The sequence below is a fragment of the Hemicordylus capensis genome, chromosome 2 (assembly GCF_027244095.1).
Source record: "Hemicordylus capensis ecotype Gifberg chromosome 2, rHemCap1.1.pri, whole genome shotgun sequence".
Lineage (NCBI taxonomy): Eukaryota > Metazoa > Chordata > Lepidosauria > Squamata > Cordylidae > Hemicordylus > Hemicordylus capensis.
This window is the reverse complement of record NC_069658.1, coordinates 192800795-193089152: the sequence shown is the minus strand read 5'-3', so window position 1 is coordinate 193089152 and position 288358 is coordinate 192800795. Positions and strand designations below refer to the sequence as shown.

The 288358-nt window shown below is 46.1% G+C and overlaps 4 protein-coding genes and 3 long non-coding RNA genes across 22 annotated transcripts; 3 read left to right on the top strand and 4 right to left on the bottom strand.

Moving 5' to 3' along the window:
• The first annotated feature begins 19840 nt into the window (after window positions 1–19840).
• On the top strand, window positions 19841–36500 carry NEUROD4 (neuronal differentiation 4). Its single transcript, XM_053298253.1, has 2 exons — window positions 19841–19877; window positions 35490–36500. Exon 2 carries the CDS (start codon window positions 35499–35501, stop codon window positions 36498–36500), a length of 1002 nt encoding a protein of 333 aa, XP_053154228.1. The 5' UTR covers window positions 19841–19877; window positions 35490–35498.
• An 18516-nt stretch (window positions 36501–55016) lies between these two features.
• On the bottom strand, window positions 55017–57358 carry LOC128345784 (uncharacterized). Its single transcript, XR_008316648.1, has 2 exons — window positions 57095–57358; window positions 55017–55178 (listed from the first exon to the last, which is right to left on the bottom strand). It is a non-coding gene; the product is annotated as an uncharacterized LOC128345784 (long non-coding RNA).
• A 50968-nt stretch (window positions 57359–108326) lies between these two features.
• ENDOU (endonuclease, poly(U) specific) lies at window positions 108327–159581 on the bottom strand. Of its 3 annotated transcripts, none has more exons than XM_053298566.1 (9): window positions 159527–159581; window positions 122082–122216; window positions 121291–121320; window positions 119750–119915; window positions 118630–118832; window positions 116825–116935; window positions 115070–115176; window positions 110343–110485; window positions 108327–108897 (listed from the first exon to the last, which is right to left on the bottom strand). In XM_053298566.1, the coding sequence occupies exons 2-9, from the start codon at window positions 122152–122154 to the stop codon at window positions 108783–108785; spliced, it is 948 nt and encodes a 315-aa protein (XP_053154541.1). In that variant the 5' UTR covers window positions 122155–122216; window positions 159527–159581; the 3' UTR covers window positions 108327–108782. The 3 variants fall into 3 exon arrangements, with proteins under 3 accessions (XP_053154541.1, XP_053154539.1, XP_053154540.1); XM_053298564.1 differs by lacking the exon at window positions 159527–159581 and adding an exon at window positions 133532–133667; XM_053298565.1 differs by lacking the exons at window positions 121291–121320; window positions 159527–159581 and adding an exon at window positions 133532–133667.
• A 7083-nt stretch (window positions 159582–166664) lies between these two features.
• Window positions 166665–198714, bottom strand: LOC128346369 (E3 ubiquitin-protein ligase TRIM58-like). Of its 3 annotated transcripts, XR_008316933.1 has the most exons (7): window positions 196723–198714; window positions 190363–190458; window positions 181282–181512; window positions 179730–179752; window positions 179520–179620; window positions 172002–172814; window positions 166665–169112 (listed from the first exon to the last, which is right to left on the bottom strand). XR_008316933.1 is itself a non-coding variant. In XM_053299597.1 (6 exons), the coding sequence occupies exons 1-6, from the start codon at window positions 197323–197325 to the stop codon at window positions 172246–172248; spliced, it is 1623 nt and encodes a 540-aa protein (XP_053155572.1). In that variant the 5' UTR covers window positions 197326–198714; the 3' UTR covers window positions 166665–172245. The 3 variants fall into 3 exon arrangements, 2 of the variants coding, with proteins under 2 accessions (XP_053155572.1, XP_053155573.1); XM_053299597.1 differs by having other exon boundaries at window positions 166665–172814; XM_053299598.1 differs by lacking the exon at window positions 190363–190458 and having other exon boundaries at window positions 166665–172814.
• Window positions 178625–226148, top strand: LOC128346370 (uncharacterized). Its single transcript, XR_008316934.1, has 4 exons — window positions 178625–180483; window positions 201369–201485; window positions 205466–205542; window positions 224994–226148. It is a non-coding gene; the product is annotated as an uncharacterized LOC128346370 (long non-coding RNA).
• On the bottom strand, window positions 204437–288075 carry RAPGEF3 (Rap guanine nucleotide exchange factor 3). Of its 12 annotated transcripts, none has more exons than XM_053299585.1 (28): window positions 282968–283823; window positions 281733–281879; window positions 265049–265102; window positions 256755–256861; window positions 255480–255601; window positions 253237–253399; window positions 251301–251385; window positions 249267–249327; window positions 248023–248099; window positions 245275–245421; window positions 243255–243370; window positions 235721–235809; window positions 233989–234067; window positions 230949–231099; window positions 230363–230445; window positions 227367–227406; window positions 226266–226347; window positions 222402–222548; window positions 216101–216198; window positions 214910–215035; window positions 214451–214632; window positions 214180–214270; window positions 210971–211021; window positions 210022–210109; window positions 208084–208148; window positions 207754–207808; window positions 206714–206785; window positions 204437–206038 (listed from the first exon to the last, which is right to left on the bottom strand). In XM_053299585.1, exons 1-28 carry the CDS (start codon window positions 282971–282973, stop codon window positions 205920–205922), a joined length of 2703 nt encoding a protein of 900 aa, XP_053155560.1. In that variant the 5' UTR covers window positions 282974–283823; the 3' UTR covers window positions 204437–205919. The 12 variants fall into 12 exon arrangements, with proteins under 12 accessions (XP_053155560.1, XP_053155562.1, XP_053155563.1 ...); XM_053299587.1 differs by having other exon boundaries at window positions 281733–281952; window positions 282544–283822; XM_053299588.1 differs by having other exon boundaries at window positions 281733–281952; window positions 282547–283822.
• On the top strand, window positions 249264–251312 carry LOC128346371 (uncharacterized). The gene is made up of 2 exons (XR_008316935.1): window positions 249264–250563; window positions 251109–251312. It is a non-coding gene; the product is annotated as an uncharacterized LOC128346371 (long non-coding RNA).
• Window positions 288076–288358: the final 283 nt, after the last annotated feature.

Sequence of the window (288358 nt, the reverse complement as noted above, 5' to 3'; positions counted from 1 at the left end):
AATGAATGAGCTTCTTAAAAACAAAAATGAATAGAGTGACAAAACATGTTTTTCCTTCACACCACTAATTAAAAAAGAAAACAAGAACACAGTAGCAGTGTGGAAACTATTACAAATCACTATATGAAATGTAAGTCAGTATTCCCTTCCTGCTTCCTGGGTCTCTTTGCTTAATAGCCTACAGTCCTCCTGTGTTGCCAGATTACCTGTCCCCCATCCCTCTTGTCCCTGAACATATAATCCTCCTATTTCATTGGCCCTACCCGAGATTCTTCCTCAGTATATTTTATTCTTCAGCTTTCCTTCATCCAGCTCCCTACTCCTTTCCAGGGATGTAGCTATAATTGAGCAGATGGGTTCAAAGAACCAGCCCCCCCACCTCCTGAGGGCCCCCCAGCTCCACACCTCCCTATTTTCTTCATTATCCAAGGGGCCACTGGGGAGAGGGACGAACACAGGTCCCTCTCCCCTGGCTACGTCCCTGCTCCCTTCACTCACTAGGCTTGTTATCCATTTTGCTTCTCCTTAGCCATCCCCTGGCCTTTAATTCTCCTAACTTCTGGCCATTACTGAGCCCCTGGTGGCACAGTGGTAAAACTGCCGCCCTGTAACCAGAAGGTTACAAGTTCAATCCTGACCAGGGGCTCAAGGTTGACTCAGCCTTCCATCCTTCCGAGGTCGGTAAAATGAGTACCCAGAAATGTTGGGGGCAATATGCTAAATCATTGTAAACCGCTTAGAGAGCTCCAGCTATAGAGCGGTATATAAATGTAAGTGCTATTGCTATTGCTATTACCTTCTCCATCTTCAGCTTTGCTGCTTCTCTCTCACTGTCCTTTGCTCTCCAACTTCTTCCCTCCCAACCTTCCTGAGACACAGCCCTTCCTGTTCCTTGTTCTTATGTGCAGTTTTTTCTCCTTGACAAACCTGAATTTGAGGAAGCGGCAGTGTTTCTGCAGTCAATTATCACTCTGTGGTAACGATTGTCATAATATTACAGCAACACACTGCTTCTCAACCTCAGTTCATATCTGCAAAATGGGAATATGAGTGATTTCTTTGACAAAGTATCTGTAAGAGTGAACAAGCTAGGAATTGTCAAAACATGTGCGCACTAAAATGGCTCCAGGAAGGAATAATATGTATGAGGACTAAGGAGCCAGCCTTCTATTCCATAGTACTTTTGAATACAGTAGCCATTTCGAGAAAGAAAAGAAAATAATTCTATAAAATAAAGAGGCCTCAGAAACAACCTGTCTAAGTCAACACCTTGATCTCCACATTAGCCCTCAGGCTAGGAAGAAGATAATGAGGCCAGACAAGAGAACATGTTGGTGATATCTCCTCTTGGGCTGCTTTGGACTACTATTTCTTTAAATGTTGTGTAAGTGCATACAGCTTTCCTCACCTGCAAAACATGCTGCACCTATGAAGAATACTCCCTTCTCCACAGCTGTGAAAGTGAGAGAAACACTGTTCTCCTTTAACAGGAACATAGGAAGCTGCCTTATACTGAGTCAGACCCTTGGTCCATCTAGCTCAGTATTGTCTGCACTGGCTGACAGCAGCTCTCCAGGGTTTCAGGCAGGAGACTCTCCCAGCCCTATCTGGAGATGCCAGGGATTGAACCAGGGACCTTCTGCATGCAAAGCAGATGTTCTACCCTTGAGCTACAGCCTGGCCCCATCCCCTGCGGCCCCATCCCCTTTTGTACTGGGTCACCTTATAAGTTAGATGCCCAACACTAGTTTCTTTTGCTGATCACTGCAGGCCAATCGTTGCGTCCCCCCACCAATTTCACTTCCACAATTGCTAATCCAATTTCCTACCAAGCCTCAAATGGAACCAAATTGCAGGAGTAAATATTGGAAGAGGAAATTTCCATCATAGCATGCCCTTTTTGCCTTTAACCCAGTCCCTGCACCCTGCACAGAAGAGGGCCTGAGACTCTGTGTGGAAATAGAATTACCCAGTATTATGTGACGGTTCTAATTGAATCCAGGCAGCTGCAGCAAATGGGCTCCGATTAGCATGACACTAGGCAGGAGGTGGGGAAAATACAATTAAAGGGGGAATCAGGTGTGAGGCTCCAGCCCGGTGACGGTTCCACGGCATTGTGCTGGCCTGCCTTGGCCAGTGATGACTGGCCCATGCTTGTCAAGTTGAGTGATGGTAGCGCTGCGTGGGGGACAGGCAGGAGTGTCTATGGCTTGCTCTGCATGACAAAGGGTGGTGTCCGGAGGGGTCCTCTCCTGATAGATAGAGGTGCCAGAGCTCACAGCTGCATCACATGCAGCAAGACAGTGGGCAATGCAGCAAGGCCAGGGGTGACTTTCGGGAGCACTGGTAGGAAGAACAAAGCAAGGGGGCGAGGGGGGGGGGGCTGCTACCCACCATGCAGGGAAAGGAAGGTCTTTTAGGTTAAAGAAGACTGTGGGAATGAATGAATACAAGCTGGAAAGTCGCAGATTTAGGTTACTGATTTTACCCCCAAACTCTGAAACATATCAATATTCTAGAACATAGGGAGCCACTTTAAACCAAGTCCGACAATAGCTGGTCCATCTAGCTGAGTGTTGTCTACACTGACTGGCAGCAGCTCTCCAAGGTATCAGGCAGGAGTCTTTCCCTGCCCTACCTGGAGATGCTGTCAGGGACTGAATCTTGGACCTTCTGCATGCAACATAGATGCTCTACCACTGAGCTACAGCCCCATCCAACATGAGAAGCCGCCCTATACCGAGTCAGACCATTGGTCCATCAAGCTCAATACTATCTACTACACTGACTGACAATGACTCTCCAAGGTTTCAGGCAAGAGTTTTTCCGGGCCCGACCTGGATATGCCAGAGACCGAAACTGGAACCTTCTGCATGTAAAGCAGATGCTATACCCCTGAGCTACGACCTACCTATCCCCAGAAATTAGGGGATAGCTTGTAGGTTTGGTTTGAATTTGAATCTAATTTGAACTGAACCACGTTCTGCTGAACCAGTTCAGTTGAACCTGACCGGACGGTTCGATCCGTTCAATCGAACTGGTTCAGCGGTTCAGATGGCAATACTTGTAAAAGGGAATCCAGTGAGGATTCCCCTTTACAAGTAAAGCGGTGGGGGAATGCCCGGAAGGGCAGCAGGGGAGTAGTGAGAAAGGTAGTCTAAGGTTCTTATCAGCCCGGCCTGGCCTGGTTTGGCTGATGGCACCACAGCTCACCACTGCTGACCACCACCCAGTGCAGCCCAATTGCTGCCAGATCGTTCCTTAAGCAGGCTGCCCGCACAGCGGTGATGCAGTTCCCACCCCTGCGGATGTGTAGAGGTCATTTGTGTGGTCTCCATGTTTCCATGGAGGCTGGAACTGTGCCGCCACCGCACAGGCAGCCTGCTTAAAGAGCTATCTGGGGGCAATTTCGTTGTACTGGGGCAGCATGGTGAGTGCTGGCGAGCTTAAAGAGCAATCCGGCCACAACTGGGCTGCACTGGGGGGCATTGGGCAGCAGCAGCACCAGCAGCCAGGCCAGTAAGAACCTAAGACTACCTTTCTCGCCACTCCCCCCGCTGCCGCCCTTTGAAGTCAAAGCGGTCTGCTCAAACTGGGCTTGGTTTGTTCAATCGCAGACCGAACCAGCTCCAGTTTGTTTTGTGATCGAGCTGCCAAATTGCCCCAGTTCTATGTGAACCAGTTTGACATCGAACAATTTGTGCACACCCCTAGTAGAAATAATTGTGAGCACAAAAACACACAGTGAGTTCAAAAACAAAGCGGCATATTTTTACGAAGAAGCTCTTGAGGTTTATGATCTAGTGCCTCAAGGCCAATTTAGACATGATGCTGTTTGCCACCTGAGTTATAGGTAGGATTGCCAGCTAAGCAGTGGCCCTTGTTCCTGTACATTTATCTTGATCTGCAGACTATGGGGGTGCACAAAAAGGCACGGGCAGTTCAGTTTGAAATCAAACTGAACTGCCCGGTCCGCAAGCCGGTTCATTTGAACCAGCAGTGTTTTGGTTCAAGCAGTTGAACCAGGGTAACCCAGTTCGACCCCATTCAGTTGCCTTACCTGTAAAGGGGAACCTGGTAAGGATTCCCCTTTACAAGCAAAAGGGGATTGCCCATGTTAAAAATGGTTTCAGGGGGGTGAGTGAGAGGACACCTTATCGGCCCTTGCAGTGGCAGCTCCCCAGCAGCGGCAGGCAGCTGCCGCCACAGCTACTATCATGAGATCCAGTAAGGTGGCTTCTCGTCTTCCCCCCTCCAACCCATTTTTACACAGGCAACCCAACTTTGCTTGTAAAGGAGAATCCTTACTGGACTCTGGAATGCTCTCCCAGTGGCTATTTGCTCCTCTGTCTCCATCACAGTTTTTAGAAAGCTTGTGAAATCCTGGCTTTTTACCCAGGCTTTTATATGATTAAATCTGCTGCTGCTGCTTTTTATTTTGAATTGTTATATTGTGCTTGTATTTTAGATCTTTTTAGTCAGTTCTATGTTTTTATATTTTAGCTTAATATTTTAATTGTGTAATTTTTATAGTTTTTTTTTTTTAACTTTTCGGTGTGAACCACCTTGGGATTGTTTTAATGAAAGGCGGTATATACATTCAACAATCAATCGTTCAATCAATCAATCAATCAACCAATCAATAAAATTTCCCCTTTACAAGCATGGCAATTGAACAGGCCAAACCAGTTAGATCCAAACAGAGCCTGGTGCAGTTCTAACCTGGACCAGCCCCCTCTTTTGGGGAGTCCAGTCTGGTCTGAGCTTGAACCAGTTGACTGGGCCAGTTTGCATCAAATCAGGTTCAATTCAAACTGGTTCTGCATGCCCCTACTGCAGATAATGGCTGATGATAATGCTCATTTCCATGCCAGCGATAAATTTCACGGGCTAATTTCTGCTGATCATGATGTTGTTAAAAGCACAGGAGCAGGGCAACTTATTTTTATCCTGGATATTTTTGTGGGATAGCAAGCTTTGTCACCAGGCATACAAAGCTACTGGATGAACAAAGGATTGGCACCAAGGGTAGTAATAAGTAAGTGTGATCCAAGTCACATGGAATTATTGTACAGTAAGAGATTTTTTTAGCAGTGCCATATTGAAATTGGCCTTACATTGTGACTTACTGAGGTCAAGAAAAAACTTTATTATTTATTTTTCTAAGTAAACCACTTTGAGAACTTTTGTTTAAAAGTGGTATATACATATTAATGTTGTAGTTGTTCACACATATATTGATTCAGCAGTCCTTACAATAATCCTGCAAAGTAGGTCAGTGTTATTATCCCCATTTCACAAATGGGGATGGGACTGAGCCTAAGAGAAAATGGGTTGTGCACCATTGCATCGATGATGTCACATCAAGAGAGCCGGACTGAACTGAGGTCAGTGCCAGGTGCCTCCTGTTCCAATGCACATGGAGAGGGGGGAGACTCCCATGCACCTCTGAGGTCTCCTCTACTTTTATTCTATTAAAAAATGTCGTGACCCTTATTAGCGCTAATTAGTCCACTTGGCTAGCTCTTCCTCATTGGTGACACCTATCTCTTCAGGAGGACTTTTCAGGTCTTTGGAGTGATGTTATTTAAGTTACTCCCTGCTGCTCTTAAAGTAAAGTAAAGTGTGCGGTTAAGTCGATTTCGACTCCTGGTGTCCACAGACTCCTAGTGCCCACAGAGCCCTGTGGCGTTCTTTGGTAGAATAGAGGAGCGGTTTACCATTGCCTCCTCCCGCGTAGTATGAGATGATGCCTTTCAGCATCTTCCTATATTGCTGCTTCCCAATATAGTACCAGCAGGGATTCGAACTGGCAACCTTCTGCTTGTTAGTCAAGCATTTCCCCGCTGCGCCACTTAAGGTGACCCTGCTGCTCTTAGGCTTCTTAGTCTTCTTTAAGTGACATTTTTTAAAAAAATGTTGTGAGTGTGTATGTGTGACCTTCCTATACACCTTTACTCAAAGCAAGTTCCAGTGTGTTCAGTAAGGCTTGTTCTTTTGGGTGTTTAAGACTGCAGCCACAGTTGATTCATCAGTTAAATTAATCAGTTTAGGAATGTTTGGACTGACTGGGGGGGGAAATACCTTTGATTAATTGGACAGACAAAAATCAAAATATAATTATTATTGAGAATATTTATATACTTTTTCAACAAAAAAAAGCTCTTGAAGCAGTTTACATAGCAAAAGGGAAATCCTCTAGCCCAAAGGGGTGAAAGGGAGGGAGGGAGGGAAAAACTAGCAACAGCCACATGGAGGGATACTATGCTGGGCTGAGTAGGGACAGTTGCTCTCACCCTGCCAAATATAAAAGAACCGCCACTTTAAAAGTGCCTCTTTGACACTATATTGTGTAATATAGTAAGTATAAATACTAATAAGAACTATAGATGGCAGGCACCATGTTAGAAGAGGCATTCCCTCTTCACTCACTTTTAAAAAGAGAGAGAGAGAACGCTTCTTTTTCTAATCATGTCTGCTAGAACACATACAGAGATCGGCTTTTTCTTTAACACTAAAACTTCACATGCAGATGTCATCAATTAAATCTCTGATGCACTGACTGAAACATAAAATTAGGATTTTTATAATTCAGTGATAGCCCTTGTGAGCTGCCTCTGGAGCTTGAACTGGCTGGTTTGACAGGGGAACTTACAAAAAACAAATACATGGTGTTTTTGTCCCCTTCCTGATGTTGTTTCAGGTTGAGGAATTTTGGTGAAGGTTTGTGGAGGGGAGCGGGGTGCCTCCCTCTCTCCATGCCATAGCAATTTATGCCTGTCTGAAATCAGCACCCCTTGCACCGGCGAAGGCACTCCATGGAAGTGAGAGTGTCCATACCGTAAACCCCCTCCTCAGCAACCCTAAAGCAAAAGGACCCCTCCCTCCCTTCCCCCACAGAGCCTCTGCTTCTTGCCTCTTTCGTCTGTCCTTTTTCTCTCCCCCCTCCCAATGGCTTCTGTTGTTTCTGGACAAGGGAATAATCGCTGCAACTAACTCCACTTTTGTCAAACGGAAAGTCCTTTGTCTTCCCAAAAGAACAGAGGCCCAGAACTGGTCTGGATTGGCGGGTTTGAATTTCACATGAACTGAATGGTGTTAAGATTCTCATCCTGAAGTCCCCAAGGGGGATGCATGGGCAGAGGAGGGGGAGCAGCTCCACGAGGCCTGTTGATGTGCTGTCGGCTGACAGATGGGTCCCTGGACTTTCTGAGGAGGTGCCAGAGGAATACAATGCGCAGCAGCGAATCCAATCAGGGGAGCATGTGCACTGAAGGGATTGGCTGGCTCTGTGTCACCAAGTCAGGGCTCAGGGCATATTTGCCAGTGCAGCCTGGGAAAAAAGACATTCTGCTCTGGAACGGATTCAAAACCGGCACCAAATTGCGCTCCTGTGTGTGCACACTTTGTGTGTGTGTGTGTGGCGGGGGGGGGGACCTGCCTGAAGGGGTATCTCAGGACTTTACAAAAGCTGAGGCAACAACAAAATAAAAGGTCTTGCATGAGAAATGGAAAAGAAATTCCCCTATAAAACACAGGAGACACTTGAAACTTGCAGAGAAAAGAGAGAATTATCTATAACTATCTCTCATTCTGCCTCTGCCTCTACATCTATATCTATCTGGATGCTTAAACCCAGCAATCACAAACAAAGCAATGTACTTTTATATGCATCATTCCTTCTGACAGAACTGTCGAAGAGAGGGCTATAGGCTGAAGTGGCTGAACACCTGTGAGGCTGTTCTCTAGAGCAGCCAAGCTCAGACTTACACAACCAAGCCTCCTGGCTGCCCATGAGAACCAATGGGATCCATGTGGATCCAGGCAGGCACGGAGCCTAACCACCGGCGGCCCATGTGTGGCGGTGGCCCCGCCGACCCCGACCCCAGCGTCTGACATCAGTCGCAGGGGCTAGCCACGCCCCCACATCTGATGTAAGATGCGGGGAACATGGTCTGGCTCCAGAACAAACCTGGAGGCTCCGTTCGGGAGTTGGAGTTCAACTCCCGAAGGGGCCTCGTGGCCCCTTCGGGAGCTAAACTAAGGCTGGCATTGCTTTTGCAGCACAGCCAGGAGCGGCTCTTCCCTGCAGGGAAGAGCCACTCCTGGCTGTGCTGCAAATGCAGTGCCAGCCTTAGTTTCACTCCTGACGGGGCCGCTCAGGAGCTAAACCAGCACCCCCACGTCTGAAGTCAGGCGCGGGGGGCATGTTGGGGCCACGAGGTGCGACTCCTGATTGGGCGCAGCCCAGGTTCTTTGAACCTGTTGTCCCAATGGTGGCTCCATCCCTGGATCCTGGCAGTACCATGGTGCAAAATCCACTGCCGAAAATCACCCCTTTGCCCAATTTCTTTGAAATCTGGGTGGTAGCTTCCTTGCACCCATTGGGCACTACCACCCACCACAAGCTGCTCTCGGCCACCCTTGTGCCCCCCATGTGGAGCTATAAAGCTGCTTAAATCCCTATTATTTCCTATGGGGGAAAGCTTAAAGACACACCAACTTCAAAAACTCTTTTAAAATCACCCCTTTGCCCAATTTCTTTGATATTTGGGTGGTAGCTTCCACCCATTGGGCACTACCACCCACCCCACTCTTTTGGTCCAGGACCCCTTTTTTGCCCCCAATTGCTTTGGATTTGGAAAATTCAGGTACAAATTGAATCTGGGGTGATTTGGGGGGCAGATTTGGATGCAAAAGAAATTGGGGTGATTCGATTTGGGTACAAATCAAAACAGAAATATTGATTCGTGCACACCTCTACCTTCTAATCCAACCCTTTGCTCAGTGCCGAAAACTGCTACAATATTCCTGACAGATGGCTGTCCAGCCTCTGTCTGAAAACCTCCAGTGAAGGAGAGCCCATCAGTCTGATGTGAATTCACATGAGCCAAGGAATTCCTCTGTCAAACAGCTCTAAGGCAGGAAATTCCTCCTCATGTCTAGCCTCACTCTGCTTCCTTATAATTTCCACCCATTGATCCTAGTCATGCCCTCAGGAGCAACAGAGAACAGTCCTGTTCCTCCTCCTATCTGACAGCCCTCCAGATATTTGAAGATTGCTATCCTATCTCCTCTTAGTCATCTCTTCTTCTCCAGGCTAAAATTAACCAGCTTCTTCAACCGCTCCTGATCAGACTTCATTCCCTCCCATTTTTGTTGCCTTCCTCTGACCCTGTTCCAGTTTACCAACATTCTCCTTAAAATACAGGCCCTAGAATTAAACAGCATTCCAAGAGAGGTCTGATTGGGGCAGAATAGAGTGGAACACTAGCCCCATAGAGACATTTAAAATCCCACTGCCGTAGCTGTGAACAATGACATGCAGGGGGAGGAAGTCCAAACCCCACCACATCAATCACTCTAGCACCCCACGCTTATAATGGGGCTTGTCTGAAGAGGGAAGAGACCAAAGTGTGAAGGTGGGTGCTTCCGTGATTGCGAAACTGGATGGAACCAGCCTCGCAATCACGGAAGTGCCCACTATCACCAGCCCTGGATTAACCATTAAGCAAAATAAGAATGTGCTTAGGGCATCAAGGGAAGGGGGGCACCACAGAGTTTCCCCCCCCAGCTATCATGCCCTTAACTCTTTCACTGCCACACTCAACTTTAGTTGATTTTTGTAATTCTTTTTATCTGCCGTTTTTGACTTTACTCTGCATCGTTAAAAGAACATTTTCTTTGGCTCGGTGAGCAACTAACATTTTGAGAAACTACTAAACTATGTATCTGAAGTAAAAAGTCATTGATTTGCGAAAGATTACTGTAAAGAGCAGTACAAAATATTGATAAAACTTCACGTAAAAGATGATTGTATGTTATGATGTCTGACCCTGAAGATGAAATCTTTTTCTCACTCATTCCTTCTGTTGTGGCTATTTATAAGAAATTATAGTCAGTAGAGCTGTTGTGTTTTACCTTTTACTGCTTTATTCAGTCAGGTCTACAGGAAAATAAGAGTATAATATCACAGAAACATAAGCCAAACGAAATGGTGACAGATGTGTATAGATACGTAGCTAGTTTTATGGGTTTTTTGGCTTCTGTTTTCGTAAGCTATATTTGGGTTATTGTCTCATCTGTTTTTGTTTTACTTGCGTTAGTATTGCATTATTCATGTGTGTTTTGTAATATTTTATGATAAGAGTAGTGGTATTTCACCAGTGGCCTTCTCTGCCTTCTCCCGCCCAGGCTGCCGGGCTCTCCGACTTGTGGAGCCCCAAATGACAAAGTCCAGAATAGAGGCCTGGTCTACTAGCCATAATCAGCTATGTAGGTAGACCAGGCTTCCACTTTTTGGACACCTGGTCTACTCACCATAGCTGCTTATGGAGGCAGACCAGGCCTCTGCCATTCAGAGACCTGGTCTACCCACCATAGCCACCTATGGAAGCAGACCAGGCCTCCACCATTTTGAGGCCAGGTCGATCCGCCATAGCAGTTTATGGTGGTAGACCAAGCTTCCACACCTCTTGCCGGCTGCGTGGGGAGACCCCATATCTTCCTCCCCCTGGTGCCCCACCCCCTTCATCCACCCCCATTCTTAGGCCTTAATGCGTCACTTTCCCCAGCTCAGGCCCCCACCCCCCGCCCCAAGCCCAGACCACCACCGCTTCCCAGGCTTAATGCTCCAGTTTTCCCAGCGGAGACAGCCCCAGCCTGCCTTCTGCCCACTCACCCCATAACTGCCTCTAGTGGAGGGAGGGAGGGCAACACTGTTGGGCTGTGCTTAGGGCTTCCGTTGCCCTTAATCCAGCCCTGACTATCACACTTACTGCTCTTCAGACAAGCCACCATGCTGTAAGAGTGAATGGCGGGGAGTGCTGCTGATTGATGAGGTGGGAGTGGGTCGACTTCCTTCTCTTTCACACGGCTGTACAGCAGTGCCCTCTAACAGGGATGCCCAGATGTTGTTGACCACAACTCCCATAATCCCCAAGCAAAAGCCATTGCAGCTGGGGTTTCTGGGAGTTGTAGTCAACAACATCTGGGAATCCCTGTTACAGGGAACACTGCTGTACACACCTACAGCAATGCAATTTTAAATGGGGCTAGTGGATCCTGTAAACAAATGCCTCTCTTAATGCAACTTAGAATTGCCCTAGTTTTTTTAGCAGCTGCATCATACCACTGGCTCATGTTCAGCTTGTTGTCCACTAAGACACAGAGGTCCTTCTCACATGTACAAGTCACTCATTTCCTGGCTCCTACTTTCCCCCATTTTTTACAAAATGCTTGTTTCTAGCATGCTTGCTTGTTTCTAGTCTTCCAGCACCTCACCCATTTTCCAGGAGTTTCAGATAGTGATTCTAAGATCACATCTGCCAGTTCCTTCAGCACCTGCATTCATCTGGACCTGGAGACTCAGACTCATTCAAGGTGATTGGATGTACTCTTGCCATCTTTTTGCCTATTTTGAGGCATAATTCCCTCCGGATCCCCATTGGCTTTGTGGGGGTGACTACATCTCCAATCCTCATCTTCCTAGCCTGATTTCAGGAATAGCTGCTGCTCTTCTAAAGGTAGTTGCTTGTGTGCTGTTTTAGGAGAGAGTCAGAGATGTCTTGTGTTCCACTACTCTTCTAATGTCAATGTTGGCATTCGTATGCCAATCCAGACATCCTCACATGTTTGTGACTGCACATGAGAATCTCTGTACACTCACCTGTGGAATAGATTATCAGTGTTAGTTAGGGGAGCCCAAGGTAATGGAAGTTCCAAAAGGGGACCAAAATTAAAACAGTCTGAGAAAATTTGATCTAGGGCAGGGATTCTTAACCGTGGGTCCCCAGATTTTGTTACTGACTCCCATCATCTCCAGTACAGTGACCAATAGTCAGAGATGCTGGGAGCTGTAGTCCAATATCTGCAGGAGGGCTGAATTTGTGCAGTCCTAATATATGAAATGCCTCTGGCTAGCTTTGAATTCACACACCCACCTCTGCATCCCCCAGTGACACAGAGTAATGGTGGAAAAATTCATAGCCACCACTCACAAGGTGACTGCTGCTTCAGGGTGCATCTGAGGAGGGCCAAGCTGATCAGCAAATGATGTGCAGCAGCAGCAGCTGAAACATCTAAGGACTGGAAGAAGAATGCTTTATAGCTTTGACCTCCCAGAGCCTTCGTCAGTCACTGCTGCCAATGTAAAAGAGCCAGGAGGCATAGACTGTCCAATTGTTGTGCCCAGGTAAAGACAAGAACTCTTGTCCCTTAGAGAATGAAACAGGTGTGTTGGGAAGTTTGCCCTCCTATTGGGGAGCATTCTTAAGAACATAAGAACATAAGAACAGCCCTGCTGGATCAGGCCCAAGGCCCATCTAGTCCAGCATCCTGTTTCGCACAGTGGCCCACCAGATGCCGCTGGAAGCCACAGGCAGGAGTTGAGGGCATGCCCTCTATCCTGCTGTTACTCCTCTGCAACTCGTACTCAGAGGCATCCTGCCTTTGAGGCAGGAGGTGGCCTTTAGCTCTCCAACTAGTAGCCAATGATAGACCTCGCCTCCATGAAGTTATTCAAGCCCCTCTTAAAGCCATCCAGGTTGTTGGCTGTCACCACATCTTGTGGCAGAGAATTCCACAAGTTGATAATGCATTGTGTGAAAAAGTACTTCCGTTGGTTGGTCCTAGATTTCCTGGCAACCCATTTCATGGGATGACCCCTGGTTCTAGTGTTATGTGAAAAGGAGAAGAATTTATCTCTATCCACTTTCTCCACACCATGCATGATTTTATAGACTTCTATCATGTCTCCCCACAGTCGTCTTTTTTCTAAACTAAATAGCCCCAGGTGTTGTAGCCTTGCCTCATAAGAAAGGTGCTCTAGGCACCTGATCATCTTGGTTGCCCTCTTCTGCACCTTTTCCAGTTCTACAGTGTCCTTTTTTAGATGTGGTGACCAGAATTGTACGCAGTACTCCAGGTGTGGTAGCACCATAGTTTTGTATAAGGGCATTATAATATTAGCTGTATTATTTTCAATCCCCTTTCTAATGATCCCTAGCATGGAATTGGCCTTTTTCACAGCTGCCGCACATTGAATTGACACTTTCAATGAGCTGTCCATCACGACCCCAAGATACGTCTCTTGGTCAGTCACCAACAGCTCAGATCCCATCAGCGTATACTTGAAGTTGGGGTTTTTCGTCCCAATGTGCATCACTTTACACTTGCCAACACTGAACCTCATTTGCCACTTTTTCGCCCACTCCCCCAGTTTGGAGAGATCCTTTTGCAGCTCCTCAGAATCAGTTTTGGATTTCACTACCCGAAAGAGTTTGGTATCATCTGCAAATTTGGCCACCTCGCTGCTTACCCCTGCTCTTGTGGAAGCAAATATGAATTGTCCCCTTTGCCAAGCAGGGTCTGCCCAGGTTTGCATTTGAATGGGAGACTACATGTGAGTACTGTAAGATATTCCCCTCAGAGAATGGGGCTGCTCTGGGAAGAGCATCTGTACGCTTGCATGCAGAAATTTCTACATTCCCTCCCTGGCAACTCCGAGACAGGGCTGAGAGAGTCTCCTGCCTGCAACCCTGGAGAAAACACTGCTAGCCTGTATAGACCATATTGATCTAGAGCAGAGATTCTCAATGTTGAGTCCTCAGATGTCATTGGACTACAACTCCCATAATCCCCAACCAAAGGCCATTGGGGCTGGGGATTATGGGAGTTGAAGTCCAATAACACCTGGGGACCAAACGTTGAGAATCCCTGATCTAGAGGGACCAATGGTCTGACTTGGTATAAGGCAGCTTCCTATGTTCCTAAACATGGTGGGTCGCTCGTTTGAATGCTTTTTGATGTGTGCTGAGAGTATCCCATGCATAGAAAACTGGCATGTCAAGGAGCAGGATTAAGCCTAGACTTTGCTCAGACATACTAGTTTTCTATGGGCAGGGACCTTTTTAAAGCAGGGTTTGTTTCCTCGCACGAGCCTTCAAGCATGCAGCATTTGCTTCCATGCTGGACTGCGACAATCCAAAGAAAGCATTTCTGTTTGTACATATAACATTCAGATCAGCTCCTAGGAAAGCCTCCAGCACATGAAACAGAGCTGAGCAGAAAAGGGAACATCTTGACGGAGAGCTCCCTGGAGAGAGGGGGGAGGGGGAGTGAGTCCCCCTTAACTCTGACAGATGTGGGGCCTCTGGACAATAGGATTAGTCCGTGGCACGTGGACTTCTCCCAGTCCGCTTTGAAAGGAAGACAATAGGCTGACATCTCCCTGCTCGGTTCACCGGGGGTCACTCACACACAGGCGTGGTATGCGGCAGCAGGTCACTGGGCAGGAGGCTGCTCATTCTGCAATCTCAAATGCTGGCTGCTTTGGAGGGGGTGGATGATGGGGGAGGGCATGCCGGAGGGTGGGGGAAGCACAGGGATATTTGTGTTCAGTCCCCCCCCATCCCCCAACCCCAACTGCCAGCATCTTCTCATTGGCCAGTCCCTCTCCCGCTTTTGTGGCTGGCCAAATGGAGGCCGCAGCCTGAACCTGTTGGGACCATCTGCTGAGGAGTGGGCCAGCGAGTGCCGCAACAGACAGATTGATGGGCGGCAATCTCTTCTCCTCGCTCCCTGCTGAGCACCCCAGTCTGGAGACGGGACATCAGCCATCCACCGGCTAATGAATTAATTAGTATTCCTGGTAATCCCAGGCTCGCAAGGGCAAGGCTGTGTGAGACGACGGAGTGTGTGCGCCTGGTGCTGGCATGTGGCGGGAGAAGTGGGCGCCTACCGTGAAGAGCCCCAAACCAGTAATTACACACAGTGGGGAGGCTGGCGCGATCTGACGGAAGCTCCTAATGGCGGCAGCAGCAGTGGGGTTAATGGCAATTACATGCCACCCGCTACCCACCTTTCTGCTGTCAGCTGAGACAGTCATGACAAAGTGGAATTCATGCTCATATCAGACAGGGTTTTTTTTTTAAAAAAATGTGTGGTTTATGGTTTGTCTCACTTACCTGAGTGATCTCAAGTGGTGTCCTCTGTGTGCAGTGTTTGTTCTTGTCTCTGGCCCGCTGTGATCAGCCCTGCTGTGGACATTCTGCAGTCCCATGCACGCGCTCACACACTCTCTCACACAGAGAGAGAACTTAGTAGAGGGTACAGAATCCATCACCCTGGAAATCTCAGGGCAGATGTTCTGAGTGATGACTGGCATATGAAGGGATGGCCCAAGGTATTGCAGTGTCTAACACGAGGTGCCAAATGCTCCCTTGCCCTTTGACCCTGGTGGGGCCTTCAAAATAGATCCTTGCAAACTTTGAAAGTGGTGCAGGGGGAAGAGAGGAGGGAAGTTGGCCAACAGCTTCCTCTGCTCTCCTGGGTGCTTTCCAGATTAACTCCTACACCAGTGTCACAACCTATCTGCTAAGTGTGCTCCCATACTTCCTGTGTTGTGACACCGCGGCCCCTATGCTATCAGCAGGGTGTCGTTCACGTTTCAGATGCCTTGTTTCGGATTTTATCGCTGCGATTTAGTGCTATAACGTTGTGTGTCCATTGCAAAAAAGTAGCTGTATTTTCCTGTTGTGGAAGAGTTTCCCCATTGTAGATTCTGGGGATCGGTTTCCATTCGATCCTGCCAAGCCGAAGCATTTTACCACAGTTGTAGCAGGTCATCTGGAAAGCGCCCTGCTGTTTCTTGCAAGCTTTGCAAGTGGGTGTGGGAGAGGTGCTCTGTGCAAAGCTTGCCAGCGTCATTTTGGTCCCAGAGAGTTGGTCCAATGGCAGTGGTGGGGAGTCTATTGGCTCCAATAATCTGCCACTCAAGGTGACTGCCTCACCTTGCCTCATCTACATAGATATAAATAAATAAAATAAAATGTCTCCCTGCCCCCAAAGGGCTCACTTTCTAAAAAGAAACATGATGGACAGGACACCAGTAACAATCACTGGAGGGATGCTGTGCTGGGGATGGATAGGGCCAGTTGCTCTCCCTCTGTAGTGGTTTCCTTGAATCCTTCTGGACTAGGACTGTGGAGACCCGAGTTCAAATCCCCGTTCAGCCATGAAGCTCAATGGGTGACTCTGGGTCAGTCAATTCTCTCTCAGCCTAAGCTACCCCACAGGGTTGTTATGAGGGCAAACATTTAAAAACCATATACACCACTTTGGGCTCCTCAGAGGAAGAGTGAGATATAGATAGATAGATAGATAGATAGATAGATAGATAGATAGATAGACAGATTTCAGGGACAGGGGGACCAGCAATGTGATTATATAATGCCATGCATTTGTCTTACTAAATATTAACAGGGAAGAGAACAAAGGGATGCATGTTTTTGTTTTCAGCAGCAACCACACATTACCCATAATACAGGACTGCACAACTTCGGTTCTCCTACTGTTTTTGGATTGTAGCTTCCATCATTCCTAACTGCAGTAGCAGGGGCATAACAAGGCTGGAGTGGGCCCAGAGACAAAATTTTAAAATGAGCCCCTCGCTGACACACACACACACTTCACATGTGACTTGCCTCGGGGGGGGGCTCGAGGTGTGGGGGCCCCCAGGCAGCCAACTCCCCTTGCCTAATAGTAGTTACGCCCCTGCGCAGTAGCCAATAGTCAGGGATTATGGGAGTTGTAGTCCATCAACTGCTGGGGTGGGCCAAAGCTGTTCAGCCCTACCCTAATTTGTACTTCCAGCCTCAGCCTCCACTTTGGAAAAACAAGCTGCTAGACCTTGTGGCTAGGTCAAAAACATGAGAAGCACATGGATAATTCCTGATAAAGATGCCAGATGCAAGATTTCCAGTACTAAACAGGTGGGACATCACTGTCCTGCTCAGTAGGTACCCAATATATTATGCCATTATATCTGCTGATGTCCTTGTTTCGTATAAAATATACAAAACATTGACCTTAAAAAAAGAAAAGTGTAAAGTACATGGGGTAATTTGTAATGGGATTGAAATTGCAGTAGATCCTGCCTTGTAATGAAAGTTACAGGAACTGAATATCATCTCATCCCATAATGATCACTTGATGACGATCACTTTGAACATCTTAGGGACATAGGAACATAGGAAGCTGCCATATACTGACCATTGGTCTATCTATCTCAGTATTGTCTACACAGACTGGCAGTGGCTTCTCCAAGGTTTTGGACAGGAATCTCTCTCAGCCCTATCTTGGAGAAGCCAGGGAGGGAACTTGAAACCTTCTGTTCTTCCCAGAGCAGCTCAATCCCCTGAGGGGAATATCTTACAGTGCTCACACTTCTAGTCTCCCATTCAAATGCAACCAGGGCAGAGCCTGCTTAGCCAAGGGGACAAGTCATGCTTGCTACCACAAGACCAGCTCTCCTCTCTGTCTTCATTTAAGACAGGGTTTAGCCCTAGAATCCTGTTCCAGTTACGGGACTTGGTCCTGGAATATGGGGACATGCACAGATGGTGTTAGAATCCCAGAAATGTAGAGTCAGAAGGCACTTTTATGTCTTCTAGTTCAGCACTCTGCTCAGAATGGGAATCCACTGTAGCAATTTTCTACTGAGTAGTCAGAACAATCTCCCTCCCCCACATGGGATTCAAGGAACTATCGCCCAAGAGAGTAGAGAAGGGGACCTCCGGCAGGCTGAGCTCCAGCACCTCTTATTATAGACATTAAAGATGTGTGTGAGGGACCCACATTGCTGTATGGCTCATGGCTCATTCCCTACTCATGGTGCCTCACTTTCATCAATGTTGGTCCCCCCACTCCTATAATAAATGTCCTATCTCCAGAAATGTAAAACCTTTGACTCATTCAGCTTTGGGGGCTTTCAAACATGTAAACCAAACAGGCTGTGTATGTAAAATCAGTGACGACCCCTATGATCAGGAATATGTTTTTTAAAAATAAAATAAAATATGCAGGTAGCCACGCTGAATGTTTTAGAAACAAATCTGAACCAAAACCACATCATGTGACCTTTATTGGCATCCACTGAGAGTCACAACATAGTGAGCTGGCCTTCGGGCTTCACACAGAACTCTTCCTCAGGCTGGATAGTAGAAGAAGAAGCAAAGGTGCAAGGGGAGAAAAGAGAAAAAGATGTACAGGTTCTGGTGGAAGTTCTTCTGAAATATATGGCAGTCTGAAAAGAGGGATTCAGGGAGCTCTTTGCAGATCAATGGTTAGTTATGTACCAAGTGCAAAAGATTTCAGGCAGCACCAAAGCCTATGACAATGAAAAAGAAATATCACTGCTACTACTGCTACTACCACCAATATTTATATACTGCCATTCAACAAAAGTTCTCAATGTGATTTATATAGAAAAATAAATCACATACCTCACTTTGAAAATAAAGCTGTTATTTAGATTGAGCTCTTTATTATTCTGCTTATAAAGCACAATAAAGCCAATTGGTTTGTTTTTATGTCTAACCAGATTGATCTTTAAGCAATACATAACAGAACTGTACTTAGGCCTTTTTCCCCAGAAGGAGTTCATTTGAGCCAAGGCTCACTAGGGTTTCACATTTTTGCGTAGCCGAGTTTGGCCTTGTTGCACATGAAATAATGGTAAAAGTAAAGCACCTTTGGGCATGTGCAGAGTGTCTTTATCTCAGCACTGAATAACCACAACTAAGCTCTCACAATGACCAGGGCAGAGGCTTCCAAGAGCTCCAGCACCTCTTTAGTTAGAGACTAAGCACTGTTCCCCAAGAAGCAGAATATTAAAGAACTAAATCCTCTGAGCCTTGCCACCCTCAACTGTCAAAAGGTGTGGTGTGGTGATGATGATGGTCACTAGTTTAGATTACTTTAAAAGGGAATTGCACTGTCAATGGCTAGGTTTCATACTGGCTAAGTGGAACCTCCAGATTCAGAAGCAGTATATCTTTGAATTCTGCTGCTGGGGAGCAGCAGCAAGAAAGGGTTATTGTCTTCAGGTTAGCTATGCTTATTGGCTTCTCAAAGGCATATGCCTAGCCACTGTGGGATGTGGGATGCTGGACTACATTGACCTTTGGTCTGATATAGCAGGGCTCCTCTTCTGCTCTCATTTATTTAATTTATCAATGTATTGATTGTTTTTACATTTGTATTCCACTTTGCCTCTGAGGAGCCTATTAGTGCTTAATCTGAGCCATGACTCAGCCCCAGAACCTGTTCTGAATGCTAGTTTTTAGCTCTGGAACACCTGCAATAATCAGAGGACCTCTGAACATGTGCAGAGTGTTTTTCAGACACCAAGTGAAGACAGCCTCCCCTAGAGCATTTGGCTTCTAGGTTAAAGATGGCGAGCTTTTTCGGAATGCTAAAGCCCCAGCTCTTCTCACTTCAGAAATGAAGCACTGCTTAACTTCAGAGTCCAGAAAGCAAGCAGAACTCAAGAAAGAAAAAGGAAGTTGCGTTTCTCTGCACAGGAGGTGTCACTACAGACTGCTTTTGCCTTGCCTTCTCTTTCTTTGATTCTCTCCCAAGTGGGAGGAGCTCCGGCGGGGTTCAGCCAAGCAGAAACCGCCAACACCAGAAAGCTTTCAAAAGTGTCGAGATCCCGAGGAGTTCGCCAAAGCAGGAGGAGCTGCCCGGAGAACTTGTGGTTCTGAAAAGCCCACGGAGAAGGGATACTAATTTGGTTCCAAGCGGGCGAAATCGTGGAGAGGAGAGGAAGAACAGGCTCGACAGCTGGGACCTCGAAGAGTGCTCTTCCCAACACCAGCCTGTGCAGTGGGAGAAAGAGGGAACGGAAAGGAATCGAAGACATCCCGAGACCTAAGGGAGAGAGGCGGCGCTACCGTAAGCAAGGAAGGGAGCTGACCACAGTCTCTGGTGCTGAAACATCCTGGCGCCGGCGGAACGATGTTCGAAGCTAACTGAACTTTTGTTGACTTCTGTTCCAAGCAAGGAGAAGGTGGTCAAGGCTGCCCTTCGCCACGGTAAATGTGAGTGTGGTGGGTTGGAGGGGCCTCTTGCTAAGGGGTGGATTAAAGCATTGCCAAGAGGCATGCCATGTTCGGACAGTGATGGGGTTCAGAAAAATATTTTAGTTTAGAGAATTTATAGTACCACCTCAGTTCTGAGCTCCCTAGAATCTCCACTCCATATGCACACACTGAAAGTTTGGGGGGGGTGGGAGAAGAGGGGGGTGGGTGGGACTTTAACCAATCTTTATTAACCCCCTTGATTGTGAGTACAAAAGAGGGTTAAAAGTTCATTAAAGTGTAATTAATCCACATTAATCAATCTTGAGGATCTGCCCTAGATTATTCTTGAGCTCTGTCTGTTCCAGCCCACCAGATGTATAATTAAAAACACTTAGTGCAGATTAGATACCCTTAAGCACACTTCTTGGGTGGATACATATAGCCCCCTTTACCACACATGCTGCCTTGCATTTTCATCTATGTGAGTTAAACCCACTTTACCACTTGTCAGAGGTGATCAAGCTATCCCAGGTGAAAGAGCTCACTTCATTGCTTGCATGGACTATAAGCCGCATGATTAAAATGCAAGGAAGGTGGGTTTCCTCATGTCTTTCACTGCCTGTTGAACAAAAGGCACCATTCATATAAAACGGCATGACCTTATATAAGTGATGCAGATGTAGAGTAGAAGATTCTAATCTACATTCATGCTTGCCAGCATAGTACTGATAAGGTGATATTCGGAATGAACTGATCCATGGGATTATTTCTGTGTGCTTCTAGTCAGAGCCAGTGTGGTCCACGTAACAGAGGGTTGGGTTTCCCCCCAGCTTGTGATATATGGCTCTCTCTCCCGATTCATAGCCCTGTTTGGTGAGCTTCAAGAAAGCTGCTCTCATGATATTCATCTGTAAAGCGGGAGTAATGATGACTTCCCTTAAATACTTGTTTTGAAGATATCCGAGGAAAAGAAATGCAGTTATCTACCTTGAGTGTCAGGGATAAGACAGGCTACATTTTTTAATTTATAGCCCCAGCTGTTGCAGCTGCAAGATTCCCTGGAGAATCCATCACTGACAGACACCTACTCAGCCTTCCTTCTCAGGAGTGGTGCATCAGCTGGTAACCTCCAGGCTTGACTATTGCAATGCACTTTATGTGGGGCTGCCTTTGAATGTAGTTCAGAAACTTCAGTTAGTTCAAAATGCGGCAGCCAGACTGGTCTCCGGGGTAACCCGGACAGACCATAATATACCTGTTTTAAAACAGTTCCATTGGCTGCTGATATGTTTCCGGTTAAAATACAAAGTGCTGGTTATTACCTTTAAAGCCATGAATGGCTTAGGTCCGGGCTACCTTAGAGAGCACCTTCTTCTGTATAATCCCCATCACACATTGTGGTCATATAGAAAGGTTCGTCTCCAGTTACCACCAGTACATCTGGTGGCAACTCGGAGCTGGGCCTTCTCTGTAGCTGCTCCTGGCCTATGGATGGAATGCACTCCTGGCACATATCCGTAATTTAGGCTTTAAGAGAGCCCTAAAAACTGACTTGTTTGGCCTGGCCTGGCAAGGTTTTTAAATCGTTTTAAAGTATTTTTAATTGGTTTTAAATGGTTCTGAACTGTTTTTAAATTGTTTTTATATGAAGCAGTGTGTTTTAAATGGTGTTTGTTTTTGTGTTCCTTAAACTTGTTGTGCACTGCCCAGAGCCTATGGATAGGGGGGGTCTAGAATTGTAATAAATAAATAAATAATAATAAATAAGTAGCAGGTGCTGCACACACTCCATGTACAGCTTGCTCCAGTGCCTCACTGTTCTTAGACTTTGGCACTGTTTCTTGGTATGATATCCAACAAGTTTAATACAACTTGAACCTGTTCCCCACCCTTGGTAATTGTTGGAGAGAGAGGTAGAGCATATACTTTGCATGCAGAAGGTCCTAGCATCAGTTCCTAGCATTGCTTCCTAAAAGGATCTCACACTGCAGTGCTAGGGAATACCTCTGTATGTGCTCTTGGAGAGCCACTGCCAGTCTGAAGAGATTGTATGAGACCAACGTTCTGAGTCAGTATAAGGGAGTGTCCTATGTTCAGCAATCAGCATGTGTCCTTGATCCTCTTGACAGTCTTGGATGTTTGGGGAACTGCAATGAAGTCTTCTGCTGTTCTGAGAGCTAGATATGACAGTTTCTTCAGAAGGGGAACTAGAAAGGAGAGTGAGTGGGGCAATAATAATATAAAGGAAAACTATGGATTCCCCTATATTTCTATGAATCAAAATGAGAAAAGATGTTTCCAAGAGCTGAGAGCCCACACCACAGCCATTTCAAATAAGAGAAATGTGATCTCTCTTTCTGTGCCCTTTGGCCATGTCCCATCTGGCTCTGCTATACTCAGACTTCCCCAAGTGCATTGAGAGGCAGCTCGTAATTCTCTAGGAATATTAATTAGATGCATCAGACCTTCAATCTCATTGCAAAGGGAAGAAAGAGCAGTGGATTGGAGCCTGGAGTCAGAGTGCTTTTACAGCTCTTTCCTCCCAACAGACTTGCTCCATCACAAGGTGTCTTTTAAGATGCAACCTGGTGCGTAGGGCAAGGCAGGTTTGGGAAACTGGGGTTCAGATCCATTATATTCGGGTGGGAAGACTAATGCTGAATGAGTCATCAGTGTACAGGATGGCCCAGAGCTTTAGATACAATTGTTGAAGAATCTGCTCTTGGGAAACTGGGCAGGGAGGATGGAACAGCCCAGAAAATAAATCTAGTATAGTTTCTCTCTTAAGACAGAAATCTAACATCCTTTGCATGCAGTTGTTTTGGGGGGGACGGAGACACTGCAACTTTAAAAAATATTACCAGTAAGTGAAATGGAATTTTGCACAAATCTGAAATTTGGCAAACATTTCAGAATTTACCTTTATATGCTTTATTTAAAGAAAAACTCACCTCACCTTCTGGAATCCTGAAGCTTTTTATATTTTTGCTTTTCAGGTTGAACATTGAGGGATAGTTGTTTTAAAGAAATGTTCATTCACCCCGCAGATGAATTTTGAGGCAATAGTTTTAAACAAACTGTCAAACAATGTTCAATGTCAAACAACAAACAACATTCTTTTACACCTTGATTTCTCCTTCCCTAAACCTCCTGAATTCATAACGGGGAACATGGGTGTAAGGGACTAAGATAACCTGTGCTGATTATGGCAAGCAACGTCAGATATGTAGATTTCAAGTTAGAAATACAAGCTAGACATTTCTCTTAATGCTCATTGTAAAGATGTGTGCCTGTAAATTTTAAACTCATTGGCTGGGACCTAAGGAGTCATGCAACTAGCTCTGCACCACCAAGGGATCTTTCTCAAACAGCAGCCCCTTATACTGCATGGCAAATCTCCCTTGAAACTGAAGGGACCTTGAGCACCAGTTTGTTATATGTCATGTGGGAGTCTGCTGTTCAGAGAAAAAGAAGTCAACAGTCCCACTAGGCTAATGCAAACACCTGAGCACGTGTCCTGGACCTTGTTTCTTGCTCTGTCCTGAGTACAGATGTGAACAATTTTGGGGTGAGATGTGTGTACAGTTCTCATGGTTCACATTTCACCTTGAAAGTGGCAATTTAAAAGAGCAATCCCTGCAAGTTCCGTGTGTGTGTGTGTGTGTGTGTGTGTGTGTGTGTTTACAGTCACTGTTCCACTCTAATTTTTCAATGCTATTTAAAAAAAAAAATTCTTAGCTAGTCATGGATTGTGTACTGGATGGGATGATTTCACTATGCTACTTGGTCAATCAGGTCTGACTATGTGCTGATGCCATTAAAGGCAAATGAAATCATTTAGAGTGAAGGTAATACACTGCTTTCTGTACTGGTCACATGGGTGTTCCTAGCCTATCAGGGACCACTCTAACAACTAAACACTTAGTTTTGTATCCATTTTTTGCTTTAATTCCTGAAAAGGTACATAAGGGCATAAGCATTATTCAATGCTGGTGAATAGTTTTGTAATTGTGTAATTACAGTTACACAATTCCAGTCCATCCCTAAGACACTTGTTCTTCCTGTCAAAGATACCTTTAAAATTCAGGTTAGGAGAGTCTGCTTGAGATTTAACTTTACATCAGCTCAAGTAAGTTGCTCAATGGATAACTTCACAAAGCTTGGGCATATGAGGGAAATAGAAGTAGTCCATAGCCTCAGACAGAATTCCATATGTCATTTACTTCAAGGCACATCCCAAGGAAGTTCTCCCAATCCCAACAGCATCACTGACAAATACATTCCCGGACTTATCTTGAAAGACTGCAAGGCAGAATAATTCTATAGCTAGAATTGCCAACAAATTTTCCATAAAATAAAATTCAGATTTAGTTGGCCTGGCAAAATAAACATTTGTAGGGACTTCAAAGGAAGCTGAAAGCAGGGTGAAAGACACAGATAAAAGAAATGTCTCCAGAAAGTTTTAAACTTTGTAATATACCACTAATTTCATTTTATGTTTACCTAAAAATTTTTTAAGTTGGAGTAGCTATAGAAATATTGAGGAAGTTGAAGGAATTTCACCAAACTCAACAATATTTTGCAGGAAGGTTTTGCAAATCTCTCTCTTCAGCTAGTGTGGACAGCTTGGTCCCTTGCTAAACTGTTTAGATTTTGGAAGCTATTCTTCATATTCAGTCTCAAGTTGCATCCTTTCTTTGAAAAATGAAACCCATTGTTCCTTGTTCTGTCTCCAGAGGACACAGTGATCAGTTGTTCTCCCTCTTCATTCAGGTATCCTTTGAAATGTTTGAATACTGAAAAACATGTCTTCCTTCCACTTTCTTTTACGCAACTATGGCACATGTCCTTTGCCTTCAGCCTCTCCAACCTGTTTTGCATTCTGGACTGTCATCTTCACAGCTCTCTCCTGAATCTGTTATCCTTTTCAGCATCTTAAAATCAGGGAGTTGGTGCATTAACAATTTGGGTTTCATTCTGGTTCATGTTTCTCAGTAGTTTCTCTCTCTTTTACTTCTGGAGTAACTTTTGGCATTTTGTCTTCACTTCACTTCTAGCTTTAAAAAGAGGTTCGATAGCTGGTTCAGGCATATTGAACAGGTTTTGTTGAATTGGTTAGATATATATTCATGCAGAATAATGTCACATGTTTTTCCTACACATTTAATTCCAGTTCTGCAAAGTGCATACGACAACTATTTAGCTTGAGAAACAGTATGCATTATTTGGTAAAACTGTTTATTTTTTAATTTTTAAAAGGGTTCAACAAACATAATGCACATAACAAGAGACGTAAGTTTTGGGCGGTATAAAAATATGTTAAACAAGCAAACAAACAAACAAATAAGAGAAAAAATAGGAAAATGAAACAGTAAGTCATTTCTGCTTTTGAGTTTCGGGTTCAGAACCAGTTCAGGTTCTAGGCAGATAAGAGGTTTTGGGTTCAGTTCAGTTCACTCTGAACCAGTTTTTGGGTTTGGGTTAGATTCAGTTCAACTGTCTGCTTAAAATTCAGTGTCCAAACTCCAGCTCAGTAATCCCAAGGATGGTTTGTCAGTGCCCAATTCAGTAGTACCATTATTCTGAGTCTTGGGTATAACTTTCTTTCAAATGTGGGCCTTTGAGCCACATAATCACATTTCAGTTCAAACTTGGCAAGGGGCGGTGTGTGTGTGTGTGCGTGCACGCCATCATGGCAGCTTTTGGGGTAGAAGCAAGAGCTACAAAGCATTGATGGGTCTGATCCTGGCAACTGACAGCACAGCAGAAGATGGTAAAGGGCTCGAAGGGTCAGGGAGGAAGCCTCAAAAGGTGGACACATCACCCTGGCCCCTGGAACTCCCATAATGCACCACACAAGTGCGCGGTACATTATGGGGATTCCCCTGATGCCAGCCAGGAGCCCCGCGGTCTCCCAGGCCTGGCTGCAAGCTGTTGAGGCTGGCAGATGATTTAAAAAAAAAAAAAACAGAGCTAAGAGAGTTCTAGTTCCCTGAACCCTGTTTAAGAGGGTGGCTTGCTTGGTGGGCTTGCGACCGAAGGGTCTCTGGGATCGAGCATGAACCTGGCGGTTCTTACAATCAGCCAAGACCGGGCTTGGCTTTCTTAGCCTGGTTTTGGCTGATTGTAAGAGCAGCCCCTGTTTCTGCTGCAGACAGTGAGTGATTGGAGCTGGAAGGCAGAAGAAGCCTATAAAGCCTCAGTCAGTTCTCAAGGTGGACTGGGGAAAGAGCAAACAGTGGCATCCAACCCAGTGATACACTAAGAGACTGCTGCCACTGAGAGCTTATGGGGTGGGGTGGTGGATCTGATGCGGTTTCTGGCAGAGGTCAGCACTGTACAGGCAGGCACATCGTGATAGCTGATTGGCTAGTAGCATGAGCATAGGCCATGATGTCAGTGCACTGGGCACTTCTAGCCAATCAACAGCCATGCATTCATACAGTGCTAAACTAGCAGCCCTCATGTCTCCACTGCCACCTTGCAATGCCCACTGGCAATGCTATAGGATGCCCCTCAATCACTGCTCAATGGTGATGAACTCTTTCCACCCAATGTGAGTTACTGACCCATGCCCAGAGGTGCACCTAGGTAATTTTGGTGCACTAAAGGCCTTTAGAGACCTTACCCCACCCCGGTTGTAAGTTAAGCATCATCCCCTTGACACATGCAGTATTTTTTACACATGGGTTCTTGAGGGCACAAACAGCACCTCACAAGAATGTAAGAAAATAAAACAGGTATATTTATGCAAATATGCATTAGCAGAGACATTTAAACATGCAACTTAACATATTCCCATCCCACATATTTATTTCCCCACTCCCCCACCCACCTCTAAAGCATAGGTCACACTTGGCTGCCCGGCTGCCAGGCACAGCAGTGACCACACCACCCAGGACAGACTAAAGAGGATTTTGGGGGGCCCCAGGAGGTGCGGAGGCCCTGGACCTTGGCCCAGAAGTCCAGGGGTAAGAGCGCCTCTGCCCACGCCAAGTTGGTTTATGGCCTGAGATGAATCTGAGATCCCCACATTGGCATGGCTTCACCCAATCATGCTAATGTTGGTAACCCACATTAAACCTAGATTTGAATGATTGTATGAACCAGACCAGAGTAAAATTCAAGGAGAATTAGTATTGCTTGAAAACAAAGAGGCTGTTCCCACGACCAGTAGAAAACAGGCTAAGGGCGGCCAGAATGGTTTTGGCTGGTCATGTGCCGCAATGGGAGTTGTGCGGTTCTTGGCAGCAAGCCCTTCTAAATGCCTCTCCCCTTAAATGAGGTAAGTGGAGTGCATGCTCTGCTAATCCAATCTATTTGACTGTGTGCCACTGTGGCGTAGCTCCGTGCCATGGCAGCTCACAAGGAGATCCTTGACCGGGAGGCTACAACAAGCCTCCTGGTGTTGGGGGCTCCCCAGAAGACCCCACACATTTGTGCAGGGCATTCTGGGACTTCTGGGGGCTGGGAGGCCCCCAATCCCCGCCACCCCTACTAGCTTCATGCCGTAGCCGGTAATTGTGTGGGTGGCTGATCCGGCCACCCAAGGCTAGCTGACTGTTCGTGTGTGGGGAGAGTGGGCTTGACCCACTCTCCTCGCCAAACCCCTTACGGCTCTCCACACTGCTCGTGTGGAGAGCCTCATTATCTTTAGAATTTCAAGGGACAAAATGGTTTCTTCAAGATTAGCAAAAATATTCGGGGGAAGTTGCACAAATGCTTAGGTTGTTACTGAATTTTACTCAGAGCAACATTTGAATCAAATATGGAGGTATATATCGCAAACATCAAGAGGGAATTTCAATTTATCTGGCTAGCAACATTTATTGGAGGTAATTTCACAGATGCTTAGAAGCAGGTAAAGAGCATGCTCTAACACCTATCATGTCCCCCTACCAATCATCTTTTTGCTAAATTACAAAGCCTCCAGTGCTTTAGCCTTTCATTGTAAGAAAGGCACTCCAATCCCTTGATCACTTTTGCTGCCTTGTTCTACACCCTCTTCCAGTTCTGTGATATCCATTTTGGGATAGAATGGTACATGGTGGTCCAAATGGGCCATCTAATAGCCTTTCATATCAGAAAGGCCAAGCTGTGATTGATCCTCAGGGCCACCTTCTTCCACCCTGCCTAATACTTGATCAGTGTCAGGGAGGGTTCTACACAGAAGCCCCTCACGGTGTCAGTCTGTCATGGGTGGTGCTGAGACTACATTCCTGTTTCTGTTGTACAGGAAGACATGGAGAGGTTCATGGGATCAGTGATGTCCACAGAAGAATAGATCAGTGTGGAGAAACGTGTCCCTGCATGCAGAATCTGCCACTGCCAGTGTGATTACCTGCACTCTTTTCAGGAGGTCATGGCCACAAATATTCCTCAGCTGAAGCAAAATCTGCCCCCACTGAGAGGTATGCAATTAACAGAAGCAGTGGATACTACTTCCGTTTTGTCCTCCAAATGCACCTCTTCACTTTCTCCCATGGAAGAAAATAGATTGTACTTAGGAACAGAGGATGAGGCAAAACACCCCATGACCCCATATTTTGTGTGGGCTGGTCACCATCACAGACCCAAAGGGTTAGTGCAAGATGTCTCTTTGTGCAGAGCAGTATCAAAATTGGTAAATGGTCCATATCTGCTGTGCGGTTTTTGAATGAGCAATTTCAAACTCAGAATCTGAATCTCACTGTGACTGAGTGTGTTTGTTTTTACCTCAGAATCCAAATGCTTTAGACTTGCTAATATCTCTTGATGATTTTGATTTAGGCAGGCTTCAAATATGAAATCTCATTATGAGGCTATGAAAATCAGGCTAGCCTCCACTAGCCCGATTTTCTGTAATCGTGAGAACCACCGGGCTCGGCTGTGAGCCCGGTGGTTCTAGAGTGGGTAACCCGCTCAAGTACCCCTCCCCTAAAACCAGGTTTGTGGAGCGAGTGCTCCTCAAACCCAGTTTTCAAGATCGTGAGTAGCTGTGGCGTGGCTCTGTGCCACACTTACTCATGAGGAGACCCCCAGAGGGGAGGTGAAAAGCCGCTTCTTGGCTCCGGGGGTCTCCCCAGTATGCCCTGCATACTCATGCAGGGCATACTGCAGCTTCCAGGGGCCAAGTAGCCCCCAGCTCCCCAGCCCCCACCGGCTCCGTCACGGAGCTCTCTCACAGAGCTGATCGTGAGACCCAGCTCAATGTGTCAGCTTTCCAATACTATGTACCATTGCATGTTATCTACTCAATGCAGTCAGTTAAGAACATACCACACATGAAGAGAATCATGCAGAAAATATCAACATTTGCAAGAGAGAATTTTCAGGGGAATTTGGGGGAGTAAACTCATTTAAGTTCAACTTCAAACACATCCTGCCTGACATAATGATGGAAACTTTTCTAGTAACTTAGAAAGGAAACATAAAGGCTTATGTGTAGACAATGTAGTGTAGAAAGAATATGAGCTGTAAAAGATGTTCATATTTGAAATGAGCACTCCACTATCACCACTACACCACAGACTGGTAAATGGTATCATGGCCATAAGCCCCAGATCATTTCACTGCTAACTTTAATTCTTCCAAGTCAATGTGTTAGCCAATTACATTATGGATAGTTTTCCGTATCTTGTCCCATTAGTGAGAGCCTTACTTGATGATTCTAAAACACATTGGGGCTATTCTCATGATCAGGGAAAATTGGGCTAGGAAAGCCTAGCCCAATTTTTCCTGATCGTGGGAACCACCGGGCTCGGCTGCGAGCCCTGTGGTTCCTAGGCGGGTAACCAGCCTAAGTGCTCCTGCCCTTAGCCCGGGTTTGCGGAGCCCGTTTCCAGGGGTCTCCCCGGGCTTAGCCCGCTCTCCCCCAGTTTCAACAAAAGCGGGTCTTACGGATTGTGAGACCCGCCTCATTCATTCATTCATTCATTCATTCATTCATTCATTCATTCCATTTCCATACCACCCCATCCAAAGGCTCTGCCAACAATTGACATTTGTTGGATCTAATACAAGGGACCTCCAGATGTTGCTGAACTACAACTGACATCATCTCCAGCGACATTTTTTTCTAGCAGGGGACTGTGAGAGTTCTAGTTCAGCAGCATCTCTGTAGTACCACAGGTTGGGAATTAGTGAGCCGGGTCTCACAATCAGTGAGACCCGGTTTTGGAGAGTGAGCAGGGACAGCGGGCTAAGCCACACACGAGCAGGGCAGGACTTACTAATAGGAAGCCCGCCGCGGGAGCCCTGGGTGGCCAGATCGGCCACCCACACGATTGCTGGCTCCGTGACGGAGCCGGCGGGGGCTGGGAGGAGCACCAGCATGCCCTGTGTGAGCACACAGGGCATGCTGGTGAGACCCCTGGAGCTGGGAGGCATCTTTTCACCTCCCCTCTGAGGGTCTCCTCATGAGTAGCTGCGCTGCGGAGCAGCGCCATGGTTACTCACGATTAAAAAAACCCAGGTTAGCAGAGCGCTCATTTTAGGGGAAGAGTACTTAGGTGGGTTAACTGCCTGGGAGCCACTAGGCTTGCCTGCGAGCCCGGTGGCTCCCACGATCAGGTAAAATTGGGCTAGGTTCCCCTAGCCCGATTTTGCCTGATCGTGGGAATAGCCCCGGTATCTTGTCAGAGAGCTGGCAACCAAGATCCAGGGTCACCCACAATACTATGGGGGATGGGTTTGCCACATTATAGGAACATAGGAAGCTTCCATATACTGAGTCAGACCATTGGTCCATCTAGATCAGTATTGTGTACACAGACTGGCAGCGGCTTCTCCAAGGTTGCAGGCAGGAATCTCTCTCAGCCCTATCTTGGAGCTGCCAGGGAGGGAACCTGAAACCTTCTGCTCTTCCCAGAGCAGCTCCATCCCCTAAGGGGAATATCTTACAGTGCTCACACTTCTAGTCTCCCTTTCATATGCAACCAGGGTGGACCCTGCTTAGCTAAGGTCCCTGCTTCATGTTTGCTACCACAAGACCAGCTCTCCTCCTTACAGACCAGCTCTCCTCCTTACTTTAGATGGCAGACCTAGTCAAAGCAGTCCAGGAAACCCCCCCCCACACTCATGCCCCCATGTCAGCTTGCTGGCCGAGAATTAGCCCTCTCATGAGAGGGCAAGTTCACTGGAGAGGACCAGAGGCTACACGAACTTCGGATCTCCATTGGAATGCATCCTCTTTTATATCCTGCTCCCCATGGCAATGACTCATACCTTATAACCTTTCATTCCTCCCCCTACCAATTATATGTTAACTAGCTATACCCACGTGTGTGTCTGAGCAAGAGCTAGTTCTCAAGACCACCACTGGCACTGAATAACTTGTAGGTGGTATATGGGGAGGTGCATGCATATTAAATGCATGCACCTTCACTTGGCATGTGGTGGGCAGTGCCCTGCATGCTTTGGATTTTAGTGTGCTGCCACAGGTGCATCTTGTTTCTTCCAAAGAAAGTACTAAAGTTCAGTTCCGAGCATACCAGCAGCTGCACACAGCCATCATCATGCATGCCATCCGCAGGCTGAAGTCAGTGTGAGTAGCAACTGCCATGCTGCTGGTCATTATGATGCATGTCCCTACATTATGGCCAATTTGCCAACATTAGCATCTTCATAATACAGCTTGAGTGGATCCATGCAGTGTTCGTTTGATTGTCTTATCATGCACTCAGTTCACAACTCAAAGCTCCACTTAGTCATGTCTGCAAGTGAACTGAGGGTCATACGTTCAATAGATACTGAAATGCCCAGGTATGAAAATGTGGCCATAAATCTGTACTTTGGCTGGTTGGGTGGGGGAGTGGCAGCCCCAACTTTATTCTACAGATAGATTTGCCTCACTGCCCCCCCCGGACCCTGCTCCCTCCCACCCTCTCTATGTCCCTTAGCTGTGTCCTGGCTTCCCCAGGTTCTGCACGGTCACTCAGCAGGGTTCCATTTGATATGCTAGTTGTTGCTCAACTAGACATGCCCACATTAGTGTTTTATCTTTTCATTCTGGAGACAGCAAATCTTTACCTCCATTCTTAATATTAGGTATGTTGTTCACTAGGCATGCAAATAGGTCTGAGATGAGGGCTGAGATTGGTGTAATCAATGCTGATGTTGTGAATATGAGAATGGGGGTGGCTAAGAGGGTGGGATACAATGATAATGGAGAATTGAATATGCTGTAAATGAGGAAAATGTTGAATAAACTATTAATTTTTTGAAAAGTATTAATAGATAAAGGGGTGGGGGGAGCAATATTCTTCCAAGCAATTCATAGTGAAAGAGAAGTATTTTGAGGGGTAAAGTTGCAGGTTCCAAAATGCAGTCTATATCCTTCCCCCTCCTTCTTAGCATTCCTGTAAATGGCAAAGCTGTGAGGAGGAGAAGGCAAATAGACAGATTCACAAAGGGGGGGGGGCATTATCACAGCATCTTTAGCAAAGTCAAATCCTGCCTTATCCCATTAAGCACAAGACAGCTTGCCAAAATAAAATTGAGCAATAATTATGAAAAGTGGGGTGGGGCGACAACATTTCACATGATAACAAAATGGTAATAATTAAAATCACTACAGGAAAACCACAGCAGTAAAGGGACAGCAGAGAAATAACCCCAGACCCCCTGGAAGGGCTGGCAAAATGAAGCAGCCTCACTCTAAGGGCCAAGAAGAAAGTACCTTGAGGAATGCATCTCATAGGCAAAGAAGGTGACTCCAAGCCCTGAAATAGGGACGAAAGAAACACATGACACTTCACCCACGTCCATAAGGCCCACATTACTGGTGCCCTGTCGAGCCAAGCACAACTTACAGACCTATGTATTGTGACAGCCTAGCAGGTGTTTGACTATCTCCTTATTTTTGCAGTCCCAGGCAAAAAGTCATTAAGCTCGTTCACACAACCCATGGGCCTCGGGCTAGGGAGGAAAACAGGATCCCACCTACCATCCCCCACACGAGCATTGTTCCTTCAGCACGCTGCCATTTGTGTGCCAACATGAGCGGTGCTGCAGTGGTCACCCGAGGCGGGATCAGGAGGAGGAAATCCTCCCACATCCCATAATGCCCTGCGTGGGCAGTGAAGAGGCAGCCTGCTGCAATGCCTCTTCCCTGGTCACGTGGCAGTTCTCAGAACCAGCCCTACCCAGGCTAGCACTGCCTTACTTTTATAATTTCCCCCCTTCTAAACACAAAGAAATATTATGCAGGTTTAACTAAGGCTTTATTCAGAAGCCACTCCATTTTTTCCTCTCTTTCTCCTTTTCCTCCCTTTTCTTTCTGACTCCACCCCCACCCCCATACACTCTACAGGATCCCCAAACGTCCAAACAACAAAACACAAAAGATGACTAGATAGAATACAAAACCTACCTTGGTTGGACTGGTCATGAGAATGACCTAATTTTCCTAGCGGAAAGGGCTGATGCATTGCAGGCCTGTTCTACAGGGCTTCACTTAATATTTTTAACAACGTTTTTAGCACATCGGTTTCATCAATGAAACTGATTAGTTGCCCTATAATCGATATATCAAAGCCAGTACTTTAAGTCATGCCTAACAATCCTTCTCAGTTCCCACATCACTTGTTAGTATTTCCTTTATTCCACCCATTCTCCAAGGAAGAGTAGTGAACAAGTCTCTCTCACTACTCCCTTCATTTTAACCTCACAACAATCCTGTGAAGTTGGTTAGGTGGAGAGATGCCAGTTGGCTCAGGGTGGAGGTTCATGGCCCAGGGTGAAGCTCCCTGGATTTTGAGTCGGGATTTTAACCTGGGTCTCTCCAGCCAGAGTTTCTCAACTGTGCCACACTAGTCCTCAAAAAGCAGAAAAGCCCCATTGTCAGAGAGCAGATGTATGCCACTGTCTAGCCCACATGGGTTCCAGGGTAAGGTTAGGGTTGTTTTGCTCTAATCACTTACTAAGACATAATTAGGGTCTGCTTCGAGCCTGTAGGATACGCTGCCCATTTGCACAACAATTATCACTCTAATCCATTATACAAGCTCCATCAGGCATATTAAAAGTGGGATTTGCCACATTGGATGAAGTGACGGCCAGTTGACCGATTAGTTGGACAGCACATTTTCAACAAAGCTGCTTACACATTAAGCTTTATTAAATGAGTAAGTCAAGCTGACAAGCAGTTGATTATCATGAAGCCTGGGCTGTTCTTCCGCCGTGCTGCTGGAGCATTCATTATTCACCAGAGGTAAATGAGGTTACCAGAAAAGAAGCTCAGGTTATGAAAGTGCAGGCAGAAATCAGCATCTCTAACAGATATTGTACCTGTATCTTCAGAGAGCTTGGAATGAGAACCCTAGATATGAACTGAAAGGCTGTTCAGTGACGGATTCTAAAAGCATTCTAATGAGTACTAAAGCAAAGTTGAAAAGAACACTAAAAATATTCAATTCACCAAAGCTTTCCAAATATGTCATCTGAATGTGTACATAATGCAAAACATTGGATTTTGATTGTGAAATTTGAGCTCAAAATTCAGAGAACAAGGGAAGGATGTCATCGTCTCATTCTGCTTCTGAGCATCTAGAGGTTAGCAACAGTTGGAAACCTAATGCTGAACTAGATGAAATCTAATCTAGCAAAGCTTTTTTTTGATAGATGGTATGCAGTGTTGTTATGTTTTAGTAGTTTAGAGACATTTATATGTTTGAGTTGTTTGCAACTATCTTGACCCAAATGACCAACAGAAAGAGTAGACTAAAGATCCAATTGAATAAATAGTGAAGAAACTAAAAACCTATTGCTGAAAAACTCTAATCCTACTGAAGTTAACCATGAATCCCAGTGAAAGCAATTGGATTTGGGTTCATTGCTTGTTCTCTTTGTTTCAATGGGATTTAACTATGGCTAACTTTAACTAGATCAGGATCTCAAGGCATGGCCTAAAGCCATGTGAAACAGCAGCCTTGCTGAAGCTAAGAAGCTTTGGGTCTGGTCAGCCTGGTTTGGATGAGAGACCACCTGGGTACCCCATGGGTGTCTCCTTGGGTTCCAGAATGGGAAATTATTATTATTAATTATACATAAATAATACAATTGTTTTTTGTATTTTAACCCCTTCTCTATACAGTGTTCAAATCTGCAAAATGTTGAGATGTGAAATGTGTCCTGAAAAGTGTGAAACTTTTGGCTACCCCTCAAAGTATCTACAGACATTTTGCCTTAGGAAGATCTCCCCACACTATCTCAGATTTAAGTTTAGGTGCTTGCTGCTTCCTAGTTTTATCTTTATTGTTTTATTCTGATCTTATTTTTTATGTTTTCCTTGTATACGGCTTTAAGTTTTAATGAAAAGTGGGATAAACTTTCATTAAATAGATAAAGTCCATGCAGACCATAATACATGGCTTGCCAGCTACATTTCTATTTTATGTATTGCAAATTGTGCAGACCTGATCTGCTCTATGGAGCGCTCCAGACATTCTACAGACATCCACAGAAATGCTTCCTATTTCTAAAAACAGTAGGCAGAAGCTGCGATCAGATCATACAATATGCCAGTACAGCACAGTGTTTGTCTATAACGGCTTTTATTATTACTTTTCATTTGAAAAACATAAAGAGATCTTTCAGGCATTGGCATCACTGAATTTATCTGGGTTTGTGATTCTTGTTTTGCAGGGTAAGCAGATGGCCAAACTCTATGTCAAATCAAAAGAGATGGCTGAGCTCATATCTTCTCAGCCATGGATAGAGGAAGCACTGAGCTCCCAAGATGAGATGAAGGAAGAAGACAGCAGACAAGCTCCATATGGGATCCTTGCTGGCCTCAATGAAGAGCATGACAGCATTGAGGAAGAAGAGGAGGAAGAAGATGGTGGGAAGCCAAAGAGAAGGGGCCCCAAAAAGAAGAAGATGACCAAGGCCAGACTGGAGCGGTTCAGAGCCCGCCGGGTCAAGGCCAATGCTCGGGAGAGAACAAGGATGCACGGGCTCAATGATGCTCTGGATAACCTCAGGCGGGTGATGCCCTGCTACTCTAAAACTCAAAAACTGTCCAAGATTGAGACACTGAGGCTAGCCAGGAACTATATATGGGCTTTGTCAGAGGTGCTGGAAAGTGGGGAGACTCCAGAAGGGAAAGGTTTTGTGGAGATGCTGTGTAAAGGTTTGTCTCAACCAACCAGCAACTTGGTTGCTGGCTGTCTGCAGCTAGGGCCTCAATCCCTGTTCCTGGAGAAACATGAGGAGAAAGCCCCTGTTTCTGACTCAGCTGTGCCCAGCCACAGTTTTACCTACCAGTCTCCAGGACTTCCCAGTCCACCGTATGGAAGCATGGAGACACACCTTGTACACCTAAAGCCTCCCACTTTCAAAAGCCTGGTGGATCCTTCCTTTGGCAACCATCACCAAGACTGCACGTCTCCACCATATGAAGGTCCCCTGACACCCCCACTAAGCATCAGTGGAAACTTTTCCCTAAAGCAAGATGGGTCTCCAGACCTGGAAAAATCATACAGCTTCATGGCCCACTACCCATCTGTCAGCCTGGGTGGTACTCATGGGACTCATGGCCACACTTCTCATTTCTCAACTGCAATGCCCAGGTATGACATCCCAATTGATATGACCTATGACTCCTATCCTCACCATGTAGTTGGGGCCCAGCTCAATGCAATATTCAGTGAATAACCCAAGAAGGCAAAATGCCCATGATTTAAAGAATACAATGCTTTATAGAGATGCTATGATATATGTAGCAGTGGAAGGAGGAATTTTACTTGCTTCTGAGCTATATGAAGCTAAAAATGAGCCTACTTTCATGGGAAGCCCTTTGGAAAGAAAAAAACCTGCTAAGCATACCCAATTCCTTTGAGCCTAAATATATATATTTAGTTATGTTGATTGAAGGGCTTTCAGACCAGTCCCCAATCTTAATGAACATATCAACTCTCCCCCCCCCCGACCCCACCTTGTTTTATCACTTAGGACGAAGGCATTTGTCAAGTAGTGGGGCCAGTTTCGAAACAGCCTTGTTGCATTTAGTTCAAGTATATATTTCCTCTCAAGAGTTAAACTCTTAAGAAAAATGTCTCTGTAAGTCTGCAGCAGAAGCTGATTGTGGATGACACCAATTGGTGACCACGTGTGATGTCACTAAGACACCTTCCCACCAAATCAGTTTTGCAATGGCTAAATATGCATGTGGTGCTTTCAAAAGAAAAAGTGGGCAGGCTACCTGGTGCATAGGGAGGAGATGAAGACTCCCAGCTAGTTAAAAGAATTGCCAGAATTACCTGTGTTCAACCACAGGTGAAAAACCTGCTGTGGCTTCTATCACATTTCTGTACACCTTTAGATTTACATTGTGACCAAAATTATTCAGTACTTCTACACCAGTCTATAGGTTACCAAGAAATGTGATGGAAGGCTTATGTAAGAAGAGTTGTATAAGGCTTATATATATATATATTTAAATGGTTTGGGTTTTGTTTTTTATAATCATGGTTTTCAAATTATGAGGGAGTCCTCTCTAAACAGAGATTGTGGGAAATCCCTGAGAAATGATGCTCATCTTATTGTAAGTCTTTATGCTCCTCCCTTGAGATTCTTAAATGTATTTTATCCTAAGTAGGATACTCCAAATCTGCTTCAGATTTGGCTTTAGGCAAAACTGGGTGCCAACTCTAATGGAGATGTGCTAGACCATCCTCCTCCACAGAAAGTGCATTAATCTTATCACAGTTCGACAGGCTTGCCTTGAACTTTCCTGCAGTTGTTAATCCTCAGTAAGAATTCCCATGTTAAGGACAACTTGCTGGCAACCCTAATGGAAGTAGAGAGGTTACTAGATGTGTAAACTCCTTGGCCTCCATTTTTGTAACTGTCTGTGATCACCCTGCAGAAAGAAACGGGGGGAAAGAACAGAAATCAGGCACCACAAAGATTCTGCCTATTTGCCTCTCCTCCTCCTCAATATTCTCAATGTTCTCCTCTTCAACTGCCCAGAGATGCAAGTTTTGGGCAGTATAGAAATATGTTGAATGAATGAAAGAATGAATGAATGAATAGTCCTATGATGAGGCAGGGCCAACATGAGGCTATGCTGGAGATGAAGCACCATGCTACTTCCTCTCCAATAGGAATTGCAAGGCTTTGATCACCAGGGAAATACAATTACAAAGACCCTTCTTCTTCCAAACAAGCAACCCTGGTCTGAATTAAAACTTTCAGTCACACCCACACCCACGCACCCACACTCATGCACATTAGTTTAGAATAGCCAGAATTCTGCTATAGACACTCATGATACAATAAAATCTTGCTACATTTGGGCTGCATTCTCACTTCATTGTATTCTAAACCTTAATCCCACACGTGCAACCACCCAAAAACCCTGATCAGCTTCTAAAAGCATTAAGCAATGGTGAGAATGGCAGGCTTCATGGGTTCTTCCCAAAGGGCTTTGATGAAAATTGAGGGAAGAAAGAAACACACAACTCCTGGATATGATTGCAGCAAAGAAGTTACAGGCAACTACTTCTGGCAGCATGCAAACTAGCACCTTCTCTTACATTGCGATAATTCACAGATGAGAACCTGCACCATCCATGCATCTTATTAGGAGGATGCTCATAGAGCATTATGTTTTCTCAATTCACACAGTGAACAACCATCACTCCACATGCCAAAGGTGAGAAATGGTCAATATACTTTCAAAAGGAATGCAGTCCTGATTTTTCTCCAGCTTCACCCATAGAAGGCTTGCATTTGTGGGTGTGGAAGGTAGACTTGCTAGCACTCAGGATTTCAGAAAAATAGCAATACATGCAATGCTGGCATTCTCCAGACCAGATGCATCACCTTGTTCTCCTTGCAAAATCTATTCCGAAGTAGTGTTTTGTTACAAAATGGAAGTTAACCTGAACATATGGGCACTTCCTTCAAGTCAAGCAAGAAGCTCCCTTCCACCTCTACCTGTGTGGAGAGAAAAAGTTTCTTGATTTCCTTGTGCCATTCTTTTTTCTTCAATAACCAATGGAAACATCCAGCATGTCCATAAGAATTCAAGGGCAAATATGGGGATATTAAACTGATGGACTCTATCTTCAGAGGTGCAAGAGCCTATCTCAGACTGACATCTTTAATTTGAACAATGAGAGGTGCCCATGCACCCTAAAGCCCACAGAAGTCTACGATCTGTCCGTGGGTAATCAATACATATTCAGGGGAACTCTTTTGACTTCAGCCAGCCAACAGATGATTATGTATTTTGTTATATAGCTTATCTCAGCTAATGCATGACATGTGGGAGATTCAGGTTCCAGGACCCAATCCAGTTTGCTGGGTTGGCTACCTGAATTTTTCAGAATGCAAATATTGTTGCCAACATCCCCCCCATATAATTTCTATTAGTTTTAGTCAAGCAGTTCAAATGCTGTTGATAATGTTTGTCCAATGAAATTCCACATATTGTTATCAGTTATAACAGATATATGTTCATTTTAATGTAAACTTGGTGACGGGTAAAGCTTACAATGAAGCAGAACCTATCTTGAGACTTAACTGGAACCCTGTTTTAGTGTTAGAGGTTAGAGCAACAATGAGTGGTCAAATGATTCTGGAGAGAGCAGGGTGGGAGAAGCTGAGAAATGCCAGTCCAGAAATAAGTTTGAGAATCCTGTCTGTCGAAACTAAGCAGTCAGTCTGCCATGGCCAATATAATTTCTTTATTAAAATCATCCAGAATTGTTTTCCTGCTAATAGTACAGTAAGTCACCTAGCTAGCAATACAAATACCGGGATTATATTTGAATACCGAGATTGTATTTGGTGTGTATGTGTTACCAAAGTTGTCTATGAGTCAATTACAGAGTATCGTATCTGTGAGTTAATTACACTAATACTAATTCTGGAGCCAAAAGTTCCTTTCAGAACTTTTCCAGTCAAAAATTGGGGCTCCAGGGAGAGGGAGGCCAAAGCTTTTACAAAACTGCCCCCCCATTCACTTTTATGATTACTGACGCTTGGTTTTACGGTATGAATGGTGACAGCTAGCACAATCTCAATTGCTGGCAGTTGTCCTCCCCACAAGGCTACAGAGTGAGGGCAAGAAGCATTGCCCTTGCTCTGATTTGGCTTGTTCTAATTTGACAGAGGATGACATCATCACCTGACATAATCATGAAACAATCAGAGGGTGGGCACTGCTTCCTGCCTTCACTCTCCAGCCTTGTGGGGAGGGTGATGCAAACAGAAATGTGATCACTGCTGCGGGTAAATTCACCCCACAGTTTGCAGCAGTTTTTGACACTTCCACCCTCAAATTACCAAAATTGTCTCCCTAACTTTGCATCCCATGAAGAGGATGGTGGGGTGATTTCAGCTCAGCCCTGCTGCATACTCCAGGTACTCTCTGGAACTAAAGCTGCCTTTCCCATTTCACCTACAGCAATCTGGAAATCCCTTCTCAGGTGAAACACCTGAGAAACATAAATGGAAGTGAAATTCCTCAGAGAGGTTTCATGCATCCCTCCCCGGAACACTTAGACTGCAGTTGAGAAAGGAGTCTGGAACGAACTGGCCAAATGAGCAGGGTGTCTCATGAAAAGCCATGTCCTAAGCTCCCTTATTTATTACGGATCTGGATCCTAAGTTATTTCCTTTTCATTCTGCATAAAATGCGAAATGCGCTGAGCGACCTGTGTTTTTCATTAATGGACTTTAAAGTACTTAGTTGGAGGTTTAGCATTGTGGGGATAAACATGTGTGTGAAGTTGGATTTCTCTCTCTCTCTGCCCCCTCCCCCAAACCCTTTGTTTTGTGGTGCCTTTGCTCCATGGTTATTTATTAGATATTATTTATTTAACTTATTCCTCTCCCTCCCATCTTTGGGCGGGGGGGGAGCTCCAGTCCATATAGTTTCACCAAGCAATGCTATATTATTTAATGCTGCTCGTGTGCCCCATTGAGAGGTAGCTTCATAGGAGAGTTCCTCATGGGCTGCCACAGCAGTGCAAGCAATAATAAATCAAAGACTATGCAATTCAGTTTTCTTTCTCTTTCAAGAAAGCCAGAGTGATATTTGGGGCTCTTAACAGTCTAGACAAAGCAGTGGGCGGCCACTGCAGCCTCAGGCCTACCCCCTCCCACAGAATGCTGCTTCCTGGCCCACCTATTGGCAGGCCAGACTGCCTCAACAGTGTGGTCCATTGTGGTCAGACGGTGATTGGACAGCCCTTATAAAGAAGCTCCCTATTTTGCAGATGGATTAATAGGCAGATATTAGAATTGTAGAATTCTGTGCATACTTTGAATCTGTGAACAACAGCTCCTGGAATAAGGAGGGTGGGAACAGTCAGTCTGGCTTATTTCTCGTGGGGGTGGGGGTTGGATTTTTGTATTAAAGTATATATATTTTATCCTTTTGTAAAGAAAGCAAAATTGGCTCTTTAGCCCAAATAAAAGTGATGAATCTTCTTTCAACCAAAAGGCTCATTTTATTTATGGTATTTAATCTTCAGGAGTATATCCCATCGACTACTCATTGTTATTAATTTACTTATTTCAGCGATCACAACCCTTGGTGGCTTACAGCAGATTTAGATTCTAACACATAAAACTCCTAGGTTGGAAATTAAAGAAGAGCTATAGGAGGCACAATGAAAAACTTGAGCATGCCCAGTGGGACTTTTAACCTTTTCCTTTTGCATGACAGACACACCCCACCCCCCATTACATATCACAATCTATTACTACTACTACTACCACCACTACTATCTCCACTACTACCAATTCTAAACATTTATATACCACTTTTCAGCAAAAGGTTCTCAAAGTAGTATACACAGATAAGTAAGTAAGTAAGTAAGTAAGTAAGTAAGTAAAATTGTTTGCTGTCTCCAAAGGGCTCACAGTCTAAAAAGAAACATACGGTAAACACCCGCAACAACCACTGGAGGGATGCTGTGCTGGGGTTGGATAGGACCAGTTGCTCTCCCCTGGCTAAATATAAGAGAGTTACCACTTTAAAAGGTGCCTCTTTGCTCAATTAGGTAAAGTGTGCCGTCGAGTCAGTGTCAACTCCAGGCGCCCATAGAGCCTTGTGGTTTTCTTTGGTAGAATACAGGAGGAGTTTACCATTGCCATATCCTGCGCAGTATGAGATGATGCATTTCAGCATCTTCCTATATCGCTGCTGCCAGATATAGGTGTTTCCCATAGTCTGGGAAACAGCGGGAATTTGAACCGGCAACCTCTGGCTTGCTAGTCAAGCCATTTCCCTGCTGCGCCATTAGGTGGCCCTCAGCAGGGATTAAACTGCTATTGAAAGCCCCCTCCTTTTCGAAAGAGGTTTGCCAAGTGGCATGAGAGTCCACAGTTAAAACAATATGGCCAAGACCAGTGGGTGTGTAGAATTGGGCATGCAGTTCTTTGAGTCCATGCTCTTTGAAAAACAACTGTAACAAACAAACCACCATATCATCACATCAGTTCAAACAGCCATAAATATCCTTTTAGGTTATGCCTTGCCATCACACACAATCAGTAACGGATACCAGGGGGAAAGATGTCAGCATAGATTTAAGCATAAATGCCCACTTAAGGAAATGGGTTTTACAGAGTTGCCTGAACCCCAGCAAGAGACGTACATTGCCACACCTTCTCAGGAAGCTCATTCTGAAGCCTTCAGACTACAACAGAGCTATACTGCTTCCTACTGTTGACCCCACTTTTTTGAGGCAACAGTATACTGAGAAGAGCCCTATCTCTATATCTCAAATTTTCTGGGGGAGCAATATACAGGAAGAAATGCTACTTAAGATATGCCGGTCCCACAGCTTTCTACCATGTTCTTCCTCCAAAGAGCTCAGACTCAGACCGCTACCAGATGAGTGGGGGTAAACCTGTGTCTGGACAGTGCTACTTCAGATTGAAGGTGGGGGTTCACATGATGGAATGATCATCCATTAAAAAATTCCTATCACATAGGAAGTTAGATGCCAACCTTTTCTACTTCATGCTGGTTTGCCATATGCAGGCATCCCTTTTTCATGGAAGATCATCTTGTGAGCACTCAATAATAACCTGAAATGATATTGTCCAGATGCAGGTTTACCACTTATTCTGCTGATTGTGAGAGCTGGCCCTCACTTGGAATAACCTATGCTATGTTACGAAGTGTTCATCTATCCAGGCACCTTATAAGGCCAGATTTTCAGCTGCACAGCTACATTGTTATGGCGTCTCCACTTTGGTTTTGCCAACCAGGCCTCAGATCAGAAGGTGAGCGGGTTACCTATCACCCCATTACTCCTGTTCCTAGACCCATTAGCCCTCTCCTCACCAGGAGCAAGCTGTGCTTCCTCATCAGGTCCCTACTCTAAGCTGTTGCCTGAGGTTCAATTGTGCAAGAGACAATGAGCTTCTTATTCATTTCATGTATATATTGGCAACTATTGGTGCAGCAGAAGCACACTTGCAAATAACTTGTGCCCAAACAAAGCCTTGCACTCCAGGTGGAGCAGTGCACCCCCAGGCCCCATTTTGGATTCAGCCATGGACCTGGCCCCTAAACTTGGTGGGATGGTGCCTTTCATTTAACAAAGCCATAAATGCATTCAGTTTAATCCTGGGAGTTTAAAGGCAGTTTTGTTACATTTCTAATTTATCTTTCCCCTGAGATGTTTCAGGGTACCATTTTAGCCTTGCATCAAACCTGTGGCCCCATCAAACCAGTTTGACTGCTAGTTAATCATGCAAGATCACCCATTTGTATTTCATAGCTGAGATTTTAACCTGGGTTGCTTACTTCCATGCCCAGCATTTTAGCTGCTGCACCAGAAGCCCCATTTAGGGATGATGGGGCTGGCTCCTACTAAATTTAGCTGTGCTTAAGTCACATTAAAATCAAAAGTGTGTATGTAATTTATTATTAGGAAGTGGAGGAAAAGGAAAGAACAAGGTCATTCCTACCATGCTTAGCTGTTCTTAAGTTAAATTGAAATCACGGTAACTTTAATAATAATGATAATGATACTATTGTCATCCTCCTCATCATCATTTTTATTTAGCACCCTCTATGCAGATGATGCTTTAAAAAGAATTAGAAGACTACTACTACGACTACTATTTATATACTGCTTTTCAACAAAAGAGTCTTGAAAGCAGTTTACATATAAAAATAAGAAGACAGGTCCTGGACACAAAGGATCACACAGAGACAACTAACTTGTCTCACTGACTTCATCTAACCTCATTGACTTAAACTAATGCAATTTTTTTAGCCTACTTCCCTTAAGGAAAGCAAGCTTATGAGATCAGCCGGCATTCTGTGTGTGTGTGTGTGTGTGTGTGTGTGTGTGTGTCTGTCTGTCTGCGTATGTGTCCATGTGTCCCCCCCACACCCACCCCGCATCAACTTCGCAATGCCTGGACCAATATGAAGGGGCACATAGGGGCACACATAGGGACACCTCAATAGTGTAGGGACACATAGGGACACCTCAATAGTATAGTTTGTGATGATGTCATCACCCCAATTCAAGATGGCAGCTGTGTAAATGTTTGAGGTGCAAGTGGGCTAACTTGTGAACCGCCTAACCGATCTGACCCAAATTTGGTACAGTTGTAGGAACACATAGGGATGCCTCAATGGTAGTTTGCGATGATGTCATCCACCCCGACCCAAGATGGCAGACAAGTGAACATTTGAGGTTCAAGTAACTTGTGGACCACCTAAACAATTTGAACCAAATTTGGTACAGTTGTAGAAATTAAACATAGGGACAGCTCAAGAGCACAGTTTGTGATTATGTCATCCACCCCAATTCAGGGTGGCGGACAAATGAACATTTGAGGTACAAGTGGGCTACCTTGTGAACAGCCTAAACTGATTTGAACCAAATTTGCTACAGGTGTAGGAACACATAGGGATGGCTCAAGGGTGTAATTTGTAATGATGTCATTCACCCTGATTCAAGATGGTGGATGCATGAACTGTTGAGATGCAAGTGGGCTAACTTGTGAGGATGGTAATTATCAATTAAGATTATAGTGAAAGGAATGTAGGCAGATTAGTTCTTACCAGAACAACTTGTTCTTGGATTGGGGCCCTTGTGTGCTAGGCTAAATATTATTATTGCTCAGGTGCACTTATAACTCCAGCTCTTATGAGGTATTCCAAAGTAAGTGTATCAAATGCTGTTATTATACACTGTCATTTTGTAATTTAATCTTAACTTTGTCCACATGAAGACAAAGCCTTTTTTGGACCTTGCTTTGAATCTTGCTTCCTGTTTCCGAAGCCTGAAATGGTACTAGGGCAGGTGTGGAGAAACCATCTGAGAAAATTATCTGAAATTTCTCCTTAGGAGAACTCAAAGAGCCTCTACACACGATCAGTGTGTAGAGCCTATTAGGGTTCTGTGGGGAGAGCGGGTCAAGCCCACTCTCCCCACAGGTGATCATCAGGCTAGCCCTGGGTGGCTGGATTGGCTGTCCACACAACTACCAGCTTCGTCACACTGCCAGTAGGGGCAGCAGGGATTGGGGGTCACCTGGCCCCTGGAAGTCACAGGATGCCCCATGCGAGTGCACGGGGCATTCTGGGGAGACCCCCCAAGGCTGGGAGGCTTTCTGTTGCCTCCCGGTCGGGAGCCTACTTGTGAGTTGCTACGGCATGGAGCTGCACCGTGGTGATTCACGATCAACTAAACGGAGCTAGTGGAGCGCTCGCTCAACTAACCTTGTTTAGTGGGGGCAATTAAGCAGGCTAACTGCTAGGAGTCACATGGCTCCCAGTGGTTCACATGCTTGGGGGAAACCGGGGTGAGCTCCCTTAGCCCAGTTCCCTCCGCGCATGTGAAGAGCCTCGTGATTTCATTCAAGCAGTCAACACAAGAAGTGGCTTGAAATTTACCAAGACTCCTAGGAGGAGGAGTGCTGAGGGATGCAGGACTCAGGTCTGTATAGCCCCCAGATTTCTTTTTAACATTACATTAAATGTTCAAAACTGGGTGAATCTCAACACACATCGATGAAATGAATTTCCCGAATGTCCAGAACCTCAGATATATGCTAATGGATGTTCATTGTCACTTATCAAGGTTTGCGGCTGTATGCCTGAAAACTGAAGGGTTTTTTAAAAATTATTATTTTTGTTTGAGGACATCTCCAATATTCATTTGCAATGATCTGCATTCACAAGTGAAAAATGACATTCGCCAGACGCCCGGCATTCGCTTTAATGTGGCCAATATAGACGAAGCCTCTTTGTCTGCCTGCCACCTCGAAGAGCACGCAGGAGAGGAATCCTCCCCAGCCCCCTCCGCCTGCAGCACTCCCTGGTGTGTTCTGGCTCCAGCTGGAATGCTCTGCACAGCCTTCCCTGCCAGCCCCTCCCTTGCCCTTTCCTCTGCTGCCTAAGGCATTGTCAAGTGCAGCCTGGCATCCCTCAGGCAGCAGCAGGGCCCGGCACTCTCAGGGATGTCCAGCCTCCTTGGCGGCCGCACATGCCTCCAGCACAGCTGAGTGCCTCTTCTGCCAGCTCCCTGCGTCGTCGGGAGAGCTGGAGACGCCCCCGCGGCTGCCTCCCAAGTGCTGAGTCCAGGGGGAGCCAGCAAAGGCACCTAGTAGGTCCCTGCAAGATGTGTGCGCCGGGCGATTTGCTTGCCCCAGCGCACATGGCAAGGGACCCGGGCAGCTGCAAGGGGAGGCAGGCAGAGAGACACGGGGAAGGCGCAGCCTGGGGCCGACCCTGGGAGAGATCTCTTGACAACCTCAGCTGCTCCTCATCCCTTGCCAGCATTTGTCTCAGAGCCCAGAGTGGATATGTCTTATACATATATGCACGCATTTTGGAAGGGGTGCTAGAGCATAGTGAGGCCAGGGGTGCCATTTCAGATTTCTGTTGTTGGGGTGGGGTGGGGTTTCAGCTGAAGGCAGCAAGGCCCAGAGGCCTGCTCTTGGGGTCCCTCAGAGATGCAAAAAAACCTATACAGTTTCAGAGCTCTTGTCATCAGGGGTGTAACTAGGGCAGAGGGGGCCTGTGTTCACCCCTCTCTCTGGCAGCCCCTTGGAGTGAGGTAGATAATGAGGAAGATAGGGAGAGATTAAGCTGGGGGGCCCTCAGGAGCTTGAGGGCCCACGTTCTTTGAACTCATCCGCTCAATTATAGCAACACCCTTACTTGTCACCACCATCTCCTTTCTAAAGCCTCAGTATAAAAAGGGAAGCTATTGACAAAGGAGCAACGTTCTTTTGGGGGGGGGGGGAGTCCCTTGTTCAATGTGTACATGTCCAGTACATAGGCCTATGTAATGCTTCCATTCTTAGGACCAAACTAGATGAGCAATTAGAGGTTATTGATTGGCCGGACGAAGGCATTTTGACCCTTCCCTTCCCGTTAATTAACACAGAGCACAATGGATTAGGAAGTTACCCTGCACAAGAATCATTGAGACGAACAGGAGCCTGGAACAGTGTGCTCATCTGGCATACTGTGGTCTGCAGTGAACATATTAAGCCACTTTAGATTAAGTCTGATTACTGATTTGTCTAGCCCACTATTCTTGACTCTAACTCCGGGCAGAGCCTAAATGGGCTCACTTATTGTGACCCCATTTGCAGGTGGCCAAAGATGGGCACATTCTGTTGATTTGGTGGCGGGGGAGGGCTGAACTTATCACTAGGGCTGTGCACGGAACCGGTTCACAGGCGCGTTGGATACTTCCAGTTATTTGAGGTAATAACTGGGCAATAAGGCGGCAGGGAAGTACGCTGCTGTCCCGATGGACTTTAAGAAAACGGAGCGCCAGCAGGGGAAAAGTGGAAGGAGGGGTAAGTGCACCCTCCCCTGCCCTTAAAGATGCACCCCCTCCAAACCATCCCCACCCAGTTCCGTGCACATCCCTACTTATCACTGGTAATGTGGTGCTTCTCCCAATGACCACTGGCTGGTGGCAGCCAATTTGTCCCAGAGTGCCTCTCTAACCAATTACGTGTCATCACATAGCTTAATTCCAAGGGGCGTTATGCGGGGTTCAGGGAGAACGGCAGCCACCTTCTGGCAGCCCCTGAGGTGAGTATTGCTACCACCAGCACTGCAAAACACAGGTGGCAGGAAAGAAACGAGAAGGAGGGTACAGCCGGAGGTTCAGCCTAACTCTAATTAGCAGGGGCTCTCCAAGGTTTCCGTTTCCCCAGCCCTACTAAGGCCCTTTATCCCTGCTAACTGGGGAAAGAAGTACCTTTTAAATTGGTCACTCTCTTATATGAGCCCCTGGTGGCGCAGTGGTAAAACTGCCGCCCTGTAACCAGAAGGTTACAAGTTCGATCCTGACCAGGGGCTCAAGGTTGGCTCAGCCTTCCATCCTTCCGAGGTCGGTAAAATGAGTACCCAGAATGTTGGGGGCAATATGCTAAATCATTGTAAACCGCTTAGAGAGCTCCGGCTATAGAGCGGTATATAAATGTAAGTGCTATTGCTATTGCTATTATATTCAGCAGGGGGAGAGCAACTGGCCCTGTGCAACCCAGGCACATTCTTCCTGGGGCGATGGTGATGGTTTCCCTTGGTTTTTCTTTCTTAGATTATGAGTAATTGTGGGACAGGGGACCATCTTATTCCATTTTTCTATGTAAAATGCTTTGAGAACTTTTGTTGTTGAAAAGCACTATATGAATATTTGTTGTTGTTAATTAGAAATGTCAAGGATTGAACCTGGGACTGCCTGCCTGCATGGCAGAGACTTTACCACTGAGTTCTGGCCCCTTCCCATGGTAGTTGAATACAAGCTTGAGGACGATGCCCTACAGTGGAGCCTAGTCAGGACCTGTGATTTGTCAAAAGGAGCTAATATCCCCTAATGGTGAACAGGAGCCAGCGTGGTGTAGTGGCTAGAGTGCTGGACTAGGACTGGGGAGACCCGAGTTCAAATCCCCATTCAGCCATGAGACTAGCTGGGTGACTCTGGGCCAGTCACTTCTCTCTCAGCCTAACCTACTTCACAGGGTTGTTGTTGTTGTGAGGAGAAACCTAAGTATGTAGTACACCGCTCTGGGCTCCTTGGAGGAGGAGCGGGATATAAAATGTAATAAATAAATAAAAATAAAATAAATAATGGTCCAAGAAGCCAGAAATATAACTGATGGAGTAGATATGTGATGATTCACTCTTCTTCCTCCCCACCCACCCCAGCCCCTTTCCCCTGAAGATGTGGGTTGTAGTCAGTGAAAGAACCTGTAGCAAATGTCAAGAAGGGACAGAGAAGAGATGAGTTGTAATGCACCTACCAGGCAGAAGACTGAAGCACCTTTGAAGCAGCCCTCTGGGGACAGCCCTCTGGGTCTAAGGAGAGGAGAGCTGGTCTTGTGGTAGCAAGCATGACTTGTCCCCATAGCTAAGCAGGTTCTGCCCTGGTTGCATATGAATGAGAGACTTGATGTGTGAGCACTGCAAGATATTCCTCTCAGGGGATGAAGCTGCTCTGGGAAGAGCAGAAAGTTTCAAGTTCCCTCCCTGGCTTCTCCAAGATAGGGCTGAGAGAGATTCCTGCCTGCAACCTTGGAGAAGCCACTGCCAGTCTGTGAAGACAATACTGAGCTAGATAGACCAATGGTCTGACTCAGTATATGGCAGCTTCCTATTTTCCTATGTTCCTATGATGTAATCTGTTGCTGGTTTTTATTAATGCTCTCCTGCTTCATCCAATGCGCAACTTGTATATTTGTGTGAATAAACTGGATATTACACAGATACCATGAGTTTGCAGCAATCCCTCTTCTAAGGGAAACCAGAATCCAAGACACACTGCAACCCTCTGGAATTTCCCACAGCTGCTTGGGCATGTGGGGCAACCAAGGCAACACAATGATGTGAAGCTGCTTTATACTGAGTCAGACCATTGATCTGCCAAACTCACAACTGTGTACTCTGACTGGCAGCAGCTCTCTAAGGGCTCAGACTGAGGTCTGAGGTCCTCTCAGACCTGCTCTCTGCTATCTTTTTTAGCTGGGACTGTCTGCCTACAAGGCACATTTTATATTCCCTGGACTGTTGGTTGGTTGATTGATTGATTGATTGATTGATTGATTGATTGATTGATTAAGTGCCGTCAAGTCGGTGTCAACTCTTAGCGACCACTTACATAGATTCTCTCCAGGATGATTGGTCTTCAGCTTGACCTTTCAGGTCTCTCAGTGATGCATTCATTGCTGTCATAATCGAATCCATCCACTTTGCTGCTGTCATCCTCTTCTTCTCTTGCCTTCACCATTTCCCAGCATTACGGACTTCTCAAGGGAGCTGGGACTTTGCATAATGTGTCCAAAGTATGATAGTTTGCACCTGGTCTTTTGTGCCTTGAGTGAAAATTCTGGATTGATTTGTTCTAGGATCCATTGGTTTGTTTTCCTGGCTGTCCATGGTATCCTCAAAAGTCTACTCCAGAACCAAAGTTCAAAAGCATCAATGCTTTTTCTATCTTGCTTCTCCAAAGTCCAGCTTTCACATCCATAGAGTGTCAGGGGGAAAAACCATGGTCCAAATAATTCTAATCTTTGTAGGTGTAGACACATCACAGCTTCTAAATATCCTTTCCAAGGCCTTCATTGCAACCCTACCAAGTGTTAGTCTGTGACGTATTTCTTGACTGCTAGATCCTTTACTGTTAACGGTCGATCCTAAAAGGCAGAAGCTATCCACCACTTCAATGTCTTCATTGTCAATTCTGAGGCTGATTGCTGTACCCATAGTCATTCGTTTAGTCTTCTTTACATTTAGTTGTAATCCCATATTTTTCACTGTGCTCTTTGACTTTCATTACTAGACTTTCATTGCTAACTCCCTGGGCTATGGCCCCTGTCAAATGCATTGACTGGTGGATCTTGAATCCACAGCCTTTGAATCTTTTTCTCTCAATAAAGGTAAAGTGTGCCATCGAGTTGGTGTCGACTCCTGGCAACCACATAGCCCTGTGGTTGTCTTTTGTAGGATACAAGAGGGGTTTACCATTGCCTCCTCCTGCAGAGTAGGAGATGATGCCTTTCAGCATCTTCCTATATTGCTGCTGCCCAAAATAGGTGTTTCCCATAGTCTGGGAAACATACCAGTGGGATTCAAACTGGCAACCTCTTGCTAATCAAGTCAATTCCCCACAATAGTATTCCAAAGTTAGGCCAATTTTGTAGGAACCTGCTTGAGATTTGATAACCTCTATGTTCCTTTTCCCATAGCCTTTTCTTCCAAGGATTCTAAACTCCACACAAATATTGGAAGCTTTCCCCCTCCCTTCTTGTCTGGGATATGCAAATATTCCTTGCATTGTTCCCATGGAAATTAACTTCCCAATCTTCTTTGCTAGTCTTCTCTGTAACCTACCTTTTGGGGATGCAAGCAGCAACCCTGGGAAGGGGAGTGAATTGCAAGAGAGTGTGTGTGTGTGTGTGTGTGTGTGTGTGTGTGTGTGTGTGTGTGTGTGTAATCCTTTCTACAGAAAGAATTGGCAGCATCAACTTCCCCAGAGGCTGAGCTGTAACACAGCTGGACTCTGGGTAAGGCTGGCTCTCATTAGCCAAACTGAAGCAGCGCCTGACAGAGTGCCCAGTTCCCAACATTCGCTGTGAGATTGCCAGCCCATGGTTGAACTCTGCTGCTCTAGAAACTTGTAGCAGATGCTGGCCCAGCCGGGACTCAGCTTGCAGCTGTGCATGGCTCTGTTTCCCAGAAGAGGAACTGTTCATCAGCTGCCCGTGCGCACGTGTGTACAATTTAAAGGACTGAAAGCATTAATGATTTTCAGATTCATGTCAGCAACCAATTAAAATCAGGGCAGATGGTTTTGCCACTACAATGGCAACATCAGCCACAAGTTATGTGAATTTGGTACATCAATGGAATGTAGAAATACCAGAAATCCAGGGATGCCTATGAAGCAAATTCATCCTACAGAATCCTTCAGCTGGGTTCGAAAAGATATAGAGAATGTATTCCCTTTGAACTGTAATGTGTGGGTTTCTTTCAGAAGAATATGGTTATGCAGGGGCACTCTTTGGACCGGACTTCCAGTCCAAAGTCTGGTCCTCAGCACTGGGAGCAACCTCTGCCTAGACACGATTATTTAGACATGACCATAGATTCTTATGACTAGCTCAAAATAAACCAGGGGGAAGGAAATCTTAAATCAATTCTGTTAGAATCCTAGTCGTTTGAAGGTATCTTGATATTGAAGACCACCAGAAGTTAATCGGCTTGTCAGCCTCATTATGTAAGTGGATAGGAGGAGCCATAATGGCTGCTCTGGGACGTTAATGGGCAGGGGACAAGGAAGGGAGAGTCCAATAAACCAAGTCCCCCTCATAGCTTGCCAATGGCAGATTAAAAAGGGTCATGGAAATGTAGAACACTCTGTTATTCACCTAGCCAATGTGTATTCAGAACACCTCAACATGTGTAATATACTAGAATGTATGCCAGATAAATTTTGGCCAGGGAGCTGAAGATGAATATATGAGGCTGCCTTATACTGAGTCCGTCTATTGGTCCATCATCTTCCATGTTGTCACTGACTGGCAGCACCTCTCCAAGATTTCTCCCAGGAGTCTTCTACTCCTACCCGGAGATGCCAGAGATTGAACCTGGGCTCTATCACTGAGCTACATATGCTAACTTCCATTCACATGGCCTGGTTTGGAAATCTATGCTCTGATAGGAATCCATGCGCAAAGAGGAGGGTTTTGAGATTCTTTACTTCCTGGCTTATGTCAGCTATTTATGGACAGAGGCTGTATGCTGAACAACAGGCAAAAATCTAATAGCCAGGACTTTTGAACACACATCTATTGCACAATGGGGACAGGCAAAAACCAAGAAGTGAAGCTTTTCCTCCATCCCCACTTCCTCATTCCAGGAAAAACTAAACCAGCTCAATTTCTTCCAGCTATTCAGAAGGCAACTCAAACGTGTCCCCTACTCAGCAGGGCCTAGAAGGGGAAGGGGGAGGCAGAATAATTGCTTTCTGCCCCAAGCTGGCTGCCCTGCCCTTTCCCCACTATGACCAGCTGGTTGGGGAGCAAACAGTCATATAATTGCTAAGCCCTTTTAAACCCTGGTTTATGGGCTATAATTCTGATAGTTTGTAATCTGATAACTCCATGAGCCAGTGAGCTTCTAATGTGCCCAGCTGAGTGAAACCCTGAGGATTTCATCTGCACTAAGCCCAAATATCAGATTGTTGATTCTTGAGTAAATCGTCTTTTTTTTTTTTTTAAACTGTCCTTCCTTATCTCTCCAATATCAGATTTTGGTCATCAGCTTTCAGGACATGGACATCTTTAAGAAGAGAGGATAAATAAGCCTGGCTATGGAAAGCATATGGATGCCAAGAGTTCACTTTCCACAATTTACCTCACCTGATGTTGTAGTTTCCATGTTGTAGTTACCCAAAGCCTTCGCTTGCACGAGGAAGCAGTACAAACATTGTTAAATGCCATCAGTTCTGTACAGCTGAATCACCTCTTTTGAAAAAGCATCACTGCAGTAAAAAATGATGATCGGTAGCCTTTGGCTTAGTTCAAAATCATAAGAACACAAGAAGTGCCCTGCTGGATCAGGCCCAAGGAGGCCCATCTAGTCCAGCATCCTGTTTCACACAGTGGCCCACCAGATACCACTGGAAGCCTACAGGTAGGAGCTGAGGGCATGCCCTCTCTCCTGCTGTTACTCCCCTGCAACTGGTATTCAGTTCAGGATTTCTGAGTTTTTTCCTCTAAGCATTTTTAAAAGAACTTTACGCTATTCTCATGACCACTGAAAAGTGGGCTAAGGAGCTCAGCCCGCTTTCCAGCGGTCATGAGAACAATCAGACTCGCCCATGACAGAGACGGTAATCATGTGGGCAGCCGACCCAGCCACCCAGGGAGTGCAGAGTTCTCGTGTGCGGGGAGAGCTGGCCAAGCCTGCTCTTCCCACAGCTCTCCTCACTGCTCATGTGGAGAGCCTCCTTGTCTGGTTTGAGAGAATTCTCTTTCACTTTATAAAGTTGGTGCATGCATGCATGCTTAAGGTACAATGCACTAGGGATGTGCAAACAGGATCGACTGTTCGGGGTCAAACTGAACCATCCCCTGTTCGGTCTGACCCCAGACTGAACACTCCCCACCCCCCGCAACTGTTCGGGAGGTTTGGAGACTTTTTTTTTGGCCTGGGTCATGCATAGGCCAATTGTGCAGGTGTGGCAGTCTCCAAAATGGCCGCCACACTGGAGGGGGATGGCCCGAATGGGCAGAAGAGCCAGCTGAACGGCCGGTATGGGCATGAAGGGAGGCCGGCAGGGGGAGGGGGAACCTCCCCAGACACACACACACACACACACACACCGCCTCCAACAACTACCCCAAAGGGGGTAAGTTAAAAAAATATTTTTATTTTTATTTTTTTCAAAAGAAAGTTTGTAAACCCCCCCAGACCGGACTGAACTGGGGGGGTTCAAGGGGGTGCCAGACCGAACTGGCCTGGTCCGGTTCGGGTCTGGTCTGGACTCGAACCGAACTGGACCAGCTGGTTCCATGCACACCCCTATTATGCACACACATCCACTTTGTTGCCCTTGGGATTTTTATTTCTTCCCCCCACTTTCAGGCTTCCCAGATGCACCTGGTTGGCCACTGTGTGAGGCAGAATACTGGACCGTGGCCTGATCCAGCAGGACTTTTCTTATTTCCCAATACCAGCCATGACTGAGCCACTCGGAAATTTTACTGCCATTTCCTTCAAGAAACAAACACATCTGGGGACAATAATGGGTTTTACATACAGAGGACAGCAGCACCCATATAAAGACTGTGCAAGGAACAAAGAGAGAAAATGGATTCAAATAGCCAAGTGATTCACCAGATAAAAGGCTGCTTGGTCACATGAACCAGTCATGTATTCCACAGCAGTCAAAGAGAGTTTCACTGAGAGTAAGGGATTGCCATGAAAGAACAGTTGCGTGCACACACCCAAAGCAGCTGGCTTTGGCTGTCTGGTCTGCTGAGCAGTGACCGAGCAGGCATGCACAGAATCTCATTCTAAATTTTGAGCCGGAAAAGAACTTCTGGAGAAAAATACACTCAATTTGTAATACCACTGAGAGCTGGATAAATTCGTGTTCCTAAGCAGGGAGTTATGAATTTCAGCAACACAACGATAAGAAAATGGAGTTGGTATACCTGACGTGCTGTTTTTTTAATTGAGTAATGAAGGAGTATTCCTCTCCTATCAGGTCACAGAATCATAGAAGGGGTCTTCTGGGCCATCTATTCCAGCCTCTGCTTGACCCTGTTTTGTGTCATTTGCCAATTTGATGAGGATTTCCTCTGCCTCTTCATCTAAGCAATTGATAAAAATGTTGAAATGTATCAGACCCAGGAAAGAATCTAGCAGCATCCCACATAAAAGCTTCGCGCCAGTTTGATGAAAAGCCAGTGGGGAGCACTCTTTGAGTATGGTTTACGAACCAGTTCTGAATCTACCTGATGATACAATAATTATCCAAATAGAAGATGACTCAGAATTTAAGACAGCCCCCTTAAAAATACAGGTTATAACTATATTGCAGGTTATACCTATATTGACTCAAAATGAAGAAGACTTTGAAGCTATTCCCACGATCACTAGAATGCAGGCCAAGGGAGCTTAGCCCGCTTTCCAGTGGTTGTGGGAACCACCGGGCTCGCTTGTGACACACGAGTAGACCCCCAAGCAGCCTCCCAGGCTCGGGGGACCCTCTAGGATGCCCCACACACTCATGCAGGGCATCCTGGAACTGCCAGGGGCCACATGGAAGGGCCCACAGCCCCTGCTGGCTCTGTGACAGAGCCGGCAATCATGCGGGCGGCCAATCCAGCCACCCAGCTACGAGCGGCTGAGGCTGCTCGTCTGCAGAGAGGGCAGGCTAAGCCCTCTCTCCCCATAGAACCCCCTCAGGTACTTCACACATGTCGTACCTTAGCACCTCTTTGAATTTAAGATGACCCCACAACTTCTAACATCAAACAACTCAGAAAAAAACTAGTCTTGGATTCAGGTAAATACAGTATTGCCATGTAGCCATATTTGACCACTTTGTTAACCAAAATATTATGGGGAATTTTGTCAAGTACTTTACTATAATCAAGATAAAGTACATTTATAGCATTCCCACAATCCACTAAATTATTAACCCAGTCAAAAGAAGATATAAGATTAGTCTCTGGCAAGATTTATTCTTGACAGATCTGGTTTCTACTAATCACTGCATTGTTATCAAGATGCTTACAGACTGGCAGCTTCATCATCTGTTTTCATCTTCCCTGGTATTAAAGTCACACTGGCCAGTCTGTAGTTTCCCAGATCCTCCCTATTTCCTCTTTTAAGGAACTCATTTAAGACAGATAGGTGTTTCCTGACCAACTCCATAACAATCTTGAATTGCAATCCTGACGCCTCACCATTCATGTTGCTTTTGTGAACTGGCAAACAATTTCCTTTTTGAGAGAAGACAGAGGCAAAATAGGAATGGAGCAGTTTTCTTTGTCACCCATTAATATTTCACTATCCTTACTAAGCCATAGGCCTACCATTTCCTTCCTCCTCTTACTTCAAACATACCTGAAGAAGCACTTTTTGTTTCTCTTAGCATCTCTTACTAACTCCAATTTATTTCTGAGCTTTAGTTTTCCTAACACATCCATACAAGTCTGGATAATGATGATGATATTTTATATCCCGCTCTTCCTCCAAGAAGCCCAGAGCGGTGTACTACATACTTAGATTTCTCCTTACAACAACCCTGTGAAGTAGGTTAGGCTGAGAGAGAAGTGACAGGCTCAGAGTCACCCAGCTAGTATAATGGCTGAATGGGGATTTGAACTCGGGTCTCCCTAGTCCTAGTCCAGCACTCTAACCACTACACCACGCTGGCTCACTATTCATCTGTATTCATTCTTGCTGACCTGTCCTTCTTTCCATTTCTTATGTGTCCTTTTTAAATTTTCAGCTCAGCATTAAGATTTTTGTACAGCCACACTGGTCTGTTCGGATGCCTCTCATTTTTCTTTTGAATTGAAATTGGTTGTGATTGCACCTTTAGTAACTCTGTCTTCAGGAACTCCCAGTCACCCCTACTTTTCCAATTAGTTTATCTAGCCACGGGAGCTTACCTAGTGCTTCCAGTCATTCACCTGAGTTCTTCTCTCTCTTTTTAGTCCTATACTTTTTATAGGAAGCATTGAGAAGAATATCATCCGAGGCCCAAGGTTCTTACCTTCTTTGTAGTCAGATGTGATACATTCATAACTGTTCCTGGCAGTGTTACTCCTTCCCACGTAGATTATGGGATAATAGTCAAAGGGCTTGGTAAATCTTGACAACCTATCTGTCACATCCTGGATCTGCGCACCTTTGAAACAGCACACTTCATGAGCTAAAGGCCCCAAATCTCTGGGGAACTACAATTCCCAGAGTTCTTTGTGTTGGGAAATTGTGGGTAAGACTTAATGAAGCCCCTAGGAGCAGCCTTCCGCTTCCCTGCATTACTGCCATTGGAAGGTAAGTTATGGAGAAGGGAAAAGGTGGGAGCAGTTTATAATGGCCCACACATATTTACAATCTGAGTAAAAAGTGAGAAGGATTTTGGCTCAAGATAGTAGACCTCATTATTGCAAAGGGGGGGCATTTTTGAACCCCTCAATTCCTCATACATCACTAAGACAGCACAAGGAGGCTTTACACACAGGGCTTTTGCCCCAAATCTCGTTCAGAAGAGAGTGAGGCAGGTCTCACGATCCGTGAGACCCGCTTTTGTCAAAACTGCAGGGAGGGTGGGCTAAGCCCGCTCTCCCCACAGACGAGCAGGCAGGGAGCCCTGAGCGGCTGGATCGGCTGCCCACATGATGGCCGGCTCCGTGATGGAGCTGGCGGGGGGTGGGGGGAGCGGGGGGCGCATGGCCCCCGCAAGCCCCAGTATGCTCTGTGCGAGCGCATACTGGGGAGACCCCCCAGCCGGGTGGGTGGCTCATGAGTAGGCACGGCACGGCTTCGCGGCGCGGCTACTCACAAGCCAGAAAGCAGGTTTGCTGGAGCGCTCGCTCCGCAAACCTGCTTTTTAGCAGGGGTTCTCGAGCGGGTTACCCGGTCAAGAACCACCGGGCTCGACTGCAAGCCCGGTAGTTCTTATGACCAACAAAAATTGGGCTAGGCTCTCCTAGCCCGATTTTTGTTGGTCGTGAGAATCACCCCAGTGTGTGCATTCACACACCAGCCAAACTTACCTCCCTTCAAGATTTTTGGCCCCATTTCACACACAAACCAGGCTTTGTGATGCGAATTCTAACTTATCTTGAAGTATGTCCGGGTTTTTAAAATGCTGGTTTTAAGCTACTTTTTCTGAAAACGCCAGAGCAAATGGGAGAGGCACTGATGTAGAATCATCAGAATGAGAAGAGGCATACTCTCTTCAGAAATGCAGATCTCATTCTGCAGGAGCTCTCTCTCCCCCCAGCCCTCCTATTGGCTAGAAGGAAAGCACAGAGCATGCCATGTGGACATGTTTCAAAAGAAAACCAAGAGCAGAGGGGAGGGGCTGCTTCCCTCAATGCCGCAAGTGTACTTCAAAGCGGCTTCGCTCAATGTTTACCCCAAAGCCTGAAGCCAAGTGCCAATAACTCCATGGTGAGATGTCATTAAAGTGGTGACTCTCTCAACATGTAGCAGGAGGAAAACAACTTGCTCTGTCTATCCCCAGCATCCCTCCAATGGTGCTTCCCTAATGTTTATTTTTAGATTGTGAGCGCTTTGGGGACAAGGAACCATCATTCATTTATTTATTTTTCTATGTAAATCAGAACTTTTGCTGAAAAGTGGCATATAAATATTTGTAGTAGTACCATTCTACCTCTCACACCAATTGAGTACCGGTTGGGCGGGCAAGGAAATGTAAATGTGTTGACACCGTATCATGCATTTTTTTCTCCAGCTACACATTACAAGGGAGATGCAGGAGAATAGACATATTGACAGCATCTCCCGCACTTATCTCTCAGCGTAACCTACCTCCAAGGGTTGTTGTGAGGGTAAACATCTAAGAGCAAGTTCACTGCACTCCCATGCCCATAACAGAAGGTACTTAAAGCGCATCTCTTTTTCTGCTTCATGTATGTCAGGAGACACTGCACTCCTTGTGAACTGAGAGAGGAGGAGGACTGCAGGCCCAGCAGCAGCATCTGATCCAGGCAGCTGATTTGAGATCAGCTCTAATAACACATGTAATTCTGAGGCGGAAACATGGAGGGATTAAAGGCTAAAGCTTTGTGAGAGCAGTAGCAGCCTGATGAGTCCCATGAGGCTCTGTGGGGCCCTGTCAGTCAGACAGCACCAACAAGAGGGAGGCTCACAGAGATCTGGTGCAGCAGGGACACTATTTCAGTTGTTGGAGGGGGTGGGGGAGATCTCAAGATTCAAAGTGTGTGTGGCGGGGAGAGGGATTTCAAGAAGGGGTCAGATTCCTAATGAGTCCTGCTCTCATATTCAAGATTCATGTGTGGGAAAGTCAGTGTGTTTATAAAGCCTTGTTGTTGCTGTGACTTTCTTATAGCAATGTTATCAGCTCAGGTCAAGCACTTGACAAGCAATGGGATGTGTACCTTTGGCACATGGTTGCCAAGCAAACTTGTGAAGGTAATGGCGGGGGCTTGCCTGGATTTCTTCCCCATTTGGAGCCGGTGGCGAAAAGCAGGAAACACGGCTAGATCACACACACACCCCGCCACCGCCTGTTTTTGTTTTAGTTTTAAGCTGGACACACGAGATGGATTAGCTTTAGTGCTGGGTTCTGCCCTCAGAGCCACCAAAGACCACTGGACTCCACCCCTGGCTCAACTCTGCCCTGGCCCCACTCAGATCCCAGAATTTTCCCTGGCAAACATCATCAACTCTGCTTTGCCCTGCATGCCTTGTACACAGGCCTATGTAACATTCTATAACCATTGTCAGTGTGTAAATCTACTGAGTTTCCCCAAAACAAGTAGCTGGGGGGGGGGATGGATCAATGGCCCTCATCTTGATTTAGAGTAGTCTTGAAGAATAATTGCATGTGTATAAGGCAGTGGACCCTGCCAGAAGACTAATTTCCCACAAGACTCTGCCCTAGGGGAGGGTGGCTGAGAGGGCTGACGTTTCAAGTTGAGATTACTGTTGAAAGGACATTGAACAGTTCCCCTGAAGGCTTGGAGTGTGTGGGAGGCTGCTGTACTTGAGTGGATATATGTCTCGGAGGATAGGTCTATCATGTGTATTAGCCATATTAGCTAAATAGAACCTCCATGTTCAATAATGGTATACCTCACATGCTGGGGACAAACAACAGGAAGGTCTCTTGCCTTCATGCCATGCTTATGGGCTCCCTGGAAGCATCTGGATGCCCACTTAAAAAAAAAACATTCAAAAGATTTTTCAGAGTGGAATGTTAGACAAAATGGAACAAGAGCTTGCCTTATTAAGGAATATCTCTGAGGACTGAAGGATGTGATGTGGATAGAAATATTTTTCAGTAAGCAGGGAGAGCTGGTGCCAACTTTAATGCACTGGGCCCACCTTGACACATCCGGTGATCCTCAGAGGATGGCAAGAACATTACATCCAAGCATTTGCCTTCCCAGTTGCTCTTGCCTTTCTCTTGTTGGAAGTGAAGGACTCTGTGCTGTCTCATGTCTCAATGACAGAGGGGGACAGATTAGTGAGTCAGAGAGCTAGAGGGGTCAAGACATTGGTCATCCCTTCTCTACTGCTCTGACACTATCCCTTTGATATGTAGATTGCTACTCTTAGGGACTTCCTTCCTGCCTTCCTCTCTTCCTTTTTCCCTTTTCTTCTTCCTTGCAACACACACACGCTCCTCTCTCCCTGCACCATGTGTGCAGAGATGCAGAATCCATCCCTCTGCATCCAGCTAGCTAGCTAGATTAGAGATCCAATCACTCCACTTTCCTATCTAGAATAGAGTTCACCAATAAAGACTCCTTATATTGATTTGAAACGATGAACTGGCTCCGGTTTCTTTTACTCTCAGCATACACGCATGCCTGGGCAGACTCTGCTGTGTTTTGCCTCTGTGCACTCTGCTGTAATAGAAGGGTATCTCTTACCAGAGAGAATTCCCAACACCTCTGAGGATCACCGGATGTGTAAAGGTAGGCCCATTGCACAAAGGTTGGCACCAACTCTCCCTGCTTACTGAAAAATATTTCTATTCACACCACATCCTTCAAATTCCATTTAGTCTATCATCTACTGAAGGGACATTGAACAGTTTCCCTGAAGGCTTAGAGTGTGAGGGAGACTGCTTTACTTGAGTGGATTCGTCACGGATACTACTTGGAATCAAACACACATTAGGGCTGTTCTCACCATCATTAATAGGTTAGGAGACATGTCCTACCCAAGTTTGGGAGCTGTGTGTTTTGTTTTCTGATCATCTGTGAGTAAAAAGCAGGGGAGGAGGGGGAGAAAGTGATGGTCTGTTCAGCAGCAGTTGGGTCGGAGGGCTTTTCCTTCTACCTCGTTAAAGAGCTGGGTACAGCTGCAGGGTAGGAGGAAGCCCTCCGATCCAGCTGCTGCTTAGCAGATGATCATTTCCTCCCCCCTTGCTTTATACTCACAGACGATCAAAACAGGAGCTCGCAAAGCTCCTGAACTTGGGTAGGATGTGTCTCCTACGAACCTCATTAGAACCATGTGAATCAGCCTATTATTTCCTTCACCCTCTATGAAATTGTACTTCTTCTGTGGTGGTGATTGTGAAAACAGAGCTAACAGAGTGTTAGACAAAAACTGGGGAGAGCTGGGTTCAAATCATCACAAAGCTCCCTGGGTGATCTTGTGCGAGTCACTTTCTCTCAACCTGACCTGCCTCACAGAGTTATTGTAAGGATCAAGTGGTGTGTGTGTGTCTGTGTGTAGACATTCTCCAAGCTCCTTGGAGAAAGAGTGAGATATCCCAGTGGCCATTCGTTCCTCGGACTCCATCACGGCTTTTAGAAAGCTTTTAAAGACTTGGCTTTTTACCCAGGCTTTTACATGATCGTTTTCTACTGCAGCTTCTTTGTGTTTTTATTTGTTGTATTTGTTGTATTGTTTTTTATGCCTGTTTTTATATGTTTTTATATTTTTAACATGATGTTTTTATTGTCTTTTTATTGTATGTTTTTGGCTTTTGTGGACCGCCTTGGGGTTATCTTTTTAACGAAAGGCGGTATATAAATGCAAAAATAAATAAATAAATAAATATAAAATAAATAACAGCTTTCTTGCGCAGTCCATCTTGGATGGATTTACTATTAATATAGTGCCATCTGTATTGAGGCAGCAAAGTAGAGAGGGTGAGGGTCTTTTCCCATTTGCATCATGGTCTTAATACTCTCTGCTTCCTGAAGCTGCTATTAGCCACCAAGGGAAAAGCAAATTGTGCCCATATGTTTTCCCCTCTGCAGTTAACAGCACCTTTGAGAGTGATTTTTAACCTACTTTCCAGAAGGCTTATGAGATCACCCGGCGTGTGTGTGTATGTGTGTGTCCATATTCTTTGCAATGCCTGGACCAATATGAACAAAATTGGGTACAGTTGTAGGAATACCTCATCAGTATAGTTTGTGATGATGTCATCCACCCCAATTCAAGTTGGCAGATGGGTAAACATTTGTTGAGAAAGTGGGCTAACTTATGAATAGGGATGTGCACAGACTGCAGATGCGCGGTCCAACACCGGGTGTCTGTGTTGCTTTAAGGGCGGGGGGGGTTGTACTTACCTCTCCTGCTGCTTTTCCCCCTCTGGCGCTCCATTTTCAAGTAAAATCTTTGGGGCGGCAGTGGTCTTCCCTGCCGCTGCTGCCCCCTTGTTGTCTGCTAACAGCGGAAGTAACCTCTGAAAAGTATAAGCATGCATATGTATTCAGTACTTGGTTTGGGCCCCTTTTGCAGCAATTACTGCCTCAATGCGGCGTGGCATGGATGCTATCAGCCTGTGGCACTGATGAGGTATTATGGAAGACCAGGATGCTTCATTAGCGGCCTTCAGCAATTCTGCATTGTTTGGTCTCATGTCTCTCATCCTTCTCTTGGCAATGCCCCATAGATTCTCTATGGGATCAGGTCAGGCGAATTTGCTGGCCAGTCAAGCACAGTACACTGTATACTTTTCAGAGGTCCGATATTGTTCTATTCTTCAATCCTTATCTTCTTGGTTCCATGTAATATTCTAATTTTCTGAGATTGTGGATTTGGGGTTTTCATGAGCTGTACGCCATGATCATCACAATTATAACAAATTGAGGCTTGACTTATCTCGCTTTGCATGTAATGCGTCTGTCTCATATATCAGTTTCACCTTTTCATTTGCATTACTGAAATTAATGGACTTTTGCACGATATTCTAATTTTCCGAGTTTCACCTGTATGCAAACTTCATACACAAGATCTGGTTGATGCATGGAGGTTAGGGCAACTGCTGCCACAGAATAATTTTCCCCTCCTTGCACTGATCATATTTCTATATATATGATCAATATACTGCATAGGGCTTAGGCATGGGAAAGGTGGGAACAGAATGGGACCAAAAACTCATTTTGAAAATGCCATTGCAAAAATTCAGCTGGGGGTGAAAACTCTTTTTTGGTGTTACCAAAAGAGGATTCCCTCAGGTGGTAGAAAGTGCAGGAAGCGGCCTCTTAGCGAGAGAGAGAGAGAGAGAGAGAGAGAGAGAGAGAGAGAGAGAGAGAGAGTGTTATAGGGACTATTCACACTTACCTCCCCACAGACAATCACCTTGCCCTCCCTGCTGCCTCCTGGCTGCACAGCTCATCCATACACACGAATGGCTCTCCCGGAAGACATGCGGCTTTCCAGAGTCTGGGACAATGCGTCCTGGCCTCCGGGAATCCCATAATGTGCTGTGCTACGAGTGCGGTGCACTGGGGGACTCCCCCATCAAACATCCTCTCTAGGGACCCGTCTCTGTGTCTGAAAATACACTATCTTGGCTGCCAGGTTAAGGGCATGCTCATGTCCTTAATAGGGGTGTGCACAGAACCGCGGAGGTGTGGTCCGGTGCCGGCGGGGGTCTCCCTTTAAGGGGGGGCGTTGCACAACCTCCCGCCACTTTTCCCCTGCCGGCGCTCTGTTTTATTTAAATGTTTTGGGGGCAGCAGCATTACTCCCTACCGCCCCTGCCCCCGTTGTTGGTTGGAAATACCGGAAGTAGCTATCGCGCATGTGATCGCTGCCACGCACGTGCCACACACGTCACACATTGCATATGCACACAATGTGTGCACGCAATGTGCGATGTGTGTGGTGGGCGCATGCGCGATAGCTACTTCCTGTATTTCCAGCCAACAATGGGGGCGGCAGGGAGGAATACAACCACCCCAAAAACATTTCAATAAAATGGAGTGCCGGTGGGGGGAAAGCAGTGGGAGGGGTAACTGCAACTCCCCGGCCTTAAAGGGAGACCCCCCCCCGGCGCTGGACCTCTATAATGCCCTCCGGACTGGTTCGTGTACATCCCTAGTCCTTAACCCTGGCTAAAGGCCGGTTCAAAAAGGTGGGTTAGGTGCTGTAGCAGCACCAGGATCCCACCTCAATCCCAGTGCTGCACACAAGCAGCCTAACCTAGGCTGGGATGCCCTAGCCTGGGTTAGGCTGTTCATGAGAATAGCCTCAGATTATACTTCCATGAAGGCAGCTGCAAAATTCAGCCTTGTCTGCAGTTTGCATTCAATTTGCATTCAAGCTCTGCCAGACTCTGGCCCAGTTGACACAATCATTCAAACCTAGGTTTAATGTGGATTACATTAGCATGATTGTGTGAACCCATCTCAAGTTGGTTCTACGATTCCCACCTTGGCATGGGTTACACTAATGCCAGTATCCCACATTAAGCCTGATTGTGTGAACTAGGCCTGTGTCTGCTACATGCCACACATACCCCCAGGCAGAACTCTAGTCTCAGGGATTGCATGGTGCAAGTAGATCATCCATTATAGACTCATTCTGAACTATCAGTGGAACACAAAACTGAGAATAGGCCATCTCCTCTCGCAATACCTCACAACAGGATTCTCGTGACACCCAGAGCACATATAGCTCGAACAAACATGATGGACAAACCAGCTTCAGCAAACACAGTCAGGACCGCACAGAGCATCATGGAGTAAGAGGAAGATGTTCCTCCTTCTAGTATTTCTACTGCTTTCTCTTCTCCACCTGCAGTCTTGTAGTTCAAGAGGCAAGTTATCGTACTCTTATCCAACTAGCTGGAATTGCACTGCAATGTGAAATAGCTATGCTATTTGCACTTTGTACTTGCAACATCCGGTGCTCCCAGAACGTACTATGGTATGAGGGGGAGGGAGGGAGGGAGTGATTGAGATCCTGCTTTTGCAAATCATGCAGAAGGTAGGAGATGCCAATTTGGTCTTTCGCAGGCAGGGTGTCCCATACCTTCCATAGAAGATAAGAAGTAGGTTGTAGAAGACTTGCTTGCGCATCAACATCAATCAGATCTCAAGCAGCAGGATGCACAAGAGGGCTTCTCTGGATTTTACAGAAGGAGCAGATACATGTGAGAGAAGCTGGTCCTTAAAGTATCAGGCCCAAACTGTAAAGGAAATATCTAGTGCCTTGAATGACACCCAAAACAAACTGGCAACCAGTGCAGCTGATGCAATGTGGGTGTAATATGTTGGTAATGTCTGACCCTTGTCAGACCCCTTACAGCGGCCATGCCCTCTTTTTATTTCACAGCCGTCACTGCAATTTCTCCCCAATGAATGGGAGAAGCAGGCTGGTAATTCTGGTAAATCTAAGCTACGCTCAACAAACCCCTTGTAAGCTCCAGATCAGCCAGTATTTCAATCTGTTTTCAGAGAAGTACAGAATGTTTGCCTAGTAGTGGCCAAATCCAGGAGATTAACCAATGGGGTTTTTCTCCCTCCCCTCCCCGCATCTGCTCAGACAACACACAGACAACCAGAACATCTAAGAGCATACAGGAGCTCTCTTCACTGATCCAAGGTGTCTTCTGCCATGCTGCCCTATGGCTGTTTTCATTTCCCATTTCCTTTCTCCAAAGATACTTGCAAAATGCTCTTTCTGAGCATGTCTCATTGCAGCTTTATTGCAAGGCAAGTGCAGAGCAGGGTTTTCTTTGCACTCCTGCACCATTTGGTTGCGAGGGACAAATTTCCCAGGGGAAATGGCAGTTAAGGGACAACCTGGATCAGGACCATGATGGGGGCAAAAGGTTAATTCCTCTTCTCTATTCCATGGTCCCGCATCACAGAGGCCCAATCTGTCTGTTATGTACTAAAGCAGTTCACGATTATAATTAGGGGAAATGCTGTGTGCACTCCTGTTTTGTAATCATGTGTGTAAGCTCTTGTGTAGTATTCACACAGAATAACTCCAGGCAGACACAGCTCTTAACAAAACATTTTCATTGAGCAACAAATGCATTGAGGCTGTTCTCATGACTAGTAAGTAAGTAAAACTTTATTTCGGTCATAGACCAGCAATACAACAATATTAAAATGATGATGATGATGATGAGGAGGAGGAGGAGGAGAAGAAGAAGAAGAAGAAGAAGAAGAAGAAGAAGAAGAAGAAGAAGAAGAAGAAGAAGAAGAAGAAGAAGAAGAAGATAATATAAAATCAGACTACATTTATATGCATTTGGCATATTATATAACAATATAACAATGACTAGCCTAAGCTTACTTGGGGCAGCTCAGGTAGGGTTAGGATGGCCGTGAGAAGTGGTGGGATCCTCACGGACTCCCTCCTCTCCCTCCCTGCCTATCCCCAGAGGCGTTCTTGCCTCTGGACCTTGGGGCCCCAGTCTGTGGCCTCCAAGGTCCGGGAGGGACCTCCAAATGGCCTGGGGGTGGGGCTCCTGCTGCCACCCCGTACCCACCCTGCCGCTGCCCTGCTGCGCCAAACCTCTGATTTCCGCCCCCCCCCCCCACATAATTTCAGCTGCCATGTGTGCAGCCAAGGGGTGGCGGCCAGGGGGATGAGCTGAGCCGAGCAGGCCTCCCCTGCCCCACAGCGGCGGTGGACAGAGCGACCACTGAGCCTGTCAGTCCAGACCAGCAGCTCTTGAGAACTGTGCGGCACTCCAGTGCGTTTCTGCAGTTGAAACAGATCGTCACAGGCCCGTGATGTCCTGGGCTTGCGGCGATCTATTTCAATTACGGAGGTGTGCTGGAGCGCCTCGCAGTTCTCAAGAGCTGCTGGTCTGGACTGACAGGCCCAGCGTTTGTTCTGTCCATTGCCATCTGCCGTGGGTGCGGGGAGGAGCCTGCTTGGCTCACACAAACCCCGGCCACCACCCCTTGGCTACGCACATGGTGGCTGAAATTAGGGGGGGGCGGAATCGGAGGTTCGACCTGGTGGGGCAGGCGCAGGGTGGAGGCAGGTGGCCCCTAAATGCAGGTTTCCGGGGAGCCTCGCAGCGACAGGGGTCTCGTAGCAGGACCAGTCCAGGCTCCAAAATTACCTAGGTGTGCCACTGCCTATCCCTCTTAACTAACCCAGCTGTTAGCCGTGGCTAAGGGTGTGCTTGCATCTTTATTCCGTCTACCGGATATTGTGTGTCTACTCAGTCTGAATTCAGCCCAAGGAGACACAGAGACAAGTAAATCCCCAGTGCAGTGTGCATGGTGCACATTGCATTGTGGGGTGCCTGGAGGCCAGAACCCGATCCCTCGGCCCTGCTCCGTGCAGCTCCAAGCAGGGCTGCCCATGTGGGTGTGTTGGTGGCGCGCCGAGGAGGACAACTTGCTTGGTAATCTGCGGGGAGGTAAGTGCAAGCAACCTTCCTCCCTGCTCTCCCTCGAGGTGATAGGAGCTGGGTCAGACGGCGATTCCTTCATCTAACCCAGTGCCGAGTACGTGAGCTGGAAAGGACAGTGGTGTCCAACTCAGCTCCTCTCTCCCAGACCATTGCTTCCTCCCCATCCAACATTGCTGTTTTCCTCGTGCACAGTCACAAAATGGGAGTGCACACAGCTCCCAAACTAGGATAGGACACTTTTCCTAGCCTAATTATAATCCTATGAATGGGTCTACTAAATATCCAATAAGCATGCTAGTCACATGCTTAGAGAAATGTTTATTTTGACCTTTAATTCTACCCCAAGATCTCCTTCCAAGTCATTGTATGTGTATAGTAAGGTTGCCACCTGTGTTTTTCTTTGTTTTTTGTTTCTTGGCAGGGCTCTTATGAATTTAACAGTTACTTGACAGAAATTAAATACACAGTGCTGTTCTTAGAGATGCAGAGATGAAAAGGCTTTACCTTCTGCACTTCTGCCTGTTGTACAGCTCTGTAAGAAAAAAAGGATAGCAAGCAACATTCATTTGTAAGATGGAGTGAATTCACCTGACTTGTTTCTTGTACTGTGGCTCTCCCCACCCACCCACACACACAACCAGGTTCTTTCCTCCACTTCCTTTCTTATTCTCAAGGAGACACTGGCTGGATTCTTCCTTTTTAGGCCTAAGAAGGAAGACAGCTTCCAGGAGCAGGGTGACCAGTCCACACTCAAATCCCTGCTCGCTCACTTGCTGGAGCTGTGGGGGTAGCAGCGCAACCTCTGCCTCTCTGTCAGCTGGTGTCAGTTTTCATGGCAGATGGTGCTTCCCTTGCAGAGAGGCTGACAGGCCCCACTCAGGCTATTGTGCTGCCTGGAACCGCTGGAGCTGGCTGAGTTGGCAGCACGTCTGCTGACCTCCTTTACAACAATTAAAGGTACAGCCAGGCGACATCTCCTCCTTACCTGCTCATTCTACACCTCCGGATTTCCAACTCGGTTCCTGCCTGTATGACCAATGGGACTTGTCAAATTCCCATTTTTGCTGGCTAATAGACCCTGCTGCTCCTTCTTACCAGGATCTACTGGAAGACTATGTTTATACTGGTTGACATCCAGAGCAATGAAGCACTTGCAGGAGTATACTGAGCTAGCGCAAAATCGTTGCACTAGCTAGCTGTGCTAAGTCCAGAGCTTGCACGCCAGACTAGTGCTGTTCTACCGCTTGCATGCTTGTGGCCATACAATAGTTGTGCAACTGTGGCACACCTCATTTGTTTTAATGAGAACTTTTGCCCACAACAAGTGCTATAGCACAACAGTACTCTTGCAGAAATCCCATATGATTGGTTGATTGACTGACTGATTGATTGATTTCTATACTGCCCTTCCATTTGCTCATTCCGCAAGCACTCTGTTACTCCAGATGTCAGCCACTGTTGGGGAACGCCATTTGTTGAATCTGTAATATAGGCCTGATTCACGCAATTGTTCAAGCATAGGTTTGATGTGGGTTACTGACATTAGCATGATTGTGTGAACCCACGCCAAAGTGGCCCAAGTTCAATCTGAGATTCCCTCCTTGGCATGGGTTCACACAATCACATTAACGTTGGTAACCAACACTGAACCTAGATTTGAACTATTGTGTGAACTAGGCTTATACTGTGCTTCAGTTTCAGTTGTCCGACACAACAGCAAGATCGCCAAGCCCACAGTAGAATGTTCAGTTCCCCTCACCCTCCCTTTGAGATGCCTTCTCCTGCTGCCACACTGCCACCCTGGCCACCCCATTGCGTCTCTACCTAAGAACATCTTGCCTGATTACAACTTTCAGGGAGGATTGGTCTATGGGACGAGTTTAAAGACAGGATTATTCCTGCGCAAATTCTCATTAAACCATCCCCCAAACCCTGATTGTACAAGATTAAACAGAGCGGTAATCTCGTCGGAGCAGCAAGATTTCACAAATAATTCCAAATCTCTCCTCTGTTAGTTTATCTGTTGGGGATTAAGCCAGGAGGTCTCCTGAACTGTGTATTATAATAAAGCAGGGCATGCCTGCTGGCTGGTTCATGACAGCTGTCATATCAAGAGTCTTGAATGGTGCTGGGGAAGGGAGGGAGCTCATTCTCTCCCCGCTCCATAGAACTTGCCTTCCTCCTTTCAGAAGAAACTCTCAAGAACCTGTAACTTATAAAACTGAGCCTCATCAATTAATAACATTAAAGCTTTATTTTAGATTAAGCAAAGGAATTAATGAAAGCTCAACCAACTTTAATTGATTTAATTAACAGAGATACATATATCAGGTGGTATATAAATATGATACATACATACATACATAAATACATACATACATTTATGCACAAAAATATAATCAACATTAATTTAGTTTTAAAACTTTAAAGCATACCGCCAAAGGAAGACACAGCATTAGATACCAAGTGGCTTTTGGACCCAATTCATGGGGGCTATTCTCACGATCTGGAAAAATTGGGCTAGGAAAGCCTAGCCCGATTTTTCCCGTTTGTGTGAACCACCGGACTTGGCTGCGAGCCCAGTGGTTCCTAGGCGGGTAACCCACCTAAGTGCCCCTGCCCTTAGCCCAGGTTTGCGGAGCAAGTGCTCCGCAAAACTGGGCTCCCTGATCGTGAGTAGTCACGGTGCAGCTCCGCACCATGGCTACTCACGAGTAGACCTCCAACCAGGAGGCGAAAAGCTCTCACGCAGGGCATACTGGGGCTTCCAGGGCCGCGTGGCCCCCAAGCTCCCCAGCTCTCACAGAGCTGGCAATTGTGTGGGCAGCCAATACGGCCGCCCAGGGCTTTTGCAGAGATCATCTGCGGGGAGAGCGGGCTTAGCCTGCTCTCCCCGCAGTTTCAGCAAAAGTGGGTCTCACGGATTGTGAGACCCGCCTCATGGTGTTAATAGTCACCTCTAGAGCCATCCCTAACCTGGATCCAGGCCAGCCTACCTGAGGGAACTCCTTGTGCCATGTAAGTCTGTCTTTTAGTTCAGATCCACAAGGGAGGCCCTGAGCTGAATCCCCTCCCTGACACAAGCCTCATCTAACGGGGTTAGGTGCAGTGTTCCCTCTAACAGAGATTCCCAGATGTTGTTGACTACAACAACTCCCATAATCCCCAAGCAAGGGCGATTACAGCTGGGGATGCTGGGAGTTGTAGTCAACAGCAACTGGGAATCCTTGTTAGAGGGAACACTGGTTAGGGGCAGGGATTGTTCAATCACATACTCCCCAACTCTTCACATGTGAAAATGAGGATCACAACCCCATTCTCACACCAAGGATCATTGCCCAAACCCTCCACCCACTAGTACACATTTGCTGAAGATTGGCTTCCACCTGCTATATACTGTGCAGTGCATAGTACCTTAGCATTGTGCACCTGTTGTACTCTATGGAGGAGCACTAGAGGCACCGTAGGGCAGTTCACACAACCAAAATTAGGACAGGAGAAGCTTCCTCCCCTAAATCAGGAACTGAAAACACTTCCATTTGCCAGTCATCTGCAGCTTAAAACCAAGTTTGGAGGGGGAGGACGTGATCGTGTCGGAAGTAGCAGCTGGTTAGGAGAGGTTTTTGTCCTACCTCAACCAGCAGCTGGGTACAGTGCTGGGGAGGATGAACCTCTGTAGACCTCTTGGTAATGTAGACTGCATAGTAATACAGACTAATAAACCTGCACCTTTCCCAGGTTTGGCCCAGTGCCCATTTGACTGAAAGGTCTGCACCCCTGCACCAAGATGTGCTCAGCTTGGGGCCAGGGTTCTTTTAGATTCTGACATTGCATCAGATGGAATCAGGTTTTAACAGTTAGTGAGGCTACTCCACTTGGCTGGAAAATTCCCTCAGTCACTGTAGGTAGATTCTACGGCATCGGGGACATATGGGGTGTGGCAAAAGATCCTGATTGGCAGGAGGGACTAAACCATGTGCATGGGCGGTGGGGGAGAGATAGACAGGCAGATAGCTAAAGAGACATCCTTCCTGAGGCGGGATATACCATGGGTGCATCTGGATAGACAGGAAACCAAGCAATGCAGAATCAGACTGCCCTCCTCCGCCTGACCCACAGCCATAGAGAGATATGATAGAGAGATCCAGGAAGGGTGTGAAGGGCTCTTGAACAGAGGTGAGGGTGAGGGGCAAATTATGCCTCCAGGAGCCTTCTAAAACAATAGCTAAGGGGGCCCTCACTCCCCGCTGTGAGTCAAGCCACTGGCTCTATCCCACCCACTCCCCACTTGACATTTATTCCAACTATTACTGAAACAAATCACGTGCCAGAAACCAGCCAGTGAGGAACTCCAGCCTCCTTCACCCCCACTAGAATCTATAGCCAGTGTTGACAGTATTAACTTCAGCAACTGCAGCTGACTGGCTACGCTTGTGTCTGTGAAACCCTTTAAGGTCCTCAAGTAGGTCAGCAAGGCTGCAGTTTCACTGACACGCTAAAGACATGCGAGGGAAAGAGGTCAAGGCTCTGGAGGGTCTGAAGGACGCCCCCCCCCAGGTTTAAAAGTTAAAGGGGCTGGTGGTGGGACGTGTTGTCACCTTTGTCAAGTGCAGTTGCCCTTTCAGGGTAACACAAAAGCGGCAACATGGTGGCACAGATGGCCTCTTTCAAAACAGAGCAGGCTTCTGTCCCTGTCTGCCCACGGGCTCCGTCCTACATCGAAATCCCTTTTAATTGAATCCACACTTTTATACTTCATTACCTCCTTGATGGATTGGATTAGGATGGAGGCCGCGGCGGCCATGGGGAACAGTTGTCTGCTTTCAGTCCAGCAAGGAGGCCACGCATGAGGGAGTAAGGAGAGCTGGGGAAGAGCTGATCACAAAAGGAAACTCCAGCAAAGATGAACAGCAACAGCCCCTTACACCAATTTCCCCCTGATGCTGCCACCCTTCTGAGTCACACAGAACTTGCCAAACCCAGCCTCCATCAGCCCTTCATCATATTGCTAATTCATGGACCCAAACTGCACTGGCTTGGCTGAAAAGAAGGTTTCTAGGCCTTCTGCCTTGTCCAACCCCATTTTCACTGACCAGCAGCAGCTCCATAGCATCCCAAAAAGAGGTCATCCCAAACTCTTGTTACTTGAGAATCATTAATTGGATATGTCCAATTGGGAAAGTATATATGTAAAGCAATGGTTGTCACTGAGGTACAGCCCTTCTCTGATGATGCTGATGTTTTTTAATTTCAGAATAATTAATTTGGAATAGCTGCCTTCCATAGGTTTATGCTCAGGACTAATTTGTACACTGATTCTGGTTTGTTTGTTTCTATCAGTAAATTTCCTTTTCTTTCTTTCTTTCTTTCTTTCTTTCTTTCTTTCTTTCTTTCTTTCTTTCTTTCTTGATTACTTCAAGTCCACACAGACCATACCTGCCAATCACCCTGATTTACCTGGGACAGCCACAAATCCCCACCATATTTCGCGATTCATGACCACACAATGGAAAATCCTGATTTCCACCGGCTCCCTCCTCCCCACAGAGACTCATCTGCATCTGAGGGAGGAAACCTTCATGGAGAGATGTTTTCTCTCTGAAGGGAGACTCGCCATGAGGTCTGTCTCTCAGAGTGTGGGATTTCCCTCCAAGAAAGCAGGGAGGTGGTCCCCACGATCAGTGGGAGCCACCTGGGGAGGGTTTGTGGGGAGAGCAGGCTTAGCCCACTCTCCCTGCTGATGAGCAGACAGTCAGCTCTGGGCGGCTGCAGCAGCCACCCGCATAAGTGCCGGCTCCATCATGGAGCCGGTGGGGGCTGCAGAGTTCGTGGGGGCCGCGCACCACCTAGAAGCTCCAGCATGTCCTGCATGCGCATGCACGGCATGCTGGAGAGAGCTTTTCAGCCTCCCAGTCAGGGATCTCCTCGTGAGTAGCCACGGCGCGGAGCCACGGTGTGGCAACTCACGAGCAGAAAACCCGGGTTTGCGGAGCCCTCGCTCTGCAAACCCGGTTTAACTGCCAGGCTATTTAAGCGGGTAACCCGCTTAAGAACCACCAGGCTCGCAGCCGAGCCGGGTGGTTGTCACGATGGGAGGAAATCAGACTAGCCTCCGCTAGCCCGATTTCCTCCCATCGTGTGAATAGCCTCAGGGTCTGATTCATTTAAGATAGCATTTGCTTCATATCACTGCAGAAAGAGTAGGATTATTTGATAGAGCACTGACTACTTTGCTTTTCTGTATATTAATTTCATTCATACACATACATTTAGATAGATAGATAGATAGATAGATAGATAGATAGATAGATAGATAGATAGATAGATAGATAGATCCCTTCAGAAAAGGGTCAAATTCATTTGAGAATGAATGCTTCAGAATTCAGCATGCTTCAGCACTTGCTTCGGAATTCCGTTTATATCCCTGCAGAAAGGGTCAGTTTATTTGACAGAGCACTGACTTTGCTTTTCAGAATAATTTCTTCCATTTATACAGTATAATATATCCTTGAAGAAAGAGGTCTAATTATTTGACAGAGCATTGACTTTGATTTCTGAGATCTGTGTGTGTCTGCACACACACACGTGATCTTAATTGTATCCTGGGCACTGCAACAATACATTTTAAATACTGCTTATCAGGCAGTATATAAATAGTATCCAGAGTTGACTAGGATGCTATTTTCTCTTCTTTTTTTCATTTTTTAAAATATCTGTTGCTTTATAATTTTCTTTATAGCTGGGCAGCTGAAAGAGATCAGAAAGCTCTTGATCATGGAATCCCATCCAACAAACTGCTAAGCAGTTTCTCTTGCACACCTCTTCCAGATATATAGACAGAAGCTCTCTCTCCAAGACATTAAAATGTTGGCACTCTAGGAGTTAGTCTAATTTACCTCTACGCAGAGCCATAGGGAGTTCTCCGGCAGCCAGAGGACACGGTCCTGCCAGCAACTCCCCTTTAATTATTGATCGTGTGCATATAGTACATGCATGCCCAAGCCACACCCCCTGCATTGACATCAGGTGCAGGGGCGCATGGCCAGTACCAAGGATGGGGGCCACTCAGGCCCTGCAGAGTTTCCCCAGTCAGCGGTTCATTGAATCGCTGACTGGGAGCTCCTCGTGGAAGGCAATGGAAGGAACTCCCTGCTAGCAGTTCATGGGGAAACTCCTCAGTGGCGCTGAGAGGCCCTGTCCGCCTACCAGCCATGCCCCCTGAGCCTGATGTTGATGCAGGGGCCAATATCCAGGAGAGGATCTGCTTGGACCCTCTGCCACCCCAGACAGCATTTTGATAAAACAGCAGCTGGGGAGGAGAGGGGCATGCCTCATGCTCCCAACTGGTGAGCACTTCAATCGCCAGATGGGTGCAGGAGGGGAAATGGGGTGTCATCCCCCCTTGCTCCATTGTCCCCACACAATTGCCTCAGTGGTTAGGCCAGCTCTGGTTACGATTTCTGTTTCTCCTCTTCTGTCTGAGCACATCTGGGCTCAGATCCCGAGGAGGTCCTCTTGGGAGAAGAGGATGAAGATCAAGTTTCAGCTGGGACTCCCAACCCTATGAACCCTGAAAAGCCAGGACTTGCTCCTTCTTTAGCTACCCATCAAAACAATCTGGGGACAAAAAAGAACCATTGTTCCCCTTTGGGATTGTGGGCCCATCCCCCAACCCCACTTTGTCACACCAGAGAGGTGGAGGTAACACAGGGTCAAAGCAGAACTCCAGCACTGGAGGCAGAATACCTGCTTGGTGACTCAAAGCCTATCTCCCAAAGGTCCTATCTGTAAGGAGGGAGAATCTAGCTCAGGCACTGGCTTTCGGACATAGGAATATAGGAAGCTGCCATATTCTGAGTCAGACCATAGGTCCATCTTGCTCAGTATTGTCTACCCGGACTGGCAGGCAGTGGCTTCTCCGAGGTTGCAGACAGGAATCTTTCCCAGCCCTATCTTGGAGGTGCCATGCCAGGGAGGGAGCTTAGAACCTTCTGCTCTTCCCTAAGGGGAAGAATATCTTACACTGCTCACACTTCTGGTCTCCCTTTCATATGCAACCAGGGTGGACCCTGCTTACCTAGGGGGACAAATGCTTGCTACCACAAGACCAGCTTAGCTATTGGATCAGGGCTATTCCAAAGCTCCAGGAAGGGATGGAGCTCCTGGCTCTCACATAACCCTCTCATTCAGGGCCTGACCTTTGCTGGTGCAACAGCTTCTTTACCAAGCTTCTCCTGGCTCTAGCTCTTGTTGTTTTGCCCTAGCTCTGTTGCCTCACGAGACATGGGCATCATCTCACTCAGGGCAGCTGATTATAAGACTATAATCTTATTAAAAAATGAATATAATTTTTTAAAACCCGCTTGCTCAGTTAAGCATATATGCTCCAGATAGTGTGAGTTGGACAGAGAATAAGCACAGACACGAGCCTTTGTGCACGTTCCTCAGACATCTTGGAGAATATATACAAATTAAACAGCATAAATGGGGGATCTGACATCTTGCATGGTCAATGTGCAGAGCCTCCAGATGATGTTGGGGAATGTGCACAACTTGACAACATTATTTTACATATTGAAGAACCCAGTGAACCCCATTGGATTAGGGAGGTGTGAATTTTCCATATTTCATTCCACCTACCCAAGCCCCACCCACCCATCTCACAGCACCCATTTCCCCCACCATCCTTATCAAAGGATGCTCTGTAAATAAAAGGGAAAGGAGAGGTAGAAGTATAAGCAAGCATGGACATTATACTTGAGTGAATCTGTGAAGGGGAGTCACGCTAGCGAATTCTGAGACTGTTTGCAATGGTTCAAGAAGAGATGAGAACTACTTTCACACAGGAAATCTTAATAGTAATCCAACCCTTAAAAAACAAACAAACCCCCAAATCAGGAGAACCTGCAAAAGGACCCTGCATGTGTAAACTGGCCCTTGATGGTTCTCAGCTGAATGTGTGAACTGCCTCCCTTGAAAAATAATAGGCTTGTTCACAAGACTCCTGGCAGGATAGGAGAAATTTTCTACCTGACTTAGGGAGCTATTCGTGCTCCCAATTTTTGGTCATGTGCTTGCAAAATTCCAGGTAGGAAGAGCGGAGTGTGATCATGTGTGAGGTGGCAGCTGAGCAGGATGAGCATGCTCTATCCAGATTCCATCCCCAGCATTTTATTGAGGTAGGATTAAAAAACCATCCTGTCTGGCTGCTGCCTCACACACGATCACATACTCCTCCTTCTCCCTAGATTTTTGCAAGCACCTGAATGAAAAGTGCGCACAGCTCTCGGAGCTGCATTGGATGCTTCTCCAACCCTGCTGGTGGTCATGTGAAAGAATGAGCCTATCGTTTACATATTTAATTGAATAATTGCCTTTTGAGTACAAGACTCCAAAGGCCTCGAGCACCTTAGAATAAATATGAAAAGACTCAAAATTGGGATAATAATTAAATAATTTTTTAAAAACCACAGAAGCAGCCTCCATTACTTTTGTGTTTACATTACAGCAAGTGTAATAGACGTTCCTTCTTTGGGGTAACTAACCTGCAGCGGTACCTTTGGCATGTGATCATTTGAACCAGTGAGTGATGAAAAGATATTTATTTATTTGTTTATTTATTTAACACAACACATTTTTATACCGCCCAAAATGCAAGTTCTCTGGGTGGTTTACAAGACAATAAAAACCACCAATAAGAAGATTAACACATTTCAACAATTCCAATTTAAAATGTTAAAATTTTCAAAACACAATTAGAACACAAAACAATGATGCAGGTCTCACAGTTGGTGAGACCTGCCTCCAGAGGGTTTGCGTGGAGAGTGGGCTAAGCCTGCTCTCCCTGCAGACCATCATTAGCCCTCCCCGGGTGGCTGGATCAGCCAGCCACACGACTGCCAGCTCCGTCACGGAGCCAACGGGGGCTTGGGAGTTTGGGGTCCGCGTGGCCCCCAGGAGTTCCAGCAAGCGTCTGCACAAGCGCAGAGAATCCGGAAACCCTGGTTAGCGGAGCGCTTGCTCTGCTAGCCTGGGCTAAGGGGAGGGCTTTGCAAGAGAGTTAGCCACTTTTGCCCAGTGGTTTACACGACCAGCAAAAATTGGGCTAGGCTCAGTCAAGACACATTTGTTCTAGGTGAACAAATGTGTCTTGACTGCCTTTTTAACAACTGTAAGAGATGGGGAGGCTCTTATTTCGGCATCATCCTGCTAAGCTGAAATGAAGACTCTGAATCTCGTGCCGGTGTGTGGTACAATGTGAGGCCCAGTGGCCATCCAGGGCTGGCATCAAGGATCATTAGGCAGTGCTGAGGGCCCGCTGCCAATCTCTGAGATCAATTCTGCGCTCATAGTTTTTGTGCAGTGGTGATGGAGCAGCTCTCTTTAATTGAATGATTGCCTTTTCAGTCCAAGACTCCCAAGGCTCCCAAGAGAGTTGCTCTGTCACCACTTACTTTATCACATTCCATCAAAGGTTAGCACCATCACAAAGCTTGGAGGGCCCACTGAGGTAGGAGGGGATCCATGGAGGGCAGCTTGCCAAGAGCTCTGCGGCAGAGCATCTGCTTTGGAGGCAGAAGGTCCCCAGTTCACTCCCTGACATCTCCAGGTAGGGAAGGGAAAGACTGCTGCCCAAAACCTTGGAGAGCCGCTGCCAGTCAGCACAGACAATACTGCGCTAGAGGAACCAATGGTCTGACTCAGTGTAAAGCGGCTTCCTATGTTCCTAAGAGCCTTTTGAAACCTGGAGCTGCCTCGGTGGTCATCCGTATAGGCTCCCTATTGGACTGAAGTGTCACTTGGTATGGATGCTGCAAGGATCCTCACTCAGGTCTTGGGTGAAGTATCTTTTACAGTGGTTGGTGTTTGGACAGCTCACCCAGCAGAGAGGGCTTGAGTACTATAAAACTCCCTCCCTCCATCTCACAGACCAGCCTGTCCTGGTAACTGCTGCGAGAGCTTCCTTTATCCATATGGGATAACTGCCACACATTCTTCTGTTCAAAAGAGCACAGTTTCCTCATTAACCTTTGCTCTGAGTCGCTTTGTTTAATGCCCAGCTGTCAACGAGCTGCCAGCCATGCTCAAGAGACCTGCTGCCTATCCCCCCCCCACCACCAGCACCACACACACCCCTCACTTTCTATGTCAAGAGCAGGAAGGGAAATGCAGATTGTGCACTGCGCCAAATGGCCCAGCCGGAACACGGGGGATGACCTCCCTCTGTCCCTTGTGGCTGGCAAGCTGAGTGGTGCTGAGGCTCTGTTGAGAATGCTGCAGTCTCCTGGCAGCACTGTACCTCCTCACATGAAGAGGCTGATTGCATTAAAGGCGACCCACATTCTGCACCAGGAAACTCCAGATTCTCGGATCAAAATAAATGATTATATATTAACTTTCTTAACCATCTTCTTTGGATGTAATGGAGCCTCCATCTGCATCAGGTCCTCAGAATCTCTTTGCCTCCAGGCTGGCTTAAAATTATGCTGCAAGAAGAACTAGCAATGGGGTGGTCAGTTGGTATAAGATCAACACTATCTGGGTGCTTGTTCCTGGACCCCTCTACTGCTTGCTCTGCACAATTGTAAATAAGCTGTTTACAAGAATGGACCCACAACAAAATGGAGAAGTATATCCCTGGTGTGCAAGTTTTACTTGAGCCCGTGACTGAGCATGGTGAAAAAACCAGAAGCCTGAAGAAATGACTACTCTAACTTGGGCAGACATTCTAACTCTTACCTCATACGCAACTGCTGGGGTTTTGTTTGTTTGTTTTTCTGGGTGTTTTGTGGAGGGTGAGGGACTGCTTAGTCCCAGCTCTTTTTCAAAGCCCTTCACCCTCAGAAACACAAAGCTGTGAAATGGCTGGTGAGAAAACTAAATAAATTTAGTAGGGGTGTGCATGAATCAATTTTTTTTGTTTCAATTTGTACCCGAATCGAAACACCCCTGATTTGTTTTGGTTCTGAATCTGACCCCCCCCAATCACCCCAGATTCAATTTGTACCTGAATTTTCTGAATCTGAATCAATTCAGATTAAAAAAGGGGTCCCAGGGCCAAAAGATTGGGGTGGGTGGTAGTGCCCAATGGATGGAAGCTACCACCCAGATTTCAAAGGAATTGGGCAAAGGGGTGATTTTTAAATGATTTTTGAAGTTTGTGCATCTTTAAGCTTTTCCCCATAGGGAATAATGGGGATTTCAGAAGCCTTAGTTATAACTCCCCGGGGGGGGGCACCAGGGTGGCCCAGAGTGGGTTGTGGTGGGTGGTAGTGCCCAATGGATGCAAGGAAGCTATCACCCAGATTTCAAAGGAATTGGGCAAAGGGGGGATTTTTTAAAAAAATTTGAAGTTGGCATGTCTTTGGGGCAGATTCAGGGCAGAAAGGGGGTTTTAGGGGCAGAAGAGGAGGTCAGATGGTAGTGCCCCAATGGGTGCCTGGTACCACCCAGATTTCAAATAAATTGGTGAAAGGGGTGATTTTTAAAGAATTTCTGAAGTTTGCGTGTCTTTAAGCTTTCCCCCATAGGGAATAATGGGGATTTCAGCAGCCCCATAACTCCACTTGGGGGGCACCAGGGTGGCCCAGAGTGAGTGGTGGTGTAGTGTGCATAGGGTGCCAACCACCCCCATACCCACAAGCCCATAGGGCACTGGGGTTTGCTGTTTCTGAAGTGTTCTGATGGTAGATTCTCTAACAAATGAGAGTGGATTCAATGTTTTGAACGTCTTTAAGATAATAGTGACCAAACATTTTGTTTCCAATGTAGTTGGATGATTGGGGTGGTAGGGATTCCCAAGATCATAAGAAGAGCCCTGCTGGATCCATCTCAATCCATCATCCTCTTTCCCAGCTAGCCAGATGCCTCCAGGAAGCCCACAAACAGCATATGAAGGAAATAGCACGCCTCTGTAGTTTTCCCCCAGCATCTGATGTTCAAAGGTATACTGCTGCTGAACATGGAAGTTCCATCATGGCTAATCGCTGTTGATAAACCTCCCCTTCATGGATTTGTCTGATCTTCTTTTAAAGGAGAATCAAGAATTCTGCACCAGTCAACCAGAGGCAAATAGGTTTACATCCCAGATTACTTTTATTGTAGGACATGATCCCATAGCTTTTGAGCTTCTTCTGCTCAAGTGTCCCAAAGCACAATAGTTTTCTGTAGAGAGGCAGCAACTGGGAGGCATCACAATAGGAAGACACTTGTGAGAAAAAGAAGAAAAAAACCCAAACCTGGTTGGTAAGTTCCAAGAAGAATTTCATTGCATCTCTGGATATTTTCCTCTCATTTTTGTAATTCTCTTTTATTTCAAATACTTCTAAGGCAGCATCCATCACCACACCTTGTTGGGACAGCAAATTCCAAAATTTAATTAGACATTGTGCTTCTTTTTGTCTGTCCTGAAACTGTGACCAGTCAGTTTCATTGGATAATGACTCGAAATTCTCGTAATATGAGAAAGGTGGAAACAGTCTCTCCTTCAGATTCCAGCACACTATACAGTACACCAGACTGAATCTCCCCACCTGCTTAGCCATTTTTTTCTTTCCCCCTGCCCAGCAGTACAGCTTAGACCAGTGCTTTTCAACCAGGGTTCTGTGAAACCCTTGAGTTTCATGAGTATCTCAAAGGGGTTCCACCAAATTTTACGACCTCCTGCCTCAGCCACTTCACTTTCTCCTCTTGCACTGGCCAGTCATTCCACTTTGTACTAATTCATACCAATGTTTATTGCTGAATGTACATGCTTTGTTTTTTTCTTTGGGGAGAGAAGGGATCTGGGTTCTGCAGGATATCACATGATCACATGTAACAGAGGCTCCTCAGTGCAAAGGATGGGGGGGGGATGTTAAGTGAGCAGACTTATTTTGCTCTAGATTTTGCCCCCGAACCTGCCCCCCAAATACTGGATTATTTCCTGTAGCTTCACCCTTGGATGTGCTCTGAGCTCTCTCCTGATCCAGAGGGAGTATGGCATTTCTTTTAATTCCAAGAGCTGACAACCCTTGCTGTGTGAAAAAAGGTAATTTTGGCAGGCACAGCTTGTCATGTAGAGATGAGAAAAGCTGTATCTGATGATCTAGATACAGTAGGGTAAGCCTACTGCCACCCTGTAGGCTTCCAGCAGCATCTGGTGGGCCACTGTGTGAACCAAGATGCTGGACTAGATGGGCCTTGGGCTGTTCTTATGAAATTCTCTTTTTGATAGAAATTGTCACAGAATCTCTGTCTTCCATGTCTGATCACCTTATTTTTCAGCCATCTTCCATTTCATCTCCCCCATCCTTTCACAAACACGCACAGTGCTACCACCCACACATGTTCTTCACATCCTCTTAGAGGAAATATTTATATATCACCACTGGCCTTCCCCATGTGCTCTGCTACCAGATGTGGCCAGAGTCCCATCAGGGTAGTTAGAGCCATATCGCTTACTGGAAGGGATTAGTGAGCATCCCAAAGGCCCCTGGGATTAGTGTCTAATGCAGTCAGCTTTATTGAAATCAGGCTCAGAGAAGGATCTAACCCTCTTCATCCTCACTTTGCGGAAGCTCTAATAGTTCAGACTCTTTTTGGATTCAAACCTATGTCTAGAGCTCCAATTAACAAACCTCAGGCCTTGCTGCTCTCACACCCTGACTGCACATAGGAGAGGGGTTGTGATTCAGTGGCAGAGCAAGACTCTTCCACGGAGCTATGGTAGACCATTTGCTTTGCATGAAGGAGGACTTCAGTTCAGTCCTTGGCATCTCCAGCTAGGACTGGAAGGTCCCTGGTGAGCAGCTGCAGTACATGTAGACCATACTGAGCAATGATTGGACTCGGGATAAGACAGCTCAATAGATATATTCACCTGCCTAAGCTTAATGTATAGGTGTGGAATGTTCTAAAACATACAGAATACAAACCATTCAGGCTAGGGATGAGACCAAACTCCATCCCAACTATAATTTGGGCTGAAACCCTGGGTTCTTCGTGAATTTAATTTGAGGTCCTAGAACCTGCCCAGTTTTGGGGAGTTCTGGAACTGGGAAGAGTGTGAGAGAGAGGATTTAGCACTGCCTGCAGATATCCATAGGCCATGGTAGTCTGCCCCTCGCATGTGTAGAGACTTACAGTGTGTGTCTAGGTTGGGGTCAATTTTGCAGTGCACCAGAAGCCTCTGCACTTGCAAAGTAAGGCTGTCAGAACCTGAGGTTAGGACTGGGAGATTAGTGTTTAAATTATATAGATATTAAAATAAACAATGTGTTTGTAAACCTTTGATTTGTTTTAAACCTTTCTTAATTTATTATGCTGTCACCAACAAATTAAATCCTTATGTAGGCTTCTAACACTAACTTTGGTATTGCAGCCATAAGAACATATGAACAGTCCTGCTGGATCAGGCCCAAGGCTACCTAGTCCAGTCCAGCATCCTGTTTCACACAGTGGCCCACCCGATGCCCCTGAGAAGCCCACAGGCAAGAGGTGAGGGCATGTCCTCTCTCCTGCTGTTGCTCTCCAAATGTAGCCACACCATAAATATTATAATACAACTAGTATCTTTCAGCCTGTTAAAATAACGGGCGCTAGTAGCCTTCTCCACCCTCCCCCGCCGCCTCCTACCGCCCAGGCCTTCCGCCTTCCGCGGTGGTTTTGGGTGGGGGGGAGGGCTGTACCTTCTCAGATGGCCCTCCATAGTATACCTGGACTTCCAAAAAGCTTTTGACAAAGTTCCTCATCAAAGACTTATCAAAGACTCTTGAGGAAACTTAGCAGTCATGGGATAAGGGGACAGGTACATGTGTGGATTGCTAACTGGCTGAAAGACAGGAAAAAGAGGGTAGGTATAAATGGAGAGTTTTCACAATGGAGGGAAGCAAGAAGTGGGGTCCCCCAGGGATTGCGGAAGGCAGGAAGGAAGGAAGGACGGGAGGCAGCGCGGCCGGGCCGGGCCTTTCGCCACCGGCCTCCACGACGCTGCCAGCTTCCGCGGCCAGGCCGGGCCCTCCGCCATCGGCCTCCACACCGCCGCCGGCCTTCGCAGCCGGGCTGGGCCGCCCCCGCCTCTCATCTGCGGCCGGGCCGCCTTAGATGGTCAGCCCCGGCCCCCGCCACCTCACGGCCTGGCACGCCACCGCCTCGCGGCCTGACCTGCCACCTCTGCTGCTTCACGGCCTGGCCCTCCGCCTCCTCTGGCCAAGGCCGTGGCTCCGCCGCTGCCTTGGCTGTACCGTGTCCTTTGGCCGAGGCCGCGGCTCCGCCACCGCCTCGGCCATACCATGTCCATGTCCTCCGCCACCGCCTCGGCCGCACTGCATCCTCTGGCCGAGGCCACAGCTCTGCCGCCACCTCGGCCAGCTTCCCCTGCTGCCTCCTCCCCCCGCCCAGCTTCGGCGGCGACCACTTCTCCTCAGCCTGCCGCTTCTCCTCCACCCGGACAACATGGCGGCCATTGTCTGCGTCCCTGTCTCCCTCGGAGTGTTCTGTGCATGCGCTCTGCGCATGCACAGAACACCCGAAAAAGACACGGACGCAGACACCTAGCATTTTATTATATAGGAGGATATACATATAATATTAGTCTTTTTATTTTCAATGCCCTTCCTAATGATCCCTAGCATGGAATTGGCCTTTTTCACAGCTGCCACACACTGAGTCAACACTTTCAACGAGCTGTCCACCATGACCCCAAGATCTCTCTCCTATAAGTCACTGATAGCTGACTGACCCCATCAGTGTATATGTGAAGTTGGGTATTTTTGCCCCAATATGCACTGGGTGAGTTTGGGCCAGTCACCTATTGCCCAGCCTAATTTACCTCACAAAGTTGTGCGGATAAACATAACCATGTACACTACACAGGTCTCATTGGAAAAAGACAGGGATATCAATGTAAAAATAAATAGATCCACAAACAAAATAAATGAGCCTGTGCCAGCAGGTCAAAGAGTCATAAGAATAGCATACTTCAGGGGAGAGATTCAGAGCATAGGTGCTTATATGCCAATGCCAGAAGCCTCCGAGCCAAGATGGGTGAGCTGGAGTGCTTGGTTGCTAATGCAGAAATAGATATAGTGGGCATAACAGAAACATGGTGGAACAGTGAGAACCAGTGGGACACAGTCATCCCTAGGTATAAACTCTACAGAAAGGACAGGGAGGGGCGCATTGGAGGTGGAGTAGCACTGTATGTTAAAGAAGGGATAGAATCTAACAAGCTTGAAAACCTAGGTGGACTGGAGTCCTCCACAGAAACTCTGTGGGTGACAATACAAGGCCAGAAAGGGAATGTGCTACTGGGGATGTGCTATCGCCCTCCGGATCAAAACACCGAGAGTGACTGGGAGTTGCAGGAAGAAATCAGGGAGACGTCAAGGAGAGGCAGGGCTGTAAATATGGGTGACTATGGGTACCCACACATAGACTGGGCAAATTCACAGTCAGGTCAGGACAAAGAGGTCAGATTTCTAGATATACTAAGTGACTGTGCCCTAGAACAGTTGGTCATGGAACCGACCAGAGAGAAGGCGACCTTGGACCTAATTCTGAGTGACATCCAGGACCTGGTGCGTGACGTCAGTGTCATCAACCCTTTAGGGAACAGTGACCACAGTGCCATCAAATTCAGCATACATGCAGGGAGAGAATCACCAAGGATGTCTAACACGGACATTTTGATTTTCAGAAGAGGAAACTTCTCAAAAATGAGGAGTATGGTGAAAAGAAAGCTGAAAGGGAAATCTAGGAGAGTCACTTCGCTCCAGAGTGCATGGAGTTTACTCAAAACCACAATACTAGATGCCCAGTTAGATTGTATACCCAAAAGGAGGAAAGATACCACTAAGTCCAGGAGGATGCCAGCATGGCTCATGGGTACCATCAAAGAAGCCATAAAAGGGGAGAAGACTTCCTTCTGAATTTGGAAGGCCTGTCCAAATGAAGAGAACAGAAAGAAACACAAACTCTGGCAAAAGAAATGCAAGGTGACAATAAGGGAGGCAAAAAGAGAGTTTGAGGAACATTTAGCCAAAAGTATCAAGAGGAATAACAAAAACCTGCCAGGGAGGCGGTTGGGCAATTAGACAATGAGGGAGTGAAAGGGATTATTAAGGCGGATATGGAGGTTGCAGAGAAGCTAAATGAGTTATTTGCGTCTGTCTTCACGGCAGAGGATATTGAGCATATACCTGTTCCTGAACCAGGCATTTTAGGGATGGAGGCTAGAGAGCTGAGTCAGATAGTAGTGACAAGACATGATGTACTAAACTGTCTGAAAAAACTGAAAGCTAACAAATCACCAGGGCTGGATGGCATCCATCCAAGAGTCCTCAAAGAACTCAAACATGAAATTGCCGACCTCCTTGCTAAAATTTTCAACTTATCCCTGAAATCAGGCTCTGTGCCAGAGGACTGGAGAGTAGCAAATGTAACACCGATTTTCAAAAAGGGACCCAGGGGTGATCCGGGAAATTACAGGCCGGTTAGCCTAACGTCTGTTCCAGGCAAATTGATGGAAAGCATCCTCAAGGATAAAATTGTAAAGCACCTAGAACAGGCCCTCCTGGGAGTGAGCCAGCATGGCTTCCGCAAAGGTAAATCTTGCCTCACTAACCTTTTGGACTTCTTTGAGGGTGTCAACGAGTGTGTGGATCAAGGTGATCCAGTTGACATAGTATACCTGGACTTCCAAAAAGCTTTTGACAAAGTTCCTCATCAAAGACTCTTGAGGAAACTTAGCAGTCATGGGATAAGGGGACAGGTACATGTTTGGATTGCTAAGTGGCTGAAAGACAGAAAACAGAGGGTAGGTATAAATGGAGAGTTTTCACAATGGAGGGAAGCAAGAAGTGGGGTCCCCCAGGGATCTGTACTGGGACCGGTGCTTTTTAATTTATTCATAAATGATCTAGAAGCAGGGGTAAGTAGCGAGGTGGCCAAATCCGCAGATACCTAACTCTTTTAGGTAGTGAAATCCAAAACGAATTGTGAGGAGCTCCAAAAAGGCTCTCTCCAAACTGGGGGAGTGGGTGACAAAATGGCAAATGCGGTTCAATGTTAGCAAGTGTAAAGTGATGCCCATTGGGACGAAAAACCCCAACTTCAAGTATATGCTGATGGGATCCGAGCTGTCGGTGAATGACCAGGAGAGGGCTCTTGGGGTCGTGGTGGACAGCTCGTTAAAAGTGTTGATTCAATGTGCAGCAGCTGTGAAAAAGGCCAATTCCATGCTAGGGATCATTAGAAAGGGGATTGAAAATAAAACGGCTAATATTATAATGCCCTTATACAAAACTATGGTGCGACCACACTTGGAGTACTGCGTACAGTTCTGGTCACCACATCTTAAAAGGACATTGTAGAACTGGAAAAGGTGCAGAAGAGTGCAACCAAGATGATCAGGGGTCTAGAGCACCTTCTTTATGAGGCAAGACTACAACACCTGGGGCTTTTTAGTTTAGAAAAAAGACGACTGCGGGGAGACCTGATAGAGGTCTATAAAATCATGCATGGTTTGGAGAATTTGGAGAGAAAGAAATTCTTTTCCCTCTCACACAACACTGGAACCAGGGGTCACTCCATGATATTGATTGCCAGGAGGTCTAGGACCAAGAAACGGAATTACTTCTTCACACAATGCATGATTCACTTGTGGAACTCTCTGCCACAGGACGTGGTAACAGCCAACAACCTGGATGGCTTTAAGAGGGGTTTGGATAACTTCATGGAGGAGAGGTCCATCAATGGCTACTAGTCGGAGGGCTGTGGGCCACCTCCAGTCTCAAAAGGCAGGATGGCTCTGAGAACCAGTTGCAGGGGTGTAATGGCAGGAGAGAGGGCATGCCCTCAACTCCTGTCTGTGGCTTCCAGCAGCATCTGGTGGGCCACTGTGTGAAACAGGATGCTGGACTAGATGGGCCTTGGGCCCGATCCAGCAGGGCTGTTCTTAAATCTATTTTTCCTTCATTCTGTACAGATTCCTAAGGCATTAAGGAAGCTTGAAAAAGAGGTGCCACGGTTCTATGTTTAATGGAAGTCTAGCCTCTTTGACCTGGGAGATTTGTCCTGTAAATCCAAACTTGTGGTGGATAATACTATTCCGGACCTCAAAAACAGTAAAAAGTCACTTGAATAAAATATCAACATTGAATGAACTTTATTTGAGCCTAGGCCTTGAGATAAAATCCTCTGGAAGCACACCAATCCAATAGCCAAGTCATATTCAGATAAATTGTATTTAATAAGATAAACACATCAGCATAAAACTATTAATGCAAGAGCAATTTCATTTTCTGAGCCCCAAACAGATTTTCATGAAAAATCCATCTGTCTATTTGAACGTTGGTCTGTTCCATTTGCACTACTATTTCTTCAGTACTGTCAGTTGTTCATTTGAATTAAAGCCCCTGGATGTCGTTGAACATCTGGTTCCGGAGTTGGCAATTTTCTGAAGAGGACTATCTGTGGACAGGGCTCTGATAATGAGGGTCTTCCCCACCCCCAGATTTTCCTCAGTTTACCGAGAAAATGGAAAAAACTAAATTAGTAAGCTAAGGGAAATGACTACATTGTTTTGAGAGTTTTCCAATGATAGAGTCTGCTTGTTTTAAATCAGAGGGGTTGTATTAGTTAGACGAGCTGGACCCCAGGTCTACAGTTACTTATGCTCCCTGCCATTTTGATCATTGAAGCTTTTTCATGCTTTCTAAAGGAATCCAGTGCTCTATTCCAGTTTCTGAAGCCCTTACTCTTCGATACATCCACTCATGTCAGGCAGTGTGGAGGACAGAGCACTAGATCCAGAGGATATGCCCTGGTGGCCCAATGCTGTCAACGTCCCTGTTTTAAAATAAACACAAAAAAGAGCCTAAATTGAACCTGTATAAGATTAAATGGGGAGGGCAATGGAGCTCAAGTCCCCCCCACCGGATTTCCCAGTGGGGGCAATGCCCCCGCCCCCAACCAGGCTGCCAGGTAGCATCAGCAAGCGCTCATGCTGAGCGGTCATGTTAATCAGTCCTGTGTTGTCTTAGGAGGCACACTGCTTGTTTTGTTTGATAAGACAAACAATAAGACAAGAGAGGAGAACTTTCAGTAGGCAGGGGGTAATACTGCCTATAAAGAAACAATGGAGAAAGAGCCTGGAGGGAGGGAGGGAAAGAAAGATTAAGAAGACTGGTGGAATCTATAAGAACAGCTCTGCTGGATCAGGCCTAAGGCCTATCTAGTCCAGTATCCTGTTTCACACAGTGGCCCACCAGATGCCTCTGAGAAGGCCACAGGCAAGAGCTGAGGACATGCTCTCCCTCTTGCTGTTGCTCCCCAGCACTGGCATCTTGCCTCTGAGACTGGAGGTCGCCTATAGCCAACAGACTAGTAGACACTGATAAACCTGTCTTCCATGAATTTGTCCAAGCCCCTTTCAAAGCCATCCAGGATGGTGGCCATCAGCACATCCCATGGCAGAGAATTCAATTGATTAATTATGCACTGTGTGAAAAAGTACTTCATTTTGTCAGTCCTAAATTTCCCAGCCTTCAGTTTCATGGGATGACCCCTGGTTCTAGGTAGGGGTGTGTGTGTGTGTGTGTGTGTGAGAGAGAGAGAGAGAGAGAGAGAGAGAGAGAGAGAGAGAGAGAGATTTATCTCTATTCATTCTCTCTACTCAATGCATGATGTTATACACCTCTATCAGGCATCCCCATCAGCACTTCTTTTCCATACTAAAGAACCCCAGATGCTGTAGCCTTGCCTCATAAGGAAGGTGATGCAGGCCTCTGATCATCTTGGTTGCCCTCTTCTGCATCTTTCCCAGTTCTGCAATGTCCTTCTTAATATATGGTGACCAGAACTGTACATAGTACTCCAGTGTGGCTACACCATAGATTTGTATAAGGGCTTTATAGTATTAGCATTTTTAATTTCAATCCCTTTCCTAATGATCCCTACCATGGAACTTGCCATGATACCTGGCATGGAATTTGCCTCGCCATTTACCAATTTTCCATTTACCTCAGCAGCAAGCCTGCACTGCAAGTAGAAGGACAGTTCCTTTTTGCTTGAGAATGGTTGGATTGCAGAATTTCTTTTCTGCAGCTGAAGTGTAGCTGGAGTTTTAGTGTTGGAAATCCTATTCTGCACTGGTGTCCTAGGAATTTGTCTTTTTCCTGTTGCCTCACACAGGAAACTGCTTATTGTACTGTGTTCATGTTGAAAGGTTTCGAGCATGAGCAAAGAGCCTAACATGTTCCTGAGTTGTGCTAATCCCCAACTTCTTTGTTATTCTGGGGCCATGGGACAGGGCCTCAGTTCAACAGATTGCCAGGTCAGAAACACAAACTGTTATGAATTTGGAGAGGTTAGATTGAATGACCTCTCAGGCCCTTTCACTCTATGATTCTCTGATTATAAGTATAACAAAGGGAAAAGCTAGTGGTAAATGGCTTGACCGGTTTGAAATGTCCATGCTAATGTCTTTCAATGATCAGTGAACACCCGCATTGGGATGCAAATTCCCTCCATGTTTTCTCCCTCTCTATGGAATGTAGGAGGGATTCCAATTCCAGACATGTGGATTAACTGAGATAGTTTAGACTACAGGTTGCCCTTCCCTCCTAATCCACAGCAAGGCACAGCTACAGGAGAGCATGAGGTAAATAATTATTCTATCTTGTTTAAATAACAAAAAATACTTTGGGCTGTGGGCTGGCCTGCTGGACTTGGAAATCAAAGTCTGATTCCCAGCCAGCAACTGCCCTGGTGGTTAGGTATTTGTGGAGGGGGGGGCGTGTTCCATCCTGGGTATTCTTCTTGTGTAGGGTTGTGGGGCGAGAGATTTTCATTTGCTCTTTAGTTGCAGAGAGGTAACAGAGACTGAAAATCCTTATCTTTGTATGGCTAGAAAAAATATGTTCTCAGTTGCTGGGGTCAAGGCCATTTCTACGGGTTAACCAGAAGAAGCCTTCACAGTGAGTAACCAATGCTCCATTTCCTATTTGTAGGAACAGGAGGCTTCAGAGGAGAGCAGGCCCTAATGAGTCATGGCTGAAGAATGGGTCACGCCTAATCAGGGGGAAAGCCTGGCAAAGTCAAACCGGTCTGTAGTTAAGTTACCTACTCTTCAATGCTTTGGATATAATATTTTTTTTTAATTCATGTAAAAAAGATTATTGATTTTTATTTTAGATTGTGGGCTTCAGTTTACAGAGTGAAAAAATATATTCCATTTTTAAAACTATTGTTTTAAAAACAATTGTTGTTGAAGAGTGATTTCTAGAAATATGAAGAATGAATACACATATATGAATACACTTGTGCCTGTCCCGGGTTTAGCTATAGGAACATAGGAACATGCCTTCTACCAAGTCAGACTATTCGTCCATCTAGCTCAGTATTGTCTACACAGACTGGCAGTAGCTTCTCCAAGATTGAAGGCGGAAGTCTCTCTTAGCCCTATCCTGATGATGCCAGGGAGGGAATTTGGAACCTTCTGCATGCAAGCCTGCAGGTGCTTTTCCCAGAGTGGCCCCATCCCCTGGTGGAGCAGTGGTAAAACTGCCACTCTGTAACCAGAAGGTTACAAGTTCGATCCTGACCAGGGGCTCAAGGTTGACTCAGCCTTCCATCCTTCCGAGGTCGGAAGTATGTGTCATGTCAGAAAACTTGGGAGGCTGGCATTAGTCATGTGCACGGACTGGTTCGGAGGCCATTCTAAAGGCCTCCAGACCGGTCCGGGCACGGGGTGGTTTTGGTTCGGGTGGGGGGTTCCACTCAAAACAGGGGGGGCTTTACTCACCCCTTCCATTAAAGTCCCATAGTCTCCCATTCAAATACAAATCAAGGTGGGTCCTGCTTAGCAAAGGGGAAAATTCATGCTTGCTACCACAAGACCAGATCTCCTCCCCTGTGCCCCATGCCCTCCGCCCCCAGAAATTGAGAAGTCTACATCCCTGGTGCCTGTGGATTACGAGAGATGAGGTAAAACAGCATTCTATCGTGTTATTTCACCCAAACACCCGAGACACACACACCCTGCCACTGCCACCTCCTGTGGCTTCTCAAAGCTCTCTATTTGCATTATTCATGCTAGAATGGGCATTGTTATGCTCAGAATTGCCTACTTAACAAGTGTGTCCGTTTTTTAGCAAATCTGTGGGGAAATGGCTAAGTTATGAGGAGTAAATGTTGAAAAGTAAAGCAGACATGAAACCACATGTCTCCACAGTTGGGTCTTTTTTCCTCCTATCTTTATAAGGGATTTTTTTTTTAGTTTCAAATAGGGAAGCACAGATTGACGCAATTTAGTCGAGAAAGGTCATTTTAGATGGTCTGACTTCTGTACAAGCTGTTTGCAGGTTTGTTGAAGAAAATATGTTTTGAATGTCTACAAATTAAGAAGAAGAAGAAAAGAGGGCCCTGTAACATCAAGTTTGCACATGCCTAGTAGAGTTGGAATCTTCATGAAGAGAAACGGCGGGGCAGGGGGAGGCAGAAAAGGGAATGGGGAGTCAGCAGCCTCTGCCCTCGTTGCCCTGGAAACGACTGTGAAGGGGGCCTCTAAAGGAGCAGGTTATTAGGTGTTCTGTGGCTTTAAGAACTCAAGCCTTGGCTGCCACTGTGGAGGCTTGACCCTTGCTATTACTGCCATAGCACATTTGGCCTTGGCTGTTACTAGGCAGCTTTAGGCTTCGGTGGTGATGAAGGGCTCAGGTGAGCCTGAAATAAATGAATTCAGTTTTCACTCTGGTCTTCTTTGCCTCACTAATCCCTGCTAATTGAGCAAAGAGACACCTTTTAAAGTGCTGGTTCTCTTATGTTTAGCAGGGGGAGAGCAACTGGCCCCATCCAGCCCCAGCACAGCATCCCTCCAGTGGCTGTTGCTGGTATCTGCTTTATGTTTCTTTTAGATTGTGAGCCCTTTGGGGACAGGGGACCATTTTATTTATGTATTATTTATTTTTCTTTGTAAACCGCTCTGTGAACTTTGGTTGAAGAGCGGTATATAAATAGTAGTACTAGTAGCAGTAGTAGTACTAGCAGCAGCAGTAGTAGTAGTAGTAGTAGTAGTAGTAGTGGTAATCCTCCTTTTGGCTTCAAGTCCCAGCCACTGATGGGGCCTTCTTGCTCTGATGTGGCACAGGTATTCTCACATAGTGGTCATGCAGTCCTAGGATAGCTATTCCAGATTCTCAATCTGCTACCAGATTCTCAATCTGCTACCAGCAGCATCCCATTTTCTTTCCAGTATCAGCTCTTTCCTTCAGCCTGGCCCCTCTTCATCAATCCCTTAAAGATATCTTTCTTCATTTGCTCTCTTCTGTCTTCTACCATCATCCTAGGCTCTTCCTCCTCATCCTAGGCGGCAAGTTCTGTGTGCTTTACAGTTTTAACCTTGAGGATGCTTTCCATCAGTTTGCCTGGCACGGATGTTAAGCTAACCGGCCTGTAATTTCCCAGATCACCCCTGGATCCCATTTTGAAAACTGGTGTTACATTTGCTACTTTCCTGTCCTCTGGTACAGAGCCTGATTGCAGTCTTCTCAGAATCTCCTCAAGTACTTCCTCTATGGCATCTCTTCTGGGCCAAAACATTACTTGTCTAATAGAGGCCTATGTTCTTTATATATCACCAAATGTAACGTATAAGTTATTTACCAAAGGTATTTCTCTCTCTCCTATCACCCCCACCAAAACCAAGAGTATACCTATTGATCTTGCCAATTGTTTCTACAACAGAATCCAAGTTCTTCATATAAATAGCCTCCCAAGTTATCTGGCATGACACATACTTGTCCCAATTTATGATAGTTCAAAAACATTTATTATTATTATTTATTTTGTACATGTGTTTCTTGTACCTTTACAGTACTGGCTTTCTCACTGTTCTGTTTCTTAAACATTCATCACTTAATAGGATTGTTTAATCTTTGAATAGTCAAATACAACCTTCATGTTCTTGAACCAGATTCTACACCCAATGGAGCTCAACCTTCATCACTCTATATCCTCCAAATTCATGTATATTTTCTATAGGCAACACTTTCCCCTTTCATACCCCCTCCTCCTGTTTTCTTCATCCAACTTCTAACCCTAACCCCTGCTAACTTGGCAAAGAGGCACCTTTTAACGTAGTGATTCTCTTTATTTAGTAGGGGGAGAGTAACTGGCCCTCTCCACCCCCAGCACAGGACCTCCAGTGACTGTTGCTGGTGTCTATCTTATGTTTCCTTTAGATTGTGAGCCCTTTGGGGACAGGGTTCCATCTTATTTGTTTATTTGTTGGTTATTTCTCTGTGTAAACCACCCTGAGCCATTTTTGGAAGGGCGGTATAAAAATCTAATGAATGAATGAACTCATCCCCAAGTGCCTGTGTGTCACATGAGTAGGGGAATGCCTGGACAGATTAAGTGGCCATGAAACCCACTGAGCTGCCACAGACCAGCAGGCCTTGAAATGAATGTTAAATGTCCCCCAACACCAGGAGCGTAGAGATCTGGGACCACTTCCACTAGCTCATCCTGAAAGTTGGTTCAGCAGAGGGCACTGGATAGTATATCAACAGAATCACTTTTCTGTCTGGGAGGGGCCCCACACCAGTTATATAACATTCGGCACGGGTTGTCCACAGGACAGGATTCCTGGTGAGTATCTTGAGGGTCACAACAAGGTGGTAACAGCTTCAGAAATTGTTACTGAGGTTTTAGTGGTGGTAGTGCTTTTAGGGGTTGTCATTGAAGACTGCATGTGGTGCTGATTTCAGGGATGGTTTCAATAGTGTCCCTGATTTGTTGTGAGACACTATGTGCACGCACATTACACAATAGTTATAATTTGTGAAGGAGGTATTGGAGGCTTGGTACTGATAGAGATTTATTTATCATATTTATATATCACCTGGTATGCATGTCTCTAGGCAGTGTATACTTGAAGATTGTCCATCAGCCCCATATATGTTTAAAGTTCTTTAATTGTATTCAACATTAATAAAATACATTTTAATTGAATAATGTTTTAAAATAAGGTGCTAGTGCCTGTCAGTTACCCCTGTACCTTTGCACTCTTTGGCCAGAACACTGAAAGGTGGGAACAGAGTTCTTGCCTGTGTTTTTTTCCTTATATCTCCACAAGTAAAAGGACTGGAGATTTTCTTTTTAAAATGAATACTGAAAATTCAGGGAGGGACCTGGAATCTCCCCAAAGCGACCAGGCCTCCACAGCCCCTCCTGTGACTATAACTTTGGCTCAGTCTCTTAGTCAATATGCTTGAGGATCCTGTGAGGTAATTTTTTTTTTTAAGCAATTGCTTTTGGACATAGAGCTTCTTCTCGGCTGAAAAGCCTGAGGTAAATATTTATTGTAATAGTAGTATAACATAGTGTAGTTTGGAAAGGCGGGGAGGAAGGCTTTGGTTTGCCAAACTGTCACAGAGATGATGCATGTTCCTCACCCACAGAAACACCATCTCACATGCTCTGCTTTCGTGCGAATGTTCTTTCCATCTGATACTAGGAAACGCAGAGCTCTGGATCAAAGTATCAGGTGAGGCAGCTCTCCTCCCTCTTGCTTTGACACGCTAATGTTTATAGCATTGTCTGGACTTCAGTGTCACTACGATTTTGCATCAATGTTCATTGAAAACTCCAGTTCCCTTCACACTTTCCTCTTGAGGATCATTTGGGGAAGCTGCTCTTCTGGGCAGTAGCATAGCAAAGTCAGAAGGGTCCCTCCACTATCTATCTATCTATCTATCTATCTATCTATCTATCTATCTATCTATCTATCTATCTGTGGCAGTCGCCACCTCCCCCAACACAAAGACTTCTGCAAAGCCGCCACCCATGCCACCACATTGTCTTGCCATTCTTTCTCTCCCCCCACCCACCCTCACCTTCTTTTCTTGCTGCCTCCTTCATCTCTCATTTGCTCAAGAGAGGAAAGAGCCAATTCAGCCCTTACTGCTGTGCCAGCTGGCTGGGAAGTGGCAGCCTCTGGGTGGCAGGGGCAGGTCGGGAGACACATGAGATACCCTTGGCAGCCCCTCTTCTCAGGGTGACCTAGGGCAGCCCATGTTCTGAGAACATCTGCCCAGTTTGAGTTTAGACACGATTCTGGGGCTTGGACTTCTTTGGGGGCTTTTCTGTTTCAAATCCTGCTCTTTGGATGACTCCAGTCAAGTCCTGGGCCCCCGTCTTCTTCTTCTTTTTTAACCTATGCTGCCTGGAAGTATCTAAAGATAAAGAGCAGACAGACAGGAAAGTGTCCTGTGCTAATGTGGCACTGTAACTCCAGACCACTAAAACTGGGATTAAGCTGGTTTTGCTGTCTGTTGAGCCCAGGAGCATAACTATAATAGGGCAAGGGGAGACAGTTGTCTGGGGGCCCACTGCCTTTGGGCCCCCCCCAGAAGCAAGTCACATGACTGACTCCCCCAGCCACGCACCCGCCTGGGTTTCCTTCAGTTGTGTTCATCCTCCGAAATCGATATGAGTGTTAAGACCTGGAGCTATGAGAACAGCATGTCTTTCTCTATTACCTTGTCTCTGGGCCCACTCCAACCTTGCTACGCCCCTGGTTGAGCCTTAACTATTGAATACAGGCTCCACACAGATGGCTGTAACAAACCAGGTTTATTAACAGGGGTGATATACAGCTCCACAGCAGGGGTCTTAACACAGGCCTGCCACAAGATTCATTTTAGGTCCATAGGTAGAAAGGGAGGAAGGTGTTCTATGGGCTGCTTCCTCAGCAAATCAGCTTGTAGCTCCATAGGGCCGGACAACCATTCTGTGGCCTAAGGTAGACAATCCAAATGGTGCTCCCCATACTATATGAAAATATAAAAATAGCAATCTGGCAATCTCTCAGCCTTTAATGGTATCCACAGTTTGCAGCCTCAGGCAGCTACTTGGCAATGTCAGAGCCAACACTAGAGCCCTAAACTACACTTAAGGGATTTGGATAGGTTTTAAAACATGGATTTGGAAAGCCTACCTGGAACAAATTACGAGAGCCTCTGCCTTACGCCACCTCTCAGCCTCAGCCCTCTGGGGATAACACCAATGGGAGCCCCAATTAAGTGTACACCATCTCAAATGGGGCGAAGGTGCCTCTTGGATGGAATAGCTGAAGAACGTGCCTCTTGCACAAGCCATTGTCTCATTATCAGCCCTTCTGCTGTTTCGGAGCTGCACAGGGAGCAGCCTACTGGGACTACTGTCCAACCGTCATCCAGATGCTCTGCTGCAAAGTCATTAACAGAACAAAACTAGAAAGGAGACCACAAGGCACTCATGGGAGGGGCTGGCCTCACTGGCTTAAATTCCCCGACTTTGCTGCGCTCAGGTGGGGTGTGAGGCTCCGGCAGCCCCTCTGAGATATAAAGCTCCCCTTGTCAGATGCAGGCTGGGGGAACCCCACGTCATCCCTCCGTTGGCAACAGATGTCTGACAATCAGCTTGCCAGCCCCTGCCCCTCCCTCTCTTCCCAGTCCACTGCGCAAGCTTTTGTTGCGCTCCCAAGTTTTGTTATATTCCAACACCCACAGCTGAATTGGACTCCTTCAAGCTGCACACACTCACACAGACAGACACAGTTTCTCCCTTATGCTGAAATCAGGCCCAAAATGAATACACCCAATGAATGAATGGAAAAAACAAGGCAGGCCTGTGCTTTGTCTCTGCTACTGTCAGGGGGATATATAAAGGAGGTAGAAACGGTCTAGGGGTGCCAATCCAGCCCCTAATCTAAGAAGCTAGAGCAGCAACTCGAGACTGTGCTTTGTGGGTCCCTGGGGGGCACTTGAGGGTTTTCCTGGGGGTATCTTGTACTCCCTGTAGGTCAGCCTCTTTCTAGCCCTCTCCTTGTCAGTACCCAATCCCCCCTCCACCACCACCACCCCACACACTAGTTTGGGTAAGTTGATTGGTTTCACTGTCACTGTTATTAGGTCTATTCCCACATGGGTGTGGAACATTTCCGCCCCTGAGGAGTGGCCAATGCCTCGTATTCAAAATGTAAGTAGAATGAGAAAATGTTTTCGCTGCAAGACTTTGGAGACAGGGGTTGGTTGGAGGTGGTGGGTGCGCTATACATCAAAGTTTGGGAACCTTTCGGCTAGATGAATTGGTGAAAGCACTAGAAAGCTAGAAGCAGCAGGGGCACCTTCAACTTAGGAGAAAACAAGGGCACTTGTCACAGAGGTGTGTCAGAGTGGGATGTGAACAATGTTTTGAGGGAGTTGCTGATTTCATGACACTACATTGCAAGCATGATTGAAGACCGCACATTCACTAAGCTAGTCTGTATTCCCCAGATGTAAGGATGATTGGATGCAGCCCTTCTTTGAATCCTGACACAATGCAAGGCATGCCATGTGGTAACAAGAAGCAGGGCTTTTTCAGTGGTGGTGCCTTTTCTATAAAGCTTACTGCCAAAATAGGCCCCTCTCACCTTTTCTTTGGTGTCCTGCAGGCAACTGATCAAGACAGATCTATTTAGAAGAGCCATTTTCATTGACTGGAAGCTGGCCCTGATTCTGATGCAATTCTAGGTTTTATTTGTTTGTCTAGGCTTGGTGCTTGACTGTTTCCTTCTGTGCAATTTTAAATAATTGTATTTTGTAGTTCTTGTTCTCCTTGTTCACTACCACTGGAACCCATGTTAGGTTGATTTAATGGGAAGAGCCAATATCACCATCCCATATTACCATCCCATTTGCAGGCAGTGAAATTCAAGGTAATTCTGGAGATTTTCCAGAGTGGGGGGTGAAAGGCAGGCAAACTTATCAACAGCTTCTGGTGACCACCAATTGTGAATATAACAAATATTTATATACTGCCTTTCAGCAAAAGTTCCCAAAGCAGCTTACATAGAAATAAATTTATTTTATTTTACTTATTATATATATATTTTACTCAGAAGCGCCCTTATCAAATTGTGTACCCTTATCACACAGCATTGTGGTGAAAGTGAAGTGAAGTGGGCTGTCAGGTCGGTGTCGACTCCTAGCAACCGAAGAGCTCTGTGGTGGTCTTTGGTAGAATACAGGAGGGGTTTACCATTGCCATCTCCCATGCAGTTTGAGATGATGCCTTTCAGCACCTTCCTATATCGCTGCTGCCCGATATAGGTGTTTCCCATAGTCTGTGAAACATACCAGTGGGGATTCGAACCACCAACCTCTGGCTTGCTAATCAAATCATTTCCCTCCTGCTTCAGGTTTTTGTTTTTGTTTTTAAACATGGCTGCCAAGGGGAGTGTCTTCAAAAGTAGCACCATCAGCATGAAATAAGCACTGGCGAAAACAGGTGATTTTTAGGGGTCCTTTTGCTCCTCTCTCTCGCCCTCCAGGACAATATAAAAGAAAGAAAGATACCAAGGACATATCTACACATCTATCCACCCCCAGCACAGTACCTCCAGTGACGGTTGCTGGTGTCTATCTTATGTTTCTTTTTAGATGGTGAGCCCTTTGGGGACAGGGATCCATCTTATTTATGTATTATTTCTCTGTGTAAACCACCCTGAGCCATATTTGGAAGGGCGGTATAGAAATCGAATTAATAATAATAATAATAATAATAATAATAATAATAATAATACACATCACAGACTTAAACTGGTTTAATAGTTGTTGGTTGTTGCCTATAGGGAACTCCAGGAGTTGTAGTTAAGTCAGTGGGAATAATAGATGTCCTGCTCCCAGGGCCACAGCCACCTGAAGTTAGGCTGGTGACTCTGAGGAGCAGGGTTTCCCCTGTTCCTTGGGTAGAACTCCCCCTGCCCTGTGCCTGCAAAGAGTACAGCACCCAAGTCCCGCCATCAGAGTCCCTGGTTTGACACTCACAGTACCTCAGGTAGAACTCGCATCCAAGGAGAGCTCCCCATAATCATTATCCTTTGGGAGAGCAGTCCAGAGGTATGAGCTGAAATGGAGGCCCCCTTTTCATTACAAATCTCAGCCCTGGAAAAAGGGGGTCTCCCCTTTCGGCAGTCTTGTGGAGCAAAAATGTGTGCCTCCCTTAAAGTAGTGGCAGCAGTCACTTTACAGGAGGCAACTTATAGCAATCTGAGTGGCACTTGCCATGAGATGGGAATCTTTCACATGTTTACAGGATCGTACCTGCCTTCCCCCAGATGATCAGAGCCTCCACTTGGCTCTGCCGCTCATGCACCCACACAACAGCAGATTTCCAAAGTGGGATCATGAGGAGGAAGACCTCCTGTATCCCACAATGTACTGCCCAAGCAGCAGAGAGGCAGTCCGCAGCAGTGTAGTAGCACTCCTCTCCCTGGCCTCACTTTCCCTAGCACTCTATGGACACCACTCCCCACAGCTGTTTTTACTGCTGTAGTCAGGGCGGAGGGAGGCCAGTGGCAGCCCGGGGTCTGCTACCACTGCGGCCCCTAGCCCTGTGTCTGATTTCAGATGCAGGGAGCATTTAGCCACGCCCCCTGTATTTGATGTCACATGCAGGGGCATGGTTTAGTTCCCAAATGGGGCCATGCGGCTCCGTTTGGGAGTTAAACTGGCCAGCGTCGCATTTGCAGCACAGCAGGAGCGACGCCAATTTAGCTCAAAAACCACATGGCCCCATTTGGGAGTTAAATCATGCCCCCCGTGTCTGATGTCAGTCGCAGGGTGTGTGTCTGGGGTGCCAGTCCCTGAGGGGCAGCAACCTGGGTTCTTTGAACCCGTCTGTTCCATGGTGGCTCCTCCCCTGGCTCTAGTGCTCCTCCAGATGACCATGAAGTGAGGAAGGACAGGCTCCGTCTTCCTCCTACCTCCCTTTTACTGTAGGTCTGGAGCAGCTGGGTCAGGAGGCCTCCCAATGGCCCAGATGACACGGGCTGCCTGGATTAATTCTCTCCTAACCATGTAGCTCATGTCATGAGAGTGGACTCATTGAAGCTATTCTCACAATCAGTGGAAAGCAGGCTAAGGGTGATTAGCCTGCTTCCCACCAATCGTGAGACTCACCGGGCTCGCAGCTGAGCCCGGTTGAGTGAAAGCGGGTCAACCGCTTAAGTAGCCCTCCCCTAAGCCCAGGTTAGTGCAGTGAGCATTGCACTAACCCGGGGTTTCCAATTGTGAGTTGCCACGACAGTGCTCCACAGTTCGGCAACTCACGAGTAGACCCCCAACCAGGAAGCTGAAAAGTAGCCTCCCAGCTCAGGGGTCTCTCCAGCATGCCCTGCACGCTCATGCAGGGCATGCTGGAACTTCTGGGGGCCGCATGGCCCCTGATCCTCCCAGCCCCTGCCAGCTCTGTACCGGAGCCAGCAGTCGTGTGGGTGGCCGCTTCAGCCGACCAGAGCAGACTGCCTGCTCATGTGCGGGGAGAGTGGGCTAAGCCCGCTCTCCCTGCTAACCCTCCCCAGGCTCTTCTCACTGATCGTGAGAAGAGCCTCACTATGTTTCAAATTTACCATATATGCTAATCAGTCAATAAAATGAATGTTTGAAATCCTATAAATTTCAAACTGTTCTTTCCCCAGCACATTTATTTAAAAATTATTGCATTTTTTAAATTTCTTGAACTTGCCTATAAGTGCAATCTACACAAAATCACTTTGCCTGGTCAATGACAGACCTCACCTACTAGTCCACTCATAAAAGTGAGAGTCATACTCTTAAAACCCCAAGCCATGTTTTATGCCACTGTAACCTTGATCAATACCTCAACACTGTCCTTTCCAGAAGTCCTAGGAGTGGAGTTGTGAAGCGGTTATTGGAATTAGCCACATACAAAACTGACACATTGGGGCTATTCAGATGATCGGCAAAAATTGGGCTAGGAGAGCCTAGCCCGATTTTTGCCGATCATAAGAACCACCAGGCTCGCAGTCGAGCCTGGTGGTTCTAGAGCGGGTAACCCGCTCGAGAACCCCTGCCTTAAAACCAGGTTTGCGGAGCGAGCACTCCGCAAACCTGGTTTTAATTATCGTGAGTAGCCGTGGTGTGCCTTCACGCCATGCCTACTCATGAGTAGACCCCCAGAGGGGAGGCAACCAGCTCCGGGGGTCTCCCCAGTATGCCCTGCATGCTCGCACAGGGCATACTGGGGCTTCTGGGGCCACATGGCCCCCGAGCTCCCCAGCCCCCACCGGCTCTGTCTTGGAGCCAGCAATCGTGTGGGCGGCCGATCCGGCCGCCCAGGGCTCCCTCCCTGCTCGTGAGCAGGGAGAGCGGGCTTAGCCCGCTCTTCCCACTCACCGCCCCAAACCGGGTCTCACGGATCATGAGACCCGGTCCATTGTGTTGTCTCAGCTCCATAAATGAAAAATCTGTTGATCAAATAATGATCCAAACTATTTGTCTAATCAGTATCTGCTTCGATAGTCCATTTATGTCTCAATTGCTCAATGTGAACTCAGCCCCAGAAGACATTCTACCTGCATTTTTGTTCATGGTTGTACCACACCATGGACTTTGTCACTGTGTACTGCAACGTAAAGGACATCTGTGCAGGATTTCACTCAACATCACACTGCATCATGGAAGTGGCAAGTTTAAACTTGTACAAACACTTGAGTCATTCCCCTGGGTGCATATTAGTGCTTGGCACAAAAGCTGACATTTGAGGAATGGATAAGATGGTACAAAAGGTAGGCTAAGCTCAGAGAAACAAGCTCATAAGAATCCTGCAGTTGCAAGAATACATAAAATGCATTGCTGCGTGACAACACTGATCATTCCATGTTCCAGGGCCCCAGGAATGTTCCGTGGATTTGCCAAAAGCATGGTAGATTTTAATGTGAACTTTAAGAGCAGGGCTTTGACATAGTAGAATGTTTTATCCAGAGTGCAAAGTTTTATCCCAATTCTGCTTTTTGTGAATTTCAGTGGCAAGTCCAGCTTGAAAAGGCCTCGAGGTATAGGCAAAGCACCACAAGCAAACCTCAGCACAGGGAGAGAGCTACAATTGGATGGGGGAGGAGGGTGGAGCAAATGTCCCTGGCTCCTTGAGGGAGGGAAGGAGGGAGGGAGGGCCCCTCCGGCTGGGTGGAAGCTCTCCCCCTCATCCCTCTCTGAAGAACATCGGTGGCGGGGGGGGGCATTTTCACTTTCTGTCCCGCGGCCCAGGCCAAGCTTCCTCCACCCCTGCCTCAGCAGCATTATGTCTTCATTCTGCATTCTGCTGGGAGCCCAGCCTTGAGCAAAGAGAGATCCCCACGAAAGCAGAGCCAGACAAGAGAGGCCAGATCCCACACGGCAAACAGCCAAGAGAAGGATCTCAAAGCCGGCCAACTGTGCTGTGTGTGGCGTGCTCTACCCCTTTCGGCCCATATGGCGCACACGCATACACACACACACGCACACACACTCATGCCAACTCATGTCCTGTGGCCAGGGGTACACAGCCCTCCCCTCCTTCCCACTCGGCTAGGGAAGCCTACGCAGGCCACAGCTGTAAACCGGCGACAGAGTCACTCGGAATAAACAAACTCTGTCCTGTGGAGGCCCTCTGGAGCCAGGCGTAGGCTTCACTAAGCAAATGCATTGCTATAAATCAAGCCCCGGCATCTCCCTTTTTGTGCCTCCCTCCCCGCAAGCAGCAATGTTTGGGTGTCACCTGTGACCCCCTGGCAGATGGTGGAGGGAGGCCCGCCCCTTTGCTCAGAAACTGTTGCAGCTGAGCCATCTGTGAAGCCACTCGTGTCCCAGCTCCCAGCGGCTCCGGCTCGGAGCGCAGCATTCACTAGGCCCCTATTCAAGCTGCGTCTCCACTCTGGGACCTGGAGCTGCTGCTGCTGTTGCTGCTGCAACTGCTTCTCTCTCCCCCACACTTGATGGGAGCAGGGATGGGAGGCAAAGAGTGGAGGTACCATTGCCAGCAACACTCCGCTTGCCACCCTGAGCAAGTCCAGCTGGGCTGTAGTGAAGCCCCAAGGCAGGACCCACCTCTGCGCTCCACGTGGATTCACACAGAGGCAAGGGCTTCACCGCTGAACAGCGGTGGGTGGATCTGCAGCGGCAAGGCGATCTGTCACTGATCACAGGCACTTTTTTAAAGTTTCACAAAAATCCTTGGCAGCTGTGTTGGTTGACTGGGGAAACATCCCATAGCCCCATTCTGTTGATACCGGTATCACTATCTGGTATGAATGAATTCTGATGAAGAGTTCTGGAGGACTCACAAGCTTGCTGCTCACAGCTTTGTACCATTTGGTTGGTCCTAAGACCAACCAAAAGATCATTAAAGACTATTTCCTGAGTGGTCTTTAAGGCTGCAATCCTATATCATAAGCACACTTACTTGAGAGTAGTGTTATTCAACACAGCAGTGTGTACGTCTGAGGAAATATGCACCAGATCCAACTATATGAACCAGATCCCTTTTATTCGGAACACTCTTCCACTCCAGATTCGTTCAGCACCATCCTTATTTGCTTTTAAGGCCCTTCATAAGACCCACCTGTTTTGCCAGGCTTTTGCCCTTTAATTTTTAAATTATTTTTTAATTGGCATTGCTATTGTTGTTCACTGCCTAGAGTCTTTGGAGGGGTCTTTGAAGGAGGCGGTATACAAGAAATTTTTAATTAATAAATAAATATGAAATACTCAAAAAGGGATTTGGACCAGATGCACAGTGGGCAGGGGGGGATGGGGGAGATTACTTCCAGAATCTGCATAACTTTTGCAGTTTTCTGCAGAATTCCTCCTTCCCAGCTCCTCTCCAAAAATAACCCCTTCCTATCAGTGTTCCCTCTAACAGGGATTCCCAGATGAAGTTGACTACGCCTCCCATGATCCCCAGCCAAAGGCCATTGCAGCTGGGGATGCTGGGAGTCATAGTGAACAACATCTGGGAATCCCTGTTAGAGGGAACCCTGCTTCCTATGACCTTTCGGACTCAGCAGACATTTAAAAAACAGGATTCATAGGAAGCTTCCTTGTACTGAGTCAGATAGCTGGTCCATCTAGCTCAGCATTGTCTACCTTGACTGGCAATGGCTCTCCAAGGTTTCAAGCAGGAGTCTCTCCCAGCGCTATCCGGAGGGGCCAGGGCATGCATCTGACCTGGGGACCTTCTGCATGCAAGCAGATGCTCGACCACTGAGCTACGGTCCCATCTGTGACAAGCTCCCTTGAAATGCAGGACACAAACATTTGAGAGGGATGTTCAGATGGAAAGAATTCAGAAGAGAACTGCACAGATTATAAAAGGATGTAGACCAGGTGTGTGATTAAATAATAAAACCCAAATGAATCGGAGGAATAAATTCTCCACTCACCAGGTGTTCAGGGAAGCTGCATCCATAAGTGCGGTGTAGTGGGTAAAATGTTGGATTAGCACCTGGGAGACCAAATTCCCACTCAGCCATGATGTTCATTGGGTGACCTTGGGACAATCACTCATTACCTACCTCACAGGGTTATTGTGAGGATATAATGGAGGGAGGAGAGTATACTCTCCTGAGCTTCTTCGAGGAAGGCGGGAACATAAGAAACAATCATTTTCACCCAAATGCCAATCCAACACAATCTGATAAACACAAATTTGCCAGCTCCGCTTCCTGATGCTAGACACTCATTTGCAAGTGTTTCCCTTCCTCAGGTCTATTCCCGGTAGGGAAACCCTGTAAGAGCAGGGAGAGAACGGAGCTTTTGAAAGAGAATCCACTGTCAAAGTACACTACCTGATGTCTGCCTACCTCAGCCTCCCCACACGCAAAGTACATTGACTTGCTGCATACTCAAGTAGATGGCATACTTTAGGCTGCAAGTTAGGCCTATTTCAAGTTATTGCTGCTTTGAATGAGCAGCCAGTTGAAGTTCACCTCCCCCCCCCCCCCACACACAAGAGTGAATAGTGCTGGGGTGTGTGGATCAATACTATCAGAGGTACACCTAGGTAATTTTGGAGCCTGGATCTAAAGGCCTTTGGAGCCCGCCCCGCCCCCCATAAATTAAGCATCATCATGCTCGGCTGGGTGATCACACCACTTGGGGCAGACTAAAGAGGATTTGGGCCCACCCCCAGGGGTTGTGGAGGCCCTGGACGTCAGCCCGGAAGTCCAGGGGTAAGAGCCCCTCTGAGGACTATGATGGAATGGGGAGGTTAAGGCCCCTTCCACTTGCCCTGCCATGGTCCCAGTGCAGATCACCAACATCCCATTCACAGGGCCATTAACAGGAGGGAGAAGCAAGCATGTGAGGGCCAATGATAGGAGGCGAGTCGCCATCAGTATGCCACCCGGCCATTGTGATTTATTTGCATGGAATAAGGCAGGGGTGCCGAGGGCCAGAACAGGGAACCTAAATGGGTGTGACGCCCCTGTTCTAGAAGTACATTTCTTGACGGACATTTATTTATTTATTTACATTCCTACACTGCCCCATCCAACGGCTCTGGGCGGTTTACAAACTAAAACAAAACATTCAAAGATCAAATTTAAAACCATAAAATCTGAGCAATTAAAACAGTTACAAACAGTTTAAACAGACCAAACAAATAAGGGCTCTCTCTCCTGTATTCTGTCATCTTAAGTTGCGCAGAAGGGAAATGCTTGACTAACAAGCAGAAGGTTGCCAGTTTGAATCCCTGCTGGTACTGTATTGGGCAGCAGCGATATAGGAAGATGCTGAAAGGCATCATCTCATGCTGCGTGGGAGGAGGCAATGGTCAACCCCTCCTGTATTCTACAAAAGAAAACCTCAGGGCTCTGTGGGCACTGGGAGTTGAAATTGACTTTACGGCACACTTTACTTTACTCCTGTATTCTACCAAAGACAACCACAGGGCTCTGTGATCGCCAGGAGTCGACACCAGCTCGATGGCACACTTAACTTTAAAGGCCAATAATGTATTTGAACCATGAATGTCTGTGGGGAGTGCATTCCACAGCCTAGAATGAAACATCAGGATATGTATGGGAAGCACTTCACTCAGTGAGCTCCCAGCTGAGGGTAGGTTGACACACACATGCCAGTTCATGGGCATGCTGGGTATCCTTTCAGCCTGCAAATGTTGTTTGAAAGAAACATGTATGCTGCCGCAAGATGGGATAATATAACATATCAAACCAAGTAAATATGGATGAGGAGGTAACATGTACCTGATGTTTCTTCCCCGGTCAGTGGAGGGGGGGGCGTATCTGAGGGGTTGGAGGGAACATAGGTTCTGGGTTGGGAGGTGGGAAGGGATGGTATCTCTGGATGAGAAAGGGGTGTGTGTGTATGTGTGTGGGGGGGGTATCTTTCCATTCCTTTGCCCTCCCCTGCTCAGACTCGAGGGTTTTCTTGCTATTAGCAGAAAAACAGAATCCTGAGAACGTGGAACAAGTCAGACAAGTGACTTGTCAGGCAATTATGTGGCATCAGCACCCCCAAGTGGCTGGCAGTCACCCTGCATACAAGAGGCAGACTCTTCTAGAACAGCTGTAGGCAGGGGGAAATGGCTTTGCACTCCAAAATGCTCCTCTGCAAATTATGAGGAATATTTTCTGAATATTCAAATATCTGGCAAATATTCACCCAGTATTTAGCAGCAGTGATTGATGATATTCATATTTGATTTCTTTGTCTGTCATTTGATGGTGCTGGCTAGTTAACATGTAGTGGAATTTAGTATTTCCATCAGCATGTGAGATTTCATATTGGATGACTGACAAAATCAAAACAAATAAAAAAAAAATCCCACCTATCCTAAACCACTCACATTTAGAATGTTAACTATTTTAACATTTGCGTTTGAACTGTGAATTCAGATTTCAAAATTTGAAATTCCACTTTCCAAACTCTCTAGAAAATTCTAGGAAAATGGGTTGGGCCAGGTTCACACCCCAAGCTGATGATGCAGCAAGAACTACTGCCTGAAAGCACAGTGTAGATTATGAAATAAAAGTGCCACAAAACTGCAGTAAAAACTCTTTTAACTCAGTAGTGTAGTTAGTGAGCATCAAGCGTTCTGCCAAAGAACTACGGCAGCTGAATAATGTAGTATGTGAAATACAAACAAGGAGAGGTTTAGGTAAATCAAACAATTACATTATTCGTAATGTTAATAGCATTTTAATATGCAAATTTCTTTGCCGTCAAGGATCAATCTCATTTATTCTCAAAACAGTCAGTGAGGTAGGACACCATATTCCCCACATTACAAGATGAGGAATTAAGAAATGACAGCTTGTCCAAGGCAAGCCATTTGGTTTATGGCTCTGCATGGATTTCCTTGGCTTAAGTCTAACCATCAATCTTTTCAACTGTACTTACAGAGGCTCAGGAGCAAATCCACCAGGAGAGACCAAAGACACTTGGGCATATGCAGGCTTGGTGGAATACTCAACTTTGAATGCGTCTGCCCCAACCAATGTGCCACTGGCTCAAAGCGCCCTCTTCAGGGTTGCATTTGTAAACATATAGTGGCTGTGTTGAATATTGAGATATTATCTCTCCAACGAATATAATCTCTTCCTTGCCACTCTGATGACTGATTTGATTCTGTTTGTTTAACTGCACGGAAGGATGTGCAAAACCCACATGAGAATGTCACTAAGTCTAGTCTAAACTATTTGGGCTTCCTGCCAAAGCTCTCAGAGGTTTTACCCAAGTTTGCCTCAACTTTTGCTTTTGTCAGAGGTAGGCAACCTTGACTCTCCAGCTGTTGTTGAACTACAATTCCCATCATTCCCAGCCACAATTTATTGTGGCTGGGGAGGATGGGAGTTGTAGTTCAACAACAGCTGGAGAGTCAAGGTTGCCTACTCTGCTTTAGATGATAGTTGGTGGAAACATACGATGACATCTTCAACTAGTTTTATCCAAAAACATTTCCATTACTCAAGACATGTTGCATGAATTCACTCAGATGCTGCTTTGAGCAAAACTCAGTGCTAGCTCTTACCAGGAAATTACCGAGTGCATGAATTGTTTCATGTGATTTTTTTTTCCACTTGTCCATAGCTGCCAGATGAGTCACAGGAGTTACAGTCTCATTGCCCTACTGCACACTTCACATGAACTGGGCAAGCTCAGAAATATGAATGCAGCATTTAAAGATCAAAGAATAGGTCCACTGAAAAGCATGTGAGGGCTGGAGCACAAGAAGCATCCTTTGAGTTGGTCACATCTGGTTATTCAGGATGTTCTTTCACAATCAGGATCTTGCAGCCTCACAGGGACACTACATACGCTGTGGCAATGTACCTTTTGCCTTGTCCATAAGTGGATTTATCCCAGGTGTACGTCTGGATCCCCAGATCATGGCCCCCAATTTTCAGGCGACACCTGGAGAAGAAAAAAAACATAAAATCTTATGCCAGAACCTTTATTGTGTGGCAAAAGAAAAAAGGGGGTGCTCCGTGCACCCATGCTTTGCCTTGGGCTTTCATCTGGACATTGGTCAGGGGAAGGATGCATCCAGGCAGACATTTAACAGGTGCAGCTTCCCCAGTCATTTCCTAGAGTTGCCCCTGATGAATTTCTGCCTGATGCATCTCTGATCAAGACAATGTGTGGATGCATGGAGCCTCATTTCTAAAGCCATCATCATATACCAAATTGTACAAAGTCTTTACAGCTTGTTATTTATTTAACATATTGGTATACTGCCCAAAGCTTATATGGCACAGAAGTTAAAATGGACACCTTAACTTGCAATTTCCAATTCTTTTTAGAGCATGAGTGAAAATGTAAAGCATCTTAACTCTCATCTCAAACTGAAGGTTTTTGGAGTACTGAATTTGGAACAGGCAAGAGTTCTGATAATTAGCTCCCTCCAGTCTGAAAAATGCCACCAGCTGCCGTCCTCATGTAGTAGTACTACTACTATGAATATTTATATACTACTCTTCAACCCAAGTTCTCAAAGTGGTTTACATAGATAAATAAATAAATCCATCAATAAGATGGTCTCCTGCCCTAAAGGACTCACAATCTAAAAAGAAGCATAAGATAGACACCAGCAACAGCTACTGGAGGGATGCTGTGTTGGGATTGGACAGGAGCAGTTGCTTTCCTGACACCCCTGGAAAATATAAGAGTATCACCACTTTAAAAGGTGTCCGTTTGCTCAGTTATCAGGGGCACCAGTCTTATAAAAGGATCACAGCCTGGCTCACAGCTCAATACAGCTTCAAAAGGTAGGCTGAATTAGCTTGTGTTGGGCTGTGACCTGAACATGAGCAGAATCATTCATAAAACTGAGCCTACAAATGAAAAAGTAACTCATATAGGAATATTGGTGTACATCATTGCTTAGTATTCCAAAATTACCTGTGTTGTACTCCCTCCCAAATCCTAGTGCCAAACTTCATCCATACCCAACCATCTCTCAACAGAAACAACAAAGGATATTGGCATCTTCTAGGACAATCAATGGCTATTAGGCATGATAGCTAAATGGAACCTCCATATTCAAGAGCAGTATCCCTCTGAGCATCAGGTTCTGGAGATAAACAACATGGGAGGGCTCTGTTGCCTCCACACCCTATATATAAGCTCCCCAGATACATCTGGTTAGCTGTTATTGGAAGCAGAGTACTCAGCTAGAGAGGTCGTTGCTTTGATCCAGCAAAGCAATTCTCGTATTCTTATGGTTTCATTCATAATTAGATCATTTATATTAGTGACTTTAGAGGGAGCAGAAATTCTGAAGGCCATCAACTTGTAGTGTACTGTTGGCACTGCATCTTTTAAAAGCAAGGAAGACTCATCTATGGCATGATACTTACACTTTCCCAGGCCTAGCGATGAAGCACAGTGAGTAGAGGCCGAATTCAAATTCAGGGCTACTTCCTATGATGGCGGTTCCAACCTTCTTGTAGAAGCCATCCCAGCTGAACTGCAAGCTTAGCACATCTGGGTACGAAGTCCACTAAAAAGAAAGAGGAAACAGAACATTCAGGCTGGGGAGCATTCCCAGAGGCAGCAATTAAATGTGTCAAGCTTCCACTGGAGCTGTAAAACAGAATAGTTTCTATCCTGTGCCTGAAGAGATGAGCATTTGCAATTACAATACACAGGTAACGTGTAGGCAGCATGGCAGCATCCCCCCACCCCCCATGTCTGGCAGGAGACTATAGGTATGCTTGCTTTGTGTGAAGTGAAGAAAGGATTCATACTGTGCTGAAGAGGGTTGTATATTCTCTGAGCTATGCTTCATGTCCCTTCTGCTGGGGGTGCAAAATCTGACAGTACGCAGGGCTTCTTCTGTCAGGAAGACAAACTTTCCAGTTTGTCAAGAAAGTACACAGTCAATCAGCTACATTCCATTGTATGGTTAAGACTTAAAAAGAAAAAGAAAAACTTAGAAAGGCTTCTTGGGGTTGAATTATGACATATTAGGATTGCCTACCTTCGTACTAGCCTGCCCATCTTTTGAGATAATCTTTGGAGTCCTCCTCCAGGTGCCCCCACCCTCTGGGGAGCAGCAGGTGGCAATGGGAGAAAGCGGTGGCGCTGGGGGGGGGGGACTGAGAGGGGGCACAGAAGGGGCAAAGTGCATTTCTGGGTGGGGCGATGACTGTGTCCCACAGGTTAGATTTTTGAAACAGAAATTGGGGGGGCAGGTGGGGGTGGAATGTGCCTCCCCCTGCCCTCTGGAGCCAGCCCTGACTGGGGAGAACAGACCTTCTCCATGATGGTGCCCCAGCTGTGGAATCTTCAGAGAAGCTCATCTGATACCAACTTTAGGGTCCTTTTGGCAATGCGGGACCTTTTTGTTTTCTCAGGTCTTTGAAATGTGTACTTTAATCCCCAATCTGTTTGCTTTTATCTCCTATTGTAACTGCGGTTTTGATGTGTTATTTTTAAAATTATGTTGTATTTGGATTGTTTTTAAAGGGAGTATCTATGACAACTATATTAGTTTAGGAAGAGCTTTGGTGTAGGCAGCAGCAGGGACTGGATAAAATATGGTACCAATACCCTAGTAATCAATTTCACCCCACTGAAAAGCTCCAAATATTGTTAGAGAGCCAGCATGGTTAAAGCCTCAGACTAGATCTGGGGAGACAGGGGTTTTAATCTGCGATGAAGCCCACCCAGCCATAAAACTCACTGAGTGATCTTGGGCCAGTCAAGCTTTCTCAATCTAACCTATTTCAAATGACAGTTGTGAAGATAAGAGGGTTTCTATGTATCGCCCTTGGAGGAATAGAACTGTGTGTATGTAATAACAAAGGCAATTCATAAACCAGCCCGGTCTTACCACTACACACCCCTAGGTGGCAGGCTAGGTCAGCACTTTGTAGGGAACAGGAGCAGATGCAAGCAACTTGTCTTGTATATTGAGGTTATCAAAATGATGAGTAGAGACAAAGACTTGATCAAACGGGGAAGCCACGAAGGACGGGGAAACAGGTAAGGTCAGAACATGGAGAAGAGAGACCTAGTGGAACCCACTGATGTGGGTTGCTGAGCCTTCGGAATTCAAGGCTTGAGTGCTGGTTCAAGGACCAGAGGAACCTGGGGAGAGATGCCAATGGTTTCCATGGCTGTGGAGAAAATCTTATAGGGTCATATTGGAGTGCATGCCACTGTTTCCAATGGAATGAGGGGAAAGGGTTGCCATGACCAGAAGTTCCTGGATTCTGAGGGTTGTGCTGTTTCACTTAGCACCCCAAAGTATCTCAGATTGGCACTTGTATGAAGTGGGTTACTAGGAAGTTCAGAGCGGACAAAAGGATGTACTACTTTGCACAAGGCATAGTTAACTTATGAATATGATGGTGGCTTTAGAAAAGTAATTATGCAGATTCATGGAGGAAAGGACTCAGGGGTGTAGCTAGGGAAGAGGGGACCTGTGTTCGCCCCTCTCCCCAGCAGCCCCCTCGGAGTGAGGGAAATAATGAAGAAAATAGGGAGGGCTGGAGCTGGGGGTCCCGAGTTCTTTGAACCCATCCACTCAATTATAGCTACACTCCTGAAATGACTCCTGTTAGCCATGATATGCAGGTGGCACGTCTGGTGTAATCCTCTGAATGCCAGATGCTGGAGGCAAAGCACAGGCGGGGTGGGGGGGAATGGTTGCCTTCATGGCTTGCAGGTGAGCTTCCTGGAGATATCTAGCCAGATAGTAATTGTCTTTTTATTGGTATGATTAGGTTTGTTTGTTTAAGACAACAATATAAAACAAGGGAGGGAGGTTAAGGGAAGAGGTGACTGATCACTGCTGCAAAATGAGTACTGGATTAAATGGATCCTTGGTCTGATCTGGCAGGGCTCTTCTTGCTTTCTGAAGATCAGAACAGTCGCCAAAATGACAAAGGGGTGGAGGAAAGCCTGCCTTGCTCTCCTCCTGCCCTTACTTTTTTCATGCAATGCACAGCTACAGCAGAGCATTAAGCATATGTATTCTAGTTCTCCTTTTGCACAGAGCAACAGTTAACCTCAACAAGTCTGGCCTGCAAATAGCAATACTGGGCCCTTCCTTTCTGCTATTTATAGGACTACCTACATTTTTATTCTCCCTGCTCTACTGCCTTTATCAGCACCCTAGCAACTGGTGCAATATGCAAGGGATTCTCTCTGCAACATTCCTGGTAGATAGGATATGCTATAGAGCAGGGGGCCGGAAGTATGATACCTCTCCCCAGTAATCCCATATCTGTAGTTAGAACTGCTCAACTATATACAGAATCTGGAAGGAACACATTGGCCAGTATCACTGATAGTAGAAGAAAAAAAGCATTTCTGGTCCTGCTCAAAAGCAAACTCACCCTAAGTTATCTTCATCCCCAGGAAGAGATATAACCAATCTAAAAGAATTATTGTGTAATTCCTATCCTTAAATGAGCTAAGAAAAGTGGTAGTAATTGTTGCTTTCTGTAACACTCCAGTAACCTCTCTAAAGCAGTAACTGCAGTAATTAAAAGAAGGCTGGCAACAAAATGTAATCATCTACACTTATCTAAACACCCCGCTTTCATCCTAGTACTAACCTTGATAGAGGCACTTCAGTCTTTTATTTTTACATGTATATCCCGCTCTTCCTCCAAGGCGCCCAGAGCGGTGTACTACATACTTCAGTTTCTCCTCACAACAACCCTGTGAAGTAGGTTGGGCTGAGAGAGAAGTGACTGGCCCAGAGTTACCCAGCAAGTCTCATGGCTGAATGGGTATTTGAACTCGGGTCTCCCCGGTCCTAGTCCAGCACTCTAACCACTACACCACACTGGCTCTATATGAGTGGAAGCTGAACTTTCTTTCTCCACCCCGACCAGAGATGGCCAATATGATAGGCTCACACTACCTAGTGCCCTCCCCTTTGACCTACTGAAGATCCAGGTAGGTGCCGTGCTTTGATTTAAAGGGATTCTGCTTGCCCATAGCACTATTGCTATGTAGTGCCGAAGGGATCATTGTGTCATTTTCTTGCTGGCCCAGGATTTTGCTTCCTAGCTGAAGCTGCAAAACTGAAGGAAAAGAGCTCACCAGTATATTTCTTCTTGAAGTAGCCTGGTCTGCTCTTCATCGTCCCACCACCCACCCAGTTTCTGCAGGCTTCTTTTCTGGAACCTTCCATTCAGCTAATAACAGGATGGCCAGCATGTTTACTGTTCCAGCTGCTCTGCCTTTATCAGTAGTCCAGCATAAAGAAATTAAACTGATGGAGCCTTTCCTAGCCCCATGCCAGAAAAGGAGTTTCCTGTTTAATGTTTGCATGCCAGGGTGCTCTTAAAGGAACAGGAGCAGTGCCAGTAAAACAATCTTACAGATATGCTATATCCATTTATCCGGGGATTCTGCCATTGCAAATTGTCTGCCACTGAACTGCAGTGATTCCAGAACTGAACAGCATCTCTACTGTTTGTAGGGAGGGCTTACCTATTATCAAGAGCTGATGGGACATCTATAAAATATGCCCCAAAGTGTTGCATATTGGATTTAGACCAGGAAGCCTTGGGTTTGAATGTATTTCTTTGTTTAAAATATTTAAACCCTGCCCCTCCAGTATACTACTGCTCTGGGGGGCTCACAATATTAATAAAATAGATGCAATGTAAAATAAAAGATTAATAAAGTTAACCAAGTTTAAAGGCCAGGCTAAAACCACATTTAAAATTTCCATTAAAAATAGTTTCAAATTAAAAGTTATTAATAAAAAGCTAAAAACTGAGAACTATAAAAACTAAAGAACCTACCAGATATAAGCAGCAGATAAAACATTTAAAAGCCTCTTAAAAATCCCACTAAGCCATGAAATTTGCTGGGTGATCTTAGGCCAGTCACTGAGGCTATTCACATGAGCATGTAAAACCGGGCTAAGGGAGCCCATCCTGGTTTTGCACGCTCGTGTGAACCACTGGGATTGCGCCAGGATCACAATGGCAAACTCGCCGATTTAGCCACCTAATTAAATGAGGGTTAGGTTTTTAAAATGTAACAACATAAAACCAACCCCTGAGAAGCTTGAGTTGTTTTCTAGCGAGTCTGGAAGATTTGTAGCAGTACTCACCGGGCCATCATAGCTGTAGCTGAAATAGTTGACTAAGCCCTGTTTCTCCATCAGGTAGAAATGAATCCAGTTGTGGAATCCAGCTACTTTTCCTTTTTTGATTTCTCCTAAATAATAAAGAATTTGTTCTTTTATAGATTATGTACTACAAAGCATACCATTGGTGGGTTTTGTTTTTTACTGTTTTCAGCTGCAAGCAACCTCAAAGTGAATGCTACATATGCACATTTTAGTGGTGCTTCTAGACAATAACCAAAAGTGGGGGGGGGGGGTTGTTTCACTAATATTGACTCTGTTCAGTGATGATTGCCTGTTATTTCGTCCCCATGCAAAATGCAGGCTTTGGAAGGGCAACCACTCATCACCAGCTGCCACCATTAAAAAAAAACAAAAAACAGCAGCCATAAAACTGAAGAAGTTTTCCCATCACCTGAGCAGTGAGGTGGAGATGTCCAGTGAAGCTGACCAATATTTGATGTAGCTTCTTTGGTTGTGTTTGTCTATAGGATATACAGTTCATATAATGTGGTACTGGAAAAGTAGGTTATCTCACAAGTTAAATTTTGGAGTATTGGTATGAGGGGGGAAATGGCATTAGTGAGGAGAATCTTGTTCTGTAGCTGTGATTAAGAAAGCAGAACATTTGGCAGAGAGGATCTTGAAGTAACTGCAGCATTAACCCTACACACCCTTTTGAGCTTTTGTCCAAGGATACATGTTTAGACCAGATTGAAAAACAAAATAGACAAGAGTTCCATAGCCTTATGCTCCCTTTCAGCTTGGATTATTTCCCCTGCCAAATCCTCTGAATGAAAAGTAAGTCCCTATGTGCTTTTGAATCCTTTTTTTTTTCAACAGAGGTGTGTCACCTGCCAGAAGGTTGGCCTTCTTGCATTTGAGTTTACTTTGCTTTGGCACTTGAGTTTTGATAAAGATATGTTGTTATACCTAATCTAGGAGCAAGGAATCCATAGAACCATGGGGGTTACAGCTACAACAATGTGTGCATATCTTGCTACGCCAGCAAAGAAATGGCAGAGGAACTTCCATATTTATAGGGAGAAGATTCAATCCGAGTGCAGATGACTTCTGACTAATCCATGTGTGTGCTCTGTATCAGGAGGAGATCTAGAAGATCAAGTCACGATGGTTTCGATGTACTACTGTTAGGGCCAATTGTCCATGATGCGACAGTCACATGAAGTTTGTCCCTAATGCTTTTATGTTGGACTTTTATGCTTTTATGTTGCAGCCATGGAGGCAGCAAATGAAAACAGAAATTTTGGGTGGCAGGGGAGAAGGTTTTCTTTCTCCCCCGCTCCCTGCAGTTTTTCCACTAAAAATGGCCCACAAACAGTTTTTTGCCTTGCTACTGTTATTGCTACTTGCCATACCAGTAGCAAAACAAAGATACTGGTATGGCAAAGTTGGAAGCATTGCCTGTCAATAGAGAAAATACCTTTTCACCCTCATTCAAAATGAGGACAATGGTTGAGGGGAGGTATTTGCCCTTGGAGATGGCGTCTTGTAGCCAAATCCAACTGGCTATATGGTTTTGTGACATCATCCTGTTCACCACAGGATCCCTGATTAGCTGGGATCATGCAGTGAAGAAGTGCTTTCAAGAAGAAAAAGGAAATGATGCCACAGCAGCAGAAGATGAGGCAAATCATAGCTGTGAATAGGAATAGAAAATGCATATAAGAGCAGTGGGGGCTTCCTCTTTGGGTGGGGGCATAAAGTTTGCAACTGTACCTATAAAGACATGCTCAAAGCCACTGGAATCCTCATCATTGCTTCTGGAGTAAAGGCCAAACCACATCTCCTTGAGGTCAGCAACAAACTCTGCCTCTGTGCCATAATGATCTGGTAGGAAATGAAGGGGAGAGATGGACAAAGAGTCATTTCCTGGTCAAAAGAAACCACAATGAGACATCTTGAAGAGGGGTTAATCATCTTCCAGGAGTGTTGCAAAACAAGAGACAAAAAACGGGGTTTATATCGATGGGGTAGCCTGGAAAACAGAAATGAGAGAGAGCTCAAGGCATCTTTACTGATAAAAATCTTTACACCAGTTTAACTGTCACGTATGGATCATCTGCACTGGAGAGAAGGAATACAAAGCCTCCACATCATTATTGAAAAGATTTTTAAAGAGCAAAAAATTTATTTGGAGAAAACAATGTGGTGGGAGGAGGTGGAAGTACTCACCTCACACCCAGCATCTAATTAGTGCCCACAACCTATGGAACCAATTTCTTACTCCAAAGAACATGCATGCAATAGTTGTGCCATTTGGGGGAGCATCGATAATTTACCTTCGCCCAGGCATTGCTCCTGAAAACTCCCCACCACCACCACCACCACCACAAGGAAATCACTTGCTGAGGCAATGTCATTTAGCCATTCCAATTATTACTCAACATTTCTTCCAGGGCAAGAAGTGCATCAGGGAAGGCCCTAATAGATTATTGTGGGATCTTATTTCAAGTAGTGGCTAATGGCTGCCCCCAAGTCAATAACTGTTCCAATACACAGAAGAACATTTTTCAGGGTTAGAGCCGACTAAGGATCCCAGTCCAGCATTCTGTTTCCAGCCAGTAAGAGCCGGCTAGATGCCTCTGGAAAGCTTATAAGCACCACAAGAAGGCAAGAGTCCTCCCCCTGGTGTTTGTCCCCAACATTTGGTACTTGGAGGTACACTGCCTCTGAACATGGGGGTTCCATTCAGCTGTCACAACTAACAGCCATTCATAGACTAAATCAATCTAATCTCTTTTTTTTAAGCCATATGAAGGCCAATCTCAGTGTGACTTTGAACATATCATTGGCCATGGCATGCTTGCTCCCCTCACCCACCCATGATCCCCGTTAAATAGCAGACATAAGGCATGGTCTGGATCAGGAGCTCTGCATGCATTCTTTGCCCTGGAACAGGCTTTTATTCCAGGGTAAATAGCATTCATGCAGGAGTGATCCAGATGGGGACTGCAGCTGGCAGAAAGGTTAAAGCTCTCTTATCCCCACTGCAGTCCCAGTTCAGACTGTGTCGCCATGCACATGCTATTTACAAAGTTGTCATCATCATCAATCAGGAGTTTAAAGTCACATCTAGTTTGACCCTAAGCTAGCACTCATTACCACATATTGATGTCATTTACACAACCAAAAACCTACTGGAGTTTGGGAGCTGGGTGTGCTCCCAATTTTTGGTTGTGTGGAAAGAAGTTAGGAGGAAAACCTGAGTAGCTTTTCTTCCTACCCGGCTTCCACACAATCACTTCTACCCAGGTTTCCCTCCTACCTTGCTTCCACACAACTGAAAACTGGGAGTACACACAGCTCCCAAACCCGGGTAGAACACAGTTTTTGATTGTGTGAATGACCTCATTATGGCCGAAGAATTGTATCAGTTGTGGGTATGTGTATGGGGGAAAGTGCTTCCTTTTCCATCCTCAACCTTCTGCCAAACATCTTCGCTCTCTCGCCCTCCATTCATAATTTTATAAATCTCTAAATTTTTACAGTTGTCAAACATGTAAATTTGAACCAAGATTTACTTTTCTTGTGAAGGAATTGATAAAGCCCTTTCATGACCTCTGTCTTCATGATCTCCTCCAGGAAGGTATCCTGCTCCTTCAGTTGCTCAGCCGTGAGTTTTTCCCCCTGCCCAACCTTCTTGTGGTAGTTATCCAGCAGCTTAATGAAACTGGCATAAGTTGGCTTGGAGAAGAGCTTCTCTTGGTTGACGTAGGTGAAGAGGCTGCACAATCAAGAACAATGCCTCCTTTAACAATGGCCATTTATCTCTGGCAGGTGGAAGTATTTATTTATTTATTACATTTATATCCCACTCTTTCCCCAAGGAGCCCAGAGCAGTGTACAGAGCTCAGTTTCTCCTCACAACAACCCTTTGAGGTAGGTTAGTCATAATAAGCATGGACATATGAAGCTGCCATCCACCGAGTCCAGCAACCACTGGTCCATTTAACTCAGCATTGTCTCACTAGGGCTTCTCAAGATTGAGTCCCCACATGTTGTTGGACTACAACTCCCATCATTGCCAACAGGATTTCATAACTTCTTGGGAATCCTATATGCATTTATCTGGAATCAAATCTCACTGGACACGGTGGAAGAACTAGAATTGGCTTTAGATTTTTTTCTTCCCGAATTTGTTTCAGTCCTCAGTATAACACTTGCACCCTTTTAGCTTTAAATGATATTTAAGAAAACAAAAAGTTTAATATCTGGCATACCAAAACCCCCACAAAAAACCCCAAACTCACCCCATTTTGACTGAAACTCAATAACAACATATTGATACACACAACCCCAGCAGAAGAGGAAAATTCCCCCACCAAAAGAGAAAAATTCACTCATGACTTATAAATCAAATGCCTTGTACCAATTAACAGAACAAAATCTTTGGATCTCTGGTTGCTATATATTTTGAATAGCCATGTATAAATCTGATAACCAAATATCTCAATGAAGATTTCCATTTTTTGAGATTTAAAAACTGGAATGCTAGAAAGATTTCTCTTCCTCCAAAAACCCAATATTTCCTATCATTGAGACTGAGGTACAGCCATGTAACTGTCTGCATTCATTTCACCATGTTCAGTTCTGCATTCCATCAAGCTAAACATGCATCAGATGAGTTTGTGTGGAACTCACGGTTCTGAGGATTCATCGTCTTGGTTATTATTATTTGAAGCCAAGTGTTGTTTGTTAAGAGTGATGTCAGACTCCGCTGCTCTGTTGCTGTCACTTTTATGAAGCTGCTCAGATACTTTTTGCAAGTCCTCATTGGTGATGGCATCCTCACTGCTGGAGAATCCCTCTGTGTGAGAGTCAATTTTAGCATAAGGGCATGATGCAACAGTAGAGTAAGGTGCCCATAATAAATAGGCCCTACCTCATGGGTTCCTCAATTCAGGGGAGATGAAGAATTCACGGCCCTGCTGGAGGAACTGCAAAAAGGGCCCAATCTGCCCTATGAAGGCTAGGAACATAGGAAGCTGCCTCACTCCAAGTCAGACCATTAGTCCATCTAGCTCAGTATTGTCTACCCAGCCTGGCAGCGGCTTCTCCAAGGTTGCAGGCAAGAATCTCTCTCAGCCCGATCTTGAAGATGCTGCCAGAGAGGAAACTTGGAAACTTCTGCATGCCAGCATGTGGGTGCTCTTCCCAGAGTGGCCCCATCCCCTAAGGGGAGAATATTTCACAGGGCTCACACATGTAGTCTCCCATTCAAATGAAAACCAGGGCAGAACCTGCTTAGCAAAGGGACAATTCATGCTTGCTACTTCTAGGCAGGCGCAGTGGGGAAATGCTTGACTAAGAAGCAGAAGGTTGCTGGTTCAAATCCCCGCTGGTACTATATGGGGCAGCAGCGATATAGGAAGATGCTGAAAGGCATCATCTCAGATCCCACAGGAGGAGGCAATGGTAAACCCCTCCTGTATTCTACCAAAAGAAAACCATGGGGCTCTGTGGGAGCCAGGAATCGAAATCGACTTGACAGCACACTTTACCTTTACCTTACCTCTAGGCAGGCTTAGAGCAGCCTGGCACAATAGAGGATCCAACCTGGATCCAGATGGAATTTGTCATGGAATCTAATTTCTCCCATCCCCAAATTCTTCCAATTCCATAGTTGGTCCTAACAGCAAGACCTAAATACCTACTACCTACTTCCACTTGGTGGCCAGCCAAGAGGCCTATTCATCCATACAAATCCATATTAGGAATCTACTGTTTCAGTCAGCATTGGCCAGTAAGGGGTGCACCTGCCGCTGGTGTGTGTCAGTTGAAGCGGGAAAGGAGATTCCATCATTATCCGTAAGCACTGACAGGTGACAGGGGCATGCTGGTCAACACCATGCAAGTATTGGGTTGCTGACTGGCTAGTAGCCCCTGATGATGTCAGCAGCCTTCACTCACCTTGGTGGCGGCTAGTCAGTCAGCAACCACATGCTTGCATGGTGTTGATCAAAATATCCACTTCTTCTGTCACCTGATGGTTACTGGGAATGTATGCCTTCCTTTTATTTTATTTCTATTTTTTATAAATACAGAAATGTATGATATTTATTTCCCCCCATCAATTGCTCCAAAGTGGCATGCGGTTATTCCTCCGTGTGAACCGTCTCAGCAGCTGCCGCAGGTTTCAGCAGCTATAAACTTTGTCTATATCAAATGATACAAGTACTCACCAGCAGACCCAGTGCCGACTTCATTTCCACCTGTGTGAACAACAAAAGAAGAGATGATGTTTTCAGTGTAAACCACATCAAAAGCCCTTAGGCTATATATAATGTATATCTGATCTTGGAGAAGAGCTGTAGCTCAGTGGCAGAGCATCGGCTTTGTATGCAGAAGGTCCCAGGTTCAATCCCCGGCATCGCCAGTTGGGCTGGGAAGGGGAAAGGGCCGGGAAAGATGCCCAGAACCCTGGCAAACTGCTGCCAGTTAGGCTTGGCAATACTAAATGGACCAATGGTCTCAATATAAAGCAGCCTCCTATGTAACCTATGTCAGTGTGACTCTTAAGCACTGCTAGCTTCAAGACCCCAAATAAATTAACCAGGTATGGACCTCCCAGCCCCAGGCATGTACAAAACCTTCCCATTTATTTCTGTGAATAAATACTCTAGTCTTATCAAAAATGTGCATCACATTCCCAAAACACTTGCTTGCAAAAATAGGTACATGATTTTTGCAATAAGGAAGCACTTGTCAATTTGCAAAGTATTGTATAGTATCTTTAATTGCATTTAATTGCACACACATGGACTTTGTGCATCACAGTGCCACAACTTCCCCGTGATTGTTTCATATCCTTTCCCAGTTCCAAGGACCAAATGATACTATTGCTAATAATTCCACCCTTTTTAATTGCTAATGTTACTCAGTAGTCAGGGCTATTCTTTGGAATGAGGAATGATGTGCAATGGTCCAAGCTGTGCCATACATTTCACAAAAGTAGGTTCAGGATTTCACTCACCCTTTCTGCAACGGATGTGGTAGTCCTCGCAGCAGTTCCGATGTTTTTCACATTTGCTATTACAATGGCACATATCTCTTGGGTTGTATTTCTCATTACACCGCCCTTGGCAGGAATCGGGGGGACTATACACAGCTGAAAGGATACCGGGGGGAGGGAGATATATTTGGATTAAACAGTAGCAGCAAGTTATGGTGAATACTGGACGTGTGGGCAGACAGGTATGAAATACCAGCATACAGTTTAATAGTGCTAGGGGAACACCATCATATGCGATAACCCAGAGGCGCTCTTACCCCTGGACTTTGGGGCCGAAGTCCAGGGCCTCCACACACCCTGGGCGCCCCCAAATTCTCTTTAGTCAGTCCTGGGTGGTGTGGTTTGTGCCCTCAAGAACCTATATGTTTAAAATGATTTTAAATGATATATGCACATGGATATGGTGGTTAACTTGCAGTGTGGGGCCTCCAAAGGCCTTTAGGTCCAGGCTCCAAAATGTCCTAGGTGTACTGCTGCGATAATCTTTAACATTTGAGAAAGAAAAATGGAGCTGTGTTTCCAGAATGCTGAGAGGAGATGGGGCATGTCAGGACATATAGTGTGGGTGACCCAATCCATACCATAGGGTGGCCCCACAAGGTTAATGTTTGATTTCAAAACAGAGAGGCCTCAGGGCTAAGGCGTGTATGGGATCCCTTCTTTGCGGCTCTCAGAGAAATACTGTGGAAATGTGACAGTCGGACAGTGTTATGAGGAAGGCTTTCTCTATGTGCCCAGAGACACTTTTAATTTAAAATGATATAATCTTATTCCACACCTGTTCTGTTAAAGAAGTGATGTGGACAGAATTGAATTTGAATTCTTTATTGGAATTTAGGAGAGCCCTAAAGACCTGCCTGTTCGGCCTGGCCTTCCAGTGCTCTTAAATTATTTTAAAGGGTCTTTGATGTTTGTGAACCACCCTGAGCTATTTTGTAAGGGCGGTCTAAAAATTGAACAAACAAACAAATAAATAAATGGGAAGGGTGATGCATATGGCTATGGTGAAGAGGGGTGAGACTACAAGGCCAACAATACCCACGATTGTCTGTTTTACTGGCACTACTTATTATAGCATTTTATTCCATTAATAATTTTATTTCTAAAACAGTTCCCTTACCTTTCTGCATAATAATACAATCAAGGCAACTTACAAAAAGATTAAATTTTTAAAAAAACACCTGCAAGATATTGAAAAATAGGTTTGGTTTTTCAAACTTTGCTTTTAGCATAACACAATCTGAAAGTCTTGCTGAAAATCTTCACTGCCTAAGTCAAGGCAGGCAGTGATGGTGGGGTCACACACCCCTCTTTAGGAAAAGCCATCCCACACAGCTCTGGGTGCCACAGACAGACACAGAAATGCCCTGTCTTGTGTGCAGACCCACACCATACCTCAGAGGGCAGCAGGACACAGGGAAAGGCCTCACTCGTAGAAGTGAGTTCTCTTGAGCAGGCTTGGGCAGGCAGGGGCGGGACAGGGGGAAGCGAGAGGCAGGGAGATGGTGTTTGAGACAGCACACAAACCTGGAGCCTGGACCATGGATCCTCTATCTGAACAATTCAAGCCACTTGTACTAACGATTCATTCCTGATAAAGCACCAAGCACATTTCCCTATGCACCAAGTTGGGACAACCTGTCCTTCAAGAATACCCGAGCAAAGGCTTTCCCGGAACGGATCCAACCTCACTTTACCTGTTTTCTTGCTCCTTGCTGACTCCCTTCTGTTTCCTGCCAGACATCATCACCATCAAACTCTAGTGAGGATGCCTCCTTTTTTTAAAATTGACCCTGCTCATTTCATTCCTCTGGGGAAAGCATCTTTGCTTATGCAAAGCAATTTATATGCTAGGGAACAGTGGGCGAGACTCTTTGCCATCAGTCATCTGCTCATGATAAGAGATAGACTCTCCACTGCGTCAGTGGAATATGCATGCTAGGGATGTGAGGAAAGGCACATTTTGATTTTGACTGCAGATGGTACAGACTGTGGCAGCCAGACTGATCTCTGGGACGGCTCGCAGTGCACATATTACTTCAGTCTTGAAGGCACTGCACTGGCTGCCAGTCTCTTTCCTGGTACAATTCAAGGTGCTAGTTATTACTTTTAAAGCCCTAAGTGGCTTGGGCCCCGGAAACCTTAGGGGGCGTCTAAATCAGCTGAATCTACCCACCTGACTAGATCGGCTCTGCTGAGGTTGGTTTTGTCAAGCACATGGGACAGGGCCTTCTCAGTGATTGCCCCCAGGCTGTGGAACTCACTTACAACTGAGATCTGCATGGCTCCCTCGCTCAACCTTTACAAGGAGCGTGTAGACTACCCTTGGTATTCAGACTTTGAGCCAAGGAGTTTTCCCCTGCTCTCTTTAAATTTTTGGATATGTTTATTCTATTTTTATTTTTGCTATAATTTATTATTATTATTATTATTAATTTTATTGTTCTTTTCTGGTTGTTCACCATCCTGAGATCTTAGGACAAAGAACAGTATATAAATATAAACAAACAACATTTATGTTATGTATTCATTTTTACACTGTGTAACAAAAAAAATCTGTAGATGATTTAAAAATGTAAAAGGTTTACAGATTTTAAAAGTAAAAACATATAATAAAATAACAAAACATATTAAAAAATGACTATGTGCGTGTTCCTTAGGATTGACACAGATCCGTGGGAGTCCCATTACATTGCATTAGTTTGGCTGGAATTGAGCTCCATATGGATACTATCCACTCCCCTAGGGGTATAACGTACAAATTGCTAAATAGTGTCAGAAATCATTATGCTTTCAAGATGAAGTGTTGCCCAATTGTCCTCATGTACTTGGGAAGAAGCAGGTTAGAATTTCCTGGTCTGACTCGTTGGGGCTTAAGCTGTTGCCAAAAGGTGTGACCCACAAGAGCATGAATCAAGAATAGCAAATGGCTGCTCTCTTAGAGAGATTTGGGAATCTTTGCGGCTACTGCTAAGAAGGGCTGTGATCTCTCAGTTTTCCACCTGTTTCTTTTAAGAGCATTGGGGTGGGGAAACATTGCAAAGATGCACGTTCTCCCAAGATTAGGGTGGTTCCCACATTGTGCAGGTGAGAAAGGGATGGGCAAGAATCTGGAGCACTGAAATAGGGTTCACACTTCAGATAGGAGGAGTCAGAACTCTTATCAGTTTGGCTGAGCAAAACTAGAAATGACACAGGGCGGTTGTGATTGGGATCTCAGCAAACACTTAGGTGGGATCTCATGCTTTACAAACACACACACACACACACACACACACACACACACACACTGATCAGGCTCAGGACAACAGCACTGGGAGAGGAGTGTTGACCCTTTCCCTGGCACCATCTTCCCAGTTTACTTTCAAGTTGCTATTTGGCCTGCAGAAGAAAACATACAGGCATCATAAGGGTACCTGTAAGATTTCCCCTTCAGGGAAATAGCATTTTTGTGGAGGAGGATTTTAATTTGGAAAGCAGGAAAGCGTTAAAGCTCTGCCGCAGGAAATGAGGTTTCTGTGGGGACGATAGATGCCTGGAAGAGGTCTGTCTGAGGCAACCGTTTGGCTAATTATGTTTCATAGCAATACTTTTCTTTTTGTGCTTTTAATGCTATGACTAACACTATGAGTCCTTTCTCATGGTGAGAAAGGCTTGGGCAGGCAAGGAGGAAGGTTTTGTTACCTTAGCTTCCCCATAGACGATCCATGGAGGGCGATGGGTGTGTGGATCACGTACCCAGATGATCTTCCACTACCTCCGGCAGCTTAGAAGGTCGGGGGCTGGAACGCATTGTTCCACCCACCCAGCCCCCACTGAGCTCCCATAATGCACTGTGTGAGCACCACAATCTTGAATCTCTGATTGAACCTCTCCCCGGGGCTGGCAGATGATTGGTGGGGGTGGGGGACGGAACTAAGGGAGCACTTGCTCCCTTAACCCCGTTTAAGCTGTGGGCTCTGCAGGCGGGTCTTGTTCATGCAATGAGAAACCATGGTTATCAGTTATTTGAGAATGCATGCAGCAGTGCTTCAATGCAGGGGCATAAATGAATGGGGGCGGGATGTCTCTGTGGAAAGGGGGCCCACTGGCCAGGTGACAGCTTGCTCTTTGCTTTCTTTCTCACAGGGGAAAAGGTGGGAGGCAGAAGGGAGAAGTGTTTTTCCCAGCTCAGCTCCTCTCCTCCAAATCTTCATCGTCCCTGTCAGGAGCCGCAGGGAGTGGCAACCAGACTCACCCAGGGAGCCAGATGTCCTGTCCAAAGCCATGCGCACACACACCTCCTGATGTCCCTAGATGTGGATGATCATATCATGGGGCACACACCGGACTTGGTAGGTGGCCATGCCCGAGGCTGGCCCCAAGGGAAGGGGATGAGGGAATGGCTGGAGGGCAAGCCCAGGTGTGATCCCAGAGGGATCAAGAGCGCTTCCTCCAGAGGCCCTGCAGGAATTGTGCCTGGCATGCCTTGGGCCATTGAAAGACGGCTTGGCCAATGGTGAGGGCCAGCAGCAGATGAGCGCAACGGCTGCCCTGGGAATCTGGCCGAAAACACCAGTGGGGAGAAGCAGAATAAGATGTTGTCAACCTCCCCTCTCCCAGATAACTACTCAGAAGCCATGTGGGGGCCCTGAGCAGGGGCAGAAGAAAGAGAGGGAGCCTTTGACCTGATGGACTTCCAGTGCACAGCCAACAATGCCTCACGCCTTCTTCTCACTCAGAGTAGAAGTGATTGCTGTGGTGCTCCCAGGACGCGTCCTGCCTTGCCTATCTAAGATCCGGCTTCCGCCCTTTCTTTGCTCTTTGCAGTTCCTTTTCACAGAAGAAGAATATGCCACAGACCAATGGAAATAAAAGGTGTTGCTTGCTAACAAACAAGCTGAACCTATCTTGTGACCCATGCTCCATAGCAAACCATAAAACTCACTAATACATTGAGAGGAAGCTCTTCATGCAGCTGTCCCGAGACAGTGGCTGACAGCTAGACTAATTAAGCACTTGTGCAATGAAGCCGCACATCAGCAAGAAAACTGCATTGCTGCAAAAAACAAACCAACAAACCTGAACAAATGGGACGTAAACAGAGGAAGAGGCATCCTAGCAGGGGGCACACAGCACCAATTGTGCACCTTGTTGCACAAGCGCGCTGCTCCTCTGGAACACAAGCTCCGTTTTAGCGCAACAGCCTTCCACTAGTGTGGCATGTTTACGCATGTGCTTTTTGTAGTCTGGATGTCAGCAGATATCATTCCATAATGCAGGTGGGGAAAACCTCGTGTTCAAATGCTCGCCCATATTACCAGATTCCCTTTCCACAGAAAACTAGCATGGCAGGGAAAAGGATAGATTGGAATCCTCTTCTCTGTCATATTAACTCTTCAAAAGCAAGGGAACCCCCCCTCCCCCCCACACACACGCACACCCCATGGAGGAGTATTCAAACGTGCACCTGCCCAGCAAGACTGTGCCATGTGCATTTTCTGATGGCACAAATAGACCCACTCTCATTGGTTAGGGTCATTACATAGTCCCTGTACATAGTGAGGCGATTCTCACGATCCAAAAAGTGGGCTAAGGGAGCCTAGCCCACCTTCTGGCGAGCGTGAGAACCACCGGGGTTGCAGGCGAGCCTGGTGTCCTCAAAGCGGATAATCCGCTTAGGGAGCCCTCCCTTTAGACGAGGTTAGCGGAGCAAGTGCTCCGCAACCCCCGTCTGTTTGATCGTGTATTGCCGCAGCATGGCTCCATGCTGCGGCAACACACGAGGAGACCCTCGCCAGGAGGCTGAAACAAGCCTCCCAGCCCCTGGGGATCTGTCCAGGATGCCTCGCACGCTTGCGCGGGGCATCCTGGAACTTCTGGGGACCGCATGGCCCCCGATCCCCGCAGCCCATGCCGGCTCCATGACAGAGCCGGCAGTCGTGTGGGCGTCCGGCCAGTCCAGCTGCCCAGGGCTTCCTGCCTGATCGTCTGTGGGGGCTAAGCCTGCTCTCCCCACTAACCCACTCTTGGCAAGTCTCACCAATCGTGAGACTCGCCTCATGATCTGATTCCTGGGAGTATGTTTCTTTGGGCAAAACCACCTACGTCTTTCTCCTGGCTCTGCATTTCTAGATCTCTCCAGAAAGCAGAATGCCATGATCCTGGCTGGATACTATGGCATGCTACCAGAAGCATAAGAGTTTGGGAGGAAGGCTAAGACATTCTTGTGCTCCCTGAAGGAACCCAAGCATTGAGCATATGCAAAACTTACATGCAAAATTCTGTTTTTAACTCTGTTCCCTTTGCCCTGGGCAAACACATCTGGGCAGTCAGATTTAGAGAAGTCTATCTTCCTTCAGTTAAAGGCCCCAGCTGTTCTTGTGCATGTGCAATTTCCTTGCAGTCACACAGCATCATGGTTTCATCATAAGGCTGTACAAGGGGTTTGCGTACAAGCATGTTTTGCTCGGGGGAATCATTATATTTGAGCACAAGAGAATATCACAAAAATGCAGATGGTTTAGCACACACAAAAATGAAATTATTGTAGAAATGCAGAATTCACAGTACAGCAGTTCATCTTGATGTGTGTCTACTACAATACGACGAATATTTATATACTGCTTTTCAGCCAAAGTCCCCAAAGTAGTTTACATAGAAAGAAAGAAAGAAAGAAAGAAAGAAAGAAAGAAAGAAAGAAAGAAAGAAAGAAAGAAAGAAAATGGCTCCTGTCCCTGAAAGGGCCCACAGTCTAAAAAAGAAATGTAAGATAGACAACGACCAGCCACAGCCCCTGGAGGGATGCTGTGCTGGGGATGGATAGGACCAGTTGCTCTCCCCATTCTCAATAAAGAGAATCACCACTTTTAAAGGGTGCCTCTTTATTTTTTTTATTATTTTTACATTTTATGTCCCGCTCTTCCTCCAAGGAGCCCAGAGCAGTGTATTACATACTTAAGTTCCTCCTCTCAACAACCCTGTGAGGTAGGTTAGGCTGAGAGAGACGTGACTGGCCCAGAGTCACCCAGCTAGTATAATGGCTGAATGGGGATTTGAACTCGAGTCTCCCCGGTCCTAGTCCGGCACTCTAACCACTACACCACACTGGCTCTCTTTGCTCTTTTAGCAGGGGCTCTTTTAGCACTACGATCTGGTGCAATTAAAAGAGGGCAGATTCTGAAATAGCTGGCAGAACATTTGGAAATGACTGAATATTCTGCTCTTTCTTTTTCATGATGGTGGCACCAGTTTGTTGCAAGACTACCCAGTCTGTACTGCACTTCATTCATAAATGATGCGGAACAGGTCTCAAGGACAGAAAACATTAGAAGAGCTTTTTCAGTTCTCACAAACCAAGCCACCTGGAAGTACACTAGCTGTAACATGGATGAAATCCACTCTCTTTATGGCACTCATCCTCTAATATCAGCAAGGGCACAGAAGGACAGCCATGCTGCTTTCTTTTCTGTCTTCTAACATTCACCTCACATTGTTTAAGATGGTTTATTCAAAGATCAGTGGCCCAAGGGGCAAAAGCTTGGGGTGCAAAATTTAACTCCATAATTAAAAGGGATGAATGAATTCCTGAACATTATACTGTGCTCTCCCTAAAGAAGAAATGGCACAGATTGTATTGCAATCTATATAATTGTAGGTTGTAGTATTAGACATATACACAGTGTGTGTGTGTGTGTGTGTGTGTGTGTGTGTGTGTGTGTGTGTGTGTGTGTGTGAGAGAGAGAGAGAGAGAGAGAGAGAGAGAGAGAGAGAGAGAGAGAGAGAGAGAGATGAACCTCTGTGCATGTGAGGCAGGGTATTAATGCTGCCGTGTGTGTGTGTGTGTGCGCGCGCGTTACCACTGCTTTGTGATGGCAGCACCCACTGTTGTCTGAGTTGGTGTGCATCTGGTCTAGGTAAGAAAAGAGGACAGAGCAGAAGAGAAGATGTAGCGTGCTGGAGATGCTCTATAGAGCATCTTTCGTATTCCACTGCATTTTCAACACTGCTTGCAGAAGAAGAAGAAATGTGCTTCACACTGTGTCACTACTTGGCAGAGAGCTGCTTGGACGGTGGTGGGTGGCAGAGGCACTAGCCGGCCACTTGTCTAACTCCTCATTGCACCTCATGGAAGGATGTTGCTGCCTGGAGGCAAGCTGGCAAACAGACACGTGTACAGCAAGGACAGGCAGCACGGAGGCAAAGAGCATCATTAGAGGGTGGCCTGTGGGGCATGGGACTCAAATGAATTCCTCAGAACCCCCAGTCTCATCAGCCACCTTCCTCCTCCGTGACCTCTCCTAGAAAGGAAGTTCGCCAGTACAGAGCATGGGAGAAAGCTCCTGGCTTCACCTAGATCTCTGCTGCTTCCACCCTCATGGGTGCTGTATTATCACATTAGAGATGTTTAAAAACATACATAGTTATTGGGGGGGCAGGGCGGTATGACTGAGTTTAATGATCAAAAGGGGGGCTGTGGGCTCAGGCCCTGGATCTTTTAACTTCTTTAAGGTAAAGTGTGCCATCAAGTCAGTTTCGACTCCTGGCGCCCACAGAGGATACAGGAGGGTTTGACCATTGCTGCCACCTCCCGTGCAGTCTGAGATGATGCCTTTCAGTATCTTCCTATTTCGCTGCTGCCCAATACAGTACCAGTGGGGATTCAAACCAGAAACCTTCTGCTTGTTAGTCAAGCATTTCCCTGCTGCGCTTAGCAACACCTGAATCATCATTAGCTAAGTGAGCTTGCTTTTTTCCCCTAAATAGAAAGTGAAGAGGATGGTTGGATTGGGGCTGCAGTGAGGTTGAGTGGGGGGAGGTAGAGGGCTTTAACCCTAACCCTCTGCCACAGTCCTGGTCCAAGTCAGCCAGCCCACCTCAAGGCATGCCATTTATAGAAGAAAAAGCCTGAGCTAGCAGCTGTCATTAAGGGTGAGCCAAAAGAAAACTCAAGTGAGAACTTTCCACTCAAGAACTTGGAAGCAGGGGAGGAAATGGAGGCTAGGACTGGCCCTCACTTACTTTATTTTGTGCTGCTGCCGCTACAGCAGCTCTCCTCCTGATGACCAGCAGCCATATTCCATTCCCCCTTGAGCATCTCCCAGAAGGGTTCAGTGGCTGGCATGGTGTGCAGCAGCAGCATCCCAGCAACAACAGTGCAAACCATCCTGGGGCTGCTATGGATTCATAAGGCAGGCGCAATGCTACTCAAGCAGTGCTACCGCAGTTAGTCCTATTGCACTAAATGGCAATAACTGTTGTAGCACTGCTTGTGCAACCCATCATTCACAACAGCATCAAGGCTGTCTTATGAGTCCTCAACAGCCTCGGCAAGGTGTCATCCTCATATGACACCTAGTACCACTGCCATAGATGCAACTCATCACATTCTGACTCACCCCTAACTGCAATACCATCTGTGGTCATCTATGATGGTGGTGCTAGAGTGCAGCAGAGTCTACGTGAGAAGTTCCCTTCTTTGGCAAGCTGGGCTGCCATACTAGAACAGAGATGAAGTCGCCAGAGTCCCAGAGATGGGCACCAGGGTGCCAAGTCCCCTGGTTTCAGCACCTTAGTGCCACAAGACAACTGAAATATTATCACGTCCCTATTGCCTCTGAAATTTACTTAGCCTGGAGGAAGGCTAAGCTACCCCTGTGCTCACTGAAAGAAGCCAAGTGTTGAACATATGCAAAACTTGCATGAAATTCTGTTTTTAGTGATGCTTCCTTGGCCCTAAGCAGCATCTCCCCCCACCCCTCTGCCAGCCCCAGAATTCTCATCTGACCTTTGGAATTCTGCAGTGGCAGATGAATGGATCCAAAAATGTCCCCTTATATGCCCTACTGTTCTGCTTGGCCCATGGCTTGCTCCATTAATCCTGCTAAGTGCAGTTAGCAGTCCCTGCTAACTGGGCAAAGAGGTACCTTTTAACATGGTGATTCTCTTTTTTGAGCAGGGGGAGAGTAACTGGTCCTACCCACCCCCAGCACAGCATCCCTCCAGTGACTGCTGCTGGCGTCTAAATTATGTTTCTTTTTAGATTGTGAGCCCTTTGGGGACAGGGAGCCATCTTATTTATTTGTTATTTCTCTGTGTAAACCACCCTGAGCCATTTCTACATGGGCGGTATAGAAATGAATGAATCAATCAATCAATCAAATAAATAAATAAATGTGGACATTCTCAGAAGGCCATTTTGAAGATAGATTTTTGGAAAACTGGATAATGAATTTGAACTGAATCCCCATTTTAATAAAGACAGCAAGCCATGTGTGCCAGTGGGGGAGAAGCATGCAGACAGCAGCAAGTTATGGAAGCACTGGCTGCAGGAAGCCACTTTCCCTGTCCAGCTTGCTCATTCAGCCAAGTGATCGACTGCGGTGGAAGCTTTCAAAAACAACTCCGGCTGCGTGTGCACTTCTCCTCCATCTGCACATGTGGCTGCTTTAAGATAACGACATGAGTCAGCTTTCCTCACTCATCCTGGCCAGAAAGAACACGCTGCTCCAACTCCCAGTTGTCCTGAGGCTGTGGAACAGAAAGGAAAACTCTCTGCCTTCTGCCACTGGTCAGAGGACTAAGGTTCACTGGGAGGTCCACCCCGTCTCTCCCAGGGGGAGTGTCATGGCAAAAGGAAGACTAGCCTGGCCCCAGCCATCAGCTTAAGCAGCAGCAGCTATGCTGAGCCTCCATCCCCTCTCCCTGCCAGAAAGAACTCTACCCCAACGGCTGGTTGCCTTTGGCCAGCAAAAGCAAAGGTCACTCTGGCCTCTGCTGTGGACAAAAAGGAGCAAGGGTTGCTGGGCAATTGGTTATATTGTTGAAATGCAGGTCATTTTAGTTGAAAAGTGAGGTATGCATCTCCCAAAGAAAGAACGAAAACATAATGTTTATGAAGGTTGGGAGTCGCACACCAGAGACAGTTCCCCCCTCCATGTGCATCAACCACACCTACAGGGGTAAGCATGGGAAGATGGCATTTCCAGTAACATGCATGCTATGGTATATACAGTATATGTATTCTACCCGGGAAAAGGTTGGGGAAAGTAGCAAAGGTTGAATAATTGATGTATCACAGGCACATGTGGATCAGCCTTGAGGGACAGTGCACACCTACATATTCAAATCACTTAACTATGGACCCACAGATTTCTGACACTTGCTGTCACCTCAAATACAATGCTTTAGAATGGAGTTCCTTCACAATTCAGTTGCAAATTATCACGTGTACAGCAATCAAACATAGGGAAATTCCGTGATACACATGCAGGTGTGAACCAGCTCTGTGCCTCTCAGCTTAGCACTTCCTGGAGGATCCTGGAATTCTAAGTCCTTAAGTTCTTCCTCGCAGCTTGCAGGATCAAACCACAAAGAAGTTCTCTCTCTGGGCACAAATTGCTTAAAAAACATTTATATCTATAAAAACTTACATCCAGAAGCCAGGCAACAGACAGGTCCAATTAGCAGGAGTAATATCCAGGTCTTCATAATTCCAGTGGCACAAATGAGGAAGTGTATAAAGGCTCAGAGAGCAGAATCAACCAAACTGAGCCAGCTTTCATTGCTGCACGATTATATAGTTGTGGTTCTTGTAGAGCAAGGTGAGGAGGAGCTTTGGGGGACGGAGTAGGGAAGAAAGATAGTCTGGTATGATGACACAGGGGGTGGGGAGAGGCGTGTGTGCAAATGCCAGCCAGCAAGGCTTTTGCCATACATATGACTCTGTGCATTGCATTAGAATAGAAATCAAATTAAAAAACAGGCTGGAAATTCTTGTTCGTCACTCCTGTTGTAATGTGTGTCTGCCTGCAGGACAGGACATTGCTACTCTATAGGAGAAGTAGAGCTTGTTTTGGAAAACGTTGTAGGCATCATCTCTAACTGTTGCCTTACAGTAGGGATTCCAAAATGGTAGTGGCTAAGAGATTGCATTATCCAAGAAGCCCTTGGTTTAAATTTCCTCCCTCAGCCACAAACCTGCAGGGTAGCCTGCCTGAGACAAGCCTCCCACCTTTCTCAGCCTCAGCTTCCCCGTCTGTAATAATACGAGGGTGATGAAAAATGCTGAGCTATCTTGCAGAGTTGTTGTGAGGACTACAGAGACACCAGATTACAGAGAGGTGCCAAATAAAAACTCAGCTCCTTCTGCCCTCTGATGCAAACTCAGGTGCTAATATTAATATAGGAAGTGAAGAATTCAGTAGGGTTTGCAAAAACCAGAAACTAAGATGAGGGTAGTTAAGAAAATAAGAACATAAGAACAGTCCTGCTGGGTAAGGCCCAGGAAGGCCCATCTAGTCCAGCATCCTGTTTCGCACAGTGGCCCACCAGATGCCACTGGAAGCCACAGGCAGGAGTTGAGGGCATGCCCTCTCTCCTGCTGTTACTCCCCTGCAACTGGTACTCAGAGGCATCCTGCCTTTGAGGCTGGAGGTGGCCTATAGCCCTCCGACTAGTAGCCATTGATAGACCTCCTCCATGAAGTTATCCAAACCCCTCTTCAAGACATCCCGGTTGTTGGCTGTCACCACATCTTGTGGCAGAGAATTCCACAAGTTGATGATGCGTTGTGTGAAAAAGTACTTGTGTTTGCTGGTCCTAAATTTCCCGGCAATCAATTTCATGGGATGACCCCTGGTTCTCGTGTTTTGTGAGAAGGAGAAGAATGTCTAAATTAGCAACTTTGGGAGTTGCTAAAGCTCCCAAAGACCAGGATTCAGCTTCCAACTAAATCCTAAATTACTAAGAACATGAAAACCCTGAGCATAGATTCCAACTGAACCAAGATTCTTTGAACCAAGACAATAGGATGTTTTCAAGATTAAAGGTCCAGTTTAAAAAAAACCCCATTTGACAAAGAATGGATGATTTGTACAGGAGTTAGTGGGTCTATTTGGGGTCATCTGGGTTCAATATTCACTCCATCCATGAGTGTTACTCATAGGACACGGAAAGCTGCTTTATACTGACTCAGACTTTGGTCCATCTGGCTCAATATTGTATACAATGACTGGCAGCGGCTCTAAAAAGTGCCCCTCATTTTAGCAGATTTTTGGTATTTTAAAAACATCTTTATGCTGTAAATGCTGACAATCGTCTCCAAGTTCAGGCACAGAGTTGTTGTTGCCAAGCTCAGGCTCAGAGAAGATGTTGTTGTCCCAGCTCCCAGTGGGAGGCGAACTGCTCAACCACCGAAGTTCTTCTCTGAGCTTCGGTTTGGAAAAGTTTGGGGGCATCTCAAATCTACCCCCAAGCACTCACACACCCAGCCTTTTACACTGACATAGACCTAGGGAAACCATCTTGTTGTTGCTATTCTTTTTCTGAGAACCTTTTCATTGAAAAGCTGTATTATATGACAAGAGGTAGTAAGCAAGTATGTAGGCCACCGAGCTTATTGTTCAAAATGTACAGCAAGAAAGAGATTGAGACTTGCTTTCTGTACTACAGTGGAGCAGAAATGAGATTGTGGAGAAATCAGTCTCATGCAAATTCTCTTAACTTGAATTTGCTTCCAAACATTTTAAGTTTATATTGTCCTAATTTAATATTTTCCTTTCAACCCAGTGGTCCATGATATTGGGTTTAAAGGGGTTTAGAAAAACAAAGTATTAATCGATCAAATTTGGTAACTTGGATATTTATCATAAATGCCTTAATGCTCATCAACAAGATTTAACTTTTTTAAAAAAGAAACAAAACCCAAGTCAAATTTCAAAAGCAAAACTGGAAAAGGCTCAGAAGTCAAATGTAAGTTTTGAAATACTGTCAGACTTAAGTGTGAATGCTTGTTCCAGACTTAATCCGATCGGGGCGAATTAAGCCTTTTTTTGGAGGGGCTGCTTCGGGGGCGGGGCATGCCCTCCTTTGAGAGGGAGGAGGGGAGCTGGAAGGAGCTCTCCCTCACTCCTCCAGTTCACTGTTCGTTCCTCCACCGTGGAGGCTGCACACAGCAGCAGAAGCTGCTTTAAGGTAAAACGGGGGGACTTCCTCCTTCCCCGTCCCTCCCAGTCCCCGCTGTAGCCAGCCACCCCATTCCACCCAGCGGCATTTTAATGTAGAAGGGGGGGGACTTGCCTCTTGTCTCCCACTCCCTGCAGCCTCAGGGAAGATTAGAATTTAGAAGTAAACAATTGTAAGTAAACAATTGTTTACAATTAAAATTGTAGACAATTTTAACAAGAAGTTAAAAAAGATGGGGCTTCATCCTCGCCACCCTTACCCTCCTCGCTGCTGCAGTGTGGCAGCAAGAGGCTTAATCTCTCGCCGCTGCTGCTGCCACCACCACCAGCAGCGGCAGTCTTAAAAGTTTTTTTTTTAAAAAAAAAACCTTTCCCTGTCCCAAGATCTGCCACTCCTCCAGGATTTGCCACCGTTGGCAATCGCCTCCATTGCCTCCGCGGTAGTCTGTCTATGAATCCCGTCCTTACAAAAAGTAAGATATGGGGAAAGAGACATGAGCCCTTAGAAGAAGTGCATATCTAGCTGGATCACGGTGCATGTCTGTACTGGCTGGATAAGGAAGTCAGTGTGTAAATGGGAGCCATGGGCTTGGATCTCCTCCTGATCTAGTTGCTGGGGTTATGCACACAGACCTTTATTAGAGCGCAGTAATGGGACTGACAAGGCAGATAGATGTACTGTAGCCCCCCTGCCCTCCACATGTTCTTCCCAACCTAATTGGTGTAATTACTGCTTTTTGAAGAAGCCTCCCCACTTGCAGCAGCAACTGCTGCACACCCATTCCTAGTTGGACTGAGGCCAGAAACCCATATCCTGTGATGATTTGGGATGAGTTTCTGCAAAGAGAGGCTGACTCAGGCAGTGCGTGACGACACCCTGGAGATATTATTGTGAAGTTCCCTGGTTATTCAGCTTTGCAACTAGTGCTAATGGTCTGGACTGTGCCAATCTCAGCAGCCAGGGCACTAGGAAGTTAATCTGGTATTCTCAAGTGTCATCATGATGAGCAAGAAATGAGCCAGCTGAGAATGCTATGAGTATGACAGACCTCATCTCTACCCAACAGTCACAAAATCCAGTTTAGACAGAAAAAGGAGGTGTGTGTATATAATAAACACACACATACACACGGAAACACCTGTCACAAATGTTATGTAGTGATCCAGCAAGACATGAACGATGATAATTTAAGTTATTGGTCATGAGAAAAGCACAAATCTTACAAGAAGAAATATGGTGCAGACACATTATATGGAAAATCTACAGCTGAAGTGGGGATATGCTTGTCCATATTCTTCCCTATCCCTCTCTCTCCGTCTCCCTTACTTCCCCTTTGGTTTATCATTGCCTATGGAGAAATCACTTTTCTTGTGGACCTTTTCAAAGTTTATTTCACCGAGTAGAAGTTGTTAAAATGTGGGCCTCAGGATGAACTGTATTATATTACAGTGTATCCGAGGTGCTATTGTACTGGTTACAGTAAAGCAGCCTCTGCCAGAAGGCCTGGGTGCTGGCATTGCTAAGCAGCAGCAGAGTGGTTTCTAAATAGGAGAAAGTGTGGCTGTAACTGCAGGCTGATTTGTGCTGGATCTAAACACACCAAAGGCCTCACTATTCATGTAGTCCAGTGGCATCCAAATGGTGCAGTCAAGTGGTGGTCAAAATTCTGTCCAGAGCCACTGAAGTGTGGACCAATGAGGTTGTTGAACAGGTGCCCAAAGGAGATTGGACCAAGTGCAGCCAGAGTTCTGTGGGTCAGAGTATAAAAAGGGTTGCATCAGCAGCAGAGTCAGATTGTGCAGGTTCATTGTGGGATGAGGAAGAAAAAGAAAGAGCTTAAGAAGTTCTTAAGAAAGAGCTTAAGAAGAAAGAGTTTGAGGATCCATCTCCTGAAGGCGGTTTTCTTCTGGAGATGGATGCAGGATTGGCCAAAGGAGGAAGATACCTACAAGCAGATTCACCCAGCAGCTAGAACTTGTGGCCAGGGAGGGCTGGCAAGACATCATGGACCAGAAGGAGGACTGTGTTCTCCTCAGAAGGAAGACAGAAACTAAAGTTAGCCAGTAACTGTCCAGGTTTGAATGTTCTGACAGCAACAGTCAAGAAAAAGGTCTACATTGTGGCTGCAGACCCTTGAGTCCTTCAAGGCATGAAACACCAACTTTATCTACCAGTTGGGCAAAATTAGAGAGGGGAATTGGTTTATAGGCTGGTTGGGGTTATAAACTAAACCTGAAACTGCAGCTACACCTTTCATTAACACCAGTCTAAATAACTTAATGTGAAGAACCACAAAATGTCTATTTATTTAAATCATCCTTTACAAGCATACCTCCCCTCCCTTTTAAAAACCTGCTTGATCTCTTGTTTAGTTCACTGCCACATCTAAAGCCTACACCACATACTGGCAAGGAGTAGTGAGGTAGCACTAAGTAGTGAGGTAGTACTTTATTATCTTAGGTAGGGTAATTGGTGTCAGTGTGGAGACATGAGTGGAACTTTAGTAGGTCCTAGACAGGACGTAAACTACACGTGGGTTTGCTGGCTGCCTCTGTACTAGAAATCAGTCACAGTTGATAGTTTGATAGTTCAGGGGGTTCTTAAAGCACGCAGGGGGTGGGGTCAGTACCCTTGTCTTCTCAACTTCTGTTGCCTTCCTTTCCCTGTCTAAATTTGTCTTCCAGGCTTGTGGTGCTGGGGGACTTCAATGTCCACTTTGGGACCAATTTGTCTGGGGCAGCTCAGGAGTTCATAGCGGCCATGACAACTATGGACCTATCCCAAGTGGTCTCAGGACTGATGCATATTGCTGGTCACATGCTTGATCTGGTCTTTCACTCTGAACAGGGTAGTGTTCTGTGGGTGGGGATTCTGGTGATTTCCCCATTGTCATGTACAGACCACCATCTGGTTGAGGTTGGGCTCACGACCACATTCCATCTCTGCAGGGGCGGAGGGCCCAGTAGGATGGGCCTCCTGAGACAGCTACTGGATCCAATAAGATTCCAGGAAGCCTTGGAGAGATTTAGTGTTGGCTTTTCTGGTGATCCTGTTGACACGCTGGTGGAGAATTGGAATAATCAGCTCACCAGGGCAGTGGACACAATCACTCTCTCTGACCCACTTCGAAACTGGCCCCTTGGCATACGTGAAGAACTACGGGGGCTGAAGCAGCAAGGTACCCCATACCCCAAGTTGAAAGAACTTGGAAAAAGAAAAAAAGAAAAAAAGAACTTTGGGGGGGGGGGACCCGCTCCAGAGCAGAACCTATGAGCTGTAGAACTATGGTGATTTTGAAGAAGTTACCCTGGTCATTCCTAGGTGGAGAGCAGCCAGGAAGCATACTAGTAATGTTACTCTCGGAAATGGGGCTGTTGCTCAACAGTATCAACCCTGCTAACTGAGCAAAAAGGCACCTTTTAAAATGGTGACTCTCTCGTATTTAGCAGGGAAAGAACAACTATCCCTATCCAACCCCAGCACCGCATCAGTGGTTGTTGCCAATGTCTACTTTGTGTTTCTTTTCGATTGGGAGCCCCTTGGGAACAGAGAAGCAACTTTATTATTCATTTTTCTATGCAAACCTCTTTGACAACTTTTTTTTGGGGAAATGGTATATAAATATCCCTAGTTGTAAAGCAGCTGCTTTGCATGCAGGTTGTCCCTGGTTCAATCTCTGGCATCTCCTTGTAGGGCTGGGAAAGACTCCTGCCTGAAAGCTTGCAGAGCTAGCTGGACCAATGGTCTGACTCGGTATAAGGCAGCTTCCTATGTTCCTATACAAGCAAACTCATTCAAGAGAACCAGTAGGATAACTGGACATGCCAGAGAATTCTGCAGATGGATACTAGGTGTTGCTATAAATTGCAGTGCTGAACTTGTTGGAGATGGACTTCCAGTCCATCGACCTTTTGCACCAACTGTCCTAATGACCACTAGGGGCATTGGGAATAGAGACAGTGAGTAAGGGTCTCCCTATCTGTCCCTACTCTATGACCCCTGGACTGACTTCCTGTGCTGAGTCACAATCTTTCCTTTCCTCCTAGAGAGCACTGAGCAGATGGAAACATCTCTCTCTCTCCTTACCTATCCGTTATGTAGTCCTTTAGATTAGATATAGGCCTTTCCTATCTAAGTGTATTTAACCAATAATCATTTAGAATTCAGTTATACAAGGATCTCTGTGTGTTTTCTCTAGATAGCTGCAATAACGAAACCATCCTATGCTACCCACTGTGTAACTGGAGTGTGTGTGCGCATTCCTTAATGCTCTGCTGTTTTACCTATTGAGGGTAAAAATCGACAATCTCTAATAGAACTAAGAAGGCCAAATGGGATGCCAAAGCAGCAAAGAGCAAGCCAGGGGACAACTGTCATTTTCAAAATGGGTGGGGCCTCGTGGTTGCTTTGGAATCTAATCTTCTCAGCAGCCCTGCTAGCAACATTGGAACTGGCAACATGCCATTCCATCAAATCATAGCAGCCTCTTCCAGGTATGCACTGTACCTATTTTCTCACGCGACAAACCTTTTGCTTGCATGTTATCATTTGTAGTATTATTATTAGAGCACATCTGTCAAATGAACCTGTATGTCTGGTATGCGCAGGGAGTGAATGCTACAGCCCAGGAGCAACTACAGAGAAGGCCCACTCCCAAGCTGGCAGTATCTGGAGACAGACCTCTTGATTACCTCAATGTGCCCTGAGGATCATGCAGAAGAAGGTGCTCCCCTAGGATGTCAGTACTAAGCCATTTAGGGCTTTAAAACAAGCAATTTGTATTTTGCCCAGGAACCTATGGGCAGCCAATGTAGTTGTTTGAAGACAGGCATAATATGGTCTCTCAGAGAAACCCTGGAGAGCAATCCAGCCTCTGCATTTTTGACCAACTGAAGTTTCTGAACTACATTCAAAGGCAACCCCACCTGCCTTATGAGTAATAACCTTATGAACAATAACATATTATTTCAGAGATCTAGCATTTTATGTGAACCCATTTGACCTCTAAGATCTGCTGAAGAGGCCTTACTCAGAGGACACATTCACATCCACCCACAGCAGCATGGAAACCACTCCTTTGAGTTTCATTCTGTCACCATTTGGGAGCTCAGATGCATAAAGTTTCCACATGAGAAGGATTGATCACATGGCTTTTTCTCATGTAATCACTGCCCAGCCAAGGAGGGCAATAATGGATGAAAAGATATGCTGGTCTATGATCATAATTAAGATTGATTGAAAAGATCCATATGACTGCCCTTCTTATGGGGGAAATGGCACTGAGGAATCCCACCATGGGAAGTGCTCCTACTCATGAGAAAATCCTCCATGGGGAAGTGGCTTTGCTCAGAAGTAAGGTAAGACTGAGAAACATACTAATGGCTTTTTGAGTGTGGTCCCAGCCAGTTGGAACTTAGCAGAGGTCTACCTGAATGTGACGTCGGAGCAATGTGGCACGTATTTATTTAAAAGAAAAGCATTTGGAAATTTACACATAACAGTTGAACAGCTTTGCTCATGTTTAGACCATTTCCATACCTGTGGACATATCCCTATTTTCATGTTCACCTGAATGGGACAATAGGGACAGGTGCCAGGTATGCATTTATATTATTGTCTGCATTGTGTGACAAAATTACCAGTGTGATTGAATGCCTGTTTTGTTAATTTTGCCCTACTAAATTCAGTCAGTTTGATCTTTTAAAGTGAGACCTGTGGTATTGAGTGAGTACTAGAATTTTTTAAAAAAATAAATAAATTGTAAGGTGTATAGTGTTGGCACTGAGTCACACAGTTGCCTAGAGCCAGGTATTGAGATACCTGTCATAGCATAGTCAACCAATGATGAGAATTCAGTCACAGCACAACATAATGCAACTTTATCTTAATAAATCATGTGGGCTCGATAATGTTGATTCAAAGCTAATAAGCATTTAATTAATGGAACTGCAACTGCAGTCTCAACCAATCAGCAACTTCCATTGTATCAGTAATTTTAATATCTAGAGAAGCCAATTGAACAATTCTTAAAGCTTTTCTCTGTGGAGTCACGCAAATTGTCAAACTAGCATCTGTGTCTCTACATTACCCTTAAAGTGCATAGAGACAGTTGTAAATAACGTTCTCAATGTTTTATGCATAATCACTACTGTTTGCTGAGGTTCCTACAGCCTGCTTCATAATTAGCTCATCCCCCACCCCAGCTTTCTTGGAAAACCTGGGGTGGAATGTTGGCACATCTGAGGGAGATCCCCACTAGACCTCCTCGTGGTTCGTCAATATGTGAACCCAAGATAAACTGTTGCTGAAAGGGTCTGATTGCAGAGCAGACAGATGAGGGTCAAAGGAACAAGCAGCAGCAGTGGTCAAGACAGGCTGGACTGAGTGTCAGATCAGGTTGGCAAGGAGCAGAAAGGCCAGAGGTTGTATCCTAGTCATGAGCAGGCAGGTGGTCAAACACAGGTGTAGTGAGGCTCTGGCGTTGCTTAATAAAGAGATTTTATTCCGACTGAGGAATCAAGCCTGGAGCAACTGCTAGGCCTCTATTGGTTCCTTGGGTCACCTGGGCTGAGGAGCTGCAGTTGGCTGAGGTGGCCATTTTGTGGGTGGTGCTGCTGCACTGTAGCAGAAAGCAGGCTGATAACTCCCTCTACCTGGGAACTGCAGTGGTGGCATAGAGAATATGGTCCCCAAGTCTCCTGGCATCATACAGACTGACTGAGATCATTGATCAAGCCAGCATTGTCCTCACTCTCAGTTGACTATGTTTGCCTCAATAATCCAATCTGATTGGCTACACAGGGTGTTCCATCGATGTGTGGTCTTCAGCAGCCCATATGACTAATCCCAGGAGGAGTATGGAATACATACTGTATAAGGAAAAAATGGCACTGAAGCTGTAGCAGATAGGCTTGGATTATGAATGCCAACTCTGTCAACTCCACAGGCCTTCTGCCTATGCCATTTTTACCATGCCCAGCTCTCTTCTCTCCACTCCATTTTCTCAGGTAAGTCTGAGGGTCCAGTGTATTGAAGTCAAAAGAAGTTAGAATGAATAGCTAGAGGCCAAGCTCAGCATAAGGACATCTCGACATAAATGCTAATCCATTGATCCTCCCCAAAGTGGCATCATTATGCAGGTTAAAGGAATGTAAGAAAGCAGTTAAGCATGTTTTATATGAACACACCTTTGGCATCAATGACCCTACATTAGTAGATTACCTACTAATGAGGCTCTTCAGTAATTGCCATTAGAAAGAATAGCAACTGGTAAACCAGCAGATGGAGATAGGGTTTTATGAATCCTGTACAGATTTATAGTAGAATCAAACCATTTCCAGAAACATGGGGTGCTGCCAAAAATGGCAGCACTGTGACTAGTTCCGCCCACATTCCCTTCTGCAATGTCTGGTACACCTTACCTGGTTCCTCAGTATCATTATACTGTGCATTTCCCTGCCTGATGATATTGGCTGCCCCTAGCCCCACCCTAATAGGCTTCTCTTTGAGCACTGGAGAATCCCCATAGTGATATAATGGTTTGGCTGAAGCTATTTTCTCACATGCTGGAATAATTGTCAGCTCAAAGTTCAGTATTATGCTATCAGCAGTGAGGTCATCAGCACAGATTAGATGACTAGAGGCAAAGCTTGCAATAGTTCTGGAAACATGGTTGCCATCTTTTCACGGCTTTCAGGCAACAAGACACACAAGGGACAAAGAGCAAAAGACAATGTGAATGAGGATGGCAGCGGAGCAGAAATTCAAGCAACCTCCATGGCAAAAGGAGCATTTGGGCAAAACCCTGAGTGGTGAGTGAGGGTGGGGATGGCAAGCAAAGCCCGATGTCTGTTAATAAATTCAGAGATGAGGGTGTTAGGGGATGAGGGAAATTCCAAGGCCATTGTGCAGAGAGACCACGAAATCTTTCCTTCAAACAAGTTGGACACCTCTCTTCTGTGAGAAGAAACCAAGCTTCTGTGTTTACCAGGAAGGAGTTGCAATGAATGGCAGGAAACACATTGTGGTTTCTGCTTGCCTTCATAGTACACAGTGCTTGCTTAAGGCAGCATTTGCTGAACTGTTGATAGCTGGCACACATATGCCTCTAACTTAAAATGGGAGGAGCAAATGTTTAATTTTATACCTAATGTTTAATTATAGGGCATATGAAAGTGACCCCTTCTCAGAAGAGCTTATTTCCTGTTTGTTTGTTTGTTTGGTTGGTTGGTTGGTTGTTGTTGTTTTGCATGAGCCTGGTTGGAAGAAGTCCATTGCCCCCAGACTCCAAAGAAGACAGGACATGCGTATATATGGGTAAAACTAGAGCTACACTTTATTACTACAAAATAAATGTAGTAATAAATATGGGGGAGAAGCAGCAGGTCATAAACACAACAAACCCGAGTGTGGGCAACAACACCCCATCACAGGGGCCTCCAGCCTCCTCATGATAGCTGTAAGCCCCGCAGGCTGATTGGGTGAAGCAACTGGGCTTGGATCAGGCCAACAGCAGCCGCTGGGTAGCCAACTCTGTGCCACACAGTTTCCTGTGCCAAGGAGGTGGCAGTCCATGTCCCGCCCCCCCCTCAAGCCACAAAGCTCTGAGTGGGTGAGCCAAGCAACCACCTAAGAGCAGTGCATTCCCAGCCAGCCCAGGCCACGGAACCCTGAGGGGCTGTTCCATGAACCACCCTTCACCCATAAGGGTGCCTGCAGTTGAACACAGAAGTATCCTAACCTTCACATGCCTGCATTCGTCTGCCACCAGAGGGTGGGGGGGCTAAACCTCTGTTTTACCCCACCTACCAAAAACAGATTCACACAGGTACTGATGAGACTCACCCAAGAAGATATAATTGTCAACGTCCGACAAGTGAACGCCATTTTTTGGTACAACTGTATCACCCCATAAACTATCCCCTCATTCAAAGTAACAACCCCACCAAGAGCACAGACCATGTGACCCAACTCCCAGTTCACCTTCTTACGGTCCTGGTCCAGAGCACAGGGGTCCCCATCCCCACACCAACAATGGCAGGGGATCAAATTGGACCAAACTATTAATAAGCCAGGCCAACAAACTGCACAGATCAGTGCCTTGCCTTTGCTTGTTCAATCAGTGCCTTGCCCTTAAGCAGCTCCAGGTTGTTCCCCCACAACATGGAGGATCAACACATCAGGAGAACTGTGCTGCTGGAAATATCCCTCTAGGAGAGGCATCAAATGGCACCACAACATCCCTCAGTGACCGAGCCATTCCACATGGGCAAACTCACTACAGCCCAACAATGTGCTGATGCTAGAAACCCAGGCCCGTTGACTAGCCCAGAAGCTGTGGCCACAAATCAGCACCCCAATGGGATGATCAAATACTTCAGGATCTGGAAAGGAGTACTTCAGTTACTCCTGACCTTTAAAGGGGCGCACATACCTCCTATAAGCCAAGGAGCACCATCAGCCTATACACTGAATAGATCTTGCTGGCAGTCCTAACCTGGCATCAGTTGAAGCAGCCCCCATCCTAAAAGAATGAGTGCCAAAGTCACACACAACCAGCCCTCCCCAAGACAGTCTCAACCACAAACCCAAATTGGAACCGTGTTAGTGGAGTTCTGCCAGCGTGCTGCAGCAACAGCCCAGGGCTGTCACCCCTAACTGTCAAGAAGTGCTCCAGAGCCACCACAGGGTATAGGGCCACATCGGATCTCCTCATCAGCTTAAAAGAGGCCCCGTGGCCCTGCTGGTCTGTCTTAGAGGAATGCAGGCAAATCAGCACAACAGAACCATCCAGCTGCACATCTCTCCTCTCCAGGGCCCTGCTGGACATGTCAGTTCTAGAAGACGCTACAAACTCACTAACTCATAGAGCCCCCCAAAAGACAACCAAAGGCACAGCCTGAAAGAGGGACGCTTCTGTAGCTAATAGTGGATTTAAGCCCAGCCTTTGTCTTGGAGCAAGCCCATGTGGGGGAAAGAAAAATGCTGTATCATTCCCTCCATGTTTGCTCAACAAAGGCTGTTCCTTTAAAATTTAAAACTGTCCCTTTGGTAATTGCTGCCACCACACCCACTTTTTAACAGAGTTTAATCCCTCCCTGGTGTGGGCGAAATTCCAGGGAAACTCTCCTTCTTTTACCAATGGAAAAGTACAGAAAACCCTCCACGTGCAGCCTAAACATGAAGAGCAAACTTGGTAGTGTGAGCTGCTGAGCAATCAAACTTGAGGCATGTTTGCACCAGAGTAAAACCCCTTTTCCTGAGTTAAAAATCCACTAAGAGGCAGGTCAGATACAAAGAACAAAAAGAGAAAAACTTTTTCAAAAATACTACAGACTGCTTCAGTCTGAAGCTTTCTCAGCTTTTAGTTACAGGTAACAGAAACACTCAGTACTTGCAAGAATACTTTCAAAGAGCACTCCAGCTGGTATTTGGATTGGCACACTTTAAAAATCATGGTTACCCATTTGCAAAGATAATTCACAAAGCACCCCCAGTTGCAAGGAACCTTTAAATGCACCTTTACAGGGTACAGAGACGTCTACAACCCCCGGTTGGATAGAAAGGGCTCAGGCTAGAGTTTCTTAGAAGGTTATGTTACAAAATAAAACACAATAGATCAGGTGTAAGGATTTGCAAAAGCACAAAAATAAAGTAATCTAATGTAGGCTAACTAACACACGGTTCCCTGGCTAAGCTTTCCCCCAAAGCCCTTGGCTTCCTTTTCCCTTGGACTCACCCCAAACTCCAGGAGATAATTCAAGTTTCCTGAATCCCTGTCTCCCAAAGATCTGCAGATGTCCTTCCCTGAGCGAAGTCTCCAGGCTGGCTGTTGACCATGAAGCAGCCAGACTTCATGGCTGGTGCTCACGAAGCCCGCTCCCTATCTTCTCGAATTGCCCTCCTGGCTCCTTTTGAGAACTAAGACACACACACCCCTCCACTTCACTTCCTGCCGCCAGGCCCTCTAGGTCCCGGTCACTGTGTGCTGAGTGGCTGATCCCCAGAGGTCACTGCCTGACAGACAGGACAGGGTTCATTTCCAGTGCACTCTTTAGGTTAAGGGAAGGGCCGATTGCTACAGCTTCATGCGGAGAACACAAAACCTGAAAGTGAGAAAGGATACTGACAAGCACACCTGGTGAAATAGGGGCTCTGGGGTCAGGTGGGTGAGGGTTCTCTCTCCTCCAGCCTTCTAGCATCCTCCATAGCCTAAAGTCACCTGTTTGGTCTGGGAGCCCCCAACGTTTGGCTTCAAAAGCCAGAGCTGACAAGCAGCTGACAATGAATCTTGCTGCAAGGCCCCCAGAATGCAGCTCCACACAGCTCCACACAGAAATGAATCATGTGTTTAGCTGGCATAGGAGAGGAGCTCCTTAACCCAGCCGTCCCCCTGAACCGTTAGAACTCACTGCAGTGCGCCTGGTAGCACCGTCTGGTGCTGGGTGCCAGTGGCAAGGCTATTGCTCTGTCAGCCTCAGTCCTCCAAGCTTCCAAGTGTAGTCTGGCAGGATCTCTGGCACAGGAAAAGAATCTGGGGCCAACCGCTGAAAATGTTCCATCTGCATCTGAGATAAGGCATCAGCCACTCCATTGTCTAAACCGGGGATGTGGCGAGCTAGGAATTGGGTATTCAATCGGAGGCACTGGAGCATGAAACATCAAACTAATCCCATTACTCTGGTCCTACGCAAGGTGAGAGAATTGAAAACCTGGACTATCACCGTGTTATTGCAGCAAAAATGCGCCGTTTTGTTAGCAAAGTCCCCAGACCAGATGTGTACCGCAACTACAATGGGAAAAAATTCAAAAAAGGTTAAGTCCCAGGTAACCCCTCATGTGGACCATTCCCCTGGCTACTGGGCTGCACACCAATGCCTCATTAAGTAAAGACCAAAGTCAAGGGCACCTGATGCATCAGCGTGTACCTGCAATTCTGCCTCAAGCAGCATTTCCTCCCTCCAAAAAGAAACCCCATTGAAACCTCGGAAGAAGAAGTGCCACACTAGTAAGACTTCCTTGATCTCCCCAGACACCCTGATACAATGGTGAGGAGAACTAACACCCTGCATAGCATCACACCGGAACCTTAAAAAGGGCCTGCTCAGGGCCACCACTCGGCATGCAAAGTTCAGGTGACCTATAAGGGATGGAAAATCCTGCAATGTGGCCTTCCTTGCCGACAAATTTTTTGGCAAGCAGGCAACCATATCCTCCAATTTTTCAGCTGGTAGCCTGCAGAGCCTTGCATTGGAATCCAACTCAATACCTAAAAATGGCAAGACCGGAGCCGGATAGTCAGTCTTTTCGTGTGCGAGGGGCACCTCCTACTCAGCCGAAATGGTGCTGAAAACAGCCATGAGGCAGCCACAGAGGGGAATCGGAAGGCCCCACAACTAAAAAATCATTTAATAATGAACTAATCTTAAGGTGCCCAGAGCGAGCTATGGCACACCACTCCAGGAAGGTGCTGAAACATTCAAAGGCCACATAAGAGACAGAACAACCCATGGGTAGTGCCCAGTCCATGTAATAGCAGCCCTCAGATTGGAAGCCTAACAACTCAAAATCAGTGGGGTGGGCTGGAAGAAGGTGAAAAGCCGACAATATCGCACTTGCCCATGAGTGCTCCCCTCCCCTGCAGTGAACCATCCTTACAACATCATGAAACGAGGTGTATCGTACCAAGCAGAGCTCCTACAGAATGATGTCATTGGCTGAGGAGCCCCACGGGTAAGACAAATGCTGGATTAGTCTAAATCCCCCTGGGGCATTTTGGGGCACCACTCCCAGCAGGGAACCCTAAAGTTAGGGGTGGGAGCCCCAACAGGGGTGCAGCACTCTATCCTCAAACACCTCTTTGGCAATCTTAGCATGTACAACATGCTCCAAACTTAAAACCGACCTCAATTTTTGCAAGAGAGAGAGAGAGAGAGAGAGAGAGAGCAAACACCCTGAAAAGGGATTCTAAACCCAAAGTGGAACCTGTCTGCAAAATAAAGTGCCCCTTCCCTATCGGGATAATGTTCGATAAAAGCCAACAAAACCTGAGTCTTAACTAGGCTGGGGCCCTTTGGCCACCCCACTGCCCCATTAGTTGCCTGGTTTCCGGGGCGGCAGCTGCTCACGGCCAATGTTACACTCACCACTTGCTCTAGGGCAGGAACTGAAAGGGTGGGGTCCCCCACACACTTAACAAGCGTGCTTGAAATGACACTGCTGCCTGGAACATGCCCCAGAAGATCCGTACGCCAAGCACAACAGACAGGGTTGAACCCCCTGACCGGCACCACTCCCCTTGGATTTGGATGCTGGTGATTTGGTCAGAATATGCCCACGATCACTGTATTCCCCTTGCACAGGCCGGGATGGACACATGATTTGCAACCACATCTGGGGATGATGTTTGTCCCATGGGAGGGCAGGGTTAAGAGCTGATTGCATGTGGAATGATTCATCATAGCAAGTCCAGGTGGGCCCACTACACTTGCTGAATGTGTGATAAATAATGTCCATGTCCATTATTTGTACATGAATGAAACCCACTGGGCTGTTTCTGAAAGACAACCCCCATGTAAATCAGGAATCCGACCAGCCAGTTGAACCCGTTAGGGTCCACCTCGTGGTGGACCCTTCTGCCTTTGCTTTTCTAATTCCTTAATTCTGGACAGCATAGTGGCCAAGGTCAAATCTCCTTCATCTTCAGAGGACGAGGAGTACTCCTCAGGGACTGGAACAAGGTGGCATGGCCATTTGGGGGCAGGTGCTTTGCCCTTGTTCTTTCCCTTGTCCTTCCACGTAGGCACGTCTTTCTTAGGAGGCATGCTGGCCCACTGCCGGTAACTGCTCTTTAAAATATCAAGCAAAACATCCCAACTATCAGGCAACCCCTCAAACAGCAACCAATGGCCCACCCATCCAAGTTGGCGCAAAGTAAAGTCCTAAAGTGCTCCCCAAGCAATCCACTTCTCACACACGCTCCCAGCCCACCAAATTTCAACTGCCCTCCCCAAGCTACAGGGAATCTGTGCACTATTCTGGTTTCCTCAGTGAGCAACAAGATGTCTCCAGTGGAGCCTCAATGGCCCACTAGTGCATTCCTCAGTTTGAGAATTACTGTTCAGGAGATAATACTCCAGGCTACACAACACTAATTAGTGACCCCTTCTCTAACACCTTTTCACTAGGGGTGGTTAAACAGAAATAATATAGCAGATTTCCCCCTTCTTTCAGATGCCTACTTATGGAGGAGCACATAGTTGGACTCTGGTGGAGACTATTGTATTTGGACAATGCTTACATTCTTATGGAACAATTGTAAACTAGAGTGAGCTCTTATTGCTATGAGGTCCAGAATTGGAACTGTCTGTACATCACGCTTGGCACTCATACAGATGTGCCTACCCTGGCTTGACCTGTGTTTGAGAGAGTTTCGGATAGGAACAGTGTATAACATGGAAGCTAAGGGCAGCCTAGGAAGTCAAGCAAGGAAGAAGGCAGAGCTGCTGCATTCTATCCTCATAGAAGTCTGTACAGGGCTCCCAAACAACTCAAAATAGACTCTCCATATGGCCCCAGAGCATTCTTCCTGAGACCCCCAAATAGGCATACATTACTTCAGTTGTTTATTAGCACTTCCTCACTTTCTGCACCAAGCTCTTAAAACCACTCAGTTCTTCTTTCCAGATCTTCTTAAGCTCAAGAGTCAATAAACCTCTCAGATCTGTATGTGCAGCATTTGGCTTCCTAGGTAATCCACTTATTCAGTCTAGCCCCTTTGAATCCATTAGTCTGTTGTTTTCCATGGAAGACCATCCCCATTAATTGTTAACTTGAAAAGACACTGTTTAGTGTCTTTTTACTCGGATTGAGGTGAATATCCCCCTCAAAATATGCTCCACAAATTCTCGGGGAGAATGTGAGGCAGGAAATTCTGAGAAATTTCTACTGAGCTTTCAAATATACTCCAAATATACTCCAAAAAATTAGCACACAGTCATTTCCATAAATTTAAATTTCCATCAATCCCGATCCCCCACCCAACATCATCCTCATTTGTGGGGAGGGGAATGAAGAAATAGCCACCATTGAGAAATAATTGCTGAAAGAAAGAACTGAGACTTTGGCCTGGTCAGAGGCGTAACTAGGGAAAACGGCGCCCGGGGCAAGCACTGAAATGGAGCCCCCCCGTGCCCCCCCACCGCCCCCCCCAACATACTACATTATACTTAGGTTTTTCCTCACAAGCGCCCGCCGCCGCCGCCAAGCCAGGCCACTGACTGGCCACCAGGTGCTAGCAAAGCAATGGGGGGGGCGCAGGCGGCGCAGAAGGGACCGCTCGTGGGGAAGGGGGCACCGACGCGCTCCCTTGACTGCTGCAGCGCTGCTGCACTGAGCAGGAAACATTTGTATTAACAAAAAATTTAAATTTTTTTTAAAAAATTTGGTCATGTTGGCGCCCCCCCACGTGACCAGAAAAGATGGCGCCCGGGGCACGTGCCCCCCCTGCCCCCCCTATAGTTACGCCTCTGGGCCTGGTTCATATGTGACACAGATAACATGTAACACTGTGCCATCCCTCCCATCCTTGTTCTCTTTGTAGTCAGTGAGGCTGGGCAGGCATTCATCCTCACAGAAAGACAGGCTGCACAGCCAATCAGGCCAGAGTGAGGGAGGAGCTTCATCCTTCAACTCCGGCTCCATGGGACACAAATTGCGGTGCCAGCGTTCAGCTGTAATGCTGGCACCACAGAAACGGCAAAACTCCACTCTGACTGAAGGTTCAGCATGGAGTTTGGCAAGAGAAACTGCAGGTCACTTTGCCCCACAAATTCAATTTCCCTGGGTTCGTACATTCAGTTTTGGAAAACAGAGGTGAAGGGAACTCCATTTTCCCATTATGTATAACCTGGGCCTTTGTGGCTTGCTGTCTATAAAAGAGCAAGTGGCTGTTAGGTTGTTGTTTTTTAATGTTATAACCAAGATTTAATACTCTGTGTAAAGCAGAGAACTATCTTTGTGGCAAAGATGACTGCTCACAATATTTTTTCTCTAAATATTGCCTTTTTAGTACTTTCATTTTAGAGATTTAACATCATTTGCTTGAAACTCCAAGAAAGGGTTTATGTAGTACTTCATAACTTAACTCCAGAACATGCAGAAAAGATCAGACATCAGTCAAAATGGGTCTGATCATTAAATAACTCTCACCCATCAGATAACCAAGCTTCATTTGCAAATCTAAAAGGTTATCCTTCCCATCAGCTCAATGTGCACATTTTTTTAGAATGTGAACCCTTTGGGGACAGGGAGCCATTTTATTTATTTATATCTATGTAAACCACTTTGAGAACTTTTGTTGAAAAGTGATGTAGAAATATCTGTATACAAAGCTGATTAGCAGCAATTCTGTAATTCTCTACACCTCATTCCACACTCACTGCTGTGCATGTTGATTTTCCTTCTGCTAAATTCATTCTAAACTCCCGTCACCAATTCTTAGGGGGCTTTACAAATTGCTCTCACCCTGTCCCATATAAAATCCTGTCGTTAGAATTTGTTTTTAGCCTACTTTCCTTAAGGAAACTAATCTTATGAGATCACCCAGCTTTCTCTGTGTGTGTCCATCCCCCTTCATCAACTTGGCAATGCCTGGACCCATTTGGACCAAATTTGGTACCGTTGTATGCCATCCACCCTAATTCAAGATGGCAGACGTGTGAACCTTTGAGGTGCAAGTGGGCTAACTTGTGAACTGCCTAACTGATTTGAACCAAATTTGGTTTTGTTGTAGGGGTACAAAGGGACTCCTCAATGGCATAGTTTGTGATCATGTCATTTATCCCAATTCAAGATGGCAATGTGTGAACATTTGGGGCTGAAGTGGGCTAACTTGTGAAGATGGTAATTATCAAGATTATAGTGAAAGTAAAGCAGATAGACTAGTTTTTACTAGGACTTCTTGTTTATTAATCTCACAGCCACACTTGCATTCACAAACTGCTTAGAATTAATGAGTAGGACTGGTGGGAAAACCCTGTCCACGAAGATGACAATACAAATGGTCATGCACACACCACACCTCTGCCTGCAAGCTCACAACAGAAGGCCCTACATACACCAATCTCCAATTGCAATATAGCATCCAAAGTACCTCACCCTCTCTGACCCTGCCTGCGAGCTTGTGACAATTGGTGCTTTTCCAAATACACCATCTCGTTCAACATAACCTTACCAACCTGCTCAAAGTCAGACTGGCCACCTTTTTTAAAAAAAGTCTAGTTCGGTTTGAATTGAACTGGTTTGAATCAAACTCAGTTCTGTTTGAATCAATTTGGCATACTCCTGTTTCAAAATAAACTGTGTGGGAATATTTTTATATTTGGACATATGTGCTGTATACATATTTTACATATGTGCAAAATGTTTGGCCAGGCCTTCCAGGGTTTTTAAATTGTTTTAAACTGTTTTAAATTGTTTTAAATGTTTGCCCTGGTTTCCCAGGGTTTTTAACTGTTTGAATGTTTAATTGGTTTTATTATTTTTGTATAGTTTAGATTTTAATTGTTAATTGGTTTTATTTTGTTTTAATATGCCCTGAGTCATTTTTGGAAGGACAGTATATCAATCAAATAAATAAATAAATAAATAAATAAATAAATAAATATACATTTACACATTTTGTCTAATTCTGCCAATTGAGAGTTGTTATAATCTAGGAGAGGGAAAACAGGGTTTTAAAAAATGTTGTTGCAGAATTTCTCCCTTAAAGTTATTAGCCACCACTGCCGGCAGTAAAGTGCCCATTTGCTGCTGCCTCCCTTAGAACCCTTTTAAAGCCAGGATTTCCATTTTCTTGTCATCATACAGTTGTAACCACCAGATTCCCCTTTACAAGCACAGCCCTTCAAACTGGGTCGAACCAGTTCAACTGACCAGACCACCGCTGGCCAGTTTAACCAAACTAGTTTGCGGGCTAGTGGTTCAGTTTGAATTCGGTTCAAACTGAACCACCAAATATTAATATTCACATTTAAAAGCTGGAAATGGTTCATAGTTTAATGTTATTTTAAATAACCAGTCAGAAATAAGAACCATGAGGGGGCGGGGGGGGGAGAGAATGGAGGGGAGGGAGTGCATTGTATTTTGCTGCCCTCTAGTGTCCAAACCTTTTAAAAAATATTTCAATTAGTGGTCTGTATTGACGTTGTCAATATGAGGGGTTTTTTTTTAGATATTTCATGGACCCTGGGTAGTAACTAAAAGATAAAAGTGTGAGTGTGCGTGTGCATGTGTGTGGGAGTGAGTCTGTCCATCATTATGTACTGATTGTCTGTCTCTCTATTTTCATTGCAGTTCAGAATGATAAAAATGTCAAGTCCAGGAAGGGTGATGATTATCTAGGAAGGCTCTCAAGTGAGCTCCCCTCTGGTCAATGGGTCAGCAGGTCCCAAAACATATGGGTATATGACTGAAGGTGGTGTGTGTATAAAGGTCAATGGAATCACTTTGAACACCGCCAATAGTGAAAATATCAACTTTGACAGCCTTAAAATCTGGTTTTAGCTTATGTCTCAGACCACAACCCTGCTTGTGAGATTGTGGTGGAAAATTCAGGCATTGTTAGATACAAATGGTGCCGGACCCTTGAAATGAAAACACTCAGAAAAACCCTGAGCGTTGTGTATTTATTTATTTATTATATTTGTACATCACCCTAAATTTCAATTTCTGGGCGTTTACAGCAATATAAAACAAATTAAAACAGAAATCAAAACCTTAAAACAATTTAAAAGCATAAATCTAGTTTTTAAAATTGGGTGAAAAAATGTCTTTAGAGACTTTCTAAAAATTGTCAGAAATTGGGAGGCTTTTATTTCAGTAGGGAGCCCATTCCAGAGTCTCAGGGCTGCAATGGAGAAGGCCTGTCCCTGTGTAGCCACCAGACGAGCTGGTGGCAACTGCAGATGAACCTTCCTGGATTATCTCAATGGGTGATGGGGCTCATAGTGAACAAGATGTTATCTTGAATACCCTGGGCCTAAGCTGTTTAGGGCTTTATAGATTACTAGTGTTTTTAAGCCCGTTAAAATAACGGGCGCTAGTACGGAGCCTGTTTTAGAGCTCTTCCCTGGGGCTCGACCCCAGCAGCAGCACTTGAGACCCAGAGGTTAGCCTGCCTGCCCATCTCTCCCACCCACCCCAGAAATATCACCCCAGCCCCCCAGTCAGAAGCCTCAGCCCCCATCCTTTCCCCTCCTTCAGGTCTGTTCCAGCCCCACCTTCCCCGCTCGACGACGGTCTCTCTCTCTCTCTCGCTGCCTGCTGTTGCCACTCCTTCTACGCAGCTCAGTAGCACCTCTGCCTTGTCGGCCACATACCTTCCGCCGCCGCCCCCTCAGCCCGGTCGCTCTTCTTCCCACCGCTTTGTGTGGCCCTCCTCAGCCGAAGCAACCCCCTGCATCGGGGGGAATTGCAGTTTGTGGGCCCTGCTCTTCCTTTCCATCCCAGCCTCCCCCTCGTAACCTCTCTTGCCGCCTTTCTTCTATTTCTCTGGAGTTCCCATGGCATTCCGGGCCCCCAGCCGCCATTCCCCCTCCCTCCGCCACCAGCCTGCATGCCGTGGCCGGTCTCCCTGGCCGGGCAAGGGCCCCAAACTCTCCCCCCCCGCCCAGATTCAGCGGCGCCAGCAGGCCTCGGCGGCGGCTCTGCCACCACCTCGGCCAGCTTCCTTCCGCTGCCGCCTCTTTCCCCCGCTCGGGTTCGGCGGCGCGGCCAGGCTTCGGCCATGGCTCCGCCGCCGCCTCGGCCGCGCCTCGGCTAGTTTTCCCTGCCGCCTCTTCCCGATTTTCCCCCGCCGGCTCTTCCCAAGTTTCCTCCGCCGCCTCTTTCCAAGTTTCTCCCCGTGGCCGCCTTTGTCCACTCCGCGGCCGGGCAAAGCAACAAACATGGCCGCCTAGTCCCTTTGTCCGTTTCTGCCTCGGCCGTACTGCGCATGCGCTCCGCACATGCCCAGAATGGCTGAGGGAGGCACGGACACATGCCTGGGTGTCCACGGACGGACACCAAGGCTTTTATTAGAGAGGATAAGCAGCGCCTTGTATTTTGCCTGGAAACTTATTGATAGCCACTGTTGTTCTTTTAATATAGGAGTAATATGGTCTCTCCAAGATGACCCAGAGACCAACCTGGCTGCTGCATTCTGTACCAACTGCAGTTTCCGAACTATGTACAAAGGCAGCCCCACATAGAGCGCATTGCAGCAGTCAAGTCTGGAGATCATCAGCATATGTACTACTATTCTGAGATAGTTTATCTCAAGAAATGGACACACCTGGTATAACAGCTGAAGCTGATAGAAAGCACCTTTGCCACAGCCTCAACCTGAGACACTAAGGATTGGTTTGGATCCAGAAGCACTCCCAGTCTCTGTACCTGTTCCTTCTGTGGATGTGTGACCCCATCCAGGACCAGCACATCAAAGTTGTCTCCTGAGTTCTGACCCTGCACAGTAAGCATCTCCATCTTATTTGGATTCAGTCTCCATTTGTTATCCCTCAGCCAGCTCATCACTGCCTCTAGGCAGGTATTTAGAGAGGTTATGCCTTCTCCTGATAAGGTTGACATGGAGAAATAGATTTGGGAGTTATCAGCATATTGATAACAGCCTGCACCTAATATCCTGATGATTTCTCCCAGAGATTTCATGTATATATTTTTTTAAAGTACATACATACATACAATACACTTACAATGCAAATAATTCCAAAAACTATGAGGGGACCAAATCCCCTCATAGTTAGAAAAACAATATCTGGTACTAAAAAAAAAGAACATTCCTGGGCTGCTAGAGTAAGTAAATCGAAGAGCCATTTTTCAATATCTGGAGGGTATTTACATTTCCAGTTTTGTAGAATAATGTGTGTTTAGCCACCAGAAAGGCCCTAGTAAGCCATTTCCACTGATTAAGGGATATTCCTTCTACATTAGAAGGCAATCCCAACAAAACTGAAATAGGATCTAGAGAATATTCTCTTGCTATGACATAGTCATAGTTGACATAGTCACTTATCTTTTCCAAGAATGGAGATATCACCTTACAATTAAGGAACAGATTTAAGAGTCCCGCCTTACCTTCCCCACATCTCCAACATTTGTCAGTTTGCTCAACCCACATTCACAGAGTCTAATCGGCATCCAAGAAGACCGAAAAACTATTTTTGTTGTTGGACTAACTTAAGCCTCAAATTATAAGCAGTTTCAGATAAAATCACATCCCATTGATGTTGTGAGATCGATACATTAAGAACATAAGAACATCCCTGCTGGATTGGGCACAAGACCTATCTAGTCCAGCATCCTGTTTCACACAGTGGCTCACCAGATGCCTCTGGGGAACCCACAGGCAAGAGGTTTGTGCATGGCCTCTCTCCTGCTATTGCTCCCCTGCAGCCGGTATTGAGAGGCATCGTGCCTCTGAGGCTGGAGGTGGCCCACAGCCACCAGATTAGTAGCCATTGATAGACCTGTCCACCATGAATCTGTCTAAGCCCCTTTTAAAGCCATCCAAGCTGGTGGCCATCAGCACATCCCATGGCAAGGAATAGGGATGTGCATAAAACCGGTTATCCCGGTTCGGTTCGGGTCTGAACCGGGTCCGGACCGGACCGGGGTGGTTCGGTTTTGGTTTTGCCGGACCACCCCCCCGGTCCAGTTCAGTTTCGAACCGGTTCGGATCCGAACCGAACCGGTTCGGATCACAAAAAGTGTCTGCTTTTGAAGGGGACATTGTGTTCTACCTGCCACCCAAATTTCAAGTCAATTGGACCTTCCTCTGATATTTCACAATTTTTTTTTAAAAAAAATAATTTTTGCCCATAACTCACAATGTGGAGCCCTTAGGGGCAAAAAAGCTGGGGTGGGTGGTAGCCACCCATGGGTGTCCTCCACCCCAAAAATCCCAAGGCAATTGGTGGCTCCTAGTATTATTGGTGAATTTTTGAAGAAATTTTTTTCCCATTGGCTAGAATGGGGGTTTAGGGCTGCCCCAGACCCACCTCTGTGGGGTGGCAGCACCCCCAAAGTGGGTCCGGGGCCATGGCAAAAATGCCCTCAGTTCCTCCCAGCAATCCCCGTAGAGATAGGAGTGATGGTTCTGTTGTTTTTCTGAGGTGTTCTGAGTGTAGATTCTATGATAGCTAATGAGATTTCCAATGAGACACCATGAATCCACTCTCATTTGCTATCACAGAATCCACACTCACTCAGAACACCTCAGAAAAACAACAGAACCATCACTCCTATCTCTATGGGGATTGCTGGGAGGGACTGAGGGCATTTTTGCCATGGCCCTGGACCCACTTTGGCGGTGCTGCCACCCCACAGAGGCGGGTCTGGGGCAGCCCCAAACCCCCATTCTAGCCAATGGGAAAAAAATTTTCTTCAAAAATTCACCAATAATACTAGGAGCAACCCAACAATTGCCACCCCATCTTTTTGGCCCCTCTCTCTGGGCGCCCTAACACGTAACACCTAGTCAGTCCATCTTAATGCCTACCTACTACCACCACTCCTATCCAAGCAAGTAAGAGGAGGACACTCAGAGAGACAACACCCACTCTCTGATCTAACAAAAAGGCCACTGCTGTGCTGCCTGCCAGCACAGCAGCAGCAGCAGCAGCAGCGGAGCAGCACACTAAGCACAAGAGCAGCACACACAGAGAAGAAGCAGGAGGCGGAGCAGCAGAGCAGCAGACCTGCCGCTCTGCATGATGGGTGATGTGATGCCCAAAGAAACCACCGCCTCACTCAGTGCCTGCCACTGACTAGGCCCGACAGACAGAAGCCAGCCAACCTGCTCTGCTCTGCTCTGATGTTCCGCATGGATGATGCACACACACCCTACATCTGCATCCAAATTACCAGACCAGACCAAGTGCGCAGAGTCAGCACAGGCCAGCAGCCACCAGCCCAGCAACAGCAACAGCTACTACTGCTACCACCACAACCAGTGTTGCCGCTACAATAACATTCCCAGTCCAGTCACGCATGCCACAGCCTGAGCCTAGCACACAGCCAACAGCTGCTGCCAGCCAGTGCCTGGCAAGCCCAGCCAACATGAGGAGGAGAGAACTAAGTAGACGGCGCACGCACATCACCAACCCATCACGACGGCGCAACTGCAAGGGGAGAGGGCACAATTACAGGCAGGAGGAGGAGGAGGAGGCGAGGCAATCCTAGCACAGATTTGAAAGTTTAAAATCCACCAGGACATCTTCTAGAATCTAGACTTCTGTTTTTTCTACCACCAGCTGTAGTGTCTAGTTAGTCAGTGTGCTGTGCAGCTGAGCTGAGCTGAGCTGCGTGTGAGGAAGGATGATTGTAGCTAGTTCTTTAGTTTCAGCAGACTGAGCATTGAGCATGGGCAGTGGCCTTGGGAAGCAACACAATTACACGACACTCACCTGCTGCTGCTGGTTCTAGAAGTTGCCTCTTCTCGTCTTTTCACCTCTGTGTGTGTGTGTGTGTGTGTGTGTGTGTGTGTGTGTGTGTGCAGTGAGTGCATGCCTTTTGCCTTGCTGGAAAGAAATGCTTCTCTGGTCCACCACCACATATCTGCTCAAGGACACAGAGGCCCAAGGCAGAGGTGGTGGCACCAGTGTGAGTGCATGTGTGCTGGTGGTGTTTGCCACCACAGGTGTTTTGTGTGTGTATGTGTGCGCTGCTAGCTAGGAGGGGGGAGGGAGGCAGGGAGGGAGGCAGGGAGGCAGGGGGGAGGAAAGGGGAGGGGGAGAGGGATGTAGAGGGGATTGAAGGGGGGAGGGTCCGGCTCAGAATTGGTCAGCCACATATTTGTGCACACACGTGCTCACGTGTGTGCTTCGGTGGGAGAGACCAGACTCTCATCATCTGCCAGACCGGGGTTGGGGGCAGGTGAGGTCGTGGTGGGCTGGAAGGGAGGGAGGATGGAAGGTGGTGAAGAGGAAGGGGAGAGGATGAGAGGGGAAGGATGGAGGGAGGCATGGGGGGGAGGGAAAAAAACATGTAGACAGACACACACCACACTACACACAGAAAGCATCCACACACAGAGACAGTGCTAGGCATCCATTCACACAGACAGACAGACAGACACACAACAGGAAGAGACAGACTGAGCCTGCACCACACACACACACACAGACCCAATTCCCCCCCTGCACAGTTATCAATCAATATGTTGTGTTGGCAGCCAGTTCATTGCTATTTCTGATGGTTTTGGGTTTTTTGCCATCAGCCAACATCAACAGTGACCACAATCAAGATGAACATAAGATGATAATAATTCATTCGTTTCATTTGAAAAAATCACCCAATCATTTTCTCCATGTAAACCAAGCCCCCCACACATGATTTCTGGTAACATTTTCAATAAAATCAATTCATTTGGCATTCATCATTTTGTTCTCCCTTTGTCACCTTTTTTTCTTTCTTTTGCATAATTTTGAGGCTTGATTTTAACATGGGGTTTTTAAAGAAAAAATTATTTACATGTTTATTTACATACAGTATTTACATATCTACACTGCATTTTAGAACGTATACCCGCCGCTGCCGCTAAGTCTAGTACTCTGTGGGCTGTGCTACTTTGGGGGTGTGTGCCGTGCCCACGCCAGGTCCCCAAATGCTGACAGGTGGATAGATAAAGGGCCTGTGCTGGTCAGCATTGGGTTTCTTTTTAGGTGGGCGTGGGCATTGTAAACATCTGGCCAGTCGCAGCACTACAACTACTACTACAACTGCATCTCTGTGTGGGCACACTACACGCTGCGACTGGCTGGCACGGCTCAGCATCTGTCATGTCAGCTCAGCTAGAGGTGGAAGGGGGGAGGGTAGGGATAAGCACAGAGGTCGAGCCAGGCAGGTGACCAACCATGGGGCAACCCACGGTAATCACTCGCCCGGCTCAAACTCCAGCTTGGGGTAGCCCAACAGGGGGAGGTTCACCTTAAGGAAGACCAGCTGCTCCACCAGACCAGGGTCCAAGCGGGAGCGAGAGGGTGTCACCACGTCCCCCGGCACGTGAAAACACCCGCTTGCTCTGGACACTGGTTGGGGGGCAGGAGAGGAGGCGCACAGCCACCACCGCCAGGTCCGGCCAGACTTGGCGGCGGCTCGCCCAGAACTGTGCGCAGTCCACGCCGTCTCCCTCCACAGGCTCCTCCAAGTACTGCACAACGCATTGCTCAGCACTGGAGGGGGACCTGGCAGGTTGAGCCTCCCGCATACCAGGCATGGCGCCATAGCAGAACCGCTGAAACCACTGGGCGGATCTCGAGTCGGTAGCAAGTGGCTGCTGCGATGGCACCGCCTGGGATGCCGCGCTGCTGGACTGGGAAGAGGGAGGGGAAGGGGAAGCTGACGCCGGCTGGCCGCCCATGCTGCTGCTGGGTGCGGGTTGGGCCGCGAGGGCTGCCCCCGCACCACTACCAACACCCTGGTCTCTGCGGGCCCTAGCGGCCTCCTCCTCCCTAACCTTCTCGACCAGGATGCCCTTCCACCTGGGCAATTCGTCGGCACATTCGTCGGAGGAGGAGGAGGAGGGGAGCAAAATATATAAAGCAATATATATCAAGAGAACACAAGCCAGAAGTTTAAAAAAAACACAATGAAAAGAAAGACTCTAACCAGCAGAAAAAACTTGGGGGTGGGGGGGTGGGGAGGGGGAACCAAACACAGACTCTGAGGGGGGGCCACTAAGTGAACAGAGACAATGAAACCACAATTGGTGCAAATTAATAATAGCAAATAAATAAGTGGGACTGCAAGCAAAGAAAACTGGACTCTGGGTAGCAGCAGCGAAGGCTGGATGGGGTGGTGGGGGGAGGAGCTGGGCCTGGGCTAGGGTCTGGGAGGAGGGAGGGTGGGGGGGCAGGCAGGGGGAGGAGGAGGAGAAGGGGAGCAAAATATATATCAAGAGAACACAAGCCAGAAGTTTAAAAAAAAAACAATGAAAAGAAAGACTCTTTTTTTCTAAACCAAAAACCACCAAGAAGAAGAAACTCGTGGGTGGGAGGGGGAACCAAACACACAGACTCTGAGGGGGCCCACTAAGTGAACAGAGACAATGAAACCACAATTGCTGCAAATTAATAATAGCAAATGAATAAGTGGAACTGCAAGCAAAGAAAACTGGACTCTGTTTGGCAGCAGCAAATTTGGGAGAAGGCTGGATGGGGTGGGGTTGGGGTGGGGTGTGGTTTGGACTTGGAGGGGCAAGTTGGGAGCAGGGAACCAAAACTGATTATATGGGACAACAAGAAACAACAACAGAATCCTCTGGGGGTGGGGGGGAGGGATTCAGGGAACCAACTCGCAGGGCAGCAGCAGAAACAAACAAAATGGTACAATTTAATCAAAACCAGCAAGCAATATATAAATGAAACCAATGGAATGCAATGTGAAAATCAAAAAGTTGAACAAAAACAAGGCAGGACAAAGAGCAATAATTAATGGAAGAACTTTTAAAGCAATGAGGATGCAGTGGGTGGGAGTGGGGGAGGGTAGGCCCAAAGGATGAGAAGGGAAAGGGGGGGAGGGGGGAGAAAAGCAGACAGACAAGGAACAGGGGAAATTGGGGGAAATTAAGAAGAAAGTAAAGTGAAGTAACACACAGTACAGACAAGAGACAGACAGAGAGAGGAGACACAGAGAGAGTCACAAAGGGCAGGTGGACAAAGGATTAGAGCACACACAGAGAGACACAGGACACAGTCAGGGAGGACTCACAGAGACACCAGAGCAGCCAGCAAAGGGCAAGCAGGTCTCAGAGATGATCCCACAACTGCAGCCAAGAGAAGTTTCCAGAGAAGAGGCTTGGGTTTATATAGGTTTGTAATTCCCTCCTTTGGGAGCCCCACCTTTGCACTCCCCCCACGGCCAACAGGGTGCCAGCTCTCAACAGTGCAACAGCCAAGCAGCCTACCAGACCAAAGGACTCATTCTGGCCAATCAAGGATCAATAGCGCAGCTAATACAATGCCTGGAAATAGCATCACAAAATGGATGCAAGGAGGAGCAAAAGTTTCGGGAAGGAGACACAAAATGGAGGACACACTTTAAAGTTTCAAGACTAAGAGACACTCCAGAGACTCAATTCCACTCCCGGACCGGTTCGGGAAACCCGAGCCGGTTCGGTACCGAACCGGCTCGAATTCGGTCCGGCTCGGTCCCAGAAGGGCCCGATTCGGTCCGGGATCGAGCCGCCGGATCCGGACCGGTTCGTCCCGAACCGGTCCGGATCCGGACCGAACCGCACATCCCTAGCAAGGAATTCTATAGATTAATTATGCACTGCGTGAAAAAAGTACTTCCTCTTGTCGGTCCTAGATTTCCCAAACTTCAGTTTCATGGGTAACCCCTGGTTCTAGTGTTGTGAGAGAGGGAGAAAAATTTCTTTCAGTCTACCCTCTCCACTCCATGCATAATTTTATACACTTTGATCATGTCTCCCCTTAGTCGTCTCTTTGTGAAACATTCAATTCTAAGCTCCATTTAATTCTTTCCGAGTCAAGTGGAGTTGCTACATGGACTTGAGTAAAGTTGTAAAGCATATTATGAGCCTGATTAGATTTATTGATATGATGATAAAATTTGATAATATCCAGAGGCTCCGAAGCACTAACAGCATCTGGACCAAACCCTTTAGATATACTGTGTTTTAGCTTAATATACTGTCAAGCAACATTTGGTTTTAGATCATATTCATGTTTTAAAAGATGAAATGGTTTGAAAATAGAAGCTGAGGATATTAACTGGGGTATAAAAAATATATTATGATTAGCCTAATTCAGCCAACAGACAGGCCTTCCAGCAACAGTTATTTGGGGATTTCCCCGTAATGTTGACTCCTCATGTGTGAACAGACAAGTCTGGAAATAAAGCAATATATTTTTCCAGGCAGATCTTACAACAAAAATATACCAAGTGGAATGTTTCAAATATTTATTTATTATTTAAAAAAAACATTTTTATTTATTAAAACATTTTTATACCACCTAAAACTTACATCTCTAAATATTTAGATCAAGGTTTTGTGTAGATGTTGAAGAGCATTACATAGGAACATAGGAAGCTGTCATATACTGAGTGAGACTCATTGGTCTACCTGGCTCAGTATTGTCTTCACAGTCTGGCAGCGGCTTCTCCAAGGTTGCAGGCAGGTGTCTCTCTCAGCCCTATCTTGGAGATGCTGCCAGGGAGGGAACCTGGAACCTTCTGCTCTTCCCAGAGCGGCTCCATCCCCTGAGGGGAATAGCTTACAGTGCTCACATTTCTAGTCTCCCATTCAGATGCAACCAGGGCAGACCCTGCTTAGCTAAGGGGACACGTCATACTTGCTACCACAAGTCCTGGGGGGTCACCATATAATGGGAGTCACCCAGTGGCCCTGGGGTTCACCATATAAAAGTTCATATTTTGAATAACAACCGTTTTCACGTGACATCATCAGGAATCTGCCCGAGAGGTAGGAGTGGATCCTCTGTATAGCAATGCCTCCCAACCCCAACCCTCTCAGATGGTCCAGAAGGATACTATGGCCAATAGTCTCAAAAGCCACTGAGAGATCCAAAAGGACCAACAGAGTCATGCTCCCTCTGTCAATTCCCCCACTGGAGATCATCCATCAGGCCAACCAAGGCAGTCTCCAACTCATAGCACACCCGAAAGCCGGTTTGAAATGGGTGTAGATAATCAGTTTCCTCCAAGACTGCCTGGGGCTGGGAAGCCACCACCATCTCAATTACCTTGGCCAACCGAAGGTAAGAGACAGGCCTATAGTTGCTTAAATCTGAGGGATCCAATGCAGGCTTCTTCAGAAGAGGTCTAAGGATTGCCTCCTTAAGACAGAAAGGCATTTTGCCCTCTGTCCCACCTTTGTGACACCATGTGTGGAGGAATTTCAGATCTCACCAGCCTCGTGATATCAATTCTTCACTGCTACCACCAAGTAGACTTTTCTTTTATAGAGCTGGGTCTACTACAACAGCCCTTACACTTTTGTAAAACAAACAAACAAACAAACAAACAAACAAACAAACAAACAAAACACCGAAATAAAAACTCAGTAGAGTGAAGAGGCTTATAGGCATGGAGTTAAGACCATCAAACAACCACTTCTAATCTTTAAATGTAACAAACTTTACTTTGGAGAAATATAAGTCAATTTAAAACATTCGCTTTTTTGTTTCTTTATACAGCACAAACTTAGAAAATGAAACAGTTACTACAAGAGCATAAAGGATAAAAGAAATGGTTGGAAAAAACACATCCAGCTAAACTATTTTAAATTGGTTCCTAATACAGAGTTCTTTGCAGTTACCTTCCTTTGTCAGCAATTTGGATTGTTTCTGGTGCAGTCTCAAGTCTTGATCACCTTTACAGACTTCGGGTTCAATCTTCTGTGATTTCAGCCCTTACCAGAGAGTGTACACCATTCTGTAAGTGGAAGGGAAGAGAGCTGGTCTAGTGGTAGCAAGCATGACTTGTCCCTTTAAGCTAAGCAGGATCCACCCTGGCTGCATACGAAAGGGAGACTAGAAGTGTGAGCACTGTAAGATATCCCCTCAGGGAATGGAGCTGCTCTGGGAAGAACATCTAGGTTCCAAGTTCCCTCCCTGGCATCTCCAATATAGGGCTGAGAGAGATTCCTGCCTGCAACCTTGGAGAAGCCACTGCCAGTCTGTGTAGACAATGCTGAGCTTGATAGACTAATAGTCTGACTTAGTATAGGGCAGCTTCCTATCTTCCTATGTTCCTATGCAAGAATATAGCCACAGCACTGAATCACCCAGTCTGTGCTAGCAATTCTTCAGCTGGATTTAGCTCCTTCCCTTGGCCTGGACTCAGCCCCTACGTTCTCCAACATGTAGCTTCTTGACTGCACTACTTGTCCTTCTTTTGACTTCTTTTTCCTTCTCTCTGTACACTCCAGCTCTTGTAACTGCAGACTCTCCACTCTCTTCCAAAACTGAACTCTCACTGCTGACTACCAAAACTGAATTGAACTGTGCTGAAAGCAACCTCCTTTCATACAAAAATTGTTACAAGCATTCGTTTCAAACAATCCCATCCGTATAACACAAAGTTCCCTCCATTTTTCAAAATCCCTCTTCCCTCCAGCATTAAACTGTCAAACAGTTGTTTCTCAAAGTAAAACAACAAAAAACAGCAGGCATGAGCTTGACCCTGCCAGCATTCTTTGCCACATAAGGACTTTGCAAACATATCAACACAGAAATCCTATTTACAATAATGAGAGTTTTAAGAATATCAATGCACCAATAAAAGGGCTTATTTACAACAAGAGGTTTTGAAATATCAATTGAATTCATTTACAGTACATTTACAATAAGTAAAGGTAAAGGATTGAACTGGGATCAAAAATCATATCTAGGAAGTTCATGCGGCAGCCTGAAACAATTCATGCTCTCTCATCCGAAGATGGTTGCAAAAGTGAATTAGGCTAACTCCCATGTATAGGAATGGTAGAGTACAAATGTGGTGGGGGGTGGGGGGGAATACCTCTTGTGGGTTATGAAGAAAAACAAGACAATTATAAAGTGCTGTCAAAATAATTCATTTCACACTTGGAGGTGCATAGTATGGCCTCCAATCTTTTTTTCATGCACACAGTTGATTTATAGCAGGGATTACATCATGCTAGACAATTTGGAATTTCCCATTAAGCAATGATTATATAAGACATAACCCAATGTATTTTAGCACTGCTATTAACAAAGAAGCCCTAATCCTGCCTACTCAAGCAAACATGCTTAAGTTCTTTGAAATCAAAGCACAGCCATCACCTTGCAACATTGTGGATGCACTCTCCTGACAAATAAGGCTGCTGGAAAGACAAAGGTTTTCACGCTTTTGGCCCACCACGCTTATTCATGTATTTGGAAATGTCTGGGGAAAGTTTCCATACTGTGTCACTGCTGACCTAGCAGGATCCATTCCTGGCATGAAGGAAGGAGAAAAGAATGAGGAAAATCTTCCTCCAGGGAGAAGGACATCATACCTTCTCTTCCTAGTAAGTGCTGGTTCACTCATTTCCTATGAACTTGTCAAGTCCTCTTACAGTATTGGTTCCAAATTCCATAGTAGCAAGGTTGTTCACAGGTTATTCATACAGAATAACCAAGGCTTTCGTTGGGCTGTGTGTGTTGGTTTGGGGCACGTGGAGAAATTACAAATAATCCTTGTCTCTTCTTCCTCCACACCCACGTTGATGTGAATCTCTTGTGATGTTGCTGCAGTTTGCACTGACTTGATTTGGAATATGAATTTGCCTAGCTCATAAAGTAAATGCATGCTGAAGGGAGTCCCTTAAATGCATGCCGAAGCATGTCCCTTGCCCTACAATTATTTGCATCAAACAACGTGAGTCAGAAGATGAGTTTGCACTGCACCTTTACAATTCCCCCAAGTGGGGTGGCTAGTGGCATGGATTCTGCTAAAAATTAAAGGGACAGGGGGAATTGCACAGATTTAGAATTCAGCACTCATCCAGAACTGAGAACCTGTATAGTGTTATGAACAGAGTACCAGTATTGTACTTAGACTAGAGATTTAGGAGTTTAATGGGTAATGTAGAGCCAGTCAATGTCTCTCAGCTTGGCCTACCCATGACAATTTATTGTAAGAACAGGTTAAGGAAACTTCATAACATGAGATACAAAACATGTTCAAATAAGTAGATCAGGCCTGCTCAACCTAGCCCCACCCCACAGATCTTTTTGGACTACAACTCCCATAATCCCCAGCCACAGTGACCAATAGCCAGGGATTATGGGAGTTGTAGGCCAACATCTGCAGGAGGGTTGAGGTTGAGCAGGCCTGAAGTAGATAGATGGTCCAAACACATTTAAGCATTTTTAATTCTCATTGATTTCAATGTGAGAGTGAAGCATGTGCTCAAGTTTCCCATTGAAACTTAAACTTGTTTTATTGTGCCTGGATCATTCTATCTTTGAGAAATACATACCCCATCTTTTATGTACAATGCTTCACAAAGTGGCTTAAAATAGACTTCCGGTCATATAAATAATACATGTTAAACTAAAAAGACAGCACCACAGTTAGGTGATCACTAAAAAAAAGACAACCACCCAAAAGTTATTAAAACATTAAAAGCCAAGCAAAGAGTTTTAAAAAGAGGTCCAGCTAAAAGCCCAAGGCTTCCCCAAAGAGGAGAGCCCTGAAAGCTGTTTCAAATATGGTTGTAAGAGGCTCAGCCTGTCAGATCTCCCCAAAAGGGTGTTCCGCAGGGACGGTACCTCCACTAAGAAAACCCCTCCTCTCATCACCATCATACAAGCTGGAGATAATGGTGGGCCAGAAGGCAGGGCTTGTGGGATAATAGTGGGCCACAGGGCAGGGCTTGTGGTGCCCAGGCAGGATCAAAGGAGTTCAAATGGTCTTTGGGTACCCCAGGCCTCAACCTTTAAAGGCCTACACAACTAACACCAACACTTTGAATGTGTCTCAAACAAACCAGTAGCCAGTGAAGCTGCCGCAGAATGGATGTTAAGGTTGCACATTTTCTTGCTCCCACAGGGAGTAGCCAGGGATGTGCAAACCAGCTCAACTTCAAGCCGGTTTGACAACAAACTGGCCAGCTTGGGACTTCCAATGTTAAAATTTAAAAATAAATAAATTAAAGGACACACCACCTCCAGGGGGCGCTGCTGCGGCCAGGGGGGGTTTGCTCCAGTGGCTCCTCCTCCCCTCACCAGCCTCTGCCTGGTCTTGAAATGGCCCGGTTTGGGCAGTTTTCAGCCTGTTCTGGGCCTCTGTGTACTGGCAGTGGCCATTTTGAAGGCTGCTGCACATGCGCAATGTGCCTTTGCATGACCAGGGTCACAAGTCACCATATCTTAAGAAGGACATTGTAGAACTGGAAAAGGCGCAGAAGAGAGCAACCAAGATGATCAGGGGCCTGGAGTGCCTTCTTTATGAGGCCAGGCTACCACATCTTAGATTTTTTAGACTGGAAAAGAGGCAATTCTGGGGAGATAAAATAGAAGTGTTTTCAATTATGCATGTTGTGGAGAGAAAGATAATTTTCTCCCGCTCTCACAACCCTAGGTTCACAACCAGGGTTCATCCCATTAAAATGATGGCCAGGAAATTTAGGAAGTACTTTTTTACATAGCACATAGTTCATCTATGGAATTTTATGGGATGTGGTGATGGCCATTAGCTTAGATGGCTTTAAAAGGGGCTTCGACAAATTCATCAAGGAGTGGTCTATCAATGGCTACTAGTCTGCTAACTATAGGCCACCTCTAGCCTCAGAGGCAAGATGCCTCTAAATACCAGTTGCAGGGAAGCAACGGCAGGAGAGAAGGCGTGCCCTCACCTCTTGCCTGTGGGCTTCTCAGAGGCATCTGGTGGGCCACTGTTTGAAACACGATGCTGGACTAGACTATGATTATGAAGATGGAACGGAAACAGTACTTATCTTTATTTTCTGTTTCTTTTTCTCCTTCTCATTTCTTAATTAAAAAATAAGTAACTTCCTTATTAAACTTGATAAACCCAACGTAATTTCTACTGAACATTTTTTGCACTACATAAAAGGAGCCCAGCTGCACGTTAAAATATTTGCTGTCTAAAAAAATTTAATTCCCCCAGTTGAACAGTATCTGCAATTGGTAGTGCTGGAGGACAAACCAAGTAACATGAATCAAAATTTTTGCAGCTGCATGTGAACTAGGAGAATCCCTTTGCATGAGAATTCCTCCCTACCCCAATTCATTTTGCCTCTAGACTGCAGGGATTCTCAACGTGTGGGTCCCCAGATGTAATTGGACTTCAACTCCCATAATTCCCAACCAAAGGCCACTGGGGCTGGGGATTATGGGAACTGAAGTCCAATAACATCTGGGGACCCACACGTTGAGAAACCCTGCTCTAGAGCCTACTTGTCTTATCTGCACTTCTTCATTGTATAGATTCAGGTGTGCACCTATTGTAGACCAGTGGAGCTGTTTTGTGTAGCAAAGACATTGCTTCCCCAGGTATTGGGGGAGAAATCAGCCCATTGTGATCAGCTTGCATGCCACTTTGCCAATATGGTCACTTCCATCCATGCCAATTTGGACTCCAGAGTTCTGGCAGTTCTGGCAGACGTGCCTCTGGTGCCATCTGGTCCTATTATTTTGGATTATTTTCAGTTGGTGCAACCTGAGGATGTGGACAAAATCCTGGGCAGTGTGCAGGTGACATCGTGCACTCTTGACCCTTGCCCTTCATGGCTAATAAAAGCTGCCAAGGAGGGTACAGGCAGATGGTTGGAGGTGATCGTTAATGCTTCATTAACAGAGGACAGGATGCCGTAATGCCTCAAAGAGGCGATGGTAAGAGCATTATTTTTAAAAAGCCCTCCCTTGATCCTTCCAACCCAGACAACTATAGATCTGTCTCTATCCTTTCCTTTTGGGGCAAGGTGATAGAACGTGTGGTGGTGTCTCAGCTGCAGAGGGTCTTGAATGATACAGATTATCTAGACCCCTTTCTATCTCACTTCTACCCTGGATATGGGACTGAAACTGCCTTGGTTGCTCTAGTGGATGACCTACTCCAGGATCTAGATAGGGGGAGTGCGTCCCTGTTGGTTCTGCTGGACCTCTCGGTGGCATTCGATACCATCAACCATGGTATCCTTCTCGACCTCCTCTAAAGTATGGGAATCAGAGGTACTGCTTTGGAGTGGGGGGGGGGGGTGTTCAAGGGAATGTGGAACCGAACTGGGCTGGTCAGGTTCGAGTCCAGTTCGGACTCGAACCAAACCAGCCGGTTCCATGCACATCCCTATCAGCTCTATCTCTCCTTGTCATCTGATCCTAGGGAGGCAGTGGATATCCTGAATTAGGGGCTGGAGGCTGTGATGGGTTGGATGTGGACTAATAAACTTAGACTGAATCCAGACAAGACAGAGGTAATGTTGGTCAGTAGGAAAGCCAGTCGGGATGAGGAGATTTTACCGGTTCTGAATGGGGTTGCACTCCCCTTGAAGGAGCAAGGACGCAGCTTGTGGGTATTGCTGGACCCGACTCTGCTTTTAAAAGCTAAGGTAGAGGCAGTGACCAAGGGTGCCTTTGCAGGGCTTTGGCTAGTGCGCCAGCTGCGTCCCTTTCTCAAGAAGGCAGATCTGGCCTGACAGTTACCCACACCTTAGACACATCATGGCTGGATTACTGTAACATGCTCTACGTGGGGCTGCCATTGAAGAATCTCCAGAAACTGTAGCTATTGCAAAATGCGGCAGCTAGGGTTTTATCTGGAGCTGCCTGCTGGGATCACATCACACTTATTTTGAAAGAGCTGCACTGGCTACCAGTTTGTTTCCAGGTCCAATTCAAGGTGCTGGTTTTGACCTTTAAAGCGCTTAGCGGTTTGGGCCCTGGATACCTGAGGGACCGCCTGCTCTCAAGGGTTGCTGCCCGCTTGACGAGGTCATCTGAGGGGGCTCTGCTCTGAGTGCCGACAATGAGGGAGGCTCAGCTGTTGTGCACGTGGGACAGGGCCTTCTCTGTTGCTGCCCCCAGACTCTGGAATGTTCGCCCGGTGGCTATTCACTCCTTGGTCTCCATCACAGTTTTTAGAATGTGTTAAATCTTGGCTTTTTACTCAGGGTTTTATATGATTGTCTCTACTGCTGCTTCTTTGTATTTTGTGTGGTTATTTTATGCATGTATTTTAAATCTTTTTAGTCAGATCTATGATTTTATATTTTAGTTTAATATTTTAACTGTGTAATTTCATAGTTTTGTTTTAATTTTTGTGTGAACCGCCTTGGGATTGTTTTAATGAAAGGCGGTATATAAATTTAACAATAAAAAATAAATAAATAAATCAAAGACACACATTTCAGAGAAGCAATTTGTGTACCTAAAAGAGAGGTTGGGAGTACTCCCAGCTCCCAGAGTCTTTAGCCTACACATTTGGGAAGAAAACCCCTTGCAGACCTCAAATCTGATCATCGGTCAGATCTTGCACATATGCAGAAAAGCATCCTCGAAGTCTTCCTCTCTTTGATCTATTATGCACAAACATATCCAGTGCCTGAGTGCATACAACTTTATCTCCACCCAGTGGCAGTGAGTTCCAAATTTTACAATGTGGGAAAGCCTCACTAGTAGGAAGAGTAAGATGTTTCCGGTGTTTGGCCAGTTGCTGTTCGGATGATGAGTGGAGCATCGTTGAGGCCTCCTGCCCGGACCCCAGGGTAGAAGTAAGGCCGGAGGGGTCCTGAGAAGGAGTCAGAGAAAGTAAAGATGTGGGACCCACTATCCGCATTATAGAAGGAGACTTCTCCCGCATCGTAGTCCAGGAAGATGCCTATTGTCTCTGGCCTCACTTTCAGCAGGAGTTCTGTGAGAGGGGAGGTGAGGGCTGCATACTCATCACCATTCCTCAGCCACACCGTCCAGAACCCAGTTGCCGGTGAGGGTGTGAAGATACCATGGCGGCTCACAGTTTCCCTGCACACCCCAAGCGTCCAGCTGGTCTTGTTCTCCACACACACTTCCCAGTAGTGTCTCCCAGATGTGAACTGCTCACAGCCGAGCAGGCAGGTGCAGGTCTCAAAGCGGGCCAGGCTCCTGGGCACCTCTTGCCTCCGATCGCCTACTTGTACGCTGAGCAGGTCCTCCGAGAGGAGCAGGTAGGGATTTGCTGTGCTCAGATCAAAGGTCACGGGTACTGCAGGCAGAAACAGACAGACAGCTCAGACACTGTCATACAAAAAGAGACAGGACTGATCATATTGGATTCCCTGCTTTGCATGAAGTTTTAACATTTTATTTTATTCTATAGCCAGCAAATTACTGCAAATCATATGCAGGATTTTCCTTGCTTTTCACACACACTCTCTCTCTCCTCCCCATTTGTTTAATTAATTATTTTTTTTTTTAAATTACATTTTATATCCCGCTCTTCCTCCAAGGAGCCCAGAGCGGTGCACTACATACTTGAGTTTCTCTTTCACAGCAACCCTGTGAAGTAGGTTAGGCTGAGAGAGAAGTGACCGGCCCAGATTCACCCAGATAGTATCAAGCCTGAAGTGGGATTTGAACTCAGGTCTCCCCGGTCGTAGTCCAGCACTCTAAACACTACACCATGCTGGCTCATGGTTTAGCATGCCCATGGTTAAAATAAGATGTGGAGTACAAAGACCAGGCTTCAAATCCCCACCCAGCCACAAAGCTCACTGGATGGACTCGGGCAAACCACTATTTTCCTGCAAAGCTTCCCCATTCATTTCTATGGAGAGAATCAATCCACAGACACATTCTTTTGTACACTTTGAAAATATACTTACACTAGTATTTTTAAGCCCGTTAAATAATGGGCACTAGTAGGGGCGGGCCGGACTCACTGTCGACGCCTCTGGCCTTCGTAGCCTTCTCCACCCTCCCCCGCTGTCTCCTCCCGCCCGGGGCCACCGCCTCCTCCCGCTTTTTCTTGGCCGCTAACCCAGCCCCCGGTGGGCCGCCCTCTGCAGGGCTGCTCAGCCCGCGACAGCCCCCGGCGAGCCGCCCGTTAGCAGGCCGCGCAGCGGGCTTAAGAGCCCTCTACCGGGCTGCTCGGCCCGAGACAGCCACCCTGCCGAGCCACTCGCCCAGCCCCTGTACCCCCAGTGGCCGGGCTTGAGAGCCCTCCACCGCCGCTCGTGGTCTCTGCTGCCGTTCCTGGCCGCCGCTCCTCCCCCTGCCCGGCGGCGGTGGCCACTTCTCCTCGGCCCGCCGCTTCTCCTCCAACCGCCCAACATGGCGGCCGGTGCCAGCGGTCGTGTCTCCCTCGGCGTGTTCTGGGCATGCGCTCCGCGCATGCCCAGAACAGCCGAGGGAGACACAGACGCATGCCAAGCACTTTGTTATAGAGGATGGACTGGGATAACCCTGGGCACACTTGATTTGTGAGTGTGCATCAGAATGTAGACTAGTATCTTAATCACTATATCTGTCTGTCTGTCTGTCTGTCTGTCTGTCTGTCCATCCATCCATCCATCCATTTACAAGATATGAGTTTTAGAATTAAACAATGAGAATCATCATGTTAAATGAGAACTAGCATGGAACTTTGCGTAAATCTAAACTCAAGCAAATTGCCATGCAGGTTTTGATAGGTGGATTTCTATATGCAAATCTGAGAACACAAGCAAGAACGAATGGCCAGACACAATTTCTGCTTTGCTGTGGTTTCTCTGATTTGTTTAGCCAGGCTCTGTCGCAACAGCTCCAACCATGATGATGTAGCAGCCACACCGGGTGTTGCCAAGCTACTGGACCATGCAGTACTTCAGCTCCCCAGGATGTCTGGAGTATACTGGAGCTTAGCTACTTGGGCAGGCCCTGAAAGTGAAGTCACGTCAACATAGTGCAGCAAGACTGGAAACCATTATAATCTATAGTGTCGAACAGTGGAAGAGCATCTGTTTGCATGCAGAAGACCTCAGGTCCAGTCCCTGGCATCTCCAAGGAAGGCTGAGAAAAACTCTTGCCTGAAACCTTGGAGTGCCGCTGCCAGTCCGTGTAGGCAATACTGAGCTAGATGGACAAATGGTCCGACTCGGTAGAAGGCAGCTTCCTATATTCATCCTAGAGCTAGGATATGCAGCAAGTCCCTGAGAAACTTCATTTGTCTTATAGAAACTTGTTTGGCTTCCCCTGAAAATTCTCACATGCTTCATCTTGAAAGGAACCCTCACATTTCACTTTATTCAGAATGTTGCTGTCAAGCCTTCCTAATACTAGAAATGGCTTCAGTCTTCTGTGAGGAAGACGTCAATATGCTGACCACTGCTCTGTTCAACCGATAGTTTTGAATGTGGTTTTGGAAACTGTGGATGAACAGTAGGGATGTGCACAGAACTGGTGTCGTGCACACCTGGGTGACAGGGAGGGATTGCTTTCAGCAGCAGGGAGGGTGCCCTTACCTCGCCTGCCGCATTTCCACCTCCAGTGCTGCTTCCAAAACCACAGTCGTGGGGCAGCTGTATACCCTCTTGCCGCCCCAGTGAGCATCATACCAGAAGTGGCAGGTACATGTGCACACATCATGTGTGTGCACCCACCACTTCCGGCATGACACTACCTTCACACACACCTTTAAACTTGCTCGAATGCCAGTCTTTCGAACTGGTTCGGCAGCCTGTGAATAGACTGTCGAACTGGTTTGTGCACACCCTTAATGAACAGGTAGGTTTGTGATCAATCTGTCATGCTATGTTTGACAAGAAACTTTGTGCCACCCCTAGTAGTATTTATGTTCCTGAATAACTTGGATTTTCCGTTGAAGCACAGCCACCCAACTCCCTTTGTGCCAACTTTGGTTTCAAAAATGCAGGTATGTGAGCAGAGTCAGCAGGTGGAACCTGGTGGACCCTAGCAGTATCAGACCGTCCTTGCTTGAGTTGGACATACGCAAAAAAGCGGGATGCACGCCAAACAGGGGAAATAGGGTGAAAAAACACAGTGCAAAGAAAGATGTACAGGGACCAGAAAAATGACTATTTTTCTGGTCCCTGTACATTTTTCTTTGCACGGTGTTTTTTCACCCTATTTCCCCTGAGTTGGACATACAGCTCCGGGAGCATTGACTCTTGGCACCTTCTGTCTATTGAAAGAATACTCCCTTTCCCACCCCCTTTTATATTTCTGGAATTGATGGAAATCTCACACATATGAAGCCCACACTGGAATATTTTTCAAACCTATGGGTCAATCCCTTGATTTTTTGGTGAATTTTTGAGGTTTTTCTTTTCAAATGGTGAAAATGGAGAACTCTAGTTTGTTTCAAGCCAGAACTTTAAAAATAAAATAAAACTAGCTGACCCTGCAGAGAGCATCTGTGCAGTTGTGTACTGAGCCTGTGACATCTCCCACAGCTCGTTCTCCCCCCGCCACCGCTCGCTCGCTCTCGCCCCCGCTGCCCGCTCTCCCCCCCCGCTGCCGCCCGGCCGCTCTCTCCCGCCCCCGCCACTCGCCTGGACCCTTCCTTGCGGCCAGTGCCGCCATGGCCACTCATTTAATGGTGTGCCCGAACCGGTCCGGCAGCCATTCCAAAGAATGGCCGAACTGCCGGACCGGTCCGGCCCTGCCAGGTTCGGGTCCGGGTGGGGGGTATGTCTTTAAGGGCGGGGAGGGCTTGCTTAGCCCTCCCGCCTCCTTGCCCCCGCCAGCGCCCGTATTGAACACTATAGGGGCGCTGGAAACCAGCCGCCCCCCCCCCGCCGCCGCCGCCGCGGCGGAATAACCCCTAAAACCAGCCAGCCCTCCCTCCCTCCCAGCTAGCTGCCCGCCCGCCCCCCACCCACTCACCCACCCACCCGGTCGCTCACCCGGTCACTGGATAAAAAGCGAGAGGAGCTCCGGCACAGAGCTCCTCTCGCTTGGAAGGCCTCCAGCAGAATGGTGGCTTGCGCGCGCCGCAAACCACGCCGTTCTCCGGAGGCCCGGTCTACCCGCCGGGAAAGGGCCGGGTAGACCGGGCCTCCGATCGCTGGGTAGACCGGGCCTCCGATCGCGGCGGGGGGGGGCGGCTGGTTTCCAGCGCCCCTATAGTGTTCAATACGGGCGCTGGCGGGGGCAAGGAGGCGGGAGGGCTAAGCAAGCCCTCCCCGCCCTAAAAACAAGGCCCCCCTTCGGTGCCGGTCCGGACTTCTCCGGACTGTGCACATCCCTACACTCATTCCCCTCAGGCTACTGACAGGCTCAGGCCCATCCCTTGCCCTTCCTTCTGTCTCTCTTTCCCCTCCCTTCTTTTTCTCTTTCTCTCTCCCTTTATGTTTTTTCTTCCTCCCTCCCTGAGTTAACAGATTTTGTTCATTTACACAACGGCATCCTCCTTCTCCTGAAGGGGCTCCTTCCTCCCTCACGACCTTTTTGCAGACCCCTGCCTGCTATCCTTTTATATCCAGAACATCTTCCGACCAGTAACAGCTGCATTCCAACTGACCTTAACCATCACAGGCCCCTCCTCCTTATCTGCATAGGGAATCCCCACTGCCCAATCACCATGGCGCTTCTGCTCTCACAGGCTCCTTCTCCCTATCTGCATATGATCCCCACCGCACGTTATGACCTGCATATGATCCCCACCTTCTCCCTATCTTTTACATGATCCCCACCACACGTTAAGGTCATCTGGGGAGGTCCGTCTCCAGTTGTCACCGGTTCGTTTGGTGACGACTCAGAGGCGGGCCTTCTCTGTAGCTGCTCCTGAACTGTGGAATGCACTCCCAGCGGAAATTCGTAATCTTGATTCTTTGCTGTCCTTCAAGAGAGCCCTTAAAACCTATCTGTTTGGCCTGGCCTTTCATAGTTTTTAATCAGTTTTAATTGTTTTAATAACTGGTTTTCAGGGTTTTAATTGTTTTGATAGTTTAATTCTTTTTTAAGTTGTTTTAAATTGGTATTTATATTTGTATCTCTGTTTTAATTGTTTTTAATGTTTTCTGTTTTAATTGTAAACCGCCCTGAGCCATTTCGGAAGGGCGGTATATAAATCAAACAAACAAACAAACAAACAAACAAACAAACAAATAAATAAATATGGAATCCCCACTGCCCAAGCAGGTGCTTCTGCTTGCAAACTCAGCCAATTGCCTCCTTCCTAACATGTCGCCGCGCATGGCCCGTCTACAAGAAATAAGTATATAGATTTTGAAACTGAAAAACATCCTTGGATGATGTGGAGGAATCTGCCCTTTGCCTTCATGAAAAGGGGTAATAGCATGCCCCCTTTGCTCCCCTTTTTATATCTCCCGAATGGATAGGCATACAATTATGAAGTCCACATTTGTTTATTTATCATATTTCTATAGTGCCTGATATAAGCATCTCTAGGCAGTGTACAAATTATAACACACATTGGCAGGACTCAGTTATTTTTGTCAAGGTTATTGGTAACTCCTCTGATTTGGGGGGATTTTTGGAGGGAGAAATTAACAATTTTACTCTTCCTCCTTCCTTGTTTTGCTTTCACACTATGAAGATATAGAAAGCTCAGGGTCACAGGTTTTCTATTCAAATATGTAACTTCCCTAATAAGCCTTTACAAGTTTTTGGACCTTAACTGTTGGTCTCAAGAAACTCTTAATGGGCTTGGTTTTTCTCACACACACTTGCTCTGCATAATTGGGATCACTAAAATCCCTTCCCTACAACAGCTTAGTCTGTGAAGACAATACTGAACTAGATAGACCAATGGTCTGGCTCAGTATATGGCAGCTTACTATGTTCCTATGAGTCAGGGTGGTGGTGGTGGTGGTGAGATAGTATTCTTCCACACCTTTCAGGCATTTAATTCTGGCTGGTTTGGGATATGACAAAACTAAGATTTCTCTTGTTCTAGATTTTCAATTAGAAAATGTGTGTTTGCATTTATGTTTGTGGTAAGGTATATACAGAAGCGTTTGTGCTGACTGTAGTAGAGACGGCAAAAGCACTGTTAGGATTGGGCATTGGAGATTCCATATGCAGATGGGCAGGAGGAATCTGTGACAGTTAAAGTCAGTTGGCAGAAAACAGTTACTGGTTAGAAGATGTATTGCAGCTCTGTGTAAAAAGGAAGGAAGTGCCCTATTTACTTCAAACAAGAATAAATTCTTGGCTGTCATTTGTCTTCAGCAGCATCTTTGACTATCAATTCCCACGTGAAGACAGAACAATTGTTGTGCCAAGACAACCCAGGCTACCCTGAGATGCTTGAGGGACCAGAGTGAGGACTGAACATTAACCTCAACAGCAGGCTGTTTTTCCAGCTGCAAATGTCTCAAAGCCTCTTAGTGAGGCATCACATCGAGTAGTGTTCAAAGCAATCAACAGAGTAGTAAGATGACATCAGTGAAAATTTATGAATGGAACTGATCAAAAGGCATTGCTCATAGAAACACACCTTTATGAAAATTAATTCCAGCGATGGTGTGACACAGCCACCACAGGCATAGCTGACATACAAGAGCATCCCATGACTCAGGCAAGTGACCCGTTGGTGTAGAGAAACTTCAGATTTAAACTATGTACGCCACTGTTTTCAGCGGAGCATCTCAGCTTTAGCCACCTGTAGTTCTTATGGATAATATATCTGCAAGCTTTGGATACAGACTGGAACGAAAAGCCATCTTTAACTAGCTGTTCTGTCCAGCCACATGCACAAAGAATGGAACTAGCACAATTTGTGTGATAGCCAGGCCATCAGTTAAATGAGGGAGCTCCTTTTAATCTGAGAGTAAAACTTTAGTTGATTCGTCCCAGACCCACCAATGACATGACGAACATTCAGAATCCTAAACTAAAGCTATTGATAACACTGACCCACCATGCCTGGTGGGGAAGCAAGATATCATTCCTTTTGCCACCAAATTCACAGGCCTAGTGTTGCTTTGCATTGCCTCTCATTTACCTCTATATATCTGGAGGGACTCCATCAACCCAGGGACATCATAAGAGTCCTGAAGATCCATTGAGATGGGCTGTGGTTCCTGCAGTGATACCCCCTCGCTCCTAGGAAGAACATGTCAAAAATTATCCAACAGAAGCCAAAGATGCCATTTTGTGCCCCTCCAGTTTGAGACATGAAAGAGTAGAAGAAGAGCATATTTGATGTACTGACCTGGTCAAGGTGTGTTTTACATCCTAGAATAAGAAAACAGAAACATTGTAAATGCCCAGGTGATCTATAATCATGTCCTTGTAACATTGATCAGGAAATCTACAATTACGAGCAGTATTGCTGCTGCTTTACCGGAAGAGCATGATAGAAGATACAGAGTGCGACCTCTAATTTAGTTACACTGGAGTTTCTTTTCCTTAATGAAGAAGTTTCTAGCCCTCATGGTTTTGGAGAAAAAGTTGGATAAACCTGGTGCTTGCAACAACGTTCCCATTTATTCAAAGCTCAGACTTATCTCATTCAGAGACATAACGTGGCTGCACAAATCACAGGGAGCATAGTCTAGGTCTCTGTGTATGCACCATTATTTCCTAGGAACCCAGAAAAAGCAGAGAGAGTGATATATTAAAGAACAGAATTCAACTTCTGAAATATCAGTTTTATTAATTTTGTGTTTCCTGCCCTTATGGCTGTGAAATCTGAGAAGTGAGTAGCACTATCCCCCAAAATCAAGATTTCCAGGGCTTCATTGCCCTTCCTAGAATCTTGCCCATCTTATGTTTAGCAAGACAAGAATGATTCCAAGTAGTAAACTTGCAGACTAAATTATGCAAAATAAGAACTGCTTCCACTAACTACATTCCCTTCCTCAAACTCCAATCAACATCTGAGGCCCTGCTGTGGGTTCCCCCATCCACCGAGTTTCAGCAGCTGACTACACAGGTCAGGGTCTTTTCAACTGTGAAATACCCAGGTAAGTCTGCCTGACTCCATCCTCTTCTTCTTTTAATTGCCTTGTTAAAGAGTGGCTCTTTAGGGAAGGCTTTGGCAGTGGAGTTTCCAGGAGAATGTATGCAAACTTGTTCAATTTGCCTTATTCATAAAGCCTGCAGAATTTAGTTTTTCCTAGTGCAACATTTCAATGTATTTTACTATACACTGCTCTTTGTGCTTTTTCCACAAAGTAAATCCATTCCAAATAAAATAATGTGGCGCCATAAGCAGAGTGGGGCGGGGGGTGCCCTGTGAACTAGTCACTAATCCTCTCAGCTCCAACCCCCATCATCGGACCCCCGCAAGGCTACTTGAAGGAAAGTCACTTTTCACAGGCTCAATCCTTCTCATTTCTGTGCCCACTCTCATATTTCTTCTGGTGGCACCACCGTGAATCACTTGGAATAATCCATCTGCTGTGAATCAAAAGGAGTCCTGCAGATTTAGGTAACTTATATAACTAGTTAAGAAAAAAATTGCACCCTTGCAGCACAGCCCTAGCTCCACCCATTCACCAAGCACTTAGTACTGGCTGATAATTTTGTCTGTCACAAAAGGGCAATCATGATTCATTTATGAAATCGGAGGAGTGAGGGTTGGGGGCTGGGGCACCCAAGCATATAACTCCAAATGCAGACAGCATTTCAAATTGCTTGTGCTTTGATTATCCATTACTTCCGAAGAGCACATGGCACTATTGTCAGTCCTGCACAGCAAGCTACATATGCCCCAAATAATCCCTCTCTCCACCATCGCTGGACAACCCGGAAAGTCTCACCTTGAGTAAGGAGGCAGCTGGCTGCTGGCATTTGTGCTCCATCTCAGAGATCAAGTCCTGCAGGCCTGTGCACTGCTCAAGCAGAAATGCCCAGTTCATCTGCAGCTTCCTCAGGGTTGCCTGTTCTTCCTCGTGAAGCTGCCTCAGAAGCAGCTGCTCCTCCTCGGCCATTGCCCTGCGGCGTCTCTCAAACCCTGACACAATGAGGGCTCGGCGTTCCTTAACTTTCTCCTGCCAGGAACACAAAGAGGAAGCAGAACTGGACATCAGGCGATTATGGCCGGCTTGCCCCAAGTAACATCTGTTTTAAATGCATTGCCTGTCCCATCTAGAGGAGCAGCAATGAATTAAAACAACAACACTCATCTGGAAGCAGGTACATTCAAGTTTTCAACAGCAAAAACCATGTCCTCTGTATCCCGATGGCTTCATCTCATAGCTCCAGGGTACAGTGGTGGTTGGATGCCAGATTAGAACTGGGAGGACCCAGGTTCAAGTTTCTGTTCAGCCATAAGCTCACTGGTGAATGTGGATCAACCACTGTCAATCTAACTCACGTGTCAGAATTTTTGTGAGGATACCACGGGAGGAAGGAGAGCCATGTGCACCACACCATGAGCACCAAAAGAGGGTGGGATGTTGTGTAATGAAAAAAACAAACATCATCCTCTCAACAACAATGGGATTAGTCATTTGCAAGCCCTCCCCTGCTTCCTACTTTGCCAGGCAAACCACTTGCACTTTTGAGCATTCCTATCAGAGACTACAAGCCCCATAATCCCAAACAGAGAATGACACGCCCAGTTAAGGAGAGGCCTGGAGGCTATTTGGGGAAGCAGAGAGCCTCTCTTGTGATCTATAACCCATTTCCCCCAAGGTAATGGGGAAATGGGGTGGGGGACCTAGCAGGGAGGGCTGGTAGTATCAGGAGCGGGGTTGGTGGGGTGGGCATCGTTTCTGGTCTCAGCTCAAAGGGGTCTGGCTGTTCGGCTCCTTATCCTTCTTTGAAGCAACAGGAGACATTTCATATATTTTATCTATGTTACTTGTTTCATTTAGCCAAGCTGATGCATGGGCTGTGGGTGTGGTGTGGTGTGCAAGTAGAGGGTGTGTTTTCCTTACTGAGGAAACACACTCAGGCTTTTTACATTTTAAAATTTTGATCTGCTTTTAAGCGATTTTTAAAAATGACTTCTAAATTATTTTTAATTGTATTGTATTTTTAACTCTCCCCCTGCCCAGTCTGTTATGATTTAATTTGTTGTGTGTTTTAATCTTATGTTTTCATGCTGTGTTTTAAACCACCCAAAGTTTTTCACACGGGGCTTTTAAAGCCCTTTTACTCACATCGCCTCCGGAATGGAGGGGGTGCATTCACATATCGGTCAGATTTACTCCAAAGTCTGTACGAGTTATCAGGAGCAGTTCACACACAATTTGAGTTTTTCACAGCGTGTTAGATGGTAGCCCGATTTCTATCCGGGGTAAAATAATCCACTTTTTGCATTGGTTTTTTGAGTTTGCGGTAGAGCCTGCTTTGTGTGTAAAAGTCCCCAGAGGACAATTTGTTATGGGGCAGCTAACAAAGTTATTATTTCTACTACTGAAAGGTTTTACAGTTGACCCCAGATGGAGGGGTGGGTGAGTAAAGACAGTCTCGTGGGAGTTTTGATTTGCAGAAATGACAACCCCTAGAGCAAGAAGATCAACCACGCACGTGATGCCTGAATGCCCAAGTGCTGTTAAAGAGCTACCGCTGCCAGCCTGCTCAAACGCTGGGAACTTGCAGAACAGTCAGGAGGTGCTGGGCTTGTACAGACAAGGCACGGGGGTGGGGGGGATTACCAGCTGTTTCTAATTCCTTTAGTGGTAACAATGCAGTTGGTTTGCATTTGTAAACAGGGCAAGCTTGTCAAATCCCCTCTTCCACACTACTTGAATACCCACATTCCTCATGGATTGAGAAAGCAAAGGGATGATCTGAGGGCTCATTAAAACAGTAACCTAGCTTCCTGAAAGCAGTTTTTCTATGAGTGACTTCCTGTGAAGTTTAAGTAATTTTTGTTGCTTGCTTGCTTGCTTGCATAAATGCCTGTATATAGAATCAAAGCAAGGTCATATCAAAATCAATACCAAATCCTCCAATTGTATTCATTTCATTAAACTCATAAGAAACAATATACACTGAGAGAAAAAATACCCACTCAAACTGAAGCAAAATAAAATAACCTAGCCAAGGAAAGAACCTCTTTCCCAACAATCTCCTATTCCAATATAGACTAATAAAGTAAGTCCATTCCTGAATGAACTAGCATCACATTTCCCTCTTGCAGAGCATGTGCGCTTCTGGCCAGCCCCCCCTCCGCCGCCACCACGCTGGCATGCCTGGCTTTTCTGGCTGGCCGGCCGCTCCCCCCTCCCCCGCTTTCTGGCAGGCCAGCCCGCTTCTTCTCCCCTCGCACCCCACACTTTCTGGCTTGTGGGCCGGCCCGGAAAGTCAGCCCACCACCTCCTTCCGCCCCCTCTTCCTGGCAGCCGACCTAGGCCGGCCCACCACCTCCTCCCGGCGGGCGGCCAGGCCAGGCTGGCCCACAGCCGCCTCTTTTGGCTGACCGGCGGCCGGGCCAGAGCCAAGCCGGCACATCGCCGCTGCCTCCTCTGGCCTTCTCCTCCCAGTGGCTGGGCCAGGCCAGCCTGTGACTGCCTCTTCTGGCTGACCGGAGGTCGGGCCAGGGCCAGGTCGGCCCACCGCCACAGCCACCTCCCACCTCCTCCTGGCGGCTGGGTCAGGCTGGCCTGCTGCCACCTCCTCCGGCTGACCAGCAGCTGGGCCTGGGCCAGGGCCAGGCCAGCCCGCCACCATCTCCTCTGGCCAACCGGTGGCCGGGCCAGGCCGGCCTGCCGCCGCCATTGTCTCCCATCCACGGAGACGGGAATTGCTCTCACGAGAGCTACCATACATGGGATTAGCGACGGGTACGTTTAGGAGAATATATAGATAGCATTCCAAATCTTACATCTCCGGACAACTTTTGCTGTTGCAACTGGGGTACTGATTAAAATGGCACATCCACTTAAGGTAGGCCCTGATCAGAGAATGTGCTGTTAGAAGAGAAGGCAATCCCAGGATCTATGCCGTGGCTGAGTAACTTAAATATTACCCCTGCCACGTGAGACCAGACCAGCTTATGGAAGAGCAGTCCTATGCGTCAGCTTTGACCAAAACTGTTCCTGGAGAATACTTTTCACAATATTAAGCCATTAAGATCTCCAGGGTTGATTTCAACAGTCAAATGGAGCTAGATGGAGACTTACATGTCAGCCCCCAAGGGCTGCAAATTCTACAAGTGACTAGTATGATGTTTCAACTTTAGGGCCCCACACCCACAGCATCACATGTCTGGCAAGGGTCCAAGAATTCTGTCATAGTTAAGATGATAAGAAATGGTAATTAAGAAACAGCACTGCATCAGCCACATTGTGGCAGTCGATGAATTGCACCTCAGAAATTGTCCCTTTAATAGAGGCCCAGAAGTGGGAGTTTCAGCAAGTGCAGCTTGTCGTGCAAGGGAAAGAAAGCAGCTGAAATCCCCACTGCTGGGCCTCTATTAAAGAGACAAGAGCCACATCATCTTTTTCATCTGTCCACCCTAGAACTGAGTCTAGCCAAGAAGTAAAGCTAGCTGACTTTATTATTATTATTTATTCGATTTATTATTATTATTTATTCCTTTTACTCTAAAGTAGAGTGATAGGAGTCATCTTAAGTGGCGCAGCAGAGTAATGCTTGACTAATAAGCAGAAGGTTGGCAGTTCGAATCCCCGCTGGTATGTTCCCCAGACTATGGGAAACACCTATATCAGGCAGCAGTGATATAGGAAGATGCTGGAAGGCATCATCTCATTCTGCGCAGGAGGCGGCAATGGTAAACCTCTCCTGTACTCTACCAAAGAAAACCACAGGGCTCTGTGGGCACCAGGTGTTGAAATTGACTTGACGGCACACTTTATCTTTAGAGTGTTAGGGCTCATTCTAACCGAGTGATAAGGGCTCACTCTAACTTCTTCAGGAACAAGCCCAACACCACCCTAATTCAATCCCATCCCTTGAACAGTGGTATGCTATGCAGAAATCGGCAGGTAAAACTTTCCATGGCAGGGAGCTCCAGCTACAGAGAGGCCAGTTCAGAAGCTAGTAGTAACTTGATGCTCAGCTACAATGATGGGTGGTAAGCCACATAAGGGGGGAAGGGAATGGATGTGGCAAGTGCCCATAATGCTAGGCAGCTGCCAGGGCCCACCACAGATGTCTGCAGAGCCCATCAAATCAAATGTAGAGAAATCTTTATTAGTTTAGAACTAGCAGCAGGGTGTGTGTATTGAAGAATGTGGCAAAGAAGCAAGTGGAATGCACTTGCTGAGGAAAGCACCTGAGGAAGACAACACAGATGCATTGCCTCAAGAGCAGCCTTGACTGGGCTCTGACAGATTTGGCTTTTTTAAAGCCAAATTTTGGGTTATGGCCCATTTGACCCACGATCTCAGCCTCTGTTTTCAGTGCCAGAATGTGATACCGGTATAAAGGCGAGAGTGCCTCTGAACAAGTGCAGAATGGCCCCCACATAAAAAGTAACCACTACGAGCTCCTCACACAGTTAAAATCAAAGAAGGTGATGGCTTTCTGACAGGCTTTGATCTTCACTGCATTCTATTCTTAATTGCGAAGAGAGCTGAGCCAACAGATTGGGCAATTGTGGGTCTTTCAGAGACAAATGGAGCAGCTTCATGCTGACTCACCCACATTCCAGCTGTAAAAAGATACCTGCAGGAAATAGACAGACACATCTGCAGAAAATGATGCCTTTTGCTTCCTTCATGATCCTTCAAAATAACGATATTGCAAAACTCACCCATACCAGACAGAGGCTGTCTTCTCATCCATGCCAGACAGGGGCTACCCTGCTCCTGTGCCTTTTTTTTTTTTAAAGCTGCTCACCTAGAAAATCAGCTGGTAAAGCTTTTCCCACCACTTAATCTCTATGCCAGGAAAAGCTTCCCTCTCTTACGATTTCTACTGTCAAGCAGCTGTTAATGGCACAGGAGGAGGACCAATAGAAGAAAACAGCTGCCCCACTACCACTGTTCCCTCTAACAGGGATTTCCAGATGTTGTTCCCTACAACTCCCAGCATCCCCAGCTGCAATGGCCTTTGGCTGGGGATTCTGGGAGTTGTAGTCAACAACATCTGGGAATCCCTGTTAGAGGGAACACTGCTCACTACCCATCACCAGTAACCCTTTATGTAGTGGTCTAAACTAATCACAAGGTGGCAGCAGAGGCCAAGAAACTTAGATCATCTGACACATCATGCTTTGTTTGTTCAAGGTAGATAGATTATCCTTTATCCTCAGGACAGATGTGTCTGCTGTGCGGTGGCACCAGTTCATTTCTTGTGCCCCTCCTCTTGAATAATGAAACCAAGAACATTGGTTCACGGGGTTTGGAAATGTCCTAAAATTGAACAATGTTGATAAGATTATGAGAAGCATGCAGTGCTTCTCCCAGGGCTGCTCACCTGGTACCGAGTCCAATAAATTTAGGCACCCGACCTTTTTGTTCTCATAATTTAATCTAGAGGTTTGGACTATTGTGCCAGCAGTACTCTCAGCTCTCCCTCCTTAGTAGAATAGCCAGATTGGCCGGGGAGAGGATAAAGCTGAGCTCCTACACTTTTAATAGATGCACACAGATGAGAAAGTTTCAACAGGGGACACTGGTCAAGCAGCGAAAATAAAAGCTGCACTTGTTGAAATTTCCTGTTCTGTGCATCTGTTAATGAGACAGGAGCCCAGTCCGCTTTTTCATCTGGAAACCCTACTTGTTTCCAACTTATCCCAGAGATATAGTCAAAGCCTGAATCAGTATCTGGAGGCAGTTCTGATTTGGATGAGCATGAACAAACTGAAAATCAATCCATTCCAGATAAGACAGAGTTTTTGTTGGTTAGAGATACTGCCTTGCTGGGTGGAGGTCTTCTCTGTATAGGACTAGGACCGGGGAGAACCGGGTTCAAATCCCCATTCAGCCATTATACTTGCTGGGTGACTCTGGGCCAGTCACTTCTCTCTCAGCCTAACCTACTTCACAGGATTGTTGTGAGGAGAAACTCAAGTATGTAGTACACCGCTCTGGGCTCCTTGGAGGAAGAGCAGGATATAAATGTAAACAATAAATAATAAATAAGTAAGTAGGAAGGGCTTATATTCGCCTTGAAGTTTTCATGGTTTGGGGTATTCCTGGATCCTGCAAGGTCTCTGGATTCCCAGGTGCCTGCTGTGGCCAGAAGCGCCTCTTTTTCAGCTTCAGATAGAATACCATTTGCAACCGTATCTCAAGAGAGTAGATCTGGCCTCTGTCCATTTATTACATATCGAGTGGACTACTGTAACACTCCCTACATGGGGCTGCCTGTGAAGATAGTTTGGAAGCATCAGCTAGTGCCCCTGCCAGATTGCTGATAAGGGCAGTAGGGCTAGAGCATATTACACTGGCAGCCAATAGGTTTTTGGGCTCAATTCAAGTTGATAGTTAACCACTGAGTTCCTAAACATATCTGAGCCCAGATTACCTTAAGGACTGCCTTCTCCCATTTAGGCCCCCCAGGCTTTCAGATCTCCTCTCTGGCTCACCATGAAAGAAATTTGCTTGGCAAGAAGACAGGGCCTTTCCAGTGATTGCTCCTCACTTGTGGAACTCCCTTCTTAGGGATTCCAGCTGGCTTTTTAGCTGACTGTCTTCAGGTGGAAAGATAAACTGTTTCTGTTCCAGGAAGCATTTTATTCTGTAGTACAGCTTCCTGTGGATTTATTTTTATGCTGCTTTTATTAACAGTTTTAGTGTTGTGTTTATGCCATTTTATTTTGTAAGTCATTTTGCTGCCCTTAACTGAAAGTGGGGTAATGGCAGGGGCATACAACTCAAACAACCTGGTGGGCCAGAACCAGCCAACAGGGATGTGCACGGAACTGCGCGGGAGAGGCTCGAAGGCGGCGGGGTGCTGCTTTATGAGCAGGGGAGGGTGCACTTACCCCTTCTGCCACTTTCCCCCCCACCAGCGTCCATTTTTTCCAAAGCCCATCGTGGCAGCAGCGTACCTCCCTGCCACCCCATTGTCCAGATATGACCAGAAGTCTCTGACGCACCTGCGCGCACTGGCACATCAGAGGCTTCCAGTCATATCTGGCCACCCCGATGGGCTTTGAAAAAAACAGATGCCAGTGGGGGGAAAGTGGTGGGAGGAGAAAGTACACCCTCCCCCACTCTTAAAGTTAGACATTCCCCGCCATCGAACCAACCTTTATGAGCCTCTGAACCAGTTCCATGCACATACCTACCAACCAAGGCCAATTTTCAGCACATTAATTATTACATAAAAATGTATTATTATAAATATTAATGAAAGTGAGGGGGCAGAGTGTTGACAACCAAAGGGAAAGAGGGATGGGAGATGGTGTTGGTAGACTCTGACCCAGGGCAAGAGGTGTCTGGTCTCCAGCAGCCAACTGTGTTAACTCACTGCTGCTCATCAACAGAACTGGACAGGAGTTCCTCATGGCTCTTGTTGCTGCTGCAGGGTATTCCTACCTGTGGACCAGCCAAGAGGACCCTGAGGGCCAGATCTGCCCCCCCCCCCCAGGCCTTATGCTGTACGGGCTTGGGTAATTGTAATAACAACAAACAACAATAGGAGGAGCCAGAGTCCAGTGGCAGAGCACATGAGTGGCATGCAGAGATCCCAAGTTGAATCCGAGGCACCTTCACTTCAACCTCAACCAAGGGGCTAGGAAAGATCCCTGCCAGGGAGTCTGTGGAAGTCAGTGTAGCCAATAGTCAGCTAAGGCTCTGACTGCCTAGAAGGCAACTTCATTTGAGAGGAGGGGCTGTAGCTCAGTGGTGGAGCACATACCTTGTATGCCGAAAGCTTCAGATTCAATTCACAGCATTTCTGGGAGAGCCATTGCCAGTCAGTGTAGACCAGGGCTGCATAACTTTGAACTACAAATCCCATCATCCCTATTGGCCACTGTGGCTGGGGATGATGGGGATTGTAGTCCAAAAACAGCTGGAGTGCCAAAGTTGTTCAGCCCTGGTGTGGGCGATAGTGAACTAGAAAGTAAGGGTCTGACTCAGTAGGAAACAGCTGCATATGTTCATCTTGACAGTTGCATCATTCTAAAATGACTATTGTTATGTTAATGAAAACATGTTTTCTTCCTGTTTCATTGGTTTTCATTCCATATCTTAGAAATGAAACTCTCCCCCACCCACCTGCCTGCTCACCACTGGAAAGTGATGGGCACTTTCAGGGAAAGCTTAAGAAAAACAAACACATAATGTGTGTATGGTGGGAGCAGAGATGAAATATGCCAGGATGGTTGACATATTTATTGTAGGAGAATACATGGAATCTGAAGTTGCCCAGATTAGATTTCCAGTACCCTTTTGAGATCATTTATATAAACCCTTAGAGTAGTTAATCCCTTGTTTCAGATGGTCAGATGTCCCCTATTTTAAAAGAATTTATTCCAGTCTAGAGACTCATAGGCGCTCTTACCCCTGGACTTCCAGGTGGACATTCAGGGCCTCCACACCCCCTGGGGGCCCCCAGATCCTCTTTAGTCTGTCCCAGGTGGTGTGGCAGCCAAGCGTGACCTGTGCCAGGCGGCCAAGCATGGCCTCTGCTTTAGAGACAGAAGAGGAGAGTGGGGAAATGAATATGTGGGATTGCATGTTTGAAATGTTTCTGCTAATGCATATTTGCATAAATATACATGTTTGACACCTTTACATTCTTGTGAGTTCATTTGCTGTTTGTGCCCTCAACAATCCACATGTAAAAAATAGTGTGTGTGTGTCACGGTGTGTGTTTCTGCACGTGTGTGCAGGGGGATGTTGCTTAACTTGCCAGGGGCAGGGGGAGCTCCAAAGGCCTTTAAGTCCAGGCTCCAAAATTACTTAGGGGCACCCCTGTAGAGACTAGCTGCCACTAGTCCATGCTACTCTTTTTGATTTGGCACTTACCTTCCATTGGGCTGTTTTTTCCTCCTCTTGAACTTCCAGCTTTGTCGCTTCCCCCAGTACCTTCCTCAGGAGATTTACAGCTTCCTGAAGTTTCATCTATGGAGAAAGCATCACACCATTGTGATTTTCTATAGTTTCACTGCACTGCACAAGGAGGGGTGGTAGACTATGGCCCACCCCATAGACTTTCTCCATGGCAGAGTCTTCTCTAACGAGTGTGTTCATGAAACCATCATCTCAGGAGAGGCCTCTCTGGCCCAGAAGCTGTATGTCAGCCAAGTCTCAGTGAAGTCTTTGCAATGACCACCCCAAAGCCTTCCTTCTGTGCTCAGGTCAAAAGAGATGGCCTTGGTCCCTGCAAGAGACCATCAGGGGCCTTCTTTATAGCTGTTTCCCTCACAAAGTAATCTTATGTTGATTTAACTAAGAGTTTATTCAGAAAAAAACTCAATTTTCTCCTTCTCCTCACTTTTCCTTTCTGACTCCACCCCCTACAATCTCTACAGCCTGCAGGATCCTCACTGAGACAAATTTCTAAACAAAACATAAAAGATTACCGGATAAAATACAACACATCCCTTCCCTTTATAACCATCAGAACTGAATTCCTTTAAAATTCAGTGACAAAGTCTTGAAGTCTTTTAGTCACACAAACTTCTCCTAATTCTTGGGTTCTCTGACACTGGAGCTATTAGTGATGATTTTTCTGGTCCCGAGGATTGTCCATCACTTTTATCAGCTTCATCTGAGAGGTCAAAACTGAAGGCAAGATCAAATTATGGAGCCAGTGTGGTGTAGTGGCTAGAGTGCTGGACTAGGACTGGGGAGACCCGGGTTCAAATCCCCATTCAGCCATGATACTAGCTGGATGTGACTCTGGGCCAGTCACTTCTCTCTCAGCCTAACCTACTTCACAGGGTTGTTGTGATGAGGAGAAACTTAAGTATGTAGTACACCACTCTGCAAAAATATACCGCTCTGGGCTCCTTGGAGGAAGAGTGGGATATAAAATGTTTTTAAAAAAAAGTTTTAAAAAAACTTCCTCTCCAGTTCCCGCTAAAGATCAGATTCCCTTCCTTCTTGCCCCATAGTATGCATGCCAGAAAGTCTCAAACTGTTCCATTTATTTCCATCATCCAATATATCAATCTTCTCACAGGGTTGTAGGGAGCTTGTTGGCGGCCAGGTGACAGGCTCCCTATACCCCCTAGGTTTTATCATCATGCGCACGCAAGCGCACGCCCCAAGCCATGTCCCTGAGTCTGACAATCACAAATGGAGAGATGAGGCAGAAGCTCAAGAGCTGGCCATCTGGTTCATCTTTGCATCTCTCTTGTCCAGAATAAGGGAAAAGAGTGACACAGGAGGAAAGGAGAGAAACCAGGACACTGGCTTTGTGTGGAGGGAGTCAGTGAAGGAGTCAGTGTATGTCGTTCCCTGTCTCCTTCCTGACAGGGTGAGGGAGTTTACTTCACTCCTTTCAAACCTTCACATTCATTACACAAAAACAGATAATACCTTGAAAAAATTGTATTAAAAACATTGTTAAAAGCATGTTAAAAACAAACAAATGTTTAAGCATCAAATGCCAGCCTCAGCGTTGTTCCTCTATCTTCTGTGGATCACCTGCTTATAATGCTCACAGCTTTAATTACACACACTCTGGCAGTAATTTCAATCAAACAAATGAGGTAAACAGGTGCGGGCAGGTGGGGGGGAGACAAGAGACAAAGGGAACCAAGGTCATACAGCTGTGTGTCTGTATTCCTACATTACATGCTCCTTAATAGCCAATATACTTTATGGTCTCCTTTAACTCTTCCCTGCCATTAACACTGAGTTTGACTTTATATATATAGCCTCTCAGATTGCCCAGTATGTGAAATGGGGGAGGGGAGTTGTTGATTAATAGGAGTAGTGTATAGAATAACTTGTAAAGAGTGTGGGGAGTTTTATGTTGGAGAAACAGGAAGAAAGTTAATCACTAGATTTAAAGAACACTTTGCCGATACAAAGTATGTGAAGAGAGAGAGGCCATGGTCAGTACATATGACCAAATATTATGAGGGAATAACAATGCCTGTTAAGATGGATGTTTTGGAGGTGGAGTGTTGCTTAGTACAAAGAAAGATTAGACAGGCATTATATAGAGATAAACGCAAACCCAGTGTGAGAGACTGGTGTTGGCTGTCTGTTGCTGCTGCTGTTGAGTGCCTGCCTGCAGAAGAGAGAGAGGGTGAGACCATCTGCCAGCCCCCTGCCTGACCTGTGGAACTGTGGCCTCTGGCAGTGGCTGCTTTGCAGGATTGGGGCCCAGGAGTGACTCAGCAGTCCCTGCTTTCCAACTGCCCATGATGGTCATTTCTGGGCCTATAAAGGGATGCTGCCTGTAGTGGCAGGTCAGCCACTGGCAGGGTCGCCACCGAAGGTGTGACACCAAAGGGGCTCATCTTTTGGGGGGAACCCGCCTTGGGGGACAGCAAGGCCGAGGGTCAGGCCTCCTGGCCCAGGTATTTGTAGGGGGGGCATTTAATAGTGGGGCTTGTGTTTTAATTAGTCCTGGGTGAGATTGTTTTAGACTGTATATGAGCTTACCTAGAGATGGGGACACAGGGGGCACTGCCCACTGACTGTGCGGCAGCAATTCTTGTGGTGGTGGGGAACAGAAGAAGTAACATTGGTAGGTCGGCAGGCCGTTACAGGGGAAGGGGACTTGGAAACTTAATAGCTGTTTCCCCCTCTGGCTGTCCTGCCAGCTCTTTAACCTTGGGGAGCAGTGCCAACCAACCTTGGAACCTCACTTTGCTCCTTTGTAATGCCAAGTCGGTCCAGAACAAATCAGAAACCATCCATGATTTGATTCTGAATGAAGATTTGATTCTGAATGAATCCATGATTTGATTCTGAATGACCTGGTATGTATTACAGAGACCTGGCTGGGGGAAGCTGGGTGCCCAGTATGGTCCCGGCTTCTCCCTCCAGGATACTCTGTTGAGGAGCAGGTGAGGGACTGGAGGTTGGGAGGTGGAGCGGCTATAAGAATAACCTTTCCCTTTCCAGGATCCCTGTTAAAGTGTTGGACCATATCATAAGAACATAAGAACAGCCCTGCTGGATCAGGCCCAAGGCCCATCTAGTCTAGCATCCTGTTTCGCACAGTGGCCCACCAGAATATGTGTACTTAAGTTTGGCGACCAGGGATAGACTGGGACTTCTGTTGGTGTACCAATGTTCATTTTGGGACCAATTTGTCTGGGGCGGCTCAGGACAGGAGTTCATAGTGGCCATGATAACAATGGGCCTATCTCAAGTGGTCCTGGGACCGACACACACTGCTTGATTTGGCCTTTTACTCTGATCAGGGTGGTGTTCCATGGGTGGGGAGTCCTGCGATTTCCCCATTATCATGGCCGGACCACCATCTGGTTAAGGTTGGACTCACAATCACTTTCCACCTTCGCAGGGGCGAGGGACCTATTAGGATGGTCTGCCGGAGAAGGTTATTGGATCCAATAGGATTTCAAGAAGCCCTGGAGAGATTTAGTGTTGGCTCTTCCGGTGATCCTGTTGATGCCCTGGTGGAGAACTGGAACAGCAAACTCACCAGGACAGTAGACACAATTGCTCCTAAGCGTCCTCTCTGACCCACTTCAACACTGGCCCCTTGGTATACAGAAGAACTACGGGGGCTGAAGCGGCGAGGTAGACGACTGGAGCGGAAGTGGAGAAAGACTCAGCTTGAGTCTGACAGATTGCAAAATAGAGCTCATTTGAAGACCTATGCTCAGGCAATACATGCAGCAAAGAAGCGATTCTTTTCTGCCCATATTGCACCCGCAAGTTCACGTCCAATGGAGTTGTTCAGGGTTGTGAGAGAGCTAGTATGTGCCCCTCCTCCCTTGAATCAAAATCTAGAACCATTGATTACCCACTGTGATGTGTTTGATGAATTCTTTGTGGGGGGAAACTCTCATATTCAGGCCGACTTAAACTCTATTTCCACAATTACTTCAGTGTCTGATATGGAGGTGTCCAGCGACTCTTCTTATGTGATTAGGTTGGATCAGTTCCAGTTTGTGACTCCTGAGGAGTCACCCACCACCGCGCACACGGGCCTGCTGTGCACATCACATGCTGCGTGCACTCATTACTTCCGGTATTTCTGGACAAGGACGGGGGCAGGGACGGCAGGGAGGAATGCTGCCGCCCCCCAAACTTTTCACAGAAACAGAGTGCTGGTGGGGAGAAAGCGGTGGGAGGGGTAAGTGCAACCCCCCACACCCTTAAAGGGAGACCCCTACCAGTGCCAGACCGCGGCTCCAAGGTTCCGTGCAAAATCCCTAGAGCTGAGGGCATGCCCCCTCTCCTGCTGTTACTCCTCTGCATCTGGTATTGAGGGGCATCCTGCCTCTGAGGCTGGAGGTGGTCTATACCCCTCAGACTAGTAACCATTGATAGACCTGTCCTCCATGAATGTATCTAAACCCCTCTTAAAACCATTCAGGCTGTTAGCTCCACATCCTTCCCACAGGCTGTGTAGCAAGGAATTCCAGAGGTTAATTATACATTGTTTGAAAGAGTACTACATGTTGTCAATCCTAAACTTCTTGGCAATCAGTTTCATGGGATGACCCCTGGTTCTAGTGTCACACAAGAGGAAGAAACATTTCTCTCTGTCAACTGTCTCCACACCATGCATGATTTTATAGACCTCTATCATGCCTCCCCCTCGGTCAATTTTTCTTCTAAATTAAAAAGCCCCAGGTATTGTAGCCTTGCCTCATAAGGAAGATGCTCTAGCAATTGGCATATTTTCCCATCCCTTTTATTTGTCTACCAGGAAAACTTCACCTCTTCAGTTTCTGTATGTCAGGCTTCTGGGAAGGAACCAGAACAGGGCCAATGGAAATATATATGTTGGCAATGCGGGGGCAATGCTGAAACCCAGCATTTTTCAGGCCACAAGATTCAGCAGAAATTGCTCAACAACTAAACACACATGCTCTAGTCAATGGTGGCATCCCACTAAATAAAGGACCTGTTTGTAGACTTGCTGGGGGGAAATGTTTAACCACAGAAGCATCTTTCCTTTACTAAAAGCAGCATATACCTTTAATTTAGGCCCAATAAAAATGTTGAAGAGCAGTGAGCAAGTTTCTGAGTTCATCAGAATGCTTCTTCAAAATTTCATAAGCACACTCAAAGAGAGAACTGTTACTGTTTTTTAAAAAGTCTGCAGTATGAAATAGCCTTAGTATGGAGAAGAGGTGACACATTCATTCAATTAAGTTAGACCACGCTTGTTACAAAAGAAATCTCAGGTTGTACCAAAGGCTACTGGGGGAAAGAAGCAATGGCTGCTCCCCCTTTGTAAACCTAAACACAGCAGTTATGGGATCTCTCACATTTACTGAGGCTTTTGTGTAGTATTCACACTAGACCTAGTCTCAAAGAACCAAGCAAGAGGCCTTTTGGATAGCATAAAAAAATAAATGAGAGTAGAAGTGACAACGAAATGGCAATCTAAAGTAAATCTGGAAGTTCTGAACAGCCGTGGATTTCAAGAAAAGCCAAAAGAGTTGGCACTGATTGGTTCAGTGAGCAGCCTGAGAGCATCTGATGCCTTTTGGGATCATTTTTTTGTTAAGTGAATCAGTGAGAGGCCATAGAGAACCCTGCTCAAGTGAAAACATTTCTCCTTTTTAAACAGTCTTTATTTAGTGAAATTTCTTGGGGCTATCCACACATGCCCAGGTTGCCAACACATTTTGCCTAAAGCATATCTGGAGATTCCTCCTCAGGCAATATATATTTGAGGAATTTCAAGGAAAGCCAAAGGATGAGATCAGCAAATTTTCTTTAGGGAGGTTTCATACCTCCTTATGGGTTAATCACTATATGGCAATAGCAGCCACGTTCGTTGTTTACTTGTCTGTCTCATTCACCAGAAAGCAGGGAGCGGGCGGCTCTAATATTAACATGAACAGAAGTACATGGCTGAGGAGAGCTGCAGAGTGCAATTATATTAAAAAGCAGGATATAAAATATTTTAATTAATTAAGCAAGACCTCCCTCCACCCCTGCATGCCTAGTCCATTGCCTAAGTCCCCCCCACCCCCGCCCCCAGCTTAGCCTCAATATCAGAAAATGGGTCATTCTGGAAGGAGAAAGCCTGGAATCAGGGACCATGAAGAAATATGGTGCAGAGAATAGGAAAGGATCAGCTTCCTTTTTGCTGTTCACAATTAGGCATACTCTGCTATATACAAAAATCAAGGTAGACACATGAACAAGTGTGACTGCAATTATCTTGTTCAGCATGGCCCTTGGATTTGAATCTAAACTCAGACTCTTCTTTACCTTGTAGTCCTGAGCTGCCTCCTCAATGGGCAGGACTATGTGTGAACGATGCTCTCGTGACTTGTCGCACACCAGGCAAATCGGTTCCCCATCGTCTTGGCAGAAAAGGCGCAACTTCTTGCCGTGCCTCTCACACAAGGCCTCACTGGGGCCTCTGCTGGGCTGCAGAGCCAGACGCTCAATGCCCTCCACAATGTTGGCCAGTTGTTTGTTGGGACGTGAGCTGCTTAGCATAAAACCAGCCCGGCACTGTGGGCAGAGAGCCACACCAGTCACAGAACCAGCTCCTCGCTCACAATAGTCGGAGATGCAGGAGTGGCAGAAGTTGTGGCCACAGTCAATGGTCACTGGGCCCCTGAGGTACTCCAGGCAGATGGAGCACGACACCTCATCCTGAAGCCTCTCCACAGGGTCATCCCTTGAGAAAGCCATGTCCGCTTCAGGCTCTTTCAGCTCTTGCAACAGGATGGACAACACTCTTCGTTCCGAAGCGATGCCAGCACATTCTCCCGTGGTGGGAGTGGCCATAATAGGGAGGGAGCTCTGGGTGATGATTTCCTCCTTGGAACCCCTCCACGGACTTCTGTTGCTGGTAGTTTCCATTCCAGACCCATAGAGAATGCACAGAGGCAGGCTTCTTTTGCAAGGAAAGAGACTCAGAAGGGAGGAGAGAGAGAACTGGGAATGGAGCCAATAGACGAGGTCATCACCTTAGAGGATCTCAAACAAGACAAACAAGTTTACGTTGAGGAAAAGCAACTGGAGCTTGCTTTCTGAGCCATCTCTTGGAGTTTGTATGGTACTGCCCATCCAACACCATTATTAGCTGCAGGCATATTTGTAAAATGTTACCAGATTTCCCTCAGTATTTATACTGGTATATTTTCCCAGGCAGTTAATGATTTGGAGCTAGTTTCCCAACTCAGGAAAGGGAGTTCTTCTCCATAGCCCACACCACTGGCAATTGGTAAGAAACACACCCACATCCTTCCTGCCACTTTTGAGTAGCCTTCACACCCGCAAAAGGTGCATAATATTGGTTTCCCCCTCAGTGAGAATTATTCTGCAGGCTAAAATGGAGATGCTTCTGCGGGGTTGCTGTGGGTCTCTACCCAGGATAGAAACCCCTACCTTTGCAGAAAAATACTGGAGAATTAGAACCACCTCTGTCTCCTCCCCAAATTATCCCTAACAAAGGTTGTACATGCTTGTTTCCCTCATATCACTGGGGAAGATCTTTGGCAGCAAAGGGCAGAGTTCTGCAGACAGGGACATGTGTACCACAGCTGGATCCACACCAGAATCCAGAAATGCTTCTGTGATTCAGCAGAGCTGAGGGTGCCTTCTGTGGGAAACCGTGGCCAATGTCTCACTTGCTCCCAGTTTGTGACCTCAGCACAGCACCCCTGCAGGGGCTAGAGAGAGCTTTCTCTGCTGAGACGGGTTTGTGAGGAATAGCCTCCACCCGAAGGGATATCTGTGTGTGTATTATGTCAGCAGCCTGGCTCGAAGAAGGTAACCTGACAGAAATATGAGCTGAAAGGACTCCCTCCCTCCACAGAATTGCATCAGTCTGCCACAACCCCTCTCTCCGCCCCCAGTGCTTGCACTTGCAAATCTCCTTTGCTGACACCTGGGTGGATTTCAAGTGCGAGTTTGGAAAGAAGCCCCTCCACACATCACAGAGACACTTTGAGGCATAAAAAAGCCTCGGTTTTTCCCCCCAAAAGCCGCTGGAAATAGAGTTTTTAAAGCTGGACCTAACTTGGGCTAAGCCAGAGTGTGCAGCCTCGATTCAGAGGGAAACAGAGTCCTGTCTGTACTTGTCCCTGATAGCCCACATCTACTTCAGGGTAAACAGGGGCAGAGCCACCACTGGGCCAACGGGTTCAAAGAACCCAGGCCGGTGACCAATCAGGAGCCGTGAGAGCTGACGTCAGACACTGTACTGACGTCAGACACGGGGGCGGTAGTTTAGATCCCGAGTGGGGGCTGCGCGGCCCCTTTGGGAACTAAACTAAGGCTGGTGCTGCGTTTGCAGTGCCAGCCAGGAGCAGCTCTTCCCTGCAAGGGCAGGGAAGAGTTGCTCCTGGCTGCGTGCTGCAAACTCAGTGCCAGCCTAACTAGCTCCTGAAGGGGCCGCGCGGCCCCTTCAGCAGTTACAACTGAGCTGACTCCCGAGTTACAACTAAGCTGACTCCTCAAGGCTCCGTTCGGGAGCCAGGCCATGCCCCCTGCATCTGACGTCAGACATGGGGGCATGGCTATCCCCTGCATCTGACGTCAGACGCAGGGGGCGGGGCTATCGGGGCGCCCACCGCGGCTACACACGGGCCGCTGGCAGGCTAGCTACGCCCCTGAGGGTAAATGCAGCTAATATGTGAACTGGCCCACTCCATTCCGGAGGAGATTCAAAGTAAAAGCCCTGTGTGTAAAGCCTCCTGGCCCTCAATCGATATCAAGGCCTGTTAACAATTCACCACTTAGGTTGTGGCTTCCCTCATTTACCTTTCCCTTCCACTCCTCTTGTGTTGTGTCTTTATTTGTAAGCCTGCGTGGCAGGGCCTTACTTTCATGTATGTACCGTGCCTGGCACCAGCACGGTACTGAATTTTTTTTCCCTATGAACCCCTTTGGACGACTATTGTCTCTGAAAACTAGAAATAAAAGTATAATAATAACTAATGCTTTTGGATGCAAAAGAGGGTTTCCACTTTGCAGCAGAACTGGGCTTCAAAAGATATGCATCCTCCAAGCTCAATTCTTCTTTATTCTCAGAAACCCTGAAATACTCTTCAGATGTCTTCAAATTTCCAATCCTATTGAGACTGAAATGGGGGGCTTTCAGGGTCACATAATTAGACTACATAAAGGCCTCATGGGAAGGAACAAGGCAACATTTTCATGGACAACCCTTTAAAAGGAAGGCTACACACTCCTTGCCAAAACCAAAAGCATGATCAATGGCTTTCCATACTTCAGTATGTTCTCTGGCACAGCTAGCTTCACTGCCAATGTCCAGATGACAGTGAGGTACCTAATGAAAGAACACTACCATTTGCACTATACAGTTGTTGGGGTATTTAAGATTTGCATTATCTCTAGGACTGCTAGGTCACAACCTGCAGAGATAAGAGCTGGTCTTGTGGTAGTAAGCATAACTTGTCCCCTTAGCTAAGCAGGGTCCACCCTGGTTGCATATGAATGGGAGACCTGATCTGTGAGCACTGTAAGGTATTCCCCTCAGGGGATGGAGCCGCTCTGGGAAGAGCAGAAGATTCCAAGTTCCCTCCCTGGCATTTCCAAGATAGGGCTGAGATTGATTCCTGCCTGCAACCTTGGAGAAGCCGCTGCCAGTCTGTGTAGACAATACTGAGCTAGATGGACTTGTGGTCTGACTCAGTACATGGCAGCTTCCTAGGTTTCTATTCATATTATCAGTTCTGCTAGGGACTTCTGCAACAGAGCTGCTGACAACTAAGCCTGTTATCGGATTATAACCTTACCACAGCAAAACACAAACATGCACAACTCACGTTGCCTTTATGCCTTGGGCTTCATGGAGGCATCAAGTTAGCCACTTTTGGGAAACAGGAAGTCTGATTGAGTTCCTTTCTTCTTGAGTTCTCACTGAGCAAAGATTGATTGCTAGCAAGAAAATTGTTTTTAAAGTCTTAATAATTTGTAAACTGTTTGGACAAATTCCTTCTTTGCAAAACAATGAATGAACCCTATTACAGTGACTAGCAATTAAAAATCAAAATCAAATACAGGGTTGGGTAGTAGAGCATCATAACATATACATGCGGAAATCTCAATTACAAATTAGTCACTAACTCCCGTCTCAGCTTACATGCTGCAGTACAAAATCTTGCCACCCCAGCTGCGATTGGTGCATACTGAATTGCCAGAAGGAAACATAGTACTCATTTGATCTGCCTGGCATATTCTTTAGACGTGGTTCAATCATAACAGTGTGAGTATCTCTATAATATAAACAATATAAAAGAACAAGTGTGATAGATTCAATATTGCCTGAACCACACGGACATAGCCAGTTCTTGAGAGGTATTCTCTCGAATCTGCCTTCCAGAACATAGGAAGCTGCCATATACTGAGTCATATACATTGGTCTATCTAGCTCAGTATTATCTTCACAGACTGGCAGCAGCTTCTTCAAGGTTGCAGGCAGGAACCTCTCTCAGCCCTATCTTGGAGAAGCCAGGGAGGGAACTTCTGCTCTTCCCAGAGCGGCTCCATCCCCTGAGGAGAATCTCTTACAATGCTCCCACTTCTAGTCTCCCTTTTATTGAAGAACAGCAGAAGGCAAGGCATTGAACCACACAATTTGTAAGGAATGCAGCTGTCTGAGGGTAGTTTGAGAAGCCACATGAAATACTATGGAGGGTAACAAGACTTAAATCAGATTGTTTTTCCATATCCACAATGCATGATTTGACAGTCTCTTTGGCAGTATCATATCCTAATGAAAGTAAATATTGTGGTGAGAGGCCATAGCTGCCCAATTTATCACAAAAACCCTTACACCAGTTGGAGTGGGACTCGTCTTTGAAAAACAGCTGAGTGCTATTTCTTGTTTTTCGAAATGAGTTCATGTGAGACTTTTTTTTTCTTTGTACGAAAAGCAAAGATGACAGGCTTCCATGAGTCAATGAATTCATCCATTTCCAGAACCTCGTCTATCACTGAACATCCGTGGAGAGATGTTTTCTCAGCCAACACTCACCTTCTTCCTTTTCCAAGTAAGTCCTTGTTACTCAGAATGTAACCTGCTGTTATGCTCTGGAAAACTGAGTGACCCCCTAATGAAGAGAGGACACCATTTCCATGATGTTCCTAAGAGAATGGAGCTCAATGTTGTGCTATAGCAGCAGTTTTTCCATATAAGTGGAAGTGTTGACAAAGGGAGGGAATTCCAAGAAGTCCCTCTTACTCTTTTAGTGTGGAATGCCAATACTTTGCTGGTTGCTATGGAGATCTTCGTCCTTAGCTCTCCCATAATTTCTAACCCCATGGCAAAGGGTAGAACTATACATGCCACAACAGAGGTCCACAATTTTGACTGGCTTTTGTACCTGGCCACAATTTGTAGTTGGCACCATGACCCTTCCCTCCCCTTAACTGATGAAATCTCTGATGCTACCCTGAGGTAGCATTAGAAGTGCTCCTCCTGGGGCTGTCCTGAGGGCATGGCAAGTAGAGCGACTGCCCTGGGCCCCACTCTTTTAACCCCCATTAGAATTAACTGGAAGGGAACCCACACTGGCTGATTTGCCCCAGGCCCCACATCCCACCAGGGCTCTCTAAAGACAGCCTTGGCTCCTCCCCACTCCAAACTCAGGAGGGCAGGCCTCATGTACATCACAGTGCAAATTAGAGCACCTCCAAAGCCCAACAGAAGATCACCTTGTCCCTGCAACCACAAATTTAGGCTGGCTACGAGCCATCGACTCTGTCTCCGAGATCATGCTGTACTCAGAACACCTCTGAAGTGCAACACAAAAGTCAGGGATGATCCCAGTTCCCTCTCTGGCTCCAAGCTCAGGGTGTTCATCTATGGCTTTTGAAGTGCCGAGAAAACCTTTGATACACAATGCAAGGTCAGAGATGATCCACCCCCTCCTTCCCCAGTTCTATGCCTGGGAAGTGGGCAGGGCTCACCCAGCTCACACTGTACTTTCAAACACATCAGAATGATTGAAGAAATAACCCCACCCCACCCTCCGTTTCAGTTGAAAGTTTTTCATGAATGAACCAGGACTGGGAGGATAAAACCTGCAGCACATTACCTTCAGGTGGGAATATGGCATTTATGTCTCACCTGGTGCTTTCCCCTCACAACACTTCCTATTTGCATAGGAGAACAGCAGCCACATTTCATTAACTTTTTAATGTTCATAAGTTATATTTTTTGCTCTGCAGAACACAGTGTTTTTCAGAAAATGTAAGAGTTCTCTCCCTCTGAGAGTGAATCTTTCCAAGAAAAGAGCTAATTCTGCAGAGCAGTACTGCCAGCAGTTGGAAAGAAGCTGAGCAGTAACAGCGTTTCAACAGCACATGGCACACAAGAAGTAGAACTGGAGTGCTGAGAGGAACTGTTGATCCTCCTGATTAGGGATACTGTGAAGGTGTAAACCCAGTGTAGTGACTACACAGAGGATCTCAACAAGAATCATGAGGGATAGATGGACCATGTAGTTCTGACCCAAGGACCAAAAATCATTGTGGCACTTATCCATCCTGACTAGAGACCTATTCAAACATAATCCAACAGCCGGTGTATATGATTACATCATCGAAAGCAGGACCAGAAGTCTGGCCCATCACTCACCCTCCCTCACTGTGCTACTCACAGTTACAGTGGTGTTCTCTGAAAAGAGAAATGGTAGCGGATGCTTCTGTGATCAGTAGCTTGGGACAATCCGGGCTGCTGATCATGGAAGTGCCCATCATCAGAGTTAAGGAATTTCTCTGTTCAGATGAATGCTACCATAACCATGCAGGAGGGTGAGTGAAAGGACAGAGTGGGACTTCTGGGCCTGTTTTCAATTTTTTTTAAAAAAATTATAATTATGTAATAGGGATGTGCATGAATCAATTTTTGCAATTTGATTCAAGCTCGAATTGAATCACAAAAACTTGAATTTTCATCAAAAACAGCCAACTTGGCCGACTGTCTTGACAAATCACTCAGATTGCCAGTTCTCGAACCATGGAATGCCAATTCTCCAAGGCAAGGGAAAAGCACATCTGCCTGCCTTCGAGAATTGGTCTATCCAGGTAGACCAGTCTTCCAAGGGTGGCAGATATGCAGTCTGGAGCTGAGGGTTGCTCTACCCGTCAATCCCAATTGGTAGACCAGCTCTCCTGGAGGAAAGGCATCATTTTGAGGCCTGTTTTTCAAGAAAAATGGGTCTCAAAATGGCATTTGAGTCACCCAAATTGATTCAGGTCAAAATGGGGGTGATTCTCCTCGACCATGAAGGGGCAATTGCCCTCTATTTTGAGGCAATTCAATTTGGGGTACAATTTTCAAATTAACCCCAATTCAACCTGAATCAATTTGAGGATGGGTCCAATTACACACCCCTATTATGTAACACACCATCTTTTTAGATAACATCTGAATAGGGCTTAAGTGTCTGTGTACAGTTCTGAAATGTCAAACTCACATTTTCTCACTAGTACCTTGGGAGGGGGGAGGTTAGCCAATATTCAGTGCTAATTGATTTCTGTTGGTTAATAAATTCATTTATAGCATTACCTTATCATGCTGTCCAGCAGAGATAGCCATCTATCTCTTTGATGCCTCTTGTTTCATATGCATATAGGAGCACATCCTTATACATCCTCTTACTAGATATGTGGGACTTTCACTCTTGAAAGCAATAATGTGTTAATGGTGTTGTCCTTAACTACTGCTTATAAGGTATCACTGATAACAGAGATTTTCACCAAAGAGGCTGAAATGAAGCTATGGAAGCTAGTAATGGTTAATGGATATTAAGTTCATAATATCCTGGCTCGGTATACAAATTTGTTCAGCTTGTAATAGTCAACAGTCTTACAAGTTGAGCACCATTTTCCCCAGAAGTGTTTGTCTCAGTAAGTGGCATGATATTCTGCACATGTTCAGTTCTTCACCAGGGAAGGGGTCCAGACTGAGGACAATGACATATGCGGGAGGGGGGTGAACCCTTTCCTCTGTACCACTTTATTACAAAAAAGCACAAACCACCAATCCTCCCACCAAGCATATGTTTTCTGCAAATAACTGTTTTGAGGGCAAACAGTAGTTTTGGCAGGCAATTTTTGGCAGGAAAACTGTATGAAGGAAAGTATTAACCCACGAACTGCACATGCACCACAGTCCTAATTTAGATTGAGGGCCCATTCTCCCCTACCCCCAATTCCTTCTACAAAAAAGTCTTCTCTTCATAAATAAGGAGACCTTGCCAGACTTAAGCACACCACTTAATAACCCATTTAACATAATGTATAGTGCGGGTGTCTGGTGATAGGTGTGTTTCAGTCACCCTGTCTGCCCAGAATTTTGCAGGAAGCCACCCCCAATTAAGGGAAACTATTCTTAATTAATCTCTTTAAAATGTATAGGGTGGGCAGGGGGAGAGAATAGCTGAAGAGAAGTCATCATAACTGGACTGATAAAAATCCCAGAGTTCCACTGTTATAAAGATTCACTTCTCTTGGCATTTTTATGCTTAGCACTTAGAACGTTTTAGGTTGTTATGCTGAAGAGGGGGCAGAGACTGGAGCAATTTTCAGCTACCAACACTGTAGCTCCTCTTCCTCTGCCTTCTGAGTGGCTGGGAAGAGAGAATGACAAGCAGGGAAAGAAGCTGTCACAGTGGTGTTGAGATCAGCCCAGGCTTACACACCTACATGTTTACACACCTACCTTCTGCCACTGGTAGCATCCTCTGCTATGTTCTAGGGAATGTTGGGCACAGCTCTCAGGTGTACCCAGTGGTACCACTTACATCATTATGTTCACTAAGCACCAATTGATGTATTACAGGCAGCAAAAGTAGATAATGAACCTCATTAATCAGTACAGTGGAAGGCGATGGATTTTAGCCCTCTGCATTGTCTTAAAGATTTCAGTTTCTCAGAGAGAAACTATAAATAATTCAGATGGAGTCTGCTGGCCATCTTAAAACAGGAATTGTGACCCCGTGATTTTCTTTCCACATTTCATCAGCTATAATGCTATTCACCAGCAAGTGAAGGGATGAGAGGGATCAAGTCAGAAAGCAGCATTCCATCAGACATAAGAAAGTAAGTCTTTTTAAAAATTCATACTTCTGTTGAACACTGATTAGCAATAAGGGGAAAGGAGCAAGAGCCCCCATTAAGGCAGCCAAATGTGTTCCATGAAGCAGCCTTTTTCAAGCCAGAAACCCTGAAGTCTACAAAAGCATTGCTGGTCGGAGGCAGTACAGTCTTCCTTTGGTCCCTGGTCTAGGTAGAGCAGGCACCTAGTGTCCTGGCTTCAAGATGGAGATCAAGGGTGCCACCGAAGAAATGGGGAATGCTCCCATCCACTCAGTGCCTGAAGGCAGGGCTACAGCATGACAAGGTGTTCATCCTAGCAGTTCTTGCCCGAGGCTGAGCAATATCCACATCTTGTGTCCTGGCCTGGGCCTCCTGCATCATCAGGATTCAAGATCTCGCGAAAGTCGCACAAGTTCTTTCTGGCTGTCAATCACTTTCAGGTGCTGGATGTATGCCCAGGTAGCAGCTGGGCTCCGAGTGCTGAGGGATTGCTCTGAGCCTGAAAAGGAAGACAGACCAAACATCAGGAAGGGACATTTTCAATTCCATTAAAAAACAGAAGATGGGTGTGCAATTTGGTACTATGCACAAAACTATATAGCCTGAAAAATGCCTCTTTTAAAAAGACAATTCCTCAGTTTCATGCCTGAAGGTATATATAAAGGGTGCTGTGAAAATCTGGCAGAAGGCCAGGTAAGATTTCAGGAGCTGTGGGGGAGGGGGGAGATTTGCACCAGTATTCAGAGATATACTGCCTCGGAACATGGTGGTTTCATCTGGCTATCATGGCTACCACAGAGACTTATCCTCAGTTGATTTTTATTTATTTTTTTATTTATCAAATTTGTATGCCGCCCCCAACTTCTGTCTCTGGGTGGCTCACAACAACGTAATGTAAACCCTTTTAAAAGCTAATTTAAGCCAGTGGCCATCATCATATCAGATGACAGTGAGTTCTAACAAGCTAATTATGGGACGCACACAACTCAATTACATGTGGCAGGAGGAAATATTTCATTTTGCCTGTTCCTAGTCAGTTTTAGGTGGCTGTGGTATATACATCACATGTTCCTTTGCACCTCAGACTGTCACAGAATTCCCTTCTCCTCCATTGGAGGAGGCTGTTCATATTTAGCTGTATAAGAAATGTCCCTCTCCCCCACCATGTGCTTACAGGTGGAGGCACGCATTGCCCGAGCTTCTTCGAGGAGGTGCTGAGGGCGACTCCTCAAGGGGGACAGTGGAACTGGGGAGAGAAGGAACAAGAGTATAAAACATGCAAAGTCTGCAGATGAGGGTTGTAGTATCTCCTAGACCACCTTCCTCAAAATCCCTGCTTTGTGTCATCTACAGAATCATTCTGTCAGTCTCCCTCTTTAATCTACTTCTGGACCACCCATCCCTCTTAGCATGACTTGCCCTCTTTGGACAGTGAGAAAAGAATTATGTTAATACTATAACCCTTGACAAGCTGTTAAGTTAGAACATGTCTTCTCCCTTTTTCATCTGACCCTGATCAACCCTGAAACAAAATATGCCAATAAAGCCGATTAATGGTACTACTAAACTTCTATCTGCTCAGAGCTTTAGGAAGAGAATAATCTGGAAACGTTTGTAAAGGGTCATTCAAACAGCACTGGAGCATACTGGTTTCCTCTGCAAGGAGGCCAGTTTTCCTAGGCTGCTCTGGCACTTGGATCCACTGTTCCCTCTAAAGCATGTGCATGTGTGCACACTCACACATTTTCTGATGTCCAGTCAGTTAATTTTAGATCCCACTCAGATTGAATCAGGAAGGCCCCATTCTGAATGCACATGCGCACACACCAGGGGTGTAACAAGGCTGGAGTGGGCCCAGAAACAAAATTTTAAAATGGGCCCCTTGCTGATACACACACACACACACACACACACACACTTCACAATATATAGTCATGTGACTTGCCTCTCTGGGGGGGCCCTCGAGGCATGGGGGCCCCCAGGCAGCCGCCTCCCTTTGCCTAATAGTAGTTACGCCCCTGGCACACACTGCCTTGATACTGCCGCCCAAAACAAAACTCATTCCGCAAACAGATGAAAAAAGATTAGAGAGAACACTGCTTGTATCCAAGGGTTTTTTGGTGGCAACTATCCTTGACTGCTGTTTCTACATAGCTATTACACCACCTTACCTCCACCGACTCCACCCCACAGCCACAAGCCTTCTGTACTTACGGCTGGGCTGACTCCGACAGTGATGCACAAGACGAACAGCCTTAGCCATCATGCGCTGTATGAAAGAGACATTGGTTTATATTTGTTTGTTTCCTCTTCATCCCCGCCCCCAAGTAACAAGTTTGTTCTGTGTATAAGAAGGCCAATGAGCTTTGCAAGGTTCAGAGCATCCTGATGTGCAATGAAGATATCTCCACTCTTAACAGCTCATTTTCTCCAAACTGGTGAGTGACAAAAATTTCCACCACATGGCTATTGGCTGTTTTTGCCCATCACGTGGCACACTAGGCTGCCCTCCCCTCATCTCCCCTGCGACATCTCTCCACTCACCAGCTTCTCAAAATTGACGAGGTTCTCCACCAATGTGCAGTTGCCCTCATGGATGAAAGTCATATCTGCAATGGGAAGGTGAACTCTGAGTCTTCCCATCACTCATTACATACTACCAGGGTAGTTCAGTGGACAGAGAGCGGCACCTAATCTGGGCACATGCCTCATGTTTGCCATGGGCAAGTCAGTCATGCAACGGGCATGTGCAAAATGCCTGCAGTGAGACAGGGCAATTTAACTGGAAACATCCTCATGCCATCCAACATTCTCATTCAGGGGAAGGGCCATAGCTGAGTGATAGAGCACATGCATTGCATGCAAAGGATTCTAGGTTCAACTCTTGGTATTTCCAGTTAAAGAAGATCAGGTAGAGAGAGCTGGGAAAAGCCGCTGGAGAGTTGCTGCCAGTCAGGACAGACAACATTGGGCTAGATAGACCAATTGACTTATTCAGTAGAAAAGCATCTTCATATTACCTCTGCATCTGTTTCTGGTAATATTCTCTCCAAATGTTCCTACTAGGATTGTTACCCCCTACCTCTCCTGCTACAATACCAGATTGGGAAGGAGGTTGTGTGTCTCAGCATCCCTAAAACCCCCAAAACAGACTACTTTTGGATACTGAAAGCCATTAGAGAACAAAGGTTCTCCTAATGAAAGGGAGACTATCTTAGGAAACAGTAAACCCCAACCCCAAACGTCCTGATTAGACTTGTAAATGAAAGGGCCATCTCAAATATATTCAGTGAATACAACAAAGGAAACTGGTATGTTAATTCATTGCATAATTTGCCTGACATAGATTTCTAGAACAATGGACAAGCGGGCAGTGTGTCCATGGATGTCTTTGTAGGATGCTTTTTTGATGTTTGTTTTTAAATTTCATGCATTTCCCCTGCAAATTACAGCAGATCTATACAACTTGGGCTGCATAAAACAAATGCAACTCACCTGGGACTGCAGAAGTCAGTGGGAGAGCAGGCCCATTTAATCCGGATTATTAATAGTCAGAAAACAGTATTTCCGTGTTCCCAACTCTCTATTACATTTTGTCTTGGGGGATATTATGCTAGTACTAGAACAAACTCCATGCCTCCTTTGAAATAATGGTGCCAATGCATCTGGACAAGATTGGGTGCTTTCCTTCAAGTGGAAAAACAGCTATTCATCAAGAGCATTTGAATTACAATACCAGGATAGGGAAAGTTTGACATCTAAGACAGCAGACAGCCATTTTTAGAGAAACATCTAGTTTAAAACCAAGTTTGAGCTCTGCCTCTCTTGCGACTGCACCTTAAGGGCATGTCTGAATTCCAAACTTTAACTAGTCATGGCTTTTGATCAAGGGACTCTTGAATCTGTGATCCAGGAAATGGAGGGTGGTCTAGGAACCTCAAGCCACCTAATGGCGCAGCAGCGAAATGCTTGACTAACAAGCAGAAGGTTGCCAGTTCGAATCCCCACTGGTACTACATCGGGCAGCAGTGATATAGGAAGACGCTGAAAGGCATAATCTCATACTGCATGGGAGGAGGCAATGGTAAACCCCTCCTGTATCCTGCCAAAGAAAACCACAGGGCTCTGTGGGCGCCAGGAGTTGAAATCGACTTGACAGCACACTTTACTTACTAGGAACCTCAGAAGACTACACTTCCAACTGTTCCTTCATTAAAGCTATGCATATCAAATGGGTCTAAAGCCATTTTGCATTTGTAGTAAAGATGTGCCATCTAACACTGAGACAGGCCTGAAATTTTTTGAAAAATGACTACAATCACATTCAAGAGGGCCCAAGCCTGACCTGCTACAGCTAGGCTTTTATTTTCTCATCCATTTCAGACCGTACTGTATGTTTTGTGAATTTAGAACCCTGAGACCTGAGGAGAAAGAGAGCATGTATGCACACAGCCAAACATTTTAAAAGCAATTTTATTGTACCTTTAAGGAGGAGAGGCATGAAGGGAATGATGGGCGGATTCAGTTTGGCCATGGCCAGTCTGTAGATGCGATGATTCCAGGAAGGGTCCTGGAAAGAAGGAAGGCGGCTTAGTTCTGGGATGTTTGTAACAAGTTGTGACACTAAGTTCATCTCCCACCGCGCCACAAACCATCTAAAAAAGATGTCCCCTTTCTTTTCAAAGACAGCATGGCACAGTTCTCACAGAGAGGAGAGTAAGTCTGTGTCTGCACTGTACAACTTCAAACAGCAGGTGAAGGCTTACATGCTGGTATGCTCTTCTAGAGAGAAAAAAAAAGGTGTGTGTGGGAGGTCCCAAATATTAAACAAAAGGATGTGTTATGCAGAAAGGCTAAGCAGAAACCTTTCTCCCTGACTTCTAGTTTTGTAAGTTTTTTGTATTGGGGAGCATTCAATCATATGAACCTTCTCTCAAGTCTGAGGTAATAAAATCAAGAGATAGGTTTACCACATCATCCACTATTTGACTAACCCACTATTTGACTAACAGTCAGATTCTATAAGATGATGCAAGTTATGACACATTTGCCTACAACTGTCTCCCTCGCCCCCACCCTCCACACACATAATGTTTTCTGTTGCCATCGAAATGAGGCAACTATGCAAGCCACTGATGAAGTGATGCTACCAGGGCTGGCCCTCCGTCCTAGCTTTACCCTGGTGGCAGTGGCACCAGCTGCTGCTCACCTCCTGCTGTCTCTGGTATTTCCAAGAACCCAAAAGGGAAGGGAGTGAAAGCAAGTGTGGAGGAGCAGAGTAGAGTGCTGGGTCAGAGTGGCCCACTCCACTCTCTTCTTCTACACTTCCTTCTGCTCCATTCCCTGTGGCTTTTGAAAGTGACAGAAACGATAAAGAGAAACGAAAGCAAATTCCCAGCACCTTCTAAAGATATATGGGATTTCCACTCACCAACATTCGCTCCAGGGAGCTGTACAGCTTTCTGGTCTTGTGTGGAAGCTTCTGGGTCATGGGAGAGAGAGAGAGAAGATTGCTTAGAAATAGACAGTAAGTTTGATCAGTCAGGGTGCACTCACACATGCAGATTTGTTACTCAAATGGTTCTTTGCACAAGTAAAGCAGCCTTAACAAATCAAATACCATAGATAGAACTTTAATATCTCAGCACAATCCTTCCCCCCTCCCTGAGTCCAATCAAATATCAAATTATAGGAACATGGGAAGCTGCCTTATACCAAGTCAGACCATTGGTCCATCTAGCTCAGTATTGTCTCCTCTGACTGGCAGCGGTTCTCCAAGGTTTCAGGCAAGAATCTCTCCCAGCCCTACTACCTGGATATGCCAGGAATTGAACCTGGGAGGACCTCCTGCATGCAAAGCAGATGCTCTAGCACTGAGCTACACCCCCATCCCCGTGAATACTGGGCAATATACATGCATTTGTGAACTGACCAAGGCAGTTCACAATCACAAAGCAAAACAAGGCCTCTATCAAAAGGACCTCTGTCAGTCAGCACCATCTTTCCCCCTGAACAGACGACAGCCTGTGCAAGGGAGATTCCGCAGGCTTAATTTCTCATAAGAATCGCTTAGTTTGTACAGGGATCTCTAAAACCTTAAAAGTCAATTTGGTGGCTTATTTTTCAAAGGATATATACTAGGATATATACAAAATCTTATGCTCCCCCCCAAGTAGTAACACATAAAGAACCCCAATAAAGTCTAAATCCTCCAATAAAATATATTATTTAATCCAATATATAACATGTATTATGAACGTGCACGCACACCCGGTACTTCTGGCCACTTCCGGCAGAGGAGGGGGAAGAAGCGGCAGGGAGGTATGCTGCCGCCCTGAAGGCTTTTACCGGTAATAAGCGCCGGTGGGGGGAAAGCGATGGGAGGGGTAAGTGCACTCTCCCCTGCCCTTAAAGTGGCACCCCCACCAGCGTCAAACCACCCCACCATGGTTCCGTGCACATCCCTAATCATTGCCACTGAAGAAGGCTGATTGACAGCCAAAATGCGTATGGCTTGTGGTACGTCATCAGAAGATGTCTCCTTGGACACGATTGCTACTACTTACAGCTTCATGGGATACATCCATTGATTCCCTACAGAGACTTTTTTTGGATCAGACTTCATCAGTTCAGAGCTTCATGAGAAGCTTCTATTGGCATCTTTCTCCAACATCACAGCTAATTAATTGGATTTTTACACATATGTAGTCTGTTATATGAGCTGTATGTGCACAGTTTATAGTGGATTTTATCTTCATATTTTATTTTATTTATTAAATTAATTTATATACTACCCGATTCCAAAAGCTCTAGGTGGTTTACAGATTTACATAGATAATATGGATTATTTGTGAAGGTTTTATTTGTGTATGAAATATCTGATTTATAAGAATGGTTGTTTCTTAATACATGTTATATGCTGGATTAAATAAAGTATTTTGAGGATCTATATATTTATTTCTCCTAGGCGTACCCATCGCTAGTCCTATGAGTGGCAGTTCTCATGAGAGTCCGTGAGCAGCTGCCAGACTAGCGATAGGGAGGCCGAGAAAATGGCTGCCTGGATGATGAGGCAGCAGCAGCAGAGGGCCGGCCTGGCCTGGCCACCGGGATGAGGTGGCGGCAGGCCAGCCCAGCCACTGGGATAAGGAGACACCAGTCCAGCCACCGGGAGCAGGTGGCAGCGGGCAGGAGGAGGGGACAGGCTGGCTTGAAAGCCAGCCAGAAACCGCAGCTGGGCGGGGTGGGTGGGGGGGAATGGGCCAAGTGGGTCAGCAGAGACGCAGATGCTCTGCACCTGGCCCAGCTAGTTTAGACTCTGTTTTGGGTTGTTTATGTATCATTGACATTTTTCAAAGCTCATTCAGTTATAATCTTAGGATCATTTCAAGGAATGATATTTTCAGCAATCTGATGGTGAACTAATCATCTGATTGTTTCAACATCTCTCTCCACCGTTTGCTTGTACATCCATGCTTGACCTTTTAATAGGGCCTTCTCCAGGATGTGGTGAGCCATTTAAAGTTATGTCAAAAATGTTATATGACTAGTTCATTAGCGTACAAGGTCAGTTTGTGTTGACTCACTGCTTCAAATGAAAGCCCCTTAGTTTATCCATAGATACATTGTGGTTAATGATAGCTATGGCTTTCTAGAACTTTTCAGGGAATTAACTTTTCAGGGAATTAACCCCTGCTAACTTGGCAAAGAGGCACTTTTTAATGTGGTGATTCTCTTTATTTAGCAGGGGGAGAGCAACTGGCCTTATCCACCCACAACATAGTACCTCCAGTGACTGTTGCTGGTGTCTATCTTATGTTTCTTTTTAGATTGTGAGCCCTTTGGGGACAGGGATCCATCTTTATTTATTGTTTCTCTGTGTAAACTGCCCTGAGCCATTTTTGGAAGGGTGGTAAAGAAATCAAATCAAATCAAATCAATCAAAATAATAATAATAATAATAATAATAATAATAATAATAATAATAATAATAATTCGATGTCTGGATAAAACAAACCAGTAAAAAACACCTGTCTGTGTAAACAACAACAATAATTTAACTATTATTATTAAGTAACTTGACTTACTCTCCCCAGATTCTAAATTCATCCCCATTTGAGTTTCAGTGAAGAAAGTCACAGCCTTCTCACCCCTGCGAATTACTCACCTACTTGAGAGAATGGAAAAGATCTCCAAACTGGCTACTCAAGTTCAGTCTAGTCTTCCTTCTAACTTTGCCCATTAAACCTGGTTCAGCCCCATTCATGCATCATCCAGTACACCTTGGACATATCAGGAGGCCTTTCCGGTTTCTCTGTGTCTGCCTTATCCCACCCTCTCTCACTTCCCAGAGTCCCTACTTCTAAAAGGATGGCTTGGTCAGACATAAGGTATGCAAATTCGTGAAGCATTCCTTCTCACCCAGTCCTATCCTTCCTTATAACAGCTGCTTTGCAAATCTGCCTTTGGCTTGCCTGTATCCTTTAAAAAGTGGAATATAGGCACAGAGCACCTAACAAGGTAGTGGACAACATTGGCGATTTAGAGGTTCAGGGAATTACTTTTTCCGATTACTGTTGAATGTGATGAAAGTAAATCAAGTACTGTTAGGTTTCCTCCCACCCTGCAGCAGAAATTTACCTCCCATGTCCTAGAAAGGCGGCTGATGGTAGAGTGGCTCAGGCCAAACATCACTGCAAAGAAGGAGTTGAGGTTCTTCTGATCCTTCAGGCTAAAACCAAAGACATAAGACAGTCAGCCCAAGAGGAGTCGAACAAAGTTGAGTCTACATCCCAGATGCTCAGCAGTGTGATGCCTGTAACAGGTTTAGCTCCCAGAGTCATTCTCACTCCCCCCAAATAAAAATGACTTGGACCACCACCCGACATGTTCCTATCTACCAGACTCTTACTGTGTAGCCAGCTTGATGAATTTGCGGAGCAGCTGGGCCCGCTTGATGACATCAGGACAAAGGCAGAGCTCGGTGGTGACCCAAAACTGCAGCTCATTGAAACGACGCAGGAAGCGCTCCAAATTCGCTGTGGTGGCATTTGGGAACTTCTGCTGTCCAAAGATGTAGTAGATCAGCTCCACCTTAAAAAATACAACAGCCGGGAGAGTCTCCGCTGAACTCCAACCTTAAAAAACACAAGGTCTTGGCTCAGCTCCACCTTGAAGCATCCAACTTAATAATCAGAAATCACCACTCAGCTCCATCTTATACATGCAAAGGCAACAGTGTATGAAAGCAGAAAGTTCTGCTCAACTCCAGAGTCATTTGGGTAAGTAATGGCAATGTGCAGCAAGATCTCTTCAGTCCCTATCTTGTACCCTTCTTAAACAGATTCTAGCTGTGGGCAGATCTCATTACCTGATGGATGCTTTTAAAAAGGTTCCAGTCATGCTCCATGAATTGGTTGGCCAGGTCCTTGGAACTGATAAAATCCAGGGTTTCTGAGGAGCCCACAGTGGGGCCTAGTTGCTGTGGGTGAGGTTTCTGTACAAATGAGAAGAGAGAACAGTGCTAATGCCACTATACGCAAGCGTCCCCATTGCAAATGCCATCCTCTGGTTATACCTGCAAGAACTTCAAGGAGGCACTGTGTTGGCCACATCACTCATAAGTCATATCTACATCGTCAAACCTGAACCATTTTCAAAACCACCTTGATAAAGAAAAATTGACTATCCCAACTCACTAATCTAAGGGAGGATGCAAGAGAAGCCAGCCCACAACTAGCTTGGAGCTCAGTCCATGCCCAACTGCCCTGGAGCTGGGCAGAACCAGAACTGGAAGGGAGCAGTTCCTTCCCCCAACTGCCAGGGCTGAAGATTCTAAAGCAAGTTGGCATAAGCTCCGCCTGTTGGAGGAGTAACCCACTTGAGCGTTCTTATCTGATGCAGTTTAGATACATAAAACAGAATCTTCTATTAGTCAATCAGATATTGGTTTCCAAAACAAAAGAGATGCAGGCATAGAGGATTGACACACCTTGAAGGCTAATCTGACCCATACTATCAACTTAGATGCTTCCTTACAAGGTGTACAGAGTCCTTATCCTGGTATCGTGTTTTTCTGTCTTTTTGCCATGATCTCCCCTTTGTCATGCATACATGTACTTCAGTGGAACTTGTGCAGGAGAAATTTCCTAGGAGTTGTTCTGGATGAGGAAGAGAATTCTGAGGGCATCAGAAATCTCCTACTAGGGATGTGCATGACCCCACCACTCAGAAGTTCACATGCGCGACCGTGGGGCTTCACGAAGCAGCTTGCGTGTGGTGGCCATGTGCATGGTCAGCAACACCATGGACATGGCCACTACACATGTACAGTGTCCATATGCATCCTGCCACCACACTCTGGCTGCTGGGTGAAGCCTCACAGCTGTGCACAGACTTCTGAGTGGCGTAATGCTGCGCCCGGAAAAGCAGTGGGTCAGTGGAGGAGCAGGTAAGGACTTGCTTTACTCATGCCTTAAAAAGGTACCACTCCCCACCCCACCGAAACATTCGTGCACATCCCTATCTCCTACACATAGATCTACAAGTGACACACACTCACCAAAGTGTGAAGCTCCTGGACACTGACAGCAAAGAGTCTCTCATTCAATCCCAGGGATGTAAACACACCAAAGGCCTCCATGGGTAGTACCTCTTTATCTACAGAAAGAGACAGAAATGGTGACAGAGATAGAAATGGGTAAGTGCCCCCAAAATGCCAGATGGGGGCAGCATTTCTCTTATCATGTCTAGGACCACTAACTCCTCCCTATTGTCTCCCTTTGTAAGCATAACAAAGCTTGTATGAATGCACCCTCTCCACATTCAGAACAAATGTATTTTATCTTCTTCCGTGTAAACTTCTGGGGGGAAAGGAACATTGGTACTCACCGTGAAGGTTTCTTCTCGCTGGTGTAGAAGAGGTCACCCAACGTGGGTTACGTCCCTCCACATGCTCCAGGAGGCAGGAAGTAGAATTAATTGAAGATCCTTTAACCCAACCCCTGTGGGTGGATCCTCTCAGATACCTGAACAGCTCTAGATTCAGAAGACCTTAACACAAAATGCCAGTAACAAGGGCCGCCCCGGTCCAATACAGCATATGTCCAGGCAAAATGTATACAGAGACAAAAAGCAGAAAAATGAAGGAGAACACATGCCCAGGGGTGTAGCTATAATTGAGCGAAAGGGTTCAAAGAACACGGGCCGCAAGCTTCTGAGGGCCCTCCAGCTCCATCCCTCCCTATTTTCTTCATTGTGTCCCTCACTCTGGGGGGCCGCCAGAAAGAGGGATAAACACGGGCCCCCTTTCCCATAGCTACGCCCCTGCACATACAACAGATCTAGCCTAGGCAACAGATCTAGCCTAAAAAAACAACCCCGGGTGAGCCTTGGGTGACCTCTTCTACACCAGCAAGAAGAAACCTTCACGGTGAGTATCAATGTTCCTTTCTCAGAGATCACCCAATGTGGGACATACCACAGCACACAACCACAGGTGGGAACTAAGCCCAGGCTGGATCTAGTGACCAGGAAGGACCTGTTGCAGAACCCTCCGGCTGAATGCCGCCCTGGATGAAGTTTGCTCATCCAGTTTGTAGTGTTTGGAAAACGTGAAAGGAGACTTCCAAGGGGCTGCCTTACAGATCTCCAATGAAGCCGGAGTTGATAATGCGGCAGAAATGGCCACAGACCTAGTGGAGCAGGCAGTGACATGTCCTGGAACCGGAAGATGCTGGGAGTCATATGCCAAAGAGATACAGGCCCGAACCCAACTATCATGGCCACTGATGCATTCATCCCCATCTTGGATGACCGAAACCAGGGGCGTAACTAGGTTGGAGTGGGCCCCGAGACAAGATTCTTAAATGGGCCCCCCCCCGAGAATTTTTTTAAAAAATGACTTCAAAAGGAATTTCGGGTAGGCACTGGGTGGGGGAGAGCCTCTGAGGGCCCCCCCAAGGGTGGACAGAACTCAGAATGAGGTTAGAATATATATAGCCCTAAAAAGAACTGACACCCGGGGAGGGTCAGGGCAGGAGGCGGCAGTCCTATTGAGTTCAATGGGGCTTGCTCCCAGGTAAGGTAAATGGGCACGGAATTGCAACCTTCCTTGCCCTCCTACCTAACAGTTGTGGAAAGCTGTTTGAGTTGGAAAAAGCATTGGCTTGCTCGCTTGGAAGCCCCGAAGCCCAGCCAACTACTCCCCAACCATGCCTAAATATCTCCTTTCCTCAAGTGCGATTTACCTGCTCTGCAAACCAAGCTGCTTCCTCCAGTGCTGCCAAAAGCTATTTGAAAGACACGAGCATATCAACAAACAGCAAGCATTAAGTTTGCGTCAAACCTGGTTTCTATATGTCTGTAATGCTAACGAGGCGGGTGGTTTAGTATCACCCGTGAGTAAACACGCCTTAGGCGATTCCCCCCCACCGTCCACAAAAGGAAGATCGGGTAGGCGCTGGGTGGAGATAAACAACAAGCAAATAGCGGGCGGCGCCAGAACAAGGAGGATAAATATAATTTTTAAATGATTTCAAAAGGAAGATCGGGTGGGGGAGAGCCTCTGAGGGGGCCCCCCCAAGGCGGGGGGCCCCAAGACAACGGCCTCCCCCTGCCTAATTGTAGTTACGCCCCTGACTGAAACAATGCGTCGGACTTATGAAAACTCTCTGTCCTGTTCAAGTATATCCTAAGTGCCCTCCACACATCCAATCTGTGCCATTCCTTTTCAGGAGGCCTGTGCAGTTCAGGGCAAAAAGAAGGTAAGTAAATGTTAGCTGACCGATGGGACGGCAGATGGACTTTTAGCACGAAGGAAGGATCTGGGATGAGTCTCACCGAATCTTTGGAGAAAATACACAAATTATCTCTCATGGAAAGAGCCTGCAACTCGTACACCCTTCTGGGCGATGTTATTGCCACTAGAAAAACCACCTTCCAGGTCAGCAGCTTGAGCAGAACAGGCCATAGGGGTTTGAATGGTGGAAACTGCAATCCCTGAAGAACAACATGCAGATAACAAGATAGAAAACGATAACAAACCATCAGTGAGCGCTGAGCAGCCCCCCTCAGGAATGTTTACAGTAGCAGGTGACTGGAGCTCCTGGGAATTGAACCTGTCTGCCCTGGCCTCTGGGCCTGCTCCAATGTGGTCTAAATGATCTCAAAGGTTCCTTCTAACAGAACTGGGGTCTGAAGGCCCTGAATGGCTGTGTGGGCTTGCGAGAAAAACCCTGTCCTCCTGCTAGGGATGTGCCCGAACCAGTCCGGAGACCATGCTGGAGGCCTCTGAACCGGTTCGGATCCAAGCCAGTCCGGCGGCTCAGCACGGAGGAGGGTTGTAGCTTTAAGGGCGGGGGAGTAGTACTCCCCCCCCCCGCCGCTCTTTCCCCTCCGGTGCTGTGGTTTTTGGTAAAGTTTCTGGGGTGACAGCGTTCCTCCCTGCCGCCCCTGCCCCCGTCGTTAGCCTGCCAGATCCTAAGTAAGTAACACGCATGCGCCCGTTCCGGCGTGCGTGTGCACCCGCCGCCGCCCGCACGCTCCGCATATGTCACACGTCGACGTGTGACGTATGCGGAGCACGCGCGGCGGCAGGTGCGAACATGTGTCCTCATCCCTCGGGACCACCACTCCACTGAGCAGTGCCCCAAATGGGGCACCTGTAAGGGCTACTTTAAGCAAATCTAAAGTCTCCTCCTCAAAATTATATAGCCTATTAGCCAGCACAGAGGCCCGTTTAGATGTGGATATGGAGGTCTGCTCCTCAATTGTGTTAGTGAAACCCTCCAGCATCACTGATTTAGTCTGTGGAGCCTCGGGTTTAGGCAGAACCAACTATCCTTTAGATACTGTGGTACAGTGATCTGCAGGAACAGGTTTTAGACCCAGCACAGCTATAGATTGGCTGATAAGAGGCTGGAAGTCTTCCATCAAGGAGAGCCTCTGGTTATACAGATTAGATATAGGGTCATCTGGTAGCTCCCCTTCCTCTGACTAGGATGACTCTGGGTCCGAGTCACCCTGTTTTGAACAGTCTCTGTCCCCAAGAGGGTTATATAAATCTGGGGAGTCCTCTCCTGAATCCTTAGAGGATCTGACCTCTCTGGTCTTTTGAGGATTGCACATGACCCCTGTCCTTTTATGCTTCTTGTGTGTGGGGGGGGGGCTGCTTGTGAATCTGAGGAAGAAGAGGTACTCCCAGTTATCTTGTGAGATTAAGAGGTTTCCTGTGCCTTTAAGGCAGCAGCCAGGGATTGTTGTACAGCCTCCTGTATCCAGACCTTCCAGACTGCAGAATCAGGCAGGCCCCCCAGACCACGCGTGACCAAATCAAACTGTTGAGTACTATGATCTGCAGGCTGATGAGGTACAGAGGACTCCTTGTCCTCACCCCACAGGGAAAGGTCAGCTCTCACCACTTTTTGCTCTGGTGTACTCCTGACTTGATGTTGCTGCTCCTGTGTTGCCTCCATGTTGTCCCCCATGGGCGAAACGTTGGGGTTATATTCCCCTCTTTCCTGTGGCTCCTTGCCCTCCAAGTCCGTCTGATGATGAGGGACCCAGCCAGCTTGCTGCCTCAGAAACAACAGCCTACATGCTGGGGAAATAGGTTCCACCACAGCGTGTTGCGAGACTGGAGAGAGAAGGGGTGGAGGAGGAGAGAATGCCTGTCTGGCAATTTCTTAGGAGCCACTGGGCAGGTTGGCAAGTGCCCCTGATCAAGGAGCCAGTGCCTCTTTTGCTTCTTCTTCTGCCCCAGCACCAGGGAAGTCCGGTGGCGATGTTCGTGCCCTGGATCCCCACGCTCCTCTCTGGGCCGACTTTCAGGGGCTGAGGTGAGTCACTGTGGCCCACTGGTGCCAGCAAGGCTCCCTCCTTCTGCTGCTATTGCCACAGAGCATTTTCGGGTCTCCTGTAGTTTCAGCGTAAAGAGCTGGTGACGGGCATGTCCCTCCCTGAATGCCAGAACGCCAAGGCTTTTCTTCTTGGACAACGGCCAAGAGGGATAGAAACAGAGCGCAATGGGAGAGGGGCAGGGCCCCAGAGGAGAGGAAGCAGCAATAGAGTAAAGGTGGAGACAGAATAGGATAAGGTTGGTTTTTGTTTTTTTAGACAAAAAACGGCAGCAAGAGCAGAGCGAAGGATAAAGAGAAAAAAAGGAGATGGAAACTCAGGGAAGCAGACCAGAGCAGAGAATCAGAAAAAACTAAGAAAGCAAAAACAGAATAGAAGAGCAAGCTGTAGCGAGTGCAACTCTCTGGAGCAGAGGCAGGAAATAAACTGAGAGCATCCGCCCACAGGGATTGGGTTAGAGGATCTTCAATTAATTCTACTTCCTGCCTCCTGGAGTATGTGGAGTGATGTAACCCATGTTGGGTGACCTCCTACACCAGCTGAGAAAATAAAACTGATTCTCCATGTTAGTATCAAAGGCTATGGGGTGCCAATTGGCTAGTACCTGTGCATTACTAAAGCCACACCACAAATCCTCAGATGACTTTTGCCATTTTAAAAATGATTGTTTCCTTTTCTATTAGTAATGCAAATTATAAAAGTATGTGACAAACTTTGTTAAAAGCAGGCTGCCCATCTAAAGTGTGAGGGAGAGTAGAAATGGAAAGCTGATGTAGTATGTGAGAGTGTGAGTGTGTGTGAGAGAGAAGACAGGCATAACAGGAAATGGTCGCAGCAGCCGGCCACTCAGCTGCCATTCAAGCTCTGCTTCCTTCCAGCTTTACAAGCACACCAGTCAGTCAAATCCCAGCTCAGCCATTGGTGCTACTTGCAGCCCCATGCATCAGGCAGGTTCCCCACCTTTTTGTTTTGTTTTTCTAAGGGATACATAATGTCTCTATAAAAAAATTAATCTATGGTGTGAACACATGGAAGTACTGCATACAGTTCTGGTTGTCATATCTCAAAAGGGACATTGTAGGCCTGGAAAAGTGCAGAAAAGGGCAACCAAGTTGATCAGAGGGCTAGAGCACCTTCCTTACGAGGCAAGGTTACAACCTCTGGGGCTTTTTAGTTTAGGAAAAAATGATGACTAAGGGGAGACATGATAGAAGTCTGTAAAATTATGCATGGTGTGGAGAGACATTTTCTCCCTATCTCACATCACTAGAACAGGGGCCATCCTGAGAAACAGATTGCCAGGATATTTAGAATTGACCAAAGAAAGAACTTTTTCCACACAGCAGACAATTAATTTATGGAATTCTCTGCCAGGGTTGTGGTGATGGCCACCAGCTTGGATAGCTTTAAAAGGGACTTCAAATTCCTTTTAATTAACAGTCAGAGAGGACCGATCTATCAATGACTACTAATCTTGATGGCTATAGGCTACCTCCAACCTCAGAGGCAGGATGCCTCTAAATGCCAGCTGCAGGGGGAGCAACAGCAGGAGAGGAGGCATGTCTTCATCTTTTGCCTGTGGATTTTCCAGAGGCATCTGGTGGGCCATGATGGGAAACAGCATGCTGGACTAGATAGGCCTCGAGCAGGGTTCTTCTTATGTACATGTAGCCATTCATTCATTGCCATTTTAACAATGATTTTTTTAAAAAAGGAAATGCACTTATTAAAATGCAAAAAATGCTCCAGATATTTTTAGGGAGGAGTCTTAAGGATAGCATGGGCAAACTCCATTGCAAATGTGCAGAACATTTTTCTTCAGAGCTCACTTCTGGACAGGAAAGGGACATTGGGGCCCACTGTTGTAAAAAATGTTACATCTATTTTTGCCCTACGTCTGGTTGATACAGAGCAGAGCTGTCAATTTTACATTCTGCACCTCAGTGCAATTCCTGCTAGGATGCAAGCCTGCCAGAGTCCTTTAGCATAATGTGTGGCTTACTTACCCCCTGTTGAATTAACCTTGACCAGGATCCATTCCTTGTTCCAGCCATGGTTGTCTGCTAAGGATGTGAGCACTTCTCGCACAGAAGTATTCACTGGTAGCAACGTCGTAAAGCAGGAATAGTCTGGCCTGTATATGTCATACGGGACTATAGGAAAAGGAGAAGAAGGTAAGCAATGGAAGGAATATTGCCAAAGGAGCGGTAGTGTAAACTACACTACAAGAGAGAACATGTTTTGCATATATAAGAGCTCAGGTTCAGTTCTTGGTATCTCCAGTGAAGATTGTTCCTAACTTTCAATTTTCAGTATCACTCTGATAACTGCATCGGTTACATATTCAAGAGGTATAGTATCAAGAATTTTTTTGCAAGAATTTTTCGTTTAAGAAAATTCAATTTTCTAGTTTCCACTGAAACTATAAAGATGGATAAAGCCCCCTTATTGGCTGGTTTGATTATGACATCACTAGCCTGTTCCTCTGGTTACCCACAGTAAAGCTACAGTTGCTCAATGTTCATTCTCTCCCCTGCCTCTGAGAACTCTACTGTTACCCTGGAAGCCTTAAATCAGGGCTGAACAACTCAAATGCCCTGGTGGGCCGGAACCACCCACAACTTGGCATGCAGGGGCCGAGGTCAAATTTTTAGCACATTATTACATTAAAATATTATTAGTTACTTATGCATCTATTCCCCCTGTCAATGGACCCATAGTTTTAACCAAGGAATACCTGGGGGCCAGTAAAATCGTCCCTGGGGGCCGAATCCGGCCCCCAGGCCTTATGTTGTGCAGGCCTGCCTTAAATCCTTGCTAATCCTTTAAAGGTGAGATAGTTGCTTTTTAGTGGTGGAAGATAGGGGGTTCTGTTCCCTTAACTGCTGTTGCTGGATTGGATTCGTACTATCTCTTCTGCCTTTCTAGATAAATCTGTTGCCACAAAATCTTGACTTAACCCTCCTGGTCTTTAAAGATGAGAAAGCTGCAACTGTCAGGTGTGGAAGGTACACGGAGAAACTCTCTCCTACTTGCTGCCTTAAGGACCCTAGTTTCTGAGCAACTTTTGATCCATTTATCCAATCATAAGCCTCCAACTACATATTGTAGCCAATAAGATAAGCCACCTGTTTTGGCCACCAGCCTGGAACTGCAACAGTGAAAGCATGGTCAAGGACCTGGCAGGCCACCATACCTGGTAGCATTTGGCTTGGGATGCAGGCCTGATTTAAAAGGAAAAATAGCAAAGGTTTTTTTTATTTTTTGTTTTAGAGAATGACTCCTCTCCTTTCCTAACTCTAAGGGGTAAGGGACAGGAAAGATAGAAGCTACAGAAAAAGATTATAGGCCAGCAACCAGTTCCAGCGCTCCTGTATGTAGATGACATAACAATTCTCTCTGTTACAGAGATAGGCTTGTGTGGAGTCCTTCGAAAATTTGCTACATACTGCCGAGAGGAAGGACTAGAAATTAACTATCTTAAGATCAAAACTATGGTGTTTCAGAAGCAACAAATTGATGGCCAAGATATAGAACAAGTCAACCTTTCTAAGTATTTGGCCATGGTTTTCCAATTTAATGGTTATTGGAGAGCACATCTACTCCATGTTACACAAGAGGCACAAAAGAGTGCAATGGCGCTCATTAGATTCTTTTTCGGGAAGGGAGGTGGTTATGTCCCTGCTGCAATTCAAGTCTTCAAAAGGGAAAATTTTAGCCCAACTACTATATGGAGCCCAGCTGAGCTAAGGATTTCCGTCTCCTAGAATTGGTACAAACCAAATTTATTAGAACAATCCTTGGGGTGCCAAGAGGAACACCCAATGCAGCGTTAAGGCTGGAACTGGGGTTAGTACCAATTGAAGCATGTTTGGGTTGCAAAGGTCTCTTATTATTTGAAATTAAATTTCGGTCCAGCAGGCCTGGCACCTCTGGTCCTGAAGGACAACTTTGCATCTGAATAGAAAGAGGGAGTTGAGAGGCAATTAGAATCCCTAAGGAGACCAATATGGTCTATGTATCCCCATGTTGGTCTCCTTAGGGATCTTAAAAACCAAGGAGATAATTAGGCAGCGGATTTGGAACACAGTGATTCAGGAAGACGGCTTGAGTCAGACATTTATTATTTATTAGATTTCTATACCACCCTTCCAAAGATGGGCTCAGGGCAGTTTACACAGAGAAATAATGAACAAATAAGATAGATCCCTGTCCCCAAATAGCTCACAATCTATAAAGAAACACAAGATAGAGACCAGCAACAGCCACTGGAGGAATGCTGTGCAGGGGCTGGATAGGACCTGTTGCTCTCCCCCTGCTAAATATAAGATAATCACCAGGTTAAAAGGTGCCTCTTTGCCAAGTTAGCAGGGCATTTACCTTTTCTGTTTGGCCTATGGCTGCAATAAAAGAACTACTATTACTACATTTACCTTTCTTAGGTAATGCAACTCATCCTCCTAAACCAGCTAATATTTTCATGAGCTTATTTGCAAGAAACTACTGGCAGAATCATGATTGCTGCAGGTTACTACTTATCTATTGTGTTGTATTTCTGTATGGACAATGACCAAAATAAAGATTCCATTCCATTCCAGAAAAAGGATTATAGATCACAGAAAAGAGTTCTACAGGACACAGTTAAGACCCTGATCCATTGGAGCAGACAGGACCGGAACTGGGAGGTACCTCAGGCAGTGAAGTGATATCAACAAGCATAATGTGCATAGCCCTGTCCTACTGGAGTGAGTTGGGGATCACAACCCATCTTAAGGATGTCCTCCTACACTGCCCAGGAAAGACCTGCACAATGCAAAAATCAGTATGGCATCTATACAATAAAGCACACTCTCCCAGACTGCAAAATGGGTGAAGCATGCTTTTTTCAGAATAAACTTGGAGGCACACTTTGCTCTTTCGCCCCACAAATGTTTCCTGTTACAGTGTATATGAATAAGGATTACCCACTCTCAGGGAAGTCCACCCGTGACACTGCCACACCTGTCCTGGACATGCCTCCTGATAGGAAGGAGCAGTGACTCATGCAGACTGAGCAGGCAGCCTTTCCTATGGGTGGATATGTTTGGTGCAGTGGTTATTAGACTAGGACCAAGGAGATTTAACTCCCCACTCAATCATGAAGCTCACTGGATAATCTTGGGCCAATCACTCCCCACCTAACCTACCTCACAGAGTTGTTGGCGTCAAATAGTAGAGAGAGAACCATGTATGCCACCCTGAGTTATTGGAGGAAGAACAGGGTAAAAATGCAAGAGTGCACATGTGTGTATGCACACACATCACCAAAAGTAAAAACCTTATGAGAAACTACACATCAGGACCAGATGACGCTAAGCACAACTCCCATCTTTCCCAGCCAAAGGTCATTGCAGCTACATATGATAGATGCTGTCATCAACAGAATCTGGGAAACCCTGTTACAGGGAATAAACTTCAGGACCCACACACACAAAGCCATATTGGACATTTGAACGTATTAGACTTGGGTCATTTTTACACCTTGCATCAAGTTCTTCATACATGTTTGCTCAAAATCAGAGTCAAATTCAGTTGTCATTACAGCCTTATGTACAAATACGCTTTTTAATATCTTCAGTATTTTCCCCAAATTACAGAACAGCAACAGGTAGCAGCTGTCCAGCCAAATCTTCAATAATCTCACAGTAGTCAACTGTGGCCTGATATTCTTATTTACTTAATTAGATGTAACAGGATTGTTAAGATATCGTAAAAACCAATAAAATTTTTAAAAAGCAACTGTGGCCTGATATTCTGCGAATCATCCTATCTGCAGAACAGAAAGTAAATAAGAGGCAGACTTATCTCTTGGGAAGGGAAATAATAATTACTTTTGTCTTTCGCCCGAATGGTGTAGCTGCTATTCAGAAATGGTTCCTCCTGGCTGGCAAACCAGTCCACAACACTTCTCACCTGGGAACAAGAGAGAGGAAGAAGCATGAAGGTGCAATGAATTCACTTTCTGATGTGACTTTAGCTCCGGACCCAGAATTAAGTCTAAAAATTAAAAATACAACTTAGAGCTGCACAACAAAGGGCTCCTCTCTGTGCCATCCATGGGATTCCAGAGTAGCACTTATAAGCTCAGAAAATGGTACTGAAAAAGAGTTCAGCATCCAGGCACTCAATTTTTTTTGTTTAAGAAAATTCACATTTTTAGACTTACATTTCCAAATAGGCTTGCACATATATACATAACGAGAAAATTTTAGAAGCTAGAGTAGTGGTGGATTTCTAATAAGGGAAAGGGTTTCCCCATGACAAATGGAAGTAGAATGATTCTTACAAAGTAAGTATATCTGCATCGATTTCCAATTAGTATAACGTATGCAGGTTGCAGAACTTAGCTTTTTGGGGTGTGTGATTTGGGTTGCTTTGGTTCAGGATTTGGTGTGTGTGTGTGTAGTACACACAGACCTGGTGATATGACAGCCTGGCACTTCTTACATGTCACAGATTTGCCAGAGAGCAGGTTCCTAAAGAACATGCTGAATAAGAAAGTGGCAAATACAGTGTCTAGACGCTCTATCACCATGAGTATTATTCTAATGTTGGGGATCTTTCTATTCTAATGTAAAAATACAACTTCATGTCAGCTTTTTATTTTTTAAAGAATATATTGCTAGCCCTCATGGTTTTAACGTATAGAACTGAGAACTTCAAAAGTTTAAAAAGAGATGAAATCTGTGTAGTAGAAGGGGATGAAATTATTTCTGCCTGCTCATCAGCTCTTCTGGTATGCATGTCTTCCCAAGTTTTATTTTTAGTCTTGAAATATTTTAGTGCAACAGGGAGGCAATTTTTTTTAATTAAAACAATTATGTAAAATTAAACACATTTCTCTGCTTTGTGTAATTTACTGCAACTTCAGAACTTTATAGGGAAGAATCATTCAGAATTTTAGATCTCCTAATTAACTATTGGAAAGTTACCTGAAGCTTTGGAGTCCCACAGCTGCTACCATTTTCTAACCTGTCCAAGATGGGGGAAGAAGAGGGGAAAACCCAACATCAGTGAGTTCTTCAGATCTAAACAAGTTTTCAGGTTGGCTCAGATTTTGCAATCTGCACACATGCATAGGTGTGAGAGAAACATGCCTGAAAGCAAAGCAGCAACCATAAGAGCACAGGGCTGAGAGAGGTCAGGGAGACATCAAAACCAACCTTGGATCTTCCACACATCAGCCCCAACACCTCAACTCACATAAACTAGGCCAAGGACAGCCTCATGGACAACAAACAGCCCGTGTCCAGATTTCATCCAGCCCCTTCCTTTCCCACTTGCGCCAGGATGGAAGCTTCTTGCCGAAGCTGCTTGGCACAAGAAAATCTACCCTCCCTTGGGGGTCTGTCCCAAATACCTAGCTTTCTGATAGGACAATTGCCTGCCAGGTAATAAGTGACACATGATGCTCTTGTGTTGATTTTGGCCTAGCCAATGTTGCAGGTAACAAATGGCACTTCACACATCACAGAGTGGAGGCGTGGGGCTCTCAGCTGGCTAAACTGGGAGAGTACGTGCCCGCCCCCAACGCTTCCAGACAGATCGCATCTGACTTACTGTGGAGGGAAATGCCAATGGCTGCAGTACCACCGGTGCCCTGCACACCTGTAATCACTGTCAACAGTGCTGCTGGAAATAATGGGTGTTGCATCGTGAAGACCTGTCTGTTCATTTTCGTGATTGAATAGTCGTGCCCTGAAGCACAACACCATTGACTAATATTTACACAAGCACAGGGGCACTGACAGAAAAGCAGGCATCAGAGTTCCCCTGCACAGTGATATGTCAGTGACTGCTGATATAAGCCACAAGCTGGGAACACCAAAGGAGGGTGTACATCATGCTAAGAAAGGACTTCAGGCAAGATAGCACCTTGGATGACTCGGTCAAATGAGTCAGGACACATGCTACATGGTTGTGGCAAAAGTGACACCACCACAAAATCTTTTGAAGCAGGCAGTGTTTATTGAGAGGCAGGCTGAGGTCATTGTTCCAACCTATGTGGGCTGGAAAAATTCTGTACTCTGTACCAAAAGTGTGACATGGCTCAGGCCCTTCAGCAACTATTCCTAATCTCCTATGCAGCAAGGGCATAGCCACCATTGGACAATGGGGGGGTGACAGTAACTGGGCCACCGGGGTCTGGGGGGGCTGCCACGGCACTCCCTCCCCCAGGGCACCCCCTTGCCCCCCTCCCACATCCAGCTGGTGAATGAAGCACTCGCCAGCTAGGAGCATGAGGCACATCCTTCTCTGGTCCAGCAGGCACTTTGTTCAAACACTAGCTGGCTGGGTGCTTTTTCCCCTGTCTCGCTCCCACCAAGGCAGAGAGATAAACCTCCAGCCAGTCAGGGCTTGAATGTAGTGCTGACTGTGGAAGAGCAGAAGAGGGGTCGAACAGCCCCACTTCCTGGTAGTGGCCACATCCCCTGTGTCAACAGCAGATGCCGTCTTTTAGATTGTGAGCCCTTTGGGGACAGGGGTTTATTTTCTTGATGTATTATTTATTTTTCTATGTAAACTGCTTTGAGAACTTTGGTTGAAGCGCAGTATATAAATATCTGTAGTAGTAGTAGATGTGGGGGGTATGGCTAGCATCCGGAGAAAGGCCTCTCAGGCCCATTCCTGATTCTCTCCAGTCAGCACTTCATTCCAGTTCTGGCTGGGAGCTTCTTTCTCTGCCCCATGAGCAGAGAAAGGAGCTCCCAGTCAGCACTGGAGCAAAGTCGTGACTGGGGCGAATCGGGAGAGGGACTGAGCGGCCCTTCTTTCGATACTAGCTATCCCCCCCATCTCCCATTGATGTGGGGGTGTGGACAGGTCATGCACACTGGCATACATGTGCCTATTGTGATTGGGTGGGGGCTGCTGGCAGGGGCTTGTCCCCTGGCTGCTAGTGAGCTGCCTAGGCCCCTGCTATGGAAAAGTAACTTTTATGTAGGAATATACAAAACATAGTTTCATCAGCCCCTGGTGGCACAGTGGTAAAACTGCCGCCCTGTAACCAGAAGGTTACAAGTTCGATCCTGACCAGGGGCTCAAGGTTGACTCAGACTTCCATCCTTCCGAGGTCGGTAAAATGAGTACCCAGAATGTTGGGGGCAATATGCTAAATCATTGTAAACCGCTTAGAGAGCTCCGGCTATAGAGCGGTATATAAATGTAAGTGCTATTGCTATTGCTATCATTGATATACTAGAAGCATAGTATCTATAATATAAAGCTGCTTGGACCTCACTCACTGATATGAAACACCCAGAACCAACCACAAAAAATAGGAATATGCCATTTTTGCAGGAAGGTTCCAGACCTTGCCCAGACTATTAAAAAGAAAAAGAAAAAAGGAAACCCCTGGAAAAATTCGTTAAGTTACTGGAAAATGCAGGAAAACTCTCCCATTGGAAAAGCATTGGTTATGGTTAGCATTAGGGTTGGGGTAGAGTTGATGTTGGAACAAGCCATTAAAGGTTTCTTGGATACTTCTAGACAAGTCCAGACTTTGTGGTACAAGACACATATTTGCAAACTGCAAGCCGTCTTACTAGTATACAAGATATTATTACACACACACACACACACACACAGAAGAGGCAATTTAATAAAAAAATAATCAGACTATGATAGTTGTGTTAGATGTCAGAACACATAAATATGACATCGTAGGGCTACTCAACGTTTACAATTTCCTATACAGAAGTTTAGGAAATAATGTAACATGACGACCCTTCGTTATATATAAATATATCCATGTAGACACATGATGGACATGTGTTGGGAAGCTGCAGCCAATACACTGCATGGATAAATAGTAAGTTACGTGCATTCAAACCTACTATGCAGAAATTGTGTATTCCCATTAACCTGACCTTCCCACTCATGTTCCTCCTAAATACACACACAATTTTGGGTGGGGCAGAAGACTCACACTCTGTTCCTCCGGCGATCCTGCATCTGTTCCCTAAGCAGGGGACCCAGACGAGCATCCTGGGCTGCATATTCAGAGAGGTTCTGCAAAAGAATAGCCAGAACCGATTGAAAAACAGCTAGGCTACATTGCTTTTCCAATCACATTTCATTTTCCAAGGAAGGCGGGGGGAAATACCAGGTGGATACGTACTTACTGCTTATCATAATAATCCAGCCACTCCCAAGCTGAGAACCAACAAGGTAGTTGCTAAGCAACTGTCAACTGCTTTACCCATGTTTATTCCCAGAAAATAGCAGACTTCTAAAGGATTTGTCAGTGACAGTAATGGAGAGGCTCCCACTATGCAGCCCCTAGGATAATTTTGAATCCAAAGGCCTTTCCCCAAGGTTCATGAAATCTTGGAGTTAAGATTTAATATTTGCAGAATATGCTTCCATGAGGGCCAACTGCACCATCATCCATGAAGAAGGAGATCAAAACTTCCATCTACCCTTATCCCCACTTTCCCTGTCATACATCAGAAATGTTTAGACACCCATTGCACCTTTACATATGCTTTGCTCCCTGGCTCCCACCCCATTACCTGCAAGAAGGCCATCGCACTGGATTCTGCCTGCAGCAGGCGCCCATACAGCAACACCCACTGATTCACCAGCCACAGGATCCTCTGCCTTTTGCCCAAGATGTATGCAGCCTTTTCCTGTTCTGTGCCCTCTGAAGACTCCGCATGGAAGGTGAGCTTTTGTCAAGGAGAGACAGACAGATGCAGGGTGGGGCCAAGAGGACCAGTGAGACAGTCAGACCAAGGAATAGAGACTTCACGTTTCTTTACACTTTAAGGTACATGTTTAAGGTTTCTTGCATTAACTCCCCAAATTCTGGGAGCATTTTTTTTTCAAGTGACAAAGATCTGTGCTTTGGATGTAAATGTCAAAATTCTATTAGCATGGAAAAATGTGGGAGGTGGTAATTCTTCTGAGAGAAAAAAGAAATGCTAGAAATGATGGTGGGTGGGCAGGAGGGAGGACATAATATTTTCTTAATAAAATACCAAACTTGATTACATGTTCTGAGCTCAAAATTAATATACCCTGTAAAACCCAGCTGATATTGCCATGTCAGTTAAAAGAAAACTACAGGAGAACCCCGTTATCCGTGATGGTTCTGTTCCGCTGAGGAGGCATAGTTAGCAAAACCATGGGTAACGGGGCATTAGGAATTGGGGGGTTAGGTTCCCAAGGCAGTGGAAAACAGAGGTGAAAGAGCTAAAAGAAGGGGAAATTGGGAGGGGGTGTCCCCAGCAGTCCAGCAATGCTCCCCAAAAGTCCAAAATTGCTTTCCCCCCATGAAAAATCACGGATTTTAAACCCCCCCCCCCTCTCTCTCTGTACAAAAATGAGCCACAAACTCACTCCTGTCCTCAAAATGCAGAGCGGAAATGACCTTGGAGGTCATTTCAGCCCATTCTTGACCCATTGACATGCAAGTCTTAATCCTCTAATTGCTGGGTTTTATCGCATATACCAAGGTTAGGTGGCAATTATCTGACTTTGGATATGCAAAACCGTGAATGCTGGGTCCTCAATTAACGAGGTTTGCCTGTATTAGCATATGGAAGCTATATATTTATACAGCAGAGAATATATTAAAATGTATGCCCAAACTGTTGTAACAATGTCAAATTTTAGTTTATAATTGAAGCTGCATGTTCCTATAGCTGAAACATCTCTGGAGTAAGGGTCAGTAACCAGCTCTCACTGGGCCAAATCTGGCCTTTGAGGAACTGAAGAAAAGGAGGGAGGATCCCAAAGGTGCTGATAAATTATTAATAACTAGTTTATTCAGTACTGCCTAATGTGTTTCAAGAGCGTGATGCTCTTCCTCAGGGGCAACTATAAAAAAAAAGAATGAAAATTTTAAAATATATATAAATATATACGGAAATATACATGTTAAAACTTCCACAATATAAGCCTATTATCCTATGTAAGTTAAATATAAACCATCATAGCACAATATATGATCTATCAAAGTATTAAATAAATAATCAATGTGTATATCTGAAAGCGGAAGCCACAGATATTCCTGTTGGTGTGGGGTATTATCCCCAGGGAGATATGAGATCAGATGAGTAAGCAGAAGATACTTTGTTAATTACTTAAGGTAAATTCCATCTCTTTTCACTTTTAATCCCTCCCTTTGGTCTTTTAGAAAGAGAGCTGTTGTGCTAGAAAATAAACTCATTCAGAAACCCCAAATACACATCAGATGATTGATTGTATTAATGGTCCATATGATTAACTTTTGATAACTTTCTAGCATTATATAGTTTTATATTAAAGAGAAGGTTTCTTTTTTATGAGAGTATTATGATATAAGAGAATGAGTTTTACAGATATAAGCATTTACTATTTAACAAACAGTTGGATAGATAATGGGGCTATTAATGGGCGGGCAGGGGAGCGGGCTGGCCTCCGGGTATCCCAGAAGTGTGGTGCATTGGGGGATTCCCCTGGGGGATGGGCACTCTAGGCACCTGTCTCTGTGTCAGAGCGGGTTGGAAGCCAACCACACTAACACATGATCCTGGAGCCTGGGTTAACAGAGCGCTAAGTCCATTAACCCTGGCTCAAAGCTGGGCTTGAACTCCAGGTTTAGCACGCAGCAGCGCCAGGATCCATGTGGATCCCAGTAGTTGTCATGGGCAGCCAAACCCAGGCTTGGCTGCTCATGAGAACAGCCTCAATATATTGTACTATAATGGTTTATAGGTAACCTTGTTACCTGCAGATCCAACATCTGCAAATTTTGCATATCTGCAGCTGGGAAATTGACACCTGACCTCAGCATATGTGTGCGCATGTGCATACATACACACACACACACACACACACACAGAGGATTAAATCAGCATATCAGGGAGGTGGCTGGAAATGACCTCAGAGGTCATTTCCAGCCTCCATTTTGTCAAACAGAGCCACTTTGTGGCTTTAGTTTAAAACATCCCCCCCCCTGCGAAAAATCATGGAATAATGGCAAGATTTGGTTTTCTGGGGGGCATTGCTGGAGGCCTGTGGAGCATGGCAGGGCACTTCACTTTGAGTTCTTTGCAATTTGGGAAACAATTTTCGGGCTTCCAGGAACCTAACTCCTGCAATTCCATAGACTTTAATGCCTCGGTATCCACAGTTTCAGCATCCGCAGTATTGTCGCTGAACAGAACCCCCACTGATACAGAGGTCCACCTCTATATTTCTGTATGTGCATGTATAAATTTTTAATATTTCAAACATTGTTCTTATAGTTGCCTCTGAGGAAGAGCATCACACACACAAAAAACATGTATCAGGCAATACTGAATCAACTATTCATTAATCATCTATCAGCACCTTGGGATTCTCCCCTCTGTCTTTGGTTTTGACTTGTTGGTGCTGCATCATCCCCACCCTGCTTTCTTTGGCCCTTGAGTGACCCCATCTTCTTTCCCTTTTTGCCATTTCCCAATCCAGACCAAGAAAGGTGTGTGGAAAGAGTTATAATGGCACTTGCCAGCAGACTATTATAACTGTTGTCTAATAACACTTGGACTAGAATCGAGAGGAGAGGCAACCAATGAAGGATATTGTTGGAGCAAAGTTCTACACAGCTGTGGCATTGGCATGAACACATTGTGCGTCAGGAGAAAATCTCCAAGAAACGTGTCTGCAAAAGAGAGCAAAGAAGAGACCATTGTGAAACATGAGCACCAGGCTAGCCTACATGACATCCTAATCCCCTACCAGCAAGCCAAGGGGATCTTCATTCACACGCCTCCTGTTCCAGAGCCATGAGTGTGCACACCCTCACACAGCATGTACTAAAGCCACCTCATTCACTTCAAAGGGAAAGGCAGCTCCATCCAGCACCAAGAGGATGTGCATGTGGAGACACCTCTTCCACTAAAATGAAAGGGGTGGACTTTGAATGCATTCTCCTATACATTCCTGCCCATGCACTACAATTATGGTTTGAGGCCTTGCTCCAAGTGCCTTTGACATTAGAGGAGGGGATGCATTGGAGGGGATGGGGCCATAGCTCAGTGGTAGAACGTTTGCTTGCAGGCAGAAGGTCAAGGGTTCAATCCCGGCATCTGCAGGGCTGGGAGAGCCCTGGGCTGGGAGAACCCTTTCCTGCCTGAAAGAGCTGCTGCCAGTCAGTGTAGACAATACAGAGCTAGATGGACCAATGGACTGACTTGGTAGAAAGTAGCACCAGCTTCTTATGTTCCTGACTACCATCTGCCAAGAGCAGGGATTTTTTTTTTTGGTGAGAGCACCAACTTTGTGGAATGTATTTACTGTGGAGGTTAGAGAGCCTCTGTGCTATTCTCCTTCAGCTACCAGGTGAAGGCTTTGATCTCCCAGAGAACCTTAGGGCTTGCTCAAGTCTATTTCCTGCTGCTAATGCTGTGTCACTGAAATTGTTACAGAATTGGTTCTTCCTGGCTTTACATGCTGTGCACTGTGGAAGTGTGGTATTATTTTTGCTTGTCGTATTACGTGTTCTTAGACATATTAATGTTCTTAGACATATTAATGTTCTTAGACATATTAATGTTGCATTATATATTATTAGGCATTCTGGAATTGCTGAGAAAAATTAAGTCAACTTTTAAAAAACACAAAACTAGTTTTCCATAAATTAGAGCAAGTTAATGAACTGGGGCACTAACTTGCTCTAAAGACCAGACTTTATGTGATGTTAAATGTATCTAGTTTGGAAGGTTTTTTAAATCTCAAAATAGCAGTCACATGCGGGCGGGGGGGAGTGATCTCAGGAGCAGATCTTAGGGCCAAGCATAATATTAAGTGTGTTATCCAATTTAGAATTTCCCCGCCCTAGAATAGCATCCACTCAGGGGCCTAATCCAGATTAGGGCCATGGAATAGAAATAAAGCATGTTCAACCCTTTAATTCTATACCATTTCCCCTACCCCATGAGCCTCCTATGGGTCCCCCCCAAGTGCCATTGCAGCATATGGCACCTTCAGGAGCCCATAGGGGGAAAATATTTTTTTTTGGGGGGAGGGGAGGTTTTCATTGGGAAAATGGCCAGGAACTAAACAGTTAAATATTTCCACACTGTGGACCTGATCTGAGTTGGGGCCCAGGATGGCCGTTATGCTTAGATTTTAAAAACATCCCAAACTAGATGATGACACATTTAATGTCTAAACTGGCCTCAAGACCTCCTCCTGACAAAATTGTTTTTCCAAGAATCAGCTCTGCATTGGCCCATGAGCAAATCTAGCAGCCATCTGCTGCCTAGAGTTTTCTTTCTTGTACTAATCCTTTTCCAAGTGATTCTCTACTTACCTACAGGGTCAGAGAGCACGGAGTCTGGACGCATAGTTTCTAGGAGATGATCAAGTATCTTTTCAGGGGTTCCAGCCATCACTGAATACCTGAAGGAAGCAGGCACAGGCATTTCAAACAGAAAGATTAACAAACAGAAGCCAGGTCTGAGAGACACACCTAAGCTGCATCTGCTAGGCAAATTGTTGAGCCTTCCCTTGCATCATAAGCTGGTTTTGACTTGTCAGGATGTAGCATTTGGGATGCGGGAAACCACCGCCCCACCCCCACCCCCACCCCGCCCCTTGAAGAACTACCTTGAAGTACATTTCCCCAGGCCACGTTTACACAACATGAGACATCCATATACCCTGTCAAATTTCAATTGTCTCATTTGTGTTGTACACTTCCTATATTACCCTTTGCTCAATTCAATTATTTATTTAAAAAATCCTTGCATACCACCTCCTCCAAAGACACTAGGTGGTAAACAACAATTAAAAAAAAATTAAAGGGCAAAGCCTGGCAAAAAAAAGGTAGGTCTTAAGAGGGGCCTTAAAAGCCGCTAAGGAGGATGTTCCAAAAAAGAGGGCAGCCACAGAGAAGGGCTTCCTACGGGCCCAGGCACTACACACTACAGCAGGGCCTGGGACACTCAGGAGGCCAACTGAGAGGACCTCACAGGATGGGATACAATGCAATTACATGCATTGATGTCTTCTGTATATGCTTACTTCACCTACAGTCACACTATAGGTTTTGTAGTCAACACTTGCCATACAGGCAGTTAGTATGGTTCTCGTGAAGGTCTATTTTACTCACCACTGCATGTATGGATGTTGTTGTCTTGGCTGCATAGGATACTGTATCAGTGAGCAAAATAAGCCTTCAGGAGAACTACACAAATTGTTTACACTGCCATAAGGATGAGGTTTAAAGGTACATGATGCAACAATCTTGCTGAAGCTAAACAAGTCTGGGTCTAGTCATTGCCTGGATGGGAATAGGATCATAGCTCAGTGGCAGAGCATCTGCTTTGCATGCGGAAGGTCCCAAGTCCAATCTCTGGCATTTCCAGGTAGGGCTGGAGAAGCCTCCTGCGTAAATCTTGGAAAGCCACTGCCAGTCAATGTAAACAATACAGAGCTAGATGGGCCAACGGTCTGACTTGGTATAAGGCAGCTTCCTAGGATGCTATGGAAACTACCTGCAAACTCCATGTATGCAGCCTCAAATTCCACCAAGTAAGATAAATGGGATATATAAGTGAATAAACAAACTCAGTCACTGAAGCAATAAGGATCTAGATTAGACATGTAAAAGATTATTCTCCGATGCATTTAATAGAATGGGTAGAATAATTCTCTGAAATATTCTCTCCTATTCTAAATAATGCAGGAGAATATTCTTTTCGAAGTCTAATTTAAATACATTCTTGCGGTTCTAGAACACAGTTATGTATCAGCAGAATCCAAGTATCCCCCTAAATTCCATTTTGGCTGGAATTAAAATAGTAATCCTATGTAGCATCCTCTGGAAAAATACAATTCAGTGGGTTGAAACGGAGCATTGGTTTCACTTACCGTGAAGCCTTCTTCTGGTTGCTGGGGCCAGGGACATCTCATGGGTTATCCTCTCTCAAGAGCTCCAGGCAGGACAGAAAGTAAATAGTTAAAAAACTAAGCCACACCCACTAGAGCCTGAGGGGGATAACCCCACCCAGTTCTTTCGGGCCGAGACATAAGAGGACAAAGGCAATACAAAACAGTAGAAAACAGCAGGTCAGAATAAACAGTTTTAAACATTCCAGAATAACAGAGTGTAGCAACCAACTGTAGAAACTAAATGTCAGTCTCCACCATTTCAACAAAAGTAGACCAGAGCGCAAAATCACAACTGGGTGGGCCGAGATGTCCCTGGCCCCAGCAACCAGAAGAAGCCTTCACGGTAAGTGAAACCAATGCTCCGTTCTCGGTTGCTGAGGCCAGGGACATCTCATGGGACATACCACAGCTGTCCAACTCGGGTGGGAGCACTCTGGTCTACTAGCGAGGAAGAACTTGTTGCAAGATCCATCTGCCAAGGTTTGCCCGGGCAGACGCGAAATCCTCGATCTTGTAAAGTTTGGTGAAAGTGGAAGGCGATGCCCAGGTGGCCGCCTTGCAGATCTCTTCAACCGGTGCATTAGTGGAAAACGCCACTGATGCTGCTGCTGCTCTAGTAGAATATGCAAAGAGATGCGTTTGTGGCCTCAACTTCTGAACCTCGTAGGCCATCGATATACACGCTATAATCCACGTTGCAATCCTGGTCGAGGAATCCGGGACCCCCATGGAATGCAAACAGAGCGTCCGACAATCTGAATGAGGCTGAGCGTCTAATATAGACCTTAAGACATCGCTTAACGTCCAACTTGTGCCATTTCCGCTCCATAGGATGGACGGGTTTGGGGCAAAATGAAGGTAGGAACCCATCTTGCGATGGGTGGAAGGGGGACACCACCTTTGGCCTCATGAAGGGGTCTGGAATGAGCCTGATGGCCTCTTTCTGAAATATACAATGTGACTTGTTTTACAGACAGCACCTGCAGCACCGAGAAGAGCCTTGCTGAAGTGATGGCCACCAAAAAGTCCAATTTAAACTGTAAGATCCTGATCAGAATAGCTGCCAAAGGCTCCAAGAAGTGAGCTTGCAATGCCTTGAGGACAGTATGTAGTTCCCAAGAGGGTAACGTATGCACTGTTGGAGGTGACATCAGCGAGGCACCTCAAAGAAACTATGCTGGTGAGGATGTGACTGAGACATTTTGTCTTTTCTACTGAGAGCAACTCCATCAACGGCAACGCCTGCCGTTGCAGGGTATTCGGACATAGTCCCTTCTTGAACCCTTCTTGTAAGAAGAGCAGGAGATGATATAACTTAGCCGTGCCCTTCGGAACGGAGTTGCGAGACATCCAGCGAAGGAGTGCTCCCAATGTATATTGATAAATTCTCTCTGTCGATGGACTTTACGACGCCAGCATAGTGCTGAGAACTCCCTCCGAGTAGCCATGTTGGCTCAGGACTCGGCACTCAGTTTCCAAACGATGAGCCGAAACCAACATGGATCCGGGTGTAAAACTGGACCCTGATGGAGCAGGTCCGGGGTCTGAGGCAACTCCCAAGGTGGCTCCACCGCCAGATGGAGGAGCTCTGGAAACCAGGGTCTCCTGGGCCAGAATGGTGCCACTAAGAGTACTCTTGCTCGAAGACACATCCATTGCAGGACTCTAGCCAACAGAGGTGTCAGAGGATACGTATAAAGGAGAGCGTCTGGCCATGGACTGGATAGGGCATCCACTGCCATCGCCTCCCTGCATGGAAATCTAGGCATAAACGCTGGGGATTGTGCATTCTTCGGAGTCATTAAGAGGTCTACCTTGGGCATGCCCATCTTCTCTGTTATCTGGGTGAAAACTGATGGATTTAGAGCCCATTCCCCCAGTTAGATGTCAGCTCAGCTTAACCAGTCTGCAAACAGGTTCAGCTCTCCCTTGACGTGGTGTGCCATCAGGGAAGGAAGGTTGCTCTCTGCCCAAGAAAGCAGAAGTACAGCCTCCTGGTGAGATGACCTGGACCCCCATTGCTTGTTTACATATGCCTTTGCCGTCGTATTGTCGGTCTTTACAAATACGTCGGTGCCTTGGATGATCTCCTGGAATGCTAGTAGCGCTAGGCAAATTGCGCGGAGTTCCCTCCAATTTATGTTGTGAGAACGCTCCTCCGTGTTCCATAGCCGCTGTCCCAACTGGTTGAGGCAGTGGGCTCCCCAGCCCCTGTCAACTTGGGTCTGTTGTTATGATGAACATCTGTGGGTCCAAGAAGGTCTTTTCCCAATTCAGGTTGTTGGAGTTGATCCACCAGCGGAGAGAGTGACGCAGGTCTGGTGGCAACTTCATAAGCAGTCTACACTTCCTTACGATTGCCTTCTGGTGGGGTAGGAGAAACCACTGGAGGTCGTGCAGATGAATTCAAGCCCACGGAACTGAGTCTGGTGCGGCCACCATCAAGCTTGGCAGTCTTGACAAGGAAGCCAGAGGAACTCTTGGATTCGCTAGGACCAGGTGAACCTCTGTCTGGATAGTCTGTAACCTGTCTGGTGGAAGCAAGAGGCGGTCCACTAAGGTAACTATGATTACCCACAAATGGTGCAGCCTGTGGCATGGCGTCAATTGACTCTTTTCTCCATTTATGATGAAACCATGGTTCGAGTGTTGCGATAGTTAAGGACCAAGTCCTGTTCTGCCTCTGGGAGAGATCTCGCCTGCAGCAACAATTGACTATCCCTTTCTGACAGAGTTGCGCCACCAGTGGTGCCAACAACTTTGTGGAGACATGAGGGGCTGCTGTATTGAAAATGCCTTCCAGCATATCTAAACCGAAGGTACTGCCTGCTTTCCGGGTGTATAGGAAGATGCAGGCAGGCCTCCCTTAAATCTATGGACGCGAGCACATCCAGATGAAAGAGTGCCTCTGAAACTGCTCTTAGAGTTTCCATCTGGAAATGAGTTCTGTGGACCCATCTGTTCAAAAAATTTTAAGTCTAAAACAGCTCTCCTTGAACCGTCCCTTTTTGGGACGGTAAATAGGATAGAGGTGTTTTGTTTTGCTGTTTTGGTTTGTTTTGTTTTAACTCCCTCTCCCTCCTGTGCCAGAGGCACTGGCTCCACTGCCCTGATGTCCAGGAGGAGTTGGATTGCCTAGACTATCGGCAAATGCTTTGAGAATGCTTTTGACCTTAGAGTGGGGATAAAGCAGCAGGGGGAGAGGAGTGAAACTCTATCCTGTAGCTGTGATGGATCAGCTGCAGAACCCAGTTGTCTGAGGTTAATCTTCCCAGGCTGGGGCGAGGTGAGACAAATGCCCTCCAAGCCTGAAATGCTTCAAGTCATTGTAGTGGCTTTTGCTGCTTTGACTGAGCAGCTTGCTGTTTGTAGGTACCAAACCCTCTAAAGGGTGCTCTCTGAGGATTCCAAGATCCCCTCTGGAATTTTGTATCTCTGTCCTGGCCCCTGAAGGGCCGGAAGCTATGAAAGGACCGATTGTATTGGAAGGGCCTTTTAAAAGGCTGTTTATCAGTCTTTTTATTGGTTGAAGGCATTGTCTTTCACTTATCAGACGATTCTACAAGAATGTCTTGTAGGGCAGACTCACCAAAAAGCTTCTTGCTGTCGTAAGAGACGGTAGCAAGGTTTAGCCTAGAGGTAGAACCAACCTGTCCAATTTTGAGCCACAAGTGGCGTCTGCCAACAAATGATGAAACTGCCTCTTGCGCTGAGAATCTAATCGTATCAAGAGTGGCATCGGCTATAAGGGCCTGCGCCTTCTGGATCTTGAATAGTTGCTGTCACATCTTAACTGGGTCCCCTGGAGGATCACTCAGAAGATTGACCACCAATAATAAGGAGTCACGGGCTGCCCTGGATGCTGCCGCTGTTGCACGGACCACCAGGCACACGTTCTCATGACACGATTAAATGACAGCTAGACCTTCTGGTCAGCTATGTCTTTTAGAGAAAACTCACCCTCTCGAGATGCCAAGGAATCCGACACCAATTGCAAAATCGGGGCATCCGCATTTGGTGTCCTCAACATATCTGTAGTGGTTTGCTGAAAAGAATAAAGTTTGTTAGCCATGCACACAGCCTTGCAGCTGGAAGCTGGTGTCAACCATTCCTGTTTGACTACATCCACAAACAACTCTGGCATGGGCATCAGCCTGTCCTTGGGGTGTGCTCTAGGAAAGACCAAGTCCCCTTTGGCACAAGAGTCAAAACTCTGCCCAGCCTCAGTCCCATTGTTTTAATAATTCTGAACATCAGTGGGCTGAAGTCCTCTGCCACAAAGAGGTGCTGTGACACTGAGGCATCACCAGTGTCCTCCCCTCCAGACCATTGGGTCCAGATCAAAACCTCCTCCTGCATTAATTGGGTCTTCAGGGTCAGAAGGCAGAGTTTGCAATGACTTTTTTTGGGGGGGGAGGTGCAAGTAAACCCCTAGGGCCCCCAGAGTCTGATCAGAAGCATCAGAGGAATGGTCCCGTGCCACCTTGCCAGACAACTTGCCCAGCTCACTATGCTTAAGCTTGCTTTTGGCCTTCTTGGAAGAAGGACTGACAAACTCGCTAGGTGAGGAGCTCACACTGGGTGATTTATGCCTTCTCCCCTTTGTGGATCTCTCACTCCTCTTAGGGGGCCTAACCTGGTAGATGGTGCCAATGATTGCATTGCGAAACCATGCTTGCTACTCAGGTGGCAGCACAGACTTAGGTAAAACAGCAGAGTTAGAACTGGAGGATGCTTTAGGCCCCGTCTCTGCAGCAGACTCCCCCTGCTGGCCCAACTCCATAGTCACAGTCTTAGGCTTTTCCCGCCCTTTTAGAGACTGTCTCCCTTTTACATTACCGGCTCCTTCAGGTAAAATGGAGAGATTCTTCACAACCGTCGCCATCTTAGGAACAGAAGATGCCTGTGATGGCCTCGCTGCCCTGCCGGTCAGGTTGCTAGCCAGCTCGCCAATCCGCCTAATCTCTTCCGAGGTTGGCGGGGCGTTGGCAATAGGGAGCCTCCCAAAGCGCTCTTCACAGCCACTTCAAGCTGCCTGCAGCAGCGTGGCACGCCGGGCCGCAGTAGAGCGAGTCTCGCAGCCCGAAGGCGGGATACTCGATGCGGCCCCTTCGACAATCGGGACGGGCGGCTCGAGAGCAGCCATCACCGACGCGGTAAAATTACACCCTTCCAGGGGGGACTCCGTGGCCCATAGATGAGAGACGGACGATCACGGACTGTCAACTCACTGCTGGCGAATTTTTCAGGAGGTTTTCGGGAGGTCGGAAAAGCGGCCTTGCTATGCAGGGCTTGCAGCAGCCTGCACCAATGGGGCCTACAAACGGCCCTGAAGCCTCCCAGGCTGAAAACATTCAAACTCTTCCCCTTGTTGGAGAAATTGCTCTGTACCTCTCTGACTGGCTCCAAGCAACGGAGAGGAAAGAGGAGATGGTGGGGGGGGGAGAGAAACAGACGAAAGAAGGGTGGTTTTCTTTCTTTTCTTTTCTTTTCAGATAATAGCAAGTAATAAAGATCAGGGACAGAAAAAAAGGATTTGGAGAACAGAATACTGTAGTTAGAGAAGTAATATCAGCAGAAAATAGAGAGAGCTAGAAAAACGCTGCCATGGAGCTTGCTGAGGACAGAAAGAACTGGGTGGGGTTATCCCCCTCAGGCTCTAGTGGGTGTGGCTTAGTTTTTTAACTATTTACTTTCTGTCCTGCCTGGAGCTCTTGAGAGAGGATAACCCATGAGATGTCCCTGGCCTCAGCAACCGAGAAGAGCTGTTTTTGTAGCCTCTTGCAAAGCACTCTGAAGAATACAGATTCTGCTTTGATGTCCTATTCCGTCTCTTAGAGAAGACAGGAAAAACGAGATGCATGGGCATGTGGGTGCAGCAGTGCCTCCTTGAGAGAAGCCATTTCTGCCTCCAGGAGGAAGCAAAAAATTATGGGGACAAACCGCTGTACCTACTGCTCCCTAGAGTCCCATGAAGGTGATTGGAGCTACTGCCTTGTGGAATCTTCTCCAGAACAAGCACCACCTTCCCATGCTCCTTCAGTCGCAAGGTGTTGGCTTCAACATCCTAGGAAGGAAAGCAGGGATTAATAAGATGAGCTACATCATCATGCATCAGGCAAGAGTAGTTGAGTTAAGGCAGATATTCACAAACTTAGTATAGCGGGCCTCCTCTAGTAAAGAACATGACTGACCAAGCTTCTGCAACATGCTTCAAGACTTTTCCAGACACTAGTTTACTGTGGGCTTTTTAGTGTTCACAGTAGTTATGAGCCCTTGTGCACAGTCCAGATGCTTGTGTCTTCTGTAGATTCTTATGCTCCTGTGGAGCATGCTTCCACTCTCTAGCCACAGACTGAGCACAGCCTCTGGGCTATTTTCATTGCATCACTTGCCTGACAGTGCTTACAAATCTATTATCCCTTTTCTTTACTACTTAGAAGCAGCAGTAAAAAGGGATGGATTTGCAAGCACTGGCCAGCAGGTGGAGCTGTAATAAATAACAGGATCAGGGTCATGGTCAGCCTGTGGCCAGAGCATGGAAACTCACTAGAAAGAAATACTAAGAATCTAGAGAAGACAAATGTCTGGACAATGTGCAGTGGCTCATAACTACCTGAGAAACTTTTAACTGCCTGGCATGATCTCTCTAAGTTTTTTAATCTGCATGCAGAATCAGTTTTGTTCTGGGTGGCAGTATCAAGGCAATGTGTGCGCATGTGCATTCAGAGTGGGACCTTCCTGATTCAATCTGAGTGGGATCTAAAATTAACTGAGTGGACATGAAAAAATGTGCGAGCGTGCACACGCACACACGCCTTAAAGGGAACAGTGCTGCCCAGAATAAACTCATGCCTGGAAAAGCATTCAGTGTGCCAAAATCACAGGAATATTTGTTATTTATCCAGTGTTTTTCTTAGATGCCCCAAGCAAGTCACAGACATTTATATAATGTATTAGTGGGTCACTCTTCTACATTCAAAGCAACACACAACCATAAATTCAAATTACTTACCAATAAAAATGTAGTGGGAGAGAAACAAAATATTAATAGCAAAAGAAGCAGCAGCATGGATAGTAATAAAAGAGGCAATAAAACCACATACTAGTAAAACAACAAAACAGAGCCATCAAAGAAAAGCCTGGGAATGGACTTCGCCTGGAGCTTAAATTACAGTAGTGCAGACATCACTGGGGAGGATGCTCCAAAGAGAGACAAATGCCCCTGAGGGGGCCCCCTGGCTGGGCAACAGCTCACTCTTCACTCTCCCCCTCTCACCTCCACAACTCACTGGTATGCTGTTAGGTTCCCGGCTGGAGGACTCATCTAGGCTTCAAAAAAGTCGATCACCACCCACCTGATCTCTGATGGCAGGACCACCTGGAGAAAGGTTTCTAAAACTGATCTTTATTGTTCATTAGAACAGTTTCTACAGTTTAATCTTACACCCAAGAACATCCCTTTTCCCTTCCCTCACCTTTTGTAACAGTTGGGATAACAAAAGCTGATCTTAAAAATTGGGGCAGGTTCATGTAGAAGATGACAGTACCTGTGACAGAAGAGGCATAGGACTGTTTAGGCTGCTTACAGTCTATATTAGGCCAATAAGGAGGTGGGTGGACACGAGAGGCTGCTGGGAATGGACATCTGAGTAGCTGGGACAGAGCAGAAGAGCAGTAACTAAGGAAAGGTTAGGCTGGCTCCAGATAACATGCAATAAAGAAAAAAGAGGCTGATGAAGACAGGAAAGATGGATGTTCAGGTGTATCATAGCAGAAGTTCAGGAGAAGGGAATGGGAGCCGCTTTTATATTGACTCCCTAAGGTGCTGAGTATATGATGTAATCCTGCCACCCCATGCCTCAATGCCCTCAAATTCCTTCTACTTGAGATAAACTCTCCCGCTAAGTTAGAATCTACTGAGCTGCACACAGCCAAAAGAAGCTGCATACAACCCATTCCCAGGCTCACCTTGAGGATGTGATTGAAGTCCCGCTTGTCTACACGGAGGAAGTGGCAGTTGTCTTCGCGGAGGATGATGGTGGCTGCACGGGGGGCGTCATTCACTAGCGCCAGTTGCCCAAACTCATCACCTTCATGCAGGGTAGATACTAAGCCCTGCAAAGGGAGGGCACATTTCATTATGGCTTAATGACTGTAACTAGACATTATTCCATCAGACACAGCCTGTCAAGCTGAGGTAACTTGAATATGTGGACAAAGCATTGATTGTTCTCAACATTTCCTCCTCCAGTTCTGCCCCCCACCTCACTCAACCCACAGATTCCTAGTCTCAAAGCCTAGAGACCAAAAACAGGTGAAAAACCATCTGGGAGGAGGGTTTATAGGGGAGAAGGGCAACACACCTCCTTCCTCTGACTTTGCACCATATGTAACACACACACACCCCATTACAAATGCATGTTTTGGAGGAAATGTGGATTTGGGAACCCTGTGTTTGTCTAATAACAAGTTGTTCTGCCTTATGTTATCCTTTGAAGCACATTGTTGTGCTCTATTATTGTATTATGAGAAGCAATTACAAACACTGAATCTTTGAATAGGAGATGGAAGCACACCAGAAAAAGCATGCTCACCCCAACTAAGAAAAGCGTGCTCACCTCCCTGGTACTACCTTCCCTTGCCCTCCATTCACATGGACATCTTTATATGAGTATACATGTTTGCTGACTTGGGCACAGAAGGGCTGACCAGGGGTTCTAGAAGAGCACATTAACAATATCCCCAGTTCTTTCATCTGTATATTCAAAATTAGGCATTTGGTTAAATGTAAATATATCCAAACTGATCTGTCACAACTCCCCAACTGCACTTAATTTATAGTGGTGTGGTTTTGTTTCTTACCAAACAAACTTTGGTGGGGAAATTCTCTTCCCCACCAAAGTACCAATGGAGAGGCTACATTCCATCATGCAAAGTATGATCATAGTCATGCAATCTCCTAGACAAGGCTCCAAACAGACTGAGGAATGTTTCATATTTTGTGCAGCAATGCTGGCTTGTCACGGGTACAGTGGTAATATTCTGGTTTTTCCTTCAGCAAACCCACAATGTGTGACCAGCAGACACAGATCCTTCAGTGCAGTGTACATATGCTGCACTGCGCCCTGATGAGGCCACAGCTTTTTGATGCATAAGCAGCAATGCTTAAGGACTCACATCTGTTGCATGCACGTGGCACATTCACATAGGGAACACATCAGTGTTAACTCCACTGTACCTGCAGCAAACATGATTGCCATGTAAAATGTGGATCAGTACTCAGAACCAAGCTGGTAGCACCTACAAACGACATACCTTTATCTCCTCCTCACTCTCAGTCCAGAAAACAAGTGGGCAGCTTTCTACCTGTGGATGCTGTAGGATGGTGCCTAATAGTGCCAGCCCTTGACTGGCTGCTAGAAATTGCATGGGCCTCAGGAATCATTGGGGCAGAGTATAGACCTATTTCCTTGTCTCATCTCAATCCCCAGCAGCCACCCATGAGCTGATACTACCAGAGCTCATCCTATAGCATTCTTGAGGGCTTGGCCTGCAATAAGTTTGGAAGGTAAGGTTGTGGGTGGGCTGGAGAATAGAAGTTGGGTTGATGAGGGTTATAGAGCATGATTAAGTATGCTTTTGAAATTTATCCTTATTTGAGTTTCTCCCTAGATTTTGGAGTTCTGAATTGCCTGGTTTTTGTTTTGTTTGTTTGTTTTAAAGTGGAATCAGTGCATTAGGGATTCTTTTCCACTGTTCTATTTTTGTATTTCTATCTGGGGTTTATACAGAACACTCTGCATGTGCAGCTTACAGCAATTTTCTGTTCCTTAGATTCATTTGTGTCTTCCCATGTGCACCTTGATAAAGCAGCCACAAAACAGCAAACATGACATGAATTGTACATACAGTTGCATAAAATATTCTTGTGGTATGATACTTTACCAATATGCAAGAGAGCATCTGTGCTTGTAACACACAGCAAAAAGAATCTCAATGCATATGATCTTATTTAGATTCCCTTTTTGCCCTGCTTTATCAATGCATACAAGTGCACATGAGCACTGGTAACACAGAAGGGGGATGGAAGCAAATGAACTGAAGGAATTAAAATCTGGGGCTAGTTCTTCTTACTCTAATTTCAGGATTAGTTTTAGAAATTCTTACTTGTACCAAAATTCAGGAGTAGTGGAACCCAGGGCACAGTGCATCAGAGAAGCAATTCAGGAATGAAATTGTGAGAATCCTCTCATTTCTAAGAATGATTTATGGGGCAATTTGAGTTGAGGTTCAGTGCAGGTTCAGCGAGACAGGCAGAGTTGAGGGGTCTCAATGCATAGATGAGACATTGGTGCCAGGGAGGAGGGGTTTAGATTTGTTAAGCACTGGGATACATTTTGAGGCAAGCAAAGCCTGTACAAAAGGGACAGGCTGCACTTGAACCAAGATGGAACCAGACTGCTGGTGCTTAAAATCAAAAAGATCTCAGAGCAGCTTTTAAAATGATGCCTGAGTAATAGAAGGTAGTGGGTGAAAACTTAGTATAACTAACATAGTGAATCTGCAAATTAAATTGTGGATGAAGATAACCTACTCTAAGGCAGGAAATGTCTAAATAAATTATTTTAGGTCTGATTACAAGTAGGCAAAATTCCACAGATTTAATGTCAAACTGGCAGTTTCCGTATGAAGGCTAAGGAGAGCAAATGCACACACCTTGTCATGCGTGACAACATTGACCGATCCCTTCCAGATGATATACCAGGAGGTGCCCTTGTCTCCTTGGCTGAACACTGTCAAAACAATTGCTGTACATCAGTACTTTGGAATCTTTCAGGTCAGACATGTGCAAAGCTGGTGCTTCACTGACAAGGACAACTTGGGAGGCCCAGTCATAGACAGTTCAGTGCAACAATTGCCACAGGGGGCTGGGGATGGATTGCTTTTTGTTTTATTTCTTAGTTATAATTCACTTGGCTGGTGTGAGCTTCCCTCAAGAAGGAAAGCAACAGCACAACAATACACAATTAATGCAAAATATAATCCTCCCCCACAAAAAAAGACTAACATAAAACACAGCACAGATTAAAATCAAATCCATATCAAACTACAATACAGCTATCAAACCCTTAATCACAAATTCCAATTAACAGTAAACATTCATCAATCCAGTGTATACAGAGAGATCGCAATACTGTGTAATCATACACAATGAGATAATTTCACAATTAATCAATCAATAAAACCAACAGCCACAAAGAAATCAATAAATAGATGTAATGACTTCAACATAACTATATATTTTTTAAAGGCAAGACAAAGATAAGTAAGGGACAAGGAAAGAGCAAATATTAAACAGGCGCCATCCACAACATCCAGAATCAATTCCAACACCACCCCATGCTCAAAAGAGCCCAAAGACTAGAGGAATTTTCTTTCTAGATTTTGTGGGGGGAGGATTCCTCTGGGCTGCATTTGTTCCCATTTCATACTTCCTGGCACAAAAAATTGAGGTGGTAATGTAGGAACAGTACACAAGAGCCCTATTCAGATATTATATTCAACATTCATACAATGAATGTACAATGTGCAGATCTGTAAGCAGGTATAGTTATTCACATGTTATGTTGAACACAGATACAGCAGCACACTTCCTATCTGTTTCCTACATTTCAGGGAGTCTGTACCCAAGTTACTTTTGAAATGAATGCAGGTACAGTCATTCACACAAAAGCCATGTATGATTGTACAGACATCAGAACTCCAATACAACATAATGTCTGCAAAGGGCTAAGATCAGTCACCATTCCAAAAAAGTCAACTGACAGAGCCTACATGTCATCCCTCCATCCAAATGGTTGCATGAATTGCCCGTTCAGTCATGGGAGAGGGAAAGCGCATAAAGTCCCTCTGTGGACATAAGCCCCAGATGATTAAGCCTTTGTCAGTCCATTACTCACACACAGTTCCAGCTTTCGCACGTGATTCAAACAGCAGCACAGCAGCCAGTTCTCTCTTCACCTGCAGTAAGAGGAAGATTCAGGGACGATATGGCTATTAACCACGGCTAAAAAAAGGAAGTCTCTGTGCTTAGAAGCAACATGCTTTGATTACCAGATGTGTGCAGAGTCAGTGTGCTGTAGTGGTTTGGGTGGTGGACTAGATAGGAACAGAAATCCCCACTCAGCCATGAAGCTCAGTAGGCGACGTTGGCTCACTCAGTCTAATGTACCTCACAGAATGGTTGCAAGGGTAAGATGGCAGTGATGGAAGAGAACCATGTATGCTGCCCTGAGCTCCTCAGAAGAAGGGTATACTTTTTAAGAAAAATGTTATGACCCCACATCTCTCATTCCAACATGTGGAAAAATAGATTCACATACATTTTCTTTTTAGGATGCTTTTCCCAGTTTGTCTCTAGAAGGGCCAATTCCATCACTGCATACACCAAGTATGGCAAATCCATTCCCTAATATGGCACTCCAGGCAGTGCCTGCATAACCCAAATCACACCCTGTGTGGCCATCCAGATGTTGCTTCCTTGTGTGGAGGTTCCTTATAAGCAATGCACTTTTAAAATAAAATTCCTTTCCCATCCCTTTTAAGCCACTGCCAGCACCGATTTACGACTCCAGGTAACTACTCCCCTTAAGCTCACTTGGCATATGGCTATAGGTATGGGAATGGACTAATTTATATGATTTATTTAACACAGAAATATACTTGTAATGATATTTGTTGAATCAATATTTGCAAGGTAAAGCAAGATGGCATTGTTTTTTACAGTGCTCCAAATCAAGTTCCTATGCAAAGGTAGCTAGACCTAGTATCTTAATTCACCCTCTGTTTCAAAGTGAAAGCCAAATTACCCTAACCTCTTTGCCCACAGTGGCCACTCACTGATGCTAGCTTAAAGGACCTGTTTTTGTAGGCCTCCGAATGCAGACTTCAAATGGATTTCTGGGTCTCTGGTCTCCAATCCTCACTTGGCTATTCTGTCTGGACTGCAGGCCCTGACGCTTGCTTCCTCATGCCAGCTAAGTTAATTCAGCAAAATCTTCCTCTTCCTAGACTTCCTCTGCCACAAGCTATTCCTGCTTTCTTTGCAGTTCTCTTTCAGGTAAGTCTTCACCAGGCAGTAGAGATCCAGCCCTTTTGAAGCTTCTCCTTAAGGAAGTCTGCCTCCCCAAATCTCTCTGCCTCTGGCACCATTCTCCAGCTTTCTTTCAATGGATTCAGCTCTGGCCTCGACACGAAGTAATAGTTCATCCCCTTCAGCCAATTCTTAGGCTTCTTCTATGTTCCTCAAAAAGGGCCTACACAATTTGACTGGCTACGGACCATGTTCAGTCTTATATACTCTCAGGCCTCAAAACCTGTGAGACCCTTGACCAGTCCTGGTTTAACAGCTGTCCAGCATTAACCTCATTGCACTCTGACCACTACCCAATAGTTGACATTGGATCTTTGACCTTTAGCCAGTCCGATATGAGAGGCTCCAGTTCAACACACAGTTGAACCTGCCAAGTCCCTCAGACTCTCACGGGAAACCCAGTCCGCTAACGCTGCCACTGTCACCTAGCAACCAGGCTAACCAACAGTGATTCACTAGATCCAATAGAGGGCTATGACCTTGGAAAACAGTAAATCATCACTACTACTACAAAGTAACTTTTATATTATTTAATAACTGTAACACAGCTTTGGGATTTCACGGAACTCTTCCCCACAGAGAATATCTTAAAATCGGGGCCAAGACTCCACAAGGTAAAATAGTACATATGTTTTCTGCCCACACCAAGGAAGAAGAAAAAAGTCAGTTGTGAAGCTGCCTTGTGGTACCATGCCTTGTGGACAGATTTGGAGTGACTGGCAAATGAAGAGCAACCAACGAGAATTGATTGGGCAGATGTAGGACTACAAGCTAAGCGGAGAGAAGGGGCACTAGATGGAATAGTGAATGGCTCTATGGAAGGATTTGTTCCATCACTCACCGAATTGGAGAGGTGAGCTACAGCTTTGATGTGCAGCAGCTCCTCAAAGATCAGTGCAAGCTCCTCTTCTGTGCGTTGGCCAGGGCTAGAGGAGAAAAAGCAGAGTACTGCACACAGAGCCCAGCTGCTCTTCCCACTTTACAGGCTCCCCTCTGCATCCTCATCCCCATGGCTGTGTGCACTCTGATGTCTTTGAATTCAAACATGTTATTTCAATGAATTCTGTAAATTATGTACCTTGACAAATATTTCCTTGCTTCTCCTAGCGATGGGAATGGGGCATGGGAGGAGACAAAAACAGGGCAAAAGTGCAAATGTCTCACCCCTGTACTGAGTAGTGGTGTGCAAACAGGTTCGATGTGTTCAACGTCGAACCGGTTTGGTTTGACCATTCGGGATCAAACCAAACCACCCACTGTGGTCTGACTTTGGACCAAACCCCAGTGGGGGTTCATGATGTTGTTGTTGTTCACTTACCTCCACTGGGGGGGGACTTCCTCTAGGTGGCGAGGGGGTCCACGGGGGTTCCCCCCTTCCCCGGCCGGCCTCCTTGCCACCCTAACTGGCCATTTGGCCAGCTCTTTGGCCCATTCGGGCATTTTCCCCCCCAACGCAGTGGCCATTTTGGAGGCCACCACACCTGCACAATGGGCCTCTGGGTGGCAAGGAGGCTGACAAGGGGAGGGCGAACCTACGTGGATCCCCCCACCACCACCCAGACGAAGTCCCCCAGAGGGAGTAAGTGATTAAAAAAATTGAGGGGAGATTAATGAACCCCCCCCAACTGGGCCAAAACGGGAGGGGGGGCTCAAGGTGGTGCCAGACCAAACTGGTCCGGTTCAGACTTGAACCAAACCAGGCCAGCCGGTTCCGTGCACACCCCTAGTATTGAGTACAAGTCTTTCTCAATCTGTAGAATGAACTCTGGCTCCTATACCAGGTATCATGGTGACTAAACTGCACTTTTTAAATTAGGTTGGCTAAGATTTTGAGGATGCACAATTTTTGCACCATATATTGTGGAGATAGCTAGATTGTGGAAAGTCCTCCCTGGAGAGAGTCCATCAGACTTCTTCTCTGCATTAGGTTAGATGAGCAGTTAAGATTTTACTTGGTTCTGGCGGATGTCTAGGAACACAGGAAGCTGCCTTATACCGAGTCAGACCATTGGTCCATCTAGCTCAGTATTGTCTTCACAGACTGGCAGCAGCTTCTCCAATGTTTCAGGCAAGAGTCTCTCTGCCCTATCTGGAGATGCCAAGGAGGGAACTTGGAACCTTCTGCATGCAAGTGCTCTTCCCAGAGCAGCCCCATCCCCTAAGAATATCTTACAGTGCTCATATGTAGTCTCCCAATCAAATGCAAACCAGGGTGGACCCTGGTTCGCAAAGGGGACAGGTCATGCTTGCTACCACAAGATCAGCTCTTCTCCTCCTACTCGTATTGCCATCTGTGTCTTGTTAGGTTTCATTAAGATTTATATGGATGTTAAATGTTCACATGTTTGCCTGGCAGTTGTAAGTCACTTGGAATATAAGCTATTGAAGAGTGGGACATAAGTATACTGACATGAAGAAATAGATCCATATAATCTATACATCCATGAGGTTGATTCATAATAGACTCAGAGCTGCCTATCCCCAGCAAAAGCCCCTGAGCCCCTGGTGGCGCAGTGGTAAAACTGCTGCCCTGTAACCAGAAGGTTACAAGTTCGATCCTGACCAGGGGCTCAAGGTTGACTCAGCCTTCCATCCTTCCGAGGTCGGTAAAATGAGTACCCAGAATGTTGGGGGCAATATGCTAAATCATTGTAAACTGCTTAGAGAGCTCTGGCTATAGAGCGGTATATAAATGTAAGTGCTATTGCTATTGCTAAAAGCTTGCGATGGCTCCCATTGCTTCTTTCTTTGTGACACTGCCCAAACCTTGTACTCACGGTTTGCGCAGGATGGTGGTAAGCAATGCAGTTGGGCCCAGCTGGGTGAGCAATGCCAGAGCCTCGGGTAGCTCATCACCATCCCGGTCTTCAGCACCTGGATCCAGAGCCACAAATCGGAAGAACTGGGCATCACGATCCTGGAAATAGCTATCCTGTCGTACTACAAGGGAGAAATGAGAGAATGCAAGATGTGAATGAGAACTGGAGCAAGAAAAATTAAGAAAATAGAGAGAGTTTGTTCCCACCATCGTGCCTGCAGAGGGATGTTAACAACAGCCTGCTGCTAGCCATTTCTGCATCTCTGTTTTTGTCACATATGGCAGTCATGGTTTATTCCAGAACCAGGCAGCTATTTCAATAGTGAAGGGTTACTAAGAGGATGAGTGTCAGTTTGGAGCAGGAAGCAGAGGAGATCCAGAGACACTGAGGCAAAGGACAAGTGACTATGGATTAGGAACCGTGGATCAAACCTAATGTGGAGAAATTATTATTTTTACATTTATATCCCGCTCTTCCTCCAAGGAGCCCAGAGCAGTGTACTACATACTTGAGTTTCTCCTCACAACAACCCTGTGAAGTAGGCTGGGCTGAGAGAGAAATGACTGGCCCAGAGTCACCCAGCTAGTATCACGGCTGAATGGGGATTTGAACTCGGGTCTCGCCGGTCTTAGTCTAGCACTCTAACCACTACACCATGGGATGCAAATAGAACAGACATAGAATTCATATCCTAGCACATAATGCACTGCTGAGATAGCTCCATTTCCCATTTATAAAGAGCAACCAATAGTGTTGGCCTAACTCACAGGACTGTTACAAGCAAATTCACTTCTGACAGATCAGGTGGACTGAGTGCTTGGCTTATAAGTACTCCTTTTGTCACCTCACTACAGAGAGAGAGTTTTAGGCTAGCAAGTCACAACAAGGCATGTTGCCCTTTCAGCCTGGTTTCCCATTTTTTCATTTCTGCTCTACGATTCTTCCATGGAACTCAAAATGGCACGTTTGAGGGCTTTCCCATCAGTCTCCCATGCAGGTGCTGACCAAACCCAGACCTGCTTTGCTTCAGCAAGTTGGCTGAATCATATATCTTCTGACCATGCCCTGGGGCATGTGTTTAACTAACAGGGTGGCCCTTCCATGAGGCAATGTGAGGCAGTCACCTCAGGCAGCAGATTATCAGAGTACTAACAAGGCAACAAGATACCATCCCACCCCTACCCCATTTTTTTTAAAGAACGGGAAAGAGGGAGCATCGTGCATGCATGAGGGCAGTATTTTTTATCACCCTGCCTCAGGGACACAAAGGTCTTGAGATGCCACTGTTAACTAATTTAAATGTTTTTTAAAAAATTGGTGTGGGTTTTTTTGTGTGATTTTAAATCTTTAGTTGTTTGTTATTTTGTTTTTATTTATTGTAAATTGCCTACTGCTAATCAGGAGGCAGCAATATAAATCAATTAGAAGATATGATGGTGATGATAGATACATTCTCCCCTACTCCAGACAAGATTTTAATCCCTCTTAAATGTGAGACAGTAAATGTGGGGGCCAGGGGATTGTTTAATTTGTGAGAAGGAAGAGGGTTGTTGCCAGATTAAAGCAGCAGTGCTTTAATAGTCTATCTGGAATGTGAAGTATTTTACATTTGGTAAAAAGGGAGAACCATGTTAAAAAGGTATAGAGAGCATTTGGCAAACATGCAACATAATAAGAACTGTTTGAAACCCTGGGCAAAGCATATGAACAAAGAGCATAAAGGAGTTGTGTAAACAAATATGTTTATTTTGGCAAAAGAAAGAAATACAGTAAAGTGTAAGATTAAAGAGGTCATGTACACTGAACAGCAGCAACCAACTATTAATGTTAGGGAATAAATGAAAGAGACTATGAATTTTATTGGTCTATAAAAATGGTTAAAATTTGTTCTGCAGAATCATCTCCTCTGCCCTCCTCTCCCCTCGGATTGATTATCTAGTTTCAGTTGCTGTATTTAATCCTAAGAGTTTCCAGCTGTTTGAGATAGAGCATTGACAATGATGTTGGCTCAAGGTTGGCTCAAGTTTGTAAGATCTTTGTTTTTATTTCTTTTACCTCCACATTGGAGGTCTTAAAAACTGGTCTGCAATAAACAAATTAGCTAATGTCAACAGGATGAAAAATGCCTAGAGAACTATGGAAGTTTGTGTTGGGGTGCCCTTCAAATGGATACCCTCCCACAGCCACATATATAAACTCACCATGAGCTAAGACTCCTTCATCCATCAACACCTGATAGAGTCCAAGGGCCTGGCTGCGGGTCTGCACAGAGAGCCCCGCGCTGAGTAGTGCATCCACCAGTTCTTTTCCAGAGCAGCACTGCCTGGAAGGGAAACATGAAACAGCAGAGAATTCACAGGAGCCCCCGAGATCTCAGAGGGGTCAGATGATTAAATGATGAATTTCAAATCTGGTTTTGAAGTTCAAACCCCAATATCAAACAGTTTGGGGCAACATCTTTTTTGGTAGAGGGGGCAGGGTTTATCTTGTGAACTCCTTCATTGACCAAAAAGGTGATCGACACAAGTTATTGTGTTCTTCCTTATAAGAACAAACTGTCTCAAAGAGGAAGTGTGTAAAAGAGTAAAGATGAATAAAGAGGTCAGTGGGTGCCCTACTTGGGCAACTTCCTAGGCAGTAGCAGAGTGAAATGCTGTGGACACATTTTGCCACAAAAGGAGAAGACCTACAGGTGTGGGTCTCCAGTCATGAATCTCCCATCCAAGAGGTCAGTCTCATTGCTCAAATGGCAAAACAACAAACTAGTTCAAACTCAATAATCAAATGTCTGTGCTTTTAACACGTCTCAGGAAGTATACCTGCATAATATCTTACACTCTTCCTCCCTGGTTTGGGTTGGAGGATGGAAGTGTCAGTTTTGTGTGTGATTTAGAAGGCATTTCAATATGTCAACAGCTGCTAAAATGAACTTTGGGGGGAAATGTCTCACTCAACATTCAAATCTACAGAAGTCATACTTTGAACATCTAACTTTTTCCCTTCAATTCTAATCAGAAAAAGGAAACACCACATCATGCACCCAAGTAGTCAGAGTGACTGAAAAATCAGGGATTTTGAAAGATGAAAGAAGCTTAAATCTATGACAGCATAAATCCAACTATGATCTGAATGCAAAGTTAGAAGTTGGTTTCTCCTAACCATAATCTCATGTGATGTCCAAGACTACAACTGTGGTTTAATTTGTTTCAGTAGCTTTGACCCTGCAGTGCTTTCATGCAGAGAGAGAAAAGCCTGGATTGTGGGAGGTAAGAAAAAAGGGTTTCGCCATGATACAAGGTGGCGGGGTGTGTGTGTGAGGAAGAGAATCCAGGATTTTGCAATAGTTTATGGCAATGAATTGTTTCGCTTATGAGTCCCCCTGCAGAAAACTGCTCGTGCATATGTGTGTGTGCGCATATACACAGAGCTGTTTGCTAGCGTCTAATTCCATGCTATGGGACCAGGCACATACGCACCTGTACAGTCGTAGGTGGTGCTTATGATCACGAATAAGGTCTGGGTACATGGTTACCAAGTGCGCACAGAGGAGCCTCCCTGCTCTCTGAATTTTGTTTGATGAAGCCTGTGAAATAAGAATGCATGTACAGCTTTCAGTTATGGCAATGGGTCATAACAATAGAACTTCTGGCTCAGTATCCAACAGAAGCTCAGTACCTAGCACACTTGAAACTAATGTTGGATAGAGACCAGGGGAGGAGAAAGAAATACTATGCACAGTCTAATGAGTCTAGTTTGCACAAAGCAATGTGCATGACCTATTCTGTCATGTTTATACTGCTTGATCTCAGAAGTCAGATATTTTTGTTTAAAAAAACACAGAAAAGCAAGCTTTAATTCAATGTCTATTATCATGGTTTCAATTTCAGTTGTTATAAATGTGTAAACATGAGTGTTCGTTTATATTATATTACCATTCACTTTTAAATCAGATTACATTTAGAGAAAGTCCAGATACATGAAGTGTAATCCTCAGATGGGTATAGAGGAGGGGGGGAAATAAGGTGTGCATTTGTGCGCACACATATAGTACATTTGATCTGCTTACCAAAGATTGAAACAAAACTCATTTGATATTTCCATTTCATTTGACTGCATCGGTTTCTTGAGATTGATGACCTCAGAACAGTAGTACATATGCTGGTAACCTCCAGAATTGATTACTGCAATGCGCTCTATGTGGGGCTGCCTTTGTACGTAGTCCAGAAACTACAATTAGTACAAAATGCGGCAGCCAGGTTGGTCTCCGGGTCATCTCGAAGAGACCGTATTACTCCTATATTACAGGAGTTACACTGGCTGCCAATAGGTTTCCGGGCAAAATACAAAGTGCTGGTTATAACCTATAAAGCCCTAAACAGCTTAGGCCCATGGTATTTAAGAGAACGTCTTCTTCTGCACGATCCCCATTGTCCACTGTGTTTGTCAGGGGAGGCCCACCTCTGGCTACCTTCAAGTCGGTTGGTGACCACTCAGGGACGGGCCTTCTCAGTTGTTGCTCTGAGACTTTGGAATGTGCTTCCCGCTGACATAAGACTCTCCCCATCCCTAGTGTTTTTTAAAAGAGCTCTGAAGACTCATCTTTTTAACCAGGCCTTTTAACCTTTTAACTTTAAAAATTTTAAATACTGTAAATTGTTTTTGTTTTTAGGCTGTTTTTTGGCATTTTAATTGATTTTAATGTTTTGTGTTTTTGTATTGTTTTATTATTGTGAACCGCCGCGAGACTTTGGTTTGGGGCGGTATAGAAATGTATAAAATAAATAAATAAATAAATAAATAAATAAATATTGCCCATGGGAGGGCCAATGCTCTGAGAATAGGGGCTTGGTTAAGGGGTATTCCCGGATGGTAATAGACTGTGAGATGTTCAAAGTTTTCTTGCATGTTCCAAACATGAGCTTATTCCATACACACAGTGCTGCAGGCTTCCATATCATTTCCTAGTGCAATCTTACCCTCTGTCCACTATGACTTCATAACAATAAGGACTAGAAATTTCTCTTCTTCAAGAAATATTGTGTGAAAGCTGATGTACTGAATTCTGTGGCCAATATCCAATTCCATGCTTGTACAGAATCATGGATTACACAAGCCCTGTTCACTCATTATGAAAATCATGGATGGTGTATCCAAGAACAGTGCCCACAGAAGCATCCATGCTGTACCACCTAGGTACAGCACCCACAGGCAAGCAAGCATATCTGCAACCTTGTTCGCTCATTAGGAAAATCATGGATGCTATAGCCATGCATTCTGCCAATGTACTCTTAAATTATGACCCCTCCACTCTCCACACATAAGATTAGTTTTAGTTTATTACAGCCCGAGACCAGAAAACAAACAGAAACAGAAGAGGGGGGCAGGTGAGATGCAGAGCTACAAGAAAAAAACAATACAGCTTATACATCACATCCATTTACAATATTACAGATACACTAATTCAATACTCTGAGACCAACACTTCCTCAGGGAATCAGATTTCAGATTTAACCATCTGACTGCTAATGGAACAGGCCCTGGAGCAAAATTTTGCAGCATTAAAGGTAATGTCCATATTGGAGTCTGAAAGAAGAGAGGCACAAAATGTATCTGATGTGCCTGGAAATTTCTTTAAAATTTGGGTTATTTTTTTTTAATGAATGTCTTTATAAAACTAGCAATATCATATCACATGATCTGAAGTTTCAACCTTCCCCATCTGGCAGGGACAAATTCAGTCTACATAAGGAATTCAGAGGTATCTCCCCTCCAGTACAGCTGATAGCAGCACATTAAGCCGGGCTAAGGTGAAAGTTCTCTAGTACTTTGTTGTTACAGGATTGTAGATATATTTTGCTGGGGAGAAATATTTCCTAAGATTTCCAACCTCCAAACAATGGGAGGCCAGACTCCTGTACCTTTGCAAGTCCATGTCCCAAATATGTTGTTCTATGGTCTCCTTTGCCTTAGAATAGACCAGAGATAGAAGGCCTGAGGGAAGAGAGTCCACAACTCCGGAGTTTCTCCTCTAAAACTCTCATTCAGCCTGCATGGAAGCTGTCAACCAGGGTTAAAGAAGCTAGTCCCATAGGACAAAATGTTAGTTTGAACCAAAAAATGATTAACCAGGATCACCTCCAGGGGGTGAAAATCCTTGTAAACAGAGGACTGTGAGCCATACAACAGTTGAGTAACTAACTTACACTGGAACACTCTAATCACAGAAGCAACCCTCCATTTGAAAAAATAGAATCTGAGGATTGCTGCTACATTTCTTTGGGCATTCTCCATCACATGGGCAATCTGGGCCCTCCAAGAGCAAGAGGCCTGGAAGACCTCCTAGATATTTATACAGCCTGATCTGTTCCATATCAAGGCCATTTATCTGCAATCTATGTTTAGTAAAGATCATGACTTTAGTTTTAGAATAACTGATGGTCAACTTTTCCTCTGAGAAATAGGTGGCAAAGGCCCAGAGGGTTCTCCTCAGCCCTACTGCTGAAAAAGAGAGAAAAGCAGTATCGCCTGCATATAATGGCAGAAATCGACCTGTTCACCAATCTTGGAGGGTAAAAACTAGTGTCAGTAAGAGCCTGGACCATTGAACTGATATAATAATTCAACAGGAAGGGAGCCAATATGCAGGCCTGATTCACCCCGCTGTTTGACGGAACTAAGCATGACAGATGGCCCTGTGGATTACAATGTACCCTTAGATGTTTGTTTTCATGTAATCTGCGAATGAGCACAAGTAACTGGCAGTCTATTGTGGAGGCTTCCAGCTTCTCCCACAGTCTGTCCCTGGGTACAGAGTCAAACACTGATTTGAAGTCAACAAATGCAGTATTTAAAGCTCCTCAAGGTATTAGAACAATATTTCTCAGCCAAGTGCTGTAATATTAAGACATTGGTTTGCAGTGGACCTACCCACCCTAAAACCTGCCTGTTCTTCAACCAAGATGTTCTTATGGTACAGCCAATCCCACAACTTCCAACAAAGGTGCTTTGCATAAAGCTTGCCAACAATACTTAGCAAGCTAATTGGCTGATAGTTGACAGGATCTGATTTTATTCCCTTTTTATATATGGGGATAACAATTGTGAGGCCTCAATCTTTGGGGATCTGCATAGATTGGTCAATGTGAAAAGCATGGCCAAAACTGGGGCCCACCATTCAGTGTTGTTTTTAATCAATTCTATGAGTGTATAATCACCTCTGGGAGCTTTTCCAATCTTCATCTGAGCCACCACAGCTTTTTAGTTTCTGTAATAGTGACTGGGAGCCTTACAAGGAGGTCAGATAAACAAGGGTCCAAGAGAGAGCCCTGAGCAGATTCTTCTGTGTACAATGATCAAAAATATGACTTCCAGGCGTCTGCCCGAACATAACAATCTGGCCTAGCAGTATCCTAGCAGGATCAGGAAAAAGTCAGCAAAATTGGATCTTGAATCTTTAGATTTTGAGTCAATAGGAGGTTCTCACCCTCCAATTATAAGGCAACAGGAATCCTCATCACACAGGCCTAACCTTGCATTGAAATCTCCTGCTATTACAACCGCAGCACCTGGGTACATTTTAATCATATTGGAAATATATGCTTCCAGTTTTGGCCAGGAATCTTGGATTCGGACCCACTCTCTTTGGGGAGGCAAATAAACATTTACAATCAAAAGACTATGATGCCCCAACTTAACTTTGCCAGCTATGGCTAGCTCACCACAGAAGTCGAGTTTGCTGGAGGCTGCTTGCAACTTTGTAGAAACAAGAATTGCCACCATTACTTAGATCTACCCCCCGCCCTTTTAATTTAGGGAGGCCTGGAGCACCCATGAGGCAAATCCCATTGATCAATCACCAGTTCATGTGCCCACGTTTCTTGGGCCAAAACGATGTCAAAAGTGGTTATATAATTATTGAAGGGGGAATCCATTATCTTGGACACCCAGCCAGCAATGATCCCTGAAAGGATCCTAATATTACTCTGAGTAACAGATTGTCAATAAGCTCGTATTGTGCCAGGCCCTACAGAGATTGTGACCTCCCGGGCCCCTACTACCAGACTGAATGGCTGAGGTGCAGCATCTGCAACAAGGCACTCCTTATCAAAAACCCTGGAACTATCCGAACAAGGCAGGTAGATCTCTCGGCAGGGTAAAATCATGGTGTCTTGAGGACTACTATGGGCCTGCACAGACAAAAGCTGCTGTTCGGTTTGATTGATGCTAGGAACAATAGAGTCAGGCTCAATGGTACTCAGAAAGGTCACTTCGTGTCAGGGCCAGGGTGTTCCCATTGGTTGAAGCATGGGAGGGAGGATCAAATTCCATTAGACTGACAGATGGATCAAGCTTATGCTGGGCCTTGGGAAAGTGAAGTCAGGCCCCAGTAGAGAGTCTTGCAACTGTGGCACAGGCTTCTCAGAAACATCCTTCTTGATCAGAACTTTATTTGAGAGAAAAACAGTGAGTGGTTTAGTCATGGAGTGAATATTAGATAACATGTTCTTAAGTCCATCCAATCTTGATAAAATAACCTTCTGCTACCTTGCTACTGAGGGTCCAAACAAGTTAGAAAATCTCTCCTGTGCCAAGACATCAGAATCATTTGGGATATTGACAGAGGATTCCAATTCAACCACTTGGTTTAGCTTGTTTGGAAGATATAAACAAGGTCTATGTGTCAGGGTTGGCATCTCAAAAGTTGGTTTGAGTGGGTGATATTGGGATTATGGTTATTGCTGTTAACAAGCACTGATGCCCCCATTATATCTAATGTACATCCCCTCAAAAGGTGCTTGGCTCTGTTCTTCAGTCTGTGAGGGAGGAGAGAGTTCTCCAGTTTGTACTCATCTGGACTAGCTACACCCCCAACATACTGTACCAGCTCATCTTCCAAAGCGAGTAGGGAATATTGTACAGAAGGGTGCTCCACTTCCAGCACATCATATTTAAAGGCATACAAATCGCTAACTGTTTCTTTGAGAGATAGAAGATCATCGATCTGTAGCTGTCTTGGTAATGTTGGCAGGCTCTGCAATCCCGAGCTTGTTCTGACCCACTTTTTCACCATATTGAATTTTTTAAAAGGGCTGGGCAGCCTACAACAATAAGCTCCCTCTGGCTCTTCTTAGTTCCAACACTCCCGCAGCACTTCTGGCTCAGATTCCTCCAACACAGAGATAGAAGGGAAAATAAAAATGATATATCTCACTGACAGCAAATCCATGCAAAGTGGTTAAAAGAATAAAAACAAAATAAAATAGAAAAAGAATAAGAAAAATCAACTGTAGGAGAAACAGTATTAAACAGAGAAACAGAAAGAGCTACTCTTCTGTCACCCTCTTGGCCACTCCCTTCCACACATCTGGCAGTCGTATGCAGTGCCTGTTCTTTAGGGGTGTGCACGGAACCGCAGAGCTGCGGTCCGGCACTGTGGGGTGGGTTCCTTTAAGGGCGGGGGAGGGTTTACTTACCCCTCCCGCCACTTTTCCCCCTCCAGTGCTAGTATTTCTTGTAATAATTGGGGCGGCAGGATACCTCCCTGCCGCCCCTTCTCCCTCTTCAATGCAAAAGGCTCCAGCAAGCCTTTTGCACACACGCATGTCGCACGTGAGCTCCACGTCTCCCCGACATGAGTCAGCAGCAGCAATAGCAACATCAGCTCCCTCCCTTCCACTGTCCGCGCTCCTCGCCCGAGCGTTGCTCGGTTCCACTGTTGCAGAATATAACAGGTCTTTCTAGAAGCTCTTGGGGCCCACCCGCTCTATATTTTCCCGCCCTTCAAAGAAAGAGCCTCTGAAGACCCGATCCATAACCTGCTTAAGCCAAAAATGCTGGAGTTTTCTTACAGTGGACTGAATCTGGAGATTGCTGTATATCCAAATGTACAATCACACCGGAGTTCAGTTTCAGGGGTGTCATTTCACAGTATAGTGAGGGGAGATTGTGGTTCGTAAAGAGGGTGAGCAGCACACAACACTTGCAGCAAGATTCAAGCTGCTGTCGCACAGCCCTTCCCTTCTCTAGTTCCAAGTGGCTGTAATTGGACTGCAACCCGCCCCCCGTGCTGCCCCCTCCTTATATCCCCCCTGTCATTATATTGACTTTCGCTCTCTTGGATGATATTATCGAAATGAGAGAACCTCTTTGCTGATTGGGGCTGTCAAAAGGCTGAGACAGGAGGCCCCCGGTCTGGGGAAAGGAAAGGAAAGGAGAGAGCGGGCGGGGGGGGGGGGCCCGTGGCATCGGCCAAGATAATTTGAAGTGAAAATTTCATTTTGACAGTTAAAAAAAAAAATCCCTCTTCAGTTTCTAAAAGGCTTTGCACCTGGAGAACTATGTGGCAGGGGGCGGGGCAGGGCGCGGGGTGGAGAGAAGGGGGGGACTTTACGGAAAGCCACGTCTTAAAGCTGAAAAGGGCAAAAGAACTCGAATTAAGTTGTAATAGATAAAAAGGGCAAAAATAAAGAGTCAAGGGTACTTGACAGTAATAGCGAAAAGTGGAGTCCCTGGGGAGATGGGTTTGCAGGCAGAGGCTAGACACACGTCGGGGAAACATGAAGCTTGCATGCGACGTGCGCGTACGCAAAAGGCTTGCCGGAGCCTTTTGCATTGAAGAGGGAGAAGGGACGGCAGGGAGGTATCCTGCCGCCCCAATTATTACAAGAAATACGAGCACTGGAGGGGGGAAAGTGGCGGGAGGGGTAAGTAAACCCTCCCCCGCCCTTAAAGGAACCCGCACCAGCCGAACCGAACCGGCCAGGTCCAGACCAGTCCAGACAGTCTGGAGGCCTTTAGAATGGCCTCCGGACCAGTCCGGACCCATCCCTACTGTTCTTGAGGAGAGATCCTTCCTGTGATCAGGAACATGGATCACAGGCGAGATCAGTTTCCAGCTCTGAACCCAGTACAGAGTATGTCTCTGCAGACAAACACTGTATGAATAGAGAATGGAGCAGTCATGGTTTAAGAGCGCATCAGCAGGATGCCTAGATATCGCATCCCTGGTTTTCATAATGAGCAAACAGGGTTATAGCTGTGTCTGTATGAATGCTCATGTTACTATAAACCAGTTATTATTTATCATATTTGTATACTGCCTGATATGTACATCTCTAGGTGGTGTACAAAATTTAAAACAATATTGAAAAGTCAACACAGATTAAAATACATGAAACAAAAACGGTAGCATAAAACAATAAAAACAGTAGCATAAAACAAATTGTTAAAATTAATTCTAATTAAAAGCCTGCAAGAACAGGTGAATCTTGCGGTCTTCCTGAAAACAAACAGAGAAGGAGATGCTCTTATTTCAGCAGGGAGCATATTCCAAAGCCCCAGGGCAGCCACAGAGAAAGCCCAGTCCCGGGTTGCCACCAAACAAGCCGATGGCAACCGTAACTGGACCTCTCTAGATCGTAACATGCGGCAGGGTTCATGACAAAGGAGGCACTCTCTTAAATAGCCTGGACCCAAGCCGTTAAGGGCCTTGTGGGTGATAATCAGCACTTTGTATTTCACCTGGAAACATATTCACCTGGGCTCCTTGGAGAAAGAGTGGGATATAAAATAAAATAAAATAAAAATTGGCACAGAGTGCAGTTTTTTTTAAAAACCGGTGTTATGTGGTCTCTTTGTATTGTCCCAGAGACCAACCTGGCTGCCTCATTTTGTACCAATTGTAGTAAGACCAGTTAGACCTTAAAGTGACACTAACAACTTTCACACCGTGCATTATTGGTCTCATGCAAGAATTCCATGTGATGTTTACCTGCTTCAAGTTGTGGCCTGACACCAAAGCCGATTCGCTTTCTGGAAGAGGGGTCTGGAAACAAAAGATCAAGAACACTTCCTTAGAGAGAGTACCAAGGTGAGGAAGGAGCTGTCTGTTGCAACACAGTAGCAGCATCCTCTGCAGAGGAAGCAACTCCTCTGAAAAGGGAGCTGCTGTAATGCAGGGAGGACTAGCAAGCACCAGGCTGACTTGGTGGAATGTCTATAAGAGCAAATACCAAAACGTTAGGTGCCCAGAGGTCAGGGTGCTTTTAGGGCTGGCCCAAGCATGAAGCAGGCTTCTTCAGCCAGCAGACTGTGGGCTAGTTTATAGAGGCAGCACAGTAGCCCACCCAGCATCCCTTTCCCATTGACGCCCTGCAGAGGAAGGAAGACTAATGACCCCACACTACTTTTCCTCTTCCCTTCATAATAGAAAAGGATGGCGGCAGTGGGGAGAGTTAGAAAAAAGGAATCGCGAGTATGATTGGGGGGGAAAGAGAAAGAAGGGAGAAGCCATTTGCAAGAGCTGCTCCATCACGCAAGAGGGAAGAAGCACTTTCTCAGAAAAGTACTTATCCCTCCACCTGCCCCCATTTCTGTTTCAGAAATCTAACATGTGGGACACAGCTCGCCCACCCAGAAATGCACTTTGTGACTTCCGTGCCCCCCTGCCCCTTTCTAGAGCTGCCACTGGCCATTTGTAAACTGGACACATTGTAGAATGGCTCTGCTGTCATTTTAGCTCAGCACCTCTCTACCACCATTGTCCTTCCTTGCTACCACAACCTCTTCCTTCATTTTCTGTCTGCACCTGCAGACAGAAGGCAGGGACTCACTGTTGTTGATTTTTTGTACATACATCACCTTGTTTCTTAAACACTTAAGAAATGATGAAGTACTATCCTCCAACAACTAACAGAGAAACAGAGCCAGCGTGGTGCAGTGGCTAGAGTGCCGGACTAGGACCGTGGAGACCCAAGTTCAAATCTCCATTCAGCCATGGAACTAGCTGGGTGACTCTGGGCCAGTCATGTATCTCTCAGCCTAACCTATTTCACAGGCTTGTTGTTGTGAGGAGAAACCTAAGTATGTAGTACACCACTCTGGGCTCCTTGGAGGAAGAGCGGGATATAAAATGTAAAAATAAATAATAATAATAATAATAAACACAAATGCTTCTTGTTCTATAATTAAAGTGAGCAAAAAGATAAGAGTCTGCAGTCAACAGGCCACCTAACTTTACTTTATCTATAGAGAATCTAATAGTAAAGCTCAGCCAGGTAAAGGTAAAGTGTGCCGTCGAGTTGGTGTCGACTCCTGGCACCCACAAAGCCCTGTGGTTTTCTTTGGTAGAGTACAGGAAGGGTTTACCATTGCCTCCTCCCGCGCAGTATGAGATGATGCCTTTCAGCATCTTCCTATATCACAGCTGCCCGAAAGAGGTGTTTCCCACAGTCTGGGAAACATACCAGTGGGGATTCGAACCAGCAACCTCTGGCTTGATAATCAAGTCATTTCCCCACTGCGCTGTTAGGTGGCTAGTCTAAAGCTCAGCCAGGGAAAAGCCAAATCTTTCTCATCTCTCATTTACAGGCAGCATCCTCAGATAGCCAGTTGAACTGCTCCCTGATAGTTCCACATTCCAATTGCCATAACAACCTTTTAAAATGGCATTGTTGTTAGGCAAATAAAAGCCAAACTACATGATACAGTAGAATACAGGAAGCACCAACCCACATCTCCTCCTATGCTCTCTAGTAAAGTGCAGGTGAAACATGTAAGCAACATGATATAGTTGTGATACCATTTCCTTGCCCCCATACAGAGGTGGGAAGGGGAACACTAGCATGAGGTTGCATCACACAGATTGTTTTCTGGTTTCAGTTTTCCAGGAGCATTTCCAGACAGAGCTTTTAGCTTGGGATGGAGATATATAGAGGCTGTGTGTTCACACATCGGCCAGATTTGTGTCAAAACCCATGTGAGATATTGGGGAGCACTTCTCTCTCTCTCTCAATCTCTCTCTCTCACACACACACACACACGCACACGCTTCAGGCCTTTCACTGCACGTTAGAGCCTAGCCTGGTTTATGTCTGGGGTAAAAAAAAATCCATTTTTTGCACCAGTTTTTTGAGACAAATTCAAACTTTAGGTAAAGCAGTGCAGTAAACCTTCTGTCCAGCCTTCTGTCTGGGAAAGCTCCCAGGGGGTCATTGGAGGAGACACATGTTGGCAACACCGACGTGTCATCCCATAACATGCAGTTTAGGCTCAAGTACATTTATTGCTCATAAGTGCTGCTGAATTCAGTAGTACTTTCTGTTGAATAAAGATCTTAAAATTACACTGCTGGGTCCTCACTATCAACATTTTCTTACAAGCACGTTCTTCAGTGCCCCATCATCACATAAGATCAATTGATGCCCCATAAGGGAGGCCTGGTATGTATCTTATAGATGTCACCGATTGCCTTGGGGTTTTGTGGGTGGTAGGCACCCCTGAGTGCCTACCATCCACCCCACTTTTGTGCCCCTAGGTGCTGCACAATAGGGGATAATGGGCTGGTTCAAGTCCCATTATACCCTATGAGAAAAATAATTTAAAATATTTCTAATATTCATAAGAAATCGTAGGAGTGTCCGATTGCTGCGGGGTTTGGGTGGTTGTTGGCACCCATGGGTGCTCCACAATAGGGAATAATGGGCTGGTTCAAGTCCCATTATAACCTATGAGAACAAAAATAAAATTCAAAAATTCATTAAAAAATTGTACAAGTGTCTGATTGCTTTAGGGGTTGGCTGGTAGGTACCCATGGGTGCCAGCTACCACCCCACCCACTTTTGGATGTTCAAACCAGTTCGAATCGGAACCCCCCCCCCCGGTTTGGTTCTAATTCGAACCTGCAGCTCGAACCTGATGGCTGGTTTGGTTCGAATGTGAAATGGACCAGTTTCAATTCAAACCGGTTCGAATTTGAACCTGTTTGCACGTCCCTATATGCTATGCATTCTGGAGAGAAAGAAAAGAGGGAAGGGGATAAACAGTTCAGGAAAGGTCAGGAGGAGGAGGAATGCTGCAGGTGAACTTTTGGGGTGAGAATGGAGGCTCACCCACCGTCTTGGGCTCAGCTGGGCTTGGGCTCCAGCTGTGCAACACTTTGCAGCAAACTGTAAGGGATTTTTCTTACCTCCAGTTCAGTGATTTCAAGCATTTGCTTGACTGGAATGTTTGAGAATTTTGAGTGCTCTCACAAGAGGCCTCATAGAAATATTTCAGCCTTTGGATGGCTCAGTAAAAAGAGCACTTCTCTGCCAAGTTTTCAACAGCTCCTTAAGATATTGGGAGTGACACTATGCTGGGTTGAGGAAGGCCAGTTTTTCTTCCTCTCTTAAATGTAAGAAAGATGTCACTTTGTCCAGTTAGCAAGGGTAGCACATTTCCCTAGGCATGTGATGAAGGGAGGCAGAGGTCTTCCAACAAGGTTTTAACAAATGATGCTAGTTAAAGCAGTAGGAGCACATCCAGCAGAAGTTCCTTCAAGCAGTATACTGGCAGTGCAACTACAACTTTAGTGGTGATGGAGCAACACTCTGCACATGCTTCAAGATACTTTTTTTTGTTTTACTTTATTGATTTTTGGCCAGAGCCTAGACACTGAATATGGGATTCAGGTCTCAAGCTTCCGTTGGCTCAACCTAAGGAGCACCTTTGCTCCTTCATTTCTACACCTAGAGATTACACGAAGCAAAAAACAGCTGTTTTCTTGCTTCTCAGAAGCTCTCTTCTCCCTCCCAAGGTCCCTTGCCAGCAAGTCCAGGCTTCTCATTTCCCCAAGCGCAGATTGCAAATACCTCCCTGCCCCTTGGCATGTTTACATGGCAAATATCACGAGAGCTACAAGCTGCCAGGAGCAAGCAAAATGCCTCGGGTCCAGACTCTGCTCATAACAGAGGAAACACTACAGGCAGGCTGGAGAGCACATCAACTGAGCCCAGCAGGCAGGTGGCCCCACATTTTGCACAGGCCTCATCATGTTTGCCTGATTGCAACCCAGAGAGATCAGAGACTTTTGTGAATACCTGTGTGGGAGATGCAGCATCCCAGCCCTTCCCTGAAGCAACGTGCTTCTGAACCCAAACCATGTAATAGCAATAGCAATAGCAATAGCACTTACATTTATATGCCGCTCTATAGCCGGAGCTCTCTAAGTGGTTTACAATGATTTAGCATATTGCCCCCAACATTTCTGGGTACTCATTTTACCGACCTCGGAAGGATGGAAGGCTGAGTCAACCTTGAGCCCTTGGTCAGGATCGAACTTGTAACCTTCTGGTTACAGGGCGGCAGTTTTGCCACTGCACCACCAGGGGCTCTTAAAGGAAAAAAGGAACAAAGAGGAGCAGGGGGTGGGGGTGGGAGAAAGTCTCTAGTATTCAATCTCTAGCTTGACCAATTAATTTTGGAGGGGTGTGTTGTTTTTTTTAAATCTAACCAAAAAGGTTCAACACATCTAGATGCAGAAGATTGAACCACAGAGCCCCTGGTAGTCTCCCTTATCTGTCTTCAGCACATACTCTCAAGTAACAGGAAGAGACAGGTGTTATGTAAACACTTTGAGAACTTTTGTTGAATAGCACTATATAGAAGACTACCCATCTTTCAACAGGTGGCAGAAACATGGGCTGACGTCCAGTTATGAAATGTACTATTGAAATGAGTAATTTTTTGTCAGATTAATTTCAATGGGACTGCTCGTGAGTAGCTTAGTCTAGATGTCAGCCACGGTGCCTTTGGGCCTGAGTATTAGGTCTGGTGGTTTTGTTGATGCCATTTGGTTTTATACCAATTAGACTGTGGTCTGTGATTTTTTCACCTTGCAAGTGGCCTTAGAGGCCTCCGTGGATCAAAAGTGCAGGGTGAAAGTTCTGGAAATACACACATTTGTACAAAACGTCTTATAATATTCCTCCAAAGAAGAGGAAATAAAGAATCAAAATGGTGCAGGTTTCGGGGGAAGACATAGCATTTCCCCTCCTGGAATACCCTGGACAATTATGTACATCACAATACCATGTCACTCCAGATGTTTTCCAGGGGAAAATATTGGCCCCTGCAGCATTTTCTTCAGAATAAGAAATATATCAGTCAGCTCTCACTGCCAGAGAAGTAGCAAAACTGACCCCACCATCCTGCTCTTTAGCCATTATCTCCCAAACTTTAATCGCCCTCTCCTACTGTGCAAACAGCAAGAGAGGCTTTGGTAAAGTCTTCGCCTTATTACGCATTTCTGCTAACACAGGCCAGTGGCTAAGCTAAGAAACAGGAAGATCATAGTAATCAGCCAAAATATTTCTAGCTATTCACACTGAGGGAAAAGGAGTCAACAAAGCCTCTTGCCTGCCTCTCTGCTCTGCTCATGTGAGAATAAAGTCAGTGGGCACTGCTTAATGCTGCTGGCCCTCCAGCCCATTATGTTAATGTGGGCTGGAGTATTAAACATTTGCTGCCAGCCAGGGTTACAGAGCATGCAAAGGAGGACAACAGATTGCTATGGTAAACAAAAGTGGGTCACATTTCAGGTTACAATTAGAAGTAACCTGAAGGGTCAGAGACCACTGCCCTAAGCACTGCAGCCCTGGAACAGAAACATGCCTAATCTGCAATCTCAGAAGCTATTACATCAGCTGAGCATTCGTGCCAGGGGCCTTGTGCCACCTCCTGCTTAGCCAAGATAATGCTGAAAAGGTAAACGGATTTGCCCAGAAACACAGGTTGAGTCAACCTCTCAGCTGATCTGCAGTTGGACCAGCCCTTTCTGAAACTTAGGAGCAACAGAATGCTGGCCAGGGCCACATATCAGGGGAATCTACACACTTATAGGGGTGCACTTAAACTACCAGTCTCTGCACTGCATGAACCAACTCCTGTTTGAGGATGAACCAATTCACAGTTATACATTTGTTTGTAGTTGCCTGGTCCGTCCTGTACTACAACCACATAAAGAGTTCACCTGCATTTAGGTGGTTGAAAGAACCAAGCAGTCCTTAGTCACAACTCAATCTGCCCATTTAAGTTGCTTGCCAGAAAGCTATGGGTGCCACTTTCTCCTCTTGATTGGTAGCTGAAGGGCCATGCAGCTCCCCACTGTGTGCCAGATTTGGCAAAGGGTCTCCAGTACCTGACCCTAGTTTAATTTATTTTTATTGGACATCTTACCTAGCCCATCCTATGGATTTTAGAAAGGGTAACGTCGATAATAAGATCAGTGGAATAAACTGCCCATTAAATATCTAAAATTATCAATTAAACCCTAGACAAAAAAGAAGAAGCAGCTTGACATCCACACACATACAGAATAATTAGAAGGGCATTTTTATAAAGCTGAAATAAAGGAGGAGGAGAAAGCTTCAATCAAGTTCTACTGAGTTGAATTTACTTGCAAAAATTCAGATTTCTGACCTAATCAGATTCCATGCACACTCCCACTTCTGGATGGTCCTGGATTTAAGCAGGGAGGAGGGAAGGTGCACAACTATGTAAAATGGCCAGTGTGATACTTCAATGTATTGCTTTAGAATTCACCAGCAAGTTTAAGTATCTCTCAAAACCAAAATGTGAAAATATTCGAAATTCTAACAAGTTTCATTTGAATTCTGCATTGAGGCTCAATGTCATATTTATGCAAAATCACACTTCGAGTTCAACAGGTCCAAGATATGACTGTCTCCTTCCTGCTCAAGAACGAATGCTGCCAAACCCACCCCCCTCAAAAAATGTGTTTCACACTTAAGAGAAGGCTCAGATCATTGATTTAGAGATGTTACCATGAAAAAGTGATGAAACCCGACTACAAACGAATATTCAAGCCAAATTGTACCAAGACTATGTCATCCTCCTTGCTTTGCAGATCACAGTTCAAACTCATAACCCCATGTTGCCACCTACCTTTCCCGAACAACAGTAGTTTACTCCCACATTAACTAGCATTTCACTTCTGCATTGTTCACACTGCCAGTTCAGTGGAGTTTAATTGACTCAACCCCACACTGGGAAGTAAATCGGCATGTATCCCATATTCCCTTGCACTGAGTATAGAGACGTGAAGGACGTTAATTTTCAAAAGAGCACTCTACCCACCTATGTTTGCCCAGAAATAACTCACTACTCTAGAACTGCTGCCAGTGTCAAACACCCTGAGGAGAACACCAGAAAAATTGTTGCTTAATCTTCCAACACAGATATTTAATCCCAAACCACCAGATGTGATCCCTACAGTGGCAGAGGCACTTTCAGAAGCAATTTCCAGCAGCAAACAATATAGTAGACCACCATTGTCAATGCTCCAGCAGGTACCCACTTCCCAGCTGTACCTTTAGACTTCAGGAGGCCAAAACAACTGAAAATCTCTACTTCCAAAGAAACCACTCAACAAAAAATAACTTATAAAAATCTCTTTTTACCTTGGGGTGAGGCAGGTGGATGTCTGCAGAATCCCTTGGAGCTGCAGACCCCAGTCTAGGCACCATACAATAAGAGGGTTGCTGTGTTATTTTTAAAGTCGCAGGACTACACTGTCGCTGCCACATTCTGGACAGATAGCATTTGATCTGCAAACAGGGATGCAAGACGTCCTGATGGGAATCTTTGGCCTGAAAGGGACCAGTCAGACCCGTTTCTGAGCTTTGCTTACTGTTAGAAGAGGCTGGGATGAGCTTCAGCAGTTAACTCATTCAGCACTGTCCCCAGCTAGGAAACATCTGCTTGGCCAAGCAGCTGATTATGAATCATGACATATTGACTCTTGTAGCCAAACCTGACTCTCAGTATGTGAAATTAAGTTCTCAATTCTCAGTAGTCCTGCCCATCAAGAGAATGCAGAACCTGCCCCATGTAAGTATTCCATGCCCCTCAACCAACCTCCTCCTGACCCCTTGTTGCTTGGCTAACTCATTCAGAGGACACGGGGGGGGAGGGGGGCAGCTGCTAGATGCCACCACCATATTTCTGCCCCAATGACTGAAATCTCATCCCCATTTTTACTGCCTGAAAATGGGCAGTGAAAAAAAGGAGGACCAGTTTGGCTCAGCTTTATTTGCAACTAAGGCTGAAATCATATTTGCATTTTTAAAGTGTTTTCACCATCTCCCAGGAACTTTCCCTCACTTCAGTTAAATGTGCATTACCACCATTCACAAGTTATGCTTTTCCTGAAAGGCATAGCTCTTTTAGCTAGTGCATTTGAAGATAATGCCCCCGCCCCCACCCCGCTTGCCTACTTGGATAGTAAGAACATAAGAACAGCCCTGCTGGATCAGGCCCAAGGATGCCCATCTAGTCCAGCATCCTGTTTTGCACAGTGGCCCACCAGATGCCGCTGGAAGCCACAGGCAGGAGTTGAGGGCATGCCTTCTCTCCTGCTGTTACTCCCCTGCAACTGGTACTCAGAGGCATCCTGCCTTTGAGGCTGGAGGTGACCCACAGCCCTCCGACTAGTAGCCATTGATAGACCTCTCCTCTATGAAGTTATCCAAACCCCTCTTAAAACCTTCCAGGTTGTTGGCTGTCACCATATCTTGTGGCAGAGAATTCCACAAGTTGATGATGTGTTGTGTAAAAAAGTAGCTCCGTTTGCTGGTCCTAAATTTCCTGGCAATCCATTTTATAGGACGACCCCTGGTTCTAGTGTTATGTGAGAAGGAGAAGAATTTATCTCAGTCTACTTTCTCCACTCCATGCTTGATTTTATAGACCACTATCATGTCTCCCCGCAGTTGTCTTTTTTTCTAAACTAAAAAGCCCCAGGTGTTGTAGCCTTGCCTCCTAAGAAAGGTGCTCTAGGCCCCTGATCATCTTGGTTGCCCTCTTCTGCACCTTTTCCAGTTCTACAGTGTCCTTTTTTAGATGTGGTGACCAGAATTGTACGCAGTACTCCAAGTGTGGCCACACCATAGTATTGTATAAGGGCATTATAACATTAGCAGTTTTATTTTCAACTGCCTTCCTAATGATCCCTAGCATGGAATTGGCCTTTTTCACAGCTGCCGCACATTGAGTCGACACTTTCAACAAGCTATCCACCAGGACCCCAAGATCCCTCTCCTGGTCAGTCACCAGCAGCTCAGATCCCATCAACGTATACTTGAAGGTGGGAGTTTTCAATAGTGACTGCCTTACAACTAGATTTGGATGCAGTTCCACCAAAGCATAATCAGCGAGTCTGACACTGTGTAAAACACACACACACTTTGGGGAGGCAGGGAACATTATCTGCTTGGCTTCTGGAATGCTATTTCCTTCACCACCACCCACTCTTTGATTTGATAAAACTGAGGGGTGTTGTTTTTTGGTGGGGGGGGGGTTTCTGTCAATTTTACCAAAATGGCCCCCTGCCACCCCCCTTCAGCAGTACACTTGCACACAGATGCCTTTAAGAGATGGCATCAGTGAAAGTGAGAAGGAATTCCTATGGCTGCCAGTTTCACCAGAAGCAGGGGAGTTGAAGGCGGCAGTCATGCAGCTGATGATGCCTCCAGTCATAGAAAAAAGAAGAACTGAGAAGGGAATCATGCTGTATCTATTAATGCAGTAATGATGAAAGATACTGCCCCAGGAAGAGGAGAGGTTAAAATGTAAACAAAAACCATTCCCAAATATGTACAACTCTGGAGAAAATGTTGCATGGAGGTCTAAAAATATACTTAAGATAGACTGCATCTGTTCACAGACAACTCTCTCTCACACTCACTCACTAGGAAGGTTTAAATACAATAGTAAATCCATTGTCCTGCTTAGCCACAAACTGTAAATTGATTTACAAACCTGACACATTTCAAACTGTATTTCTTTCTCACATGCATGCCCTCCAATAGCAGGGAAGAGGTTCAAAAGCAATTTGAGTGGTGCATGTTAAATTGGAGAGCTAGTCTACTCAAACAGCAGTTCACATGATAAAACTTTGCATTTACGTAGCCCCTTAGAGTGTTCCACACACTTTACCTCCCCCCCACAACAACCCTGTAAAGTAGGCCAGTATTATCCCTAAATTACAGATGGCACACCGAAGGAGGAAGGAAGTGGCTCACCTAGCGAATCCATGGGTGAAAGACAAGACTTGAACTATCTGTTTCTTAGCTACTACACCAAACTTGCTCTACCAATGTGGTGTGCTACTGACTCACAAATGGAGCAACTGAAATGTCTCACTTTGTGGCCATGATGTATGCCTCAATCCAACGCTAGCAGCCATCCCTATAAACTGCCATTACCAAATATATGAGATTATAGTTGGCCCCTTGAAGCAGTGTTCATGTTGCCCCACTAGTATGGCAAATGCCTGGAGTCTCCATCCTTCACCCAGGTAAAAAACAACAGTGACCCTAAACTCAAGCACAATTCACTATGCCGCACTAGTTCTCACACTACCATCCCTGCTTTCGTAATATTTATGATTGACTAAGTTAAGTAGCCCCAATCTCTGGCCTGTCCTTGAGGTATCCCTTTGTTTGCATCCCCTCTTTAACCCACCCCGTGTCGCACAGGATCTGAACAGCTGCTCTTCAGGTTGCCTACAATCCACTTCCTCAGGGAGTTGTTTCTTCCCCATTTTCCTGCCTCCAGCTGCAGGGACAAGAGAGTCTGCCTGACGCCAGAAATCCGGCCTACGTGGGCAGCCAGCCAAACCTGCAGCCCTGTCATTTTCTTCCTGGCTGTGTTAGGCCCCTCTTGTTCCCAACGGCCATCGCCCTTCCTTAGTCCAAAAAGAACAGCAGGGAATTCCCACAGGGAGCCTCCTTCCTCTGGAATTTCTTGTCAGAAGCCAGTGATCTGGCAGGCAGAGGAAAAGGCCATTAGAACTCGGGGACTTCACTCTAACGACCTATATGTTTGACGTACGCAGCAAGGCTTCCGTTTGCACCATGGCTCAGTTTGTCAGACATGTTTTTTATACCAGGAGACCGTAACCACCTTGGAAATAGCCGAAAGAGCAGCCAGCACCTCTGAACAAGCACAGAGCGCCTTTCTTTCACTACCAAGTAGCTATAGCCCAACTCTTGGATTATAAGGGAGGGCCTTTTCTGTCGAGAAATATAGCTTCCAGCTGATTAGAAATAAACCACTGGCTGCATCCCCACCCCCGCTGTTCCATTGGTATCCCCACCCTTCCTCTGAGGAGGTCACATCATCAGTTTCACCTCATGACAATACAGCTGAGGTTTCTTCAGGCCAGGAGACAAAGCCTTGCCCAAGGCCATCCTCGGCCCATTCTAAAAGGGAAGCGGGCATGTTGACAAGTATTTGTTACTATCCCCAATCTTCTATAAATGTTTTAGTCAACAGTCACACTTCCCAAGAACAAAGGATCAACTTAAAAGAGTAGTATGGAGCAGTATGGAGGAGAATTGGAGTGGGGTTTCCAAAAGGCAGTGTTGACATAAAGGAGAGGAAAGAGACCCCTGCCTGCCGTAAGAGACACTGCATCCTGGGCAGATTATAGAGGTGTATGACATTATTCATGGAGTAGAGAGAGTGGACAGAGATAAGTTTTCTCCCCCTCTCACAGCACAAGATCCAGGGGTCACCCCATGAAACTGATGGCCAGGAAGTTTAGGACCAACAAAAGGAAGTACTTTTTCAGATAGCACATAATTAATCTATGGAATTCTTTGCCATGGGATGAGTTGATGTCTACTAGCTTGGATGGCTTTAAAAGGGGTTTGGACAAATTCATGGAGAACAGGTCTAACAGTGGCTATTAGTTGGTGGTTATAGGCCGCTTTCAGCCTCAGAAGAAAGGGGCTGTTCACTGAATACCAGTTGCAGGGGAGCAATAGCAGGATAGAGGGTATGCCTCTTGCAGGATAGAGGGTGTGCCCACACCTCTTGCCTGTGGTCTTGGGCCTGATTCCACAGGATTGTTCTTATGAGGGGGCAGGAGAGCACACAATTATGGGGCGGGGGGAGAACAGCTGTCAACAGGCAAGTATCCTATGTAGTCCATTTCTAGCCCTGCACAACATAAGTTCTGAATGGGATGATTCAGAGAAAGGTAACAAAAGAAGGAGAGACAAATTTGAGACATGGTATCAAGGCCACTGATGTTTTCAGGAGCCAATATGGTATACTGGTTAAAGTTGCAGACTCCGACTGGGAAGACTGGGTTCAAATCCCCCCTCAGCCATGGGCTCACTGGGTGATCTTGAGCCACTCACTCTCTGCATCTAACCCACTTCACAGGGTTGTTGCCAGGATTTAAACTTATACACCATCCTGAGCTGTTTGGAGAAAGGGTGAGATTAAAAATCAAGAACCTTGCTTATATGTTGCACACCTACAAATTTAACAGTGGACTAATTGCCCTTTCAGATGAGGGAAAGCCATGTCTCACTGAGGTGATAATAAATGGGCACCTTTCCATTCACCTTTTCCTCACTCCAATTATGGGAAAACACAGGTTTAGAACCTAGTAGTGGGGAAGCTCCTGGCAATCTGCATTGCAAGGCAATTTAAAAGAGGGAAATTAACAGGTGGAGGAAAGCAATTTAGCTCCCTTTCCCCTGCCACATTTCTGTTCCTGATTAACCTCAGGGGAAGCAACTGTTTAAAGGAACTCGTTTAAAGAGGTCGTTGGACTACCATTACATGTATCTGTGTGGAACATGAAGTTTGGGCCAAGTTTTAGTGTTCATAGATGGAAATAAGGCAAGACAACCAACCTCTGCATAGCAGGCCATTACTCTTCCCATTTTACTTCTGAAGACCCGAGGTGAAGAGATTGCATTAACCAACACCACCCAGTGAGTTCATAGAGATGGTGGGACCGGGTTACAAGTCTGATTAGAATAGACTCCCATCAGATTCAAGAACTACAGGAAGGAAGGTGTGTTCTGAGTCTCCTAATGAATCCTTCAGCGTCTCTATACATGAACCATTCTGCACTCCAAATGGCAAGTGCCCTATTGACTTGTAGCTCTTAAGTGGTACAATGTGCGTCATAGGACCAATCAGATGCTACACACCAAAGCTTCTAACATTACCCCAATGGCTCTGTGTAAACTCACTTCCAGAGGGGCAACGAGGAGAGGAATGGAGAACTAAGGGGTCAGGTAGCCATGCAAGAAAGAGATGGTCAGCCACCCCCCCACACCAAAAAAAAGCATAGCCACGTGCTGAGGCCCACTCTATACATGGATCAGATTGAGGTGGGAATGCAGCAACAGGACAGGCTATGATTTCAGATTGTAGGTGGTGTGTGGTATGGAAATAAAAACCAAACTAGTATTTAATGCTGCGATTGTTATTTTTCACACACACCATTTTCTGTAAGTAGAAAATTAACATAGCAGGGAGTGGCTGAACTAGAACCTGTCTCACGACTGTGTTTGGTTTTGTTTTTACTGTGCAAGGAGTTTGTTTCTTTAACATGGAGGAAACACTCAAAACATATATATCCTATCTGCAATCTGAAGTGGTTGGTACAGTCCACCCTACCACCTTAGAATTCTACCATTTCATTTTGGTGCATGTGCAGAACAGACCTGACACACTGATCCTAATCTAAAGATCTTGGTTTTGCAAGGCTCTCCCAAACAAGCTGATGTCTGATGCTGTCAACTGTAATAGCACTAAAAAGGGGGGGGGGCACCTGAATTCACAAAACTGTTGATTTGAGGAGGTCACCTACAGTGTTTAGAGGGATCCTCTAACAGGGATTTCCAGATGTTGTTGACTACAACTCTGAGAATCCCCAGCCAAAAGAAACTGCAGCTGGGAATTCTGGGAGTTGTAGTGAACAACATATGGAAATCCCTGTTGAGGGAACAGTGGTCACCGATGCAGATTGCAGTTGGGGATGGGACTGTAGCTCAGAAGGTCCCAGGTGAGATCCCTGACATATCCAGGTAGGGCTGGGCAAGACTCTTGCTTGAAACCTTAGAGAGCCTCTGCCAGTCAGCGTAGACAGTACTGATTTTGATGGATCAATGGTTTGATTCAGTCGATTTCCATGTTCCCTTTGTTTTAGAAGTGCATGCATAGCCATATTTGTGGAATCAATGTAACTGGTTGCATAGTTTCACTACTTGCCTAAAACTACCATGAGGGTTAGAAACATTTAAAAAAATAAATAAAAGCAAGCTGAGAGGTTTTTTTAAAGAAATCTAAATTCAACAGATACTAGATTTTTTTAACCACCTGCAGAAGTGGTTTTAGCTGTAATTTGGCCTCATGTAAAGGGGAAAATAAGCTGCCTAGATCCTCCTTATTACAACTAATATATAATTATTTAATTGTGGGTTGGAGTACAAAGCCAATGTATGACTCTGAGAGACGGAATTCAGGGTTTAACAGCCTGAAGGATAATCTGCTCCCTCTAAACACATTGCCAATTGTTGCTTCCCTGTGTGTGAATACATACAGCTACTTGCACATGCGCAGGATCATCATATAATCTATGTGTGCATAACATGTTTTCCTATATAATGTAATATAAGGATAATAATTAATACTAGCCTCAGAATTACTGAGATGGTATGTAAAGACTTTTGCACACTCCAAAAGCCCTCTGCAAATGCTAAGTATTTATAACTGGGAATGGGGCTGTAGTCAGTGGGAGAGCATCTGCTTTGCACATGGGAAGGTCCCAAGTTCAGTTTCTGGCATCTCCAGGTAGGGCTGGGAAAGACTCCGGCCCGAAACCTCAGAGAACTGCTGCCAGTCAGTGTAGACAACACTCAGCTAGATGGACCAATGGTCGGACTCAGTATAAGGCAGCTTCCTATTTCCTTCCTGCCTTGCATGCAGTTTTTTCGAAGTCTAGAACTGACCTTGATGAAACCCTCACTTAGCCATGAAGTTACTGGGTGCCCTTGGGCCAGTCATTCTCCATTTCTCAGTTTAATAACTCAGAGAGGTCATTCACACAATCAAAAACTGAGGCTCTCCACACGAGCAGTGTGGAGAGCCGTAAGGGGTATGGCGGGCAGAGCAGGTCAAGCCCACTCTCCCCACACACCAGCATCTGCCTAGCCCTGGGTGGCCAGATTGGCCACCCATACAGTCACCAGCTCTGTCACAGAGCTGGTAGGGGCAGTGGGGATCGGGGGCAGCCTGGCCCCCGGAAGTCCCAGAATGCCCCACGCAAGTGGATGGGGCATTGTGGGGAGACCCCCGAGGCCAGGGGGCTTGTTGTAGCCTCCCAGTTGGGGGTCTCCTTGTGACCCACACCATGGTGACTCATGATCAAAAGAATGGCGTTAGTAGAGCGCTCGCTCCGCTAACCTCATTTTAGGGGAGGGGTACTTTGGAGGGCTAGCAGCCGGGGAACACACTGCTCCTTGTGCTGCACACAACCTCCCCAAACCAGGCTAGGCTCCCTTAGCCCAGTTTGGGGAGGTCATGAGAATATCCTCATTGTGTTCTACCCAGGTTTGGGAGCTATGTGTGCTCCCAGTTTTTGGTCGTGTGGAAGCAAGGTAGGAGGAAAACCTGGGTAGCTTTTCCTCCTACCTTGCTTCCACACAATCACTTCTACCCAGGTTTTCCTCTTACCTTGCTTCCACACAACTGAAAATTGCTTCTGCACAATTGAAAACAGCTCCCAAACCCAGATAGAACACAGTTTTTGACTGTGAATGACCTCACACAGAGGTCATTCACACAGAGTTATAGTGAAGACGAACTGAGAGTTTATGTTTATCTCACCCTTCCTCCAAAGAGCTCAAAGAAAAATGTATCCCACACTGCACCCCAATTATCCCCATAAAAACCCTGTGTGTTAAGTTGGGTCAATCACATTACTTAGCCCAAGATCACCCAGAGAGTTTTAAGGTTCAGTGGGGGATTTGAATCCAGGTCTCCCCAATTCTAGACCAATACTCTAACACTACAGCACACTGTAAGGACCTTAAGTGGTGTAGCAGGGAAATGCTTTACTAACAAGCAGAAGGTTGCTGGTTCAAGTCCCTGCTGCTACTATATCAGGCAGCAGCGATATAGGAAGATGCTGAAAGGCATCCTCTCATACAGTGCAAGAGGAGGCAATGGAAAACCCCTCCTGTATTCTTCCAAAGAAAACCACAGGGCTCTGTGGGTGCTAAGAGTCGAAATCGACTTGACAGCACACTTTACTTTACTTACAGCACACTGTCTCCAAGATAACCCTGAGCTCCTTAGTATATAATTGTGATTGACAAACAAATAAAATGTACATAGTGACTAACCATTAGCTGTACTGCCCAAGTTAGGCTGAAACAAAAACCAAGCAAAACCAAACCACCACCGTCTGCCCTTGATCCAAAGTAGTACAACAATAAAAAAGCAGACCAGATTCTGTAGATGTTAGTACAGGACTACCTTTGAGTTTGTTTGTTAGACCTGTGCTAAAAGGTTAGGCACAAACACAGACTCTGATTGTGGAAAACTGCTTTACGTCCTCTCTGGAGCCAAGAACACATTGATCCCAGCCTTTCTGTACCAGTGGTTTGCTATCACGTTGCCTCACAGCGGCTTGTAGAACCAGCTCTGGGCACAGCCACAAACATCCTCCTTGCCCTGGCTGAATCGATATGCTAACTTGAGGTCAAGCAACCTCTCCCTACCATTAGGCACAACCACAAGAAGAACCACCCAGCAAAAGCTCAGCCTGGCACCCCTAGAGACCCAGAAGATTGGGTACTTACCCATCGAATACCCTGGATCCTCGGGGCACTGCCCACCTGCCCCTCCAGCTGGATTTGATAGCTGCAGCTACGGAACAAGTGCATCTTTCTCCAAATCACAAAGAGCAGGTTTGCTTCAGGGATGGGGTCCACGAGCCCCCGAGGGAGCTGGGGAAGGTCAGAGATGTCACCAAGTGGAAGCCCAGCATTATTTCCACCTGCCCTGCCCACTCCAGGCCATCTTTCAGAACAAAGGAAAGAAGTTAGAACTCCCTTCTCTTCTCCTCCATTCTGCTGGCACCCCAGGAGGGCCAGGTGTATGCACGTTCTACAGGAAAATACTTGAAGAGCAGCAGTGCCACAGAAGCAAATAACCATGCAGCATTTATACAGTGCTTCAGTGTATTCAAAACACTTCACACTGATTCTCGGTTGATTCTCAGCAATCTTTACATCAACCCTGTAAGGTAGGTCAGTTATTAATTACTGTATGAGTGTGTTATCATCCATTATGTACAAGTGTCTGAGCACATCTACATGTGTTAATTTTAAAAGTGAACCTTCAAATACAACGTAAGATGGAACATGTACATGCAGTGAATGCAATGCGTGAATGCTACACAGATTGTACGTGTGTTGAACAGAACATGTGAATAGGGGGATACCTCTTGCATTTCCCAGCCGCCCCCACAAAAAAACCCACTCTGTTTCTACTATATACCCACCAAGGGATAACTCTTCATGCATCAGATTAAGTGGGCTCTGGTTCACAAAGCTTATGTTACAATAAAAGCTGTGTTTATTATATGGTATATAGATATTCATATCTCACCACCTTTCGGCTATTCAAAGGATACTCATGAAGGCGGCTTATGAAAATTAACACAGAGAATAATTGGTTAGCCTTAAAGTGCCACAGGACTCGGTTTTCCCTGCCACCCTCCTGAAGTCAGAGCATATTACAGATGAGATTTCAGCTCCTGGTTCACGGCTCACTATCTTCGCCACTACTGTAGCTTTTCTCTGGACCCCTCTGGTGTCTACACATCTGCCAGTTTAGGAGGCTGCTTGGGGACTCTAGGCTGCGGAACCTCCTGCCACGATAGTTGTATCCTCTGCCTTTAAAGATGTTTTCTGCTACAGCAGACGTAGTCCTCTCAGCGCCCACGCATCCAAGCAGGTGTCCGGGAATGGAAACCCTGAAAACCTCCGTTTTGCCACAGACAGGTCGATTCCTCGCCCGAATCCACACTCACCTTCATGGCCCGTGGTGGGGCGGCATGGAGGAGCCCGAGTCGGCACAGAGAGGGGCATGTAGTAGCGGTTGGTTGGTTCGGATGCTGTTTGTTAGGAGACAACAAGCAGCGCGGAAGGCTCAGCAGCGCGCAGGAGGAGGAGGAGGAGTCCCCAGGCAGCCACCCAGACACGCCACCGATTCCATCCGCACTGAGGTTAAGCCGCGGTGCGTGCTCCGAGTCTGAGCAAACTCATTTGCTGGCGCGCGCGCACACACACACACAGAGCCGCCCAGCCCAGGAGTACCAGGATCTGGCTCCCGGTTTCCTGGTCTGACACACAGTCCCGTGTGGAGGACTGCGAGGCCGCCGAGAGCGCGCGTCCCTGCGCTCGCTCGCACCTTCCCTCTCTGCTCCAGACCCGGGAGCAACAGCAGGAGGAGAAGCGCCGCCAAGGCTGCCGCCAGCAGGAGAGCGCAAGTTGGCCCCGCGCCCGGGAGCTCTCAGCTGGAAAAGCCGCTCATTTAGAGGCGGGGAGCTGCGCCGCGCGCGCACCGACCCAGCCCTGGAGCCGGCCGGGCAATGACTGACACGGCAAGCCGCGCCATTTCTGGTCGAGCGAGTCCTGAGCAGTTCAAAGCCGCCGCCACGGCGGCTTCTTCTCCCGGCAGGAAGGAAGCCGCAGGCCCCTCTCTACCTGCCCCCAAGAGCCTTTGCTGTGCCGCCGAGTCCCGCAGGAGGAGCAGCCAGGCTGGGGGGCTTTTCGGGCAGGATGCTGCTGCGCGCCGCCTTTGTTGTCTCCTTCCTCGCAACTCGAAGGGACTTTTCATGCCCAGACTAGGGGGACTTGCTTCCATTTGCCTTCTCGCGCTCGCCTTTGAGTGACCCTGGCTTCTTCCCAACTAAGGATTCAGGGCAGCTGACATGGTTTCCCTCATTTTATTCTCGCAACATTTTATTCTCACTTGAGAGGCGCGTTAGGCTAAGCAAAGGAGCCGGGCTACTGGGGTTTAAAATAAAGCCGAGAAGGGCTAGGGACTGGTTAATGGAACAAGAGGAGCTCATGAACTGAGGTGTGTTCCCTCTTCTCCATAACAGGAGGTCCCAACCTCACTGGCATATAGTTCTAAACAATTAAGCGGGCATGTAGACAACAAAACATAGCATGTCAAAGGCACAAATCCTTCCAAAGAAGAGTGTTGATACAGTACCACTACTTACTTTCTAAGCACCACACACACTTCAAAGTGCACTGCTGCATGCAGGGGGCCTAGCTATAATTAAGCAAAAGGGTTCAAAGAACATGGGCCCCCAGCTCCTGAGGGCCCTCCAGATCCATTCCTCCCTATTTTCTTCATTATCTCCCTCACTCTGGGGGGCCACCAGAGAGCAGCATGAATACAGACCCCCTCTTCCCTAGCACGCCCCTGGCTGCATGCAGCCTGATCAGGGGCGTAGCAAGGCTGGAGTGGGCCCAGAGACAAGATTTTAAAATGCCCCCCCGCCCCCACTCACTGAAACTCAGCTCATGAAGTAAAGAAATCTTAAATGAGGTTGAATAGTGGTAACAAAACGCATATATATAGGCATCCTATGTGCCACAATAGAACATCATCCTAAATTATTTTTTTAAGGTTTTGTAAATTGTGGACGATGAAAGTCATTTAATGGTACTAGAGAAAGAGAGGCTGTTCTGGTAGCTCCAGGTCTTAACACTCACATCAGTTTTGGAGGATGAATACAACTGAAGGAAGCCCGGGTGGGTACGCGTCTGGGGAAATCAGTCATGTGACTTGCCTCTGGGAGGCCCCCCAAGGCAGTGGGCCCCCAGACGACTGTCGCCCCTTGCCCTATTATAGTTATGCCCCTGAGCCCAGTCCTTTGCATGTTTAAAGGTAAAGTGTGCTGTTCAGTCGCTATCGACTCCTGGCAACCACAGAGCCCTGAGGTTGTCTCTGGTAGGAGTGGTTTACCATTGCCTCTTCCTGCACAGTATGAGATGATGCCGTTCAGCACCTTCCTATATATCGCTGCTACCTGATATAGGTGTTTCCCATAGTCTGGGAAACACGATGGAAACAGTCTGGGACTAGCCCACCATGGAAACAGTCTGGGACTAGCCCACCATGGAAACAGTCTGGGACTAGCCCACCATGGAAACAGTCTGGGACTAGCCCACCATGGAAACACCACATTTGCATAGTCTGGGAAACATACCAGTGGGGATTTGAACTGGCAACCTCTGGCTTGATAATCAAGTCATTTCCCCACTGCATCATCATGTTTACTTGAAAGTAAACCCCCTGAATTCATTGGGATTCTCTGACATGCAATTAACTACCCTGCAATTAACTATCATAGGAATCTTGGATAGATTCAGGAGCAGGCCTTTAAACCTTGCTAAGCATCTCCCTCCCCACCCTAACATGCCATCCCACATTGATACCCAAAACTGATACCTGCTTGGATCACGATGTGTCCATTCTTCTGGATTCATCAAGAAATCTATGGGGGCACAAAGGTTGGGAGGGAGGGTAGTGTGGTGGTATATACATTAAATTATGGCATACCCCATATCTACAAGAAGGATGACACCCTTATGTCTGAATCAGGCAGCCTCTGCATTATATAGCACTCAGCCATGGTACTACATGGAACTTTCTTGGAAACCCACAGGCTCATGCAGTCTCCCCTCCCATATGTGAGATGAACAGAGTGAAAATTTCTGCTGCAAAATGGCTATTTGTTTTGGGGCCACAACTTAGTAAGGGGTTAGACTCACCCTCCCAGGGTACCATGGCCCCAACCCAAATTCCATCCCCTTCACCGATGTGTTTAGCAAAACAAACATGACAAATCAGGACATGTAACCTGAAGCACATCTCCTGCTTCATGTGGGTTTTGTGGGTTTAAAAAAAAAAAAAAAAAGACTACCCTGCTTTTCTTGCAGAAGCTAAACTAAAATTACTTACAAAAATAAGCTAAAGACAGGGTTTTGAAACTTAAATTAAAACCAAGCAAACAAAGATAGCAGCATAGGCAAAAATGCAAAGATATCAACAGAAAAGAAGTAACCTATTGAAGTAATCCCCCCCCCTTCAAAAACTCACTGAAAAATCCATGTTTTAACTTGGCACCTGATGGAGTACAATGTAGGGACCAGCTGTGTGTCCAGCAAAAGGGTGTTCCACAGAGCTGATGCTACTGATGAAAAGGCCCCACTCTTCTCAGATGCATGCCATACTTGACAGCAAAGGTACCCATAGCAGGGCCTCAAATGATGACCAGAGCATGTGTATGTGTTCTCCTGCATGTGCCTTTGCAGGTACTTGGGTGCCAAACTGTTTATGATTTTCAACAAGACAGGAATCAGCACCTCGAACTGAACCCCAGAAACAAATAAGTAGCCAATGTGGATTGAATAACATTGGGGTAATAATATGCTTACAATGGGCAGTCTCTGCTGATAGCCAAGCTACAGTATTAATCTGGACCAGCATTTTGGATCAAGTGTTATTTGGCTCTCTGTGATCTTAAGTATGTAAAAGATGGAATCTTCTTGCAAAAGAGCAGCTGACAGCTGGTGATGACACATCCAGAGATGGAGGCCTGAAGCTGGCAGCACCAGCAACCCATATAAACCAGTGATATTGAACAATATATGTATTTGAAGTTCTGCGAACTATTATGATGAGTTGTTTCAACATTCTACCATTATAAACCCTGAACATTCCATTGGTCATCAAATTGAAACTGTATGCCAAATGTATCTAACCATTTGCAGATATCAGCTAAGTGTCAAGTGACAGCACTTCTTCAAATTTGGTACAGATCAGATATAAAATGGTTGAGAGGCAGCCGTTTAAAGATTGAACCTTAAACTCTAGAGGACAACTGTTGAACATAGGAAGCTGCCATATACCAAGTCAGACCAATGGTCTATCTAGCTCAGTATTGTCTTCACAGTCTGGCAGCAGCTTTTCCAAGGTTGCAGGCAGGAATCTCTCTCAGCCCTATCTTGGAGAAGCCAGGGAGGGAACTTGGAACCTTCTGCTCTTCCCAGAGCGGCCCCATCCCCTGAGGGGACTATCTTACAGTGCTCACACTTCTAGTCTCCCATTCATATGCAATCAGGGTGGACCCTGCTTAGCTAAGGGGACAAATCATGCTTGCTACCACAAGACCAGATCTCCTCTTTGTTTCAAGCTTGAAACAAAATGCAAAATCAGTTTCATGCCTAACCCTGTTTTCAGGCTACCCAAAACATCGCCTAACATGAAATTATAAACAGATATCAAAGCAATAATTATACAAGTGTGAACAGGGCATGTGGATAGGCATAATCCTCAAATTTGTTTCACTGGTTAATAAATAAAATCCAATTTCTTAAAAGTTCATCAGAACCTTTATTCTTCTTTGCTTGCCTGCAATATGTTTATTCCATATACAGGGCTATATCCTAAACAGGCTTGTACTAATCAAGCAGTGTGGGACTGCAAGATTTCTAAACAGAAGACAGAGCCTAGCTGCAGTTAAAGAAACAAATAGCCAGTGTGGTGTAGTGGTTAGAGTGCTGGACTAGGATTGAGGAAGACCCGAGTTCAAATCCCCATTCAGCCATGATGCTAGCTGGGTGTCTCTGGGCCAGTCACTTCTCTCCCAGCCTAACCTACGTCACAGAGTTGTTGTGAGGAGAAACCTAAGTATGTAGTACACTGCTCTGGGCTCCTTGGAGGAAGAGCGGGATATAAAAAGTAAAATAATAATAATAATAATAATATACAACTCTATCCTTTAAACAGCCAAATATTACTATCAGAAGTAAACCTTTTTACCCCCAGATAATGATATTGGTCTGAGATTTTACACACACACACACCCCGCTCTTGAATGCACAAGTGTTCATGAGAAAATCTAAAACTATGACAATCCACTGCTGCTGTAGCACTGACAGAGTACTGTACTGCAAGGAAGAGATCAGCTTGACTGGGTACAATATAGCTCCTGTAATGTAAACCTTTTGGTTACTGTTCCAATTCCCTGAAGCCAATATCTCCACATCTAAAGGCAACATACCAGGCCTATCTTGAATCAAATACAAGGAGTTGTTACCTTTAATCATCCACTAGTTTCGGAGCAACAACTGAAGCACCCTCACAAACAAGTTGCAACCTCATTGAGTTTGATTGATTCAGTTGTTAACCAAGCTGAAACTAGAGTCACATCACATGAGCTTGTAAAGTGGTTTCTCAGTTAAACCAATCCTACTCTATGATGCCACTACATTACAAATCTATCAAGCGGTGAATAATATCCCTACATCTGACACCAACCACAAGTGACAAGATTTGGGTAATCAGCCAACATGAAACAGTGAATTAACCAATTACATCCTAAAGTGCCGAGTGTCAC

Bases quoted from the DNA above. Each gene is read 5' to 3' on its own strand.
- NEUROD4 (XM_053298253.1), top strand. From the start codon at position 35,499: ATGGCCAAACTCTATGTCAAATCAAAAGAGATGGCTGAGCTCATATCT.
- ENDOU (XM_053298564.1), bottom strand. From the start codon at position 133,589: ATGAAGACCTGGATATTACTCCTGCTAATTGGACCTGTCTGTTGCCTG. The intron at 122,217-133,531 runs GTAAGTTTTTAT...GTATCCTTTCAG, and splicing joins CTGTTGCCTGGCTTCTGGAT to CTGTGTATAGTCCCCCCGAT. The intron at 108,898-110,342 runs GTAAGTATCATG...TTTCTTCTCCAG, and splicing joins ATCGCTAGGCCTGGGAAAGT to GTGTCGCCTGAAAATTGGGG.
- LOC128346369 (XM_053299597.1), bottom strand. From the start codon at position 197,325: ATGGAAACTACCAGCAACAGAAGTCCGTGGAGGGGTTCCAAGGAGGAA. The intron at 190,459-196,722 runs GTAAAGAAGAGT...CTTTCTCCATAG, and splicing joins AGGCAGCTCAGGACTACAAG to ATGAAACTTCAGGAAGCTGT. The intron at 179,753-181,281 runs GTGAGACTTTCC...TTCTTATTCTAG, and splicing joins CAGCTGCCTCCTTACTCAAG to GATGTAAAACACACCTTGAC.
- RAPGEF3 (XM_053299584.1), bottom strand. From the start codon at position 282,089: ATGGTTATTTGCTTCTGTGGCACTGCTGCTCTTCAAGTATTTTCCTGT. The intron at 245,422-248,022 runs GTGTGTGCATTT...CTCCCTTTGCAG, and splicing joins ATGTTGTCACGCATGACAAG to GGCTTAGTATCTACCCTGCA. The intron at 230,446-230,948 runs GTAATGGGGTGG...ATTCTTTTGCAG, and splicing joins GTGCGATGGCCTTCTTGCAG to AACCTCTCTGAATATGCAGC.